Source organism: Trichosurus vulpecula, chromosome 3 (genome assembly GCF_011100635.1).
Source record: "Trichosurus vulpecula isolate mTriVul1 chromosome 3, mTriVul1.pri, whole genome shotgun sequence".
In the NCBI taxonomy this organism is placed as follows: domain Eukaryota; kingdom Metazoa; phylum Chordata; class Mammalia; order Diprotodontia; family Phalangeridae; genus Trichosurus; species Trichosurus vulpecula.
The window spans coordinates 102,556,629-102,794,809 of record NC_050575.1 but is presented as its reverse complement, the minus strand read 5'-3'; the positions used below and the strand labels follow the sequence as shown (position 1 = coordinate 102,794,809).

The 238,181-nt window shown below is 42.4% G+C and overlaps 7 protein-coding genes and 1 pseudogene across 12 annotated transcripts; 4 read left to right on the top strand and 4 right to left on the bottom strand.

Moving 5' to 3' along the window:
- Positions 1-6,620: 6,620 nt before the first annotated feature.
- DSN1 (DSN1 component of MIS12 kinetochore complex) lies at positions 6,621-32,327 on the top strand. Of its 2 annotated transcripts, XM_036751071.1 has the most exons (12): positions 6,621-6,811; positions 6,888-6,924; positions 8,361-8,409; positions 12,335-12,637; positions 14,539-14,612; positions 14,986-15,058; positions 20,851-20,938; positions 28,142-28,201; positions 28,626-28,697; positions 29,557-29,704; positions 30,858-30,945; positions 31,481-32,327. In XM_036751071.1, the coding sequence occupies exons 1-12, from the start codon at positions 6,774-6,776 to the stop codon at positions 31,561-31,563; spliced, it is 1,113 nt and encodes a 370-aa protein (XP_036606966.1). In that variant the 5' UTR covers positions 6,621-6,773; the 3' UTR covers positions 31,564-32,327. The 2 variants fall into 2 exon arrangements, with proteins under 2 accessions (XP_036606966.1, XP_036606967.1); XM_036751072.1 differs by lacking the exons at positions 6,621-6,811; positions 8,361-8,409 and having other exon boundaries at positions 6,920-6,924; positions 31,481-31,834.
- Positions 32,328-33,302: 975 nt separating this feature from the next.
- On the top strand, positions 33,303-107,676 carry NDRG3 (NDRG family member 3). 4 transcript variants are annotated; one of them, XM_036750945.1, is made up of 17 exons: positions 33,377-33,489; positions 55,795-55,893; positions 70,570-70,605; positions 79,406-79,511; positions 80,740-80,860; positions 88,223-88,285; positions 88,558-88,618; positions 89,783-89,869; positions 93,556-93,612; positions 95,007-95,110; positions 100,109-100,174; positions 100,508-100,559; positions 101,655-101,702; positions 103,396-103,431; positions 103,517-103,568; positions 104,948-104,986; positions 106,114-107,676. In XM_036750945.1, exons 2-17 carry the CDS (start codon positions 55,837-55,839, stop codon positions 106,290-106,292), a joined length of 1,164 nt encoding a protein of 387 aa, XP_036606840.1. In that variant the 5' UTR covers positions 33,377-33,489; positions 55,795-55,836; the 3' UTR covers positions 106,293-107,676. The 4 variants fall into 4 exon arrangements, with proteins under 4 accessions (XP_036606843.1, XP_036606842.1, XP_036606840.1 ...); XM_036750947.1 differs by lacking the exon at positions 104,948-104,986 and having other exon boundaries at positions 33,323-33,489; XM_036750946.1 differs by lacking the exon at positions 70,570-70,605 and having other exon boundaries at positions 106,114-107,384.
- On the top strand, positions 58,083-62,948 carry LOC118841184 (40S ribosomal protein S27-like). The gene is made up of 2 exons (XM_036748580.1): positions 58,083-58,096; positions 62,675-62,948. The coding sequence occupies exons 1-2, from the start codon at positions 58,083-58,085 to the stop codon at positions 62,946-62,948; spliced, it is 288 nt and encodes a 95-aa protein (XP_036604475.1).
- A 2,492-nt stretch (positions 107,677-110,168) lies between the features above and the next one.
- On the top strand, positions 110,169-150,455 carry SLA2 (Src like adaptor 2). Its single transcript, XM_036751393.1, has 8 exons — positions 110,169-110,493; positions 120,801-120,931; positions 126,069-126,195; positions 128,197-128,283; positions 134,506-134,609; positions 148,250-148,399; positions 149,387-149,519; positions 150,071-150,455. Exons 2-8 carry the CDS (start codon positions 120,811-120,813, stop codon positions 150,216-150,218), a joined length of 870 nt encoding a protein of 289 aa, XP_036607288.1. The 5' UTR covers positions 110,169-110,493; positions 120,801-120,810; the 3' UTR covers positions 150,219-150,455.
- A 991-nt stretch (positions 150,456-151,446) lies between these two features.
- On the bottom strand, positions 151,447-165,990 carry RAB5IF (RAB5 interacting factor). The gene is made up of 4 exons (XM_036751868.1): positions 165,608-165,990; positions 159,977-160,080; positions 153,990-154,119; positions 151,447-152,013 (listed from the first exon to the last, which is right to left on the bottom strand). Exons 1-4 carry the CDS (start codon positions 165,719-165,721, stop codon positions 151,972-151,974), a joined length of 390 nt encoding a protein of 129 aa, XP_036607763.1. The 5' UTR covers positions 165,722-165,990; the 3' UTR covers positions 151,447-151,971.
- On the bottom strand, positions 156,894-158,031 carry LOC118841183 (annotated as a pseudogene).
- A 1,663-nt stretch (positions 165,991-167,653) lies between the features above and the next one.
- TGIF2 (TGFB induced factor homeobox 2) lies at positions 167,654-195,480 on the bottom strand. Its single transcript, XM_036751867.1, has 2 exons — positions 195,248-195,480; positions 167,654-170,132 (listed from the first exon to the last, which is right to left on the bottom strand). The coding sequence occupies exons 1-2, from the start codon at positions 195,449-195,451 to the stop codon at positions 169,578-169,580; spliced, it is 759 nt and encodes a 252-aa protein (XP_036607762.1). The 5' UTR covers positions 195,452-195,480; the 3' UTR covers positions 167,654-169,577.
- Positions 195,481-210,657: 15,177 nt separating this feature from the next.
- On the bottom strand, positions 210,658-227,582 carry MYL9 (myosin light chain 9). Of its 2 annotated transcripts, XM_036752351.1 has the most exons (5): positions 227,461-227,582; positions 222,847-222,933; positions 213,831-214,038; positions 212,282-212,443; positions 210,658-211,721 (listed from the first exon to the last, which is right to left on the bottom strand). In XM_036752351.1, exons 3-5 carry the CDS (start codon positions 214,012-214,014, stop codon positions 211,549-211,551), a joined length of 519 nt encoding a protein of 172 aa, XP_036608246.1. In that variant the 5' UTR covers positions 214,015-214,038; positions 222,847-222,933; positions 227,461-227,582; the 3' UTR covers positions 210,658-211,548. The 2 variants fall into 2 exon arrangements, with proteins under 2 accessions (XP_036608246.1, XP_036608247.1); XM_036752352.1 differs by lacking the exon at positions 222,847-222,933 and having other exon boundaries at positions 227,461-227,543.
- Between the last annotated feature and the right edge of the window lie 10,599 nt (positions 227,583-238,181).

Below are 238,181 nucleotides of genomic sequence, written 5' to 3'. Positions count from 1 at the left end.
GAGTCTGGGTTTCCCAGGAAGGGTATACCTACCTGGTCCCTCCTAGTTGTTAGAGGTAAAGGTTCAGTAGAACTCTCAAATCTTTGCTCCAAGTATTAAAATCTAGTGTTTTCTTAACACAAACCAGAGAAACACTTTAAAAATCTTATAGTCCCCAGACTCAAGACCTGTATAGAAATGTTCAACTCCTGTCTGGAATTTGAGCTTCTCCAGTGGTCAGGATAGGAGAAGATCCTCTAACCACCACAGGATTCCCTCAGTAACTCTGCTTTCCAGGGTCTTTTTACAACCAATCGTCCCCTTTACTTGGGAACCACTGTCAAGACAGGGCAAAGGAGATAAAAGCTTTAGTGTCTGTTCTCTCTCTTTTCAAGGCTTTCCTCATCTTGCTATATATCTTACCAGAGCTACCTTCCTTGCCCTCCATTTTCAGCTAGAGAGCTAAGCTGAGACAAATACCTAAATAAAATTCAAGAATCTCCCCAAATGCCATACATATATATATATATATACACATATATGTATGGTTTTATACATATATACACATACATACACTTATTTTTTTAATTGAATCAGTATTTAAAATATCCAGAAAACCCCCACCCTATGAAAAAATCTAAAACCAAAAATTAACCTGCTTAATCTCTAAAATCTCTTGATCCTAAACATCAAATTAATTTCTCATTTAGTAAACTATTATCTCCCTCATTTTACATATGAGGAAACTGAGGCATGGAGGGGGGTTTATTTGCCCAAGGTAACAAAGCCAGTAAATGGCAAAGCCTGGTCTCCTTATTCCAAGACCAGCAGTCTCTCAAAACCTGTTCCCTCATCTGTAAAATTAAGATAATAGTTCCCTACCTACCCCACAGGATTATGAGAAAAGCACTTTGGATACTTTATACCCCTATATCAGTATGATCTACTATTATCATTATCTTTGAACTGACACAATATGTCATTTGGGTTAAGTCCCTACTTCTAGCTAGGTATATATCTGAATCCCAATCACTTTTCTCTTTCTCTTCATAAAGACTGTCTCTTCCAAAGTGACCCTTACCCAACTTCTATTTATCCTCCCTCTTTAGGTCCCACATACAGTAGGACCAGATTCATTCCTGAAGCCCCTCATGCTGTCCTTTCTTCCACCCTATAGTATCTTCAGGCTAGCCTCCTCTACCCCAATGCCCAAACTTCCCCAGCCTATGTACACCAAGATCCCCAAGGATCTCCTGAAGCATTTCCACATCTAGCATCCATCCCACTTTGTCTTCTACTCCCCAAGATCCACCTGAGCTATGAAATCTATTTTCTTCCTCAGTTTCTTCAGCACATCAAAAGATCCTTCTTGTGATTTTCTAAGCATAGGTAGTACTCCCTTTACCAATGCAAATCACAACCTCTTTGCACCTTAGTAGATAATTTCATGAGTGCTACAGCCAAAAATATTTATCATCAGATAACTTACTTTCCTGGGACAAACCTTTCTGAGTAAGCTGGTCATCACATACACATAGTCCCTTCTCCAAATATTTAGTCAAAGTCTTTGCAGCATAATAAGACCTGCTAGATCTTGTCTTCACTTGGAATCCCCTTTCACAACTCAATTCACTTCCACATTGCAATTTATAGTATTAATTTATAAGATTTTTTTTGCTTCTGGGTCCCATTCCCCACCCCCCACTTTGCCATGTTATTTATTTATTTATTTAGTTTCTATGGGCATTGAAATCTCCTTCCTTTCCATTTTGGGTCAGGCTGGACTAGACCAACCTAGAAAAACTACTGATTGCATTTTACCTAAGTACGTCCAACCTCAGCTGCAGCACTGCCAAGATTACTCCTGACCCTGGTGTGACCTGCAAATCATTGTGTTCAGGGTTTATACCTTCCATGTAGATATTTTAGGAGCTGGGCTAGGGGCTCAAATTCAGCTCTACGGCTGTCAAATTCTCATTTTCAGCTTTAGGTCTCCTTCTTAACATAAGCTCAGGAGCAAGAAGCTTCTTGTCAATTTCATTTGGCAACTAGGTACTTCCCCAGATGTTTGGTGAGCCTACATATCTAGGTCCTACAAACTCACTACCTGAAGTACCTTTCCTATCACCTCTGGACAATCCCACCATTCTTTTTCCCTCCCACCCCCTTCTGTGTTTCCAGCTCCTATCCTTTTATCTTTTCCACAGCTAACTTATTCTTCTTCACATCCTTTTTTGATCATTATTCAAGTTTCCCTCTTCCCTTCATTGACTATTCCATTTCTTCCTCTTCCCACGTAGGCACGTCCTTAAGAAAAAATCTGGAGGGCATTTCCAGGGTCCCTATTGGCTCCTGGCAGCCTTTTGCTCTCCTCCTATATCCCCTCCCATGCCTCATTCTTGCAGGGCTTTGCTCACAGTTAAATGTTTTCAACACTCTGCTAATGTGATCATTGATTAAGGTTTATTGATTACTCCTGCCAGGAGTATTTGGGTTTGGGAAAGCCTTCAAAATTCAAAAGAATTTTAATGGTGATTTTTTTCAGGCCTCCATAGGTAATTGGAAAGCTATTCTCAGTCAGAGGGTTTGCCTGAAAAAAATCAACCTATCTCTGGCCTAGGAAAGTATCTCTGTCTGTACACATCTCAATCTGGATTCCTTAGCTCCTTCTCTTTTCTTCCTAGCTCTGCTAATTATTAATAGCTAAAGGCTTGAAGAAAGGGCATTTGGGTTTTCTCTTAATGGTCTCAAAGAAGGGGATGAAATGATCGATCTCAGTAGTGCCCAAAGATATGAGCCAAAAGGGAAGATCCAAGTCACAAGCCACTAGTTTGCCACTATGTGACCTATTTTGAATGGAATGACCATTATGACAGTTTGTAAAACAGCATAGCAAAATATAGTAGGCAGAGAATTGGACCTAGAAATCAAGAAACCTAAGTACCAGTCCTATCAATAATTCATTGTGTTCAAGGTCTTAGGCAAGTCTCTTCTCCTCTGGACCTCAGTTCTTCATCAGTAAAATAAAAAGAGTGAACTATATAATCTATCACTGAGATCTCACCCAATTCAAAGATTCAATGAGAAGATTTGATAATCTCTCTGGAGTCCTAGAGCATCCATCTTATTTGCATATGTTCCCACTGAGATTAACACAGGCAACAGAATAGTGTGCTCCTGGCTCATACTTCCACCTTTGCTATAGGTCTAATGTGCTCCTCCAGTCTGTGCCTTAGTTTACCTGTCTGCAAAATTAGGTATACTTCCCAGTCTCGCCAGAGGATTGTAAGAGTTAATGATTGAGATTAGGGGAATATGTGGGGAAAAAAAGGTTTAGAAGTCTTCCTAAGGTCAAGGATTTTTTCATAATTTGAGTCTCTTCTAGAAATCTGACTATCCTTAACCTTAGGTTAGAACATCATACACAGCTAGGAAGATAACGCTGGTTTTGCCAAACTGAAGTTTGACAGTTGTGCTTTTGGAGAAGGAAAAAATGCACCAGAGGAATAGTAGATACAGGAAGCTTCTGAGGTATGTTTCCTGGGACTGGCTTTCAGGGCAATAGGAGTAGCCAACTGATTTGTTAAAGACCACTTATCAGAAGGGACAGTTCCAAAGACTACATTTTCAGGTGTTTTCTCTGATACCTGAGAACAGTGGGACCTCACTTCTGCATATTATCAACCACTGCAACAGGTTCTTGGCATCTTCCTGCACAGGGCCTTGTGGAAAGGTTAGTGGGACAGCGCTTTCCACAGTGCTAATCTGTCTAGGGAATCAAGTACAGTCTTTGGAAGCAGTGTGGAGTTTGCCAAATTTGAAATCAGATGAAAGACATACAAAAATTTCTGGACCCTACTTGACCCATAGCACTTAGCAGTACTAATCCCATAAGTGAGTTGTATAGATGCCTTCAAATACCATACATCAGGACAACATGGTAGGGGCAGGATGTGGAAAATTCTAGAGGATGGAGCTTGTCCTCATGGTCTCAAAGACTTTGAAAAGACTCTAAGGTGCCAACAATGATGGGCTGGGGAGGCCTACTGACCTTATTATCCATGCACTGACTGGATTCTGGCTTAAGACTGCTCTCCTGTCTAATCAAAGACTCTTCTAGCAAGGGTAGGTGAGGCTGGGTGAGAGATAGGGCAAATCTGGAGAGGAAAGGTACTAGTTGAGGGCTAGGGAAGCACAGGGGTTGGTAGGATCTTTGTAGGATTACTTTTTGGTAAGTATCTCTCCTTTGCCAGGGCTCTCAAATCTCTACTATGTGCCCTGGTCAATTGAAAGAAACTCAAAATTAATCCCTGGTCTAATTTATTCTTCACATCCTCCCAGGAGACCTTGTGAGACATTTTAGATTGTTGCCAAAAATGGCTCAAGAAACCTCATTTTGGGTTTGGTACTGCCTCATCTCATTCAGGATCCTCCCTCTACCAGCAGATACTGTGAAACTGCCTTTCCAAGTTCAGTCGAGGAAAAAACAAGATTCAGCTTCAGTCTGTGTCCTATTTAGAATACGGTCAAGAGAAGTTCCTGCCCCTCATGGGAAAGTTCCCTGGGTGGCGGGGGAAGGGACTGGAGCATCTTCATATTTAGCCGTTTCCTGCATTCCAAGTTGAAATGCTCTCTCCTCTGATTCATGTCTTCAAAGGTTTCTTTCCCAGGACCAGATGCTATGATGACCATGTTCTAATCTACCAGCTGTCCCTTCTCCCTATTTCTTATTTCATACATTGGAATTGCTGTACAGTGTATACTTATGAAGGGTTTTTAATGGTTGTAGATCTGAAATAAAGTATGTCACAAGAGCTGTTTAAATGAACTCTGCCTCCATTGTCTCTTCCTCATCACTGAGCAACTTTGAAACCCTACTGGTCTCTTTATGAGGGCCTGAGATGTTGGATAAAGTCTTTTACCAACAGTTATCCCTGCCTGATAACTGCACATATCTAAATTAACAAGGGAAGCAGAAAGTTGTCCTAACAGTGCGAGTCTAAGATAGAAAGGGATCTCAGAGGTCATCTAGTCCAAAGAAGAATCTCCACAACATCCCCAACAAATCATAAGACCTTTGCTTGAAGACTCTCCAGTGACAGGCAACTAATTAGCTCCCTAGGCAGTACATTCAAATTTTGTAAAGTATGAATGGGCAGGAAGTTTTTTCCTTATATGGTGTACTGAACTGAAATCTACAGCAAAAAAATCTCGAAGTTGGTGGGCACTTTGATTTTCCTAAATTTCCTTAAAAGCCCCAAGGGAAACCTGTAGGTCTCTATCCTCTGGGGCCTGTTTCTGTTTTAAAAGTGCTATGGTCACACATGAAGAAGCCAGCAGTGAGATACAACTATTTAAAAAGTCAAACTATCTAAGGCTGCATTAATAGCATTTGACCAACATTTATCATCTACCTACTACGAGCAATGGTGCTGGGTATGTAAAGACCAACCCCACCGCCAAAAAAAAGAACAATACACACAAACCAACTCCCTGCTCTCAAGGAGCTTACGATATTTTACTGAGGGTACACAAGTTATATGTAAATTCAAGAGGAAGAAAGTATTAATTTCTGGATCGGGACTAAGAAAATCCTCACCAAATTATGAGTTGGAAGGTGCCTCAGAGGCTACCTAGTCCAATCCACACAGACCTAAACCCTCTCCAATCCTCTCTAAAACTTACCCCCAAAAAGTCATCCGGATTTTGCTTGAAGACCTAGCATTGCCCTGCTTCCCTGGGCGGCCCGCTCCTCTTTGGAGCAGCTTCATCGAGCGGGAGATGGCATCTGAGCGTGCTCCTTGAAGGAGGCAAAGGATGCTGTGAAGCACAGGTGAGGGGCGCCAGGGAGGGCGGGGCGCCAGGGAGGGCACGGCCCCAGCCTCCCTGGCACAGATTCCTGGAGGCCTGCATCTAAGAGGGGGTTGACAGAGCGCCTTCTGAGGACGGTGACCAGGAGGGGCAGCCTTGAAGGGTCACAGTCATCTGTAACATAGGGATAATAATCTGCGGCGCCACTTGTTGGGGAAGGGGCTGAGGACGAGGTCTAATGGCCTGGGGAGCGCCCCGCCCCCCAGCCTCACCCTGTCTCCCCTTTATACAACGGGAATATTCTCTGCTGCCGTTTACTGGCCCTGTGGCCATTCTTTGACTCTCCGAGCCTCAGTTTCCCCATGTGTAAAACGAGCCCCGTGCGGGGGTGAATGAGCGCCAAATCACGTGATGGGAGGAAAGCGCTGGGACACTCGGCTCCGGGGGAGGTCGGTTTAGGTCGCTGGGCCACACAACATAAAACCTCTTTAACACGCCCTCGCCACCAGAGACTGGGCCTAGCGGCGCCGCCCGGCCTTCCCCAGCGCCCGCGGCCTGCGTTCCACTAGCCGAGGGCAGGAGCGCCCGAGCACGGCCTCCCGCGGCGAAGCGGCCTCATCAGGACCGAGGGAAGGGCACAGCGGGCGGGGCGAGGGTCCACACCCTGGGCAGCGACGTGGCAGGGAAGCAGAAGCCGCCGGGACTCGGCCTGCGGTGCAGGCGGGAACCACTAGAGGGAGACGCGCTGCCCTCAGACTCAGTCCAGGGAGGGACGCCGGCCTAAGCTACCGTTAACGCCCAAACTAAAACCTAACGGTTCCCCACGCTAGGGACGCGCTGCGTGATGACATCATCGGGCCAGTTCGTCTCCGAATGTTTACCTTATTCCCCCTTCCGGGAGACGTCCCGCCTCTACGCAGGCGCAGTTCGGCGGCGTCACTGCCGCTTTGCGCGGGAGTTTCGGAGGTGGAGGCGTCGGTGAAATGTCCCAGCCTGTGGAGTCGGAGCTCGGGGACTGCAGGTACCGGCAGGCGGAGAGCGGGAAGGGAGAGTTCCCGTCGTGCGCTGGGAGACTGATGAGCAGCTTTGTGTTTCAGGCGCGGAAACCCCAGCCTGGACCGACGGATTCCCGAAGTGAGGAAGCTCCGCCCCGCCCCTTGCCGGCCTCGCGTCTGGGGTGGCCCGGGACCCCAAGTTCCACACTGGCCCCTCCCCTCCCCCATATCTCCTCTCTGGTCCTTCCTTTGCTGCCTTACCCCTCTGACTTTATCCTCCCACCACCCCATTCCTCTCTTTGACCCTCCCTTCATTTCCCCCTCACACTCCCCCCCCCAGTCTACAAGCATTCAGTAAGCGCCTACTATGTGCCGGGCACCGTGCCAAGCTATAGGGGTACAAAGAAAGGCAAGAGGCAGTGCCCGGCCTTGGGGCATCCAATAAGGGAGACCGAGTGCAAAAGATGATGTGCAAACAGCATAGAGGTTAAATTGGAGAGGAGGGCACCCGAATTAAGAGGACCCGAAAGAAAGTATTTTAGCTGGGACTTAGGGGAGGCGTAGCTGTCGTGGCTCTTGGGGGAGTCCAGTCTCCCCGGATTGCAGAGTCTGGAGGGAGGTCAAGGCTCCGTCCAGTCCCGCATTCCACCCCTGAACCTCAAGTGTTAAGCACTTGCCACTGGCAAAACTTAGTACCCCACACTCTCCGTAAGTGCTTAATAGACGATTTTTCTTTAATTCCTGCTGGGCTGGGCTTTGGGACTATAAACAAAAAAGGGGAAATAAACCCTGTCCACGTTTTCCCCTCTCTCAGCCCCTCCCCACTCTCCTCCTTCCTATCTAACATGCCTTTTAAAGCACCTGCTATGGACCAGGCACCATATTCGATTCTGGGATACAAAGACAGGAAAAACAATCCCTGCCCCAACTGTACCCTCCCCCCTCTCCCAAACGTTCCACTTTTCACTGGGCCTTCCTTTCACTCACTGCCTTTTATGCTTTCTCATTCCTCCGATGACATTCAATCCAATAACCTTTCTTAAGTCGCTCTTATGGCCTGGATCCCGTGTCCAGGCCCTCAGAAGGGGGGTAGGAAAGTTTAAAATATTAGCAAAACAGTCTTTTCTCTTTAGACCTTATAACAAGGTCACTTAATCTTTCCGAGCCCCATTTTCCCCAGCTGTAAAATTAGGGAGTTATGTGATCTGTAAGGTCTCTTCTAACTTTAACGGGCTTTGAGTAGAGTAAGGCAAGATTTTATACCTATATAAATTACTATATGGTGTCATACCTGTCATGAATCATATAGTCAGTTATAATCTGTAAGAAATAAGTAATTCCAGCTGGGATAGTAAAGGAGGGCTATATAGTTAGAATGGGATATATAAGCTGGACCTAGAAAGAGTCATAGGAATTTCAGGGAACAGAGGTGGATGGGACATAGTATTTCCCCAGTTAGGGGAAGTGAGGTAAGCAAATATCTGGAGGAGGGAATGGAAGACGGTACAGGCATAGGATGTGACGATTTGTGGACAGATTGTAGAGGGTGAATCTTCTTGCTTCCCTGCTATCCAGGGTTCTCCACCCAGGTCGACTTCATTGAATGATACTAAGGCAGCAAGAGGTGAGTATTAGAAATGAAAGTGAATTCAGTTTAAGATATATTTATTAAGCATGTACTCCCTACCCTAGTGAAATCGCAGATCTTGACCAAAAACTGTGTAAGGCATGGTACTAGGAAGATAGAACTATGAAATTTGGACTGCATTTGTTAGGCTATAGAGAGCCCATGAAGATTTTTTAGGAGCCTACATTTTTTTAGGAGTACTACATTTAGCAGCTGTGTGAAGGATAAATAAGAGAAGGGGAAGACTGAAAAGGAGGAGGGGGGAAACAGTTGGGAATGTATTATGAGACTACAGGCAAGAGATAATGGGGGCTTAAGTTAGTGTGGGGGGAGTGAAAAGGAAGGATAGATGCAAAAGATAAAATAGTGGTGAAATGGACTAGAACTGATTTTTCCCTTTTCCTCTACACTTGAAGATGATTCTAAGGCTGTGCCTGGGTGACTGGGGACAGGTTGACTTTGTGGTACCCTGTTGAAATGACCTTTCAAGCAGTTAAAAATATAAGCCTAAAGATAATTTGGTAGTCATCTTTATAGCATGTATAATTAACCCCATGGGAGTGAATGGGATTGCTAAAGAGAAAAGGGTAGGATAGATCCTCAGAGGACACCCACATCAAGGGAATGGAAGGAGGTAAGAACCAGGGAAGGTGGTAGAGGGGATAATCATAGAGTTAGGATGAAAACCAGAAGAGAGCATTGACATGGACGGCAAGGAAGGACAGATTGTCAAGACCAAGGATTGTTGTGTCTGACTTGTCATGAAACCATACAGGGTTTTCTTAGCAAAGATACTGGAGTGGTTTGCCATTTTCTTCTCCAGTGGGTCAAGGCAAACAGATTAAGTGACTTGCCCAGGGTCACACAGCTAGTCAGTGTCTGAGACCAAATCTGAACTCCAGGCCCAGTGCCACATCTGCTGAGCCATCTAGCTACTTCTTTTGAGTTGAGGGATTGTCAGTGTCAAATGCAGAAGAGTAAAAAAAGTAAGACTAAAAAAAAATGTCCATTCAGATTGGCAATTAGGTAACTAAGTCATTTCAGTAGTATAGTAGAGATAGAAAGCAAAACCAGGAAGGGGATTGAGGTTGTGGATAGCAAAGAGACACTGATTATAGATTGTTTGACAATGAAGGGGAAGAGAGCAGTAAGCTAAGGTACTTTACTTAGAGTGATTGGGGTCAGGGTGCAGAGTTAAGGGCCTGAGAAAGTTTGTGTGTGATGGGAAGTTAATAAGATGAATAGATTGCCATGAAGTAGTGGTGTCCCAGTGTTGGTCAGAATAACATGGCTTTGTAGCCAACTTAGTTCTGTGAATTCTTTCAAAAGCACTGGGCAAACTGGGTTTACCGACCCTGGGTTACCCAGGGTTGGAGTTTAGCAGGGCAGAAGCAACTGGAGGTTAAGTGAGTAAAGGATTCAAGGAGAGGAGAAAATAGGGAAATGACGAGCCATAGGATCAAGACTATGAGGGGAGGAAAGTAGAACTAGAAGAGGGGTGATGGGGTCATAATAAAAGCAAAGAGTAGTTGCAGAATGAATAAGGGTGTAGAAGAGTTCAGAATCTTGGGATGGAGAAGTTTGGAGAGATGATAAAGTTTAAGATGTCACCATCCTAATGAGTAACTGAAATACACTAGTGATGGATGTCATAGGTAGGAGTTGAGAATGAAGAAGCTAGAAACCTGAGAGTTAGGTTATCAGTATAAATCTCGAAATTGAAGTAGTAGTGATTAGACCAGGGGCTGAAGTAATTGAAAAGGAAGGACAAGGCTCTGGAGGTTAGTGAATAGTAGTTAAAAGGATCAAGAGAGGATGAGCAATCAAAGAGATAAAAGTTAGTGAATGATAATGATAAAGTCTCTGAGAATGTCATTGGGGAGAAAGAATTCAGTGAGCTTCCTGGTTCTGGGAGGTAAAAGAATGAAATGGTAGGTAACGCTGAAGAGAGTCTTTAGGGATGTGGTATCGTTAGGGGAAGACCAGGTTTTAGTTAATGCTGGGAGGCAGGGGGGTGTAGCAAGGGTATAAGGGACTGGGGAGGAGTAGGGATCTAGGTAAAAGAAAGGGGGTGTGGGATGGGGGGGAATTTGACTAGGCAAGGGCTTTGATATATCTATAGATCCCTCTCTATCCATATGTTTGACCTTTGTTCTCTAAGAGGACCAAAATGACATCACTGTGTTAGAGTCAAGTTAGTGTCCTGTTTAACTGTGGCTGATCAGACCAGTACAGTCTCGGAATGCTCTACTGCAGGTTGGGCACCAGTAGTCCATATGAACATTTGGGGTGGATTGTAGATCTGACCAAGTGACAACTTAAGGGAAAGCTGGAGGTTGGCAAGTAAGCTGAAGAGATTTGCTAGCCATGTGACAGGAAGGTACTCTGAGTTGGTAGGAGCTACCAAATTAATTAGTCCCAAGGTTCTGATTAGAAGGTTGGTACGTAGAGCTTTCTTAATTTAGTCTCCAGACATATTTCTGTAAGCTTGATGAAACTTTTGGCTGGAACATATGATAGGAAATAGTATTAAGTAAGACTAAAAGGGTAAATTGGAGGCAAAATCTTAGTTAATTTGATAATGGGGAGATGTATTCTGGTGTGGTTTGAAAATATTAAGGAAATACTCTGGTTGAAGGTAACTGGTAAGTTCAAGTTAGTACATCCATCCCACTCAATTGCAAAAGACCAGGAGATAATGGTCACTCACTGTTCCTATATATTTGCTAGGCATTAGTGTATGAAGAGCCTGTTTAGGTGGGGAGGGGGCAGGGACAGGGACCGCTGGAGAGGCTGAAGCAGGTGGATCACTAGAGTTTGGAAGTCCTCATCTAGAGTAGGGCTAAACCTAATAACATATCTGCACCAAGATGGTGAATCTGGTGACAAATCTACCTCAGGAGGGGCAGACCAGCTCAGGTCAGAAAAGCAGCAAGTTAAAGCTTCATTGCCAGCCAGTTTGGAGTTCATAAGTAGCTGATGAGTTTCTAGCTCGGGCCAGATAAGGAGACCCAGTTCTTCTCTCCCTTTCCACTCCAACCCTGTACCTCCTTCTAAAAAAAAAAAAAAGGAAAGAAAAAACCTATTTACACTACCAGAAAATCCAGATTCAGGATTTTAAGATTGAGAAACTGTCAGATGGTAAAGAGATTTTTAGACCTAGCTATAACTCTGTAACATTGTTGCTAAACCACTTAACTTTTTTATCTAAAAAACGAATAAAGTCTAAAAAACTAGGATAAATTTGCCAAGAAGTATTTATAGGAATGGTATAAGGATAAAATCACGATGTGGAAATGCTTTGACAAATAAAAAACACATTACAAATGCTGAGGAATATGGGATTAATGGCAAATTTTTTTTCTAAGTCTCTTTTTATCTCATTAGCAACTGGTTCTTTCACCAAGTGTAGAATAATTATACATTGTTGAAATAGAAATCTCTCAGTGATGTGGCAGGTATCTAGCAGTACTTTGAAATTATTTGATAACTATTAAGATGCTCAAGTCTTAAACTAACTCATACTATTTGTATGCCCACTAAAAAGTCATTTATTAGTGATCCAGGCAACTCTTGAGACTTGCAACAGAAGAAGGAGTCTTCACAATCAAGTCCCTACTCTGATGAAATCACTAAGCTTAGATTTTTTTTGCTTCCCTCTCCCTCCACTCCCATTCCCCAAAAGGGATATGTAATTACTAAGAAGGGGTGGAGAGCCTAAGAAGATTTTTAAACTTCCACACCAGACTAGACTGTCCCTTAGACACTTCCCCCCACAGCCAGCATTAGAATTCTATATTCTCAATGAAGTCCTCTATATATGTGTCTCTGATTTGGAGTACTAGCATTTTTTTGGCCTGTTTGCTTTACAAAGATGTTTGGTTGGTGGCAGGTTTTTAATATTTTAACCTTTTGTAATAAGTGCCTAAAGAGGAAGTAGTGGTGCCCAAGACTCAAGATCATCAATTAACATCCAGCCATGCCTCTCTGGAAATCTGTGCTGCATCTTCGGCCTTCCCAAACACTACCAAAGATGTCTCAAGAAAAAGAAAGAATTCTGAGGACAGCCTTGAAACAGGAAAAACTCAAGATCTCAGCCCCACGTACATGCCCCCACAAGAATATGACAGCAATCAGAAAACCAAGCGTCAGTCTTGGCGTAGAGCTAGTATGAAAGAAACAAACCGTCGGAAGTCACTGCCTCCCTTTCATCGGGGTATCACAGGTATAGTAATAAACATATTCAAATCTCTTAAGCTTAGATTTTTACCATATTCACACCTGTCTCTGGTAACCTGTATTCTTTATCCATTATATCTATTTTATATATGTACACACACACACACACACACATTTATATGTAAGATATATTGCCTGAGCAGTTTCTAATCTCTCACTCTTTTTGTTGGCCTCATCTAAATATCCAGGGTCACATTACAACAGTAGCAAATATATCAACCTTTGACCTTCTGTTTAATCCATTAAAGCAGAGAATGATGGGGATAATGATTTCTCAGGGTTTTTTGATATTAAGAACACATACATCTTACAGAGAAGGCTAAAAATTAAAATTATGAAGCTCTTTGGATTATACTTTAGAATTTGCTGTATTCTACAATGACTATTACTGTTAGAGAAATTTGATACTGATTTTTATGTAGATTTATTGGTTGTTGTTTTTTTTAAGTCATAGTAAAGAAAAGACTCATGGTTAATCTGGAACATTTCAGTAAGAATTGCCGGTCAAAGTTAGTCTTTTCTATAGTCTAATGCCTCACTAAGCTGATGATCAAACTTCTAGCAGTTTTTAACCATCCAGAATATATCTCTGACCCTGACAGAAATCATAAAAGGCTTTTAAGCACTATTTTTAAAAGGAAAAAAAAAGAATAATTGTAGGAGCTAGTGGAGCCAACTCTAGGCCCACACCCAGAGCCTATTGGTTTAGGGTTGGGTGTAAAAGGTTACTGATTTAATGGGCTTTGCTGCCCAGTTAACCCCAGTAGCTTTCATTTGCTTAGTTAATCAACACCATGGATTAGAAACAGTAAAGGGTTGTCAGACACGCTAGAGGTAATGTGAAATGACAGCATATGAGTGCACAAGGGATGGATTTACATAGGGGACAAACAGTCCTACCCTGCCTGAGAGAAGTGTAGTATTCTATGGTAACAATAAATTATATTCCTGCAGCAATAGAAAAAGTTGCTTTCAGGGCACTTTAATAAGATAGTAAAGTAAGATATATATATGTGTGTGTGTATATATATATATATAGTGCATTGTAGATCCATATAAATGTCCAGTGTTGTTAAGTATGTTATGTTATTTTAATTGATTTTGTTTTGACATAGCATGGAAATCTCAGTAGAATCACAATTTAACCCTCCACAAAGTACATACTCTGAAAAGTTAAGCAAAATAGTCTAAAAGAGTGATTGTGGGGGCAGCCATGTGGCGCAGTGAGTAGAGCACCGGCCCTGGAGTCAGGAGGACCTGAGTTCAAATCTGTCCTCAGACACTTGACACACTTACTAGCTGTGTGACCTTGGGCAAGTCACTGAACCCCAATTGGCCTGCCTAAAACAAAAAAAAAAAAAAGAAGAAGAGTGATTGTGATTGATGCTACAGGCAGCCTTATACTAGTTAAATGAAAAGGTACATGCTTAACTCTAATAAATTAGAACTAACATTGTCCATTACTATTTAATCTGAGTTTTGTTGCTGTTTAAAGTTGTTTTCAATTATATAGTTATAGTTTTTGGTTCATATTTCACTTTCATGTTACATCCAAGTCTTCTTTGAATTCTTCCTATTTGTCATTCTTTTATAATAACTTTTAGGAAAGTTATCTTTTTTAAACAAAGCTTCATTACTTAAAAGAGTAAGTTTCAGTTTTTTGGTAATTTAATTTATGTGAACTGCCTTATTCACTCACATCAAGAGAAGATTGAGATATTGTAATTATATTTGATTTCTCCTTCAGTCAATGAAAAAGAAATCATAGGGGTGTTCCTATCTTAAATTAGATTGTACCCGAAGGGACCTATTTTTAGATATAAAAGTACCTAGCTGACTAGAAAGATTTACTTCTTTTAGTGTGACGGTGATGCTTTTGTATGTTAGAGCTCAGCAGATCTATCAGCATAGACTTGGCTGAAAGCAAACGCCTTGGCTGCCTCCTACTCTCCAGTTTTCAGGTAAGATGTTTGGGTTCGGAAATGCTTTTGTATCCTGGCGAAGTCTCAATCCCAAAGAAGTATTAACCATGTAGTAATGTATAAAATGTAATTTATTTTTACATTTAAAAAAATCTTCCCCTAAAGATGCGCACATCAGCGGCTATCCCTCACTACTTAGGAGGCAGTGGATAACAACAAAAGTCATTTCAATCCATTGACCTCTTTAAATAAGAGTTTGACTTGCACAGTGAATTAACTTGAGACATCAGTGTTAATAAACATTTGGATTTATGTTTATAGTTCATATTTTGGACTGTTCGTGTTTCTTTCCATTTGTTCAGATGATTGGAGGTAATTATGAAAGTGGTTGGTTTTTTTTGTTTGTTTTTAGTTCTCTGCACAGAAACTTGAACCTTTTCTGAGAGACGTTGATAGCATCAGTCTCGATACTTTTAAAGCCAAAGGTAAGTTACTAAGGAGAAATTGAGGTGAACTGGTAAGCTTCAAACACACAGAGAGAAGCACTAACTTTTGCTGTTTGCCACTTCATGAATCTACCGAAGATGGAGCCATTTTGTACCTTTCAGGCATCCAACAGAGCTTCTTAGACTGTGGATTGAGACCAGTTTAAGAAGCACTAACGAGAGTGGAAAAAGTTTAAGAAGCCCTGATCTAAGAAACAATTGAGCTAAGATTTACCTGACAGTGTAAATTCTGCCCCTTTAGTTTATCACTTAGAATTCAATTTTCATTTAAACATTTACTTTGGGTTACATACTAAGAATACAAGGAAAAACTACACTGAACTAAAAACAGTCCCTGCTAGGAAAGAACTTATATTCTGTTGGGAAAATTATTTCCTTAAATGGAGTTACCTCACAGTCTTCTTGAAAACTAATGCATCATTTATATAACTTGTGCATTATTTTGGTGGGTGTAGTAACTTGCTCTTCCAAGTCTAAGTACTAAGTACAGCTTACTGTTATCTAATTCTCCTAACTAATCATTTGCAACATTTTGTTCATTGTGCCTCCTGACTCTTGATTTTGTTCACACCCATTGCTTGACTTCTCAAACCCTCTACTAGTATAATCAGAAATAAGTTTTTTGATTGAAATATAATAGATACTGGCCTACATTTTAACTTTTTTTAAGCACACTGTAAAAAAACATCATTGAAAAGTGACCTCAAAAATGTCACCTTGTCAATGTTATCTCCCATTTCACTTGTACTTAACCACAAAGAACTCCTAGCCTCCATACTGAATATTAATACAGCTCTTAGGTGGGTCCTTCCATATTCCTCAAGTGGCACAACTCTTTTGATGTTATGGCAGCATATTAAAGCATCACACAGGATGTTTATACTCTTGTTGTAGTCATCCCCCATGGTTGTTACATGTCCAAGATCCATACTTTGAATGTTCTTTTGCCTGATCCTAGCAATTTAACATTCTTCTAAATCTGTTCTCTCTCATCACCACAACCTTTAGTTACTAAACCCCTTTGTGATTTCCCTTGCTATCACTCCTGCTCTAGCCTTACCTTCCTCTAAAAATCTTGACCATATAGGTAACCATTTCAACTTTATATTATCCTCTTCCTTTTTCTCCTTTGGTCCCTTTGTCCTTTCTCAGCTCACCCTTTGTTAGTTTCTGTCTTTGCTTCTGTACATATATTGCTGAATGCCATTGGAGAAAGTTGTGCGACCTTGCTGGCTGGGTCTACCATAGATTTATCATTCAATTGCAACCAAACCCTCATTGATGCATGCCAATCCCTTTATTCTTCCACAGTTGACTCTGTCTTACTTCCTCTCAGCAGAAGACTTTGACAAAAAAAGTCAAGACTATCTGCTGCAAGTTCCATCTTCTCTCCAATTCCACATTCCAAATTACTTCAATAACATCCTCCTCTTTCCTTTTCTCTAATATTAGAGGAGAAGATACCATTATTTTTGCAAATGCCAATTTTTCTGCCTATGCCCTTCATCCCATCTTCTGTATTCTCTGGGAACTTGGGCCTTCCTTGGTCTCTCTTTCTCTCTAATTTCTATTCTATCCTTGTCCACAAGGCCCTTTTCTATTGCTTATAAATATGCTTAGATCTTATCTATCCTTAAAAAACCTTAATTTGAGCTCACCATCCCCTCAAGATGCCATTCTCAGTACTGATATCAACACATAAGTATCAATAAATATTAATATTATTCCCTCCACTTTCTTTCTTCACATTCATTTCTCAACCCCTTTTAATCTGGCTTCTGACTTTATCGCTTAACTGAAACTGCTTTATCTAAGATTATCAATGAACTATTAATTGCCAAAATCTGATAGCCTTTTGTTGTTACTTACACTTCTTACTTCTTCGGGATGTGACACTGTGGACCACTGGCTCCTCCTAGACACTCTTCTCTCCCCTTCCCCAAGGTTGTCATAACACTGTTCTTTTCTGCTTCAACTCCTACTGATCTGTTGGCTTCTCAGTCTTCTTTAGAGGGAAGTCATCATTCTTGTACCACCTCCCATTCATGGGTTGTATCAGTAAAGCAATAATAACAATATAGATGATAATTGTCAAAATGCCTCTGTGGTTCTGTATTGCAAAGTATACGAGACTCTCCACATAGAAGTTAGAAGAAGTAAACCATTTATTCAGACACCAGAGGACCGTATCCCACAAGCCATTTATCCAATCTATCAGAGCTGTAAAACATTCAATATACAATATCACAACATGGAGCCTCGCCATCCCAAAACCTCTCTGACCCCCTGCTGGGATCTTCCCAGAAACAAACTCACAGCATAGCTAAGTCAGCCTGTTCAGCTCTAACTATCATGAGGGCAGCCATTAGCAGCCATAACTGCTCTCTCTCGTAATAGTCTGTCCCTATTTTCACATACAATACGATAGGCTGTGAGTAAAATCCAGCCTCGTCTAGGGATCTCTGTTGGCACTTCCGTTCCTGGCTCAACAGTAACTTCCCTTGGTCATGGCTCCAAATCTCTAGGTCCACTGTGTAGCCTCTGTTTCCAGTCTTCACAGAGACCAGTGCCTTTAGACCATTACCTTGTTAGGGAGCAATAAATTACATCCTCCTATCCTAGGATAACCATTTCTTCCTCTAAAGCCCTTCTACTTCTAAATAGAAGGGAGAAGAAGTAAACCATTTATTCAGACACCAGAGAACCATATCCCACAAGTCATTTATCCAATCTGTCAGAGCAGTAAAACATTGAATACACAATATCGAAACATGGAGCCTTGCCATCCCAAAACCTCTCTGACCCCCTGCTGGTGTCTTCCCAAAAACAAACTGACAGTACAGCTAAGTCAGCCTGTTCAGTTCTAACCCTCACAACGGCAACCATTAGCAGCTATAACTGCTCTCTCTCCCTCTCCCCCACCCCTTCTCTCCCCCCCTCCCCCTCCCTCCCTCTCTCTCTCCCTCCCTCTCTCCCTCTTCCTCTCTCTCTCTCTCCCTCCCTCTCCCTCTCTCTCTTTTCCTGTCAGGAAGTTCCTCCTATCACATGTAACTTAGGCTTCCTATGATATAAGCAGGTCACATGGCCTATTAATGGGTGGGAAAGATCTTCAAATCTGGGGTCTACCCTAGAACTCTGTTCTGGGCCCTCTTCTCTTTATACATTCTCTTAGTGATTTTTGTTTTCCCCAAGTTTAGCCATCACTTCTCTGCAGATGATTCCCAGGTTTTTATATCCAGCCAGATTCTCTCCCCTGAATTTTGACTCACCAACTTCGTATTGAATATCCCTAACGGGATGTCCTGTAGGTGTCTACAAAGGTCTATAAAAGCAACTTGACCAAAATAGAACTCGTTATCTTTCCCCCAGAATGCTCCCTTCTAACTGATTTCCCCTTTTTATTAAGTGCATCCCCATTCTTCCACTCACCCAGGTTTGTAACCTTGGATGCCCCTAAGACTAGTTTCTCAACCCTTATATCCAACCAGTTACTAAATCTTAGAGATTTTGCTTCTGCAATATCTCTTTCATCCATACCCTTCTTTTCACTCACATCACTACCATCCTAGTTAAGTCCCTTATTGCCACTGGACTAGACTGTTGGACTAATCTAATTGGCTTCCTTGCTTCCATTCAATCCCCTTTCCAGTCCATTTTCCACATAACTGCCAAACTGATATTCCTTGAATCCAGGTGTAGCCGTCACCCAATTCAAGAACCTCTAGTGGCTCCCCCTTGCCTCCATGATAAAATAAGCTTCTTTTTAGCTTTTGGATCTTTTTCATTTTTTTGGCCTGACCTTACCTTTCTAGGCTTACTGCACATTATTCTCATTCACAAACTCTTTTTGTCTTGGACTCTTTTTTTTTTTTTCGTTTCCCTCTATACTACTTCACTTGGTGAGCTCATCAATTCCCATGGATTTAGTTACCATCTCTAAACTGATGATTTCAAATCTGCCTATCTTGCCCCAACCTGTCTGATTGCTTCAGTCTTTCATCTCCAGCTGCCTTTCAGATATTTCAAATTGTATGTCCAGAAGATACCTTAAACTCAATGTGTCCAAAACAGAACTCCATCTTTCCCTCTAAACCCTTCCCCCTCCTACCTTCCCTATTACTGTAGAGGGCAACACCATCCTCTCAGTCTCTTAGGCTCACAACCTAGGAGTCTTCCTGGATTCCTCACTATCCCTCACACCCCCTCCTCCCATATACAAGCTTTTGCTAGGGCTTGTCAATTTTGCCTTTGCAACATCTCTGGCATGTACCCACTTTTCTACTTGGACACTGCCATCCCTCTAGTGCAGGCCCTCATCTCCTCATGCCTGGACAATACCTCTGATGGTTCAGCAAATCTCTCCCCAGTCCAATCTGTCCTCCAGCCACCAAAGTGATTTTCCTAAAGTTCACAACCTAAAGGTGGCACTGTGTCAACCCCCTACTCAATAAAATCCATTGCCTCCCCATCACCTCCAGAGTCAATTACAAAATGTTCTATTTGGCATTCAAAACCCTTCATAACCCTCGCCCCCTCCTACTTTTCTAATCTTCTTACAGTTTATTCCCAGATATGTACTCTTCAATCCAGTAATACTGGCATACTGATTGTTCTACAAATAAGACACTCCATCTCTTGGCTCCAGGCATTTTCTCTATCTCTCATGCCTGGAATGCTCTCTCCCAACTCTACCTGCTGACCTCCCTGGCTTCCTTAAGTCCTAGTTGAAATCCCTTCTTTTATGAGAAGCCTTCCCCAACCCCTCCTAATTCTAGGGCCTTTTCTTTCTTAATTATTTCCTATTTATCCTCTGTATAGCTTGTTTGTATATATTTGTTGGCATGTTGTCTCTCATTAAATTGTGAATTCCTTGAGGGCAAGGACTGTCTTTTACCTCTTTCTGGATCCTCAACACTAAACACAGTGCCTGGAATATGATAGGCCCTTATAATTGTTATTAAGTTGATTGATTGCTTTCCAGCCCAGCTGATATACTTGCTATTTCCTATATAACATATAATCTTCCATCTCCATGACTTTGTATAGGCTCTTGCCAAGCCTGAAATGTTTTTCCCTCCTCACCTGTGCATCATAGAATCTCTGTCTTCCTTAAAAACTCAACTCAGTTGTTGCCAGCTACATGAAGCATATCCTGCTACCTTTAAGTGCTAGTACCATCTCCCTGGAAATTACTTCTATATTTAAGGTATCCCAAAAGTCTTAGTGCACTTTAAGCTTATTACAACTTATTTGCATTTAGTTTTCTATGTATGTGTGGTTCTCTCTTCCCCTCCCTCCCATATACACATACGTAGAATGTAAATTCCTGAAAGGCAGAGATTGGTTTGTTTTCGTCTTCGTGTCCTCAACACTTCAGCACGGTGCCAGGAAGGAAGGAAATATGCATTTATTAAATGCTGGCTATGTGCCAGGTGCTTTACAAATATTACCTTGTTTGATCCTCAACACCGGGAGGTAGGTGCTAGTGTTACCATATTTTATAGTTGGGGAAACTGAGACAGACCTCTTTCTATGACCAGCTTCATAGAGCTAGTCAGTGTCTGAGGCTGGCCTTCCCAACTCCAAGCTCTGTCCACTATGCCACCTAGTGCCAGGCCCATAGTAGATACTTAATAAATGTTAGCTGAATGCTGAGCTGTAAGGATTCTAGTTCTGATACCTTCAATATTTAATGTGTAAGATCTTTGTCAAATATATATGTTTTATAAAGCTACCTTCATTTCTCTGCATTTCCATTTTATTCTTTCTAGTATCTTCAATTTCTGAAGAATTCAAGCATTTTACAAACAAACTTGAAGATGATGGGACCTTAAAGAAATGCTCTGATGAATCAAAAGGGTAATAGTAACTTCTCTTGTTCTTAAAAGGTTGTAATTTGAACAAAAATTTGTATGCTTTTGGATAGTTGCGCAGTTCTCTTTTTTCTTGTCAGTCATGAAGATTAACATGGATCCACAGACTCTAGGATACTTGTAAAGTGTTTAGAAATTTTAACTAACATTACCAAAGGCCAAACTGGACATAGATCAGCATTGTCGTGTGCCTTCTCCCCATCTGCAGTCTTATTCAATCCATATAACAAGCCTATGAAGTAGATAGGGCAAGTATTATCCTCCAGTTTGTAGGTGAGTTTGCTACAGCCAACAAAGAGTAATTTACCCAAGGTTACACACTGTCACATAGCTGGGATTCAAACCTAAATATACCTGCTCTGAGACCATTGTGCTTTCTATTGTGCCACATTGACCAGCCTAATTTATTCTCCCTTCCCCAAGTTACCAACCTGAAAAAGTATATTTTATCACATAGAGTTGGCGTATTCACCAAGAAATGGGGAAATTCTAGCTTTTTTATGTACTCTAATTTGGAGTACAAGGAGTTGTAACCTAGTCATTCAGAGACAGAAGAGGAGGTATCATTTAGATAAATAATTTACTCTGTATGTATATATTTTTTAGAATTTATTTTTTAAAATTTATGTTAGACTTAAGTACAAAATAAGAAAATGAAAAAAAAAAGACATTGCCGTATATACAGCAGAACATGAGAGGATTCAACATAAAAGAAATTTCCATTTCAAGAAAATCTATATAATAAATACTAGACATTATTTTCAAAGCTTTTCTTTGCTTTCTTGTAGGTTTTCTTTTGTTCTCTACTGTGCACTTTTTACTTTATATTTTTCCCCTCTCTTCTCCCTCCCTCCCCCTCAAGGCTACAATTAATAGAGGATATATCTATCTCTCTGTTTATCTGTCTATATACACATATACATATATACACATACACGTACATGGATATTTATAAACATACACATATATACACTCACACACATATCTGTAAGACCACACTATGCTCATTTCCACTTATCCTCTGTTTCTCTGAGGGTAGATAAGCATCTTTTTTTCGTAAGTCCAAGTCTTTCCTTGTTTTTCCAAATCAACCAGCTCATCATATCCTACACCACAGTGATATTCCAGCCCAATCACATTCTATCTGAGAGATCAGCTATGAAAGTTTTTTCCCAATTTTTTCCATTCCTTCTATTCTTGGCTGCATAGGTTTAATTTATGAGAAAATTTTAATTCAAATCAATTATCCACTTTCCAATTTTTTAAATAAAAATTCATTGATTTTTTTTTTGTTATTACATTACCCATATTTCCAAGTGTATCCCTTCCTTTCCCAGAGAGCCATCCTTATAATATAGAATAAAAAAGAGGAGGAAAAAAGTTCAGCAAATTGATTGAACCATTTGAAAACTCTGGCCTATGCAGTGTTCCGTATGTATAGTTACTCCCTCCTCTGCAAAGAAGTGGACATTTAAAAGGTTACACATCGAAAGGATATTTATTTATAAAATTAGGTTATTAATTTATAAATTATTTGCCAAATAAATCAAAAAAATCAATCTTTCTTAAGATTTTGCCACCAAGAAATCTTCTAGTCCAACTCTCCTCATTTTATAGAGGAGGAAATGAGTCAGCTAACAAATACTTGAGCATCTGCTATATATAAGGCATTATCCTAAGTGTACTAGGAGATATAAAGAAGTGTAAAACAGCACTATTTGGAAAGCAAAAGCATGTACAGATGAAAAGAAAACTAATTTTACAAATTAATATATGTTTCAGTTGGGTTGATAATAAATGTTACAGGACTGCAGAGGAGAGAGATCTTTTCCAGTTGATCTAGATCAGAAGGGTTTTTTCATGAAGGGGGTAGGATTTGAACTGGGCCTTGAAAAATAATTAAGACTGTTAAATGAGGAACACTGAACAAAGACATGGAGGCTAAAAAGTGGATTGGTGGCCTCTCTGGCCAAAGGCAACAAGAGCAATGAGAATAGTAACAACCAGGGTGAGTACAGATTGGACCTGGACATCTCAGTCTCTGAGGTTCCAAGTATTCTACTGAGATTCTATAGAGAGTCTTGAAAATTCAGTGCTATGAATTTTGGGGAAGGCCTAACTCTAGGAGGTGAAAGTCAGCACTAGATCCCAGAAAACATTAGGATGAGACTGAGTACAGCTGAACAGTCAACCATAATGCAGCGTGAAGTAGAACCTGTTTGGCAGAGAGCCCGATTCAGGAATTAAACTGAAGAAACAAGTAAATCAGAGAAGATAGTGGCCAGTATTAAAAATTACTATAAGTCTAGGAATTCCCCAAAAGAAAGTATATAACTCTATAACAACTTCAAGCAGAGATTCAAGAGAAAAAAATGGATTTTCCATATAAGCACTACTTGAATACTTGGAAGAGACCAGCCAAGAGATAAAAAATTAAATAAAAAGCTCTGGAGGAGAGAATTGGAAGGAAAATCAATAGTTTAGGAAAGAAAACAGTAACATCCAAATAATCAACTCGTCCCAAATTGGAATAGAACAAACAGAAATCAGTGACCACAAGATGGCAAGAAATATTTGAATAAAATCAAGAGATTCAAAGAAGATAAGAAAATGTGAAGGAAAAAAAAATGGTTTTATGGTCTGCATTCCTATCTGCACATCCAGTGAAAAAGATGAAACTATCAATGAAGAGAGAAGACTTAGGCCTTTACCTCCCTATTAACGGCTCTACAATGTGTCTGATGAGTACATGGCCCAGTTGTTTCTGTTTCTGTTGTGTCTCTCTTTTCCTGTTTTAGATAAAAGAGATTGATGATGGCTATGATCTTGTGAACTTCAAAAGGTCAGGAGCACTAACCATCAGAAGTTTAGTAGTTGGAAGTCCATGCTGGAATTTGCTCTACATGACCCATTACAGCAGTAAGAGATGTGGATCCATCCAGGCACCAGCCATGCCTCATCTGAAAGTAAATTTGCTGGGACCAATGCCATGTAGAAACTGCTTTAAATTTGAGCCTACAAAAATTGGAATTCAAAAGGATGCCCGTTAATTGGGGAATAGCTAAACAAACTGTGGTATATGTGACGGAATATTATTATGCTATAAGAAATGACAAGCAGAATGATTTCAGAAAAACCTGGAAAGACTTGAATGTGCTGAAGCAAAGTGAAGGGAGTAGAACCAGAAGAACATTGTACACAGTAATAGCAGAACTGTATGATGAAGAACTGTGAATGCCTTAGTTATTCTCAGCAATACAATAATCCAAGACACTCCCAAAGGACTCATGATGAAGCATGCTATCTGCTTCTAGAGAAAGAAAGAACTGATACTGTCCAAATAGACTGAAGCATGCTATTTTTCACTTTCATTCTTTTTTGTTCAAGTCTTGTACAAAATGACTAACATGGAAATGTTTTACCTGACTGCACTGGTATAATTTATATCTGATTTCTTATCTCAGGGAGGGGATAAGGAAGGGGCAGAATTTGGAACTCAGAACTTTTTAAAATGTTAAAATAAATTGTTTTAACATGTAACTGGGTTGGGGGGGGATACTATTTTAAAAAATTTGAGCCTACTCTTTCCAAGGATCACTGTAGTATATGGGAAAGTGCGCCCCCAGATGTTAGGGGAAGTATTTTTACTTCTTTTCCTACTATATCTGTATAATAAATACTCTTTGTAAAGCCAATTGATATTAATTGGTTTAAATGGAACTGGGACACTAATCACTGGTATTATCAGTGGGGGGACTATAAGTAAAAATGAGGGAAAGTTATCAGAATGGGAGAGCAAGCCAATGATAAGGCCCTGATATTTGCTATTTTACTGAATCCCATACAAGTTTTTTCTTTTTGGAGGGGAGAAGGCAGGGCAATTGGGGTTAAGTGACTTGCCCAAGGTCACAGAGCTAGTAAGTGTGTCAAGTGTCTGAGGTCAGATTTGAACTCAGGTTCTCCTGACTCCAGAGCTGGTGCTCTATTTACTGTACCACCTAACTGCCCCTTTTCTTCTTTTTTTAATAAATTTATTTTTTATTTTTAGTTTACAGCACTCAGTTCCACAAGTTTTGGGGTCCATACAAGTATTGGATATTAAGAAGTATGAATTTTGTATCATTAAAATACTTCCTTGTGGAGAAAAACAAGAAGGAACTGGCTATCAAAAGTAACTAAGTGCCTGGAAAACAGATGAAAGAGATAATTTAAAATCGCTGGACTCCTTCAATGGCATGATTTAAAAAAAATTTTTTTTAAAAGAAAGAAAAACTTGGGACCCTATATTTCAAGAAATCATAAAAGGAAACTGCCTAGAGATCACCTTCTGAAAGAAAGAGTCCCAGGAATTGAATTGTGTGAGCTCCTCCATTAGATTGTGGGCAGGGGATTGTCTTTTGCCTCTTTTTTTTTTTTTTAAATCCCCAGTTTAGCACAGTGCTTGGCTTATAGTAGGTGTTTAATAAATGTTTGTTGACTGGCAGACTGAGAAATAGTAGCCAAAATCCAGAGTTTCCACATCTAGGAAAAAAAAATGCCGTAAACATTCAGAAAGAAGTTCAAGTATCAAGGAACCATAGTTAGGAACATACAAGACCTTGTAGCATCATCTTTAAATGAGAAGAGATCTTGGAATACAATATTTCAAAAGACAAAAGTCTTATAGCCAATAATAATTTACCATATAAAGCTGATTATAATATGAAGGCAGGAGGGGAATATTTAATGGAATAGGTAATTTTCAAGTATTTCTGATGAAAAGGCCAGAGGCAAGTAACTTTAAAATGCAAATGGAAAAATCAGAACAAGCTAGAAAGTTTAATGTATCCAATTAATTTGATAGGGTGATATGATGATATAGTGCTTACATTCTAATGAGGGAGAAAAAACATGGTCCCTTCAGAACCTTAATTTCTTCAGTAGGTATTGAGAAAGTCAAATTAGAAAAGCAGAAATCCTAGAAGTGACCTGGCTTTGTCATGAAGATTTTAAGAGGGAAAAGAGAAGGGAAGGCAAAAGGAATATGCTAGTGTAGAAAGGAAGGAGAAAGAAGCCAAACTTGTTGTTTTTCATGATTGGTGTTTATGAGAAGAGTATATAAACATGAAGGAAGGGATAGGAGTGACCATGAAATGAACCTTTGTGTAGAAATAGAGCAAACTAAACAAGAAATGTGGGAATGGGGGAGAGGAATTGGTAAGAGGCAGGATAATAGTGGGGAAGGGAAAGTTGAAAGCCATAAATTTCCTAATCTGGAAGGGAGAATTAAAAATCAGAAAAGAAAAGGAAATCAACTAGAAACTAAAGAGGTGTTGCATCAGTTGGGGTTTAGCTGATTTTCCAGTTGATAAACAGTCAAAGGCAGATTTCAGAGGAAGAAATCCAAACTATCAAAAGCCATGTGAAAAATCTCTCAATCACTAATAATTAAGAGAAAGACAAACAGCTTTTAAGTTCTGCCTCACAGATAAGCAAAGTTGATCCAAAAAAAGGAAAATCACAAATGTTGGAGGGCCTGTAGGAAAACTGCTACATTAACATACTAATGGTGGGACTGGGAATTGAACCAGCCATTTTGAAAAACAATTTGGAATTATGCCGCAAAAGTCATCAAACTATGAAACCCTTTGACCCATCTGTACTCCTATTAGTTCTGTATGCCAAAGAAAGGGAAAGGGCTCCTTTTGTATAAAAATATTGATAGTGGGGGGTTTTTTTTGTGATGACAAAAAAATTGGAAACTGAAAGGGTACCCATCAGTTGGGAAATCTCTGAACAAATTACACTATACAGTTTTGACAATGCTATTTTGCTATATGAACTAGAATGAAAGAAATGGTCTGGTTTCAGAAAAGTCTGGGAAGACCTATATGACCTGATTTAGAGTAAAGTGAGTAGAAGGAGAACAATTTATACAAGAATAATATTGTAAAAAATATCAGTTTTGAAGAACCTGAGAATTGCAATCAACACAATAACCAAATACAGTTTCAGTGGACTCATGAAATGTCACTCCTGACAGAGAGGTGATGAATTCAGCATATAGAGACATTGTGTTGGACATGGCTGGTGTCAGAAAATGTTTTGCTTGATTATACATATTTGTTACAGAGGCTTGGTTTTTCTTTATTTTTCAGTTGGAGGTGAGAAAAGGTAGATTATGGCTAATTTAAAAAATAAAATTTGATTTCTAAAAGTTGAGGAATGGCTAAATTATTTTACGTGAACATACAGGAATATTGCTGTACCATGAAAAATAGAAATGAATCCTGGGTAGTATGACTTTGTAGAGAGTGAAGTGAGCAAAACCTGGAAAGCTAATTATGTATATATTGAAAGACTTAAGATCTCTGATCAAAGCATTGACCAAGCATACATCTAGAGAACCTATGGTGCAACATACCACCTCCTGACTGAGCGGTGATAGATGTAAGGGTGGAGAGAGATAATTTTTAGATAGGCCACTGTGTAGATTTCTATGCTTATTTGTTACAAGGATTGTTTTAGTTTTTTTTTTATTAAGTAATTTATGTAAGTTGGAGGGTTTAGCAGTAATACTAAGGGAAAAAAATGGTCCTTTGAAACAATTTTTAAATGCATAGAGGAGAAGGAAGTTGAGAATGAAGCAAAAATAAGTCAGGACAGTTTTGAAGATAATATGTGAAATTTGTTACATAATTTTTAAAAGTGGCATGAAATGGAGATTCATGGTTTTGTATGCAATCCTCTGTTCTCTACATATGAGAATGCCCATTTTTGTCATTTAGGTTCAAAATTTTTTTAAAAATAAAGTAGAAGGTGTGTTTGGCTAAAGTAGATGATTTATGTAAAGGTGTAATGGGAGATGAGGCTTAAAAGGTAAATGTACCAGGCTATGAAAGGGCTTGAATGCTGAGCTGATTTTGAACTTTTAGGCAGCGGTGAATTACTGAAGGGTTTTTTTTTTTTTTAACAGTAGTAGCACAATGGAAATTTTGAGGAAAATTAATGTGGTGATAGTGCATAGCATCGATTAGATATGGGAAAGGCTAGAGACAGCAAGACTATTTCAGCTATGTTGAGGATATTCTGAAAGGGCCTGGATTCTGAATATTTTTGTATGTCCAAAGAATACTTAGACTATTACAGATGATGCTATTAACATCAGATGCTTCTTGAGAGTTGTTAATCCTATAATCCTCTATTTCAGGCAGTCAACGGATACTGCCTTGGAAGCATCAATGACAGAGATAAAAGAATATATAGCCAGGTGAGTGGGTAATGATTGAGCTATATCTGATTCAATCTCAACTAAACCTGGGAAGAATTAATATCAAACAATGTGGATTCTCAAAAGAGATTGGTATTAGGAGTTAAAAGCCTTCTTTTCAAAGTGTATTGGAATGTCTTGATATCTGATCCCATTGAATAAAGATCAGGAAATAAAAGTGTTCATTTAACTTAAAGAACATGCTCACTTTTTTCAGTTGATGGTGGGAGGAAGGGAAAGTAGATTTTTCTAAATTGAAAATAATTTTTTTTAAATCCATGTTGGCTAAATTTATTTAACATCTCATAATCCTGGAAGCTTTCCTGAAGCTCTTCTATTTCATTGACTTTTTTATGAACATTATACTAACTGGATCCCTGACCTAACCAACAGCCATGATGTATGCATTTTCTTAATTATACAGGCTGTCTTTGGAGTGTGCGAATTGGGATCAACTATTGCTGCGGCACCAGAAAGAAGCTGAAGAGATATCCAGGTTAAATCTCTGTAATCAAAATAAGGAGCTGCTTTTTCCCAATTGGGATTTATTAACCTTTTTTTTTGCTATTAGTACAAATTGGATGTTAAAGCTTTAGGAAGGCTAGTGTTCTTAGAGATCTTTGAGATGGTACATACTAGCTACCTCTGAAGTTGCCCCTTCTTTGTGGGGAAAGAGACTAGTTGTGGTCACTGAACAAAGAATTCTGTATTCTTAACCTTTACTTACCTTGCCAGTTCCTAGGGAAAGGTTGGTAGCGCTGTCTGGCAATTCTAGTGCTGACCCAGTAGAGGCATTGAAATAGGGTCCACAGTGAAGACAGAAAGCACTGACTTCTTAAGTCCTGCAGGTACCTGCCACCTCTGGCTTCTCTTGTATACCCACTGGGTGGTACTCAGCAAGGATATTAGGATTGTATAATACATTTCTGAGAGATTGCAGTCAAAGCAATTGGAATGAAATTCTAAAGTTAAAAGCTAAAAAAAAATGAAAACAAATTATTTAGAAATGACATCCTACCTAACCATTCTAGAATAAATGAGTTGTTAATGCATTTCTTTATTCCCCTTGCAACAAGAGATCCAATCTCAGGTTAGTAATACCTTATAGTTTCCTTCCACCCCAAAAATACGGCTTTCCCTGTGGTATAGAACAGGCCAACCTTTTAGAGAGGTCTCAGTTGAAAAGCATCAACGTAATCAGAAACTTTTTTGTTCATTAGGAAGCCCTTTTGGGTAAGATGGAAAGAGAAGATTTCAATTTTCAGTTTAGTGTAAGAAGGCTTTTAAATGTAGTATGGAGAAATATCATTTTATTCAGAAATAACTTGTTCTAAGCATTTTATTTATTTTTCAAGGACATTAGAAGAAGCCAAAATTACCAATATAGAACTGGACCCTGCTCTGTATCTTCAGTCTTCACAAAGTGAAATCCTTAGCACGAAGCCTGACTACCAGAAAATATTAGACAACCAGAATGAGGTTTTTAACTGCATGGATATTGTGGTGAGTTGACTCCTATTTACTTCAGTCAATCAAAGATGCATTTATTAAGAGCCAGACACTGTGCTAGGCTCTGGACATGTAAATACAAAGAACAAAACAATCCCCTTTCCCAAAGAACTTATATTCTCACGGAAAACAGCCAGTAAGTCCTGAGTTGAGTTCTCTCACTCTGCTAGATTGTTTCCTGCTGGAAATTTGGAGGAATCAGTATGTGAAGGGAGATAGTCTGAATATGTACAGCTCAAGTGGCAGCTACTTGTTTTAATCTCAGATGTGATTCCCTTTAGCTTAATTTTTTTTTAGCTGAGTATTACATGATTACTTGCATTTATTAGCTTTTTTGTCTGAGGGCTTTAACCATATGAGAAGAATTCTAAATTGTATAGTATGAATGCAGTTTTAAAAAGCAAGGCCAAAAAGGTTTGGTTTCATGTTATCTAACCATTCCGGAATAAGTGAAGTGTTAATGCATTTCTATATTACCCTTGCAGCAGAGATCTGACCTCGGGTTAGCAGTACCTAGTTTCCTTCTACTCCCGAAATACAACTTTCCATGTATAAGTGGGCTAACCTGAAACTGCCTGAACTTCCAAAAATTTCTTACTTGAAAATCATTAACATAATCTGGAGGATCTTTTTGTGAAGTTAGAAATTCTACTTAAGGTGTATCATTAAACTAACTATTGTAGGGCCAGAGGTCCTAAGATTTCCCCAAAGGTTAGGGACTAAAAGTGAAAGTTGCTTGGCAGAGTGGGAGACTGCAGGAGGAGTTGTTGGGGCATTGCAGCAGATCTTTAACTCATATCACTGCAGACTAGAACATTCCCACAGGACTACCCATTCATCTCTCAAACACATGGTTTGCCGTTGCCCGTGACAGAGTGCTGAGAGCAGGCAAATTGCCTTTTCCTCAAAAATAGCTTATTCTAACTACTTTCTATTCTTAGAACAACTAACCTTTCTCCTATGAATTCTTGAGATGCAGAAACTATATTTTTACAGACTAGAATTATTGTATGTAAAGAGAGGCAACTGAAAGAGACTCTTATCTGATTCAGATTATCCTATTGTCCTTCATAGCAAATTGAAAGTGAGACTGAATGAATGGACTTGTTTATCGGGCTAGACGTTCACTGAATGTTTTTGTTTATAGATAGATGAGCTACAAGGATCGATAAGGCTATTGCATTCTTTTATTGAAGACACTACCGAATTCTTCAAGAAGATGTCTGTGCAACTTGGTAAGAGAAACAGTCACCATTTGGAGAGTAAAGAAAAATTGTTTTCTCTTAAAACAAACTCCCCAATAGGTTCAAATTTCCCTTTAGGTACTATGTTACTAAATCAAGGGTTCTTATAATTTTTTTATGTTATGGACCACTTTAGTTGTTTGGTAAAGTCTGTGGATTGGACGTCTTCTCAAAAGAATGTTTTTAAATGCGAAAAATAAAATACAGAATTATAGAGGGAACCAAAGGTTAGTGAAAATAAGAATGTAATTATTTTCCTATCCAAGTTCATGGATGTGAAATCTATCCAAGGATCCCTTGGAAGTCTGTGGACCTCTGTCTGGGAAGAGTGTAGACTTATCTTCTCCCTTCTTCCTAATACCCATTCTTTGGTGAAAATGCTAAATATATCATAGAGGACTGGTAGTTTAGTACCATTGTGCATCCTTATGTAGTAATTAAAAATCTTTTTTAAAAAATTGTTTCCCCCCCACTTTTTCTGAAGGCTGTTTTGTTTTTTTTTAATATTTGTTTTATTTTCTCTCAGGAGAAAGGACTGCCCAGCATTTGGAAGCCTCACCAATTCGAAAACTGCTCAAACTTCAACTAGAAAAACCATCTCTCAGCTAATGATCGCAGTCTACATCCATTTCCTCCAGATTGTCATTCAGATGGTTGCATATTGGAGAAGTTGCTGCCTTTTATGAGTATGACTATAAATTAATGTGACACTTTAAAAACAGGCATCAGCACTTAACTACTCTGAATATTCATTTATAACTTTATCTCCAGAGTCTTTACAGAGAATCCAGTGATGGATGCCATTCTTGAAGACATTTTTGGAATTTGGATTTGGAAGTAATGACACATTTTAAAACATATATACATACATACATACATACATACATACATACATACATACATACATATATATATGTATGTATGTATGTATATATCCTCGGTGGCCCCAAGTTTTTATTCATATAGGGCAGAGTGTTCATTTTTACCCTTGAAATGGTCAAGGTTTAATGTCTAGCGAATAAAGTCGGTCATGCCTTATGTAAGGTCAGTAAACTTTATGAGGGTTAAAAAAATGAAGGACGATTATAATGATATAGATTTTCTTATATGGCTCCATAGGGAGCTCTAAAAATGTTTGGATTAATGGCATCACCCAAGTAGACCTGCGGCCTCCTGAGGAAATGACTTTGAAAGATGTACATATATATAATTTACTTTAAAATGGTCTCATTACATTAGTCACTATGTACGTATCTCTCCATTCCTTGTTTGTCTTAATATTTATGTTCACTACCCAGTCCCAACTACCCCCCCCCCAAGTACTTGGTTTTATTTTCTAAAACAATGTACAATAAAGAGCTGCCTGTGATTTGATTGCTCTGTTGCGCTGTGTTCTTTGAACGGTTGTCTGCCTTTGAAAAGTAAACCAGAGCACTCCTCATTTTGAGATTGGGAATACTGAAATTATATAGATTTTTATTGTAAGTGTTGCGGGAGACTGCTTCATGTCAGTCGTTGGTAATGAAGTTAGCCAGGCGACCCCGGGCAACACTGCCAGCGTGTTCTTTGCTTGCAGACTACTAGTCATGACGAATGTTTTTGAGCCAGGTACTAAAAACCCACATCACTCTGCCATTAGGCCCAAGGTCATAGCAAGTTCCTAGTAGAACCAGCACTTCCACCGGGTATCCGGACTTCTAATCCCTTCTAATCCGATCTCCTTTATCTTGCTGCCTGGTCCTCCGGAATCCATCACCTCCGTAGGCCACCCTTAAATAGCCTCAGTGGGCGCTTGGATCGTAAAGCAAAGGTAGGTGGGGGCCGGTATTCGTCTCTGCCTAGCCTTCCACTTCCAAAGCCGACCTTGGGAAATTTGGTTCCATCTGCGAGAAAGAAAGGCTTTTCCCCCCATGTTTTAAACAGGCAACTTTGATGTTTGCGGGGGAGGAAAATGTAAAGAAGCTGTCGTTTGATTTGCTTATTTGGACTATCACCCAGAAAGTGAGGGCAGAGTAAGTTGTTTCCCTGCACTCGCCCGCCCCTAACGGGCCCCCCTCCGAGGTTCCAGCCGGGCGGGTGATGCCTGGTCGCTCCAGGCTTTCCGCCGCATGCGCCGTCCCGGGAGACGACTGTCAGGGCCAGAGGGGAGCCTCGCAGGGCTCATCATCCCGAGGGTTTGCCCAACCGCGGCTTGCACCTCCCCCGCTCTCGGGTGGGCCCTGGCGAGGCCCCGCCCCGGGCGGCTCCGCCGAGTTCTTAGTTAATGAATAAAAAACTACAACCAAGGTGGAGACTCCCGCTTTTACGTAGAGCGTCCGCCCTTTTCCTGGTAGTTCCCCGGGATCGGAGGCGGACTGCGCAGGCGTTTGGCTTTTGCGACTGGCTCCGCGCCTGCGCCGGGCCGCATTGCTTTCCCTCTTCCCACCCCCTTGGCTGGAGCTGCTGCGGCCGCTGCCTCCGCTGCCGTTACCGCTGTTGCTGCTGCCGCCGCCGCCGCTGTGGCCGCTGCCGCACTGACAAGTGCCGTCGGCTCAGGTGAGTGCCGCCTCTGCCCGCATTCCCCGGCCCTTGCCAGCCCCGCGCCCCCGCCCTCCAGAGCCAGCCCGGCCCCGAGTACGGGGCTCTCCAGGTGTCTCCGTGTGCCCCGAGTCCTTCTGCCCTTCGGGAGGCGGCTGGGGCTGAGGCCCCCGGCTGGCCAGCGACCTTGGCTGAGCCGGCCCCGGCCCGGGCCCGGGAGCCCCCTGCAGTGACGGAGGCCGCCCGGAATCCCGGCGGCTGGGACTTGTGCGGGGCAGCCCGGCCCGCGCGCCCGCCGCGCTCGCAGCTCCACAAAAGACCCCGGTGCCCGGCCGGTACTACGCTGGATGTCCCCGTTCTGTCCGGAAATACCTGAGGCTCGCAGGTGACCCGACTTAGGTGTTCCAGCAGGACTAGTTTCGGCCGGTCTCCGGACTCGGAATCCCGACGAGTGGCTTGTTCTGGCTCATTGAATTTCCTGAAGGTTACCTGGAAATCCCTCTTGTTCCAGTCAGTTCTTGTTGAAGACATTTCTTTTCAGTTCAACAAATGTTTAGATGCCTGACACGATCGTATTTCCTTAGGTTTACAAAACCCCCTCCTTGGTTATTAAAAACAACCTGTAATAGATAAGAGGATTGGTTCTGCTTTACGGATGAGGAATCCACAGAGGTGAAGTTACACACCATACCCATAGTCACACAACTATTTAAGTGTGGGAAATGGGATTTGAACTCAGATCCCCTGATTCCCAAATCCAGCATTGTCACTATACCGAGCTTGGAAAAAGACTGATCTAGTTTGACCAAATCAGTGTTAGTCCATCGAATAGTTGCTTGGAAATTCTTTTGGTCCAAGCCCTGCCGAATCTTTCAGTTCAATTTAATCGTTTTTATTAAGCAAAGCCTTTCCCAACTCCTTTCTCCTCACCTCCACAATAATCTTCCATTTTAGATTTTTGTAGAGAATTTCCTGAACGCCACCTTGGCTCTTATTCTCATTCTGCCCTGGATAATGCAGAATCATTTGTGTGCCTGTTGTGTACCCCCACTTGGAGCATCTTCAGAGCTCCTTGAAGGCCTCCTTTATTCCATGGACTTAGTAGAAACACTATATAGTACAGCAGATAGTCTGGCTTTTGGTCCAGTAGGAAAAAATTGGCTAGATTTGGTGTCAGGGGATCTAGATTCAAATCATGGAGTTGCCTGGATCCTGCCAGCTAACCACTTAATATCCGGCTGACCTTGGGCAAGTCACTTGAACCTCCCTGTTTCTTAGTCCCCCCTCCTCAACCCCCACCCCCCATCCCTATGAGCTCTACCTGATGGAGTTATTGTGAGGGTCAAATGCTAAACTGTCTGTGGAATGCGAAGCAAACAGAGCTGATTATTCCCATTTTGCAGATAACTTAACAGACGGGGCAAGAATCCCTCCATCCTTCCACTATATCACAGCCCTTAAGAGAATGGTAGCTCTAATTTATATACATTGGTAAAATGGAAAAAACCACCACATTTGGAATCAGGACCTGGGTTCAAATCTCAGCTTTGCCCTTTAACTACTTGTGTGATCTCGGACAAGTACACTTTTCAGCCTCGTTTTCCTCATCTGTAAAATGAGGAGGTTGGATTAGGTGTTCTCTAAGGTCCTTTCCAGTTCAAAATCTATTATTCTATGATCCTGTGATGCAAAGTGCTTCCAGCTGTCATTTGTCCTTTGGCTCTCACAGAGACCCTGTGTAAGGCTTAAGGGTTATTTTTTTATAATTTGAATTTTTCCTATCTGGGACTTGAGAGATTGGGCTGAATTGTGAGACTAAAATCTATTCTCAGATTCATCCCATTCCCCCCTGCCCCACCACCACCACCTAGCTCTCCCTCATAAATCCCTGACTGTTATTTTCCTCTCATCTGCTTCTTATTCCTAAAAATAGATCACTTCTCCCCTCCCCCTCCCAGTCCATTTAGTTGGATTTTTGGTGGAGGCTTCACAGCTCTTCCATGCACTCCCTCACGACTCTGCAGGGCTGGCTTCCCTCCCTGTGATAGGCTGATGAAGGTTTATGACTTAAGAGCCAGGGAAGGTCTCCATCAAAACAGTGATCCACTTCTCTCTCCCTCCAGTTTGGCCCCGCCAAGCCCCCCAGGGATAGAAATAAGCTTACTGATATGCCTGTCAGTAGATTAGGGTTTTTCTGGGCTAATCTGTGATAGAACAAGTTTGTGACTAGGTGGTGCTTTAATGAGGGTGTGGGGGTAGGGGAGTCCAGCCTCAACACCGTGCTGGACTATAACACTGCACTACAAGATTTCATGAAAACCTTGCTTTAAATAATTGGAGATTTATAGATAGAATGCTCTATTCATTCACATCACAGGATAGCTATTTAATTATATGTGGATTTTTTTTCTCCCAAAATGACTTCTGACCCTTATTGTCTTTTGGGAACACACTTGCAGGTTATATCTACCTAGTGTTTAATTTAGTTTGGAAAGCCCTTTCCCTGAAACAGCCCAATGAGGTAAATAGCACAGATGAGAAAGGTTCCCTGACTTGCTTGGTGTCACACAGCTGCTAAGTATTGCAGCTGTGACGCTAACCAGATCTCCTGACTCCAGGACACCAGGTTGCTGTCTCACTTAAATGTCCCCAAGCCTTTCTCTGAGCCTGATTCTCCTGACCTGCAAACCCTTCCTTTCACGGCGTGACAGAGATGAGGAGAGAGAGCCTGAATGATGTTAGTCATAGTTACCCTCCCCCTTGTCCTTGGGTGCTTCTCCCTTGCCCTTTTCCTCCCTCTGCCCCCTCCCTCCACATTCGGTTCCTGTGTTAAATCTAATGCCTTGCCTACTGCTACGCTATTTGCTTTTCCACTCAGTTTTCACTATAACCAAGAGATAAACTCATCATCAAAATACTTGTTTAGCCCTAACAGCATTATCTCTAATATCCTGAACATTTGTTGTTTGCAATTTGAAATGGAAATAGCCAGTGGGTTATCCCCTCTTTACTTTAGCTCTTACATTAAAAGCCTGTGTGACTGTTTTTGCCATATTTTAAGGAGTTAATTAATGTCTAAGAGGACATTAATGTCCTTTGCCACATTTAAGGAGTTACGTGCCCTGTTGTAATTATAGTCATTAAATCATATCTGTCATATTCACAAGGTAATTTATATTTACAAAGCTAATACCCCTAGTTGCTGTTTGGAAGTTGATTGATCTGTGTTGACTTTATATATATTGAAAGCAAGCCTTACTCAATATGGCTTTCAGTCAGTAAGCTTTTATTTACCCTCCTACTTCATGCCAGGCATTGTGCGAAGCAATAAAGACACAAAGAAAGGTAAAAGACAAGCCTTGTTCTCAGGGGGCTCACATTCTGATGAGGGAAACAGTATGCAAATAACTGTGTACAAACAAAATATATACAGAATAAATGGAAAGTCATCAGGGAGGGAAGGAGATGAGGAAAGGTTTCTTGCAGAAGGTAGGATTTTAGCTAGGACTTGAAGGAAGCCAGGAAACAGATATGAGGAGAAAGAGTGTTATAGGCAGTGAAAATGCACAGAATCTGGAGATGCAAGATCTTGTGCGGGACAGCCCAGGAGGCTAGTTTCACCGGAGTAAGGTATAAGAAGCCTGGGAAGGTAGGAGGAGGCCGGGTTGCTAAGAACTTTGAATCAGAGGACTATATTTGGATTGTGGAGACTCTAGGGAACCAATGGAATTTATTAAATAGAAAAGTGACACGGTCAGATGTAGGTCTTAGAAAGATTAATTTGATGGTGGAATGGAGGATGGTCTGGAATAGGGAGAGCCTTGGGGCAGGGGGACCAGCCAACAAGCTATTGCAATCAATAGTCCAGGTATAGGTGGTAAAGGCCTGTACCAGGCTGGTGGCAGTGTCAGAGGAGAGAAGGAGGTGTATATGAAAGATATTAAAAAGGTAAAATCAGCAGATCTTGGTGACAGATTGTCTTTATGGGGTTAAAGAGAGTGAGGAACTGGTAAACACCAGTGTTGTGAGCCTGGGCTTCTGAGAGGTAGTGCTTTCGGTAATAATAGGGAGGTTTGGAGGATTTGGGGAGAAATAGTTTATTCTTGGACTTGTTGTATCTAAGACAGAGGTCAGGAACCTGCAGCCTCGAGGCCACACGTGGCACTCTAGATCCTTTAGTGTGGCCCTTTGACTAAATCCAAACTTCACCCCTGGTCTAAGGTATCTATAAGGCATCTAGTTTGAGATGTCTAAAAGGCAGTTGTAGATGCAAGACTGGAGGTTGGAAGGGAGGTTACAGTTGAATAAATAGATCTGGGACTCATCAGCATAGGGATGATCATTGATGAGATCCCTCAAACAAAATAGCCTAGTAAGACAAAAGGAGAGGGTGTAGGACAGAGTTCTGGGGGACACTACCTTTAACAGCTGGGCAAAGGTCCAGCAAAGGAGACTAGAAGGAGTGGTCAGAACCAGGATAGAGAAGTGTCACATTATAGAAACCTATTAGAAAGAAGGTGTCAAGGAGTGACTTTCAAAGGTTTAGCACAAAAGTGTCAGTCAGTCAATCATCAAGCATTTATTATGTACTTACTGTGTACCAGGCACTCCATTAGACACTGAGAATACTAAGACAAAAACAAAATATATCCAGATTGTCAGAGCTTATGCCTTCAGCAACTGGGGATCATCTCTATACATTGGTGAGGCTGCAGAGGATGACGTTACTGGAATAAGACAGTATTTAAGTGGTAAATTGTATGCTGTAGAAATTCAGAGAAGGAAGAGCTCACTCTATGATTTGTAGAAGTCGGAGGAGCCTTCCTGGAGGAAGTGGAACTTGGGCTGAGTTTTGAAGGCTTCCTAATATTTAGAGAGCTGGAAAAGACATAGGGATAAGCATGGCATGTCCCAGGAAACAGAGAATAGCCTCATTAGACTAGCATTGGGGCTAGCATTGGAAACAGATAATAGAGGGCCTTGAAAGCTAGACAGAATAGGAAATCCAGAACCATTAAAAGCTTTGGACAGTGCAATGGTGTAATGAAAGTGAAGGGTAAGGGACAGTGATCCTAACAGCAAAATGTACAGAAGAGACCCCAGGCAAAAAGGTCAAGAAAGAAATATTGCCATAATCCATGTTTGAGGTTATGAAAGTCTAGATTGGGAAGAGAGCAAAGTTGCACCCTCATCCAGTGCGAGGAAGCCCTTCTGCAGTGTAATCACAGACATTCATGGATAGCTTTTAAGATTGACAAAGTGCTTTAATAGACATTCTCGGTTGGTATTCAGATCCCTGGAAAGGTACTGTATTATCATCCTCTCCAATCTATTCTCCAAACAACTGCTGAATTAGCCCCACTAAAATGGCACTGATTTGAATTAGTGCTATTTCTTTGAATCTTCAGAACTTCTCTTAAAATGACAGGAAAAACTGATCACAATCTCATCCGTTTTAATTCCTGCCTTTGACCGTAAGTACCTCTCCAGGTGCGTGATTCTAGGTTTAATTAGGGTCTATTCTCAAAGAGGAAAACAATCCACCTGCAACACTTACGTATCCAAATGAGATTTATTAAGAAATATTTGGTACAGCTGCTTGAAGGGGGGGGTAGGGGGCAGGGGGCAGGGGGTGGGGGGGGGCGGAATAGGGCGGGGATGCTTCACATCTCCAGGTCCCTCCCCAGGGCAGCCCTAGGAGCAGCAGCTCCCACTTTTATCCAAGAAAAGCTCTATATCTGACTTGTGTTAAGTTTTCCTCTATTGTCAGAGGCACTAGGTCATGGTTGGAAACGAGATGTGTAACCCCTCGAAGGTCTACCTTTGGGATCTTTGAGCTCTGTAATTGGCTGAAGGGGCCACAGGGAGAGTCTTCACTTACCTCATTACTGTCTATGGGCCTGTTCTCATAGAGTTCCTGCCCTTCTTGGCCTGAACAAAACTCTTGAGAAAACTCCCCTATGCGTATGAGCTCATACAAACATCAAAGGCCCCATTGCTTTTTAATGACCTAAATTTCTGATTTTATTCTTAAATCTGAGCCCATCTCTAGACTCTAAAGCTAACCTAACGAGCAGTGATTGGGTTACTGTTCAGTAATGCCTTTTGCCCAGCTCCCATCGCACCTTGAAGTTGAGCCAACAGGCGGTTGTCCGGGGCTAGAGTGGACCTTAATGCAGCTGCCAAAATCTCTTGAAAGTCTCTACATCAAGGTTTCTTAATCTGGGGTTCATGAACCCCTTAAACTTTTCAGAAGATTCATAAACTTGGATGGGAAAAATTATCTTATTTCAGTATAATGGGTTTCTTTTGTTATCCTACGTATGTTATGTATTTTAAAAATATCACTCTGAGTGTGGGTCCCCCAGCTTCACCAAACTGTTTAGGAGGTCCATGCCACACAAAAAAAGTTATGAACCCTTCGGTCCAGGATTTAAGGCTCCATAGTTTGTCTTCAGCCAACTTTGCCAGACCTGTTCCACATTACTCCCTTTCATGCATTCTGTGTCCCAGCCAGACTGACCTGCCAACTGTCACCTACCTGGGCTGAAGTGTAGTGTAGCTCCGCTTTTTTCAACATTTAGCTTCCTTTCAGGAGAAACTCAGGTGACACCTGCTTTATGAAGCCTTTTGTGATGAGGGGAGGTTGTTCTGCCTCCTCAAACTACCTTATATATATTTTCCTGTGTGCATGTTCTGTACCCCGGTACAGTGTTACTCCTTGGCAGCAGGGCCTTTTGTGTGGTGCAGTGCTTTGCACATAGTAGGTACTTAATCATTGTTTATGATAGGAATGAAGCCCTGTTTACAGATAGTGAAACTGAGGCCAGGAAAGTTAGGTGATTTGCCCATGATCATATGACTAGTAAATGTCAGAAGCAGGTTTTTCATCAAGAGCATTACCCTCTACTATATACCTGGCTACCTCTCTGCCACCAGGCAGCTGGGGTGGGGGGGGTATACAGAGGAGTCATATAGGAGTGCTGCCCAAACCAGAAGAAAATATAATTGGGAAATATATAACAAAGTAAATAAAAATACAATAGAACAAAGATAATGTTAATATGTGGCCCTCAAAGATCCTTATGAACAGTTTAGTGACCCCTGTTTCTTTTTGGGGGGTTGGGTAAAATAAGAGAAGTATTCTTTTTTTTCCCACTTAGTAGTATTTTATTTTTTCCAATTACATGTAAAGATAGTTTTCAACAGTCACTTTTCTAAGATTTTTTGTTCCAAATTTTTTTCTCCCTTCCCAAGACGGCAGGCAATCTGATATAGGCTATACACGTACAATCATATTTAATCTATTTCCGCATTAGTCAGGTCGTGAAAGAATAATCAGAACTAAAGGGAAAAACCACGAGAAAGAAAAACTGCAACAAAAAGAAAGAATAGTCTGCTTCACTCTGCATTCAGACTCCATAGTTCTTTCTCTGGATGTGAACAGCATTTTCCATCATGAGTCTTGGAGTTGTCTTAGATCATTGCATTGCTGAGAAGAGCTGAGTCTGTCAAAGTTGATCATCATACAACGTGGTCGTTACTGTGTACAGCGTTCTCCTGGTTCTGCTCACTTCACTCAGCATCAGTTCATAGAAGTCTTTCCAGGTTTTTCTGAAGTCCACCTGCTCATTTCTTACAGCACCATAGTATTCCATTGCATTCATATACCACAACTGGCTCAGCCATTCCGCAATTGATGGACATCCCCTCAATTTCCTTTTTGCCACCACAAAGAGCTGCTATAAATATTTTTGTACATGCGGTGACCCCCATTTCTATTTGAGTTTGACACCACTTCTGTGATGGATATAGTACTGCGTCTGGAGCCAGGAAGGACCCGAGTTTGAGTCCTGCCTCAGACACTTACTAGCTGTGTGACCATAGACAGGCAAGTCACTTTACTTCTGTCTGTCTCATTTTCTCATTTGCAAAATGGGGATAATAATAGCACCCACCCCCCAGGGCTGTTATGAGATCAAACGAGATAATAAACGTAAAGCAGTTAGCACAGTGCCTGGCACATAGTAAGTGCTGTATATATGTTCACTATAATAGTTATTAATAGTAGTAGTACCTGCCTCAAAGGGTCGTTGTGAGAATTAACTGAAATTAACTGATCCTTTAGCTTCTACTTGAGCATTTCTGAAAACAGGAAAGTTGCTACCTGACAGACAGCCTGTTCCTAATCATAAGAGATGTCCCCAAATAGAAGTTCTTTATATTAATCAAAAATCTGCCTCCCTATAACTTTAATCTTCTTCATCCTCATCCTCCCCTCTGGGGAGAGCAAATCCTCCTTCCTTGGTCATAATCTGAAGGCTGATAGTGTAAATAAAGGATAAGTGGATATATCAAAGGAAAAATTAACCGGATATGGTTAATGATTGATCACGTATGGCAGATGAAGAAAGATGAGTCAAAGATGACTTTAAAAATGACCTCTGACTAAAGAGTTAATGGCATTTCAGACTCATTGCATTTTCGGAGAGCCAAATCATTTTTTTTTTCTTTTAATGGGAACTAAAAATAGTACATGAAACTCCACCAGTATTGTACAGTTAGGTGTCTGACTTCAAGACTTTTCATTATTTAATATATTCTGCAATAATAGGGTTAATTTTATTACATTTATAATTATTGCCAGATAGTAATCATTCCCTGGTTATTCCACAGTGTTAGTATTATTAATGAGTCAGCAGTGGATAGAATGGCAGGCCTAGAGTCAGGAAGGCTCTTCTTCTTGACTTCAGATCTGACCTTAGACTCTTACTAGTAGTGTGACCCTGAGAAAGTCACTTAACCTTGTTTGCCGCAGTTTACTCATGTGTAAAATGAGGTGAAGAAGGAAATGGCAAACCACCCCAGCGTCCTTGCTAAGAAAACCCCAGAGGGGGTCACAAAGAACAGTCAAACACGACTGAACAACAGCAAAGTGTGGTTAATGCCAATAGATTTGAAGCTTCTGAAGAGAAGTTTCTTAAGTTCTACCACAGATCCTACTGTAGTTCTGGGTATGTAGTATGTACTCAGTCTTTATTGATAGGTGCTAGGGGAAAACATGGTGGTTCTCCATTCTCCCTGGATAGAAGACACATTCCTTGAAAGAAGGCGTGGCTCCATTTTTTTGTACTTTTAAATTTGTTTCTTTATTATATGGAATCATTCTTTGTATTTTGTTGGACCTAAAGAAAGATCACAATATGATGCCATCAATTGGTGTGTTTATGGAAATGGGGGACTACTTGTAGCCTCCAGGAGTCCGCCTATACCAGGGGGAAGTCCATGGACTGTGGATCATTTCTGAGATTGTCTCTGTGTCCCAGGCATCTCCACTTCGGTGCCCTGAGATCCTAAGTCAGTGGGTTGAAAGCAAATCTTCTTTCTCCCCAAGCCACCTTTTGACTCTCTCATTTCTGTCAGTGGAACCATGGATTAGCGCTCAGTCAGCCTTGCTTCAAATGCTTGTCCTCCACTTTCACCTCCTCTATCTAGTCAACCTCCTTGAGGGTCTTCTTGCACATGACCTCTAGACTCCATCCCCTCCATTCCATTTCCCTCCTACTGACACAGGCATAGGTCCTCATGACAGCCTGCCTGGACTACCAGGATCCCTCTGACCTGGCCTTGCTGGCTCCAGCCCCTCCCCTCTTTGGTGTTTTAAGTGCTGCCAGATCCACCTTTACCTGTGCACATCAGATCGCTCCCCTCATTCAGCGCACGGTTATTAAGCACTTACTTTGTGCCGGGTGCTGGAGCAGCCCTGTGGGGTGGTGCTGCAGGGGGCCACTGGCCCCTGCTCTCACAGCCCAGCAGTTGACTCCCCACCCTGCTCTCATCATGGCAGACTTCTGCTCAGAATTATCAATGGTCCTGATTTGCTACTAAATAAAGTCTAAACTCCTTAACTTGGTATTCCAGGTTCTTTATAATTTGGTGCCTCCTACCTTTCTTTCCTTATCCTATGTTTTCCCTTCCATTCATGACACTCTAGCCAAACTACTGATCACTGTCCCAATACCTTCCTGACCTTTTGGTTTGCCTTTCCCTCTGCCTGGAAGGCCAGCATAGGATGTGGTATTCTTTCACCTTATCAAAGCTATCACTGATAAATCTTGATTCACAGTTGACAAATCAGGAGGGAGACAATAGGGAATTTATTCTGTTATTGAAAAAAGGAGCAAGGACCCATTTTCCCTTTATCCCAGCTCTCATGAAAGTTTGAATCCATAATCTTTCCTGTTACGATAGAGAATGGGTATTAGAAATGCTTCAGCCATTCTCGTTGGTCACTTTTTACAGATTTGGGTGACAGCATCTGTGAAATCCTGAATAATTTCTTTGATTCTTTGTTTAGCAGAGCCTCTGTGCATTCTATGAGCAGCATCTTGCTATGGGGCCTTTATCCTTTGATCCCTTCTATGGGATTGGGAGTTCGAATTTGTTTATTTGGTTTCTTATGTAACTCCTGAGACACCTTGCTTTCCTCTGGTCCCCCAGGACACAGCAAGGTAATAATAATATCCAGGGCTGCAGACATCCTAGAACCTCAAGGCTAGAACTAGAATATTGAGAAATGTTTAACGAAATAAATAAAAATATAATAAAATGTAGATTAATGTTAATTTGTGGTTTTCTAAGTTAGTATGCCTTTTGATACCACTTTTCTAGAGGGTATTTGATGACATTACAGAGGTGAGTCAACAAAACTTAAAGCTGTGTCCATTTTGTGGAACTCTATGGAATTTCTTATGGAAATCATCCTAGTAAATTGGGATGGTCGTCACAACATCCGGATTTGAAGTCTGTTGGATTGATTCTAATCCCACCTTTTTTTTGTGGTCTTGGATAAATCACTTAACCTCTCTGGGCCTTCATTCCTCCTTTGTAAAATTAAGGAATTAAGCTAGATCATCTCTAAGAGCACTTGGAAACTCCAAACTGACTCTTTCTCACCGTGTTTCTGTATCACTCTAGAGTTTTTAGTGGATTCCCATTACTTACAAGATAAAATCCAAACTCCTTCGCCTGGCTTTCCAGGCTTTCTGAAATCTGGCTCCAGCCTTACCTCCCTCAGCTTGTCAATATGAACCTTCTGCTCCAGCCGAACTGTTCTACTCACTTTCCCCCAAACACACCTTGCAAATTCCCACCTCTGTGGCTTTGTTTGTGCTGTTCCTGTCACCTGCAGTACCTGCCTTCCCCCTTCTTTACTTCTGATACTTAACCATCCTAACCAAGCCTGATTTACCTCCTTCCTCCCCTGTGAATGAAGCCACCCACAACATTCCCTTCCTTCTTGAGCTTCTATAGCCCTTAAGTGTAGCAACCAATCAGACTTTTATTAAGCACCTGCTATATGCCAGGCACTATGCTAAATGCTGGAGGTAAAAGAGTCAAAAGACAGTCCCTTCCCTCAAAGCGTTTATTTTCTAATGGGAGAGGTAACATACAAACAAAAATAATCAAAGCTAGCTATATACAGGATACATAGGAAGTAATTAACCAAGGGAAAGCACCAGAATTAAGGGGGCTTGGGGGAAGTCTTCCTATAAAAGATGAGAATTTAGTTGGGACTTAAAGGAAGCCATACGTTTCAGTCCACAAATACATGTATCTCTCAGTCATTCCTCAAATAAGTGTGGAAAGTGCTTTGCAAACCTCAACCCTATATAAATGAGAGTTGTTTTTGAGCTCTAGCGGTATCTAGTCTCTGCCCCCGAAGACAATACGGACCAGCTGGGTAGAAAGAACATTTGCATGTACTGTGCTATTCATTGTATCCCTTGTTATTGCTACTGTTTTATGACTGTCCTATAAATAAATGTGATTGGGCTGTAATCTGTCTTTATGTTTTAGCTGCCTTTACTCTCCTCGTGAGCCCCTAACCACCTTGATTCTTTCTCTTGCCTCTCTGTTTGCTCATACTCTATCTTCCATTTAGGATGTTCTCTATTTTCCAGTTTCCATCCATTCATAACTCTTCTTGAAGTTTTCATTGACCACTTCAGCTACAAGTGACCTTTCTCCTTTGAACTCTTTTGGCACTTACGTGGCAATTAGTAAAACTGCTTGATACTGTAGTTTCTTGTTTGTCTTTTCTCTCCCATTTGATTATTAGAACCCCAACATCTGTACTTCTCAAGTGTTAATTTCCTATATCATGAATCAGGCATGTGAACTTAATACTATTTGGTTCATTTGACTTGGGAGCAGCTATGTGAAGGCCTAGAAAGTGTTACATCTCAGTTATTTTTCCTCTATAGGCTTTTACCACACTTCTAAACATTTAAGCTGTTACCATTTTACAAGTCAAATTATATGTTGATGTTTTTAAACTAGCAAGGTGACTTCAAGTCTTTAAAAGATGGTATACATTTAGCTTTTTCTCATGTTCATTTTTCCATCTTAACTTAACACTTTCATATCTGTATAGAAATAGATACCGTCTCAGCTGAGTGTTGTAGGAAAGGATGATGCTTCGTGAGATAGTTGCCCTCGTTGGTATGTGGATTCGTCTAGTACTCCCTCAGTCTTATGTACAGTAGTCTTGATGCTCTTGGAGTGGCTTCCTCCAGCTGCTCAGCTCTCTCTGGTCACTTCCTATATCATCTTGCCTACAAGTGCTCTACAGGCCAACTCCATCTGGCCAGTGCCTGCTGGCTTTATTTTCTCATTTTCTCGTGCCCCATTGGGAACTAGTTTCCGCCTCCATTTTTTTTAACTTGTCAATCAAGAAAATTATACTTCCACATTACTGTAATCTTGCTGGTAAATATGGCTACAATGATAAACATTATCCAGGAAAATAAACTAACAGAATATTATCAGTATATCTTGGAAAGGACTGATAAAGAGAAGAATTTCTGCAGCTGCAGTGGGTGACTACAGAGTTGGACGTTAGATTAGCAGGCTGATGATTTAGTTCCTGATCATGTTATTCAAGAAATAGGAAACTTAAAGTTTTTATTTAGATTTTATTTTTTATTATGAACTTAACATCAACAAATATAAATATTTCCATATGTGAATAACATAAAGAGGATTGTCTGTGAGACCATGAATCTTTATTGCATTCAATTATTTAAAAGTAATATTTAATGCAGTAGTACCAACACTGCCCTGCTTGTCTTTATTCCCTTCTAAATTTCCTTCTGTCCTCTTCTGTATGTTTTTAAATGTTACATAAATATATTCAATAAGTTGGTTGTGTCTGAAAACATATGTCTCATTCTTTATCTCAAGCCTATCACCTCTCTGCCAAAAGATGGGAACCATGTATGATCGTGAAGTTTAGGGCCTTGTTTGGCTGTTGGGTCAATCAGAGTTAAGTCTTTCAAAATTGTTTCTCTTTACATTATCGTAGATCGTTGTATAGACTGTTCTTCTGATTCTGCTCACTTCACTCAATATCAGTTTGTCTAAGTTATTATAGGCCAAGCCAGACTCTGGCCAGTGCAGCGGTTCAGGCTGGGATTGGAATGAAATGAGACAGTCATAGACTCCACATCTAACAAAAAAGAAATTTACTTAACAGTATCGTGGAAGGGATACTTAAAAAGCACATGAGACTGGTTCAAATCTCATCTCCATACAGAAATGAATCTGATCAGCAGGACGTGTTGGATCTGATGGGTACGGTGGGACCTCTGTCAAGTCTGGGGGCACTGAGTGCTTAAGAGCTGGCTTTTTGCCCTGGGCAGCTGGGAAGCCATATGAACATTGCACGGCCAGGGCCTAGTCCCCAGGCCAATCGAGTTTCAGGAGTATTTCCCCAGCTTTTCAAGGACAACTAGCCTAGCCTACACGGCAGACACCCTAGTTAGGTATTGCTCCTAGCACATCTCTTGGTGACGAGGTCCTAAAGATTTTCTAAAGGACCATCCTCCATTTAAATAGCCTTGGAGTCATTACTGGACCACCTTGGCCACAGGAATGTGAAGAGCCTGGCACAGGCAGCACCAGAGAGCTTAGTTCAAATAAAAGAACAGAAACAAAGAGCAAAAAATAATAATAATAACATAATATGATGGCCCTTGCCTAAGTATAATCAAAGTGGCTGAACAGAGAAGACCTTAGTCTCAGCTGTACCTCCCAGGTCATCTATGTGGCGGTAATGCTGCAGACAGCTCACACTGGCTCTTTCAGTGTGGTGAGGACTGATGAAGTGGAGGAAAGACGGCTCTAGGAACATTAAAACCACAGCAAATATCACAGCACTTCTGGGGACAGCCCCCAAGCCTTATTGCGGATCAGAATCATCCATAGTGAGAGAGAGAAAATATCCTAACTCTCTTGCATGCAGCCTGTCCTGGTGCCAGGGTTGATATTAAGACATGCTCTGTACCACCCTCCCTTCTGTTCTCTGGCCCATGAGTTGGGACCTTCCCCTCCCTAGGAGCCCTTTAAGAGGGGGAACCCCACTCTTTACCCCTTTAGAGACCTTAGTGGAGGTGCTGCCTTCTTCTATAGGGGATTCTGTAAGGATTCTGTCACCTACATTCAGCGACTCAAAATTTGGTAAGGGATCCCTTTTCTTTCAAGAAAACACAAATTCACCGTAGTCAGGCAGAGATAGTTTCACCTCCCCTATGTTATTAGAAAGCAAATTGCCTCCCAACAATTCTACTGCATCCCTTGGGGAGAGGAGACTTGTCAAGTGATGGGAGCCTGAGCTATTTCAGCCCAATGGGCCCTTTCTGAGCCCCCTGGAGGGTACAGGGACTTTGAGGCCTAGGCAGCTCCACCTCAGAGATAAAATAAGGAAGGGCTGGAGACAGTCAACCAGAACAGTGTCCGAAAGTAGACGGTGCTTATGAGGTAAAGCATCCTGAGGACTAGCTCCAACAGAGCGTAGCCCCGAGAGCCCTCGCACTTCATAGGATGGCACGTGTCACAACCACAGCTTCTGGAAGGGAGGGCAGCTGTCAGGGGCATAGTGAGATAGCTTTTGTTTCAGAATCGTGCCCTACTTGTCTTTCAAAGGTGAGTGTTCCGATTGGCACAGGAAGCCCCATTGGCTGAAAGGAGCTGCCTCCCTCTTGGTTAGAGAGGTCTCCTATTCATGGCATCTTCTCAGCTATGTCCAGAATGGCAGTGGGACCCAATCCCAACTTCTACTGTTCTTGTAAGGGTGTCAATCTGATGTTCCGTTCAGCAGAGTTCGTATGATGTCTCTAATAGGTGCTGTCAGGCTTCACAGACAGCGCTGTGCAGAGAATGCATTGGCATAGTTCCACCTTTGATCCTGAGCCCAAGAGGGGAGAGGGTCTTTAATTGGTCAATCCTCTTCCCACCAGGCCCCATACTAGTCAGCCAAATCTGTGGCCACAGCCTAGGAATCAATGTAGAATAAGGTCCAATCATACAAGTTCACAGATCAGCCCACTGGGAGGACTTGCCAGGATCTCCCTCTTTCAGCAGATCCCCTGTTATCAGTGTTAGCCTCTGTGGTCCATTTGCACGTGCCTGGCTTACAGTGGGTGGAGCCATTCATGAATCAGGCAAAACAGCAATCTTCCAGAGCCAGGGCCACCTAGGAAGGGGAGCACTGGGCTAGAAGAGTGAGGATGTCAGGGCTGAGGCTGGAGGCCTTGACCTCTGACAGTCACAAACTGTTTTTGAACACTACCAGTGGCCATGATATCACCCACTTTCTTGGGCTCTTTACTTTTTTTTTTTGGAGGGGGGAAGGCAGGGAAATTGGGGTTAAGTGACTTGCCCAAGGTCACACAGCTAGTAAGTGTGTCAAGTGTCTGAGGCTGGATTTGAACTCAGGTCCTCCTGACTCCAGGGCCGGTGCTCTACTTGCCGGCCACCTAGCTGCCCCAGGATCTTTACTTTTGCCAGTGCAGTTGCTTCTAGTTCCTGTGCTGTTGCTGGTGCCCATGATGCTGCCTACTGTGCTGGAGCCTATGTTGCTACCCACTTTGCTAGGGCCTCTGATACTGTTAGTACCTTCTGCCAGTGTTCATGGTGTCAGTAGCTTATTCTAGACTGAATGCACAATTATCTAGATTCTCCCCATCTACTATGTTCCCAGAAACTTGAGTGAGTAGACTAGATCCTGGGTTTTTATGGGGTTGATCTCCTACCCCTCATCCATCATGTCGGCTACCATCAGACATAAGTCCCTTACCACCATGGCCTTGTCTGGGCTAGTCATCTTTCATTCTCTGCCCACCAGACTTTGTCAGCCTGAGGGAGAGCTCAGGTAGTCCTAAAGAATGTTAGTGATGGCATGCTGGACCCCTTCCCAGATGGAAGCAACCTGCTCCTGATGAGCCTTAGCCATAGGAATAGAGGACAACCCCACACTACTCACTCACAGATAGCCTGGGCTATCTGGTCCACCAAGTTGATGCATCAGGAATAGCCTCCACAGCTGGCATGGCTTCATTCAGTTCCCTGTGGTCCATTATAAGTCACCAGGTGCCATCTGCCTTCTTCACCAGCCACACAGATATTATAAAAAGTAGCCGAGCGATGCAGCCTCCTTCATATCCATCACTAGAAAGGAAATTGTTTCACCCCTCCCTGCACTTGGCAACATTGCGTGTTAAGCTCCATGGGTTGCCTTGGGTAATTTCAAGGGTTTTGCTTTAACCCTACCCACAAAATGGCATAGAGATACTACCTCCCAAGAGTCAGTGATGGGTCAGAGCTCGAAAAATAAACATGGGAGTCATGGAAATTATGATGCCCTGATGGGCCTATTGGGGAGTCCCTGGTATTATAACAAACTGGCTGCTGTGATCCATCAGCCCTTTATATACAAGTGAAGTGGGGAATGCCAAGAGATGCCTTAGGATTAAGTGGGGCTTAACCCTTCCATTTCGCTGATGAAGGTTGTGGTAGTTTTACTAGCATCCTTATAAGCTAGCTATTGATCTCCTATTTATCTATCCTATATTTGGGAGCCACTTCCAAAACTTTTTTGGGAAAGAGTGGCCTCCATTGCCATGCTTTCTTCTTCTAACAGCACCTATCTGTATGGACAGGTGTATCTGCCCAGATGGCCATTGTGGTCAGTGCAGTCTCCTATGCACATTTTACCATTTGTCCCTCTGTGCCATACATGGAGGGAGGGGGAAATCGTCATGGCTAACACTTGATGCCACTCAAGTGGTCTCTGCCACGCAGGGTATAATTGTTCCCGCAACTTGCTAGTCTTAGGGAGTGGGGGTCCATAGTTAAGCAGAACAGGTCCAATGTACCAAACCCAACTGCTGGTAAATTCAGCTTCTCCCTTGCTGTAGAAATAAGTGAAAAGAGATCACATCTTTATAGAGCCAGGTATGCATAGCTCCTCATGTTACCCAGCCAAAAAGGAAAAAAAAAAGAGGGTCCCTATCTGGGGCCTCTAATTGATTTCACTAGCTTTGCAAAATTTGAGTCTTTTGTGACCCCTCCGGACTGATGATGCTGCATGGGGAGGAAGTCCACTGTGAGATCTGCCTCCCGGGAGTCATCATTCCAGTGACTCATCAGATTGTTTAAACTCCTTCTTAATCATTGAAGCCAAAAGCCTCCTACTCTGACCTCCAGGTAGTGGAAATGGGGTGAGCCTTAGGCACTGCCTTGTTAACTGGGTGACCATGAATTCTTTAATCTCTCCAAACCTCAGGTTCTTCATGTAGAGAAGGAAGGTAACTACCTGTTCTTCCTCCCTCGTTACTGTCATGATAATGATCAGATGAGATAAATGTAATAGCTCTGAAAAATACAACTCTGATCACACAGCGACCAACCACAGTTCCAAAGGACTCATGATGAAACATGCTACCCACCTCCGGACAAGGAGCTAATGGAATCAAGTGCAGATAGAAGCATATTTTCTTCTCTCTCTTTTCCATTCTCTCTCTTTTTTTTTTTTTTGTTTTGGACATGGCTAATGTGGGAATTTGTGTGCATGGCTGTACATACCTATTTGTAATGGATTTTGTTTTTCTTGCCTTAATGAGTAGAGCGGGGGAGAGAGAATTTAGAACTTGAAATAAAACTAAATTGAATTTTAGCAAGAAAGAAAAAGATGAAGTGATATACACTTGTAAAGAAAAATAGTCACGCTTACTATATGCCAGGCAGTGTGCAATGCACTGCAGATACAAATGCAGGTAAGTCTTTGCCCTCAAGTAGCTTATAGTCTAATTGGGGAAAACAATCTAAACAGGGGGACTGGAAAGAGAAGGGGTAGGGAAGTAGTACTTCCAACAAAATCTCACTTATCAGAAAATGACGGCCATAGGCACGTTGGCAAGGGGATGGCTAGAAAATGGCATGAAGGCCAACTGGCCAGCAGAATAAGAGGAAAACTCACCTATCAGGGCCAGAGGCCCCTGGGGCTGACTCTAAGGTTGTGGGGCTGGGGTGAGGAGTCGGACTGCAAGCAGCATGGTGAGGCGATGGCCAGAAGTAAAAGGGTAATGATTACCCCTGGCAGGCAACTCCTATGAGAAATCCTGCACCCAGCCAACTAAGAGCACGTATACCTCTGGCTGGCACGCGATGCAGCAATGCCCGTGTTTCTGAATTGTGATTGCAGTAATAGGCTTTTTTAGTTTGAGAACTGATCCTAATTTTGCCTGAAATTTAGTCCTTGGTTTTTAATAATAATAGCTCACATTTATGTAGTGTTTTAAGGATCTGATTTTACAGATGAGACAATTGGGGTTGAGAAGTTAATACCACATAATAATGAGGGGCAGCTGGGTGGCACACCAGGAATCAGGAAGGAATCAGGAAGACCTGAGTTCAAATTTGGCCTCAGACATTTACTAGCTATTTGACCCAGGGGAAGTCACTTAACCCCAATTGCCTCCCCAAAACAGTGTGTGTGTGTGTGTGTGTGTGTGTGTGTGTGTGTGTGTGTGTGTGTGTAAAATAACAGTGACCTTGTGTGTGTGTGTGTGTGTGTGTGTGTGTAAAATAACAGTGACCTTTTGTGTGTGTGTGTGTGTGTGTGTAAAATAACAGTGACCTTTTGTGTGTGTGTGTGTGTGTGTGTGTAAAATAACAGTGACCTTTTTTCTATCTAGTCCTTTTCCCTGTCACCATAGTCCAGCTCTACTTCCTACTGCACTCCTGCTGATTCCCCCTCTTATCACTCAGCTTTCCTCCTACACTACGAGCATGAGCATCCCTAAAGCTGCCGCTGTTGGTCCCCTGCTCTCTTCTGTCTACTTTCTCCTTTGTTGAGCTCACCTGGAGCTCAGTATCACCTGGACCTGAGTGACTTCCAAATCTTTCTCCAACTCTAACCCATCATCTGTAATCTAATCTCCACTCCCTCTGCCTTACAGTCACCTCAGACCCACCTTCCCATCACCATATTCCCCTCTCAAAAACTGTTTCCTTCCCAGGTAAGCCACCCCTCTCATGGACTAATCTTCCTATCTCTCAGGCTAGAAACCATGATTCACCATGGTATCACAGAATGTTGGAACAGAAAGGAATTGTTATCAATATCTAGTGGAACCCACTGCCCAAAGTCATGCAGCTAATAAGCTTTAGAACTGAAATTAGAACCCAGGTATTCTGGCTCAGTGGATAGAAACCTGGACTTGGAGTGAGGATTGAATCCTATCTCAGTCACTTACTAGTTGTGTGACTCTGAGCAAGTCATTTACTCTTTTTCGACCTCAGTCTCCCAAATGTAATGAGAATAACAAAAATAAAAGCCCCTTCCTCACTGGGTTATTGTGAGGATCAAACAAGCCATAATATATGCGCTTTGTAGACCTTAAGGCATTACATGAGTGCCAGCTGTTATTATTCCTCGTCCTCCCCCCAGGGCAGTCATTTTAGCAGAACTACACAATAATGCCAGCTTTCTGACTAACACTCCAGCCATCCTCCACGGGGCCAGACACGGTGACTCCATCCGCTTGCTTCCACCCACCCTCTGCTTCTTGGCCCGTTGCTTCATTTGGAACATGGGGAGTTTGGACTGCTGTCATCTCTTCACCGTCCTCACAAACCACTGGGCAAGAGGAAATGAGGGTGGGTGATAATTTTAGTTTTCATCCCAGTTTAGAAAATCCCTGCCAGCCTTTTGACAGGATTAATAGTACTAAGAACCCAAATGGTGTTTGTTGAAAATATCATCTGTGCTAAAGTTGCAGCCGGCCTGAGGTCCCCAGGAGAGGAGCTAGCTAGCCTGTGCTGCTGAGGGATCGGCAGATGGAATTTTCCACCATGTGATCTCACTGTTCCTGCAGGTGTTATAAAATTGCTCATTGGCAAAGCCTTGGGACAATGAGAACTGAACAAAATCTGGGGCTGCTAAACAAACCATAGGTCCATGAATACATCTGCCACTTATTAAGACCTGGGTAACATACTCTGGGGGCTTAGTATTCTTTCCTGCACATGCAGTGTTCATGACTGAGCGAGGATGGGTTTATCTGTTTATTTGAGTGGGTTTGTTTGTTTGTTTGTTTGTTTGTTTTTTTTTTTTTTTTTTTTTGCAGAATGGCTCCTTTTCTGCCTGAGAGTGGGGATTCTTTCAGTATTTGTATTTGTATCCCTGGAGGCAGGCACATAGTGGTGGTTGTGTTGGTGGTGTTGAGTCATTTCAGTTTTGTCCTACTCTTCTGTGACCCCATTTGGGTCCCTGTTTGGTCCACTTAACATATCTCTCAAGCCCTCGAGTCTTTTAATTCCCTTTGCCAAAGGTGAGGTGCATTTCTCAGCTTTTATTTTCAAATTCTATTTTTAAATAATATACCTATTTGGTCCACTTAACATAAATCTCAAAATATTTTTAAAAAAATTTTCCCAAGTAAGCATTTATTAAGAAGCTACTATGTGCCAGGCACAAGGGGAAACAAATTAGGCCCTCAGGAAGCTTACAATCTAATGGGGCAGACAACATGCAAACAAATATATACAAAGTAAGTTATATGCAGGATAAAGAGGAAATAATTAAAATGGGGAAAGCACTGAAATTAAGAAGGGTTGGTGAAGACTTCTCATAGGAGGTGGGACTGAAAGAAAGCCCTGGAGGTCAGTAGTCAGAGCTGAGGAGACATGGGGGACAGCCAGGGAAAATGCCTGGAGTAGAGAGATGGAGTATCTTGTTTGTGGAACAGCCAGGAGGACTGAAATGCAAATAGAGAACGAAAGCAGGTAGATTGAAAGAAGTATCAATAAATCGGAACTTTAAGATGTCAACCCACTGAACTCTTCATTCATTCAAAATTTTTTTATTAAGTGCCTAAAGTGTGCAAAGCACCATGCAAAACACTAAGAGAGACAAAACAAAAAGAAATAAAATAGTCCCTGCTCCCATAGAGCTTATACTCTAATAATAGAGGAAGGGAGTGGATATGAACTATAGATACTGCCTGGGGCTTCTAGTTGGGTCCTTATGCCTGGGAATGAAATCACAACCCAAACCACTAGATGCATATGAACTCCAAGGCCAACTGGAAAAGTGCTCTTTGAAATTCTTAAAGTAACTAAACTTTAACTCTTGCGCATTTGTGACCAACTCCACACTTTGCAGCTAGCTGATAAAGCACCTGGAAGCTCCCAGGCCAATAAGCATGCACAGGTGAATGTCAGTTCTCTGTGCCCCTCAGGTCTCCTTCAAGCTGGTTCACACCGATTCTACTGGCACCTAATTTTAGGTTTGAGTTCTGGGAACTAGGGTTGTTAGGAAGGGCAGGCCTACGCCTAGGAACCTTGCCTGCTCCTATTAGCATTGCAGTAAACTTTGCCACTGGTGGAAAGATGGTTTGGGTTTGTGAATTCATTCCAAGTGAATGCCACCCTGTACCCTGACATTTCAGGGTTCTCAGGAACTCCAAACTGCATCATTTTCCATAGCTAATTAAGGAAGGTTGATTTGCCATCCATCTCTTGTCTCACCTCAGTTTTGTCTGGAATTTGGCTGGTCAGGACTCTCAGAGCTGGTAGTAAACCTAAAGAAAATATTGTCCATCTCCCTTATGTTATCAGTAAAGAAGCAGGCCCAGAGAGGGGAAGGTTACTTATCCAAGGCCGCACAGTTGATAGCAGATCTGGTATTAAAAGCCAGACCTCCTGGTTCCCAAGCATATGGTCTTTCATTGGAGATGTGATAGGCTCAATTAGGGACATGATGGCAGCCGTGCCTTGCCTCCTGCTCCAGTATATTTGAATGTCCTTCCTTCTGTCATTGGCTCTTTGGGTCAGCTTGCTTTCTGACATAATGAGTCTAGTTTCAGTGGGGCTTAAGCCAGCCTGTGGACACCAGTCTGCCAGTGACCAGGTTTATCCATAGTGTCTTTCCATCTCTGTCACCTGTGTTACCTCTGCTCCCTTTATTTTCTGTTTCAGCGTTACTGGTTCCTGAAGGCCTCCGTGCCATCTCTTACCCTCATGGATGAACTACAAGATGTGCAGCTCACAGAGATTAAACCGCTCTTGAATGACAAGGTAAAGGCTACTCTGTTTACATTAAAATGATTGAGCCCAAGCCTCACTTTCTGGAATGGGGTCATTTATAACACTTAATATTGACTAGCTGAAAAATCATCTGGCTTCATTTCCCATAGAGCAATGAGGAGGGCAGCATTTGCCCTTCTTTTCAGACCTTCTCCTCTCCCTTCCTTTTTGTTTTCCTTCCTCTGATCTTCCTCAAGGCCGATCCTAGGAGACCCTGGGATGTAGTGGATAGAGAGCTGGCCTCAGAGTCATGCCTGGCAGCCTGAGGCCCAGTCCTGCCTCAGTCACCCGCTGCGTCTATGACCCTGCCAGGCCCAGGCCACTCTCTGAGACTATAGAAGTGTCAGGGCCATGCCAGCTGCCTTTAGGAGAGGTGCTTTCTGCAGCCTTATAGGACTCTAGGTGTAAAGTTGGCAGGGACCTCAGAAGCTATCTTGTCCAGCCCCCTCATTTTTAAGTGAGGAAACGGAGGCTGAGGGACATTAAGCACCCAGTGCCATGCAGATAGTAAGGGACAGGAGCAGGATTTGAACCTGAATTTTGTCAGTTAGCCTCTTTTGCCTCTCCCATATTTCTTCCCAAGCTGTCATTCTCCCCCCACCACACACACACCATTTTAGAAATAGATGACGAAGCAATAACCTGGCAGAATTCAGAAAGTGAGTAAGGGCCCAGATGGTGCCGACCCAAGTTCTTACCCCCATGATTTCTGATGCTGTAAACTCTGACATGAGCTCACAAAGAGGCCAGAAGTTGTTATGAGGTGCTCCTTTGTAGAGAACGAATAGTTGAGACGCCTGTTCTGTGCCATCCTTCACTTAATGTGGGTTCTGGGAGAACAGGTTGTGTCTGACCATCAGGACATATTAACTCCGTGGAGGAACCATTTCCCCAGAAAACCCTCACAGACTCATTTGCTGAAAGCTGAATTTCATCATTAGACTTCCTTCTCTTCCTTTATAAACTTTGTTCCCTGTTAAAATGGTAGTAGTCTGGAAGTAGAAATACTTGAAGCTTTCTAAGTTATTTGTGTTGTGGTACAAATTAGTTCCTCGGACCCTTTTCTGAAAACACATTTTGGTAGAAAATAAAGCAGATCCAGGGTCTCTTCCCTCCCTCCACCCAGACTAATACAGAGGACACAGAGAAAGGGAGGTCTGGGAGAGAGGTGGGTACTGTATGGCTTAACAATTTTGAGTAAGGATTCCTCTGATAACCATAATCCTCAGTAGCCTGAAACAAAGGAGGGACCTGATGCTGTTCCTAAACTAGCATCTCTTTTATGCTCCACCATTTTCCCATTAAGCCTGTTCTCCCCAGTCTCATCCCTTTAAATCTTGTCTCACCCTCGCATCCTTTATCCTTTATCATTCACCAAATTTCTCCCCCATGAAAGTCTGTATTTTTTGTACTGTCATTTTTTCTTTTCGCTGCTTCCCCTCATGCCACCCTAAAAAAATGTCTTTCTACAAGTGACGTATTTTTGTTACTGTGAGTTGCTTTCACAAGTTGCATCCCACAATGGGGTGGAACAAAACACAGTCTGTTTGCCATAATCAGCTCTAGCCCCGGAAATGAACAGCCAGTCCCACTGATATTGTCAAGAAGAGTCCCATTTGTCTTGTGTTGGTTCTTTGTGGCCTGAGCGACTACTTAGTAGAAGACTTTGGTGTCCATAGGTTATGGGCAGGCACCCAGGCCGGGTTTGCTGGAGATGGAGAAGCAGCGCTTTCTTTCACCTAATAAGAATTCAGATATTCCAAGATTGGGGAATAAGCGTTGGAAGGGATTCTTTCTTGATCCTGAAGTTTTAGAGGGCTTCCTGAAGAGAAGCAGTACTGAAAGAATGATAGGAATTAGGACTTAGGTACCTGGGATGTCTAGGGGAGTAAAGACAAGATCCAGTCAGTCTGTCATCAACAATTTATTAAATGTATACTTACGTGCTCAGTGCTAGGGATACATAGACAGACAAAAAATAGATTCATTGATAAGGGAAGTAAAAGTACTTCAGCTGTATCATCCTGATATTGCAAGGCTCTATACCCTAATGGTTTTGCCTTGTCTGATCTGTCATCTCTTTCTTGGAAGGCACATGACTTCCACCCCATTCTCCACCCTCAAACAACTTCCTTATCTCTGTGCTTCCCTCACTAGAGCTCACTAGAGCTCTATCCAGCATGACTCCACAGGGGTAGGTATGGGAGGTCCTTTGGATAGACCAAAATAGTAACATTCTTAAAGGAAAATGTCCCAGAGTAATGTCTCCATCTACCAGACTCCGGTTTTCGTAAACTTGATAGAAAATATGATCTCAGCTGCTTACCAAGAAACTGAAGGAAGAAAGAGTTCTAGATTTGAAGGGGAAAGGAGAGGTCTCTAGATTTGTATCCAGCTGATCTCTAAGATCCCTACCCATTTTGAAATGCTGTCTGCTTCTTATAGTTATTTGGGCAGCACTTCTGCTGATGAATCATCTCCGTGCTGGCCAGGTAGTGCTGCAGGTGAAGGAGAATATCATTCTAGCCTACTTTGCTGCCACAGATTCTTCTATTAAATTTGACTTCCTTTTAAGGACTAACGCTTGTACTCCTTGAAGGAAGGGTGTGCTGTGTACATGAGGAAGCTTCCTGTCTTTCTACCAAAGGTACCACTGTACCTCTTAGATCTTTGAAGAACTTGGAAGAGGTTTGTCCTGAGATGACTATGAAACTGCATTCAGAATGTAGTCTTTTAGTATCGTGCTAGTTGGTTTCTTTTGTCCATTTAATTTTAGTAATCCTGAATATGTCAAATGCTTAAGATTGAGAAAAACTGTGATGTTGTTATATTTGTGTGCCTGTGCTGAAAACAAGCTACAGCCACCTCTTAAAGATGTATGTTAGTGGTGTGAGAGAAAGAGCAACCTAAAGAAATAACAGGAGGGGCAGCTAGGTGACACAGTAGATAGAGAACCAGTCCTGGAGTCAGGAGGACCTGAATTCAAATCTGGCCTCAGACACTGGACACTTACTAGCTGTGTGACCCTGGGCAAGTCACTTAACCCTGATTGCCTTGCCAAAAAAAGAAAGAAAGAAAGAACAGGACTACCTCTCCTGTTTTGAAGACACTTCTTTGTACAGTTTATCATTATCATCACAGTAACCCGATGAGCTGAGCAGCTCTTACCCCATTCTACACACAAGGAAGCTGAGGCACAAAGGTATGCAACTTGTTCTAGGTCTAATAAACAAGACACTCCATCTCTCAGCAGCTCTGGGCTTATTCTCTAGCTGTCCCCCGTGCCTGGAATGCTCTCCTTCCTCTCTGACTCTTCACCTCCCTGACTTCCTTTAAGTCCCAACTAAAATCCTACCTTCTACTGGACCCTCTTAATTCCAGTGTCTTTCCTCTGTTAAGCTGTTCATCCTATATGTAGCTTGCTTTGTACAGATTTATTTTCATGTCTTCCCCCCCCCCCCCCCGCCCCCCATCGAAAGCTCCTTGAGGGCAGGAACTGTCTTTTTCCTCTTTTTGTATCCCCATTGCTAAGCCCTGAGCCTGGCCTCCTATTGTATCTTAATAAATGTTAATTACATAGGTCAAGGTCACTGCCACACCAAGTTGAGGCACTGAAAGAGGACTTCTGTAACAAAGCTGGTTGATTTGTTTCTCTTCCTATTTCTCTTGCCCATACTTTGTGAACTCTTCTAATGAACATATGAACAAAAGGGATGGGTAAAGTAGAAAAACCAAGAGGTCCAGAATCAGCTTCTGAAAAACTTAGAAACAATGAGACAGGTTAGGGTTAGTAAATGGTTGAAACTGATGGGGAAGGAAATAAAATGATTCAGCATTATCTTGGTCGAATCAGTTTAAAATAGGAAGTGAGCTTTGTTGAAGCTTCCCAAAGCCTACAACCAGATAAACTCTTTTTTATGGGGTTGTGATTGTCAGGTGAAGACAGTTGTGTTCGGCCCCTAAGGTGGAGAGAGCCACTTCCCAAACCAGATTTGTCATCAGACCACTTCCAATAGACTGGGAACTGATGTAGTTTGGGGTGCTGGGAACCCTAAAATGCAAGGGTTCAGGGGGTCTGCCTGGAAAGAATTCAACCATTCAAGCCTTTCAGTCAAGGAGCAGTTTATTGTAACATTAGAAGAGTAGGAGAGGGTGAGATTCTAATCTCCCAAATCTTGGGCACTTTAATGGAGGTAAGATTGGTACTTTTATACAAGGAAAGATAGTGAGAAGATCTGGATGCGGCTAATGAGTGTTAAATAACATGGAGTGGGCCAGGTGCAATGGCGAAAGGAGCTGAGTTGTAGAGAGCCACTGGAAAAGGGCAGTTAAAAGAATTATTGAGTACCTAGGTGGGCTGGGATAAACCAAATACCTCAGGTGAAATGCCATTGTGAAAAATTTCAGGGCAAAGACATGGCCTTTCCCTTTTAGGGATCCAGGGCCCATCACCCTATCAGGCACTATCATTCATGGGTTTCCATAACATTTTTGTTAAGGCAAATAAAATGCTAGATCAGGGGCTCTTAACCCGGAATCTACACACACACACACACACACACACACACACACACACACACTGCATTTCCCCCCTTTGGCCCCCCCCCCCCCATCATGAGTGCTAGGAAGCTTTTATACAAAATTTATTTTTATATAGCCTTAGCTGGTCAGATACTAAAGCTTAAATACTTTGTCTACATGATGAGAAGACAGGAATCATTGGAAGAGATCTTGATATTGGGGAAGATTGAAGGCAAAAGGACAGTCTTAGAGAGATAGTGGAGGACGGAAGGGCTTAGAGTGCTGTGGTCCATGGGGTCTGAAAAACCGCAACAAGCTTAACAAGCGTGTCTTATGGGGGAAAGAGTACTCACCATGCTTTATTCAGCTTTGTATACCCTTCAGGACCTTAATACCTTATCTTTTCCTGCCACACAGTCTCTCTTGGTGGATCTCAGCAAAATTCCCATGGATTTAATTGCCATTTCTATGCTGTTGATTTCCAGATCCACCTATCCTTCCCTAAACTTTCTGCTGACCTCCAATCTTGTCCTAAATGGAATTCATTATCTTTCCCCTTAAATCTTCCCCTCCTTCACCTTTCCCTGTTTTTGTAGAGGGCTAAATTATCCTTCCAACCCCTCATGCTCAAAACCTAGGAGCCTTCCTGGATTCCTCACTATCTCTCACTGACTAATCCACCCATCCCCATCCAGCCTTTGCAACATCTTGAATATGCCCCCTCCTTTCCTCTGACACTGCCACCACTCTAATGCAGGCCCTCATCACCTCAGTAGCTTGCTCTTGGATTGGCCTGCCTGAAGTTTTTCCCTACTCTTGTCCATCCTTAGATACCAAAGTCCTTTTCCGAAAGGTAGATCCTACCATGTCACCCCCTACTCAATAAACTCTGGTGGCTTCCTATCACTTCTAGGACCAATTATAGAATGTTTTGTTTGGCATTCAAAGTCCTTTACAACCTAGCTCCATCCTACCTTTCTAGTCTTCTTACACCTTACTCCATGACATGTACTCTTGGCTCCAGTGACACTGGCCTTCCAGCTATTCCACAAACCAGACATTACATCTCTTGGCTCCTGGTATTTTCTTTTGACTGTCACCCATAACCTGGAACACTCCCTCTTCCACCCCTATTGCTGGCTTCCCTGGTTTCCTCTAAGTCCCATCTTCTACAAGAATCTTTTCCCCAACCCCTCTTAATTCCAGTGTCTTCCCTCTACTAGTTATTTCCTATTTATCCCGTATATAGCTTGCTCTGCATATATTTGTTTGCATGTTGTCTCCCCATTAGACTGAAAGCCCCTTGGGGGCAGGGACTCTCTTGCCTCTTTTTGCATCTCAGCACTTAGCACAAGGTCTGGCGTACTTAATAAATGTTGATTGATTGATACTTGAATGTTCAGTGAATTCAGTGGACTGGCAGTAAGTTTGTTTTGGAACTCTTTCATCAAATAATCGGTTGTACAAAAGCCACTTCGCTAAAAATTCACGATTAGAATTTTCTGGGGGTAGTAATATATATATTTTAAATCTATATATGCATATGTACACACAGAGAAACTCTGCATTTTGTTTTCCTTGCATTACCATTCTAAACAGATTTCTGTTTAAATATCAAATTTCAAAGTCATAGTAAATGATTATGAAACCTCCTTAGCTTATGCTCTTGTTTCTCCATCTCTCATCTGTCTTTTTGTTTCTTATTTAAGGCTATTGTTTATATTTCCATGAGTGATTTTATATTTTATCCTTTCAGACAATACTTTCACAGTCTCAGTCATGTTCCTAAAACCTTTACTTTCAGATAGTGAGAACTGCCTATGGTGACCTTAATTCCCAGCATAATAATGGCACCTTAATGCTAATTCTTTATTCAAGTCAAGTACCTTTTTCCCCGTATTCATCCAAGTGTATCCCAGACTAATTTGATCATGGAACCCTTGAAATCTAATGAAATCCAAAAATGATGATCCAGGGAATGAGGGCCTATCGTATATCCTTTGATATATCACAATAGCCCAGGATAAATGAGAGATTAGGGTACTTTGAGAACAAAATAAATCTGTTTTCATATCAAAAATTTTGTTACGTGTAAAAATCTTTTAATATGCATACACAACTTCACATTTGATATTTTAAAGAGGGAAAATATTACTAAATAGCAATGTTTTTTCAAGAAACAGAGTTTGGAAAACATTCCACTAGGCCTTGTATCTTTAGGAATGCTTCTCAGGCTTTTCCGGCAGTGAAGATCTCCCCACGCCAACTTGCCTCCTGGAAAAGACCTCCTGCACACCTCTCCTGAGGAGGAGAAGCAGAAACATAAGAAGAAGCATCTGGTGCAGAGTCCAAACTCACATTTCATGGACGTAAAGTGCCCGGGGTGCTGTAAAATCACCACTGTTTTCAGCCACATGCAAACAGTGGTTCTCTGTGTCAGATGCGCCACTGTACTCTGTCAGCCTACTGGAGGCAAGGCAAGACTTACAGAAGCATGCTCCTTCAGATGGAAGCAGCACCAATGACTGAATCAAGATGAATGAGAAACTGTAAAGAATAAAACAAATTTGATTTAAAAAAAAAAGAATGCTTCCCAGAACCTCTTTCCTAAAGTTCCTGTCATAAGGTCATTTGGTGTCTCTTCTTCTTTGGTCATTGGATAGATTATTTGCAGTTCAACTTTACATATACCTTGACAGTAGTTTTCCAAAGCAGGTGAACCATATTATATTTTTCCTGCTACCTAGCAATATTATATCCAAAATTTTCAGTATTTTATTTCATTTCCCCGTTTCCTCTTTGGGATACTTATCTTTCGTTTATTGAGTTAACTGTTCAACCATTCATTTGCTTTTGCCTATTCTTTAAGCCAGTAATTGAAAGAAAACTATGCATTTATCTCTCTGTATTTTTCTTGAGCCATTCCCTTTGCCATCTGGCACTTGGCCCTTTTCCCTTGGCCCGCTTCTTCCTTCATGATGTTTTCAAATATGGACCAGCAGTGTTAACTTATTTTTCATTCATCCAATCTCTCTTCTTCCTCCTCCCACTGTTCTCACTTTTTGCCTTTTGCAATTTGAAGTCCTCCCTAATGTTTTGGGCAGAGTTTTATACTTGAAATCAGGACCTCATGGGGTTCAGATCGTGTCTCAGATACTAGCAAGTCACTTAATTTCTCTCAGCCTCAGTTTCCTCATCTGTAAAATGAGGATAATATCTAATATTTCATAGTACCTGCCTTCATAGGGTTGTTTTGAGGATCAAAAGAGATTTTTTGTATAAAGGATTTCTGAAAGCCCACAGCGTTTTTTTACAAATTTCTTTTGTTATGCTGCTCTAACACTTTGTGATCTTCAGAATGAACAAACAGAAAGAGCAAGTTAGATGTTCACAGCTAATAGATGAACCTCTTTCTCCCACACTGCCAATGAAGTGCTAGAGGAAGACCCACTTTGAACCCTTGATCCTCACTCTAAAGGACTACCTACCAAAAGTGGATAGTATCAAACTAATGTCCATAGAAACCAGGACTCCAGAAAGTTACCACCTAAGAAATAGTTTATTGCTTTTTAATGAATCCAGAGAGTATAACCATATTTTTCCAAATGGTGGGATGGGGAGCTAATCCAATCAGATTAGATTCTCTGACAATAAATTCCATCAAAACTATATACTAAATCAGAGTACTCCTGGAAAGACTACTGGCAAACATATGGAGCCATGGAGCTGCAGCACTTCTAAAGAAATGTGTCATTAAAGCTAATACTGGGAGAGCAAGAAGTAGCTATTTCTGTTTCTTCCAGTCTCCCCAGAATTAAAATAGGAACTTCATCCTCTGAATCAGCTGTTAAATTTTGGATAGCATTCTCTTTTATAATAACTTTTCCTTACATTTTTTACTTCATTTTTCAGTTAAAAATCTTTTATTTTTCTCACTCACCAACTTAAAAGAAAAGCAGAATCCTCATAACAGATATACATAATCAAACAAAACAAATTCCCTCATTAGCCGTGTTCAAAAAGTTTGTCTCTGATCTGCACCATGCATCACTTCTCTGTCAGGAAGGGGCTAGGTAGCATGTTACATTCATGAACCCTTCGGAATTGTGTTTGATCATAGTGAGGATTAGAGTTAAGTCTTTGAAAGTTGTTTGTCTTTACAATGTTGTTATTATTGTTTTAATTGTTGTCCTGGGTCTGCTCACCTCCATCTTCATCAGTTCATATAAGTTCCCGGGTTTTTCAGAAACCATACCTTTCTTAATTATGACACAAATAGTATCCAATTACATTCTTATACCACAATTTGTGCAGTCATTCCCCAATTAATGGGTACCCCCTTAGTTTCCAGTTCTTTGCCCCTACCAAAAAAGAGCTGCTATAAAAATTATTCTGCAGATAGGCCCTTTTCCTCTTTCTTTGATCTCTTTGGGGTATAGGACTAGTAGAGGTTTTGTTGGGTCAATGTATGTGCACAGTTTAGTTACTTTCTGGGCATAGTTCCCAATTGCTTTCCAGGATGGCTAAAAAAATTCACAGCTCCACCAGTAATGCCTTAATGTGCTCTTTTTCCAAAGTCCCGTCCTCAGTTGTCATTTCCTTTTTTTGTCATCTTTGTCAGTCTGAGTATGATGTGGAACTACAGAGTTAGTTTAATTTTTTTTTTTTGCATTTCTCTATTACTGATAGCATTTTTTTTCATTTGGCTGTTGATGGCTCATATGCCTTCTTTTGAGAACTGCTTGTTCATATCCTTTGACCACTTATAACATTTTTGTAAAAGATCTATCCCTGTCCCCCTCCTTGTTCACCCAAAGAACTGTTCATACCCTGTGATCTTAAAGGACATTTGCCTACACACCTTATAAGACAGGCAACAAACATCCCAGATTTCTAGTATTAATGTGTCACTTTCAATTCCTTTTGGGCCCAGCAAAGAGGCTCATTCTTCACAAAAACCCTTGTGACCATGTTGTCATAAAAAGAGAGAATTCACATCTCCTACCTGAAAATAGGCTTACAGAGCTCATCAGGAGTTACTGGCCCTCTTAGCTACAGGAAAATCCAGTATTCTAGCATAGAGATTGGCTTTAGATGAAAGCTTCCCAAATTCAACCTGGACCCCTCTAATTACTGGGACTCAGGAAACTGGAGGAGCTATATACAAAAACTTAACAGGAATCTGTACTAATCGGGTCTGTTTTCCCAGTGTATTGTGAAAAAATGAGCATGCTATCTCAGAAGACTTAAAATGTTTGAGACCTGAAATCAGTCAAGCATTTTTTAAGCATCTCTACCATATTCTAAGCCCTGGGATTAAGAAGAGAAAAACAAAATAGCCTTGCCCTTAAGGAGTTGACATTCTCTCATAGGAGACAACATGTAGGCATACAAAATAAATATATGCAAAATAGACACAAGATAATGGAGGGAGCACTAGGGGATTAGAAAAGGCTTCTTGTAGTAGAAGACACTTAAGCAGACTTTTGAAGGGGTTCTAAGAGGCAAAAATGAGGACAGAATGCATTCCAGGCACAGGGGCCACTCAGTGCCAAAGGATAAAGACAGAAAGGCAATCATGCAGAACAAAGAGAAGGCCAATTTTGCTGGACCACAGAATGTGGGGAGGGGTAGGTGTATATTGATCCAAGACACACTAGGGAACCATTAGCATTCAGTTAGTAGGGTTATGAGAGAGGGTCAGACCTATGTTTTGGAAAAAGCATTTTGATAATTCTATGGCAAATGGACTGGAGAGCTCTTCAGACCAGTAGACCAAATAGAAGGCTAATGCAATAGTGTAGATGAGAGGAGATGAAGGCTTAAACTAGGGTGTTGAGGAGAAAGAAAAGGAATTATAGGAGCTGGATTTTGTGGGAAGGTTAAACCACATTTGGCAACTTAATGGATATGTAGGAAACCAAAGTTAGGAGTCAAGGATAATGTTGAGTGGTGCCTGAACCTGGGTGCTTGGAAGGATGGTGTGGTGTTCTTTACAGACATAGAGAAGTTGAGAAGAAGGGTGCACTGGGAGAATGGCTGGCGAAGTCACTAAGTGGGAATGTAGAGATGAGAAGAGGGCCCAAGGTAAAGCCTTGAGATAGACCTTCTGGTAAAGAAAATTGAGGAGGAACAGTCTGTCTGGCAGGAGGAAAACCAGGAAGGAGTAATGACATGAAAACCCAGAGAAGGGTATCTAGAAAGACAGGGTGTTAAGTGCTGCTGCAGGGTCAGTCAATAAGCATGTATTGAGTACCTACTGTATGCCAGGCTGAGGACACAAATAGGAAAAAAAAAGTCCCTGGCCTCAAGGAGTTTACAGTCTAATGGGGGAAAGATAACACATAAAAGAAAGCTGAAGAGCCGAGGGGAAGAGAGAGACAGGGCACACAATCAAAGGAGTCCAGATGGATTGTAGCCAGGTAGGAAATGAGATTATGGCTGCCCTGAGCCCCACTTCTTAAATGGAAGTTTTTGGAGTTTATAACTCTACCCTCCAGTCAGAGGGGCAGAAGGTACTGATGTGAGGTATGAATTTGTGAGGCTGATTACATTTTTGCAGGATGATGAGGTTCCTGGTGTCATGGTGGAGAAGTCCAAAAGGAAATCAGCTTTGTGGGACCTGGCTCTCCTGGGCCCCTTCCTTGAATGCAGGTTTTGAAGTTCATGCCTCTGCCCTCCAATTTGAAAGGCAGAGGGCGATAATGAGGTGTGAGTACCAAGGCTGACTGGATCAGTCCTCAGACTAGAAGGATGAGCATTGAGAAGCAGCCCTCAGATTTGGCAATTAAGAGATAGTAACTTTTGGAGAAAGTCTTCTCAATTGATAAGGTCAATAGTCTGATTGCAAAGAGAAGCACCAGGGAAGGAGGTATAAAGCGCAAATGTAGGTTACTTTTCCTAGGTGTCTTTCTGTGAAATGGATCTTGACAGGACGGATGGTGGAGTCTGGTAAGGGATATTTTAGGATTGAGGACACTTGGGTGTGTTTGTAGGCAGCATGGAAGGAACCTGTAGATAAGGGAGTGATGGGATAGGGCAGTCTATAGGAGACTAGAGGGGATAGAAGATTAGGGTAGATATAGAAGGGTTGGCTTTTTATCAGAAACTAGAGTAAAAGGAGCAGAGACTGGGGGGATGATGAGGAAACTGAAGATGTAGGAAGGGGAAATGCAGGAGCTCTGGGCATATGAACTGTTTTCTCTTAAAGCAGAGATGTGGTGCTCAGCCGACAGGATGGAGAGAGAGCGTGGGGTGGGAGGATAGAAAAGAGATGACAAAGTTCAGCTTCTGGGCAGGAGGACAGAGAATCAGGGAAGAGTAACAGGATTTTCTTGCTTTGGTGAGGGCCCAATTGGTATTCAATTACATAAACTTTTAGTGAACTCGGACAATTTGAATGTGTGAATCCTGGATTAGGATTGGAGTTGGGCAGGGCATGAGTGATGATATGACAAGGAGGCAAGGAATTAAAGAATAGAGGACAGTGTAAAACTGATTAACTAAAGGGCCAAGATTGGGAAAGACTGAAGGTGAAGGGATTGTAGGCCACAAGTGTGGGTTAAGGCCTCATTTGGAAAGCTTTTGATTAGATAAAGGATTATTGGCATTTTTTGGTCATGGAACACTCGTGGGTGTTGGTACCTTGACCATTCCTGTGTGTCTTTGAAATGGACTAGAAGAGTTAAGCCGTGGGAGCTGAGGTTGAAGAACTGGAAGATTACAGTGTTTGAGGAAACAGCAGCACTTATGTGGAAGACCCCGTAATGTAAGGGCAGGAGTGAGTACTGACAGAACTAGAGCAAAGAGAGAGGCCAGAGAGCCAGCAGAGAAGTAACTGCTCCCAAGACATGAATTGAGTGAACAGCAGAGAAGTGGCCAAGTGAAGGCAGCTAAGGGACAGTCCAGGAACTGAGAATCTGAACCTTGCATGATTCTCAGTGTTCTGGACCCTAGGTGGTGGTTCTCTTCTCTTTCTAAACAATTTGTAGGACCTCTGAAAACCCCATAAGAGTCAAGTCCTGATGTAGTCCACGGCCTGTTTTGACCTGTTTTATAAAGCTTTTCTTAAAAGATAGGTTCTTAAATGCTATGTAGTACTGAGTAATCCCTGGTCTGTGTTGATACGCTTTACTTCTGTGAAAAAGAACAGATTGTTTCATCGTAATGAATTCTAAAATACATAAATCCCTTTTTTAAAAAAGTTGTCTCATTAATTATAATTATAATTTAGTTTTTTATATCGGCTTCTTATTTAATTCTTTTTTAATCAGTGTTTTTTAAATAAAACTATGCCAGTGCCATCCATTGTAGTACACAGGTGAAGGTGCTTCCTTCTGCTAAAGTCCAAGATATTACTGACTGTCGAGCACAGTGAGTTCTTTCCTCCTGTGCTTTCTCCTGCTCCTTCTGGGGTGAATGAATGACTGTCATGAAAAACTTGCTCTCTTTTGCCTTCTCTGGAGGTAGCCTATGAAACGCTGACTGTGAGATAATCCCCCAAGTTTTCCTTCCATGCCTTTTATGGTGTCAGCCATTGTGTAGATTAGGTCTCACACCAAGGATCGTACTGCAGAATTGGCAGTGCCTCGTTCCCTGGTAGATAGCTGTGCAGTCGCACCATTACTGAGAATCTTATATAATTTTATCACCTTTGGAGAAACTAGGATTGCTTAACTATAACTACTTTTCCAAAAGCATGAAGTCACTCTACACTGTGAAGAGGAACAAATTGCTTCTCTGTATAGTTGTACAAGATTAACCCCTGCCTTATGTTCTTGGTGACTCTATCACCTGACTGGCAGTACAGGTAACTAAAGGGAAGTACTGTTTGGGAGAGGACTCTCCAAGTGAGCCTGAAAATGGTCTGTGTCCGCTTGGCCAGATTTCTAGATCTTCGCTAACAGAAAAGCTTCCTTGAGCTCTGTTGTTCCATACCTTCTCTGAGTGATAATGTGTGGTTACCCAGCTTCAGAAAACTAAGGTTTACAGATAGATTGCAAAGTGTTTTGCCATCTTATTGATTCACAACAAAGCAGTACAACAGCAGATAGAGACCTGGCCTTGGCATGCGGAAGAACTGGGTTTAAGACCTGCCCCTTGGCACATGGCACATACTAGTTGCTTGACCATTGTCAAGTCCTTTAACTTCTCAGTGCCCCTAGGCCTGACCTTTAAATTACAGGTGAGTAACAGGTCTGTATGGACTGACACCCCGCCTCCCAAAACAGGAGGAGTTCAAAATCAAGTCAGCAGGTCTTACACTTCCCAGGTATTTCTTTGAAAGTAGCATACATTGGTCTCCTTTAACACTTATGTCATATTCTTATAATATTGACTTCCAGATTGCTGAGACAACATCTGAGCTGTTCCCAGGAGTTTTATGATTGACATTTCTGCAAAATAGCTCTCTTGTGGTCACTTGCTGAATACTCTTTTGGACCTTTTAACAGTGACTTGTTCTTTAAACACTTTTCTCCTCTTTTCTCTTCCTTTGGATCTTTTAACAGTGGCTTGTCCTTTAAACACTTTTCTCCCCTTTCCCCCTCCTTTTCTCCTCTTGGCACTTGTGGGGAATCAGTGGATTCCATGCCAATAGCTGGAACCTTATTTTATCCTTCTCTTTTCTCCTCCTCGTAATTGTACACACCTTCATTCCTTCCCACGTCACATCTGTAACTGGCGTTCACCACACTTTGGACATCTGTTCCTGCTCTGCTCCCTTTCTCGTGCAGTTCTTTTCTCTTCAGCACTGGTCTCCATGCACTTGCTGATCTCTGACATCACCTGCACTTGTTGCCTTTAATCGGCTTTGGTGCAGGTGGCAGCTATTTTGCCCTCCTTTCACAAACTTTTAAAGCCTGTATGCTAGGTCATTGGCAGGTTTGCCCTGTTTACCCTGCTGGGAAAAACTAGGTTCCTTTACTAGTTACTCTGGTTAGCAAGTACTTAAGATGAGTCTTGCCTCCCAAATCTAGTTCTTTGTACCCTTGACTAACCCATGTTATCTCAAGTCTTTTGCTGAGAATTGTGGGATTTATGGCAATCGGGCTGTACTTGCTGTGCTTTCAATGTGAAACTGAATTTGTTGCACATTTGGGGAAGCCTCTGGGGAAACTGACTGTGTTTTCTGCCTTCTGTTGACAGAATGGTACACGAAACTTCCAGGACTTTGACTGTCAGGTAAGGACTGTACAAGCACCAAGAGGGCTGTGTACAGGATCTTTGCAGAACGTCACCTTTTATGGTGGTGTCCAATGGAAGGGAATTTTCTGCATAGCTACTCCTGGCTCTAACTTTCCTTTCTCAATAAATCAAGATTTATTTAATTGACTGTCATATTAAAGGATTTACCAGACAGGTATTCTCTCTATTGTTGTAGATACCTGTGTTGATTTCTTTCTCTGTGATTGACTTCTCCTCTCCTGAAATGATCATAGTATGCGTGCCTGAGTCACTTCTAATCAGACAGGTCTCAGATAGAAAGTTCTCGTTCACTGAATGAAAGCAGGGAGAGGAGGAGGGTTACTTCTCGATAACAAAACCCTTTTAGCAAAAATTCAAAATGTTAACTGCATTAAATGTTAAATGCAAATGCTTTCCCTGTGTGTTATTCAGAAATTGGAAGTATATCCCCTACTCTTCCCCTTTGTTGCTATTTTCCTGTATAATGTTTTCTCTTTTTTTGTTTATGGCTATATTACCAGCTTAAAATTTATTTTAGATATCAGTCAACAACCCTCTCTTAATACCACCTAAACTTGATATTTATAAAGCACTTAGACAATCCTGGCACATAATATTAGCTTCATAAATGCTTATTCCCTTCCTCCTCTGTGGATATTCTAGTCCCTATGGAAGAATAAGGAAAGAAATAGTGAGTAAATAGTAGTGGAACTGTCCTGGGACTACTTGTATTGGTGGGATGCCCTGACAGCAGCCCTTGAAAGCAGCAGGCCATGTGGAAAGCAAGAACCTATTAGCCATTCCTGAGTCTGCATGGTTACAGAGTGTACTGAGAAACCCACTCCCCTGATGCCAGGTCTCAACACAAGTAATTATTTTCAAGGCTGCTTTTTTTGGTATTGAATATAGTCAGATCTATCATCATTCTAATATTAGGAGACAGAACAAACACCATAGGCAAAGTATGCGTTGTTTGTAGAATTAAGTTTGTTGGCACAGTTTGGTCCACATTTTATCCAAATCCATACTATGGTAAAGTGCTCAGCTCCCACTTCATATAGAATGGGGAATAGGACAGATGGCCCAGAAAGATGTTTTGTTGCCTTGGAAATGGTAGGCTCGTTGTATTATTATTAGGTCATTGGATTTCTGAATCCAAGACCAATGTAGTAGCTTAGGGAACCTGGGAAACTGTGTACTTTTGCTCTAAAATTCACCTCTTGACCTACAGCACTCTGATGTGGGCACCAAGTTTTCTATAGATGAAGACTTGCTGACCCAGAAGCAGGAAATTGGATAATTGGTTATGTGGGTAAAGGCATTATTCAGATTTAGTTGCTGAATTTGATTTAACCTTAGTAGTGGTTTTAGGCACTGGAATGAGCCAGTAATAACTTGATTGTTGATTTGCTAAGTTAAGTAGAGATGTCATCTGTTGGGGAAAGGATCACATTAAACTTCATAATGATGGAACTTATGAAACCAGAAAATATCTAGAAAAGGTTTCTCCAAAATGATTTGTTCTACATAGGATATGGGCAATGTATTGGGAAGCATGAATGATTTTATAAAATTGAATTTTAAAAATAAAAGCATGGAACAATTGTTTAAATTGAATTTTAGGAAAATTTTTAGCAAAACATCTTAATATTCTATGAGCTCAAAGACAATAATAGCCTATTCTAAGCACCACTACAATTTCTTGGCCCAATTCTAATGAAACAAAAATTATAGAATTGGCTTGCACGTTTGTCTGTGCAGAATTAACCTGCGTTTTTTGTAATTGTATTTTTTAAAGCCACAACTATGGTACTGTCCTTGAGGGGCCTTTATTTTTCCACCTAGCATTCAGGAAGTCTTTATGCTTATAGTTTATGAAAATATTTTTCTTTTTTGATATTCCATTAGAATCCTCGTGTATTTCTCTGTTATGAATATTGGAAGATGCCCTGGGGAAACCTAGAATGGTTATCAGTGAATGATCAGCTTCACCTTTTCTGTAGAATGCTTCAAAAAGGTTACAGAAGAATATTTTCCCACTTCTTTGGTATTCCTGAGGGAGATATAGGCCATTCAATCTGAAGTCAGTGTTGCAAACAAATGAGAAAGATGTGTTGATCTGCATTTGGGTTGGTAGAGTCCCAAGGGCTATGTTTGCAAGAAAGATGCTTGGATCATTTCATCAGGGCATCTGTCCAGAGTCGTCCTGAGAAACTCGTTTTCCCTCCACCCCAAGAATATACTTTAGTTGACTGAGCCTCAACTCAGTTGGGAATTTCAGTTCTAATTTTTTTTTTCTTTGTAAACATACAAAAAAAAATTATGCTTCTTCCCCCAGTATCTCCCATGTAATTGAAAGATTTAGTTAAAACAGCCCCATGTCTCTTGGTTCTTTGATTTTCCTAAATGAATTAATCTTAATGATTTCTCTGAAATAAACAGCTATTATAATTGGGATCTGGGTGTAAGGGCAGTGAATGGAGATGCCATTCTTAAAGGTGGATGCAAGCAAAAAGGACTTCGCTGCCCAGAGGATCTAAAATCACCAATCTTCATTCGTGACTGTTAAAATTATATTATTTCCACACCTAATGTAAGTTTGAGACCTGAATAATCCTATTTTCTCCTTTAACATAGTGGCCACTGGTTGGCTTTTTCATCAGAGATGTGGGCAGGCAAGCAAACATAGGGTAATTAAAGGTTTTTCCTTAGACTAGGCTCTGGAAGGGCAAGTACAGTATCTCCTCCAGAGAATATAAAATGCCTGTAGCACTTCTGCTGTGTATCTGGAGGGCACTCAATAGTAAATACTTATTTATAATTTATTTATTATCAAGTTGTATGTAACCCTTGTTGTTCAGTCATTTCAGTCACATTCAACCCTTCATGACTCCATTTGGAGTTTTCTTTGCAAAGATACTAGATAGGTTTGCCATTTTCTTCTGCAGCTCATTTTACTGAGCAAATAGGGTTAAGTGATTTGTCCAAGGTCACCCAGCTAGTAAGTGTCTGAGGCCAATTTGATTCCAGGCCTGGCATTCTATTTACTGCCCTGGAGCCTTTACAATGCATCAAACCAACACCCACCTCCTTTGAAGAATAATAGAAGAAAACAGCAAATAATGCTTTGGGCTGGTCTGCAGGAGAATTTGTGTCTGATAGTCATTATTCCCAGAGGAATTTGACCATGGCAAAATAACAGAGTAATTTCTTGCTTACTGTTTAAGGACTCACTGAGAGCAGCCAAGTACATACTAGATAAATTATGGTCTGCAGCTCAAATTGTTATATGTGCGATCTTCTTTCACATGTACTTAAATGGCTTTAAAACCTGTGAAAAATGCTCTCCAGATCTGCTAAGCAGTATGTCCTAAAGTGAAGGCTATAAAGCTAAACACTCCAAATTCTTCATGGAGGGGCCCAACAAGGGCTGAAGCCTCCTCCAGCTCAGAGCCTAGCAGATTAGGAGATGATTCTGGTAAACCCATGAAACCAGACCAGGTGTGGCCCCACCCTAAGGAAGCTTAGCAATGTGGTTATGCCTTTCACCCCTAGTTATTCTTAGAAATTTTTGCTTACCATGAAAAGGTAAACAGGAAAGAGAAATCATAAAGGACTTACTAAAGTCGAACTTTACATTCCTACATGGAAAGATGAGATTTGTAACTCATGAGACCTTTCTCAGCATTAGGGTAGTTGAAGGGAATATACACACACATATATATAGACAGAGGGCATAGGGTAAGTTGAATATGAAGGGATGATATCTAAAAAAATAAATTAAGGGGTAAGAGAGGAATATATTGGGAGGAGAAAGGGAGATATAGAAAGGGGTAAATTATCTCACATAAAAGTGGCAAGAAAAAGCTGTTATAATGGAAGGGAAGATGTGGGAGGCGAAAGGGAATAAATGAACCTTACTCTCATCAGATTTGGTTTAAGGAGGGAATAACATACACACTCAATTGGGTATCTTACCCTACAGGAAAGTAGGGGGGGAAGGGGATAAGGGGGCAGAGATGATAGAAAGGAGGGCAGATTGGGGGAGGAGGTAATCAAAAGCAAACACTTTTGAAAAGGGACAGGGTCAAGGGAGAAAATTGAATAAAGGGGGACAGGATAGGATGTAGGGAAATATAGTTAGTCTTTCACAACATGACTCTTATGGAAGTGTTTCACATAACGATACATGTATAACCTATATTGAATTGCTTGCCTTCTCAAGGAGGGTGGGTGGGAAGGGAAGAAGGGAGGGAATTTGGACCTCAAAGTTCTAAAAACAAATGTTTAAAAAAATTATTTTTACATGCAACTGGAAAATAAGATTTACAGGCAATGGGGTATAGGAATCTATCTTGCCCTACAAGAAAGTAAAGGGAAAGGAGATGTGGGGGGTGGGGAGTGGAGTTATAAAAAGGGGAGGCAGACTGGGAAAAGGGGCAATCAGAATATATGCCATCTTGGGGTGGGGGGGAGGGTAGAGGTGGAGAGAAAATTTGTAACTCAAAATCTTGTGGAAATGAATGTTGAAAACTAAAGATAAATTTAAATAGGAAAAAAAGAAAAAATTTGAACTAGCTCAGCCTCCATTTCAAGGCACTGCTGTTTGCTTAAAAAAAAAAAAAGGTTTACTAATGAGAGTTGAAAATTTTAGGTGATTTTTGGTTGATATGGATATTGATTTAGATATGAGCCTTCGTTTCCTCTCTTCTCCCAAAGATGTACTACTACATTTCTCTCTTTGGGTCTCTAGAGCTTCAGCTCATGGAAGACCATTTTTTAATGCCCATGACCTTTTTCTTAGACCTAGTCAGTTAACCTAAACCATATTCACTGCCAATTTGTAAAGACTGATTTTTGCCCTTCAGTGGAACATCATATCTTTACTTACAATGCTAAGCTAGTATTTAAGCCAGTCTCTATAAGGGCAGAGCCACCTGTTCTTGATGGCAAGTGCCATTATTCCTTGCCATCTGGCTGCTTCAGCTGCCATCTTAGCTCCTTCTAGCATCTAGAAGCAATGCCCCCATCTCTACAGCCATTGTATCATAAGGCAGCTGTCTCATCTGGAATTCCTGGGAAAAGCCCTATGACACTTGGGCACAGTACAGTGGAAGGAATGTTGGATTTCAAGGTCAAGAGCCTGAATTCAAATTTTGCCTGTGTCACTTATTCACGAACATGTGCTGCAGCATACCTCATTAGGGTGTGCAGTCAAGAAATTCAAAAAAAATTTCTTCAAGTGGCAAACTTTATTGAATACTCAATAATAAAGGGCATTGATTTTATTCATCAAACCAGAACTTAATTTTTTTAATTAACAACTGAACTTTGCTATAAAAATACAAATTTAAAAGGAGATGCAAAACGCTGAATTTTTTGACTCATTGGCTAAGGTATGCCTAGACACCCAGCATGCCTGTGGACTTACTAATGACCATATGATCTTGGGCAAGTCATCCTACTTGTTTTGGCCTCAGTTCTTCATCCACAGAATGAGAGGTTGGCAGCATGGCATAGTGGATAGAGTCTTGGATTTGAAATCAGGAAAACTTGAGTTCGAATTTTATTGCTTATTATCTTTGTGACAATGGGTGGGTCACTTAACTCTTTTGAGCCTCAGTTTCCTCATGTAAAATTGGGGGAGGGGGTTGGACTACATGGCATCTGGGATTCCTTTTAGCTCTAAATCTGTGATCATATAATTAAATTTTAATAATTGAAAACTCAGGAGGGAGATCTGAATTTGCTGATCTCATTCTGCCTTTTGGAGAATTTCCCTTGCAACGCGTACATTCCAAAAGAGACAGAGTGACCTCACAAAAGTCGTTCCTTTTATTGTCCGTTGTTCTCTACTAATTTCAGTGGAATTAATTTTGGACTAAGCTGAGAGGTCGACCTTGTCCCTTTCATAATTAGGTTAAACTTATGTGAGGAGGAGGAGAGGGGAGAAAGGGGAAGGAAGTGTTCCAGGTGTATGTGAAGAGGGAAATGGTTCTAAGCATAGTGTATATTGTATAGAAGATACTGTGGGAGGTCTGTTAGGAGTAAGGGAACTCATTGAAGGAGTTTGGGAGAACATTGGTTCAGATTAAAAGGAATTTAGAAGGAACAAAACAATATAAGAACTTCGATGGACTTGAGACTAGGTGTGGAAAATCACTCTAGAACTTTAAAGAAGGGAATGAATAATGTACTTCAACAACAGATAAGGGAGATGATTTTCACATTGGTCAAATTGTCGTACCTCAGAAAAACCTGCGTGACAATAAAAAAGACTTCCAAATTCTGGTCAGCATTCAATAAAACACCATTTCAGTAGTGAGGGGAAAAAATGGAGGCAGTTCATTGTATCTACTAATATGTAAAACTTGTCTCAGCCAAACTTTGCGTCTCCTCTACCACCTAGCACAGTAGTCTAAGGGAAGATATTTAATAAATGTTTATTGATTGATTTATCATTACTTATAGCAAGTTAGCTGAAGTTAAAGATGAATTGGTCAGAAGCTTCAAAGTGACCAAGACCTAGTTGGAAGCAGAAAGAGAATGTAAATTCCAGAGGTAGATAAAATGGTGACTCTTTCTGCTATGGTAGCCAAGTTGGATAGAAGGGAACCACTTTGGGGAAAAACTAAGGTATTTGGTTCTTGTGTTTCGATGAGGGCAAAATAACCTAGCAAAGACATCTTGGCTGTCCACCGTTCATTGGCCCTGGGAAGGTAGCCAAGCATAGGGGAAGTGTGTCTGAGAGCTTTTTGGTGACATGGGTAGCTGGTTGGGCTTTTGGGAACTTAGTAATCATGCTCAGGAAGTGCCTTAACCATGGAGAGACTAGTTAACCAGACGATAGACAGGAAGATCTTCATCCCTGCCCTCGTGGGAATCATGCATAGGGTCACATTGTGTTGTCATGCCGTGTTCTAGAATGCCCAGGAGGCATGGTGACTGGAGAGACCACCTTCTCCAGAAGAGAGAGCAGTTGGTCATTTTTTTTAAAAAAGTAGTACTATTGCTCCTACAGTGACCTGACCACTAATTCTGATCCACCATCAAGATCGTTGAGATAGCACTCCACTCCAGATGAATCCTCAGCCTAGCCCTTCACAATCAGAACGACTTTTCGAAAGTGTAAATCTTGGGCCAAGTGTTAACTCGGCTCCCCCTAGTGAAGGAAGAGGTCCTAGAGATTCAGAAGACAGTAGTAGTCAATTAGATGGCTCGGTAAGTGCCTGATTTAATTTAAGCATGATTCCCTTCAGCAAATGTTGAAAGACTCTCTCCTGGGCTCAGGGCAAGCCTCAGAAGGACTGAACTAAAGAATAAAATCCTGGTATTTTCCCTCATTGATGCATGGTATTGGCTCTTTCTTGTTTCCAGGCTTTTAAAGGACCAAAAGTCACTCCTATAAAAATGTCTAAGAAGATTATGAGATTTATCCAGGCCATCAGAGGATGACAATGTTCATCATTTTCTCAGTTCCCCTCCTGGCTTAGTTTAATTTCAGAATTCTTGGTTACTTCCAGCTTGCCTGTCTGTTCTTGGAGTTCCTATATACTTTCTCTTTAGCATCTTTCTACTGAAGTTACTTTTCCATATCCAGATATCCTTTTATCTTTAATCATCATCTTCTCCCTATCATTAAAAACCTCTTTATTGTTCTTCAGCTGTCTTTGTGCTCTTAAGAGTCCCTCTATTTTCCCCTGTCCCCAAACCAGTGTTAATAGGAGAGTGCAACAGTTGAGAGAGAAACATTGAGCTATTTAATGTGAGAGAGGTTTATGGATATACGGATTTTGATGTAGCCCAATTGAATTAAACTTTGGGAAACAGCTTGCCTCCTATATCCCATATAAGGAAAGAAATTAGGGCTTTTAAAGAGGGTTCATTATTAGCTAGGAAACTCAAATAGCTTAGCTATACTACTGGGTTGTTATTTTTTTAGTTGATAAATTTTGTTTTAACACATCAGTCATTTCCCAGTCAATAGCCGTTCTCCCACATTGAACCTTCCCATAAAACAAAACCCTCAAAAAGAGCATGACAGGCAACAGTTCATTGTGCTTCAGATTTCCCCTCATTTCTTAGATCTCTCTGCCTCCTTACTAATTCACAGGAATGTTAAAACTGATGAAATTGGTGTGTCAGACTAATTACCAGATAGGGTAGGTTCATATAAAGTAGTAAAGGCTTGGGCTACTGGGAGCAGATTACATTGAGCAAGGTCCTTGTGAATCTCTTTGGTTTCAAAATTACCCCCTCCTGATACTAGTCCCAGTAGCCTCTGATTCCATCTTATACTCTTCTCCTGAGCTTCCCCTCTGGTGCTGTTCGAATTCTATCATCTATTCTACTTACTAACTTTTCTCCTTTTTGGCTCAAACCCTAGTAGTTTAGATCTTGGATTTGCCCAACAGCTTTCTTTCCTTCCTTCATGTGCCTACTCTAGTCCATGATCCTACAGATGACTGCTCTTAACCAACCCCATCATAACCTGTCTCCCCATTTGTCATCCAACTCACCCTTTCCATATTCCATATTCCTTTTGCATTTTTCATAAGTCCCACATAATCATGATTTTTTTGCTCTATGTGATCATCTTCCCTTCCCCCCACCTTTTTTATTAGAAGGGGTTAGAAAGCTGTGTTCTGAGAGCATTTCACATATGTGCATGCATAGTACAAGGTAGAATTTCATCCCAGCTCAGGGAAAAAGTGAAAATGAAGCAAAAATTGTGAGGCTTTGGCATCCTGGCTGTGCCCTTCAACCTGTGGTGAAACACTACCTTCTCTTGTTTCAGGAGCACGACATAGAAACAGCTCATGGCGTGGTACATGTCACCATGCGAGGCTCACCAAAAGGGAACAGACCAGTTATTCTCACTTATCATGACATTGGCCTGAACCGTATGTATTTTGTTTTTATACCTGCTCCCTTGTCCTATGGTATTGTCTTTTTCTGGGTTCAAGACCTAGAGTTGACGTTTTCTCTCCTTTCACCTTTCTGAGAAGCGAGCAAATATATAGAATTGCTTTTGGATTTTGTACTCTGGGTATAAGGAATACCACACCTGCTGATGGAATTAATAAGAATCAATGAGCTTGCTAAAACAAGAGAATAGAGATCTATCTCTGCCTTGGATCTTATTCTTGCCTCTTTTTATGTTTTAGAACTGACAATTCAGAAGGTAAACTCTGTTCTATTCTGGGTCGCTATAAGCATCTAAGCCATAAAAACACCATTGTACCAGCCGATCACCAATGACTTAGTAATCAACACAGTATAAATTTGAAGGGGGTTGGTTTGACCACTCTTGGTTGTGCCATTCTCTGTTCCCTATACTGTGCACCCATACTTATCCATCCATTCTTTTAGTTTATTTAGATAAACTGCTCCCATTCGCCAGGCAGTAACGAATCCTGGCTTTGTTTTTTTCAACATGTGGCCTGTGTTTGAAGTTCCATTTCAGCACTATAACTTTCATTGAAGCCAGCTCATAATGAGAAATAATCCAAGCAGCCACACCAGATGAATGGGTATTGGATTTCTATGCACTTAAAAGGAGGGTAAACCCATGTAAGAGAACCAAGTTGGTCTGCTGGCCAAGCACATTGCTTGTTAGCCAGATTTGTAAGATGGACTAAGAAAGTGTGTGTGTGTGCGCGTGTGCGCATGTGTGTACATCTGTGTGTGTGTATGTATACATGCACACGTGTGCATAGGTTTGGCGGTGTGAAAGGCACATAAAAAATCATGGAGCATATACACACAAGTTAACAAGAATGTGTGTTTGTGGAGGATGCTATTTTCTGTATTATCACTGGTGGTGCATGCAGTTGCTTCCCCATCTGATTTACCAGTGGCAATATAAAGAATTAGAAATGAATGGTCATTTTTAAAAAACAATATTGAAATGTCTGACATGGAACCTTCTTGATATTTTGCTTTAGTTGGGATAGCAATAAAAGAGAGAATTAAGTGACTTAGCAGAAAGAAGCTGTGAGATTTAAATAGCTAGGACTTAAAAAGAGGCATCACGTAGGAGGAGGATTGAATACAAAAACTGGTTTAAAATAAATTGGGTGGAAATGAATGGCTTGTTACCTCTGGGTCCTTTTTTTTTTTTTTTTGCAGATAAGTCCTGTTTTAATGCATTCTTTAACTTTGAAGACATGCAGGAGATTACCCAGCACTTTGCTGTATGCCATGTGGATGCCCCAGGCCAACAGGAAGGTGCACCCCCTTTCCCAACAGGGTAAGACTACAAGCACCACACATTGGGGAAACATCTGATGTTTCAGATGGGGTGAGCAGATTACGGTGATCGTTAGCATGGAAACTCTGAGAAGCCTTTTGAAATTGTTACCCATTTTGTGCCTAAAAATGATTCTAGCAAAGCATCCACATTTGGCCTAACCTATCAACTTAACATTTAGATTCTGTATAGTCAGTTAAAAATAGATGTATTACATTTTCCCAACTCTGTTAATAGCTGCTTACCTTCTTTTGATAATTAAAAAAAAAACAGCAGTATTTAGGTCACCATGAAGACCCATGCACTGACTACCCATAAATTTAGTAAGATCCAAGGTCTGCTGCCAGTTGCTTATCTTACCTTTGTTAAACTGCAGCAGCATCATTTGTCCAGCTGTCTTTTTTTTCCTTCTGTATACTTCCCTTGACCATCACCATCACCACCACCACCACAGCACACGCACATGCATATGCACAGACACACTTGCACTGTTGTGCCATATGTAAACCAAATCAGATAAATCTCCCAAGCCTGAGAACCCTGTCCTCCGGATCTGATGATTTAGGCTTTGAATGTTGGCCCGAACAGTTAGATGTTTGTGGTGGTGTCGCTGCTGCCTGAAGTTGAATTTTGGCTGGAGATGGGCTCAATGTTTCTACAATGCCTTAACAAAATCTCCTCCGATCTCATAAGCAGAAGACAGAGCCCAGGCCCCAGGGTGCCTAACTCGAGCCTTGTCTCGAGGCATTGCCCTTTGACAGGTGAGCCTTATGAGACATTGTAGTCAAGGAGAAGCAGAGACCACCATACACCAACTAATAAGGCTGTTCACAGCTGTTATCAGTGACACTGGGGCTTGCACCATGAAAAGTTTTAGAGGTGTCTAGAGGAATAAGACAAGAATTGATGCCTCTTCTTGTGGGGTCTTCTCCAGAAATAGTATGATTTTCTAGTTTTCCTCTGGTCAGGTTCAAGGTGGTTAGAAGAGGGAGGGAGGAACCATTGCCATGGTCATTGCCCGACTGGCTGTGTGAGAAGGAATCCCTTTGCCTAAAGTCCCTGCACAGCCCCAAGAATCCTAAACTAGGAACTTTTTAATTTAGAGGTTGTCAGCAACTTCCAGGAAGATAGAGAAGTGAGTAGAGGCTGAAGACCCAGTCCCTTTTTAGAAGCTATGGAAATACCAGAAAGAAGCAAGATCTTAAAAGTATTTTATTTTTCTTCTTGTTATCTGAAATTGAATAAAAATTATGATACAATTTAAAAATTCTGAGATATAAGAAAAACCAGAAACAAAACTGCTGAGGGAAATTGCTTATTTTAAAGCAGAAATGTTTCTAGAAATGTCAATGGGTAAACTAAAATGTAGGCTCTTGGAGGACATTCCGTTTTTGTTTTTATGTTCCCAGAATAACACTTTGCACGTATTAGGTGCTTTGGAAATGCTTAATTAAATTAAAATGGATGTTTAAAGAAAATGAAGGAAACTCTCTTGCCATAAAAACTCGTGAGTAATCAGTGAAGAAACATTTATTAAGTACCTACTTTGTGCTTACATAAATGGAAAGCTCTGTAGAAGCATCTACATTGTTGGATGTTGCAGAAAACACAAACAAGATAATGGCATAAAGCACAAGTAATATGAAAACTAAATGGAACATGAAGCAAAGAATAAAAAATAGAATTCAAGAGATAATTGGTCACAACGTAAGAATACACAGCCGGGAAGGTTACATACGTTGTTGGTCATGGTTATTTTGTTGGTTGATTTTATTTAACTGTTTTTCTTTGTTATAAAGGAAAACACTAGGGGGGTGGGGGCAGTGCAGTGGAAGTTTGGGGGTGAGGTGGGAAGATGGTAGGATGTATCTGGAAATGACTGATATAAAAAAAAGCATCAATAAAAAATCCAGAGAGCTTTATACAAAAGAAAAATATACAATTAAATCACTTAAGACACAGGATTCTCTAATTTTGCAACTAGAAGGATAAAAGATCCTTCAAACAAACAAAGAAAGGAAATAAAGATAGCCCAGTATAATATAGAAAACTGGCCTTGGAAGTCCAAAAGACTGAGATCTAGTCCAGTCTGAGTCATGCTGACTGTATGACCCTGGACAGACAAATCTCTTGACCTGTTCAAACATTTGACGTTCATTCAGAAGAGACAGAAGAACGTTTGAAAAAAACAAGCCTCTGAAAAATTTATCGACCAAAGGACAGAGCTCTTCCAATTAGAAGTGAAGCAGTGCCCTCAGATCACTGAAATGCTTCATCAAGATCTGTTCCCAGGCCCGTATTCAAATCCTCTCTGGGCTGGTGCAGGACTCCACAGAACTCGTATTCCCCTGTCACTGTCACAGCCATTACTGTCATTGTGCCCAGAGTCTGTTCTGTACCATGGCGCAGCATCAGAGAAGGAATTTAGTGGAGAATAATACATCAACTCAACAAGAAAAAAGAATTACGTAAATCTGACGGTAACGTCAGCTGATGTTGAAAAGTTCACCTTGGGACATTTCCGACCAGATGTCCCTAGTATCTCAAACCCAGCATGTAAAAAAACAGAACTACTTATATTTCTCCTCACAGCCCATTCCTCTTCCAAACGTCTCCCTTTGTGTTGAGGGGACCACCATCCTTGGAGGCATCCTTGCTCATGCCCTGTGTGCAGTCAGTCCAGATCTCACCATTTCTCTTCCACAGTCTCTCTCACATTGTCCTCTTCTGCTTCTTCACACCACAGCTATGCTGGTGTGAGCTATCATCAAGCCTGGACTGTTATGAAATTCTTCCCTACTCTTGGTATAGTCTTAATGTAACAAATATCAATTAAAATGGCCACTCCCATATGTGCAGTAGCCTAAGGGACTAATAATTTCTAATTATTCTTGCCTCATCTTGCTTCTCTCAAATCCATCCTCTCCACAGCTGCCAAATTTAGATCACTAAAGCACAATCTGAGCACGTCGCTCCCCCGTCGAAAAAGCTTCGACGGTTCCGTTACCTCCAGGATCAAACACAGTCTCTCAGTGTTGGGCAGTGAAGGCCTTTCACAACGTGCTCTAACCTGCTTTTCTGTCATCATTAGACCTCACTCTCTTTTTCATTCTTCGGCCTTTCCGTACTAACCCCCTTGTTCTACTTTGTACATCTCCATGTCCCGTCTCCACATCTTGGTACAGTCTGTTCCCCCTGCCTGACATGTAGTCCCTCCTCATCTCCACCTTCGTTTCCCATCAAGCTCAGCTCCCAAGGCCTTTCCTGAGGCACCCAGTTGCTTGTGACTCCCTCTTCCCTAAATTACCTTGTATTTACTTTAAACTAATGTGTGCATACATTCTCTCCCCTAACAGAAGGGCAGATCTCTGGTGTCTGGGATGATCTCATTTTCATCTCTGTATCCCCAACATCTAGTACGGTGCCTGGCACATAAGAATAACTAATAATAATGGTTGATAATTACTAGCATTTACATACGACTTTGTTTGCAAAGGGCTTTATAAGTATTACCTCATTTTATCATCAAAACCGCTCTAAGTGGTAGGTACTATTATCCCCATTTTACAGATGTAGAAACCGAGGCAAATGGAGGTTTAGTGACTTGCCCAGGGTCACACAGCTGTGTTATTGCAAGATAAAAGCACTTAGCACAGTGCCTAGCACATAGTTTGTTGTTGTTTACATTGGGATCAATTCTTCCATGACCTCATTTGGGGTTTTCTTGGTAAAAATACTGGAGTAATTTGCCATTTCATTCTCCAGCTCATTTTACAGATGAGGAAACTGAGGCAAACAATGTTAATTGACTTGTGCAGGAAGTATCTGAGGCCAGATTTGCATTTGGGTCTTCCTGACTTCAGGCCTGGTGGTGCTCTATCCACTGTACCATCTAGCTGCCCTGGCACATAGTAGGTCCTATATAAATGTGTATTCCCTTCACCCTTCATCCTTCCTCTCTTCTCTGTGTTCTATTGTATATATGGAAGTGGCCATTTTAGTTGATATTTGTTACGTTAAGACTATATCAAGAGTAGGTGAAAATTTCATAAAAGAAAACATGCTGATAGCCACATTTGTATAGTGCTTTGAGATAACATGTATAACACTTCACAGATTTTAAAGTACTATATAAATGCTGACGTTATTACTGAAGCTTGTAAGGTTCGCAATCACATTTTGCCTCAAAATAACCCCATGAGGTAGGAAGGAAGGAAACAAATATTTATTAAGTGCCTACTATGTGCAAGGCACTGAATTAAGCACTCGACAGATTTGATCCTTACATCAAACCTGGGAAAGGGAAGTGACGTTATTATCCTCATTTTACAATAAGTTTCTGAGGCATAATTTGAAGGGCTTAAATTCATGTCTTCCTGACTCTACCCCTGGAGCCACCGAGGTACCTGTGTAAGTACCACAAGTATTCTTATCCCCAGTTTTTTAGATGGAGGAAGTAGGCTCTGAGAAGTTCACTGAATTGCCCATGGTCTCACAGCTAGTATGTTGAATGGCCGGACTTCAAAAGCAGTAATGAATGGTGCTGTGGCAGCCTAGAGTGGCCAAGGGATCAGTGCTTAGCCTTGTTCTCTATTTAGTATTTTTATCTGTGATTTGGTTAAATTCATAGCTAACATGCTTACCAGATTGGCAGATGACACAAAGCCAAGAGGGATGCCTAAGAAGTGGTGTGATGGAGTCAGGATACAGAAAGATCTCGATGGAAAGCTAGAACATTGGGCTCCATATAATAAAATTGAATTTAATAAGGCAAAGTTTTACACTTGGGGTCAAGAAATACACTACAGAAGCACAAATGGGGGGAAGTGGCGTGATTAGCCAACAGTTTGTCCAGAAAACATCTCAGGGTTTTAGGGGGCTGCAAACTTGGAAGAGTCAGCAGTGGGACCAGGCAGCCCCAAAAAGGGAAGGGGTTAGAGGTTTCGTGAAGAGAAATCTGGCTCCCAGAAGTAAGGTCCTCACTCCTTCTCAGACTACATTCGGAATATTGTGCTCAGTTCTCAGTGCCACATTTTGGGAACGTCTTTGTTAAGCAGGAGAACCTCCAGCAGAGGGCAACCCTATAATGGTGAAGAATTCCTTTTAAGGATTGATTTAAGGCGCTGCAGATGTTTAACTTAGCATAGAGAAGAGAAAACTAAGGGAAGGACAAGAGCTCAAAGCACTGTCATATAGAAGAGAGATCAAACTTTATTTTGTTTGGCTCTAGAGGGTAGAACGGGTGGATGTTGTAAAGAATCAAATTAAGATTCAATGTCAAGAAATATCTCCTAACAATTAGAGCTGTCTAAAAGTGGGCCATCTCTGGAGGTGATGGGTTGGCTTTCCCCTCATTGGAGGCCCTTAAATGAAGACTAGCTAGGTAACCACTGACAGGATTGGGTTGCTTGTAAGATTCTTTTCTGGCACGATTTGAAATGAAGAGACATTGGGCTCCTTTCCAACACTGGAATTCTGCACCATGTCAGAGGCAGGTTTATTTGGGGGGGGGGGGCGGCGGCAGGGCAATTGGGGTTAAGTGACTTGCCCAAGGTCACACAGCTAGTACATGTGTCAAGTGTCTGAGGCTGGATTTCAACTCAGGTCCTCCTGACTCCAGGGCCAACGCTCTACTCACTGCGCCACCTAGCTGACCCTAGAGGCAGGATTTAAAGGCAGATTTTCCTGGCTCCAGGTTCAGTGCTTGATCCACTATGCTATATTTTCTCTCAAAACCAACAAAACTGATCAGGTCTGTTTGGTGCTAGGAAAAAAAAATAAACAGAATAGAGGTCCTAGAAGTACATTCAAATGTATGTAAAAGGTTGGTGTCTGTATATTAAATATTGAGGGAAATCGTTTTTCAGTAAATACCGTCAGGAAAAACAGATAGCAATGTAGTGGGGAAAAGAGCCATACCTTATATCGTAGTATTTAAATGGATCTGTGAACTCATCCTTCCAATGATACAGATTGCAGACTACCTGTGCCTGCTTATTCCATGGTCCATGTTCTCCCCAAAGTTTGCCATAGGGGCTCTACGCACCTCACTTTCTTCTGTCATCAAGAGGGTGTCAGCGAAGTACTCCAGCCATTCACCAGTCATCTTTTCCTCTTTCCATGTTACCAGCCCCTTTTCTCTTTCTGAAATACAATGTATGTGACCATTAAAAAGTTAATAAAATTGGTTAATACAGCCATAACAGGTTATGATGGAGAGAATTATTAGTGCAAATGGAAGAAGGAAAATGCATTTGATTGTATAACAGTGTTTTATGACAAAAACAAGGAAGAAAAGTAACTTGGGAATGTTTTTCACAGTATATTTATCAGATAAAAGGAATTCACATAAGCCTAAATCAATAATATCCAGCTAAGACTGGATAAATGATCAGGGACATGAATAGATACTTTACAAAAAAAGATACACAGGTTATAAACACTTAAAAAATACTCGACCTTACTAAACAAACAGAAATTTAAACCACCACCTCACACATGTAAAATCAGCAAAGATAAAATCGCAACCAAACCCAGTGCTGTCAAGTTTGTAGGGAAACCAACTATGCTTATGCATTGCTGGTGACATTTTAAACTGGTAGTCTTTTTTGGAAAATAACTTGGCAATTCATAGCAAAAGTCAGAAAACTAATCATACCTTTTGAAGCAATAATACTACTAGTAAGATTCTCCCAGAGTTTGTAATTAAAAAGAAAAAAGTATTGTCTTATGAAGTTTCCTAGACATTATTTATAAAAGCAATAACAAAGTAGAAATTACCTTAATATTTGGGAATTGGCTGAACCAATTGGCACAACTATTAAAAATCCCAACCCTGAATATCATTAAAAGATACACAAGGTAAAGAAAGAAGAAATAGAGAAATCTATACATTTTGGCTGTGACCATGGGTTTTTTTTTAAACTACATGCATATATATGTATCTTATATATACACACATACATACCTTCACACCCATAAATGCTTAAAGAGATTAAGATTATCTAGTAAAGAAGTTTATTGTTTATAAATACAGTTGTCGTTTGTATGAAATACAATCCAAGTTCAGTTGGTTTTTTTAATGTAAAAATTAAGACCATAAACATTTCTTTAAAAATCTAGATAATCTAGAGGACTTATTGAAAACTAATGTAACATAAAACCACCAGCTCTAGGCCCAGCCAGGCGGCCTGGACTACATCCTGGCTCTGACTTGTAGTCCACTTGTGACATTTGACGCATCTCCTCTCCATGACTTCAGCTAACTCACCTGTAAGACAGGGATGACATTTATAGCATCCACCTCACAGGGTGATTGTCAAACTACATCCTAATGTGATTTGTTAATGATCATGATTTCAGGTACCAGTACCCTACCATGGATGAGCTGGCCGAAATGTTACCTGCCATCTTAACTCATTTAAGGTAAGTTCAGAGGTGAGGCTATTGAATGTCCCTGTGTCTGTGCAATTAAAGCTGATGTTTTCCTCGGCTATCCTGTTCCTGCTTTAGGAAGAGGGTTCTGGGTGAGGGTGTTATTCAACTAGTAGTCTGGGTAGTACAAGTCTAAGGAGGATATATGGGAATGTTTGAAGCCAGCCAAATCATAAAAAGAAAGAGAAGAAAACAAAGACAGGCAATACTGGGAATTCCCATGTAAAATTAACCTTTTCAATCTTGGTGTATCTGTGTTGCAGCTTGAAAGGCATCATTGGAATTGGAGTTGGAGCTGGTGCTTATATCCTCAGCAGGTTTGCTGTGAGTAAACAGATGGGGTTGGGCCCAAGAACCTGAAAGCCACATACTGGTTTTATCAGCTGCCCTTGTCCAAGATGTGCTGCTTCATTAAAGGGCAGAAGCATAAAGGAGAGTGAAGGAGGGAGCCAAGACGTACTTTAAGGACCAAGGACAATTGCCCGACTTTGCCTCTGAGAAGGGCCAGCTAGAAAAACCCAGATATAGACTTGCATAGGGCCATTCTTTGCTCTTCACACCATCCTGTAAAACCATGTGGAAACTGGGAGGATGGTGAGACAGAAGGAAGAAAGGAAGGAACCTTCTATGACAGGAGCTCATCATTTATTTGGTGTCATGGACCCCTTTGGCAGCCTTTGGATACCTTCTCAGAATGTTTTTAAATGCACAGAATTACCAAGGAAATTAATTATATTGAAACAACAGGTTCACAGACCTCAGATTAAGAACCCCTAGCCTAGAAGGTTTTGAAATGGTTAGAATATATTAAATACACTTAATGATTTGTGTTCATATAAGCTATGTTTAAAAGGCCCATTTGGGGAAAGAAAAAGCTTTCCCAGCCAAAGTTTTAATCTTATCTTGCTTCCTCTCTGATTTTTAGAACATAAAAACATGTATGCACATAATCTCAAAAGTTAAGTACTGTTCAGATCCCTTGTTAGCTGTTATCCTTAGGAATTTACATGCTCAAGAATCTCTCTAGCTCAAATAGGCTTGCTTTCAAGTTTCAACATCTCCTTGTAGGGGTGTGATTTGTCCAAGGTACAAGATACCTGTTGAGAACCAAAGTGACAGTTTTATAACCCCTACTACTTAAGTACCTACATATCAACAGTGGAAATTCAGAATGTGTATTAGCCCTTAATTAGTATAGCAATTGATATCCATTTTAAGAGCTACTCTTTGGACTGCTCATTCAGATATTAACTCGTGTGCGAAGGAGTTGTTTTTCTGGGTTCCTGCCTCACACTTACCTGCATGCTTTCTTATGAAAATAGAAAGCCCACTTTCCTCTTTTGGAACAGGAAAATAATTAGCCACACTCTTACAGTATTAGAACAACCTCTGTGGGACCTATTTGAAAGAATGGTACTCTCTTTCCAATTACTCTTTCTCCTTTATAAAGGCATAAGAGTGCTGATGTGTCTGTCTCATTTTTTTCAGCTCAGCCATCCAGAGCTTGTGGAAGGCCTTATGCTCATCAATGTTGACCCCTGTGCTAAAGGTTGGATTGACTGGGCAGCCTCCAAGGTAACTGCCCATTCTGGATATCCTGGCCCTCATCTCTCAATATGTTCCCTCAGCATTTTTGCCTTTGCTTTCTTTTCCAGAAGACATGTAGGCTATTGGTATTTTCTCTTTGAAAAGGAAGAAATTCCTCCTTTCCGATGTGTTTGTTGGAGTTCAGGCAGAGGTAGCAAGTTGAGTTGAACCTACTCAGAAAGCTGCAGAGTCTTACACATGTAAATTATTTGAACACCACTAATCATTATGTATTCATGGAACTCATCCATACCAAAATAAATTCACTGTTTTAAGGTTGAAAAAATTATTTTAAATAAGTTTTCCTTGACTGCTAAAATTTCCAAGTGTTACTGCCAAAAGAATGTCAGCAGCTTAAATTAGTGGTGGTCTGAAATTTGCCAGAATAGAATTTTAAAAGAGTGACTGTAAGCTCTATCATTCATTTTAAAGAGATAGTCAGATAGTAGAGTCGACCCAGGGACCCCAGAGGCCATGTCAGCCCAGTCCTGTTCCTGCACAAGAATCTCTTCTACAACACGCCCAACTGGGCACTCTTCCTCCGCTTGAAGGCCTCCAGTTTGTTGTTGTTGCTTAGTCATTTTTCAGTGATGCCTGACTCTTTGTGACCCCGTTTGAATAGGGGAGAGGATACATGGGAAGAGTACTGAATTTGGAGTCAGGATTTGTCGTAGTTTGGTCATTTTCAGTCGTGTCTGACTCTTCGTGACCCCATTTGGGGTTTTCTTGGCAAAGATACTGGAGTGCTTTGCCATTTTCTTCTCCAGCTCATTTTACAGATGAGGAAACTAAGGCAAACAGGGTTAAAATGACTTGCCCAGGGTCACACAGCTAGTAAGTGTCTGAGTCGAGATTCGAACTCAGGAAGATGAGTCTTCCTGACTCCAGGACTGGCACTCTGAGCACCTGTGGCACCACCTAGCTGAGAAGATACCTACTAACTCCATTCCACTTTGGTAAGCATGGACTGTAGAAATGTTTTCTTCCATCAAACTTCAATCTGCCTCTCCACCACTTTCACACATGTAATTCCTAATTCTACCTGATAGAGCCAAGCAGAACAAGGCCTTCTATATTATACCTCCTCAGATACTTGAAGACATCAGTCATGTCCCCTCCTAAGCTTCTGTTCTCCAGGCTGAACTTTCCCGGTTCTTCACTTATGTCTGTATGGCATGATCTAGAGACCCCTTCACCGTGCTGATCCTTGTCCTCGGGATGCTCTTCAGTTTATCAGTGTTCTTCCTAAAATGTAGTGTCCAGAACCGATCATATGTCACTTGTGTTCTGACCAGGGCAAGCACAGCACAGCAGGAACGTTATCTCCAGCAAGCTGAAGACAAAGATGTGAGCTAGACAGTAGTAGATTTAGATAGAAGAACTAGTTATATTGCTTGATCCAAAGAACAGTCAAAAATACGGTGGTCTCTAGGGGAATACTCCACAGCCAAGTGCAGTTCCCTGGGATACTCCACTAGAGACCTGGATTTGAACTTTGGTCTTCCTGATACTAGGCTCAACTTTCTATCTATTATGCTGCCTTGCTGCCTCCACTACAAGAATTGGTTGAGGGGCCCTGTTAAATGCTTTGCTAAAATATAGGCAAGATAGAGCTATATAGCATTTTCCTGAACTCCTAGTGAGGTGACCTCATTAAAAAAGGAAATCAGGTGGGCCTGGTGTGACCTGTCTTTGATAAAACTTAAAGTTCTCTGTGGTCACCACTTCCCTTTTGACATGTTTACTAACCATCCATTTAGTAATTAACTCTAGAATTTTGCAAAGAATCAAAGGCAATTTCACTAGCCTGTAGTTTGCTGACTCCTTTCTCTTTCCTTTAGATCAGGAAGGACAGAACAGAAATAACTGATTATCTGATATCCAAAATAGATAAGAGAGTACCTAATTGTCCTTAATTCAAGTAACCAGATGAACTATATCCAGAGCCCCGAAAGAATTGGCAGCTGTGATTGCAGAGGTATCACCTTTAAGAGATCTTTGAAACATTGTGGAGAATAGAAAAAAAAACCTGTAGGATTAGAGAAAGCATCATAGGGTCATAGATAATAGCTGACTCTTTCTCCTACTGTACCCTTCCCTAGTTATAGTTGAGTAGTTCTGTCATTAGTTATTGTTGTCCCATCTGCCTCGAGCAAGATGATCCCTTCTTTGATCCTCTTTTCCCAATATGGCTAAAAAAAAAAAAAACAACCTTTTTTTTATGTCCTTAACATTTTTTTACTAGCAGTAAGCTCGCTATAAGCTATAGAACTTCTGGCAGTGATCCAATAGGCCTATGCCATTCGTATAGGACTCCATTTTCACTTACCTGCTATTCTCTCTGTTTTATGTGTCTTTTAAAATTTTGTGTGGTCACTTAGTTCCATTTGTATCCACCTGTTTCTTTAGACAACTCCCTCTTTAATTGTTTTTCCTTGTGTAGTCAAAATTTCATTTTCCATCCCTTCTAAATGGACTTTCCCTTTAGAATGTTAACCTTATGGGGTCTTACTTTCATTCATTTTCAGTTCTGTCTGACTTTCTGTGACTCCATTTGGGGTTTTCTTGGCAGAAGTACTGGAGTGGTTTGCCATGTCCTTCTCCAGCTCATTTTTACAGATGAGGAACTGAGGCAAACAGGGTGAAGTGATCTGACCACGGTCACACAGCTAGTATGTGCCTGAGACCAGATTTGAACTCGAGTCCTCCAGACTCCAGGCCCTGTACTCCATCTACTGAACCACATAGTTTCCCTATGGGGATTTACTTGTCCTTTTTCTGAGCAGATAAAAGCTTCTCTCTCAAAATCAGAGCAAGGATCAGCAAACTAATGCCCAGCCCAAAAGCCAAATTCTGCCTTTGGAGAACTAAGAATGGTTTTTACTTTTTAAATGCAATAAAATTTTATTTAAAAATGTAAAAATCATTTTAAACAGTTCCTCTGTTTGAAAGCAAGCAGCACAGAAGGTAGGCAGTGAGTAGTTTGCCATCCACTAAAGAATATGTGTCAGATTATACCTGACTTTCCTTCCACATCACAAATTCTAACTCATAAGTCTGTGCCTTGAATTATTTTTAAATTGTGAGGAAATCTCAGTGGCTTCAGTCTCATATATCCTTGTAGATGGGGATCTGCTAATTTCACTGGCCTGCAGATAGCTTTCTTTACCTACAGTGATTTATAACACAAAACTGTGAGGCTCCAAATGGCTTTCCTCCAATTCATTCTAGTAATCGTAGATTCTCTTTGGGCTCTTTCACATTCTACTTGGTGTTTTATTCATGTTTATGAATATTTATGAATGTTTATGCTCCACCCCACTAGTGTTTTGTTTGTCTTTGTATCCCTTCTCATTGTCAGAGTGGCTCCTCACACGTGGCAGGCTCTTAATGAATGTTGGATTGAAAGTAGGAGTTATGATCAGTTGTGTCAAGAGAGGTTCTAACATCGCAGATCTTTCAGTTATGACTTGTTTGCTGCCAGTGACCCAAGGGCCACAGTAAACCAGCCCATCAGAAGATTCCTGGAGATGCTCAGCACTTCTGTCTCATTTTTTCTGTCTTCATTTTTGATTCAGGAATGGAGATGATGTAAAAACCAAAGACCAATAATAATTTATTTTTTAAAACATGGAAACTTTACACGAGAATGTAACATTTAATTTCCTTTCTAGTTCTCAGGCTGGACAACTAACATCGTAGACATTATTTTGGCTCATCACTTTGGACAGGTAAGCATAAGGCTTAACATACCACTTCTAACTTGGGATTTCTATAACCAGTGGCAAGAACTAAGCTACCCAGTTTGGGGCTTAGCATATTACCCCATGAACAAAGCTGTCTTGTTTGACTCCAGCAGACTCATAGGCATTGAACCTGTCAGCCATTTTCCAAGATATTAGTGTGAGGTAAAGGGAGGTGGAGGGACCTCCAGAGAATATAACTGGTTATGACACATAACACCGTGCAACAGCTAAAGGAAATACTATCATTATAAAGACCCATTTGGCCTAGAGACACCCGGTATTCTGTGACAGTTGGAAGAGCATCTTTCCAAAGCCAGGTGGTCCTTAGAGAGACAGAAGGGAAGGGGGTGGTGTCATTTGCCAAGTTCAGGTTCTTTGCCAGATTGCTTTTACAAAGTAAGATCTAGAAAGGTTTTATGGAAATGACACACAGTGGAATTTGAAGAAAAGGTATATGTAATTTGTGGGAAGAAGTGATAGAGTCACAGGGAAGCAGTGAAAAACATGAGAAAATGGGCAGGCAGATCAAGGGCTGGGTGCTCTGTGGAATCTAAAGAAGGAAGAACCAGGGGGATGGTGAGAACAGCAGAAATAGGAATAGACTCAGCTGTGACCACTGGAATGGAATTAGATTCACCAGTTATTGATTAGGTAGCGTCTTTTCTTCAAGTTATTCTGCCCTGACTTAAATATCCAACTCTCTCACATGAAATGCTTTCAAATGATCATAAGAAAGTGATTGCCATGTGCGTATGGTAAGTGAAGATAGATTCTGATGGTGATAGATCCAGAAACCTCTAGGATATTAAAGGAAAGTTAAGAATGATTAAGACACGTCCCTAACCTTCTGATACTGATATAGCGAGGTAGCTTGATTGCAGGGCTCTCTTGACCTTTGGATGGTGATCATTTATGTGATGGTGATGATTTACATATTGTTTTAAATTTTGCAAAATGCTGCCCTCACGACAAGCTTGTAAGGGTGGTACAAGTACTGTCCTCTGTCTCTGAGTAGTGAAGTCATGATTTCCCCATGATCACATAGACGATAAGAGGAGACCTCATAGTTCCATCACTTATTTCCCATGACGTTTAACTGCCTTTCCGAATAAACCCAGTATGACATTTCTTACTTATAATTTTAGAATAGGCTCCTTTTCTGGGTCTGTGTGAGAAAGGGCCTGAATTATGTCTCCCTTAAAAAGGCTAACACACCAAGAAGTCTGTTAGCAGAGTGCTCTGTTCACCTCTCTCTACTGCGAGAGAAAGGGACATAGAAGGCTTAAGGTAGTTCCCTGAGGATGAAAGCTACCTGTGTTTGTGTGAATGGAAATTTTTTCTAGCTTGGAGTTACCTGTACTATGTCTTCTCTCTTTCAGGAAGAGTTGCAAGCCAATCTAGACCTGATCCAAACATATCGACTCCACATTGCTCAAGATATTAACCAAGAAAATCTACAACTGTTCCTGGGTTCATATAATAGGTATGGAACGCATCTTATGATAGATTCAGCCTAAGAAGACAATGAACATGAGGAAAGGGGTGAAAAAAGTAGTTATTTCTACTTCTATTGTTTTTGGTTGGTTTGCTGCTGTGTGGATTCACCTGCCACAGCAAACTGGTATAGCTATAAACATAGTTATCCCTGCCACATCATGGCAGTTAGGGGTGCTACACCCCCACATGTGAAATGTTTTGGCCTTCCCCTCGTTCCAGAGAAGTCTGAATTTTTTCTTTTTCTGTTATGTGGTATTTATAGAACCTTATTGTAAAATCTGGGTTAAATATTTGGTCATAGGCTCTGTGTCATCTGCTGGCCTTCGTGTGTCATCAGCGGCTTCCACAAAACTCCCCCAAAAATTACTATTTAATTTCTTACGCTGACCCACATTGTATGGAAACTGATGGGGAACGTTGAGATGTAGAAGGGAAAACCGTAGCATATCCCCAACCAAATTGGTTATAGTTTTGAGGCTATATCAGTTCTTTATCCTATAGAGAACCAATGAATTTAAAATATAAGGCAGCATAAAAGGAAGAAAGAACAAAGAGGGGAACATTATGGTTTGACCTCATTCTGTATCATTTTCCCCCTCCACTGCCTTGCTGTAAAATCTTCCGCTCGGGCACACAAGCATGAGTAGTGGGTTTTCATTTATTCTCTTCCTCCAAAACATACATACCTGCCTAAATCACTGAGGAAGTTTGCTTTCTGAGGACACAGGAAGGGATTCAGGAAATTTCTATGAAAAACTCGGCAGTGCATTTACTGTAGAGCATTGTTAGTTTACGTGTTTGGGTGACATGAACCCTCCAGCAGCTGTTCTCAGTTCAGGAAAGCTTTATTGAGCCTTGCTCTGTGTTCAGACGTGGGATTTAGAGAAGCGTGAAAGCTGGTCCCTGTCCTCAAGGAACTTACAGTCCTGTAATCTAGCTATTTCTCTTACCTGTATTCTTGTCCAGGAAGCTGAGTGATTGGGGCTCAAGCCTCTCAGGCATGTTTTTGTTGAGGTTTAAAGCGGCTTTTTTGTCCTGTGTTATAGAGCCCCTCAAAATGACCCCAGGTGGTCTGTAGCTAACGTTTCCATGGCATAACTCCTGGTAAATAACTGTCAGGATCTCTTTGTGAATAGATTGCTCTTTGGCCCTTCCCTGACTCACATAACAAAAACTGCCAAAGTTGCGTTTCCACTAGGAATTTTATGAATAGGAAATCACTACCAATGTTAACTTGTCTCTAATGATGTACCCCAGGGATCTTCCCCTGGTCCATTGCTGTTCAGCCTTTTCATGAGTGACTTAAATGAAGGCATATAGCAGGCATGCCCATCAGATTCGTAGATGACATGAAACAGAGAAATAATAGATACACTACTTCACAGAGTCAGGATCCAAAAACATCTTGAGAGTTCACTAGAACAATGGGTTTAATATAAAAATGTTCTAGATAAATGTGAAATTCTACACTTGGGTTCCAGGAATCAACACCACAGAGGACGAGTCTGGTGTGTTTTGATAACATTTCCTTTTAAAATGGCCTGTGGGGCAGGGACTATTTCATTTCAGTATTTTTATCCCCAACATTTAGCACATCATAGATACTAAATAAATGCTTGTTGATTGATTGATAGCCAGTCACTGTGCTAGAAAGAACATAGGCACTCCAGAGGGCCCCTAGGGTGGGGAATTGAGTAAGTGCCTACTGTGTGCCAGGAACTGTGGGTACAATGATAGAATTTGAAGAAAACAACACATTCATATAAAATTAAGTACAAAAATATACAAAGTAATCTCTCAGGAGTTAACTAGGGAAAAAATTTTCACAGTAAATTTCTCCAGTAAAAGTCTCATTTTCAAGATACATAAACTAATTCAACTTTATAAGAATAAGAGCCTGTCAACCTGGGAGGAAAAATTGAGATGAACTGGGTGATCAGTAAATAAAGTGAGGCATTTATTTAGGGTCATGTAATTGCGGTCCAGGACAACATGCAGCCTTATTCAAACGAGGATGCCCAGGGAGGAAGGGGAGAAGGGGATTCTTATAGGGTATAGCCATGGGAAAAAGTAGGACAGCATATAGTCTGGGTACACAGAATAGCTGAGTTGCAGGAAGGGAATGTTGAAGGTGTTGAGAGATTACAAAAACAAGGTTGCAAAAATGCCCTTGCATCTGTCTGGGAACAGGGGAGTTAGAAACTGCTGGGGTATGCAGGGATCTTCTTGGGAGCAGTTAAAAACTGCTGCTTAGAGCAGGGTAGGGGTCCAAAGTTTCCAAAGCCATTTCCTAATTGATGTATAGGAATGGTTGTCTCCTAACTGTTCAGCTGTTCTCCCTTTGCTAAGTCATCATTCTTGTCCCACTCCTCATGCATGCATGGGTGCATGTGCCCCAGGGCACTGTGGTGGTTCCTGTTCTCTCTCTAGTTGATATCATACCCAAAGAGATAGATTAGATAATATTTGTAAAGCACTTAGCGTAGTGCATAGTATGTATTGCTAGCTACTGAATCAGCCAACAAGTCTTTATTAGGTGCTAGGCACTGTGCTAAATGCTGAGGGTACGCATCTAAGCAAAAAGACACTCCCTGCCCTCGAGTATCTTATGTTCTGATAGGAGGAGGCAACACATTCTGCCAGTCAGTAAACATTTATTAAGTTCCTACTATGTGCCAGCACTAGGGATACAAAGAAAGTCAAAAATAGCCCTGCTCTTGAGGAGTTCACTGTCTTAAACAAGGAGACAACATGCAAACAACTATGCACAGACTATCTGATAGGATTAATCACAGATATTCCACAGAGGGAAAGCCAGAGAATTAAGGATCTGGAAAGGCTTCCTGAAGAAGGTGGGTAGAATTTTAGTTGGGATCTGGCGGGAGGGAGAGCATTCCAGCCATGGAGGACAGCCATTGGAAATGCCGATCATGTAAAAAGGGGTAGGGAGAAGGGAATGGTGACCGAGTCCTGGGAATTAGGGGTGTGAATAGGCAGATCTGGGGGAAGGAGGACCAAACTCTATAGCTGTATGAAAAAAATGCTCCAAAATCCATATTAACCCCGAGGTTCCACCTCATATCTATCAGATTGGCAAAGTTGACAAAAGAGGAGAAATGATAAATTTGGGGGGAGAGGCACATTGAGGCACTGCTGATGGAACCATGACTTGTTCAGCCTTTCTGGAGGGCAATATAATAGCCACAGGGAAAGCAAACTTCCTGATCCTGAAGGGGATAGTAAAAAAAAAAAAACCTGGAATCTAAAGGGCTGCCCATCTTTTGGGTAACAGCTGAACTAATTGTGGCACATGAAGGTAACAGAATAGTATAAGTCCATAAGAAATGACTGAAGAGATAATTTCAGAGAATCCTGGGTAGTGTGAACACAGGGAAGTGAGCAGAACCAGGTGACTGATTTATACAAGGAAAAAAACCTTGTAAGGAGAAACAGCTTTAAAAGACTTTAGGAACTCTGATCTAAGCCCTGACCAACCGTGACTCCAGAGGATCTATAACAATGAAGTGTGTCACCTGCTTGGTGACAGAAGGGGACAGACAAAAGGTGAAAGAAGAGACAAACTTGTGGATGTGGTCACTGTGTGGATCTGGTTTGCCTGACTGTGCTTATTTTTTTTTTCTGTTTTTAGTTAGTCATAGTGGTGCCAAAAGAAAAGAAAAATAATTGTTTTTTTAAATGCACAACAGAAGAGAACTGATGGAAGGAGAAGATAGAACACCTTTGAGGGTGACGTTTATTAGTATGCTTAGAGAGAAGAGAGGTGCTTGTTTTCTTTGATTTTTGAATTCTCAATAAAAACACAGAATAAAAGGAAGTTTAGAAGGAAGCACAGACAAGCAGGACAGGTCTGGGGGTTTTTTGAGAGGGGTTTGGGTTTGTTTCTTTTTTTGGAGGGGGGAAGGCAGGGCAGTTGGGGTTGTGACTTGCCCAAGGTCACATAGCTAGTAAGTGTGTCAAGTGTCTGAGGCTGGATTTGAACTTAGGTCCTCCTGACTCCAGGGCCAGTGCTCTACTTACTGTGCCACCTAGCTGCCCCCCAGTTTCATATATATCCTCTTTATCTTCTACTTTGTAAATGGAAATTTTTTTCTGTCGTTAGATTCAGAATTTTTAATGAAATTTTAAAAGCGCTTAATAGATCATTGGTGACTTTAGAGGAAGCAGTTCCAATTCTATATGAAATAAAGGAACCAGGTTATTATTCTGAATAAGAGGACACTAAGGGAGACTTGATTGCCTACAAGTATTTGAAGAGTTTTTGTATGGAAAGATGAATTAAATTCAGTTTGCTTGGTCCAAGAGGGCTGCTTAGAACTGTGGGCAGAATGAGTGAAATAATTAGCTTACAGCTAGCCCAGATCTGTGTTGAGCTCTGGAGGATATAAATTACAAAACTATGGACATTCCCTCCCCTCAAGGAGCTTACCATCTAATTGGGGAGACAGTCCATAAAAGGAAGCTAGGTGGCAGAGTAGATAGAGCCCTGGGTCCAGAAAGAACAGAAAAATGACTATAAACAACAACACAAAGGGGAGGGAGTGGTGACTAGGCTAAGATACTTTGGTTTGGAAAGTTGCTGGTGTCGAGAGTAAAACCTTAAGGAAATAAGATTGACACACTTTTTTATGGAGCTGTGGGAATATTGATTTGATTATGGTTCCAGAACTGAAGAGTTGGTGGAGAATGAAGTATGTCTTGGTAGTGAACTTAAACTGATAAAAAAATACTCATGAAGTACTCAATAGTCTGGACAGTGAGGCCTCAGGTAAGGAAGGTAAACTTCCTAATTAGAGCTACTTTGAAGTAAAATGGATTATCTTGGGGAGGTGGTGGGTTCACAGCAGCTGGAGGTACTCGAGTAGAGCCTGCATAGTCACCAGTTAGACTCATTGATCTCGGATTCTGTGAAATTTCCACTGGCACAATTCTGCCTAACAAGCATTGCTTTCTTTGATTTACTTAGTCGCAGAGATCTGGAGATTGAGAGGCCCATACTGGGCAATATTGACAACAGAACAAAAACTCTGAAGTAAGTGTCCCCACGTTCTCCATGTCAGTGCTCACTGAGAGACAAATATTGGTTCTCTCACTCCCCCTCTTCTTTCTTCCCTCCCTTCCCCCTCTCTTTTCCTCCCCCTTCCACTCTCTTTCTCACACTCCTTCCTCCATTTCCTCTACCCCTTCTTCTCTCTCTCCTCTCTTCTCTTCTCTTCCTTCTCTTCTTTCCTTCCTCTCCCCTCTCTTTCTCCGTCTTTTCCTCCCCCCTTCCTCTACCCCTTCCTCAGAATAATTCAATATTCAGGTTATGTTCAAGTATATCCTCTTGTCTCTAAGTGTCTCTCCTTGTCTGGTCTTTACTTAGGTGTCCTACATTACTGGTGGTAGGAGACAGCTCACCTGCAGTCGAAGCTGTGGTATGTATGTGCACGATCTTTCATTCCCACCCCACCCCCCTAGATTTAGGGTTTGCTGCTTACTTGTTTTCAAAAATAGCTAACCCAAGCCCTGTCCCTCTCCACCACACCCACCCTGTGGTGTATAGTGCCTAGTCCTGGTGAAGGCAGTCAGCCTTTTTGCGTAGGGATGCACAGTACAGCCGCAGTCAGCATTCTCTTTGGGTCAGCCAGTCTCCTGGCCTAACAAAAATAACTGTCATCAAGCCACTATATTTCCACCTCCATCTTTCTCACACACACACACACACACACACACACACACACACACACACGGCATGTTTGGTTTAATTTTTACGCAAATGCTTGGTTATCTGATTTTCCCCAATGACCTTGTCTTTTTTCCTAGTTAAAATCAGATAGTGGATCTAGATAGCACAGTTTTCAAAACAGATGAGAAGCAGGTAAGACAGGACAGTGATAACTTACTGCACAGCATTTTCCCACCTGACCTTAAGGCATATAGCTGTATACTGGGGTGTGGCTGTATGTATGTGCCTGCATGTATATGCATATATTCTTGCAGAACCACCAGAGCAAACTGAAACACTACCATTCATTACAGGATCAAACAACCTTATTAGTCCCAGTATCACACATCACGATAACCGCTGTTCATAATGATGAACTGGAGTTATCAAGAAGAGCTTCAGTTAGGTTCAGTATATTCTGTTGGAGAAAGCAGGCAAGTAAGCAGTACATTTCAGGAAAATTAATTTCAGATTTTAAAAAGCTCTGGCACTTAAAAGACTAGTTTTAATTTTATGAAGAACTCACTTTTTCAGAATCTCTCATTCCCTGACCACATAGAATGAAGGAGATATTACACTGTGCCTTAGGTTTAATAGAATGTTCCTTAAGGGAGAACAAGGGTCATGTATACAACTGTTATTCAGACCAATATAGCATTTCTTTCAGTTTTCTGTCTTCTTCACCACTGGCCTCCCGAAGAGGTCAGATTTTGCAAGCACCTGTCTGGGTCCTTTGTTCTTTTAGGATCATCTTCAGGTTGATTTTATTTTTATTCATTTCTCTGGGAATCTTTCCTTCTTTTAGGTTGAATGCAACGCTCGCCTGGACCCCATGAACACGACTCTGCTAAAGGTAACCGTAGCAGTTTTTCTGCTTGCCCCCTCCATGCCACCCATTTGCCAGTAAATCAGGCTTGCTGCCTGAAAGGAGGCCGTCTATGTTTTGAATGTAGTAGTTGCTTGTCTATTTTCCCTTCAGTGCTTTTCCTTCAAGTAGCCAGGCCATCAGGCAGGCTGAAATCTGTCGTATTGTCTGGGAGCTTCCACCGTCCCTAAGTCATGAGAGTAGATGTGCTCTATTCCAGTCAGTGCTTATGTAGAACAGCCCACGAGTCGGTAGCATCCCAATAAGTCTATTCTATTTTGGTTGTGCCTCAAACTAGATTCTCTTTATTGCTTTGGGGAATGACTAAACTCTGCTTGTATGCTTAAAAAACCTTTCCTGGTACAGTTTGCCAAAATGTTGTGTCATCTAACAAAGCCCTTCCAGGTTAATGTCAGGTTAAAGGTAAGTCGTGACCTTGAATAAGCAGCTGTTTCTCTTTCCCGTCTTTGGAAGGTCCACACTCCCTTCCCTTCCTCTAAAAACAGGTGTTATCACAGAAATCATCTCAAGTTGCTGAGCTTAGACACACATAAAACGACACAAGCAGCCCAGACATTCTCAAGGAAGCCATCATCCAGGCAGTGTTCCAGAATGAAATCACATGATTCTAGACTGTGTCGCTCAGTCACACACACACCAAAAAGCTTGCATTTCTGGAGCACCTCAGGCTTTACAAAAGACTTGCCTCAACAATGACCCTACGAGGCCAAACCCTTGTTTTACGGATGAGAGAGCCGAGGAGGCCCAGAGAAGTCAAGTGACTGGCTAGTAATGAGGGGTCATTGGATATACTGTCAGTTCTTCAAACACAGAAAAAAAAAAAACTTTCCACTTTATCAGACTGCCTCTCAGGACACTGCCACACAGAGAACTGTCACGTCCCTGAGGATGGGAACAATAATGATGACAATAGGCAGCGTGCACGTATGCGTGTGTGTGTCCGTGTGTCCGTCCTACTATGTGCGTGTGTGTCCTACTGTGTGCCAGGCACTGTGCTGAGTAGTTTACAAAGAGTTATTTAATTGATCCTCGCAGCAATCCTGGGGCATAGGTGCTGTTATTATCCCTATTTTACAGGTAGGGAAACTGAGGCAAACAGGTTAAGTAACTTGTCCAGAGTCACACAGCTATTAAGCATCTGAGGTCAGTCTTCCTGACGCTAGGCCTGGCATTCCACCACTGTGCCACTAGCTGCCTGAATCAAATTTTGTCAGTGTTTTTGCTTCTTTCCTATTGCTTGTCACAGCGTCTTGCACATGGTAGGCCCTTACATCTGTTTGTTGAATGACTGGAGCGACTTGACTCAGGCTACTCTGGTTTTAAAAAGAGAGTTTCTTCATCAGACATTAAGACCACAGTTCATAGTGGTAGTCAAGCTTGCAACCTTTGAAAGGAAACTCCTGTCCCAAGCCTGCAAGTTAGGCCCTGTGGTAAACAAGCTCGGACGATTTGGAACTGACTCTGTTAGATCCATCTCAGAGACTGTTCCTGGGAATTGTGACAAGGTGGGGAATATGCACCATTTGATTCAGCCAATCAGTAATAGAACCCTAAATGTGAACTCCCATCCCTTATTTGTTATGGGGATAGTGCAGTCATCAAATGTTGTAAGTGTGAAAAATATAAGCAGAGGCTAACATACGTATTTCTCTTTGTCTAGATGGCCGATTGTGGAGGGTTACCTCAAGTGGTTCAGGTGAGAAGGCAAAAGATTATTTGATTTTGCTTCCCACCATCCACAGAGCCGTTGGAACTAATGTCTTCTCGCTTTGTTCCCCTAGCCTGGGAAGCTGACCGAAGCCTTCAAATACTTTGTGCAGGGAATGGGCTATAGTAAGTAATACATAACTTTTGGTCTGGAAAAATGTGACATTTGTAGCCCCATGCATAGCTTGGTTCAGAGTGATGTCCACAGAGCACAGGGCACACAGCTGTAACACCCTTACATGGGTATGTTGTACCTGTGCCAAGGTAGTTAGAAGCCAAGATCCCAAATTCATTGCAAAAAATATTGATTCATGTACGAAGCATAGTGCTGGGCCCAGTGGGTGTATACAAAAATGAAAGACCCCTGGCCTTAAAGGAGCTTCCATTCTTCTGGGGAATATCACATATACACAGATAATGAAATACAGGGTAATCTGAGGAGGGAGAGAACACTAAAGGCTGGAGGGATCAGGGAAAGGCTTCATGGAGGAGGTGGCACCAATATTTCTAAACCTTTGGCTATCCAGAATTTGTTTTAAGTGCTTGAGCATGGCAATGTACAAGCTCCATTATAGAGAAAAGCCCTGGGCTAGCTCAAAGAGCTTATTTGTTCAATAGTCTCCTGGGGTGTCATTCATTATTTCAGGAAAAAAAAATCCAGTTTTGTAACTCAGTACATCTTTTTAGAGTTAGAACTGGTTCTTGGTAAGGCATCTTAGCAGTCCTCTAGTCCAGCCTTTTTATTTTGCACATGGGGAAACTGAGTCCCAAGGAGGTTAAGTGTCACTTGTTCCAGATCACATAACTAATTAGTGGTTAAGTTCACTTTCCAACTAACCACTGTGATACCATTATTAGTACTTACCTTCCATGTTACAGAAACTTCTATGTTGACCTGACTTGGGCCCTGCTTCAAGCAAAGACTTTCCCAGGAACATATCCTCTCTGCCTCTGGGAGCAACCCCATGTGGTGGTAGGGTCTCAGAAAGAACGTAGGAATGGGCATTCTCAGCACAGACTGACCAAACCTGGTTCCTCTGGGAGTTTTGACCAGGAAGGCCCAAAAGCATTTGAGACCAGCAGCGCTCAGAGCATTTGATGTGACCCAGCAGAATGCTTGGCTAGACCCTGTCTGGTCTGGAGTCATTATGTAACCAACCCCAGATCCATTTCCATGGAGTTTTGCAATAAGGTCTGGGTTTTCTTTGCCTATCCATTTTCCTGCCCCTTAGGGGACGGTAAGCCGTCAAGCCCCCTTTTCACCAACTTTTTCTTTTAATTCTGATATAAAACTTTGTGACTGTAGGGAATAGGAAAATAATTTCCTTTTCATTTGGATAAGAGAAAAAAGATCTGAGAGGCCATTTGAAAAGCATCAAGCTTGAAAGTAACCTTAATAACTAAGAACCAAAATGTCATTCTGCTTTTTAGTAAGCAGCCTAGAAGGCCTCTTGGCATTTTAAGGTAACTAACACTCCTTTTCCTATATCCCCTCCTGCTTCCAGTCCCGTATGTGCAGCTCAGCCACCTGAGCACCGAGTCAGGTACCTTCCTCCATGCCAGCCTTTGCCCTCTCCTCCCAGCAATGCTCTCCTGGCTGCCTTGGCTGCCTGCAGCATGTCAGCAGTCTTCCTGTGCAGTGAGAGCCCGATAGAACGCGGCTCATTCCATCCCAAATCACAGTCATTCTTCTGGGCCTCACCCTCCAGTGGATAGCAGAGAGGATGGGGGGGAAAGGTGACTGCAGAGAGGCCAGTGGTCCTGGCAGCAGCAGTACCAGCCACCTTCCAGCTTTTAGAAGGCCAGAGATCCTCTTCCTCTGACCCTAAGGCCATTCCCATGGCTCCCCCATCCTGGAAATGAGACCCTCCCAGAGAACATGCATTGATGGCCTGTGGTAGTAGAAATTGGAAGCCATACATCACATGGATTTTCCTGGGTCCATGGCTCCACCTCTGAAATCTCATGCCTGGAGAGTGATAGGCCCCCAAGCCTAAGGAAAATTCAAGAGTCATCTGAGGGGCGATGCTGGCTGTAGACCTGCTGTGCCAGACGTGGAAAGCTGCCGCCCGCCCTTGTTTTGGCTGTAGGGACATAGTGGTGGCAGGAGCAGGAGTGGGAGTCAGAGCTCCAACCTCTCCTTGGCATCCGTCCCTGCTCTCTCTCTTCTAGGTTAGATTGCCACTTCTGTTCTCTCAGTCCTCTTGTCTATACCCTGTACTGTTGGTGGTTGTCACACCCATCTAGACCCACGTTGTATCGGGCTTATGCTGTGTATTTGTGAAACTGACTTAGACCTGTTCATGTGTTTCTTTTCTTTGATTTAGTGTTGCATGTACCCATAGGTTTGAGTTCCTTCAAAGTGGTCCCCAAACCTTCCTACTGTTCCTTGTTTGAATGGTTCGGGAACATCTGAAAACCTAGACTCTGTGATACTGCTGCTCCCTTCAGTCCCCAGAGCTCTGGGGTGACCAGCACTGCCCCACACATCCCACCTCAGGTGGGCAGCTCAGAAGAGCGCTGGGATTTGTGTGGCTCTCTAAGGATCCTTTGGGGTACAGTCAGGACAAGCTAGTTGAGACACCAACCCAGGAAATTAGGCCATTTGTCCGTCTTTAGAAGGCTGAGTTACTCGCACACTCAATCTTTCAGTCCTCTGATTCTCTTGCAGTACCAGCAGCCAGTATGACGCGGCTTCTCCGATCACGCACCCATTCCACATCCAGCATAGGCTCTGGAGAGAGTGTCTACAGCCGGTCTCTCACCAGCACGCAGTCAGAAGGAACTCCGGGGGCTCTCGAGCCAGCCGACGTCCTGGACAGGCCACAGACCATGGAGGTGTCCTGCTAAGCAGACGAGCCTCTCCTGGACCCATCCAAGTCCTCCCCCAACTGACCAGCCCCATAATATAGCATTTCATCCAGCAAACTGGCATTTACTGTCCTCACTCATGCATGGCCTCTTGTAACCTCTTCGTTAGCCTGGATTGATGGTTCTTTTAGCCTTTCTTTTGTACATACCCAGTGACCCCTACATGGTCACCATAACATTCCAGTCTTAGCACATATGTCCACAACCTTCCCTGTGCTTTCTCAACTATTTATCAGATAAGATTCTCTGATCCCGGTTCTCTCTATGTGTGTGTGTATGTGTGTGTGCGTGCGTGCGTGTGCATAGTTCTGTGAATTTAGAATCGCTTTCTTGTTAAGCTTCTGCAAAGGAAAAAAAGGGACTTGTTTTTTCCTTTCTGTTTTCAGTGGTGTTTTCAGGGGAGAAAACACAGAACCAACTTTGTTTGGCCAGACCAATGAGTTTTCTTGTGCTATGTAGCTTTCAGTTCAGTTGGTTTGCAAGCTTCCTTGAATTCAGAGTAGTGCTGAGGAATGTAAAAGATCAAAATTAGTCTCTGTACCTCTCCTTCTTAAAGAAAAAGGGAAACCCTCTTGCACATAGAGAAAAGGGAGGCTGGCCTGGTGCTTCTGTTCAAATGAATCCACATACACTATTTATTCTACAGCCAAATAAAAAGGGAGCAAAGTATTCTCCACCAGGAGCCTATGAGCAGTGGCAGTGGTGATGCAGAGTGGAGTCGTTTTTTAAAACTGCACATATAGTTTAATTACCAGACTCTCTTTCGCTGCAGAAATATTGAAAGCAAAATGCAGAGCTCTCGCTCTACAGGGCCCAAAGAGGTGTGGAGACTCACCTGGCCCTCACCTGCTGCTGCAGGGCAGAAGGGTCTGCTGTTCAAATAACTCATTAAGAGGCACTCGTGTGGATGATGAGGGGCTCATCTCAAAAGAATACAGTCCAGCTCTTCCCAGACCAAGCAGGAAGCAGTTCTGTGGATGAAGGGAGTTCTGTAGGCACTGTCATGTTACACTAATATCACTGTGTTCAGGCAGACCTTAATGCAAGCTCCATTAAAAATGACGTTAAACACGATTGTCTGAAAGATCCTTTGCCTCCCTTTTCGTGAGAGGGAAGGTGCCTCCAAGGGGAAGTCTCCACCAGGATCTCGCACGGAGAGAGCCCTAGTGCCAGGGCGCTGGTCTGGCTTTCTCAGCAACAAACTCTTTGCCTAGTTGGCCCGGTGCTGGGGGGGGGGGGTTGGGGGGGTGCAAGGGCTCTTGGGGGTAGATGGCTTTAAACTGAAGAAATAGAAAAGAAGCCGCTCTGCTAGAGTACAACTTTTTACAGATTATTAAATAAAGCTGTATATGTCTCATTGTTACTCTGATTGCATTGCTGTTATTCCCCTCACTAAGACTAAGCGTTTAGAATCCACTCGTGAGTAGTTCGATTTGTGTGGTGGTGATGACGGGGAGGAGGAAGGAAAGGTAAATTGACTCCAAAGAGAGCCTTGTGTTTAGCGTCATTTTTTCCTAATACTCAGCAACCCCTAAAACTTACAAAAGTAAATTCCACCCCCAGGACCCCAGAGTCACAAATCTATTCCAGAGGAGCTGCTCCAGGGACACCTGCTCTGTTCAAGGCCCTGTGGCAGAGAAGGACATGAATCATGTATGGAAAACACTCGCCAGGCCTCTAAGGTGACCTATCATCTTAAAATGCATCTGGGGAGATGGCGCACACATAGAGTGTGGCACAAACCGTGCATGCTGCAGGAAGCTGAGAGAGGTCACTGTGGGCCAAGGCTTAGCTATAGAGTCAGCACACGGCCACAGACGACATCTTTTCATCACATGCCTCAAGGACTCTACATCACTGCACATACGACACGTTATCTTCAGATCTCACTGTTACCTGGTCTGCGGTGGCCGAATCAGCCCTTTCCCCTGCTTCCGCAAGGGGCAAATCCCCCAGCCCAGCCTTCTGGTGTTGAGTAGGCAGGAAGCTAAATGGTGTTCAGGGGAACATGGGTGTGGGCGAGTTATGAATGTTGTGGTCAGTGAGATCGGACAGGGTGTAGAGCACTTCTTGGGGGGAGGTGAGAAGATTTAGCCATCTTAGGAGAAATACATGCTAACAGTCACCGTCTCATTCTGTCAAGCCTAGTATAGCTACACCAGATGCCCCACCTTGACTCTAGGCCCTAAACCTGGGCAGGTTTGAGTCCATGGTGCCACCAACCACACAAAGGCCTCCCTACATAGAGGTGTGAAACTGGAGACCAGGAGAAGCCAGAAGGCACCCAGTCCTCAATGGACTGCCTTCCCAAAAAACTATGTAGAGGGAAGAAAGGAATAAGTATAAAGCACTGACTATGCGCCAGGCACTGTGCTAAGTGTTTTTTACAAATATAGAGGTAGGAGCTAGTATCCACGTTTTTATGGTTGGGGAAACTGAGGCAAATAGATTAAGTTACTTGCCCAGGGACACGGTTAGTGTTTCTGAGGCTAGATTTGAACTTGGGTCCTCCTGACTCTAACACTATCTGCCTCACTGCCTCTCTGCCTCTAGGTGAGGCTTTTGTAATTTCCAGTTAAGAATGAACCTCCATATCCATCAGCTCCCTATAATAAATCCCTTTAACTTTAAACTTGAAATCTTGATTTCTATCTACAAAGGAGAAGGGGCAGCAGGGGTATTGAAGAAAGGAATTGGTAGGATCCAGTGATGAATTAGATCCTGGACTGTTGGTGCCTTTAACTCATGCAGATATTTCAGGATAAAAGATCTAAGCAAGAAATTGCTGCAGAAAACAATTTAAGTCAGAGTTGACCTTCAAGGTTATCTTGCCCAGCCTCCTCTGCCAAGTGGATGAACCCCGTCTGCCATCCTGGTGAGTGGTCATCCAGCCTCCACTTGAACATCTCAGATGATGGTGGGTCCACTTGGTTAGCTCTGTGATAGAAGGTTTTTCCTGATACAGGATTATGCTTTTCTTCAATTTCCACCCATTGGCCCTAGTTCTCTCTGCCTCTGTCACATATCCCTGAAAAGTACCAAATTCTTGAAGCATTTTAATGTTAATAGTGTGTTGTCATTTCAGCCTTGTCTGACTTTTTATGGCCCCATTTGGGGTTTTCTTGGCAAAGATACTGGACTGGTTTGCCATTTTCTTCTTCAGCTCATTTTACAGATGACGAAACTGAGGCAAACAGGGTAAAGTGACTTGCCTAGATAGTAAATGTCTGAGGCTGGATTTGAACTCAGGTCTCCTGACGCCAGGCACAACCTTCTATCCATGCTGCCCAACGATAATAACAACTAGCATCTATGTGGTGTTTTAAGATTTGCACATAGCTTTATATGCTGTTATCTCTTTTGCTCCTTACAACAGCTCTTGCATAGAGGTTAGGTAACTTGCCCAGAATCCTACAACTAGTAATAGGTCTGGGACAGGATCTGAACCCAGGTCTTTCTGACTCCAAGGATATCTCTCCACTATACCACCTAGTATTCAGTAATAGTATATAGTGTGTGGACAGGAACAAAAGAATTATTTTTGTTAAGATATAAAAAGGCTTGTATTTATTTTTAACCAAAATTAAAACCTTGTACCCCAATTCTTCCAATTGTGTTTTTGTCCTTTAGGCAATGTTGCTTCCTAGCTTAGCTCTGTGCTGCCTAAATGAGACCATTCCACATAATGAGATGTGTTGCTTTGGGCTTGGGCTCACGACAAGGGCGATACTTTCTCCTCCAGCACAGGAACTTGTTGGTGCTTCTTAGGCTGTGTGCTGTCGTCAGAGGAAACCAGTGGTTCTGAGAACCACCTAGTTTTCAATGTCAGCCAAAGGCTCAAAGAAACCCTCCACCATCTGCTACACATCTTGAAAGGAGAGCTTTAGGGGCTTACATAGGTTCTGGGGCTCCCAGCCCAGAAGCACCAAGCTTAAAAGGTCTTCACAGACTCAGATCGACAAGAAACCATCTGGACTGATGCTCACAAGCCAAGACACAGGGGCTGCCACAAGCTATCCCAATGTGGGGCCATCCTTAGACATGCCCCGGTGGAGTAGCAAAATCTGAAGACCCAGTGTAGGGACCCTGAAGGTCTGCCCAGCCCTGTAAGAGGAACGGGTCCATCCACACCCTACAGCACCTTAAGATCTTCTCAACAGTCAATGACAATGAAATCCTGGTAAGTGCATTTGGTTTGGATTATCAAGTGAAAATGAGTAGGTGGGGTGGAGGGTTAGGGGGAGAAGTACTGATTCCCTAGCATGGTCACATTTGGTTTAGGTGATGGTATCTAGTTTCCTTTGGGGGTCTTGGGATGTGGTAATAAAGGGAAACCAGAATAGAAGGAGGACATCACAGTCTCCAGACTTCAACAGATGGACTGATCCGTGAGCCACTGCCATCGGAGACACCAGAGAGGTGTATGATGGAGGTCCCTGAATCAAGCTCTCGTGTGTCTCAAGGATTATGGTCTAGTATAGCAATTCCCATGATGCTCATTAATTGCCTTTTGTCACAACAACAAACATTTGTGGAATGCCTGCTGTGTGTAAGGTACTTTTTGCATGCTGGAGGAAGCACAAAGTTTCAATAAGATTGGGTCCCTGTCCTCATGGAACTTATAGTCTAGTAGGAGCTAAGATAATAATAATATACAAAATTACACAAGTGCACCTGAGATTTGCAAAATAACACACAATAAGATCCATGGGGAAATCATCACTGGAGGATCAGGGACGGTTTCCTGAAGGAGGTGGTGTTTAAATTTGACCTCAGAAGATGGGTTGAAATTCGGCTGAAGAAGTAGATACATAGGGATCGCATACCAGACACAGGGCTTGCATGGGCAAAGGCTCAGATGGCCTGATTAGGAATTAGTCGTCCATTTGTGCTGAAACAGAGAGTAATATGACTAGAATGGAAGCATAACCCTAGATTGTGGGGGGGGGGGGCGCGGTCTTTGCCAGTTACAGAAATGTGAAACTTGCTGATAAAATTAATTGTAAGGCCACAGACCATGTGAAGGCACTGAAGATTTCTGAGCCTCATGAGGAGTGACATGAACAGACCTATGCATAAGAAAGGTTATTCTAGCAACATTAGCAAACATGGGATAAAGAGAGAAGAGGAGAAAAGTTAGTCTAGGGTCTATTGAATAATCATTCTGAGGCATCAGTGGGATTGGAAGGTATGAATTCAAAATATGGAATCAACTGGATTTGGTAACTAGATTCGATTCAATTACATCATGTACTTATTAAGCACCTACTGTGTGCCAGGCACTGTACCAGGTAGTAGGGCTACAAAGACAAAAGCCAACCAGTCCCTGTCCTTAGAAAGTCTGTTTGTAACAACACATACACAAGTCAAAATGAAATATATACAACATAGTCGTGGGTTTTGTTTGGTTTGGCTTGGGGTTTTTTGAAGAGACAAGTATGCTAACTGCTACGAGGATAAGGAAAGGAGGTGGCCCTTAAGCTTAAAGGAACCTTAGAATTGCAAGAGCCGGGTGAGAAGGGTGAGCATTCCAGGCATGGGAAACAGCCCGTGCAAAGCCTTAGAGACAGAAGATGCAGGATTGTGTACAGGGAGCTTAGCATCCAGGATAGTCGAGTCCTAGTGTGGCTGGAGTATAGATTAGGGGAAGGTTGGGAAGTGGTGTATAATCACCCTAGAAAGATAGGTTGAGGTTAGATTGGGAAAGGCTTCAACTGCTGAAGAGGCAATAGGGAGCCACTGAAGGGAATCTTCTTGAGCGAAGGAGTGACCTGGTCAGACTTGTATTTCAAGAATGTCGTTTTTGGATGGTTTAAGAAGAGGAGATAAGGAGTCTGGTTTTGAATATATCAAGCTTGAGATGCCTACGGGATATTCACATGCAGATGTCTGTCCACCTGGCAGTGGGTGATGTGGCCCTGAAGTTCAGGAGGGAGATGAGGGCTGAATATGTAGATTTGGAAGCATCTACCTAGAAATTACAGTTGAATCCATAAGAACCAAAATCATCAAGAGAAAGAATAGGGAAGTTAAGAGGACCCAGGAAGAGACCTTTGGGAGACACGTCTTGGAGCTGGGAAATGAATGATAAGGAGACTGGGAAGATTTCAAGAGACTAGGAGGAGAACCAGGAGAAAACAATGTCAGGAAAACTCAGGAAGGGTATTCAGAGAGTTGGGAGGGGTGTTCCAATAGAGTCAGATACTTGAGAGGCAGTATGGCAGAATGGTTACAACACTGGATTGGCTGTCAGGTAGACGTGTGTTCTAATCCCTGCCTCAGACATTTGGTAGCTGTGTAACGCTGGACAGGCGTCCCTTAACTATTCAGCCTCAGCTTCCTCATCTGTAAAATGGACATAATGGGTTAACATACACAAAGCAATTCACAAACCTTAAAGTGCTATTTAAAAAATGTTGGCTACTGTCATTACTAAATGTCCCAAAGAGGTCTAGAAGGATGAGGCCTGAAGAAACTACCCATTTGATCTTGGGGAAGTCACTTCACCCCCTGCAGGCCTCAGTTCCTCATCCATAAACCGGGATTGAAAGCAGTGTGGTGCAATGGATAGACTTGAAGTCAAGAAAACTTGGGTTCAAATCCCACCACTTAGTAACTGTGCAACCATGAGTAAATCACAACCTCTGAGCCTAGGTTTCCTCATCTGTAAAATGGGAGGAACAGACTAGGTGACCTCTAGGGTCCTTTCCAGCTGTAAGTTTTATGATCATAGCCACTGGATTTTTCAATAAAGAGATTATTGGTGGAGTTAGGTAATCAGACTATTTCTTATTGCAGATGATATGATGATATACATGGAAAATCCTAAAGACACAACTAAAAAGTTAATTGAAATAATTAATAATTTCAGCTAAGTAGCAGGATATAAATAAATCACATAAATCATCAGCATTCCTATATATAACCAACAGGACCCTGCAGGAAGAAATACCAAGAGATACCCCATTTAAAATAATTCTAGACAGTATAAAATACCTGGGAATACACCTACCAAAAGAAACCCAGGATCTATATGAACAAAACCATAAAAAACTTTGTACACAAACATAATCAGATTTAAACAAATGGAGAAATATTAATTGTTCAAGGGTAGGCAGGGCCAACATACTAAAAATGACAATTTTGCCAAAATTAGTCTATATATTCAATACATCCCAATTAAATGACAAAAAAAAATTATTTTACAGAGCTAGGAAAAATAACAAAATTCATTTGGAAGAACAAAAGGTCAAGAATATCAAAGGAACTAATGGAAAAATGTAAATAAAGGACGTTTAGCAGTACCAGATCTTAAACTATATTATAAGGCAGTGATTATCAAAACTATCTGGTACTGACTAAGAAATAGAAAGGTAGATCCATAGAACAGAGTAGACATACGATCTATAGCAACAAACAAATAGAGTTATCTAGTGTTTGGCAAGTGTAAAGACCTAAGTTTTGAGGATGAGAATGCATTAGTCAGTTAAAAAAAATTATTGGGAAAGCTGGAAAGCAGTCTAGCAGAAATTGGGCATAAACCAATGTCTTATACCATTTACCAAGATAAGGTCAAAATGGATGGATACATGACCGAGATATAAAAGGAGATATTACAAGAAGATTTGAAAAACATGGAATATATTACCTATCAGACTTATGGATAGGTGAACAATTTATGAACAAATAAGATAGAGAATGTTGTGAGATATAAATGGATAATTTTGACTACATTAAGTTAGAAAGGTTTTGTACAATGTAGCCAAGATCAAAAGGAAAGCAGAAAACTGGGGGAAAAATTTTATAGATAGTTCCTCAGATAAAGGTTTCATATCTCAAATTTAAAAGAACTTTGTCAAATCTATAAGAATGCAAGTCATTCCCCAAGTGATAAGTGGTCAAAGGATATGAACAGGCCGTTCCCCCAATGAAGAAATCAAAACAATTTATAGTCATATGAAAAAATGCTCTAAATCATTATTAATTAGAGAAATGCAAATTAAAACAACTTTGAGATAACATATTAACACCTATCAGATTAGCTAAAATGATGGAATGGGAAAATAGAGGCGAGGTTGTGGAAAAATTGGGACCTTAATTCATTGTTGGTGGATCTGTGAGCTGATCCAAGCATTTTGGAGAGAGATTTGGAGTTATGCCCAAAGAGTTATTAAGCTGCCTATACCTTTTGACCCAGCAGTACCATTATTTAGGTCTGCTTCCCAAGAGGATCAGGGAAAATGGAAAAGAACCTCCATGTTCTAAAATATTTATAGCAGCTTTCTTTGTGGTGGCAAAGAACTGGAAATTGCCGGGATGCCCATCAATTGGCGAACAGCTGAACAGGTTGTAGTATATGTTCATGATGGAATATTACTCTGCTATGAGAAACAATGAGCTCAAAGATTTTAGAAAAGCATGGAGAGACCCCATGAAATAATGGAGAGTGAAATGAGCAGAACCAAGAGACCATTGTATACAGTAACAGCATTATTATTTTAAGAACAACTTTGAGCAACCAACTCAATCTGACTATTATAAACACCCAATTTAACCTCGAAGATCCTACGAAGGAAGATGCTATTTGAATCCAGAAAGAAATAGTGCTGCAATATAGGAAATGGTGAGTTGTTTGATTTAGAAGAACATGGAAAGACTTGGACTTATGAAGGAAGATGCTATTCACCTTCAGAGAAACAGATGATAGGAGGAAGTAAGCATAGTGCGGTCTTACTTATATGTGTGTGAGACCCAGCAAATCGTGGAGCCTTGGAGAGAAGTAACGAAGTCAGAAGGAAGAGAAGTTTCAAGGGGAGAAGACGAGCTCCATTTTGGATTTCTTGAGTTTGGCAGTGAAAGGCCCAGCTTGGTTCTCTGGAAAGTGTATGAAGGGAAGGCTGTGGAGAAGAAGGTATGTGGAGTCAGAGGATTCACATTCAAATTCCAGCTCCCACGTGACCCTGAACAAGTACAGTGATCCCTTTCCCATCATGGGGGTTAGGAGAACAGCACCCCCGTGATCTGGAAAATCCACATGAAAGTTTTTGGCCCTCCTTTCATACCAGAGAAGTCTGATTTTTGTTCTTTTTTCTTTTATGGGGTGTTTACAGTACCTTACTGTAAAATTTGGGTTAAATATTTGGTCATAGGCTCCGACTGACCTTTGAGTTGTCTGCAGCTTCCTCAAAACTCCCCCAAAATTCCCACTTAATTTTGCTGACCCGCAATATACTGAAACTGAAATGGGGAGAGTCTCAACATGGAAGGGATAACTGTAGTCACTTTATTTTTCTGTGTTCATCTATAAAATGAGAGAGCTGAACAAATGGCCTCTTTAGGGCCCTCCTGTCTCAAAATCTATCATCCTAGAACCTGAGATATGCAGGTGGAGACAGGAGTACATCAAATACTCCTGACCCTCCTTTAAAAGTCTTCACTTTGAAAAGGTGGTTTGATAATATCCCTGTCTCTGATAGGACTAGAGGCAGCTCAGCCTGGCAGCAGAAATGGTTGATCACATCTTGTGCATCCTGCAGAAAGAATGAATTACTTCTCCCTCCTAAGATAATGGTCAGCTAGATGGTACAGTGGATAGGGCACTGGGCCTGGAGTCATGAGTTCAAATATGACCTCAGATGCTTACTAGCTGTGTCACCCTGGGAGAGTCACTTAACCCTGTTTGTCTCAGTTTCCTCATGTGTAAAATGAGCTGGAGAAGAAAACGGCAAACCACTCCAGTATCTTTGTCAAGAAAACCCCAAATGGGGTTTCAGATATAACTGAAACAACCGAACAACTACAATCCCCACCTAAGATAGCAAAGTGTTTTACTCTCTATGAGTCTGAGCTCAGCTGTTTTTTAAATCATCTACACATAACACAATGAAACACAAAACCCTGCAAACAAGGTATCAGTGTGGATAGCAGAAAGCAAACTGTAATAAAATGAGTTCTAAAGATACTCCACTCCTCCACACTGTAAAAGGCTAGAGTTTGGGGTTGGATTGAGGGCACGATTGGGGAGTAAGGAAAAGGGAAAGAGAGAAGAAGGATCAAGAATTTATTAAACACCTACGATGTGCCAAACACTGTGCTAAGCCCTTCACAACTAGGATCCCATTTGGAGGAAACTGATCTGTAAGGTCCTTTCCAGCCCTCAAGTTATGTGAGTTTTGAATCTTGCTGTTTTGTTAGCCCAGTCACTAGGCTTTTCTGTGCCCCAATTTCATGGAAAGGTCATATAGGTAGTAACGAAGATTGGGCTGGAACATCAAGTACTCTCCAAGCCTTCAATCCAGCGCTGATACAGTTATGGTGGCTTGTACTTCAAGGTTGCCTCTTCCCCTATGGATCAAACTTTCTTTCTTAAAAACAAATTGTTGCTGATGTTTTCTTGGTTTTTTGCATCACCATAATTTGCCCCAGTATTTCCCCTCCCCCTCCCCGACTGCCATCCCATACAACAATTTTTTTAAGAAGAAGAAGAAGAGAAGGGAAATTAGCATAACTGATTGATCAACCATTTTAAGTGCTACAAATTGCCTCCCAAATATGCTTGGTTTGAGGGGAAGGGAGTAGGCAGTCTTCAGGGAGGCCAAGGACCTCAAGGCCACATGTGGTCCTCTAGGTCCTCATGTGTGGCCTGTTGACTGAGTCCAAGTTGTACAGAACAAATCCTTTTATTAAGGGGATTTGTTCTGTGAAGTTTGGACAGTCAAAGGGCCGCACTTGAGGACATAGATGGCCACATGTGGCCGTGAGGCTGCAGGTGCCCCACCTCTGGCCCTAGAGAACATTTAGGTTAAGGGTTCTTAGCCTTTTCTGAGGTGGTCTGGCGAAGCCTTTGGAGTCCTCAGAATAACTTTTTTTTTAAATCATCACTGATGTAGAGTGCATTGTATACCACTGGCTTTTTATTAACACTCAGTATCTACATCCCATGCAATAGAGAGGGCAACGATAAAATGGTGGCCCTAAAGACTGTGGCAGAAAATGATCCATAAGCTCAGTCTTATTTTTTGTTGTTGTTGCTGTCCAGAATAATAATTCTTCTTGAGCCTCCCAAAATTAGAAGCTAAATAAAGCTATTTAAGTTTCCTTTAAAAAAAATGCGTAGCTGAAAAGAACGCTAAATTTCAGTCATCAGTTAGTGAAAATAAAGATGAAATTTTTTCCACTTCTAAGTTTAAAATCTCCCCTTGAAATCCACTCTGGTAAAGAACTCTGATCCAGGCTAATGATTCTATTTTACAGAAGAGGAAACTGAGACCCAAAGAGAGAAATCACTTGCCCAAGATCACACGATGTTGCTGACAGACCTGGGTCAAGAACTCAATCCAGCCCCATCTTCTTTCCCAGAGACCTCAGGCTTCACTCCAGATACCAAAAACTTCCAATCACCTCTGATCTCCATGAAGAGCTCCCTATGCTTCACAGCTTTCTCTCCATCACAGCCTATTTAGCCATTAACCAATCCTTCTCAGCTAACCTAAAAGACTGTCCCTGCACTTACCAGACAGATGACTAAAATCTAAGATGAAATTCAATAGGGTTCAATGCAAAGTCTTGCATTTGGGTTAAAAAAAATACGTATCAATTGCAAAAGTACAGGAATCAGGGAGGGGGATGGGTAGGAAGAGATGTGGCCAGATCAGAGCGATGGGGGAAAAATACCTTGAGGCTGAGGTTTTAGTGGACTGGAAACTATGAGTCAATGCAATAAATTGGAAGCCAAAAAAAAGAAAAAGTTAACTTCATTTTACACCACAGGAGTTCCCCACCTGGGGAACATATATCCCCAAAGGGTACAAGAATCTTTTCAGGGGGGGCATGGAAAATATTGAGTAAATAAGTATATTGTTGTGGTTCAGTAGTTTTGCAGTTGTGTCCAAACTTTGGGGTTTTCATGGCAGAGATACTGGAGTGGTTTGCCATTTCCTTCTCCAGCTCATTTTACAGATGAGGAAACTGAGGCAAACTGACTTGCCCAGCGTCACACAGCTAGTAAGTGTCTGAGGCCAGATTTGAACTCAGGAAGATGAGTCTTCCTGACTCCAGGGCCAGCATTCTATCCACTGGGTCCACCTAGCTGCCCCACCTAGCTATCCTAGTGAAATATTCCAAAAGTAGTAATGTTAGTAAAAAAAAATATGGGCCCAAGAAAGTTTTCTTTATGAAAAATAAATGTTTTCTTTCTTACAAATAGTAAGTTCTAGAAGTTGTTTCCTTTAATATGGGGTAAAAGATTACTAAATGCCAAGAGATATGGGGACCAAACAAAAAAACCCAGTGGAACCCCTGCTGTACACCATTAAGTATCCCTATGCAGATAATTCCAAGATTGCTATATCCAGGCCTAGCTCTCTCCTGAGCCCTAGTTCTGCAAGATGCCTGTTGGATATGGATGTACCAAAACAGAGCTAATTCTCCTCCCACCCCACCCCCAAACCTTCCCCTTTGCCCAACTTCTCTATTACTATTGAGAGCCCCACTATCATCCCAATCACCCAGTCTTGAAATCAACTCTTCTCTCCCACCCACATATCCAATCATGTCATTTCTACCGTAATCCCATTTCTCTCATTTGTTCCCTTCTGGACCTTCACACAGCCACAGCACCGTGCAGCCCCTCATCACCTCCGGCCTGGACCACTGCAATAGCCTCCTAACTGGTTCCCTTATCCAAGCCTCTCTTCACCCCAATCCATCCTCCACACAGCTGCCAAAGGACGTGCCTCTGCTCAGTAATCTCCTGTGGCTCCCCAGTACTTCCAGAACCAAATACAATCTTCTGTTTGACATTCAAGGCTCTCTCCTTTATGCTTTTCCAGTGTTCTTACATTTTACTTCCCTCCACAGACTCCATGATCTAGGTGCACTGGTCTCTTTGCCATCCTCATCTCTAGGTTCTCCACCTTTGTACTAGAATGCTCTTCCTCTCCACTCTTACCTCTGACCTCCTACAAGACTAAGCTCTGACTCCACCACCCACAGGGACCTTTCTGGTCCCCTCATTTGAGCCTTCCCTTCTAAAGTTACCTTGCTCATCTCTCTATGTATCTCAGAGTACATGTCTCCTCCGTTCAGATAGCAGCTCCTAGAAACCAAGGTCTGTTTGTCTTTCTACCTTTCTTTATTTTCCCAGAACTTAACTGACTGCTTAGCAAACAGTAATTGTTTAATAAATGCTCACTGGCTAGTTGATTGATACTCAGCAAACATTTATTCAATAGACATTTATTGAACACCTGCTGCATTCCTAGAGCACTGTTTGGGCAGAGTATCAGACAGGGTTCCAAAGTTTAGTATGAGAATAAGACACCAGCAAAGATTGCTACAATATACTATTTTACAAGATAATTGCATACTAGAAGTACAAAGTGCTTTGTGAGCTCCAAAGAAGAAGGAAATTACTGAAAGTGAGGAATGAAGGAAGGCTTCAAAGAGAAGGTAGAATTTGAGTTGGTTTGGGGGGATGGGTAGGAATTCAACAGGCAAATGGGAAGGGAAGGGAATTCTAGGCATTTCTAATATAGGTAGGAAAACACAAGGTATTTTCAGGAGACATAGAGGAAGGAAGACCTGAGTTCAATCTACCCTCAGACACCTACTACCTGGGCAAGTCACTTCACCCCGTTGGCCTCAGTTTCCTCATCTGTAAAATGAGCTGGAGAAGGAAATGGCAAACTGCTCCAGTGTCTTTGCCAAGAAAACCCCGTATGGGGTCACGAAGAGTCAGACAGGAATGAAACAATTGAACAACAGTAGAAAAAAGAGAAGTCCAGTTTGGTTGGAGTACAAAGCCAAGGTGAGGAATAATGCAAGAAGGCTGAAAATCAATCAACAAACACTTCTTAAGCAGCTGCCTACCAAGTGCCGGGTGCCGGGGGTACAACAGCAAAACTGAAACACAATCTCTGTCCTGAAGAAGGTTGCTTCCTTCTAGGGTGGAGACCAGAGCGAGGAAGGTGATCGTCCCATCCTCCTCTGCCCTCGTCAGACCTCGTCTAGAGTATCTTCCCTTTCAAGGTCTCATTGTAGAAATGGCAGAGACCAGCCAGATTGTGCTGAAGAGTACAATCAAGAGAGTGAAGGGACTGAGAGTACGCCATATAGGAGGAGGAGTGCCAAAAGTTGAGATATATTTAGTGTGGAGAGAAAGGTCTTAGGGAGACATGATCCTTGTTTCCAAATATCAGAAGAGCTATGGGGAGGATGAGGCAGAAGCCACTCTTCCTCCTGGTAGTGCCTCACCTCTACAAGTCAAATGACTCCCAAGCTTACATAGGTAGTGGTTGACTGAGGTAAAATTTGAACCCAGGTCTTCTGACCTCAATTGCAGCGTTCTTTCCACTGTATCACACTGCTCTGGCACAAAAACAGCAAAATAATCTCCTCAGGGACTGGGGCTGGAGAGTTGGGGGAGAAAAGGATCAAACCAGGCCAATTTTGGAGCTGTGATGTTCATGGTCCAAGTTTCTCTTCCAGATTCCTTCTCATGGCATGTTTCAGAGCCATCTGCCAAGGTACCATGGGAAGCTTGCCCAGCAGGAGGAGAAGAAGCCTGCACGTTCCTGGGCTCTCTGCCAGTGGCCAGGAACCTGGGCTTTTTCAGGAAGGTAAAATGTAGTCTTGCTTAGGCATCTCCTACCCAGCTCGTCCTTAGTTAGTCGGGCTTTGGAAGGTATGGATCTATAGGAAATCTCCAAACTTCATTTTACCCAGTAATTCCCAACAAATGTCCCAGCCTTATCAGGATTCAATCAATAAATCTATTAATAAGGGGGCAGCTAGGTGGTGCTGTGCATAGAGCAACCAGCCCTGGAGTCAGGAGGACCTGAGTTCAAATATGAATTCAGACACTTACTAGCTGTGTGACCCTTGGCAAGTCATTGAAACCCGACTGCCTCCAAAGTAAATAAATAAATAAATTTATCAATAAGCATCTTTGCCACTTACTAACATCAGTTTGACCTTAGACGAATAATTTAGCTTCTCTGGCCTCAGTTTCCTCATTAGTAAAATGAAAAAGTTGGCCTCATTTCCTTCTGAGGCCCCATCCAACTCTAAATTAATGATTCCATGTGCCAGGCATTATGTTAAGTACTGGGGATACAAAGACAAATCTAAACAATTCCTTCCCCCCAGAGCCTTACATTTTATCAAATCTTATAGAGCCTCATATGGGTAGGTTATCTCAGTGATTTCTTACACTCCGGTTGTCGGGAGTTTTTTTGTAAATTTTTTTATTTTAAAAATTACAAAATGAGAAAAGAAAAAAATACAGGGGCAGCTAGGTGGTGCAGTGAGTAGTGCACCAGCCCTGGAGTCAGGAGGACCTGAATTCAAATGCGGCCTCAGACACTTGACACACTTACTAGCTGTGTGACCTTGGGCAAGTCACTTAACCCTAATTGCCCTGCCTTCTCCCAACCAAAAAAAAAAAGAAAAAAGAAAAAAAATAGATTTCCAAGTATACAACAGACCATAAGAGAGGATGCAATATAAAACAATAAATTTCCATTTCAAGAAAACCTATATAACAAATACTACACATTGTTTTCAAAGCTACTCAGCTTTTCTTTGCTTCTTTATGCGTTTCTTTTGTTCTCTGCTGTGCACTTTTTACTTTATTCCCCCCATCCTAAAGAAAGCTACAATTAAGCATAGATATATGTACATAGATATCTAAAAACATACACATATATGCACATATACACTCATATTCATATATGTAAGACCACACTATGCTTATTTCCTCCCATCATCTGTTTCTCGGAAGGTGGATAGCATCTTCCTTCATAGGTCCACATCTTTCCATGGTTTTCTAAGTTAACCAGCTCATCATTTCCTACACTACAGCAACATTCCAGCCCAATCACATCCTATCTGAGAGATTGTCTAGGAAAGTGTTTTCCCCCAACTTTCTGCATTCTGTTCCTGGTTACATAGGTCTTATTTATACAAGAAATTTTTGATTTAAAATCATCCTTTTTACCACTTCAACAATGCTCTTGCCTTATAACATAGTTTAAGGTCTGATACTGATGAATCTTCTTCTTTTACATCTTTTTCCTCTGATTTCTCTGAAGTTCCTGACCTTTTGTTCTTCTAAATGAACTTTGTTATTATTTTTTTCTAACTCGGTAAAATAATTTTTAGCAATTTAAATGCGATGATATTGAATAAATAGATTAGTTCGGTAAAATTGTCATTTTTAAAATTATGTTGGCTTTACCTACCCATGAATAATAAATATTACTTCAATGGTTTGAGTTTTTGTACAAAAAGTATTTTACGTTTATGTTCATTCATATAGTTCCTGTGTCTGTTTTTGCAGGTATATGTTCAGATATTTTATACTGTCTAGGTATTTTAAATGGACTAAAACAACATTGAATAATATTGCTGACACATGGTGTAGTTACCCTATTTTCACTTCTGATTAAATCTATTTTAACTTTAACTTTGTCTGAAATCATGATTGCTATTCCTGCTTTTTTTTTTACATACTAAATTCTATTTCTGCCCTTTATTTTATCTTTGTGTGGATCTCATTTTTATAATGTTTCCTGAAAGCAACATATTGTTAAATTCTAATTTTAAATCTGCTATCCATTTCCATTTTTATGGGTAAATTTGTCCCATTCATATTCTAAGCTACAATTACTTGTGTATTTTTCTCCTTCCTATTTTTCCTCACATCCTTCTCACCCTATTCCTATCCCTCCTCACTCCTCCACTTTACTTCTACCTGCTACCTTGCCCTTCTATTCCTTAACCTATTCACCCTCTCCAAGAATCCCTCCCTTATTCTCTCCCTCACCCTATCCCTTTGTCTTATTATTTCTTTTTGAATTTAAAAGACTTTTATATCCTTCTAGGTATGTATGTTGTTCCTTCTTTAAGCCATTCCCAATGAGAATAAGTTTCCAGCACTATCAGCCCTGCCCCAGCTTCTTCTGCATCAATTTTTCCTTTTATGCCTCATTTGTATGAGATAATTACAGCTTTTTATCTCTCCCTACACAGTTTTATTTTTTTAGAATCACCCCATCATACTCAGCTCAGCCCAAGTCTTTTTTTCAAACTACCCAAATAATGATGAAAATCATAAGAATACTGCTAATATTTTCACATATACGAAGTAAACAATTTGCCCTTATTGATTCCCCCGTAATTAGTCTTTAATGTTTACCTTGTATTCCTCCTAGATGTTACATGTTCAATTTTCCGTTAAGTTCGGGGGCTTTTGTCACAAATACTTTGGTTTTTAACTCTGAGATTCAACTGGTCCCCTGGGTTCAGGCTACCCAAGGCATCATTGGTCTGTGGGCTGTAGCTTCTAGAGCAGAACTGTCAAACACATAACCTGTGGGCCGTGTGTGGGCCACAACAATCCCAAGTGCAGACCAAACCAGGTTAAAATTTTAGCCAACCTAATAGATCATATCTCAAATTTTGCATTTCTCTAATGATCAATGATTTGGATCATTTTTTTATATGACTATATATAGCTTTGATTTTTTTTATCCAGAAATTCCCTGTTCACATCCTTTGACCATTTATCAACTGGGGAATAACTTGTATTCTTACAGATTTGACAAAGTTCTTTATATATTTGAGATATGAGACTTTTATCTGAGAAACTGTCTATAAAAATTTTTCCTAATTTTCTGCTTTCCTTCTCATCTTGGCTTGATTTTAATTGTACAAAAACTGTTTAATGTGATTGAAATTATCCATTTTATGACCCACAATGCTCTCTTGTTTATTCAAAAATTGTTTGCCCATCAATGAGTCTGATAGGTAGCCATTTTAGTATGTTTTTGTAGTAATGTATATATACATACATATACATATACACACCTGTACACAAACATAGGTGGTTTTTCTAACTCAGAAGTGTCAAACATAAGATGGCACTCCCAAGTTAGCTAAACAAAATTAAAATGCAATTTGGAAATATTTAACAAAATAAATAAAAATACAATAGAACATAGACCATATGAATATGTGGTTTTCTAAGCCAATATGTGGCCTGCAAGCATCCTTATATACCAGTCATACAACCTCATGCGCCCTTCCTGTTTCTATTTGAGTTTGACACCACTGTCCTGGAGGGCAAACCTTGCAGTTATAGCGAACCCAATTCTATAACACAGAGACGGATTTAACCTCCTCCCAAACTTCTGGAGGTCCGAGCTCTGGGACCCTTGTTCCTGAGGAGTACAATGTTAGCCCCCTGAGAACAGAGATGGCTTCATTTTTTGTTTTTGTATCCCTAGGGCCTAGCACTAGATGCCTGAAGTGTGGTAGGACTTAACAAATGCTCCTCAGTTAATAGATTGGTTGAAGTAGCCCAGAGTGAGGGGGTAAAAAAAAGGAGAAATAGTTCTTCCCAAATACTTTGGGTCACTACCCTCTAGATAAGAGAGAGAAGGCTGTCTCACTGCACCGGAAATCAGTCTCCCCACGGCAAATTATTATCTGACACAACGATTCTGGGAGATGAGTGCTATCATTATCCTTACTTCATAGATGAAGAAACTGAGGCAAAGAGAAGTTATTTACCCAGGGTTATACAACAAATAAGTCTGAAGTTGGATTTGAACTGAGGTCTTTCTGACTCCAGGCTCTATCCAGACTCTATCCATAAATTACTATTTTATTGTTATTATTAATGATAATAATAATAAAGATGACTTTTATATAACACTTCAGGGATGGGGATAGGGATAAGGACTTGACCTGTAATTTCATCAGAGTATGGAGCTCCCAACAAAGAAATTCCCTCTACTAATGCAGGTTGGTAAGGAATGATGTAACCATAGCAACCCCACCACCAATACTGGCACCAAAAAAAAAAAAACAAACACCAAAAAATCCATCCTACCACACAGGCCCAGGATCTTTCCCCTACCCATAAAATCTCAGTCTGAAAGAACTTCTCAGGTGAGTCTCGCTTCACCAATCGAGGGCTCATCAGGCTCAGCTCGGAGGAAGCAGTGCTAAGCGGGAGTCACTGGCAGCATCTCTTGTAGGTCATAGGCGGCGTATGAAGTCACCGGCCTGGGGGACTTCAGTTAGAATGAGGCATAAGGCAGCCAGGCATTATGGGGGCTGGAGTAAGAGGGAAGGGCAGAATCGGAGCTGGGAGGAGGCTCAAAAGGTATCTGGTCTAACCATTGCGTGAAGAAACATCCTTTTGGAGAGGCAGCATCACAGAAAGTGTCCTAGGCTTAGAAGGGGAAAACCTGGGTTCAAATCCTCCCCTGCTAAATTTGTGAGCCTAGACAAGTCATTTAATATCCCCTCCCCGAGCCTTGATTTCCTCATCTGTAATATATCTAGAGTACCTTCTTCATAGGTTATTGTGAGGATCAGATGACCTGTGTAAAGTGCTTCTCTTCCCCACCCGCACATCCCCCTCCATTACTTTTGCAAACATTAAGGTGCTGTACAGGAAGCCTGGTTCATATCCTGGCTCTGCCATTTAATACTTGTTATCTTGAGCAGGTGAGCTCTCAGGACGGACCTCAGATTGAATGGCCTCCAAGTTTCCTTTCAGCTCCAAATCAGTGATCTGTGGTCATTTCTTTTACGCCCAAAATGTCCTCGCACCAGGATTTTTTGTTGCATTTTAAGGATAAGGAAACTGAGTTTTATCAAAGGGAAGGGATTAGTCCAAGGTCACACAGTGAATTGATGGCAGGGCTTGAACTAGAACCCAGGTGTCTCTTTTTCCTCTTGTAGGGCTCTCAACTGTTCCTGTCCCTCCGGATGAAAGCAGGGCTATGGCTGTGGCTTTGGACAGTTTCCCAGCTGGGGAACAGGGGGAGCTGGTGCTGAGACTTGGGGAGCCGCTGACCATCATCTCTGAGTAAGTCTGTCCGTAGGTGCCTGGGACACAGGGGGCTAAGTCGGTGCTCTCTCATCCCAGGTTGCCTCAGCCAACCACAGAGCAAGCCAGACTTTGGACTAGAGATCCCTAGGAATCTAGGGTGACTGTCTTGCCTAGCAGAGGTATCACACCAGATCATCTCCACAGAGCTGGGGGCATGCTTTTGCTACCCACCCGAGGGCTATGCTTCCCCCACTGAGTCCAACAGGGAGCCAGAATCTGAGCAGCAGCATCCCCATAATATCAGCATCCCACCCTCCTAGAAGGGCTTGGGCATCAGGACAAGGGAGGCCCCAACCAAATTGAGAGGCAGGCAGATTTGGTCTTCAGCACCCCTTCTACCATCTGCTTCCTCGTTTCCTCTCCCCAAAGCTAATTCATGGGGGTGTAGGATGGGGGGAGATGCACCTTGCTTCCCAGTGACCAAAACACTTCAGCTCTTTAGATGGCTGGAGTGCTAAGGGTAAGGGCTGTGTTTTGGAGGGGGGAGGGAACCTCTTTTCCTCTCCCATAAATAACTTGTGCTCATAGCAATGAGGGCCTTCTAGAAAGGATGCCTTGTTTTTATCCTATCAAGGACTCTGATGATGGCAATCTAGCCACCTAGTGGGCCATGGAGGGAGAAGTGGCACCTCAGTGTCAGGCTGCCACCTACTCCTTCCTGTTTCTAAGGTTTCCCATGTCAGAGAATCATGGAATTTGGGTAGGAAGAGGACCTGAGAGTTATTACCCATTCCAGCCTGTACCTGAGCACGAACTCCTGCTACAACCTCCCTAACACGAAAGGGTCAATCCAGCCTCTGTTGAAACATCTCCAGTGATGGAGAACTCACTCATGAGCCCTTGAAGCTTTTTTTTCAGGGGTGTAGACCCCAGGGATGTGAGGTATCCTATACAGGGTTTGGGGGGGGGGTGGTTCCCACCTATCCCAATTTAGCAACAAGGAGCAGCATAATGAAATAGTGGAAGGGGCACACGCTCTGGACTTAGAAAGCCCTAGGTTCAAATCCCACCTCAGATACTATCTGTATGACTTTGGGCAAGTCACTTAACCTCTCTAGGCCTTAGTTTCCTCATTTGTACAATGAGGAGTTTGGACTGAATGGCTTCTGAAGTCCCTTTCAGCTCTAGATATATGGACCTCTTAGTTCTGCTTTTATTTTGTTTGGATTTTTTTTTTGAGCCACAGTTTTCAAATCTTGCCCAGACTGAAAGAGCATTGGCTACTCACCTTAAGTCAGTTAGCATTTATTAAGCTCTTCCTATGTTCCAGGCACTATGGTAAGCCCTGGGCACTGTACTATGGGCCCTTCCTACTGCTGATCATCTACTCTGTTTCCAGCCTGGGTCAGCTTGCCCCTCTTTTGGCAGCCTGAAGCCCCTTGCTCCTGGGGCGATCCCCACATTGGTGCCAAATTTAGTTGGCTTAGTGCAATGTAACTCAGAACTCCAGAGATAAAGCAATTCACCAACCCTCAGCCTCCTCAGTAGCCTGGATTCCAATGTGTGCTGCCATGTCCAACCCATGATCTAGTAATGGGGCCTCTCCTGCTGCTCCACGGATCATGCTACTGTCCATTCCTGTTTCTAAGAAAAGCTTTATGGAAGGAGAGGGCAAAGGCCCCTGGTACACTATGATCCTATAAGTCTGTGAGTACCATGAGAGAGATCCATCTTAACCATCAATCAGCATTTATTAAGTGCCTACTACATGCCAGGTATTGCATCAGGCACAATGGGATACAAAGACAAAAAAAAAAAGAAGTTCCTGCCCTCAAGGGGCTTGCATTCTAATTGAAGGAGACAAGAAATTGGTGTACAAGTATAGGCAGAATAAATACAGTGTAGTTAGGTCTCCTGAACTCCTGAGGAAAGAAGAACTAGAGGAAAGAAGGGTCATCAACCTGCTTTAGCAGCCCCTGTGCCTGCAATTGCCCCTAGTTTGGAGAAGGGAGTTTGATGGACTTCTCTGGATTGCAGCAATGGAGAATGGTGGAGAGTGATGTCCAAAGCCACCAAAAAGGAGTTCAGCATTCCCAGCAGCCACGTGGCCAAAATCTCTCATGGGTAAGTTTCCCTCCATATCTGAGAAAATCCACTGTGCTAGAAGTTATGCACACTTTCCTGGGAGGTGGAGAAGACATGGGATCAAATTGTAGCTCTGCATCAAAGCATTCTGGGACCCTAGACAAGTCCCTCCTGGTCTCTGGGCACCATTTCCTGTGTAAGAAGGGTGTGGACTAGATGGTCTTTAAAGTATTTCCAGCTTTGAAATTCTGTGTTCTATAATGTCCCCTCCAGAAGTGACATTCTGTAGTTCTTTGGGCAGGTCTCAACGGTCTTCCCCTTAGGGAAGCTTCCAATCCTGATAATAGAGGTTTAAAGTTTACAAAGCCATGTCCTCAAAACAATGTTACAGAGCAGGTATTACAAATATTATCATGCCCATTTGACTAAAGAGAAAGGAAAGAGATTCAGCCATGGTATCAGACCACAAACAGAAAGCCCAATCTTGCCCCCTCTCTACTTGTGTCTTGGATCTTAGCCCCTTCCATCTCATCTAGGAATTTGTCATTCTCTCGTTCTCACCTTTCTCGTTCTCTTCTTTTCTAATGGCTTACAAACATAGCTAAGTTCCATACTCACCCTTAAAACCCTTCACTTGAACCTGCCATCCCCTCTAGCTACCATCATATGTCCCTAGTCCTTAGAGATAGTCACCTACAAGCTCTCTCTTCACTTCCTCATCACTGAGTCCTCGACCTTTTGCAATCTAGTCTTCTGAAACCACTCTCTCAAAAATCACCAGTGATCTTTTTACCAATAAATTTGAAGACTTAACTTTCTTGATGTCTACACAGCATTTGACATAGTTGACCATCCCCTCCTCCTGAATATTCTTTCCTTTCTTGGATATTGTGATACTGCTCTCTCCTGTTTTTCTTCTTCTATGTGACTTTCTCAGCCTCCCTTTCTGGGTCTTTACCAATCTTCTACAACCGCCCCCCCCCAATGGCTGGCATCTCTTTTTTACCTCTGCATTCTCCCCTTGGGATCCCCATAAGTTCCCATGGATTCTCTTGTTATCTCTATGAAGATGACTTTCATACCTATCAAGACAGTCTTCTTTCTCCTGACCTCTAGTCCTACATATCCAGTTGCTTGATGGATATTTCCACCTCGATGCCCCGTAGAGATGGGGATAAGAACTGGACCTGTAATCTAATTGGCATGGCCTCATAAATGAAGAAACTACTTCTACCAATGCAACTCATAGTCTTAGAGAGCTGCCTAGAGCACTGAGAGGTTAGGTGCTTTGCCTAGGGTCACACAGCCAGTATGTGTCAGAGGTTGAGATTTGAACTCAGGTCTTCCTGTTTCCAAGGGTCATTAGGGGCATCTCAAATTCAACTTGTCCAAAATGGAATACATTATCTTCCCTCCTCTTCTAAACTTAAATGTGACCCTGGGATATAGTGGAAAGATTGCTAGACTTGGGGTCAGAAGAGATGTGGGTTTTGAATCTCACCAGTGGTGTGACTAGCTGTGTGACACTGGGCAGGCTGCTTAACTCCTCTGAATCTGAGGATAATAATATCTGTAGTAACTGCTTACACCACTAGGGTGGTTGTAAGGATCAAATAACATACTATTTATAAAGCACATTGAAACCTCAAAAGGGCAATGTAAATGCCAGTTATTCATAACACTAATAATCACTATTATCATTACTTATAAACAACCCACCCCTTCTCCAGACTTCTTTATTTCTGTGGGGAGTTTCCTAGTTCTGAATCACCTGTGCCCTTTGACTTTCCACTCCCAGAGATGTTAAGTGATTTACCCAAGATTACATGGGTAATAAGTAGTAGAATGCAGATTTGAACCCAGGTCTTTTGACCTCAAATCCAGTGCTCTTTCCACATTTTCCTCCTTAACATTTTTGAAATACATTACTGTTCCAAACAGGTGTGGTCCTTCACTTTGCCTTCTCTGTTGTCAAGGTGATCGAGTATTTGCTGACTGAGGTTATCTCTAGGATCTTTTGGTTTCCCCAAGGTGGCAACTGCTTTACAATGATTATTCTCAATTAGGGAATGGTGATAATCTGTCAGTGTGTGTCCTTTGACCCATTTCCTATTTTTTTTTGCATTAATAGCTAATTTGAATAGGTCAGGTAGTATCTATTTTAATTGAACACCATATCGTCTCATCTTTAATTTTTCTTCTTACTTTGTATTGATTTTGTTCTCTGCTCTAAGAAATCAGAAATATCCAAAAACAACCGATTTGGAAATGACTCCCACATTGGTATCTAGTTGTTAAAAGACAGGATTCTGTGAAGCTTGGGCAAGACAAGGTTAGGCTCTAAATCCAAGATGCTATATAATTCATATCATTTCCAAAGATCGTGTTAGATATTTGCTACATCCAATGCCCTCCAGCTCTCCTTTTGAAGAAAGTATTTATCGTATACAGGTATAAAAGCTTCTTTCTGTGTTGGGTATAAGTCTAAGCCTCCTCTGCTTCCTAGTCCTGAGCCATATTTTCCAACTTATTTTTCACTGTCCTCCCCTACGGATTTTTGCACAGAAGCCACTGAATTTTACAGAATATATTAATTTCATTTGAAGGGTCTTATCAAGTTCATCGTAGAATTTCTCTACTTCCTCATCCTCTGTAACAGATACTGGTGGCCAAAGCTACAGTTATGTTCATGGTGGTGTTTTTTACTTATGCTCCTCATGAGCAATGCAGGGTGAGGTGGCTAAGCATCCCATATTTCTTGTTACCTTTAGACTTCCGATGTGACCAGTTCTGCCTCTCCAAAGAAAACCTGTACATCGAATTTAGCTGCAATTTCCTCATTCCTTGGTGTTTCCTATAGTAATAATATTAGCACTTGTGTGATTCAGTTCCTCCAATACCATGTCAACTCATTGGTCATTGGACAAGGACCTCCCCTTTAGAGTACCAAAGGCTGAATTAATATTTTCAGACATCTAAAAACTATGTGATCATTAATACATACTGACTGGCCCTTTTTCTAACATTCTGCTACTGTCAGGGCAAAAGTATTAGGGGATGAAGTATTTTTCTTTACTTCATGGGTTACCGTGGTCAAAGAATTCATATGATGATAGAGTCTGAGCTAGAAAGTAACTTAGAGGTTATCGAGTCCAATCCCTTCATTTTACAAATGAGGAAACTGAGAGAGGGTTGGTGACTTGCCCAAAGTCACATATAATAAGAACAATAATATTTATACAGTATTTACTACGTGCCAGGCACGATTATTATCTCATTTGATATTCACAACAACCTTGGGAGGTAGGTGCTAGATTGTTTCCATTTTACAGATGGGGAATCTGAGGCAAACAGAGTTTAAGTGCCCTACCCAAAGTCACACAGTTAGTAAGTGTCTGAGGAAGGACTTGAACTCCAAGTGGTCCCAACTTTAACCCAATGTTTTATCCATGGAGCCAACTAGCTGTCACCAAGTGTCTCTCCTGCTGCTGATGAACCTCTCCATCCTTAGTTAAGCTGTCCTCAGAAAACTCACATAGAATATTGTTAAGGACCCCAGTGGAATATTTTTTCCAGCATGGCAAAGGCTATTAGATGGGGCCCTTCAGGTCCTGTGGGTGTATAGATGGATATTTCTCTTGGAATCTATAGTCAGTCCTCAACTTTCCCAACCTCAAGACTTCAAGTGATTTTATTAGTAACTTCATTTTCACTTTCCCACTGGCAGCCACTGCACAATAATGACTACTTGAAGTAGAGAAAAGAATGAAGCGCAATGTGCACAAGTTCGTGGAGCAGCTGGTATCCTACTAGGTGCTTTGGGGGCCATCTCTGTCTCCAATCATCCTGATCTATACCTGGCCACTGGACCCAGATGGCTCCAGAGGAGAAAGTGAGGCTGGTGACCTTGCACGGCCTTCCCTCACTTGAATACAATTCACTTGCATGTCTTGGCATCACCTTACTGTTGTCATGGTCCTCTTTGAGAAGGACAAACAACAACAGCAACAACAAGGTGTTTTACTGGTCTTGTTCACCCTACCCTTGTAAAGAGCTCCCTGTGCATTTGGTTGCATATTTTCGTTGCTTGCCTTTTAAAACTCAAATTTTATGTTGCAATTATGCCCCCAAAATGTAGTGCAAGTCCTTTGTGCTCTAAAGTCAAGTATGCAAAGTCAGTGATTTGGCTTAGTGAGAGAGTAGAATACTTTGTGCCAAGACGTTTGCAGCCATGGTCAGCCACAAGGTGTTAACAAATCGACCATTCGTTATATCTACAAAAAAGAGGAGAATATTTATGGTACTATGGATTCCACATGTTACAAAAAGAGAATATTGTCTGAAATCAATGTGTTTTTTTAAAATTGAGATGTTAGCACAAAAGGTTACAGAATTATAGGAAATTATTAGCAAGAAAAATGTTTTGCAAGTTACCAATTTTATTTTGTGCACTGAACTTTATGGGTTATTTCATGGTTACTGTGTTAGGAAAAGTACATATTATCAGAATTAATGTTTTGTTATAAAGAATTGTATGCAGAAAAGTGTATTTTCAGCAAGCTCTAGCTAAGGATTATAGTTTTTGGTGGTCATGGGAACTTAACTCTATTTCTTTTTCTTTTTTTATATTTGTTTTTTTTTTAAATAAAATTTCCCAGTTACATGTTAAAAACAATTTTTAACAGTCATTTTTAAAACTTTGAGTTCTAAATTCTCCACCTTCCTCCCCACTCCCCTTTGAGAAGGCACACGGTTTGATATAGGTTGTGTATGCGTAGTCATGCAAAACATATCAATAATAGTCATGGTGTGAAAGAAAATAGAGACAAGAAAAAACTCAAGAAAAATAAAGTAAAAAAAAAGTATGCTTCAATCTGAATTCAGACACCATAGTTCTTTCTCTGGGGATGGATAGAATTTTCAATTACAAGTCCTTCAGAGTTGTCATGGATTGTTGTACTGCTGAGAATAGCTAAGCCATTCACAGCTGATCATCTTACAATATTGCTGTTACTTTGTACCCAGTACATTTTACTTTGTATCAGCCCATACAAGTCTTTCCAGGTTTTTCTGAGTGTCCTGCTCATCATTTCTTACGGCACAATAGTATTCCGTCATAATTACATACCACAGCTTGTTCAGCCATTCCCCAATTCATGGGCATCCCCTCAACTTCTGATTCTTCGCCCCCAGAGAAGAGCTGTTGTACATATTTTTGTACACTTAGGTCCTTTTCCTTTCTGTTTTTATCTATTTTGGGATACTGACCTAGTAGTGGTATTGCTAGGTCAAAGGGTATGTCTGGTTTTGTAGCCCTTCGGGCATAGTTCCAAATTGCTCTATAGAATTTAACCCCTTATTTCCCATAAGTTCAATGTATCAATATTTGTGTTTTTAACTGTTTTTTAGGAAAGTTACTCCCAGGAAAATTGAAGATTGACTATACTTATAACAGGCCCCTTCTAAGTTGAGAGCCATTGTCCTCAAGAGTTTATGGCCTAAGTAGCACAGGTGAACCCAGTGGTTCAGGCATGTCATAACCCAGTTTTAAGTTAACTTAGGCTTTGCTCCCCAAAGACTATAATTCTCAGAAGAGTCATGGAACCATAGAATGTCAGAGCTAAAAGAGACCTTAGTTGAAATTTCTATTTTACAAATCTGAAAAATGAAGCCTGGAAACATGCAGCTACTCAATATCAAGGCCAGGGCCCAAACCTAGAGCAAATGAATTGGCTCCTGGGCTGCGCCAGCCCCACAATTCTACCAGTCTAGGATTATATTTCCCATAGGGACATCAGGGATGGTTTCAACAAGGCATGACTTGACCACAAAAGTCAAGGGCAGGAGTATTCCCAAACTCCCTACCTCCCTTGTTGTGGGTCTGTCATCTGTCAATTTACCCAAACCATCTCAGGTATATTTGTGTTCTCCTACTGAGTAAATTTGGCTTTCATTCCAACTGTGCTATATTTTTGCCTTTTTAAGCTTCAAGGTGGGAATGGTGGGAGGGAATTTGTCAAATCCAAGAGTCTGGACTTTGACAAAACATACTATGTCTAACCACCACTCCCTTTCTATTTGCCTTTGAACATCCCCTGTCCCTGGTTCAAATTTCTTGTCCTGGGAAGACATACATTGAGGGAAAGGGATAGGGATAGGAGGGGGAAGGGGAAAGAGAAGGCCAGTGAAGATACACCAACAACTTTGGCTCAACCACTGAGTGGCATACCAGTGTCTTGACTTTCCCTCCTCCTTTCCCAGATGGCTCTATGAAGGCCTGAATAGAGAGAAAGCAGAGGATCTCCTTCTTCTCCCTGGCAACCACGGCGGGTCCTTCTTGATCCGGGAAAGTCAGACCAGGAGAGGTACACACCACAGAGGCTTGGACTGGGGCAAGATCTAGTATCCTTAAATTGAAGCTGGGTTGGATTGGGCTACAATAGCTGAAGTACAGTATAGTTTTAAAGGAGGAATTGCTTTTTAAAGTGTCCCACTTTCCAAGTGTCCAGAGTTTGACAAGGAATTCAGTTTGATCCAATGAGCATTTATTAAGTGCCTGCTATGTGCCAGGCACTGTGCTAGGCCTTGGGGATATAACAGAAAAAATTAAATAATCACTGCCCTTGAGGAAACAATAATTAAAGGAAACAACACCTACACAGGTAAGTAAATAGAAAATATATAAAAAGATGACAGTTCCAGGTTCAGTCATTGTATGGGTCAGTTATCTTGTCTCTCTATATGGCCACAGATGCTAATCATAATCTTAGTAACCTAAACTCATATGGATTCATAGCTTTAGCGACAAGGGAACTGGATCAGAGGGTATGGATGATTCAGTGAAGCTGAGAGAAAGAAAAAAACCCATGACATTGGTTCTTCGGAGGGCAGTTAGTATAGCAACTTTGAAATCAGTCAATGGATAAGCATTTATTAAGTGCCTACTATGTGCCCAGCATCATTCTAGTGATACAACTGACAAAAATGAAAGAGTCCCTTTCTTCAAGGAGAAAGACAACATTTACATTAATAAGTATAACCCTGGCTCAAAGGGCCAATGGTATGAGACCCTCCTCATTGGTGAAGATCAATGCTCTGCACCTGTGTAAGGGGTGAGCCGACTTGGAAAAGCATGAGACAGGAGAAATCTCTTTCCAGTCTCTTAAGTTGCTTCAGGCCTCCAGCTTCAAGAAAGAAGCTGGACAATGCCACCCCACTTCATAACTGTATACAAAATAGACACCAAAAAAAGAACGTAAATGGGGGAGAGAGAAGGGAAGGGAAGGCACCAGCCCTTGGGGAATCGGGAAAGGCTTTAGGATTTAGTTAGATTTGAAGATGATGCTGGAGTGGTTTTGAAGGAAAGAAGGATTCTAGGAGGCAGGGGTGATGAGGAAATGCATTCCAGGCAGGGAGCACAGCCCAAAGGTGTGGAGATGAGAAATGGAGTGTTGTATTTAAGGGACAACAAGAAAGCTGGTTTGACTAGACCAAAGACTGTGGAAAGTGGAATAATATATAATAAGACTGGAAAGGTAAGTGTTTATATTTAATCCAAGATGTTTGGGAGTTTGTTTGGGGGGAACATGTAAGATGGTCAGACTTCTTTAGGAAAATCACTGTTAGTACCTCCAAGATCTCAGAAAGGAATGTTTTATCCTCATAAGCCTAGGACCTTGGTTATAATAGAAGAAACACTGGACCTAGGTTTGAATCCAGGCTACGATTTTTTTGTCTTTCTTTAAAAAATAGATTTTTGTTGATATGTTTTGTTTTCCATTACCTAGATTTCTTCCCATATCTACTTCTTTTTTTCCCTCCTAAAGAGCTATCTCCTACAAAAGGAACTTTTTTTAAAAGGGAGGGAAAAAATCAGCAAAACCTGTCAACATATTGAAAACAAAACCTGACATTCTATGCAACATTCCACAGCTGTGGGATGTTGTGACCTGTGGTCCCACCTGACTTCCCTTAGCCCCCTAGCAAACAGAGGGTAGATCTTCTCTTATCTCTTCTTTGGGGCCAAATTTGTTCTTTTTATCTCGGAAACAATCAGTTTTGATCCATTTGCATTGTTGTAGATATTGTGTATCTTATTTTCCTGGTTCTTCTCACTGTACTTGCTGAGTTCATATAAGTCTTTTCATGCTCCTCCATAATCATCATGTTCACTGTTTCTTATAGCACAGTAATACTCCATTACATCAATGAACTACAATTTGTTTAGCCATTCCCCAACTGGTTGACATCAACTTTGCTTCCATTTCTTTGCTGCAACAAAAAGTGCTGCTATAAATATTTTGGTGTCTGGGGTGGGAGCCCTTCCTTTTTGTCAGTGACCTCCTTGACTATATTCTGGCTCTGATTCTAATGTTAGGTGTGACTTTAAAAGTCTTTTCATTTCTCTGTTTCCATTTTCCCATCTGTAAAATAAAGGGAGTAGACTAGACTAGATTATCCTATCCAGATTTAAAGACTATAGTTTCAACTAAAAATTAAAAAAAAATTAAAAAAAATAAAAACTATGGTTTCCTGTGACCTGCTGCTGCCTTTGCCCCCACCCCAAACAGTACCAAAGGGCCCAAGTCCATTTAACCCACCACGATTTGAGGTTGTGAAGGTCAAATCTCATTATCCCGGCCCTTTGCTTCTCCCTCATAAGAGAACAAGAATGAAGCTCCAAGCTTCCCTTGGAAGCAGTTATGGAGGATGACATTGAAACCTTACCTAATCTGGGTTTGAGATTTCATTGTAGATTTTCCCATGAGCCAGAAACTTTCAGAAAGATCCAGAACCATTCCTCCTTGAAAAGACTTTGCCTGCGGCTAAACTCTCCCATTTCCTCATTTCCTCATTGAGATAACATACTGGATATCCCACTGCTTTTTTTTTCTCCTCCATTACTTGCAACCTTGTCCACTAGACATTTAGGAACCTGACCTTTCTCATCCCCCACTGTAAATCTTCAAATACCCTGGACCCTCACATACCTTATAAATTATCAAATAAAATCTGTCCTCCTATTTTCTGTTCCTTATCTTAGGCAAGGACAGTGAAGTGGGTCAGTGGATAGAGAACTGGACCTGGATTCAGGAAGACCTGAGTTCAAATATGACCTTAGACACTTACTAGCTGTATGACCCTGGGCAAGTCACTTAACTTTGGTTTGCCTTAATCCACTGAAGAAGGAAACGGTAAACCACTCCAGTATCTTTGCCCCGCAAAATGCCATGAATGATGCTTTCCACAGGGTTAGGAAGAGTTGGACATGACTGAACAATGACAGTCTTAGGCAAGAGATTATTTGCAAGGCTTAGTTAAGATCACTCTCACTGTGTCTTCCCAAAAGAATCACTGTAAACTGAAGGCAGAACATGAAGAGGATATTTTGGTAACTATATTGTCACAGTTTCCACTCAGATTCTTACATGTCCTAATGTAAGCTGTGACCCAAAGTGTCTTTGGACTCACATGGACTGGATTCAAGCCTGAAAATTTTTCAATAATCATTCTTTGGCTTTTGCCCTCCCCACGGTTTCCTTTGGGGGACATCAGAATTTACCTCATGTCTAAATCTCCACAGAAAAATGAAGAGCCCTCATTCCCCATGCAAGCATACATTAAAGGATATATTTTATTTAATCCACCAAAAAACCAAAACCACTAAAGACTCCCATTTGATCCCATAAATAGCCAGGATATCTCCCTTTCCTTTTCTGATGTGTCTTCAGACAAAAACTCTGATTTGGTAGGGACTCTGAGCAATCCACCCCCTATAATGAGCCCCAACTTCCCCAAAGGCTACTCCAGAATCATAGTGACACCAGGTAGTTGAGGCTATGTTACCATGTAGGGAAAAAACACTTAGGGTAGCTAGAAAGTGTATATCACCCCTATCAGCACAATCTACCTAATTCATAATGCAGTGAATCCTTTCTCAATTAACCACTTTGTATGTTTTGTCAACCATTTACCAAAGGTTTGGTCCAAAGAAACAAAGTTTCCCCCTTAACCAAAGGTTTGTCCTAAGAATAAGTACAATGGGGTTGCCCCTTACCAAAGGTTTGACCAAGGAACAAACAGGATCAGGCTATACATGTGCTACAATGTTCTTATTTATTTTCACTAAGCCAGGGAATCATGCATGCATGGGAGTCAGAAAATAATTCTGAACTCAGAGGTAAACAAGCTGAAGGAGACCCTTTATACACTTAGAGCAACCCCAATTTAGGATGCCTGTGTCAATCAAAATTATAGTCTCCATATGTGTTAACCATGATATAAGAAAGTTTCTTAATAGGATAGATTGTAAATACAATAAGATAAGTATCAAAGTGTCAACTGAAATTCTAGATCCAGGATGTCTATGTTTCTTTTATTATCAACATGACTATATAGCGCCAAGATAGTGTCTAGTTCATGGCATCTTGCCCTTGACAGTAAAAAACAGAAGAATGCTCCTGGTCACCTTCATCTGACCTTGTAGTTGCTGACACAGGAAAGGGCATTTTGGGTTCACTCAGAGAGCATGTAAAGCTTGTCTGTTATGCCAGGCGTTATGGTAGGCTAAGCTCAGAGTGGGCCAAAAATGTCTTTCTCCTGATTGGCCAGTCCAAGTTTTAGGCCTTTCTCAGGTGATGGGGGTGGGGGGCAGGGTTCAAAATGGTTCACAGTATATATGTATTCACACATATTTATAATATATATAATATATATATATAATATATATAATATAAGATAATAATATATATAATATAATATAATAATATATTATATATATACACATATATATATACACATATATATATATATATATATATACATATATATATATATATATATATATATATATATATATATATATATATATACAGGGTGTCCCAAAAGTCTTAGTTCAGTTTTAAGTTTATTTGTCACCATTAGATATAAACTCCTTGTCAGTAGAGATTATTGCATTCTTTCTACTTCTATCCTCAGAGCCTAGCACAGTGCCTGGCGTATAGTGGGAACTTCAAAAACACTGATTGAAGGGCAGCTAGGTGGTACAGCGAATACAGCACTGGCCCTTGAGGACCTGAGTTCAAATATGGCCTCAGATACTTGACACTTACAAGCTGTGTGACCTTGGGCAAGTCACTTAACCCTAATTGCCTTGCCTTCCCCCCTCCAAAAAACAAAAAACAAACACGAAAAATAAATAAACACTGATTGATTGAATGAAGGCTCAAGTTTAGTATTTCTCATAGATCTGTACTTCATTTCTTCATTTCAGCTCAAACCAGATCCTCTTCTTGGTCCAGGAGCTCCTTAGTCACCCTTCCATGGTTCCTCCCCTGTGGCCAGATCTCATTCCTGCTCTTCCAGGCTTCACCCAAGAACTCCTTAATGTTGATTTTTGCCTAATGAATCAGGCAGTTGGCGGCATTTATTAAGACTAACTACATACCAGCTCCACTGCTGTCCCATGAGCCATGATGTTCCCAGAGAGGCTTCCCTTTCCTCTTCCTCCTTTTTCTCCTTTTGTTAATCTTTCTGAGTCCATCTATAATACCATTGCCTCTTCTCAGCCTCCCTCCCCCCATTTTACAGATCAAGCCAAGGTTGGAGTAGCTCAAGATTGTGAATTAGCATTGAATTTGAACAAAAAGACCTTGGGGCGCTGAGAACTTCATACCTGGTATTGGGATTTCCCCTCTCCCTTCCCGACTTCCACCCATGGCACCATTCCAGATTCTGGAAAATGATCATCATTGTCTCTCCGTCTTAAGTATCCCCACCTCCTTCAGCTTATCCCCAAATGACGTGCTCTTCACTCCTTTACCCATCTTGGTCACTAAGAAGTAGCCTTGTAACTAGGCATTGAATTCTTTTTTTTTTGGAGGAGGGGAAGGCAAGACAATTGGGGTTAAGTGACTTGCCCAAGGTCACACAGCTAGTAAGTGTGTCAAGTGTCTGAGGCCGGATTTGAACTCAGGTCCTCCTGACTCCAGGGCTGGTGCTCTACTTGCTGCACTGCCTAGATGCCCCCACTGAATCCTTTCAACGAGGATGACAGTGGGACTCTGTGCTCCCTTTTATGTTTTTATTAATGTGACTTGGGGAGCAGAATGGTATAATAATTAATAATAATAACTAGCATGCTATTATTATTCCTACTTTACAGGTGAGGAAACTAAGACAGAAAAAATAGTTATTGACTCCCCCAGGGTCACATAGCTTGTGTTTAAGGCTGGATTTGAACTTGGGACTTCATGCCTCTAGCCCAGCATTCTCCCCACTGCTCCACCTAGAATCAGCAAGACCTAGGAATCCCAGCTCTGATGCAGAGATGTGATCCTCGAAGGAGTGTGCTGGTAAATGTTTAATAGCCAGCTTGGGAGGTGGAGTGATGGTGGGGAATGTGCCCATGACACTTTTTTTTTTTGCACTTAATAGTGTTTTATTTTTTTCCAATTACATGTAAAAATAGTTTTCAACATTCATTTTTGTAAGGATTTTGAGTTCCAGATTTTTCTCCCTCCCCCTCCCCAAGACAGCGAGCAATCTGATATAGGTTATACATGTATGATCCATGACAAATTTTAAAGTTTAATCTGCATTATTAATATTTTCTCCATCTTAAGTCTAGACAATCAACAACAAAAATCCATGATTTGTAGCATTTGCCAATTTCCAAGATTTAAATGCTCACCCTAAAAATTTAACAATGGGACTAGAGCCATAGGAACTGGCTCCAGGGCCCCCCTGCATCCTGGGTCAGTGGCTTAACTTCTCCATTTTCCAGGTACCTTTCTAAGACTTGTAGAAGTGACCAATTGCTGTCTGCACGGGTACAGTCAGTCAATAATACGCTTGTCAAGTCAATAAACATTTATTAAGCACCTCCCAGATGCCAAGCACTGTGCTGGGGATACAAAAAGAGGAAAAAAAACAGTCTCTGCCCTTAAGGGGCTGACAGTCTAAAGAGGGAGCCAATGAGTAAGCAAATAGGTACAAATAAGGTATGTATAGGCTAGCTAAATAGGAAATCATTAACAGAGGGAAGGCACTGAAATTAAGAGCAGTTGGGGAAGCCTTCCAGTAGAAGATGGGATTTTAGTTGGGACTTAAAGGAAGTCAGGGCACAGAGATGAGGAGGGAGAACATTCTAAACATAGGAGATAGCCAGAGAAAATGCCTGGAGCCAAAAATGGAGTACAGAGAAGAAAGGGAGGTATATTGGAGAGTTGTTGCAAAAGTGAAATCAACAGGCCTTGGCAACAGCTTGAATACAGAGGGTGAGAGACAATGAGGAGTCCAGGATGACTCCTAGGATGTGAGCCTGAGGGACTGGAAGGATGACGTTGTCCTCTGTAGTAACAGGAAAAGTGGAGAGGGTTTGGGGGAAAGTTAATGAGTTTCATTTTGGATATATTGAGTTTGAGATATCTACTGGACAACCAGTTTAGATGTCTGAAAGGCAGGTGGAGATGTGAGATTGGAGGTCAGCAGAGAAGCTGGGGCAGGAAAGGTAGATTTGAGAATCATCAGCATGGAGATGGTACTAAAATCCATGGGACCTGGTGAGATCACCAAATGAAATAGAAGAGGGCCCAGGACAGAACCCTGAGGGACACCTATGATTGGAGGGCAGGATCTGGAGGAGGATCCAGTAAAGGAGACAGAGAAGGAGTGGTCAGAGAAGTAGGAGGGGAACCCAGGGAGAATAGAATCCTGAAGACCTAAGAAAGGAGAGTGTGTTAAGGAGACAGTAATCAACATCAAAGGCCACAAAGAGGTCAAGGAGAGTGAGAATGAGGACAATGTTGGTAGAAGAGGCTTCCACCTACAAAGCTCCCTAAACAGATGAAATCATAGATCCAGCTTCCCCCTCTCCCTCAAAAAAAGTCATAATAGCTTTTTTTTTTAGCTGCTGTATCACTTTATTGATTCATTTTGAGCTTTTAGTCAGCTAAAGCCCCCAGGGCCTTTTCAACAGGCTATCCTAAACCTGTACTTATACAATTGACTTTTTAAACCTAAATACAAGACTTTTACCTTTGCCCCTAGGCCAGAAGTGGGGAACCAGTGGCCTCCAGGCCACACGTGGCCCTCTAAGTTCTCAAGTGTAGCCCTAGATTCTACATTTTCCCTTGGTTTCCTGGGTTATTCTAATGAAGAACTGGTGACCCTAAAGACTTCAGGTCCTAAAGGCATGGTTCTCAACTAGAACATGAAGTACCAGGAAAGGACGGGCAGATAATTGAAGGAGCTAGGTGGCACACTGAGCCTGGAGTCAGGAAGACCTGAGTTCAAATCCAGACTCAGACATTTATTAGCTGTGACCCTGGATAAGTCACTTCTGTCTGCTTCAGCTTCCCCAACTATAAATTAGAGATAATAGCAGACTTCCCAAGCTCGTTCTGAGGATCAAATGAGATAACGTTTGTAAAATGCCTAGCATATCAGAAGCACCAGCTAAATGCTGGCTGCTCTTTGTATTACTACATTTGGAGGCTGGGGCACCGCCCTTTAGATCACATCACTTGCTTTGAAGCCAATCCTATTTCGATGAATTCACTTATTTTCTGCTTCAACTCCTTTCCTCACCCCAACAAATCTTTTTTTTTTTTTTAAACCTGCTGTTTTACAGTTGAGGGATAGGAGGAGGAGCTTTGTCTGTTTAGAAATCAACAGCAACAACTTTCTTGCCAGGTCAGGGGCCCTGGAGGAGATGGGCCTGTGCAGCTGGGGGAGTGGGGGTAGAGGATGGGGAGAGAAATAAGTAAGTGTATGTGCCAGGAGACCAATCAGTATACAAACAGGAAACCACAGGGCTCCTCTAGCTGAGATCCCAGGTGCCACTAAAGAGAGATAAGGGCCTACAGATGGTCCCCAAGCAGACGAGGTGCCCCTGGAAGGGGAGAAACCAGAGAAAGTGCTGAAAGCTCTCTTTTCCATAGCTTGGACACTTACACACACACACCCTTACCCCCTTGGCCACTCCACATATACAAAAACACCCTTACTCCCTTGGACACACCGCACCACCCCACCTCTTGCGCTTTAGCACTCAGACTCTCAAGAGCGCTCATGTGCTTGCTCTCTCTCTCTCTCTCTCTCTCTCTGTCTCTCTCCCCTCTCCCTCTCCCTCCCTCTCTCCGCCTCTCCCCTCTGCCTCCCTCCCTCCCTCCCTCCTCTTTCTCCCCCTCCCTCCCTCCTCCCTCTTCCTTTTCCTTTCCCTTTCCCTCCTACCTCTCCCTCTCTCCTCTTCTTCTCTCTTCCTCTCTCTCCCTCTTTCCCCCCTCTCCCCCTTTTTCCTCCTTTCCCCACCTGTCTCTCCCCTTCTCTTTCTCTCTCTCCTTCCCTCTTTCCTTCCCCTCCCCCTATCCTCTCATTCCCAGGTTCAGAACCCTTGGGTAGATAAATGGTGAATGAGAGAATGAGGTAGATTTGACTTTTGTTAGAACGGCCTAGGCATGCCCTGGAGCCTTGACCTGGTCTTGGATGGTTTCCAGAAGCTGTGCCATAGTCACCCTCTCCCTGATCACCTCAGAGTTTGGAGTAGGCCCCATGCATCATCGGTGTTGCCAACAACAAGAAGATTCAACCCAGACTGCTGCAAGGTTGTGGGTGCCAGAAGAACCCCAGATAAAATCCCTGCTCTCACAGGCTAGCTGGAGACAGGAAAGAAACATGAAACCATACTGGACCCAGGAAAGCTTAGATGGGTCAATGCAGAGTGGAGTAAGCCGAGCCAGAAAGACAATATTCATGAGCACAATGTAAGTGGAGAGAAAAACAGCAACAACGAAACAATCGAAACCAACTGCATTTTCATGATCCAGCTTAGACACACCCCCCCACCCCCACCCCCCCCCCACCCCCCGGCCAAAAAAAAACCAACTTGAGAAAGCATCTCTTCCTGACTTCTTTGTAGCGCTTGGGGACTCTGGGTGTGAAACACAGCTTATAATGTTAGATTTGGAGGGGATGTATTGGTTAGTCTGGCTGAAGTGTCTCTCCCCCCCCTCCCCCCCCCCCCCCCCCCCGCCCTTTATTGTTTTATTCTTTGTTAAGATGGATGGTTCTCTTGGAGGGAGCAGAAGGAAGAGCGTATTGGGAAAAGTAGGTGACTTCGAGATAGACAATATTAATACAAATCCTTTTTTTTTTTTTTTAAACATATCAGGCTCTACTCAACCTGAATGCCACAGGAATATAAAGGGGGAGTGATTGCATTGGGCTGGAGTGCTCAGGAAAGCTTTCATGCAGAGGGCAGCATTTGATCTGGGTCTCGCAGGAGGTGTGGTAACCAACAAAGTTAATGAGAACTTGAGAGACATCGCTTTCAGCAACAAGGAAGTGGTAGACCTACTGTACCATTTCCTGGTTAGACCACATCTGTTCATAGACTCAGAGCTAAAGTGGATCTTAGAGGCTCCCTAGTCCAACCCCTTCTCATTTTACAGGTGAACTATGAGGCTCATGGAAGACAAGTGACTTGCCCTCCGTTCACACAGGTACCAGAACTTAGCAAGGACATTGATAAGTTGGAAGGTGTTCAGTGAGGATAAGAGGTAGGATTTGAACCAGGATCCCTTGACTCCAAAGTCAGCATTCTTTCCATTGTACCACAGAGGAGTCTTTTATTTAGTTCTAGGCACCAGGACTTAGGAAGGACATTGATAAGTTGGAAGGTATTCAGAGGAGGGGAGACCTGAATGATGAAAAGCCTCAAGTCTCTGCCATATGAGGAATCATTAAAAGACCTGTTTAGTGGGCAGAAGAGAAGTCCGGAGGAACAAGGGACATCATATGGAAGCGGGATTATGGGGGCTCTGTTTAGCCCCAGGGGGCAAAAGCAGGAACAAAGATTAGGAATTTCTATAAGGAAAATTCAGGCTCCATGTCAGGAAAAACTTCTTAACAATTAGAACTGTTTAAAATTGTCATGGGGCAGCTAGGTGGCTCAGTGCAAAGAGCACCAGGCCTGAAATCAGGAAGATGTGTCTTCTTGGGTTCAAATCCAGCTTCAGATACTTCCTAGCCATGTGACCCTGGGCAAGTCACTTTAACCCTGTTTGCCTCAGTTTCCCCATCTGTAAAATGAGTTGGAGAAGGAAATGGCAACCCACTCCAGGGTCTTTGCCAAGAAAACCCCAAATGAGGTCACGAAGTGTTGGACACAACTAAACGACTGAACAGCAACAGCAGATATAGCCTTCGCCTTCCCCAAACTCACTGAGCCATCCTGTCTAACCAAGAAGAACAATTAAACAAAACCCACTTGATACAATCGTCACATCTGATAACATATGCAACATTCTGTACCCAAAGTCTTCCATCTCCAGGGATGTCCCAGAGCCAGCTGGTACTGGCTTTAGATGATTGTTAAATTATCAGTAAGAGCATTTATTTACACCTTAGAACTAGGCCAGGTACAAATAATGGCTTGATTTTTTTTTTTATTGCCTGCACTTAAGAAAGTGATGGAGAAAATGTCATGTATTTTAAACTTTAGAATGTATTATGCAAACTTTTTTTTTCCCCTGGAGAACCAGTTGTTAAATAGATACCAGGACACCCTGGCTGCCTCTCCTAGGACATCAGGGAGGTGCATTTCTTCATCTCTCCTCAGAGGTTAGGTCAGTCTTAGCTTCATTTTAGTGTTCTTTTCATCTACATGACTTGTGCGTTGATTGTGGGCTGTTTTCCTGTTTCTGCTTAAGTCTTCTTGTATTTCTCTGGATTCCTCATATTCCTCATTATTTATGGCGAAATGATTACATCAGTATACCACAGTCTGTTCAGTCATTCCCCAATTCATGGGCACCCACTTTGTCTCCAAACTTTGTTTTACTATCACAAAAAGTGCAGCTATGAATACTTCATTTTGGTCTTTAATCTTCTTGGAGTAAATGCTCAGCAGTAGGATCTCAGGGTTTGTTAACAGAATTTTAAATGTAGTCCGGACAGTTACCACTCTCCAACTTGTGAATACCTGGAGCTGTACAAAGTGGGCCAAAGACAAGAGTGCCAGGAAACAAGTAGTGGTTTCATTAATTACTTTCAGAGTGAGGAGTGGATTAGGAACAATCATTTCTAGGGCCTGAGTGGTTTCCTATGACAAGCCCAAGAGTAGAAGACAATACAGGTGTTCTGGAGTCCTATGGGGAACAATATTGTTTCAAGTCTTTGGGGATGTCATTACTTGATGGGGCACAGGACCAGGGTTCTTCAATGGGAACTGGTCCTACGATCTTTGATTGACTTCACTTAATGTACACAGGCACAAGAACGTATAAATTATATATAAATATATAAATATTTTATTATATTTTAAATAAATTAAATATATTAGAATAAATATTTTATTATATAAAAATCAATATATTTTGAATATATAAGATATGTATAAAATATATATAAATATATAATGCATAAATTATAGAATCATAATCCCCTTCATAAGTTAAATGCACAGTGTATTATTGTGTCTGTCTTCCCGCAGGTGCATGCTTTTAGAAATGGACCATAGATCTTTTCCAACCACAAACTGTTAGTGGCCAACCGATGGCTCACTGCTAAAAAAAACCTTTTCAGAAATTCAAAGTTGCCAATCCAATTCAATCATAGATCATTAAGCAGTATCTGCTGAATCAGACTGGCCCTGACAACTCCAAAATTTAAGCAGGACAAACCAGGAGGAGTGCAATCAAATTTTCCCTAAAATCGAGGACGAAGTCTTTTGCCCAAAATTTTGTGAAGCCACACAATGGGAAATGGTAGGGTTTTTTTTTTTTTGTCATTTTTCTCAGGTTTTTTTTCTTACAAAGGAGGGCTCACTGGATGGAGAGGGTATATCAGAAACAGGCTACTAAATAAAAACAAAGGGCATAAATAAAACTTTTGGGTGGGGGAGGGGATAAAGCTTTGGTAGGTACTAAAGTAAGCATTGAGAATGTTTTCAACCACCAAGTACTTACTGGGCTTACTGAGTGGCCAGCCCAGATTTAGACTGGGAAAAACCAGAAAATCTTAGAGCATGGCCTCCGTTTCCCATCTATAAAATGGGAGTTGGCATTAAACTTTAGGATATTGTATTCCTCTTTATAGTCCAGATGGGAAGTCCATCTCTAGAGGGGTCTCATAGAACATAGGTTTTCAAAGCTAGAAGAGACCTTAAAGAATCAAATCTAATTCCCTTCATCTTTCAAAGGAGGAAAGTGAGGACCAGAGAAACTCAGTGACTTTGCCAAGCACAGCTCATGACAGCTGGGGATAGAAAGGAGGTTTTCTGTCAGCCAGTCCAGGGTAATTTTCTACTTCCCCACATAGCCCCTCAAGTAACAAAAGTGACAAAAGAGAATTTGGACTGAATCATCCTCTCGCCTCTGTCCTAAAGAAAGGTCCTCATGTAACCCAGCAGGCAGCACTTGGTTGTGTGAGTCCAGCTGGGACAGGAACTCCAGACACAAGGGAGTCCTGGAGACATAGGGTGTCCTTGGGAATGTGACTCATCATTGTGGAACAGGTGTCTCTTCTCCCAATTATCCAAACCTTGGTGGGGACATTCAATGACTTTCCTCAAAAATACTTTATCAATATTAGGGTTTTCTTCAAAAATTTCTCATGAAAAAAAATTTCATTCGGCAGCATTTTCTGGTTTGTTTGGTTTTGCCTTTCTCTGTATGCTCAGAGCTTCACACAATTCCTGGCACAAAGTAGGTGCTTAACAAATGCTAGTTGACTGACTGACAGACTGACAAAATAACTCCAGCCCAACCTATTCTTTTTCCCATAATCACAACCAATTCTTCATGGTCTTCAGTTGAGTTAGGGACCAAGCTGTGGCTCCTTCCCTGTTCTGGCTCCTGACCCTGTGTCTACCTAAGGTCAGCAGTCCCCAGCTATCAGAGATCGAGATCGGAGGCATTTTTGCAGCTAGCTGGAGAAGGGTTTGGAGCCTCAGCCTCACCCTCGAGGACCTCAGGGGTTTCCTCCTTCACCTTACCTCCTATAGGTGCTTACTCCCTGTCCGTGAGGCTGAACCGCCCCTCCTCTCGGGATGTAGTCAGACACTACCGGATTAATCGCCTGGAAAATGGATGGTTCTACATCTCTCCCCGTTTCACCTTCCCCTCGCTCCAAGCCCTGGTGGACCATTACACAGGTATGAGGTTGTATCCAGTGTTTGGGCAGGCCAACCAGTTGGTCCTTGGACACGGAAAGGAGGGAAGGAAAGACCTCAGACACCATCCCAATCAGGTGCAGTCAGTCCCCCTTCCCTTTCCACACCCCCAGGAAAATATGTTGAGAAGCATAGAACGCAGGACAGAGTCCTGGACTTGGGATTCCAGATATCTTAGTTTTAGTCCTGAGTTTGACGGTAAATGGCACTTAAAGCTAAGGAAGATCTGAATTCAAATCCTGCCTTAGACACTTAGTAGCTAGTTTTCCTCACTTCACAGTTTTGAGAACAAATGAAATAACATACATAAAATGCACTGCAAACCTGAAAGTGCTATATAGATGCTAAGTGTTTATTATCTTAATTGACCTTGGGCAATTTTCTTCTTCTGTTGGGTCTCCTTTTACTCCTCCATAGGATGAGAATTGGACTAGAGGACTTGTAAGGACCCTCCTAATTTGTATTCTGTCACTCTAAGTTCCCAGCTGGCAAGGTCATTTATTTCCCATGGAATCTGCTTTAGCAGGCCTTTCTCCAGGGGAAAATCCATCTGGCACTGCCCTGGTGTCTAGTGTGTGGGGGTAGGGGTGGTGGTCATCATCACTGGGGGGTGGTATTCTAACCCCAAGTTGCCTTAGTATGTCTAACACATAAACAGTGAGTGATGATAATCATTAGACTGTCAGACCTGTAAGGAACTCTTAAAACCAAAATACCCGTCAAATGTCACACAGTGAAGTCAGTGGCAGAGTCAGGATTGCAACCTAGGTTCGACTGCAGGCCAGGTCTCCTTCTACAACACTAATATTATGATGACTCAGATTCCTTGTCCTGGGGCCCTGGAAATGATGCAGGCAGGCCCAGGAAGGGAGAGCTGGTCTGGCTTCCTCCTGGGCTAGGAGGATGGGTGGTGGCTAAGCTGGGTGGGGAGCCAAGATCTGGTTGAGTAACACGGGATCGCTCTTCCAGAGATGGCAGATGATCTCTGCTCCCTGCTAAAGGAACCCTGTGCCTTTCATCGAGCGGGCCTGCTTCCTTCGAAGAATATCCCACCACCAGTGTCTGTCCAGAGCCCAGCTCTCAACTGGAAAGAAGTGGACAGGTAAGAGGCACTCCTGACTGCGGGGCTATCTCTGAGGTGGGAGGAGAGGTGCTGAACCCTGGGGAAGTTCACAATCTAAATGGGGAAATTGAGTTTACATGCAGGAAACAATCCGATGGGATAAAATCAATATTAAAAACTATGAGGTGCTAGAATAGTTAGGGAAGACTTATTTGAAGTGAGACTTAGCTGAGCCTTAATAGGTGGAGAGGCAGGAAGACATTCCAAATCTGGGACAGCACAAGTAAAGGCACAGTAATAGGAACTTCATTCAGAGAAGTGATGAGAGATTGCACAGTGTGTGGCACATGGTAGGCACTTAATAAATGCTTGTTGACTGGCCAGGCTAGGAGCATGTTGAGGGACCAGGGATCAGACTGGATACATAAAAGGATACCAGATGATGGAAGGCTTAAATGAAAGAGACATTTGAGTAGTGGGAAACTGTAGTAGGTTTCTAAGCCTTAGAGCAAAATTTAAGCGACATGAAACGTGAAGCATGTGGAAGACATCAGTGATCCCTGACCTTTTTCTCTCCTCCCTCCACACAGCTCACTCTTGTTCTCAGAGGTGTCCTCCTCAGGTGACACATGTCCCATCAGTGCGGGGCTCCGGGAGGCGATTGGCACCTACATCAGCATGACCGAGGACCCATCATTAGACATCAGCGGCCAGGGGAGACTCAAGAAGGGGAATTAGGGCCAAAGCACTTGGAAGATGCTCTCCTGTGCCCTTCTCCTCTGCTGACTTTGGGAAAGTGACATAAAAGGGCTCTCTGGGCAGACCTTCTTTAAGGGCATTTCTTCTTCCTATGTGGCTTCATAGGCTAGTGGTGCCTCCCAAAATGGGAGCTAGAATTTGCTCAGTCAGGGTACTGCAGCCTTCCCTTGGCTGTCACTCAACTGAAATGTACCAAAGCCTGAGACAAAAAGTAAAATCACTCCATTAGCGAAGACTCCAATGCTTTCATTCAAAAACTCTCTTTCTCTCTTCTTGTGGGGCCTGGGCCCTCAACATCCTGGGTGAAATGAGTAGCCGGTTCCCCACAGGGTTCCAGCCTTGAGATAAGCCCAAGGCGGCTGCCTGGGAATCAAAGTGGACAAGTTCCAGCACAACTTAAAAACTGGCCTCGATATCATAGTGAAAATCTTCAGCTTCCCAGGTCTGTTACTTTTGTTCCCCCGAAGAGAGCGAGTCCTGTTTTCCTTTAGATGGCTCCCTTCCATATCCTCCCTGCCTAAGCTGCTCCATCTGTGGCCTGTTCCTGCCTTTTTTTTTTGTCATTGTCCCCTCTCTGTGACTCATCTGTCATTTCTGCCTGGTCCTCCTTCCGCCTCTGGGCTGGGGGAGATGGAGGTGATCACATCATCAGCCTTATTGATGGGCTCTTCCGCCATCTTGTGGACAGAAATGCAATTGCTACTATCTGAACCTTCATCCAGGCTTTTGTAAGGGTCACTGACTACCTGTAGAACTTCATATCCTAAAGGCAGGAACTAAGTGTCTCATCAATTTTATTCTACCCAAAGCTTGACCCAGGGCTTACATTAAGAATGTCTAGGTGAGAAAAATGCTGGCCCAGGAGGCAAGCAAATTGGGTTCCAATCCTGTTTCTTCCACTAACTGGCTCTATAACCTTAAGCAAGTCATTGGCCTGAACTTCAGTTTCTTCCTGTGTAAAATGAAGGGGCTGGATAAAACAGTGCCTAAGTTCCCACTATGTAACACTTCAGAGGGAAGAGAGCCTAGGCCTGGCTGGGTGCCAAGAGCGAGGAGGAAGGCCTGAGTCAAGGTGGGTGGGGGGCAAAGGCCAAGTCAGCTGGGCAACCCTGGGCCAGGAATGCTGCCTGCAGGCACAAGGCAAACCCCTTCTTGAAGAGAGAGCTACATCGGTAGCTTCTCAAACTTTTAATCAAAGGCTTAGGAGATCTGTTAATAAGATCTGATTTATTCAAGTTATCTTAAAACATTCTACAATGGAAACTATTATTAGACATGTACTGTATTATGAACCACGCACATTCTGCCATGCTTTGTCCAAGAACAACTCAAAACACCATAAAATGCCATTGATAGCTTTAAAATTGTGTGCCTGATGGACAGCCGAGGAAGACGAGAGACAATTTAACATTTCATTCAGATCCTAAGGTAAATGAAATTACTAGATCCATTCAGTCAATACATATTAGTGATGGGTAGTCAATAAAGGCATGGAAAATGGTCGTGATGGAACAGTTCAGTAATGTTTTCAAAATAGGGATGGCTTGTTTAAAAGTTCCAAGACACGACACTGGTATAAAACACTGGTGACCAACACGCTGATTCTCAGTTTGGGAGAATGGGGCACCAGTCTCCTTGTGGCTGGAATGCCCCTGACCACTGGCACATTTCTGGCCTGTGATTAGAATGTCCTTTTGAATGAACAGTGCTAGCAGGTGTGGGCTGTAGCCTGTCAGTCGTAGTGGATAGCAGTGTAAAAGATGATCCAAACAACCTAAAGGAGACATAAGAAGCAGAAATTAATCCCACAAGGCAATCTTGAGGAGGTTTCCAGGAATGGTGGTGAGCAGGCTGTATGTAGTCTCCCAGTTCCCTGTAGAGTGCTTCTCAGGGGATCAAAGGGGACCTGACTCTCTTCTGCCACACGAATCAAGCTACTAAAAGAAGCTATTTGGAATAAGGTCCTGTTGTGTTTGAAAACGTTATCACCCTAAGTCACAACCTTCTTAGCGATATTCAAGCCTTGGCTATCCTAGCTGGGATAAAGCTTAGAGAAGTGAAGATAATACTTCTGAGTCACACTACGCCTAAGTGACTAAGAAACTAAACACAGGTCCTCAGACTCCAAATCTAGCACACTCTTTCCACTCAAGTTAGGATATTTGAAGTGCCTAAGGGAATTATGAATATGATGCCATGAGACAGGAATAGATCAATTCTGATAGTGGAATACAGTGGAAAGAGCACTAGATTTAGAGTGAAAGGGCCTGGATTCAAATCCTACTCCTAGTGCTTACCCCCGTGTGACTTTATACAAGTCACTTGAGTTCCTGAGCCTTGAGTTTAGACCAGATGATTTAGCACTAAGTCTATGAGTCTATAATGAGTTTAAAAAAAAAATTATCTCTATTAGATCTCCACCAAATGTGCTAATGATGCAAATAACCCCAAAACCCTCCAATTCCCAATTCTGGACATCACTGAACCATAGAAACTGGAAAGGACTCAATTCTAGCCTCCTCTATTAAGTCTTTTTTTCCAGATTCGCCTCTTAATCATGTTGTGTTCAGGCAAATTTAAAAATTACAAGCAGCTGATGCAGTGTCAAGCAGCAAAGGGAACAGCTACCCGGGATCAGAGTTGTGCCAAAATATCTACCATAAGCGCTGTCCCTGGTAGATAATTAGGTGCTGTTGGTGTAGACAGAGAATCACAGGTGACAGCTAACATTTTACAACTGGAGGTCAAGATAACTGATGGAGACCATCTCCAGAAGCTAACATCTGGAATCCTGCAGACTAAGGAAGGAGGCAACTCTCTACTCTAAGCTGCATCAAACTCACGTATATGTGAGAGCCAAGACTTGAACCTTAAGACGAGACATAACAGAGCACAAGAGGTGCCTTTGAGAATCTGAAATGGGTGGAAATCAGAAGCACTCAAGTCAACTACTTGAATGTAAGCTCCTTGAGGAAAAGATGTGCCTCACGCTTTACATCTGTAATCCAGTACCTAAAACCTAACCTACTATGTGCATAGTACACAATTCATTGTAAACAGCTCTTTGAGATGGTACAACTTGGAGTAAGTCAGTCTATATAATGTGGTTCCTAACATAGTTTGATGTGGTACCACCTTAGCTAACAATAACAGGAGTCTAGTGTTTAGAACTAAAGATTAGTCCTGCTGTTCTCTGTTCTTGTCAAACCACATCTGGAGTATATTGTTCATAAATCCGGGGTCTCATTTTAGGATAGACATAGACAAACTGAAGTTATGCCCAGGGAAGGATGACTAAGATAAAGAGAATGTCTAAAACTATGTCATTAGAATAAATTCTGGTGGTTGAGCCAGATGAACAGAACACTTGGGAGATAAGATCAAGGTCTTCTAATACTTTAAGGGAAGAGATTAGCATTGTTCTTCTTAGCCCTGAAGGGCAGAACTAGGACTAATGGGTAAAAGTTACAGGAAGGCAGACTTCAGCCTAATATACGGAGGAAATTTTAAAATCAGAGCTGCCTAACAATGGAATGGGCTAACGGGCTCACTTTTGAGGTAGTGAATTCCCTGGGAGTTGAGGAGAGTATGGACCTGCTATTTTGCCAAGGTCTCCTCTTAGAAGAGTTTTATCCATCAGGAAGGCTGGTTTAGATGACCTCAGAAATCTTCTCCAAACATGTGAATAAAAGATTCTGATTTACTGAAATAACTAGAATCGACTGCCATTTGGAGAAAGAAAATAATTACCATAAACAGTGCAAAAGACGTCATAAAACCTTCTTTTGTGAGCTCCCACGTCCCGCCATAATCTTCTTCATCAATTTGTTGGAAGCTGCTGAAGTAGAGGTACAAGATGCCAGCATTGATCAGGCAGAATCTGAAAGGGGGAGACACATTAAGCCTCATCATAAATTCAGAAAATTCAGCACATTCTACAAGACCTAGGGTAAAAAACAGCTCCCTTCGTCCTCAAATTAGAGACAACCTTTACAACAACTTCAAAAACTCCTAAGCTTTTAAAAAGTGCCTACAAGACCTCTAGCAGCCAAGAGGTGCCACCTGAGGTATGAGCCAAGAGGGGTCAACTCTTAGTAAGATTCTGGAAGTTTACTCATAGAATAAACAAGAGTAAAACATCCCCAGCTAGCTTTTACCCCTGGGGACTAATACAAAGAGCACGAGTTCTACACCATAAATCCTGGCATGCTAAAAAGGGCTGATCTTTTCCTTACAAGCGTTGGTAAGAGAATGGCCTAATTCTTTCAGAACTTTCCCTGTTGCTCAGCAGCAGCAGCAGGAAAGTGCCCATGGAACCATTCCAGCCCCTGACCCCACCTCTTAGTTCATCCTTCAGAATGATTGATGGAAGCAGTCTCTCAGAAGGGCTGCCCTCACCCAAACAAGCACGAGGCACCAGTGTTAGGTTTTCTGCAGGCTCACGTGTTCTACGTCATTCAGACAGCAGGGTCAGGCCATGATTCCTGCATCCAAAATGACTCTAGCTTAGTTTTAAGGCTCCTGGCCCATCTAATTTTGTTGACTGATCAGGGCAGGGATCATTCCCAGGAACTGACATTCATGTCTTCATTATGTACCTTAAGTGGAAAATGGGAGAGATCATCCAATTGATCAACAAATGGTTATTATTAAAAATAGTCTAATTCTTTTATAATCTCCCTAGCAGCGTTAGCAACAGGAAAAAAAAAATCTACCCAAAAGCATTTCAGGTAATTAAGGCTTATTACGTGCTAGGTCCTGTGCCAGATATGCTGTGGGGAATACACAGGAAACGACATTGTTTCTGCCCTTAAAGAGCTAAGTCTATATGGAATGACAGGACCTAAATCCATAAAACTACCAAATAATGAAACAAGGCAAGCATTCCTTGAGAGGAAGTGTCCAGTGAGCACGAAAACACAATAATGAACCTAGCATGTTCAAGAGACAATAAAGCAGCTCTGGCTTTGGAACGAGTTTTGACTGGTCACTGTTTTAAGAATGACCATTCTAACAACAAAGCCAAGCCCCAGTGTAGAGCCATCAGAGCCAGAGTGGCCTAGCAGTGGCAACTGGACTAAATGCGCAAGATCTAAAGAGTGGATGCACAGTCCTCCCAGTGTAGCAGGATTACCTACTTCAGCTCAAGTGACTTAAGGGAGCTGAGATAATTAAATATTTTCACTTAAAAACATTTTAGTGATGTGATGGATGAGAAATACCAGGAGATTCTGACCTAAAGGGCAACTTTTATGAGCTCAACCCGCCCCTTAACCCTAAATTAAGCCAGCTGAAGAAGTGAAGTGATAGGCAGAACTAAAAGCCAAGCAAGTATGATAAGCCTGCTCGGCTGAGAGAAAAAATATTGCTTTTAACCACCTAACATTCCCTATAGCCTTTCCAGCGAATATCAAACAAGGTATCAAACCAAGGGAGTGAAAGAATCTATTGTGGAGGCAAGGCAGTACCCTATAAGTATAATACACTGGCAGAACAGTATGGAAGTAAAGACTCGAGGTAAAGCAACACAATATTATCATTTGGTCTAAATGAAGCCAAGAACAGGCCTATTTTCTTTTGAAAAATAATTTTATTTCCTAGAGTAAGTTTACTTCTCAGGAACTGCACAATTAACTGGATATCCAATACAGAATCCCCCCTCTCTATTATTAGATCAAATTACACTAACAGATTTTAGGGTGTGGGAGAAGCAATTACAAAAAAATATTTGCATGACCTTTCAGAAATCAATGCTGAAATCTAGGGCTAGAAAACTGTCCCAAAGGTAGTTCGTTGTGATGACCTAACCAGAATCAAGTCTCATTTTCTCTGGTCCTCCCCACTACTTTCCAGTGATATATACCAAACCTATATTGAATTAGATGGCATTTAAAATCAGGGTCAAGGACTATCTTAAACTCAGAAAGTACTCTTTCCCAGAGCAACTGTCAGATAAAAATCCCACAAATTCCCTCCTGCTCCAAAACCTTGAAGCTTGGAGGATATGCAAGAGGCCAAACTGACCTCCTAAGTCAAGGCTCCTTTGAACTTATATACAGTGATGCCCTAAGACTGCCAGTAGTTTCTCCATCTTTTTCCCTGAGTTTCAGCCAAACTGACTATATGGAACTTCAAGATTGTGAGGTGTAACATTCAGGTATAGGTTTACTTTGATTTTTTCCTTCCATCATCCATGAGACATGACTTTCTTTTTACTCAAGCTATTTTTACATATTCTAATATGGGTCAATAATATTTCACAATAGCTTGAAATTCAAACCAGAAATGTGAAGATAAATTAAGTGCCAAATTCAGTGATATGAGGTAGTCAATAACATGCCATATGTATTTACTTGCTAAATTCTCCCACTTCACTCTTTCCCTTTAAGAGAAGGGATGGAGAGGATGATGCAAGTGTCTAGGTACTGGTCCACTACCTCATTTAAAAACCCTCCATTAAAGGAAATCATCCCAAAGCCCCTTTAAGAGTCAATGGCATTCCCAGTCTTAGCCACATCTCAAATATTCAAAGAATCAATCAGAATCACAACTGTTCACAAGTTCGAATTACTAGCTGATGCAAGACTTTACATTGCCTTATCCACAGGAGGCTCGACCAACTTTTGTGACTAAATTTCTATATGGTCTCTGGAGGAAGTCTGAGGTCTTCTCAGCTGCAGATGAATTTGGGGAAATTTCCCTTCTGTCTTCACTGAAGGGCTGTGTTCCTATTACTAATATTGGAAGCTCCTCTTGGTCTGGATATCAAGAATCTGTTGCAATTCCTCATCTTCAAATCGACCCTCCAGGCTTGGAATCAGAGCCTTAGCCTCTTCTGCTGTCTTAGGACAAAAGTTTGCTAAACAGGCCAACTCAAATTTATGGAGCTTTTTCTGGAGTAACAAACTCCGAACACTAGCAATGGTTTCCCTGTTTTTAAAACGACTAAACCGTGTAGTGTAGTTTAGAGTTTTCATGAAAACCTCTTAAAGTTCTTGTTTGTCCTCTGCACTTTCATTCTGTTGCTTTTGATGCTTTAGAAGCATGTGAACTTCAGAATTTAGAAGAGTTTCTGCTGTTCTAAACTCTTTGGGGAAGACAAGCTGCAAGATGTCTTCCTTCACATCTCCAGTGCCAGGGTCGCTGCCTCCAAACAGGCCTATTTTCTACAGTTAATTCTTGCCACTCATTAGTCTGTTTCTTATCATTTGTTTCAAAGAAAAAGTAATTGTTCTAGTAGCTGAACTTATTTGATAGGATATAAAGAACACTAGAATCGTTAAACATCAGAAGACAAAGTCTGAGTCCTCTACCTTGCTACCTGTGAGACTCTGGGAGAAATACTTAATGTCTTGGGGTCTCAGTTTTCTCACCTGTCAAATACAGGTAATAATGCTTGGTCGATAATACCAATCGTAACTTCACATTAATCTAGCCCTTTACATCTGCAAAGTGGTTTTTTTGCACACATTAATTAATTTGGTTCTCATGGCAGCAGTGCAAGGATTATTATCCCCATTTTACAGATAAGGAAACAAACCCAAGGGTCACACAACAGAAATCAGTAAAGGTTGTAAGGATATGAGATAATATAATGTTCCTGTCAGCTGGAAAGTGCTACATAAATATCTGGTGACATTTTAAAACAGAATCTGGATTAACACCAGAGTTATCTCCTTTCCTGGAGACCTGACCTCACACAGCTGAAGATCAGCCACTTCCTCTTGTTCTGAGATTCTTTCCTCCTCTCTTCCAAGACTGGGCTCAGGGCCAATTCACTGCTCATTAGCATTTTCACTCATCTGGTTTTGCTTTCTCTCCCTCAGAAAGCCTAAATAGGACAAGGAGACTGAAAGTGAGGGCTTGGAGTATTTGAAGAGTTAATTTGTACCTTTCATATTTTTTTAAAAGGAGTACTTTAATACCACCCTCAATCCCAAAGATGCTGTATGTTTTCTGGTAACATGAGTTACCAAGCAGTCTGGCGCAGGAGATCACGAATTAGCCTGGGAATCAGAAAGACTTAGGTTCAAGGGCTGCCTCTAACACACTGCTTCTGTGATCCTGGGAAGCCCCTTAGCCTCTCCTCAGGCAACTCTCTAAGACTAAATTGCAGAAACAGTTGCAGGCTGCCTCGGTAGAGGGAATTTCTTTCCTGAGAGTTTCCTACACCAACGATGTCACAAATCCAAATCCAACAATAACGTAGCAGCAATCAGTTACTGGGAAGGAAGACTCTACAATGTAACAAAGTCTAGAGCAGGATCAGGCACATGGTATATGCTGAGGAAACACTTGCTCTAAAAAGAATACAAGTAAAGCCAGGCCCTCATTCAACTGAAAACACCCTTTTTGGAGGGAGAGGGAGGGAACACTTGAGGCTTTCCTTCCACTCAGCTCCTATGTGATGCCTCATTCTGGCATGGAAATGTCCCGAGTTCTTGAAGGCAATGAGATATGTAACAGAGATTGAGCTTGGGCCAAGTTCTACCGTGCTAGAAAGGTTTCAGGAACAGAGCGGTAACACTGCACGTTTACGGTCTGTAACTCGACTAACAAGGCTGGCTACAGGGTAATTCACTCTTCTGCCACTGTGACTATTGAAGACAATCTACCAAGTCACTGAGTTTTTGATCTGCATCACTGAGGAGGTAACGGATCCTTGACAACTGATATAATGGACGACATTTTTGGATGGCAGAATCCTGGGATGGTGGAAAGAACCACAAGAGAGTAAGAGTCAGAAAGCCTGGGTTCCAGGCCCAGCTGCACCATGTAACTGGCCCCATGACTGAGACTCAGTTTCCTGATCTTAAAAATGTGAAAGATAACAATATCACAGGCCTGCTGTAAAGATTAAAAGAGTGACAGGCCATGACAGTGCTCTGTAACCAACACTTGTTTTACCCCCACTTCCAAGCAATCAACTGGAATTGCTTTCAGCAGGATTTAAGGGGGGGAATGAGGGTCTACATTACCTATGAAGTGAGAAAACACAGGCATGATTCAAAAGTGCCCTTGTCATTAGGGACCCCTATCATTCTGATAAGACACTTCTTTAATTTAGTCTTATAGCCAGGTAGACATACTCTTAGAAGCTCATGAATCAAGTGAGCCACTCACATCAGACCAGATTTATCTATGAGTCCTTTGAGAGGCAGGGGTTGTACTGGCAGGGCTGACAGTGATTTTCTCCAGATAACAAGGGATGACAACACAGTAACACACCTTGAGGGCACAACTTCCTCTACCCTGAACTCCTTAAAGAGCAGGGACCTACAGGAACCCTTGCCAAGGCAAAGACTCAGCTGTCCAGAGCTGACACCATAGCAGCTCACATTTCTATATGGTTTTAAAGTTGACAAACTGCTTTTCTTAAAACAACCCTATGAGATGGATAGTGCATTCTTCCCATTTTATAGATGAGGTAAATGAGTCCTGAGGTGATAAGGAGTTTGCCTGTAATCACAGTGCTATCAAGCAGAAGAGCCAGGACTCAATCTCAGGTCTCCATTACACCACACCACCTTCTCTTTCTCTACTCAATAAATACTTTCAGACACAATTTTGAAACTTCTGAGAGTACAGTTCCCAGTGACGAGCACTTGCTTTAGCACATTCCTCTATATGCCAGAAGAGTAATTCTCCGAAGAACTAATGTCCTACATTTCAGTGAAAGTAAGGGGCTTTGTTTTACAATAATGGAGACTATGACATGTTGGAAACTCATGACTTACACTGCTATTCCCACGAAGCCCTTCAGTGGCACCACTCCCCAAATGACGCCCAGGACAACTGCAATGATCTGTCGGAACCAGTAGATCACATCTAAAAATTCATCCTGTGGAAAAGGCAAATAGGTTGAATTAGAGCCTGAACATGCTGACCAATAAGTCAGGCAGACAGCCTGAAGAGAATGCTAGTATCATGGAAGATGACCAGGCTTCCAATACTGCCTCTGCTGCTGTGGGACCTTGGGTACCTCTCTAGACCTCCATTTCCTCATCTATAAAACAAGGAGGTTGCTCTTTCCAAGCTCTAAATCTATGATCCTATGACGATCATATATCCTAAGGCCTCCCACTGAGGGGAGGATGGAACAAATCTTCAAACTTGGAAATATCGGGGTTGTATAACTATTCCCCCACAAAAGTTAGTACAAATGAAAGCCAAAGTATCAAATTTTTAAAAGTACTTTGTTGAGACTGCTTATACAGTTTACAAAAGGAATGTAGTGAATAGCCTTAGTGGCCAAGGACAACTTTATACAGCACATTAGAAACATTTTTAAGGATATTAGTAATTTGGATTTCATGGATATATCTCATGCTGCTTCCAGTCTTTGTACATACATCAGGAACTAAATGGGAAGACCTAGGTAGATTCAGTTCAATTATGTGGCTATGTGGAAGGCATTGGGCTAGGTTCAGGAAATACAAAGACGTCTGGCCCTCAAGGAACTTACATTCCACTAGTGGAACATAACTATACACAAGTAAATACTAAGTTATATGCAAAATAATTTTGAGATTGTGTTAATGAGGAAGAGGTATCAGAAGATTGTGAAAGGCCTTGTGTAGGAGGTATTATCTGAGCTATGGCATAAAAGAAGCTAAACATTCTTTAAGGCAGAGGCGAGGAAGGAATATATTCCAGGTATGAGGTATCACTTGTGTAAATTCGAGACATCCTTAAGGGGAACAGCTAGCAGGCCAATTTGGAGTGGAGTATGTACAAAAGGAGTAATATTAAATAAAATCAGAAAGGTAGATGGGTCAGATTGTGGAGAGCTTTAAAAGTCAGGCTGATGAATTTATATTCCTGACAGACTCATATGTGTGCACACAGGCACATACTCTTATCCCAGGATGAGACAAGTTTTCCCCAACACACACACACACACACACACACACACACACACACACACACACGATAGGGTTATTTATTACATTTCTTTTGTGACTTTTATAAGCAGCTTCAAATATTACTTTTTAAAAAAAAAAAAATTTTGAGCTCCAAATTCTTTCCCTCCTCCTTCCTTAAGAAGGCAAACAATTTGCTACAGATTATACCTACGCAGTCACGCAAAGCATATTTCCATATTAGCCATGTTATAAAACAGACCAAAAAACCCAAGAAAAATAAAGTAAAAAAAATAGTATGCTTTGATCTGCATTCAGACTCCATCAGTTCTCTCTCTAAATGTGGATAGCATTTTTCATCATAAGTCCTTCAGAACTGTCTTGGATCATTGTATTGCTGGGAATAGTTAAGTCATTCACAGCTGATCATCGTATAATATTGCTGTTACTGGCAACATATTACTTTTCTTTTTCCAGTTTACTTGAAGCACTTTTATTTTTCCTTACAGGATGACACACTGGGCATTACAATTCTCAACTCTTAGAGTGACTTGCAAATTTTGGTATTTTATTGTCACATGAGAACATTAAGTACAAAAATCTTAAATTAACTACATGCACAAATTTCGAGGTTGGAAATGCCAACATTTTTGCAACTCAAAGCTGAGTAACTTAAGCCCCAAGACACATGGGGGAGGCCCCCTCCCAGCATGACAGTGGATTAAGAAAAAACAAAACTGGTTCCAAGAATTCCTGCTAGGATGGCAGCAACACATTTAATAAACTCTTGCTAGCCTTAGCACATCTTTCAGATGTGGAAATCTGACCTTTAGATACCTTGTACAGACAGGAAGCTTTACAGAACTAAACTGTATAGCTGTTGCGTGTCAACCAGCGGGATACTATATTGCCGTATTATCAGGTTAATTCTTTATAGAGGTTAACTCAGCCTTAGCTATGAAAATGACCTATATCAGGGTTTAGATCAAAGATATGCACATGGTAGGCTAAAATACACACCAAAGGAACAACTACTAAACTTGAACACGAGGTCAAATCAATAACGGTTCAACAATATTAAAAGTACTGATACTAGATACAAACTTCCCCAAGTACAAGTTTCTTTTCAAAGAAGGCTTATTCCAGTTTCAAGAAGCTAACATAAGGTATATTTTTGCCAGGGGAAATTTTTACTTTGTGAATATTCATGCAGCAAATGCTATGCATTTGCTAGCAATCCATTTAGAAGCACTTGCAATGGACAATGGATGGGCCAGATTCATCATATTCCTGCTCATCACATTATTTCTTACAAATTTAAGTTTTTTGGTGCTTTTGATTGATAACAAGTAACAATACAATTACAATCCCCAAATTTCCAAGTTTGAATATTTATTACCTCTCCTCCCCATTATGAGAGGTCCCAGGATATATGATCATCATAGGAGTTTAAATTTAGAGCTGGAAAGATGGCAATAAGAAGCCATAAGACATTTTAGAGCAGAGACGGGAAATGGTCATATGCATTTTAGGAATTTCAATTTGACAGCAGGGAGGGTGGATTGGAGAGGAAAGAGATTGGAAGCTGGGAGACCAACTAGAGGAGGCTAGTACAATAGTACAGATAAAGATCCAAACAGGGGAGCAGAGGAGATAGTCAGGCTTGACTGATAAGACTTCCATCACACTTAATCATTCTCCCCCAGGCAAGAACCATACATGTTAAAAGCCACTGGAGGCAGGTGCCAGAACTAACATAAAAGGAACTCAACATGTCTAAAGAGATGAAAAAGGAGAGTTCTGCTATAGAAGTATATGACAATTTCTAGTTTCTTATCTGTACTTAGGTCTAAAGGCCACTGCTTGCACCAAGCGATCTAAAAAGTTGCCCAAGGCTATAAAGGGGAGATAACAAACAAGTGGTTCCAGATTTTGCAACTTTTGCACAGAATCCTGTAAGTTAGGCCAGAATAGGGCCTATCTAACTGCTGGTCATCAAATTTCTAATAATCAAGGCAAAAGCACAGACATTTAGTGACCCTGAGACTCAGGCTAGTGGCCAGTATGCCCAGGGCTATGGAGGCCAAGTGGAACCTTGGGAGAGTCAGAAATGAAGACCAAAAAAAAGAAGAGGAATCTGATTTAATGGTCCCAGAAAATCAAGAGGATATGGATCTAAAACTCAAAATGGCACAGCCCAGCCCTGAAAGTCCCAGATATAATAAACAAAATGAAGTCAGAGAACAGCTTGGTACACACCCCAGCCCCAACCTTGTCAGCTTTGGGGAATAGAGAGAGAAATATTAACCCTAACCTCAACACACTCAACTGCTTATTCTCAATATTCTCTCTAGATCTATCTCTCTCTTTGATGCTCCAAATAAGGACAAGTATGGTCCTACCCACCTTCCACCCTGGACGATGCAGAATGTGTGTGTGTGGGGTGAGTTCAAGGAAGGCATATGAGATATAGGGATCAGGGACACATCTACACACAGCTACACTCTAGGTCTCAGTCCTTTGAGGTCCCTGTCCCCTCCTTACACAGGCACATCCCTTTCCCAGGGTGACATTAACATTCCATAAAAACACACACACACACACACACACACACACACACACAGAATCACAAAATATCAGAGATTGAAAGGGCTTGTAAGAGAGTATTTAATTTAGTCCCTGCATTTTATAGGCTGGAAAAACTGAAGTCCAGAAATAGCTATCTTTCAGGTCACTGACGGACAAATCTAGAACCAAATTGTCCCGACATCCACCCTAACCCAGCAATCATTCCATTATACTACACCATGCTACATCTCCTCTCACACACAGCTCCCTGGGGAATACCTCTTCTCATACTCTCAATCTGCACCCCACACTCCTACACTTCCTACACATATACTATCTTTCACACATTCAAGGACTCTAGGCATGACATAGCTCCTCACTGTCACTTCATACCAAGGTAACAGTCTCCTTTCCTAGTTTCCCCTCCCTCATAAACATATCTCATATCATATCTCATAACTCATATCTGGCCTTCTATCTAATGCTTCAAAAGCTGATATAATTCTACCTCTCATATGTCCAATCACACTCTCACACGTCTCCCAACAAGCTCTTCATACGCAAGTCTCCTTCACTCATGGCATCCTCTAGGGTATTTTATTCAGTTATAGGTGCTACAGTTTAAAGGCATTTATAAACTAGAATGTCCAGAAGAGAGGAACCAGGATGGTGAGGGGTCTCAAGTTCATGACATACGAAGGTGAACTGAAGGAACTAGAGATTTTTTGCCTGAAGGAGAAAAAACTCAGGGGGGAGCAGGATAGCTGTTTTCAAAAAAAGAGAGATTAGACTTATTTTATTTGTTATTCCCTACCCCCCAAAGGGCTGAACCAGGAGCAGTAGTTGGAAATCGTAAAGAGACAACTTTATCCTTAATGTTGCACAAGACTTTCTAATGATTAGTGCCCTCCAAAAGTGGAACTGATTGGTAGGGAATGGGGAGGTCTTCAAACAGGGTTAGATGATGATTTGGTCCCTTCTAACTCTGAAATTCTGTGATCAAGTTGATATATGCAAATATATTCACATTTGCCTTGTCGGGTAACGGGTCTTCTCACCTCCCTCATTCATACATCACTGGATAAGAGATTCAGCGTTTTAAGAAATATGAGAGGCCACTTAGTGCTACCCCTTCATTTTAGAATGCATAATCTTCCTCTCCCTTCTCATCTCCTTCCAAAGCTATTCACTTCCTAGCTGTGTGACCCTTGGCAAGTCACTTATCTTCTGCTTGCCTAAGTTTTCTCATCTGTGAAATGAGGATAACCTCTAGGGGTTGTTGAGAGGATAAAATGAAATAATCTGTGTAAAGCACTTTCAAATTTTAAGTGCTACATAAATACTGGCGCTTGGTGATTGCTACCGATAACAAATTATCAAGCACATTCACTCAACCAGCCCTACCTCATTTTGCAAATGGGGAAACTGAGGCCTGAGAGGTGATGTGACTCGTGCAATATAATATGATTCTCAACCTCCCCCACACTGCCCCCGATAAACATGAAAAAAAAATCGTTCCACCTTTTCACCGAGGTGACAGGTCATTTCGCATCCAGGCACACACTGGCTTTCGAACTCTGCCCTAGTGTGACAGGTCAGCGGTACACACGTATGTGCGCTAAGCTCTCCTCCCTCCCCCGCTTCCATACATATTAACCCCTTGCAACAAGGGAGACAAATCCTACTGCACACACGGGCACCAGCACACACGCACGTGGGCTCTTCTCTACCTCAAGATGATAGGTCCCCCCACCTACACACACCCCACATATGCTTTCAGCCCTTGGCACCAGGGTGACAGAGACCGTTCACTCACGTGTGAGCACACACGCACTCGCGTTCTTAGCCCGGTGTGACAGGTTCTCCCCCCACCCCGTGCGCGCGCGGACACACACACACACGTACTGCCCGCGGCCCCCTCCCCCTCCGGCCCCGCACCTTGTCCTCCCAGGCCGCGTCGCTCCGCAGCGCTTTGCTCCAGGCCGAGCCCTTCGGGGCGCCGTTGGCCAGGTGCGGCTGCGGCGGCTCCTCCTTCCGCCTCCCGCCGCTCATCCTCCCTCAGTCCGTTCTTCCGTCAATCCGTCCGTCCTTCCGTCCTACCGCTGGGCCGGGACTGGAGCCAGGGAGCAGAGCCTCCCTCTCACAGGGCCCAACAGCCCGCCCTCGGCCAGCCGGCTCCGCGTCTAGCCGCCCTTCAACTAAGCAGGCAATGCGCGCGATCTTATCCGAGGTGGGGGTTGGGGGGAAGGGGGGGGTGTCAAACGCGAGAAGGGCGGAGAGCAGGCCTAGCGTCCTCCCGCTGGCGTGCTACGCAGCCAATCAGGGATCAGGAAGCGCCAACGCGTGAGGATGGCCCCGCCCCTCCCCTTCCCGTCCCCCCCTCCCTCTCCCGAGGCGTGAGCATAGCTCACGTGACAGACTCCGCTTGGGGTGGATTTCAGCGCTACGGGAAGAGAAAAGGGCCAATTTGAAGCGGCCAGTGAGAGGGTGAGACTAGCTAGTCTGGATCAGAGTCCCTTCGCGCCTGGGGGCCTGCTGTGCGTAAATCCTTCTCCTCAAACTTCGCCCCCACCCCTGAATCTGGCTTTCCTATTAGCCCGCCCGCCCGCCCCGCCAGGTGTCTAGAGAAACTCCTCAGAGGTGGCTGGCATTTTACAGAAAATAAAGTCCAACCTCATCTTCCGTCTGAGCAATCTATCTTAGGGAGGTAACTGGCCCAAGGCCTCTTAGGTAGAAAGCGACAACGCATAGAAATAAAGTGGACCGTGCAAGCTCAGAGGTCATCTGGTCCACCTTCCCCCTCCCCCCCTTCAGTTATAAAAGGAACCTGAACAAGCCCTCGGAAGCACCCACTCTTCCAAGGGCATGCGTGCTGTGTGGGTTCCACGGGGGTCTTTGGCACTCGAGTGTCACCGACGCCTTTTAATAATAATAATTACCCAGAAGCTACGTCTCTTGACCTTTTTATACGGCACAATTTTATACCCTAACTTTAGATGTAGTATTTCTTTCAATAGTTTTGGTTTTTGCCAGTTAAAAAAAAGAAACTAGGAACAGGAGAGGAAAAATCCTTTGTAACACAGGGAATCAAAACCGCGTCTCCGACTCCCAGGCCAGGTCTCTCCTCTCCACCTCACACCCAGCAGAATTTATTTAAAGGTAAGAAGGAATGGAGGGGGGGTAAAGCTATCAAAAGGAAGAGGGGAGGCAGCGTGGCATAGTGGTTGAAGACTGACACGTTAAGGTGAGCCCCGTGTATACCAGGGACATCCAATGAATCACGGGTCTGAACAAAAAAAAGGATGATAGACCCAGCAAATAGAACTGGCCGCCCATTCTGGAAGACTGGCCCTGACAGTTGTGGAATAACCCTGGACGTGCCCCTGACAGGCCGGTCAGAAACGTCCCTAGAAACTAAGGTGAAGATCTCAAGTCACAGGCCTAGTTCCAAAGAAAACAAAAACACACAGGCAGAGATCTGGAGTCAGGAATGCAGATTCCCATCCCAGCTCTGTGTCTCTTAGGTGTTGTGACCATGAACCAGACCCTTAACCTTCAACTTCAGTTTACACAACCCTAAATATACAACTCTCTTCTCATAGGGTTATTGCGAAGTCGGCTCTCTTTCAACTAGAGCAATGTGCTATCTGGAGAGGCAGTGGGCTCCCAGAGAAGGCATGAACACTAGTCAGGCATATATTAGGGGACATCCTTTCTTAGGTATGAAGTTAAGATTAGATAATATCTCAAGTCCCTTCTCCATTTAAGATTCCGTGACCACTTTTCAGCCTTAGTCTCAAAGTCTTCAGTTGAGGAACCAGGAGGAGAAATGACTTCTCATGGGCCCAACCATCCTAAAACGATATATAAATGTGAGCGATGATTATTAAAACATTATCTTTCACTATCCAGGCTAAAGTGGAGAGCGTTTTCTCTAACACTGGGAGTACACAGCCCAAAATGACAGACTCAGGCTCCCTGGTTCAGTTTGCATTTTTAAAAAAATCTTTTATTTGACAAAAAAAAAAATTCCAACAAGTTATTTACAGTAGCTTTTTTTTCCTCAGTTCAATTGGAGAGCTGTTTCTCTCCCTCACACTTTAGACATAGAATCAAACCCAGACATAGTCCAACTTACCCAACCACAGCTTCCCCCATCATCCCAAGAGATGACTAACAGGGCCCAGCAGCATGACTCCCACCCCCATTGCATAGTGCACTGTGGAAGCCATTCTCCCTCTCCCCTTCCCCAACAATCTTTCTCGGTGGCCCCAGCACTGGAGTTCTGTGATGTTATTTAAACTGAATCCAGGCTTACAGAAATCAGAGCCAAGCTAGAAACTGGGTTTGGGAAAGAGACAAGGAATGTGTCAGTGATGGGAGGGGGAAGTCTGGCTCAAGAAGTAGGAGAAACAGGAGGACTCCATGGGTCTCTTCCCTACCTGCTCCTCAATGTCTCACTCCACTCAGACATCACCCCATCCATCCCATCTCTCTAAGGTACAGTGGGTTGAGAAGTGCTCCCTCCCATCTTCTTCTACTGACATTAATATTATTCATACAAAAGAATACTCAGTCTAAACCTAGGATTAGTGTTTTTTGATACATATAAGCTGGCACCTATTGCTATTTAACATAGTAAACCATGAAATAGCAATATTTAAAAAAAATTAAAATGGGGGGGAAGGGGAAGAAATCAGTAAGACTAACAGTGACCTATTTCAGAGGTGCTCAGTAGGCCAAAGCCCCTGCATCTAGAATTCAGAAGAAAAGGTGCAACACTGATCTGTAACCACTCTACCATATTATAATTTCCAAATTTAACCTCCATCTTCTGCCCAGCCTTCTGCTCCCCAGGTCCCACCGACCTGATCAGCTATAACTACATTGGGGTGTGGGAAAAGCTGACCAAACTGGATTCAAAAGAAAGTATTATGGAGTAGTAACCAGACCAACCACTAGATGACCCAGAATTTTTTTTGGGGGCGGGGGGAGGGATGGGGGTAGGGGAAAGCAACACTTTCCACTTTAGCCCAAGTTTCGAGGACAATGACTACCTTATAAGTCAAGGTATTAAATTTTTTTAAACGAAATTTTTAAAAGTCCCCCATCTCAAGAGATCCTTTATCCCTTCTTGCCAAGAAGTAAGGCTAAACAGTATTCACCAGCTCCGCAGCCCCATGTCATTTGGTTTACTCTAGCTACCTGGTTTCTGTCTTCCAGGTCTTTTACTCTTTTTGTCTCAGCAAAAGACACAGGACATAGGAGCAAAAACACCAAGCCAAACAAACAAAAAGAACACTTAACAAGGTATTTTCTTCAAAAGAAATAAAAAAACCCTCTGGATTTTTTTTTCCTGGACCTGGTTACTGATCCCCCAAGACAGTGTTTTCCCTTCTTTGTTTCTATCTCTGTAGTCTTGCCAGTTCAATAGACCTTCGTCAGTAGAGATGAAAAAAGGGCTGGGGATAGGATAATCCCAGGCCCTGTACACGGTCCTGTTTGGCAGAGTGGATTTAGGGAGAAACTAGGCTGGAGCAGTCAGTAGGGTGCCCAAGGGCAGAACTATGACAAAATGGGAATTCTTAAGAGATAGAAGCATCATATTCCCGGAGCCAGAGGTGCAGGAGATGACCTCAACACATGTCTCAGATTTCTTGGTCCAACTTCTCCCAGCCTGCAGATGACCCCAGTATTGGGAGTAGAGCAGGTGAGAGATAAGAGGAGGCCTGGATCACAGTGTGAAACACCCAAGTGTTCACTGGGAGAACCTGTCTGGGCAGAGAGAGCCATCCCAACAGGTGGCAGAGACCCTGAAAGGTAAAAGAAAGACCCCAAACAACACAATAAACAGAAAAACAAAGAGGAGCAACTGTCTCCTACCAAGTCCTGAAGGCCCTTTCAAGGACTACTTAGTGTTACTGGCTACCAAAGGGAGCTCAGCATGCCACGAAGGAGGGTACAGATCTTTTTTCTGTGACTCAAGCTCAGCTGCTTTCTGTAGAGCCACTTCCACCAGCAACTGGAAGCTGCTAAAGTCATCTCCATAGTGCTCTGGGGGCGTGGGGGGTGGTGTGTTAAATAGTCCACTGGTTGGGCTTCCAGCCTGTGCCCTGGCCAGCAGGGTGAGTGTGCCGCCAGGGCCCGGCAGGGGCTGTGGCTCCCCGTTAACCAAAGAAGGGGGTGGTGGACTTTCATTCTCAGCCCCAGGGCCAGGTAGGTGAGCCCCCACTGGAGATGCAGAAGAAGAGAGTGCAGAGGAGCATACAGACAGGGACAGCACTTTGGAAGGGGCTGGAGTGGACCCTGGTGCCATCAGGGTGGGACTTGAACCCCGTGGCACGGCCACATCAGACGCTTTGCCACCACGGCGGGAAATGGTGTAACGGTTGGGGTCCTTGCCGTCCTTCCTCAGCATATCTGGGAGAAGCCGCCGTCGTGCATTGATGAACCAGTTGCAAATCTGAAATGACGCAAGAAGAATATTACTCAATCATCTAGTCTCATTGAGGGGGGTAAACTAGAGTCTGGAAAAAAGGAAGTAAAGACATGTCATTTTCTTTTTTACTGTACTTTACAGTTTAGAAAGGAAATGAAAATATGAAAAATCAATCAAAAAGTATTCATTGAGGACTAATGGTGCCAGACACTGAATTAGGTTCTGGAGAGACAAAGAAAAATATAACCATTCTTGATCCTTTTGGGACACCCACACACTAACATTATCTCATCTGACACTCATATTAAGTTCACGAGATGGAGGCAGAGAGGTAATACAGTGGATAAAGCACTGGACCTGGAGTAAGGAAGCTGAGTTCAAATCCAGCCTCAAAACACTGTCACCTTAGGCAAGTCATTTAACTGCTGTCTGACTCAGTTTCTTCATCTGTAAAAATGGGAATAATGGCCCCTACCTCTCGGTGGTTGTAAGGATAAAATGAGATAACATTTTTCCATCTGTAACGTGAAGAGGCTGGACTGTGGATAATCTCTAAGGTATGAACTAGCCCCAACATCCTTTTCCTTCCAAATTCAAGAATCTACCCATCAAGACTGAAAAAACTTAAAACCTAGCTGGAAAAATAAGATTTCACCACCTCTTTTCAGAACTGCTTTCCTACTCCTCCCACAACTGTTACCCACTCATTCTTTTAAGGCCCAGTCCATGTGCCTCTTTTCCCACTACTGCAGCCCCTTAATTAAGGTCTGGTCTTCAGTGTTCAAGTGTGTGCACCTGGCCCTTGGGTGAGAGAAAAGCCAGTGAATGCACGTGATGAGAGCCTAAGAGACCATTACAGGTTGCCTCCCAGACCGACAGAATTTCAAGAGAGTTGGAATTTCGGAAAGCAGTTAGTCTGTTATACAAAGAGCTACCTCCTCCAGAACATTCCCCAACAAGTGGTGTTTCAGTCTCTGTCTGAAGGAAGACTTTTAGCAATGGGGACTTGGCTACCTCTTAAAGCAAAACATTCCTATATTTTGGAAAGCTCTAATTGCTAGGAAGTTTTTCCTTGAAGTGACCTGAAAAAACTACCTCCCTACAAGCTTAGTTCCCACCCCTTGCAAGCTTAGTCCTTAATCTCTGGGGACAAGCAAAACAATCCAATGCAACGAGCATTAAGAAGCACCTACTATGTACCAGTGAGTGCTTCTGCAAGCAGCTGGAAAGGCAATACAAAAACAAAACAAAAAACAGTCCCTTTGCATCCTCAAACTGCTTGCGTTTTAGGAACATAACACATTAAATGAAAAAGATTCACAGTCATTTCTGGAGCAGCTGGGGGGCGGCAGCCGTCCTAAAAGACAGAGCTTCTTAATCTTTTTTTTGTATCATGAACCCCTCCTTGCAGTTTGGTGACACTCATGACCTTTCTCAGGGATAAAAAAATTAAATGCAGAAAATAATAGACATAGGATGACAAAAGAAACCAATTACACTTAAATACAGCTGTCAAAATACAGGGAAAAAATTTCATGGACCCCAGGTTAAGAACCTCTGTAAAGGATGTGATATGAGAACTGAACTTTGAAGGAAACTGAGGGTTCTTTGCTAGGAGATAATTAGGAAGTAGTGCATTCTGAGCACAGAGGATAGACAAGCCCAGAGCAAGGCAATCTAATCCCTTTTCCTCAGGACAGCTTTTCATGTATTAAAGACAATGGCCACGGTTCCCTCATGCTTTTCTCCAGGCAAAAGCTCCCCCCCAGGCTTCCTATCACCATCAGCAGATGTTTTTAAGAGCCCCTCTTCTATTCTTCCGAGGCAATTTTCACAAGAGGGCCTAATTTCCAGAAGCTAATTAATTGATTCATTCATTCCCTTAAGAAAAAAGCTGTCCTGTGTCACCCCAAAGTTTGTGTGCAGCCTAGACAAAGGATCCCCACTCCTACTCCCACCCCCACCCCCGGGAAACTTTTTCTTTTTTATATGTTAACAGTTTCTTTCCCAGGGACCTTAACTTTAGGTTTAAAAAAATTGACCAGAGATCCCACAAGCTGATCCGTGCCTCTGTGCCCTCTGTGCCGGACAGGCCACTGGACCCCTTAATAGTTTATAAATGGGGAAACTGAGATCCAGAGAAAAGGAACTGGTCCATGGTTAAGTGGCAAAACTGGTGTCAGAAGCGCTGCATAAGTCTCCTATGTCCCATTTACAGAGGAGATAACCTAAAAGCACAGTTTCATGTTACTTCCCCCTGTCCCAACCTTGGACAGTGGGACAATGCCCACAACTCCCAGGCCTGGGCCCCAAGTTTACCCTCCTTGGCTCCTGATTAAAAAAAAAATGCTGTCCTGGACCCTGACAGCTACTTCCTCTTTCACCTTATCCTTTGCCTCCAAGAATCCTGAGCTGGGCTAAGCTGGGCCTTTCTCCTAGGGCTAGTCAACTCATCTCTTACCCATTTCCATTAGGTTCCAACCTTATTCCCAGATAGTTCTTGTCCTGCTTTTCTCAACTGATGGATTAATTCCCAGATAGTTCTTGTCCTGCTTTTCTCAACTGATGGATTAATTTTCCTAAATCACTGTCCAACCATACCCCTCTCCCTGCTTTAAGAACTTTCTAACCTAATGGTTGTTGAATCTCTTTCAACAAACATACACCGAGGCCTCATACATGGAGTAATCTGTGTTCTGTGGTGGGGAGAATGAGTAAGACAAGGTTCCTGTCTTCAAAATACTGAGTCTAGCATGGAAACTAAATACCAAGTTATTAAATATCTAGTTAAAATGTGTCAGGGGTACAAATACTTACAATGAAAAAAAACCCTACAAGCAAGGACCTTACTTTCTAACTGAGACTGTAAGTACATATATACATACATAAATATACGGATATACCATACAAATAGAAAATCATTAAAAAATAAAGTAGTTAACAACAAGATAGTCTGGGAGAGAGGGGTCTAGCAATAGGGGGAGAAGAAGAAGCTTTATTTGAGCTGTGTCTTCCAGGAAGAGACACATTTTGTGAGGCAGAGGTAAAGGGGATGTGCATTCCAGATGTGGAGAATTGCCAATGCAAAGGCACTGAGACATTACACAGGAGGCCTATGTGTAAGAAACACAGAGAAGGCCACTTTGGCTCAAAGGATTTAGGGAAGGGAGGTAATTGTTAAAGAGGCTGGAAAGTTAGGGTGGGGTCTTGTTCGGCACTTAAATGTAAATTAAGAGCAAGAAGTATCTTTCTTCATATATACATACAAATATATATGTATTTGTAACCCCAGTGCTCAGGACAGTACCAGGTACATCGTGAGGGTTTAAGAAATACATGTTGACTGTCGATGAACCTAACACTCCCACTTAGGAGATGTGAGAGGAACAGTCAGTAAAGGAGATGCTGAAGGAATGCTTGCTCAAACAAACAATAGAAGGACCAGGGTTGAGTTAATAGAACAAAAATCTAGAGGAAAGTATGTATAGAGGGGGAGAAGAGCGGTCATCAATGTAAAATACACAGCAAATAGGTCAAGAAGGACGGAGACTCAGAAAAAGGCCAACAGACTTGGCCACTGGGAGGTGGCTGGGTAACTCTGAGGGGAGAAATCTCAGCTGAGTGAAGCTGGAAACCAAATTGCAAATGATAAGAAATGAAAAAAAGGTTAGGAAGTGAAAGAAGCAAGTGTAGACAGGTTTTTCTGGGAGATTTGCTGAGAAAGGGTGGAAATATAGGAGTATGGCTTGAGGGGATGGTAGGGTCTCATTAAGATTTTTTAAAGATGGGAGAGATTTGGGAATATTTGAAGGTGGTATGGAAGAAACCAGTATACTTAGTAAAAGGCTGAAGATTCAAGAGGTGGGGGAAATGGTTGAGGAAGCAACCTGCTGGAGAAGACTAGAAGGGATGGAATCAAGGTACACATGTAGAAGGGCTGGGGTTGGCCTTGGCCAGGACAGCCGCTGCCTCTTTGTCAGAGACTACAGTAAAGGAAAAAAGAGTAAAGGATGATGCCAAGGTATTTTTATTTTTACTTTTTAAAAAATTCTTTACTTCACAAAAATCAACTAAAAGAAACCCTTCCGTATATACAGGAGACAGCTGTACTTGAAACTATGAATCTTTATTATGTACAGCTTGCTTTTCTTTTTAAATACATAAATGCAACATGTTTCTTTCAAAGTGTCCTGCTTATCTGTGATTCCTTCTGGCATCTTTCTGTTCTCTTCTGTGCATTTCAAAAACATGTTTCAACAACCCTTTTTGGGGGCAACCATATCCTTAAGTTCTTATTTCTCTCCCCACAACCCCTGAGAAAGAAAAAAAACAAAACCTTTTAAACAAATACACATAATTAGTCACACAAAATAAATTCCCACATTGTCTAGATCCAAAACGAAGCCTCATTCTGCAACCTGAATCCATCACCTCCCTGTCAGTAGGTGGCCCCATGTTTTTTTAGTTCTCTGGCTGTTCATTGCAACGATCTAAGACAACAATCCAAGTTGTTTGTCTTTATAATGTTATTACATAAAAAGTTCTCCTGCATTTGGTCATTTCACTCTGTACTGATTCATCCATATCTTCCCATCCTTATGCTAATTTTTAATGATGCAATAATATCCCATTCCATTCATACACCATTTGCTCAGCTATTCTCCAACTGACGGACACTATTTATTTTCTACTTCCTTTGCTATAACAAAGAGGGCTACTATAAATAATTTTGGATATATTGGACCTTTGTATCTTTCTTGGATCTGTTGGGATATAAGCCTACTAGAGATTGATATCACTGGGTCAAAAGGTATGCACAATTTAGTAACTTTTTGAGCATAGTTCCAAATTGCTTTCCAGGATGGCCTAGACCAATTCACAGCTACAACAGTGCATTGGAGTGTTAGTTTTCACGGAGGCCCTCCAGTTGTCATTATACCTTTTTGTTGGCTTTGCCAATCAGATGGATGGGTATGAGGTGTAACCTCAGTTATTTTAATTTGCATTTCTCTCTTAGTGACTGAGCATTTTTTCACATGCTTCACAAGCTTGGATTTCTTCCTTTGAAAACTGTCTGCTCACATCCTTTGACCTTTTATCTATTGGGGACAAGGGAGTTTTAGATGAAGAGAAAAGAGGGAGGCTCATACTGATTGGACTTAATTTTCTTAGTAATGTTGGAGAATGAAGGCAATAGGAAGATTCTTGTTAGGAGCTTAAGGAGGGGAAAGAAAAGGTTTGTAACAGCTTTTGTAGGGTGTGAGGTAGAGATGCAATTAAGGAGGACTATAAGGATTCTTTTGCTAAAATAAGAGGCCAGTTAAAAAGATAGCATGAACTTATAATGTATCCAATGAACATGTGACTTACTCCTGATACGTTCAGTACCCTCTGACTAGGATCAGAGGAGGTTTATGGCAGGAATAATCTAAGGGTGATCAGCAAAAGGACAAAGGAAAAGGGATTTGAGAAAAGAGGGCAGTATGGAGTGGAAATAGTTAATGATAGGGTCCAGACTGGAAAGGGTGAAGAAAACTGAAGTCAGAATGGGGATAGAATGGCCTGAAAATGTTCTGGGGGGGCGGAAGGCCTAGAAAGACCCTGATGAAGGCAATGACTAGGTTCAGGAGGGGTGAGGCATAGGGAGAGATGGAATGATTGGAGGATATGGTGAAATAGTTGGCAAACCAGCCTGTGAGATTCTGCCACCTGCTTTTGTACAGTCTGTGAGCTAAAAATGGCTTTTACATTTTCCCCCCTCAAAATGTAAAAACCAACCATTCTTAGCTTGCTAGCCTTATAAAAACAGGCAGTGGGATTTAGTCTGTAGGTTATAATTTGCTGACCCATGAGACAGAAGAATGTCAAGAGTATCTAAATTGGGTGATGGTGAAATATAGTGTGATCATCTCTATTTGCGTGGATGAGATGGAAATGGAGGAGCTGCTATGAAATTTAGGAAAGACAAGGAATTCAAGCAATTAGGGAATTCAAAAGAACATCAATATGGGTGTTTAAGTCCCCTAACACCATGGCAAGAATTGAGACAATGAGCCAGGTTCTCACCTCCTTGGGAAGAAAAATGGCCAAATGACCTGAGAGCCAATGTGTGTCACCATGTGGGTTGGATATATATATGCGAACCCAGCATGAAGTTTGCAGATGTGCAGATTTATAAAATAAATAATTTCAAAGGAAATAGAGCTGTTCAAAAGTACATTGGACATCCTTAAAAGGGAGTGAGCTACTTGTCAATGGGAGGTCTTCAAGCAGAGGTTGAATTAACCACTTTTTGTAAAAGTTGTGGTATGGATTCCTGCTGATGTATAGGCAAAACAGTATGACCTCTGGCATCACCTGCAAATTTGGAATTCTGTGATTCCAGGATTCTGTATATTACATATATTTTTGTATACGACTCTACTAATAGCAATGGCTCCCATGGCTAGAGGTCTTTGCAGTTTTACAAAGTACTTTCCTAGACTTACGTGAACTAATGCAAAGTGAAGTTAAGCAGAGCCAGGAAAACAATATATACAATGACTACAACTACATGAAAAGAACAACCACCTTCTGTTCGGGGTCCAAAGTTGTACAAAACTGCATATATCATCAGATTTTTTGGATGTGTTGATCAGTTTTTACAGCTTCCCCCTCTTTCTTCCTTATTATATTCCTTGTTACAAAGGATGGCATGATGGAAGTGGGGAGTAAAGGAAGTATAGAATGAAATGACATCAAAACAAGTAATCAATAAAAGTATCTTTTTAAAAAATCTTGAAAACACTGTCTTCATTATAAACCTGTGAGTCAAAAATTATGATAATCATTTTAAAGATGAAGAAACTGAGGCACAGAGGTTAAGGGATTTACAAAGGGTCATGTACCTAGTAAATAATGAGACTTGAATTCAACATTCTACTGCACCCTGGTGCCTATTGAGACTGTAAGCAAGGAACCATGTCCACACATTTGCAAGCCTAGAACAAGGATGAGACTATAAACCAGAATTCTAGGGGTGCAGATGTAGTAGTCCTCAGAGGAAAAAATCTTATCTTTAAGAACATATAGTATATACAGTGATGAACTAGAAAAGACTAATGAACAGAGTATGCAATTTAGAAAATTATATCAACAAATAAGTCTAAAATACTCCCTAAGGAGGAAACCTTGAAAAATCAGGGGAAAAAAACAGATAAATTGGAAACCAAAAAGCCCATAGAAATGATAAGCAAAACTAAAGGCTGTTTTTTTAAAATAGACTAATAAAACTGATAAACCTTTTGCCAAAAAGACTAAAAAGAAGAGAGAGAAAGATCAAACTGCTAAAATTAAAAATGACCAGGGTGAATCCCCCAGGGTAGAGCCTCCCTAGTACACAATTATGGCTTTATTGAATTTAGTTGTAGGAATGTTTTTGCTTGTTTGGCTTCAAGGTTACACAAAAATTGAAGATCACAGAAGAATTTGAGAAGAAAAAAATGCAAACATTCATGAAGAGAGGCCAACTGTGGTCTCTGCCAGTTTCCACTGACAAATGAGGTATGCCATGTACCCATAAGAAACTGAGGGGGAAGCTCTCTGCAGTTCCACTTCTATCAGAGAAACCATCTAATGAACACAGAAGAAATTTGAGGCACAGAGACTGTCCCAGAGTCCAGGTCATAGCCAATGTGGGAATTTGTTTTGCCTGACTGCAGGTTCTTACAAGGGAGATTTCATTTTTTCCTGAATTGGGAAAGGAAGGGGTGGGGGGTGGAGGGGTCCCCTTCTCACCAGAAAAAAAGAACCAGAGGAATCACAGATTAACAGGCCAGCTTTGAAAGTTTTTTACTTTTAACTTTTACTTTTAAAAAGGTCAGCAGATCTGGTTAAGGCCTCTGCGTATTGCCAAAATAATTTCTTTAGGCCATCCTCAATCCCTTTGTGCTGAAAAATGCCCTCTTGTCTCAGGCTGGAGGAAAGTTATAGGATTATTGGGTTCAGCAACAGACAAAACTTAATGGATTATCATGGCCAACTTCAACATTCTGTAGATCAGGAAACTGGGGCCCAGAGAAGATGAGACACACAGTGAATTGGGGCAGAGCAAGGACTTGGAGCTCAGTTCTCCTAAACCTGGAAAAATACCTCGGGAATCTGTAACCCCCAAAGCATGGATCACATGATTTGGAGCTAGATGGCAAAGAATAAAAAGTACAAAAAAAAAACTTTCAAAAAGATAGATTACTTGGTGGATAATGGAACACTAGTAGTTTTTTTTTTTAAATTGGTGGATAATGGAACACTAGTAGTTTTTTTTTTTAAATTGGGATATTAGGGTACCCCAAATTGGCAAGGATCACAATCACAGGGACAAACCATGCCTAGAATGAACTGTCCTGAATATCCATATACATTGACCAGAAGGAATCAGACAGGCAGGACAGCTTTGACTTTTTACATAGTCAAAAAGAAAAGCAAGCTCTACATAACATTCATAATTTCACATAAAACCTTCTCATTCTGTTCTACAATGCATATTTTATTTCATGATTGATAAGTTCAACAAATAAGAAAATATAGGTTCTTGTTTCCTTCAAAAATTCTGCTCAAACATCATCTATGTGAAGACTTTCCAAATAATCCCTTCCACCTCTACCAAAAAAAAATTATCTTTTATTCTTTACATATATCTTCTCCAAAAGAATATAAGCCTTTTGAGGGCAGAACTGTTAATTTGTCTTGGTCTCACCAGGGCCTAGCGCAGTGCCTGGCACAGAGTAGATTGCTTAATAAATACTAATTGATTGTAATTGATTGTTAATTGATCCAGTGACAACGTAACTAGGCATATCTCTCTCTCTCTCTCTCTCTCACACACACGCACACACACTCTCTCTCTCCAAGGAGGTCAAAGACAGAAAGGAAAGGAAAATATATACACATACATATACATACAATATATATACCTATTTCTGTAAATATATATATATTTTTTTAAAAACTGTATTTAGAGCAGTACTTTTTACAATGGCAAGGAAGTGGGTACCCTATGCAAAAAGTCCCTAAATAGGACACACCTTTAATTCAGTGATACCACTGGGTACCACCAAAAGGATGGAACAACAAAGGGAAGGGCCATATCGATAAAAATATCAGGCAGCTAGGTGGCGCAGGAGATAGCACACTGGGCCTGAAGCCAGGAAGACCTGAGTTCAAATTTAACCTCAGACATTTGCTACCTGTGTGACCCTGGGCAAGTCACTTAACTCTGCCCTTAGTTCCTCATCTGTAAAATGAGCTGGAGAAGGAATGGCAAATCACTTCAGTATCTTTGCCAAGAAAACCCCAAATACGTTCATGAAGAGTCAGACATAGACTGGAAACAATTGAACACCCCTGAATAAAAATATCTCACCAACAATCTTTGATAGTAAAAAGCTGAAAAATATATGCCCATCAATCTGAAACATTTGTGTGTCATAACAAAAGATAAAAGATGAATTCAGAGGAACGTGGAAATATTCCTTTATACTTTATAGAGTGACTAAACAATGTAAAGAAAAGCAAACTTTGGAAGACTTAAGAACTCTCATCAAGGCAATGACAACCCCCAATGACAAAGCATGTTACCCATATCCCAAAGTAAGATGTGACATAGAACAAAATCTCCACTTTCAGACACTGTACATACATTTTGTTTTGTTTGACAGGCCTCGTTTAATACAAGGGAGGTTTGGGGGGTTACTTTTTGTTTATAATTCAAGAGTGGGCTTTATGGGAAAGAGTGTAATTATTTTTTTTTTTTACACAGAAGAAAACACAAGTTTGGAGGGGTACAAAAATGAGCCAAACAGCTTTGAGACTAATATACTGAAATTTGTTGCATGCTTTGTATTAAAAAAAAATGTGGCCAGCTGTTCCTAGTAGCTATTTCATATGCAATCTCCTTTTCTGTTTTTAAAAAAAAAAATGCAGAAATGCTTATATTAATTGGTTTTTGTTAAGTAAAAAAACTTAAAAATTATTTTTAAAATTGAGTACTTATTGATTAGGGAATGGTTGAATAAATTGTGGTATATGACTATAATGGGACGTGTATTACTGTGCCTGCCAATATAAGAAAAATAGATCAAACCATGGAGGGTTTATTTTAGAAGTGGACAAAATAATAATAATATTTGTCTTTGAGAACAAAAGGTCAAGAATTCAAAGAAACTAATTAAAAAAAAAAAGAACGGGAAGGAAAGGAAGTAGAATCTAGTATTACCAGATTTCAAGCTAGACTAATAAAAGTTATCAGATGAATTATTTGGTTCTAGTTAAAAAAAAATAGAAAAATTGAACAAAAGTTTAACAATGGAAAACTATACAAATAAGACTCAGAAGCAAGTGAATATGACAATCTAGTGTTCAATTCACCCAAAGACATCAACTCCAGAGGTAAAGGACTTCCATTCAATATAAGCTACTGGGAAAACTGGAAAACAGTCTGGCAGAAATTGGGGTTAGTCCAACATGTTACAATGAATACTACAATAACGGATATAAGATCTTGATGTGAAAAGGTGACAGCATAAAAAAGATAGTAGGAGATACCTTACAAAATTTAAAGCTCATGAGAAAATTAACTAAACATAGAATAGAGGTGATTAAAGATAAAATGGACAAAAGAAAAGTTTTTGCATGAATGAAATCAATGCTGTTAGAATTAGAAGAAAAGTAGTTACTTGGGGAGAAATCTTTACAACACACATCTCTAATAAAATTCCAATATCCAGGATATCTAAGGAATTGAAGACCAAGAGCCATTTCTCAACAGATTACTATTTGGATAAAAGATATTAACAGGCAGTCTTCAAAAGAAATTTGAGCTATCAAATACTAATAAAGAGAAACAAAGATTCAAACAAGTCTGAGATTCCATAAAACACCTATCAGACTGACAAAAGATGATACATGTTAGAGGGGCCATGAAAAAAAACCAAGGACACTTGATGCTCCATTAGTGGAGCTGTGAATTAAACCAATGGTTCTGGGAAATAATTTGGAATTATATACTCAAAAAGTTAACTAAACAGTACAGATCCTTTGACTCACCAATATCAATCCCTAGTAGGTATATAACCTAAGAAGGTCAGATAGAAGGCAAGGTCCCATATATTAAAAAAATATATATATATTTGTGGTGCAAAGGGTTAATACTGTTATCCCTTCAGGAGGTAGAAAGACATACTCTTTCATGGAAAAATGGCAGTTTGCCACTGGCAGGCCCAGGACATGTTAAAAAGCAAACATGTCAACTTTGGGGAGATCTTATATGTAAGAAACAGCCTCAAAGAGCGTGGTACTGTGCAATGTGGAGAAAGTCAGTTATGAGCTAAGAATCTATTACTTTTTTGTTTTTCCCCTTGTAACTCTGGGGAAAAGGACAAAAGGGATTTTTTCCACACCCTCCCCTGACCATGATGATCCAGAAAGTCAAAGACAGTCACTAAGCTGCAGAAACGAGAATGAGAAAAGACACTGGGACCCTGTAGTTGTAGTGAGAGAGGCATGAGTTGCCATAGTCATGTTTCCCTTACATGTACCTTACCAGAAGTATCGTCTGGGTACGCACCCCTTCTTCCCAATGACCTCTGGTTTATCAGGAGTTTTCTGAGGCTACTGTTGTCACTATGTCAAAGCCTTTGCTTTGAGCTATTTGTGTCTGCTGGTAAAGAAGCTCAATGTAATGGTAGGACTCAGTAACTAGAAGTTTTAGGATCCTGGACTCGCACGAGAACCTTGAACTCAGAATTACAGTTACCTCCTGGGAACCCAACCTACAAGTGTGCAAGCTGAGGAATAGTCCACAGAGGGTACAACATATTTATAACAGCAGCTAACTGGAAACAGTCAGGTGGTTCATCAAATAGCGAATGGTTGAACAAAATTATGACATACACTGGAATATTACAATAAAAAAATCAATATGAAGAATTCAACGAAACTTGAGAAGACTTATGCATAAGGAAATAAAGCAGAATGATTTACACTATGGCTATAATCTTGAAAATGAATACAACACTGAAAGGCTTCAAAAGTCTAATCAATATAGTGACCCATCATGACTTCAAAGTAATGCTGGTTAAGCATGCTTCTCTCACATGAAAGGTGGGAGATATGAGTGTGGAATAAGCCATACATTTCAGACGTCAAGGCCCAAAGGTCCTTAGGGTGTACCAGTACTGAAGGGCAGGGAGAAGGGAAGGTCAGTGTGATAAGTTTGCTCTGCTTGATTACTTGTTCCAATAAAAGAACTCCATGAGGATTAGAAAGTGACAATGAGATTAAAAAAAAATCCACCTTGGTTATAATCCTGTTTCTGTCACTAAGTGATTCTGAACAAATCCCTTTCTAGGCCTCAGGAAAGGCAGCAAGGTAGAATGAAAAGAGCCCAGCTTTTGGAGTCCAAGGCTCATAGTTTGAATCTTGGCTCCACTCTGGGCCTCGGTTTCCTTTTATGACAAATGACAGGCTTGACAGGCTCTGATTCCCTTCCACATCCATGATCTATGTTCTACAGTCTCATTTAAATATTCTTTGATTGACTGGGATTAGCCTAGATCTCTCTTCTGTTTCTCTAGTACAGACCTAGACACCTCCTGCCTCCTCATCCCAGTTCTCAAATTCCAACAGAGTCCACATGACCTTGTGTCTGATCTTCATCTCAAAAACATCATCACAGCATCCTCAGACAAGTCAATAACTTCTTGGGTGTCTTTGTCAGGTTTATCCCCTACTCATAAAACCCTAAATGGTTCCCTACTAGCTACTGAATAAAATACAAGCACTTCCTCCAAATCACAGCATTTAAATTCCTACATATTCTACATCTGAACTATTTTCCAAATGTTTTCCCTTTTCCAATCACATATTCTTATGTCGGAATCAAAACAGACTACCTTGCCCGTTTTTTAACTGTCTTCACATCGTCTTTAGTCTCCCATGCCAAAAATGGACATTTCTCCACTTTGCCCATCCACACTTGAAATCCTTCCTGGCCCAACTCAGAAGCCACCCCCAAATGAAGCCTTCTCTGAATACCCTGAGACAAGTGCTCTTTGGAAAAGTCCTTGAATTTGGAGTCGGGGAACCACAGGTTTGAATACCAGCTCTGTTACTACCTGTGTGACCTTGGGGAGACACATAAGCTCCATGGTTCTCACTTCCCTCATTCCTAAAATAAGGGGCTTGATAGAACAATGTAAATGAAAAGCTGGCTAAAAGGAAGTTGGAAGAAACAATTAAGGACCTGAAGAAGAAATAACTATCTTCCTCCTTCCTCTCAGAACACAGAATATATTTTACACATTATCAGGCACCATCTCTCTATTGGTCGTTTCTGGTTATTTTTCTTTGTCGCAGGGCAGGGGATCCAGCTGTAGTTCTGGTGGGGTAGCAAATGATGTAAAGAAATAAGAAAATTGTTTAGATCAGTGGTGTCACCACTTACATATGGATTCCTGACCAAGACACAGACTTAGAAAAATCATATATTAACATTATCTATGTTCTATTATATTTTTATTTGGTCAAATATTTCTCAATGACATTTTAATCTAGGTAGACACTAACTGGCATATTTGACACCTCTGGTCCATATGATCTCCTATTTTAGTACTTAAGAGCCTCAAATTTTTACAGACCTTGTGCCTGGGCCCTTTGTACCCAGCCCAGTGAATTCTCCCTTATATCAGGGTTATGGGTGTACTTGTCCTCCTTCCTTTCTTCCTTTTAGTTTTTAAGCTCTTAAGAGCTTTTCATACCTGCCTTCAAAACCCACAGCACTAAGCAGAGGACCCAGCCCACTCTAAGTGCTTAATAAATATTGGCTGCAACAAAATTAATGATGTATGCAGGGAAATGGTGAGAAGCTGATACACAATAAAGAACTTGGTACTGAGTTTTCTAAAAGTTTATATTATTTTCCTTAAAAGGAAATTGATTATATGGCAAGACCTGGGCTTTATTCAAGGCATTTCTCCTACACTTTGTTATATTTTTAGGTTTACAATTAAAAAGAATATTTTTTCCCAGAAAATGGATGGTGGTTGAATTGAGTTATTGAACAATTGACCATCCAGTGCCAAGGAAAGCCACCAAACTAAATAGAAATGAATTAATTCTGGTGTAGTTAAAGCTATTTGGTTATTTCTGCCTCCTTTCAGCTCCTCCCCCTCCAATTCTTTTTCCTAAAGCTGAGATCCTGTTACTCCCTAGTTAAAACTGGCCGCCCCTTATCAAAACTATCCACCCCAGCCTTTCAAGGCCTCCACAATCTGGACCCTCCCTCATACTCCTACTCCACTTTCACTGGCAGCCTAAATTCCTCACTGCCGCCCAAACATCCTGCACTTTCCTGCCCCTTTTTCTATATACCAGCTAACCCTTCTTCCACTTATTAGCAGTGTGACTGCTGACTTAACCTGACTTTGAATAAATAATACTAATTTTCTACAAAGAAGGAGTAAGGAAGGAGTTTTAAGCACAATACAAAGGTAAACAAATTTGAGCTATTATAATCATCATCATTACCCAAGCTGAATTTCTCCCACTCTTCATCTACCCACTTCCTCCCACCCCACAGAGTTTCCAATGCTTCACTAGGAAATTCACCAACCCTACATCTCAAACAGGCAGCATAGCACAGTGTGCCTCGGATTTGGGAGTCAGGATGACTGGAATGCAAATCCTGCCTCAGATGCATACAAGCTATGTTAATTAACTCTGGACAAGTCACTGAATCTCTCTCTCTCAGCCTCCATTTCTTCACCTGGAGAAAGGGATAATGACAGCCCTTAGAGGCAGCTAGGTGGTATAGAGGACAGAGCACTGTATTGGCAATTAAGGTAGGACTTTTTTTACAATTTTCTTTTTTAGAATGCTAAAGTAATCAAGTGCCTTTGATTAAGTCTAGCTAGGTGTTAAGCTCCTGGCCCACACCCTTTTGCTGATTAAGTGTGAAGCCTTCAGGCCCCAAGAAGGGTATATAAACTCAGAGGTTAGCATTTTGTTTGGGGTTCTCACTCACCAGAAGAGTGTCCTGTGATTTGACCAGACAAGACTGGGTAGCTGCTGGAGCTCCGGGCTTTGAAAACCCAGATGTTGGTGCCTCTCTCTGGTAACTGTTGTGATTTGGTCAGACAGATAAGAGGCCTGTCTGTTGATCTCTGTGTGTTATTTGCTCTGTTTATATAATGTATGTTTGTAATTTGTTTGTATTTCCTCTGAAGTTCAGGATGCTGGCTTTTCCTCCTGAACTAAGTGAATGATATATGTATGTTTGATTAAAGTGAGATTATAAACCCCTTAAAATTGCTCTCCTTAGAAAAGCAGATCAAAGAACCTGTGCTGGCAGCCCTTCTGTGTGCTGGTGTTGTTGGTCTTACACTCCCCACAGCAGCTGCTAGCAACGTGGTTGTTACAAGCACTGGGCCTAGAGTTAGGAAGACTCATCTTCCTAAGTTTAAATCAGGCTTCGTACACTTAGTAGCTGTGTGTCCTTGGGCAAGTCACTTAACCCTGTTTGCCTCAGTTTCTTCATCTGTAAAATGAGCTGGAGAAGGAAATAGCAAACCACTCCAGCATTTTTGCCAGGAAAACAACAAATAGGGTCATGAGAGTCAGGACACTGTATGGGACAGAATTTTTAAATAATAGGAGAGACATCTTTAGGAGAAACAAAGTAAATTTATTCTACAAACCTTGCAAGATTTGGGCACACCTCCATAATGGAGGAGGCAAGGTAAAAGGGAACCTGTCCTAATTTATACTCTTAATGAAAAAGATTCCCACCCACCTCTATCCCTTCTCATCATTGGCTGGGAGGTGGGCTTGCAGTCTAGGCTCGAAAACTACACAGAGGACCAAGGTTGATCGGTCCATTCAGGTTTTTCCCTATCAGAACTCAACTGCCTGGGTGGTATCTGAAAGTCTAGGAGAAGAAATGGGGTGGGGGGAGGACAGGAGAGACCTTCCTAGAGCAAAGAACAAATAGCTCACAGGAAGTTCATTATCTTCTAACATTTTGGGGGGTGGGAGGGCACGACCACAGTTCCAGGCCCTGACCTTCCAAAATCACAAAGCCAAATCCCAAAACCTCTCCATTAGACATACCCTGTGAAGTCTTCACAATTATCCATCCCCTTCAACACGACTGAAAATAACTGAACAAAAAAAAAAATAATGGCACCTCCCTTACAGGGTTATTGTAAGGATCAAATGAAATACTATGTCAAGTCAAATCAATAAGCACTTATTAGGCACCTACAGCAAGGCACTGTTTTTGTAAACTTTATAGAGCAATATGTTATCTCTTAGTATTATCTTTTACTGTACTACTGAATACTGAATGGGTATTTATTTCTTCCACATGCTTACTGGTTTTCTGGGAGCCTTTCCCCTACTCACCAAAATAAGCAAAAAATGAGCAACAGGGTTGGGCTCCAGGTAGGCTAGTTAATTGGCAGACTGACTTGCTAATGAGTAACAAACTTCAGTAGAGCACAGTAAAGTCAAAAAGGTGACCCGAGGGCCCATTAGAGAGTAACTGAGCTCGCTCCACCCAGGAGATCTAAAGAAACAACACTCATGACTCAGTTCCCTGCTCAGACCTTTCCCTCCCTATGCTAGACCTCCAGTAACTCCTCACTAGCTCTAGTTTCCAATGCTTTAATTATTTCCACTGCTCTTTGAACCCTTTCCAAGTTCTCCAACAGCTCTTTCAAATTAAGTAGCCAAAAACTACCTTGCTGCAGTAGCAGAACTATGGCACAGCTGAAATAAGTTTGGAGTCAGAAAACCTGGGTTCCATTCCTGGCTGGGGCTCACTATCTGTTTAAACCCTAGGGGCAAGTCACAATCCTCTTTGACCTCAACAGTAAAATCCAGAGGCGGAGACTAAATGAGCTCTAAGTCTTAATGTCTCCTAACCAAGTCCTATAGTCCTGGGACCATGGGGTCCTCCTGCCCTTCCTTAGTGTGATACAGGGGAAAGGACACTGACCCTGCTCTCCTGCCTCAGATACTTACCTTATGTATCCTTGGTCAAGTTAAACTCCCTGAGCTTCAGTTTCTTTCTCTGTACATAATGAGAAAGCCGCTGAGGTCACTTCCATCTCTACATCTAAGATCTTTATTAAATGTCTACAGAGACATAGCGGATAGAGACCTGAAGACAGGCGTTTAGTTCTAGCTCAGTGATCCTGGGCAGTCACCAAACCTCTTGGTGCCCTAGGCAACTCTCTAATCCAGAGCACATTAACCTGGACACCTTTGGCAGTCTGGTGAAGCCTAGGGACCCCTCAGAAGGTTTTCAAATGCATAAAATGAAGCATACAGAATCACAAAGGAAACCAACTACATTGAAATAGTTACTTGATATATATTTTAAAAAACACTGCAGTGGGTCACTATATCCAATTACTTGCCTTTTCAATGAGGTGGAGTGGGGAAGGAGGAAAGGAGAGAATTTTGAACTCAAAGTTTTAAAAATGAATGTTAAAATTGTTTTTACATGTAACTGGGGAAAAATAAAATACTAGATAAATTTTTAAAAAACCAGAATATAGATAATTTTTTTTTAAAAACTATTGGTTCCTGGACTCTAGGTTAGGAGTGCCAGCTCCAAGATTAAGTTTACAGAGGAGGTGCTGACCTGAATTAGTAGGGAGCATTCCCTATACCAATAAAATCACAGGTCCAGGCTCTGTCCCCTAAAGGATTTGCAAAGCCTGTGTTTTGTACAAGACATAGATAAGACATAGTCAGGAGATAAAATACACAAAGATACCAATCATGTTAAGTAAATGTTGCATGATACATATATTAGTGAGGTCCAAGTAAAGTGCTCTTATAATCTGAAGTTGTCAAGAAGTGGAAGTGGGGAGGGAAATTAGCAAAGGAAGTCTTCCTGAAGAAGGTAGCATTTGAATTAGACTAGAGAAGGAAGATATGGAAAGCAAAGGAAGTATCAGGAGCCAAGGCATGGAGGTAGAGAAAACTGTCCTGTCCAGGGTATGGAGTACAATACAGCTTGTTTTATATGGCACCTAATCATGTGCCAGGAGCTGTGCTAAGTGTTTTGCAAACATTATCTCATATCAGATGCTAAGATTTAGAACTCAGATATCATCTGATCCACTTCCTACATTTTACTGATGGAAGGAACAAAGTCTATGTAAGATGAAGATTAGCATGGCTACCCAGAAACCCACAAAAGAAAAAAAAAAAGTGAATGAGCAATGCATATTGCCCAAAGTATGAGTGACAAGCAGCTGAGGGAATTGAATAATCCAATGAGCTGGTCCATGCCTACACAGATCCTTTAGAGTTACTGCACAGAAAACAGACTACACCCAGAATTAAACAGAAAGAACAACAAGGAGGCATTTGGACAACAGCACAGGTGTTTACGACCCCAAGCTGCTCCCTAACACATAAGGCCATTAAAAAACCCCACACTAATATTCTCTCAGTGGTGAGGCAGCTAGATGGTGGGGTGGCCAGAGTGCCAGGCTTGGAGTCAGGAAGACTCATCTTCCTGAGTTCAAACCTACCACGGACACTCCAGTATCTCCACCAAGAAAACCCCAAATGGGGTCAAGAAGAGTAGGACTAAAAAACAACAAAAAATTGTCAGTGCTCAGAACATCATAATCCCTGAGGACTGAGATTACAGGTGATCCAAGGGGCAATGGAAACACATATAGTGGTTCTGAGTAGGCAGCAGTACGCATTTGTCGAGGAGTGTGTCTCATTCAATAAACATTTATTATATGCCAGCTACCAGTGCTAAGCAACAGGGATGCAAAGAGGCAAAAGACAGGCCCTGCCCTTAAGGATTTTACTTATCTGCAAATTCCCTGTATCAAAGAAATCAGAAATCCAATCCCTATGCCTCTATGACTTAGACTAGCACTGGCTTCTCCAGTGGTCCTGATCTATATCTCACTACTGGACCCAGATGGCTCCAGAGGAGAAAGTAAAGCTGGTGACTTTGCAAAGCCCTCTCTCACTTAAATCACCTTCCTGATATCATGGTCCTCTTCGAGAAATGAAGGACAAACAATAACAACTAGACGGCCACTGAGGTCTCCTCCAACCCCATGACCTTGGAGAGATGATCCAAGAGTGTAGTATAATAAACAACGATGGTTTTACAGTTAGGCGGGACCTGGGTTCAAATCCCACCTCCAACACACTTACTTGGGTGTTAACCTCCCCTCCCTTAAACTTTTGAATGTCAGTTTTTTTGCCTGTTAAATGAGGATGACAGAAGATAAAGGTCACAAAGATAGTAAAGGTAAGGCTCCAAACCAAATCTTCCAACTTCATTTGTTTTGTTTTTTGGAGGGGGGAAGGCAGGGCAGCAGGGGTTAAGTGACTTGCCCAAGGTCACACAGCTAGTAAGTGTGTCAAGTGTCTAAGGTCACATTTGAACTCAGGTCCTCCTGACTCCAGGGCCAGTGCTCTAGTAACTGCACCACCTAGCTGCCCCCAAATCCTCCAACTTTAAATCCTGTGTCATTTCTACTATAAAATGTTGCCTCTTTTGGCATTCAAAGCCATCCACAAACTGACCAAAATCTACCTAAGATGGATAGCTTTGAAAGACTTAAGAATTCTTATCAAGGCAATGACCAACCACATTTCCAGAGGACTGATGATGAAGCATCCTGCCCACCTCCTGACACAGAGCTGATGAGACTTAAAATGCAGAATGAGATATAATTTATTGGCCAATATATGAATTAGTTTTGTTTACTGCCTATATTTATTACAAGTTCTTTGCTATTCAAGGGAGGTGGGGAGTGAAAAAACATTTGCTCATTGCAAAAAAAAAAAAAAATTTTTAATTTTTTTCTAGTCCCCCCTCAATACCATCCCTACATGAACTCTCTGAGCCAAACTGTTGGCATCACTGTCTCCTGGGGCTTTCCTATCTACCTCTGCTAACACCTTAGAATGGTATCCTCTCTGTATCCTTGGCTAGTGCAACCCCATGAGACCCAGAAGACATTTCTCCCCACCAAAATCCTTGGCACTGTCATATAGTTCAACATCGGAAACAAACATGGTTTTATCAATGGAAATAACATTAAAGAAGATACATTGCTTCCTGCCTTTTAACTCTACCCTAAGGACCAATGGAAAGAACAGTGCCTTTCCAGCTGGAAGACCTGGGCTCTGGCCACACCTCAATCACTGGTTGTGGGACCTAGGGAATGTCATTTAACTTCTATGGGCCTCAGTTTCTTCAATTCTGAATTTAAGGGATTAGATTTAGATGGCAGTCCAATGCCCCTTCTCGATATTTATTAAATCTCTGATGCTGGGACCAGAAGGTCTTTCCATCTACTTTGCAGCTGAAATTTTCTAGTATGTGTTGTCTTCCCCCTATCTAAATGAGAGGTCTTTTGAGACCAAGGATTACCTAATTTTTCAGTTTGTATGCCCAGTGTTTAGCATACAATAAGTGCTTAATAAATGCTTTCCATTCCTTCATTCTTGGTATAAAAGAATTCTAGTCTTGGAGTCTGGAAGATCAGGGTTCAAATCTACCTTGGGATATCTGCTAGCTGAGAAACTCTGGGTGAGCCATTCATGAAATCTGTGGGCTTCAGTTTCTCTATCTGTAAAATGGGGGTGATACCTGTGGTACCTATCTCACAGGGTCATTAAGTGGATGAAAGGAGCTTGTGTATATAAAGTGTTTTGCAGGCCTTATAGTCAAATGTGAGTTATCATGACATATCAAGGCCTGGTTTATTTCCTTCCCCATCCAGAAAGCCTTCCTACTACTATTCTAGCTCATTTTACGTCCTTTAAACTACATCACAGACTAACTCTTGGCTGTTTCTGAAGTAAGGAAGGGAAGGATGTCACCAAGTTCAGCCAACTGAACATAATGGCTGTGGGATGAAAAACTTTTTCCCGTCTTTGCCCCAAAGGAGACTGCTCCACTAATGTAGGGCTGGTGGAGTTGTGAATTAATTCAGCCGTTGTGGAAATAAGAAACTGGCTAAAATGTCCACACCCTTCCAACCCAGAGATGTAATTCACAAGCATGTTCTGCACATACGTCAATGATAAAAAGAAAGGTCCTGCGTAACACCAAAATATTTATAGCTGCAATTTTTGTAGCAGCGAAAAACTGGAAACAAAGTAGATGCCCATCAACTGAGATGGCCACTGAGGTCTCTTGCAATTCTCAAATCCTAGGATCCTGTGACGTTAGGAATCATAGAACAGGCAGTGTGTGGTATGAGGGATAGCACTGGAAATGGAGTATGTAGAGACCCAGGTTTGAACCTCCTTTTCTGAAACTCACTAGTTACAGGACCACCTCTGGCAAAGTCACTTCAATTCTCCCAAGTTTCAAATTACTGCATATGAATGTAATGGAATTTTACTGTGGTGTTTAAAAAAAGATAGAAAGAACCTTTAACCCATCCAAGTGAAATGAGGAGCAGAACCAGGAAAACAATATACAGAACAAGGTAAATAGAAAGAAACAAAATAATAAAAACTAAACACTTTGAGATTGCAATGACCAAGCTCAACCCCAAAGGGAAGAAAACCTGGGAAACAAAATAAACATTACAATAGAAATGTAAATTGAAAGAACAAGGATAAATCAATCAAAACCAGATAAAGCAAAATTGTAATGAATTAGCTTGGCCCTAAAGGAGAACTAGAAAGCTGCCTGCCCCTCCCTTCTTTTCAGAGGTGAGGACCATGGCCATAGAATACTGTAGATGCTGTCAGATATGGCAGATGTTATTTGGTTTTGCTGTGAGACTTTTTACCATTGCCCCCTTCCTTTTTTATTCTTGATAACAAAGGATGACTTGTACCATAGAGGGAGGGATAGACTCAGTTATTAAGGTGACATAAGAACAGTATCATTAACACATTTTCAAAATTTTTAACAAAACAAAATTTTGCCCTCAAATTCCCTCTCCTTAGTTTTATGCCTGTAGCTGGAGGTATCAAGGACTCCCTTATCATTGCACCACATTTCAAAAAAAAATACTACTCAAGAAGCCGTAGGTTCAAATACAATCTCTGACTCTACCTACGTGACCACGGACAAGTCAATGGCCTCAGTGTGCTCAGCTGTAAAAGGAGGGAGCTGGACTAGGTGGCTTTTGTTCCAGCTCTACATGTAGGATTCTAAGATCTCATCCTATGAACAAGTAACTCTCAAAGGAAGAAATTCGAGCTATCAACAATCATTTTAAGAACCTCCACACCACAAATAACAAGAGAAATATAAACGAAAACAATTCTGAGTTTCTCATACCTACTAGATTAGCAAACATGACAAAAAAGGAAAATGACAATTATTGGAGAGGCTTTGGGAAACCTGAGTACATTAGTGTACTATTGGTGGAGTGGTGACTTTAACCTGCCATTCTAGAAAACAGATACTAAAACTAGGAACTCCCTTTGACCAAGTAATACCACAATTAGTCCAATATATCCCAAAGAGATTAAGGAATGAAGGAAAAGTCCCTACATACAGAAATACTTATGGTTTCTTTACTTCTTGTCCTAAAGAACTAGAAACTAAGGGGTGGCCATCAATTGGGGGATGACTGGACAAATTATTGTACGTAAATATCATGGAAATATTATCTCCATAGAAATAAACAAAATAGATGGTTTCAGAGAAACTTGGGAAGATTTGTATGAACTGATTCAGAGTGAAGTGAGTAGAACCAGAAGAATTTATACGATGATAACACTGTAAAGACAAAAAACTTTAAAAGACTTAAAAACTCTGATCAATGCAATAACCAACTGCAATTCGAGAGATCAATTAAAAAAAAAGCATGCTACCCACCACCTGAAAGAGAGGTGATAGACTCAAAGTGCAGGATGAAGATACATCTTTACAGTATGGGGATTTGTTTTGCTTGACTATACATATTTGTTACAAAGATGTTTTTGTTTTTTCCACCCAATTTTTGACAGGTAGAGGAGAAATTAGGGTTTCAAAATGTAAGAAATGGGAGGAGGAGTTTTGTTTCCACAGAAGTAAAGGTGTGCTTCCCTGCCCTCCCCCACCCCAGCTTTAGCAGAGACCAGGCTTCAAGGTCAGTCAGGTGAGAGGTCAGAGGCTTGTACTCATGTGCATACTTTTTGAGAAGGCAGTCTGGGGGATTAGAGAGGCCAAACCCACTTGAACCTGTTCAAGCTTATCTAGGGTCTGGTCTTGGTCAAGAATCCAGGCCTACTGATTTGCATCATTTGCATATGTTAAAGAGGGAAAGTAGGGGAAGTAAAAGAATATAGTTTAATCCTAAACTAAGACAAGGAAAATCTAATTAACTTCACTTTTGCTTCTGTATCCTTATTACCCTATTTATATAAACTGTATAACCTAGGAAAACTATGTAAAAAACAAAGATTGTAAACTAACCATGACTTTAGCAGGAGTGGAGGGAATGGTTACCCTTGCTCCTGCAGCTGTATCAGTGTGAGTGTTCCCGCGAGCACTGCACCGGCTCTCCCTTCCTCTGCCCACTCTGGTCCTGAATTCTTTGGGTGTGAATGGGCAAATCACATGGATTTTCCTAAGGTCAAGTGAAGGGAAGCAACAGGCAGCAGAAGCTCGCCAGGCTTACTCCTGGATCTTGTCTTGGGGTGTCCTGTGATCCCCACTGCGGTGTTAAGAGGGCTACCACTCTGAATTCCCTTGGGGAACCTTGTGGTCTGCACGGCCTTCTTCAGGGGACATCACATAGGACTTCTGGCCCTGTCTCAGGAGCCTTGTGATCTTACTGCCATCCTAAGGGGCCATCACTTGGGTCTTCCTTAGGGTCTGACCCCTAGGAGGCCCTGTGATCCCCACAGATTAAGGGATGGCTACCACTTGGTCTTCCTCTGGGAGTCCTGTGGTCTGTACAGCCTTCCCTAGCGATTATCATAGGGTTCTTCTTCAGGACTTTGGCCCTGCCTAGGAAGTCCAGTGATCCCCAAAACCACGTTTCTCACAAAAATAATAATAAAAATGATAATAGTCATTGAGAGACTTTTTTAAATGACTAGAAGAAAAATAGAAGAGTAACCAAAAGGAAACATAGACAAGCAGGAGACTTTAGAAAGTTAAATGTTGAATTTTTTACAGACTTGAAAAATAAGCTGTGATATAAAGATTTGCAGTTTTATGTATAATCTTTCTTCCTGTTCTACTCTGTATATTGAAATTCCAATATTAGAGTTAAAAATAAAATAATGAAGTTTAAAAAATACACATACTTCTACATTCTATTGGCACTTGCTAAGAAAATCTCTAGACTGCTAAAAAATGGACAAAGGGCCCTATCCACAAAGGAGATACACAGTTCTCACATTAGCTCCCAAGGATGACCCTTTTTCCAAGGCTCCCATCTCCAACCATGGAATCCCTAGTAACTAAAAGCTCTCTTCTTACTCCTTCAAGAGTTCCTGAAATGGAGTCCCTTCTCTGATGGCTAATAATTTCCAGACTCTTTGAACTATGGGGAAATGCACTTCAGCATATGAAAACACTGATGTTCACAATCCCACCCTGAATTCAATACTTGCATTGATATGGGCACTCCCTCAATGCACATATCATAGCTTCAACCTCCACCCCCAACCCTCTTTTCATGAATTGACTAGGACCAACCCTACAGTTAGAAGCCTCTGGCAACAGAGAAGTGGGACAAAGTGGGCCATACAAAATCAAGACCTTTCCCGCTTAGTAAGAACTTCACATTCTTAAGTTCCTCAACATAGTCTTGGGACCCAAAGGTCACTTCTCTGACATATATGGCATTACAGGAAGACTTTAAGCTTTGCTATATAATGAGACCCCTTTTAGCAAAACTAAAAAGCAGAAAAACAGAAACATCCCACTCCCAGAAATTTTTAAAAGTTAACAGAAGGAACCTTAGATATTTAGTCTTGCTGCCTCATGTGAAAAGACCTACAGGGGAAGTTTCCAAGTCATAAAGTGAGTTAATGAAAAAGCTTTGACTCTTGACTGTCATGTAGTCCGGGGCTGTCTACACTGGACCCTGCTCCCACTAGTACGATCCCCTCTGTGCCGAGCCCCCCCCCCCCCCCCCACCACCTACCTGTAGTACTGACAGGCTTGTCTGCCCAGAAAGGCTCAGCTTTTCCTGTTCTGAGGGGTAGGCATTGAAGCGGTGTTCATACAGCCAGTCTCTGAGAATCTTCACGGATTCCTTTGGGAGGTTCCCTCTCCTCTTCCTCTTGCCTGCCTGAGTTAGATCCAGGGAGGTCAGCCCTTCATCCTCACCTAGGTCACTGTCTGACATGCTTGGGCTGTCCAGGGTTCGTACAGGAGTCAAACCTGTGGTAGGTGTGAGAGTGGAAAAAAAAGTTAGGGGCCAAAGAGAAATGAAACATCAGGTCTTCTTCCTTCCTCCTCTCCAATTTTTAAACATTTTTATTTCAAGTTTTGAGTTCCAAATTCTATCTCCCTCCCTGAGACCATAAACAATCAGATATAGGTAATTATGTGTAAAATTATGTAAAATATTTCCATATTAGTCATTTTGTACAAGACTCAAATACAAGAAAAAAGTCCTGGAGGGCAGGGACTGTCTTTTTTTTTTTTTTGCCCTTTTGTATCCCCAGTGCTTAGTGCAGTGCCTATCACATAAGTAGGCACTTAAAAATTGTTTATTGAATGATTTATTAAGGACCTGCAATGAGAAAGGGTCCTAGGGATTTAAAAAAAAATTACATTCTAAATAGGGAGGATCAACACCTAAACAGAGAAGCATATACATACATTTGAGGAAGGGAGCATTAACAGCCAGGGGCATCTGGGAAGGCATTCTGTAGGAAGTGGCACCCAAAATTAGGGGCTGATTCTAGAGCCATTAGTGAGCAGGGAGCAAGCAGCTTTATTTAAATCATGGGAAATCGCCTGTTATACAAGTAGAAGTCACTTGCCAAAGTTCCCGAGACACCAAGTAGGCAAGTTGGGTTAGAATTTTGACCCCAAGCCTTTTCCACTGTCTTTCCTGAATGTAAATAAACTCACACACATACATCCCATTTGATTTTATCCATCACTCTTGGAAATCTGGGTTTAAATCTCATTTTTGATACCTTGCATGATTTTATGCAAGTCATCCTTTGGGCCCTCATCTTTTGCCTGCAGTAAAATGGAGATATTTATGCTATCTATCTCAATGGTTTAAAGTGACCTTGGAAGGTGTGACTAGAAATCTACTTTGAGATCAACAAAATTGAAGAATAAGAGACCTCTGTTGAAGATGTCTCTGTATTCTAGGTTACAAACACCTCCCACTGACCCATTCAGAATGACTGAATCATGCCTAATGCCAATCTGAACCACACCTTGCTATCTGGCCTTTAAGAGAGAGAAGGGGACACCTGTGTAGACAGAGGTGAGCTAGGAGACAAAGATCAGGGCAGGCTAATATAGACACTGGTTGGTTCGCTCAAAGGAAATTTTGCTTATCTATGGCACCCCTTTACCCTATGAAAGCAGGGAAACACATAGTCAGACATTAACACTGATCACAGGCAGCAGCAGAGTTCCTGAGTCAAACTGGGACCTCCAAGAACCCCAAGCTGGCAGCAATACAGAAGTGATCCTAGATCAATGGGGGAATCGATAGGCTTTGAAGCAGAAGTATACCTAGACCTGGACTTCTTAATGCAGGGTTCATGGACTTTTTTGAAAAAATATTTTGACAGCTGTATTTCAGCATAACTAGTTTGCTTTTATGAATGCTTGCATTTTTAATGCATTTAAAAACATTATTCTGAGGAGTCCATAAGTTTCCTCAGTCTGCTCAAGCACCCCATCTTGGATAGAACAAAACCAGTCTCCAGGACCAAGCAAAGGTGCTGCTCAAAGACCAAGGTTAGCTGGGCCTAAAGAACAAGAGATTAGAGACATTAACAGACTAAACCTGGACTTGTTCTTTCTTTGTGAGTTATAAAACTGTCAATTATGTAACGACCTTAGTTCTTTCCCCTTTTGAGGCATACAGGATATAACCATAAGGTGGTGCTATTAAGTACGAAGTACTGCATAGGTATCTAGAGGAGCTAGGACTGATGGGAGAGAGGTCTTGACACAGGACCTACTCCTTAGAGGCAATATATGGCAATAAATCATATACTGATTAAATGCCTATCACATGCAGAACACACAGGATACAGCTTAGGCAAGCACCCATCTCCACCCTCATGAAGCTTGGTGCCTAATGAAGTCTAGTACTTTGTTATTCTCACTTGGTCTAGCACAAGGCTTTACAAAATAGGAATTGATGAATTTAACTGAATGAAAGGCAATAAAAACAAACGATATCTGTACATATATTCATCATCTGATCTTCACCACATGCCTCTACCGATGGTTCTGTCATCCCACTTTATAGATTGGCAAATTGTGACTGAACAGGTTCAGAAGTTTTAATTTGCCCATGCCACACGGAACGAGAAGGTATTCAAACCAAGGTCTGTCCTTACTCCACATACATTCCCTCTCTGCTCTGTTAAGATTCCAGTCCTGCCTGTGACTTAGGGCAGGAGCCACGCACGAGGCATGAGGTCTCTGGATTTCAATTTCTCTATTTGTAAAAATGAGATGTTTGAATTAGATGATTCAAACTGGTCAAACCAGCCTCTAAGATCCTTCGTCACAGAAGAGAGAGGTAGACACACATTGTTTCAGAACAAGGATTCACAGAAAAAAATAAAAGGGAAAGAGAAAACAAAGAAAAGCTGGAAAACTGACATCAAACCATCAGAAACAGAAACAGGCTCCTCCCACTCCCCCACAAAGGAAGCCTCTAGCTCTGAATTCCTTTGGGGTGTTTTATCTGTTTGCTTAAAAAAAAAAAATCCTGGCTTTCATCCCCATCCCCAGGCAGGCCCAGAAGATGTGTTTCCCTGCCCAGAGAGCTGGATCCTAATCCCACAAGAGAAGTGAAATCTTCCCAGCTCATCTCCAACTCTCACCCCATCCCCCTCTTCGGACAGAGATATTTTCTTGGGCAGTGACAAGGAGGAAGCTAGGAAGGGGAAAGCGGGAGGGAGGAATAAAGTTTGCTCAAGGTTATCTTGTACAAATTCTCTCTTGGCCTCCAGACGGCATCTGGTAAGAAGCAGAAACAAGGCTGAGGGCTTCGTTGGAATTCCTCCTCCACCACCAACACCATTACCATCCCTCCCTCCCTCCAGCTCCCACACAAACACAGATAGACCCGACACCCACCCCCCTACCCCAAGCAACTTACAGTCACAACTCTTGACAACTCCTAACCACATAACTGTCACCAACAGCTCACATCAACATTACTACAGGACACTAAGCTTCCCATTGGCCAGGAAGTTCTATAAAGTTTTTCTCTCACAGAGCTTTGCACGGTGGGGCCCTAAATCAGCTTTTGTTCAATGCATAGATATACACCAACTCCCACAGAAAGGACACCTGCCTGATAATCATATTTCCAACTTTCCCATAGACACACTCACAATTCTTGACAACTCACACCAACATTACTTCCAGACTAGCGGCTTCGAGGATCTCCCCCGCCGTGCTCGGCACACAATAGGCACTGAACCAGCATATATACAGAGATGTCATTCACCTGCACGACTTACCCATGCCACTTTCACAAGAACGGTTTCACGAGAGGCCCCCACGACTTTCACACGCGTGCACTCACACACACACCCCTTTGCATAAAAACACCCGTGCATACAAAGCCCACTCTAAGCTCTGCTGAAATGCAGCTCCTGGGGCGCCCAGGCCAGGAAAGTGGGCTCAGTGCTGAGCACATGGCTTGGGGGCGGGGGAGGGGCCTTAGACGGGGAGAAGGGGGCTCCCCCAGGGTGGGGGACGACCCCAACCGAAACCGAAGCAGGGAGAGCTCGAAACCTCCCCCCCCACCACCACACAAACTCCACTTCCCCAAAGCTGCGTCCTCGAATTACCCCCAGACTAGACCCTGGGGAGCTAAGGTCACCCGTCTCCAAACCAGGGGCAGGGGGATGTGTGGGGGGAGGGTAGGAGAACGGGGGGAAGGGGCTTTCCGTGAAAGGGGCGGGAGAAAGGAAGGTGGCTGGAGAAGAAAGAAAACTCACGTGTCCAAAAGCAGAAAAAAGTTTCCTTGCCACCCCCCTTTCCCGAGGCTTGAAGCCGGCGTGCTTAGGGTTCCCCCCCCCAAGTCCTGGGGTCGGGGGACAGGTTCTGGGGTTTAAATCGGCTCCCCCTCCCCGGGAACGGGCTCCATGTTGGCCGCCCCAGACCCCCGCGGAAGGTTGCGTGGACCCCGGGCCGGGCAGGTCCTGGGGGGGGTCAGGAGAGGCTGCAGGAAGGGGGTGCCGGCTCCGGGAGGTGAGGGAGCCCCCAGCCCCGAGCCCGAGGGGGACGGATGGACTGACGGACGCCGGGAGACAAGAGTTTTCTTTGTTCCAAAGAAGCAGGAACTTGCGCGGGCCGAGCCCGCCCCCGTGTCCCTCTCCCCCGGCCCGGGCCCGCCCGCCTCCGCACCCCCCCCTCGGGCTGTCACTGAATGCCACTTCCCACGCCCCCACGCCCCCACCCCGCGCGGAGGGTCCCGGTTGCGGGGGTGGGGGGGGCGGGTGGGCAGAGGGAGCTGGCGCGGGGGGTGGGGGGCGCGGACAAAGGTGCCTCGGCTGGCCCGGGGGAGGCTGGAGGGAGCCCCCTCCCCCGTCCCCCGGGCTTGCACGCGCACGGCTTGCACGCGCACACGCTCCCCGCCCCCGCGCACACACACAAACTTTCCCACTTCTCGGTCTCAGTCCCCGCTGCTGCCCGGACTCACTTTTCCGAGCAGCCTTCATGTCCACGCGGGCCCCTCGGCTCCGGGCCCGGGGCACGGCTTGGGGGGATGAGGGGGGGTCGCTAGAGGCAAACAGGCTCGGGGGACGGCGCGGAGGAGGGGGCTCCGGGGGCTGCGCTCCCTGCTGACACACGCTCTGACAGCTCCCAGGCTGGAAACCACCCCGGCGGCCTGACGTCAGATCCCCTCCCGCGCCCCCTCCTCCAGCCCCTGCCCGCCCCCCCGGATGCCCCTCCCTCCTTCCCCGCCCCCCGACCCAGCCGGGACCCCAAACCAACTAACGCCCAGCCCCTTGGCCGGGGGGAGGGGGGAAAGACAAAGTCTCGGAGGTGACTGGGAAGGGAGCCGGGGGTTCCCAGCACACGGCTCGAGGCAGGAGTTGCGATTCCAGCTGCCATCACCCCCAAGCGTTTCTGAGGTCCCGGAATTTGGGGGGCGTAGTACCTGGATAAAGGTGGGTCCCTCGCGTGGTCTGGGAAGAGGCAGCGCCGCGCTGTGGACAGAGCCCTGGGGTCGGAAGCCAGACGGGAGTTCTGAATGCCAGCTCTGTCACCGCTGGTGGAAGGATTCGGGACTGGTCCTTCCCCGTCTCTGCCCTCAGTTTCCTCTTCTGTTCAGTGAGAAGTAAGCTGCCTTCTCGCAGCCCAGTCTTTTGTCAGGGGTGCGAATTCAGGCACTTAGCGCCCCCTCCTTCAGCAAACAAACCAGATTTGACCTCTACGGTGGTCTCCCCTGCTCTCCGTTTCCTCCATCTCCCCCCTTCACGGGCCCGGAGATTGGAACCTCCCGGGTGCACGAGAAAAGCGTGTGGGCTTGAAACAAGTTTTATTAAACTGCTGATACTTGTCGCTTAACCTTTCCTGAATTGAATGCAATTGAATTGCTAACTTACTGGAGTTCCATTCAATTAAACTAGAGTTTACGAAGTGCTAAGTACGCTAGATACAAAGACAATTTAAAACAAGCCCTACCATCATGGAGCTTACTTTCTATTGGCTAGAAGAAGATATTCCCCAGTATCTCCAAAGCATCGCCTCTCCCCCCTCCGAGTCCCAATGAAACACCCTTTGTTTGTACCCTCTGTTTGTCCTAGAGGATTCCCCGGCCTAGCTTATAAACACAAAGTCAAACCCGAGCTAGTGGAGGCATTTAGAATTGGATTGCTAATACCTCGAGTATGCACCCCTCAAAAGTGAGGTCAGTGAAGAGGCATTGAAGCTGGGAGGGAAATCAGCAATGGAGACTGTGTGGTGAAAAAAAAATATTGCATTTAGAATCAGAGGACAGGTTTTGGAATCCCTGCCCTACCATCTGTGTGACCTTGGACCACTAACTTAAGCTCTCTGGGTCTCAGTTGTCCCATCTGCAAAATGAGTGGGTTGGACTAGATAACCAGGAAGACCCTGTCAGCTCTCAGTCTTGGATTCCTTAGATCATCTAGACCAACTCTTATTTATTGGGGTCGAAAATAAAGCCCAGAAGATGATTTGCTCTAAGTCACACCGTTAATAAATGACATACCCAACAAGTGGGTGGTGCAGTAGGAGCTTTAATAAGGTCTAGAATCCTTGTTAACTACCAGTAATACTGGACAAGACATTTTCCCCCCTCTCTGGGCTTCAGTTTTCTTCTACCTAAAATGAGAGAGTTGGTTTAAATAGTATCTGAGGTCCCTTTTACTTGCAGATCTGTGATTCAACCTCACACCTGTCTAATCTTTCATCCACAGTGCACACAGTGCCAAAACAAATCAACTAAAAGTAACAGTCACTCCTTTGCTAAAGAACTTTCAGTAGCTGCCTAGTGCCTCTAGTACAAAATAGACACTCTTCAGTCTGGCACTTAAAGCCCTTGGTGATCTCTCTCCAACCTACCTTTAGCAGCTCTTTGCACCCCACTCCCTTTCACACATTCTGTGTTCCGACCTCACTGGATTTTATTTTCTCTGGAACTTGGAATTCTGTTTCCTGCCTCCATGTCTTTTTGAAGGCTCTCTCCCCCACCCCTGATCCACCCCCCCAAAAGGGAAAAAAACCAAACCTGGAGTATATTTCCTCTTCACCTCCACTTTTTCCTGGCTTTTTCTTCAAGGCTCAGTTCCGAGTGCTATTGCAAATCCCCTGGGAATGCTTTATTGATTGAGTTAGCTGTTAGGGGTTTCTCTCTCCTCAAATTATCCTGAATATGCTTCTCTGGTTATCAAAGCACTTAATGAATACTTATTGGATTGAATGGGTGATCCCACAGGCTCCAGCCTCTGGAGGCCGGTCTCTTTCTCCTAACCCTAATGCCCATCCCCCAAACACACAGGTGCCTAATAGAAATGACCTAACTCGTTCACACATTGTGTGGGGGATAGAATAGATGGAAAAGCAAATGTACAAGATATTATTTCTAGGCTGCACCACAGGAAAAGAGTTTTTGGAATGGGAACATAGACACTGCTCTTCCCCTTCTCCCCGAGTAAGTCTTAGAATTTAGAATTGAAAATTATATTCTTCAGGAGTAGTCCATGTGCCCGTAGGCTAGGAATCTGGAGCTTTGGGTTCTAGTCTCAGCTCAACTACAGACTTCTTGGGTGTCTTTCTTTCCTCTCTTTTTAGCTTCACTTTCCTCCCTAGTGAAATGGGGATAATAATCCAGCTTCTGGTAAGCAAAAGCTAAGAAATTGTCACCCACAAGTCATTTGGTGGGGAAGGGGGTGGGGAGGTGCTGTCTTTGGATCTCCCCTCTCCACAACCTAAACACTGATCCTCCTGGCACACCATAGCTGCTCTCCCAGTCAGATTGTAGGGGGTTTAACAGATTCTAATCAGCATTTGTGAGACCACCCCAGGGGTGTTAATTTAAGGATTGTTTGGGGAGATTTAGGGGAAACTTCAATTCTTCTCTTCAGCCCCCTTTTAGTACCCTGTAAAAACTATTGTCCTCTGGAGTCCTGGGAAATTTAGACCGGAAAAGTCCAAGCCCCTGAGATCTTTAGAAGTCCCATACCCTCCCTGCTTTGCAGTTGAGGACATTGAGGCTCAGAGAGTTCTCTTTCAACCCTTAAATTCTTTGACAAGGAAGGTTTTCCACATTTTTGCTGTGTGGTCCTGGGTAAGTCGCTTTAATGCTCTGTCTCAGTTTCCGCTTGGGTTAGTCACCTAAATTCATTGGGCCTCAGTTTCCTCAGAGGGCTGGCCTCTGCAATTTCTTCCACTTTGAGATCTCTGATTCCGTGATCTGCCAGCAGTTATGATACAAGTCAGTACAAGTCTGAACCTTTGCTCGTGTGCCCCGAGGCAAGTCGTTTTGATTTAGTTTCCCCATCAGTAAAATGATGGGATGGCATTCCCTATGTGACTTGGGGACAAATGAGACAAATAGTGCTTCTTGCTGGAGCTGCTGTTGGGGCCTAGCCTTAAAGGGTGGCTCAGATTTCAACAGTTGAAGGTAGGGTAGGGAGAAAAGGTAAAAGCTGGGAGGACTTGGGGCCTTTGGCCAATGGAGCCCTCGTTTCTCCTGGAGGCTTTAGCAAGGTACATCTCTGTCCTTCCTCTGTGAGGCCCAGTCCAAGCTTTACTGCCGTCCTGGGAATATCATGTTGTCCGTTCAAAAGCTGAGGGGAAACCCAACCCAACCTGGAGCACCTGGGGTCGGAGGCGTGTGAAGCAAAGGGGAGGGAGTAGGGGGAGGGGACGCTGGGTCTGGGCGGGGCTGGGAGCAGAGACAGCCCATAGAATGCCAGGGAGAGGGGTTTCATGGCAGAAACCCAGGCTCCCCACCTGGTTTGAGAGTGTGATGTCCCTGTAGGCCTAATACACAAAATGGCTGCACTCCCCAAGGCAGCCATTTTAGAAGGCTTGAACTAGAAACGAAGCCCCTTTGGCAACCAGGATCCTAGACTGGGAGGGGCCCTGGGAGGTCAGAAGAGCCTAGGTGCCTTAGCCATCTTCAGGGATCAGTCATGTCAGAGTCAGGATAGGATGCCCCTCCAGTCTCCAAAACCAAATTAAATCTGATCCAGACTGATTGTTAACATAGCAGATAACCTTTTTAAGAGACGGACGGAGGGGCAGCTAGGTGGCACAGTGAGTAGAATACCTGGGCCCTGGAGTTGGGAGGACCTGAGCTCATATCCGGCCTCGGACACTTGACATACTTACTAGCTGTGTGACCTTGAGCAAGTCACTTAACCCCAATTGCCTTACCTTCCCCCCTGCAAAAAAAAAAAAAGGAGAGAGATGGAGGGAAAGAGAAAGGATCTCACAAACAAATCTGGGGTCTTGAAAGCTTAGAGAAGCTTGGGAACCTTTGCCTAACAGAAGCTATTTCGTAAGCCCCCTTGTAAGTGACTTTGGACGCATCATCCAAGCTTGTTGAGTCTCAGTTTTCTCACCTGTGTAGTAGGCTTAAAAATCCTGTGTTGATCACAGCATGGACACATCAGCAGCATCTAATGAGATCATTGATGAAGTGTTCCACAAATTTGAGTTTTTTAGCTTCCTTTTGTATTTCTGTACCTTTCTAATAAAAGGTAGATCCCTAGGACCCACACCAGGTTCCCAGGGTTCCCATTGGCTCTATGACCTTGGGCCAGCTGCCTTAACATTTCATTGCCGCAGGAATCTAAGACTTTTAAATTGTACCACTGTTTCCTTTCTTACCAGGGACCTCCCTGTGTTAATGAAAACAGGTCTGGGTTTCCAATCCAGAAAAGAAAATAAAAGCCTACCAGTTTTTTTAATATGTTGTTTTTTATTCTCATTTCCCCTTCATCAGTGATCTATGAGATCTCCCAGAAGCAATCCCAGAGCCCTCCAGAGGTTGTTCCTGATCGTCCCTCTCAGGAGGCAGAGGAAGATCACAAGAAAACAGATCTAAGATAATAAAAACAATAGGTGAAATTTATGTAGCTCCATAAAGAACTTTATGGCCAGTCGTGCCATGGATCCACTCCTTTTTTTGGAAGGAATGTTAGATTTAATCAGTCAGTCAAAAAGCACTCACTAGGTGCTAAGTATGGCCTAATTCCAAGATCACTCAAGATCAGAGGACCCAAGAAGGAATCCCATCCTGACACCTGCCCAAGTGACCTCTGGCAAGTTAATTAATCTCTCTGGGCTTTTGTTTTCACATCTCTAAAATGAAGGAGTTGCACTAGATGCCCTCTAAGGCTAGCTATACCTCTATGATCCTACAAGAATAGCCCCTAAGTGACTGGGAAATTCAGTTCAATAAACATTTTAAAAGCATTTATTATGTGCCCTAGTCTACAAAAATAAAACCATGGGGAAGCTTGCAGTGTATTGGAGGTGAAGGAGGTATGGGGGGGGGGGTGAAGGGAAGGGGCAGATAGCTATTAGTACAAGGTTGAATGGGATCTAGGGAAAATAGCCAAAATACTGAGAGGAAATTTGAAGGAGAGATCACTTTCGTGGTATGGGTTTGTTCTTTTTTTGGCGGGGGAGGGAGAGGGGGAAAAGGAAGGAAGTCTTTTGAATGAATGAACAAAAAGCATTTATTAAGTGTTGGCACCTTGCTAAGCCCTGGGGATACAACCTCAAAATCGGGAGAGTCTCTGTCCTCAAGGAATTTACAATCTAATCTAATTTGGGGAGAACAGATATTTGGGCCTGTTGACCAAGGCTGGGTGTTTTGCCAAGAAGTCACTGGAATGGTTGCCTTTCTTTGTATTTTCCGGTACACTGTAATCGACTCATATATGCTTATAAATCAACAAGTAATCACCATGGACTTAGTCTCAGGTACTTTGTCACTGGGGACAAGAAAGAGAAAAGAAAAATAGCCCCTGCCCTCAAGGATCTTATATTCTAATGCATTTAAATAAGTAGAAATAATTCAAGATACACTCAGAATAAATGGAAGGTAACCTTAGTGGGGAAGGCACCAGCAGTTGAGGAGGATTGGGCAAGTCCTGTAGCAGAACGTGGTATTTGAACTGACCCTGGAAGGAAACCAGGTATTCTAAGAGGAAGAAGTGAGGAAAGGCCATAGGAGACAGCCCGTGCAAAGGCTTGGAGGATGGAGATAGAGAGTTGGAATGGTAGAATATTGACATAATTTGTGAGGAACACAAACAAACAAATAAGCCAGTAGAGCTGAATCAGAAAATGGGTATAGAGGAGTAAAGTTTAGGATAGTAAGGGGCCAGGGTGGAAGGAGCCTTTTGTGTCTGCCAAGAGAGCTTACATTTGATTCTGGTGATAATAGAGAGCCATTGAAGTTTTGTGAGGGTGTGTGTGTGTGTGTGTGTGTGAGATGGTAACACCTAACTATGCTTTTTTTTATTAGTTTATCTTTAGTTTTAAACATTCACTTCCGTAAGTTTTAAATTTTCTCCTCCCCTCTCCCTCCCCAAGACAGCCTGCAATCTGATATAGGCTCCATATATACATTCCTATTAAACATATTTCCACATTAGTCATTATTCCTGATTATGCTTTATGGAAATCACTTTGGCAGCTGAGTGAAGGATGTATTGGAATGGGAAAGAGACTTGAAGCCCAGAGACCAATGAGGAGCCCCAGGCAAGAGGTGATGAAGGCCTGAACCAGCCGTGGCTGTACTGATGGAGAGATAGAATCAGGTGCCAGGCATAAAGATGTAAATGACAAATTTAGCAACTGATTGGATGTGTGGAATGAGTGTGGATGAGGAGATGATGACACACCCAGCTTGTAAACCTGGGGGACTGGAAAGATGGTGGTGCCCAGAATAAGGAATCAAGAAGTTTGGAAGATGGGGGCAGCTAGGTGGTGCAGTGAGTAGAGCACCAGCCCTGGAGTCAGGAGGACCTGAGTTCAAATCCATCCTCAGACACTTGACACACTTACTAACTGTGTGACCTTGGGCAAGTTACTTAACTCCAGTTGCCCTGCCTCCCCCCTCCAAAAAAAAAAAAGGTTGGAAGATGGGTGGGCTTTAGATGGGGGGAAGATGATGAGTTGTTTTGGACATGTTGAGTTTGAGGTGCCTGTGGGCATCCCCTTTCATTCTGGTGACTTCCTCCTGTTGATTGTCTCCAATTTAACCTGTCTATAGCTTGTTTGTACATAGTTGTCGTTGCATGTTGTCTCCTCCATATGAATGGGAGCTCCTTGAGGGCAGGGACTATCATTTGCTTTTCTTTGTATCCCTAGCACTTAGCACAGTGCCTGGCATGCTTTATCATTGCTGTTCAGCCCTGTCTGACTCTGTGTGACTCCATTGGGGTTTTCATGACAAAGATAGTAGAATGGTTTGCCCTTGCCTTCTCCGGCTCATTTTACAGATGAGGAAACTGAGGCAAACAGCATTAAGTGACTTGCCTAAGATCACACAGCTTGTAAGTATCTGAGACCAGATCTGAACTCATGGAGAGGAGCCTTCTTGACTCCAGATGCGGTGTTATATCCACTGTGCACCACCTATCTGCCCTACTTGGCCTACAGGAGGCACTTAAAAATTGTTTATTGACTGACATCCAGTTTGAATTAACCAATAGGCAGTTGAAGATTTAAGACTGGAAAATTTCAGGATGGAAATCCTGGATCTACGCATTATCATATTACGTACGTGTTAATGTATTGTGTATGTCACAGGTGTTGTCCCCAGGTGGAATGTGAGTTTCCTGAAGGCAGAGACCACCTTACTTTTCTGTCTACACAGTGCTTTGTGCATAGTAAGTGCTTAATAAATGCTTCATCCATTCATGTATAGATCTGAGAATCATCTTTATATCCTCATTTTATAGAAATGTTAGCTGTTATTGTGATTATGATGAATTTTTGAAAAGTGACAGCATTTTGAGCTGGAAGAGTCTTTAAGGGATACACAAGTCCAACCCCTTCATTTCATAGATGCTGAGGTCCAGAAAGGGGTTAGTGATTTGGGTGAAGTGAAACCATTTCAACATTTGTTTGTGGACATTCTGTAGGTAATGGTGCCCCTACATTTCAGGGGTGAGTTTCTCTGTTTTCTAACTTTTTCCAGGTGCTTAGTGATCTGGAAGAGCCTACCCAGGTAGAGAGTTAAGAGCCTGGCCAATGGCCTTACAACGTGCTGAAGGCAAGCATGTCCTGGGTATTATATGTGGCCCCAACTCAAGTAGTAGCCAAGCCCCAAGGTGAGAAGTGGTAGAGTGAGGTGGGGTCACTCAGGAAGAATTTCTAGAGGGTGAAGAAGTGAAGGTCTAGAAGGGGTCACGATGTCAACAGAAAAGGCAAATGGCCAGAGCTGGGCAAGGTTCAGGCTGGGCAGAGGGATGGATAGGGAGAAGACTGGCAGGAGGCAGAAGGGCAGGATTAAGGTCCCCAAAGGCATTATTAGCTGGGCCTGAACCACTTCCAAGATTTACCCTTTCTTCCCTCTTCCCCAACCCAAAGTGAGTCTGACTTTAGGGGAAGATCTAAAAGGATGCCATTGAAAATAGGCAGTTCTAGCTTTATGTAAGTTTGCCTTATGCAAATTCGCCTTTAAATAAAGAATTCTGAAAGAAATCCACCTTCCAAATAAACACCTATGCTATCTTTACTGTACAGTACTGTGTTCTCTGTCTACTCCTGCCCCTCACCTCAGCGATTCATGACCTCCCACCCCCCACCCAAAAACTCCTCGAAGTGAAAACAAAGCAGAGACTACTGCCTGCTTCCTATAGGCTAGGGTTAAGTATGAGGCTAATTCAAGGTTGTTCTCCACTGAGTCGAGTTACTGTGATCTATCAAAGTATCCCTCCCCCACCCTCCTCTGCTCCTTATTCCCTACCTCCCACCCTCAGGTCCTTAGTTGTAACTAAGATAAGCAACTGGGGCTTCCCAAGGCTGGGAATTAGTACTATCCTGAGGGTACTTCCTCTCCCATCCTAACAGAAGCTGCTTTATCCCAAGAGGACCTCCAGCTTCTCCAACCTATGCCCCTGCTTTTCCCCCCTGCTTCTTGGGTATTCGAAGCAGTAACTTCACCTGAGGGCGGGTAAGCCTCCAACTCTTTGATTGTTCCAGATAGCAAAATTTCTAGTTATATCTCTGCTGGTGTGTTTAAAGTACACTTCGGATGGCCTGGGAGTGGGTCTCCTTTAAACACAGGCAAACTGAGGGACCAAGAAATACAGAAGAGTAGTGAGAAGGTGGGTGATCAGGGCAGCCCCATATGTAAGGTCGGGAACTTGTTCGAATCTTGGTTCTGCTACTACATGACTTTGGGTGAATTATGTTGCCGAAAGCTCAAGTTTCCTCATCTGTAAAATGGGAGGAGGGTAGATCTAATTTCTACCATCCATGTGGTTCTGAGGATAGGGCCTGTCTCACTTTTATCTTCATACCCTGGGGTTTAGCACAGGGCCAGGCAGATAGGCCTTTAGTAATTGTTGATTGAGTGTCCTGGCTTCCAAGCTCTACCTCTGACTTGCTGTGTGACTGTAGGCAAATCCCTTTCCTTCTCTGGGCCTCAGTTTTCCAACTCTGAGAAATTTTAGGCCCACCTGCTCCCATGGTAAAGAGAGTATAATAGCTTAGGCCTGAGTGGAATTTGGTTGTACTCTGCTTTTTTGGCAAGCACAGATGCTAGTGGTAGACATAAGGATAACTATATCTCTGCCTTCAGAGATCAACTTTTCTAGCCCTTACAATTTTATAGGGAGGCCCATAGAGGGGAAGGTCGCAAAGAAAGTAATTCTTAGTACTTGAATTCAGGTCCTGATTTCCAGCTCTAGGCTTGTTCCAAACAGAAAAAATGAGGGGAAGAGGATCACAGGGGGAGATAGAGACACAGATCAGGAAGTTAGGGCTCTCACCTCCTTGCCAGGGCCAATCATTATACCTTTGAGATGTCAGGGCAGAAAGAAGTCCAAGTGCAGGGCCTGTGGAGGCACTTGGAAAAGGTTCACCTGGTTTAGAGAGAACCAAGCAAACTGGGGTTCCCTTCTTAAAGGCTTACAATCATAGAATCCCTAGTCTGGTTGTCATAAGGACTTTTCCCTTGTAAAGGGTCAGGAGAGGGATCAAAGAATTTCACTGGGCTTGGAAGGGCCCCTCATATAGTGGTTTTCAAACTTTTTAGTCTAAGGACCCTATTACACTCTTAAAAATCTTTGAGGTCCTCAAAGAGCTTTTGTTTTGTTTTGTTTTTTATGTCTATTGCTATTTACTGTATTGTAGTAAAATGTCAGTATTATTATGAAAATAGTTTTGACCATGGAGGGGGGAGGAGGAGGAAGGGGCAAAGAGGGAAGGGTGGGTGCTCAGACCACAATTTGAGACTGCTATCTTAGTACAACACCTTTTCTAGCTGAGAAGACAGGAGGGAAAAATGAGACTTGGCTAAAAAAAGTCACAGATAGCAAATACCAAAACAGATTTGAACCCAAGTCCTGGCTTCTTTTTTTTCTTCTAGAGTATGGAGGTAGAGACAAAAGTAACAGGATTTTCAGAGAATGGAATAGAAAGGGAAGGAGTGTCTGTAGTAATAGGGGTTATAGGTCAGGGGGACAACGGGTCTTTGGGCAGGGGATCTAGGAAACTGCCAGAGCAGGGGAGTGGGATCGGATGGGCTACAGTAAAGATGCCAGGATCCAGCCTTTGGAGCAATCCCATCCCCATCCGCCAAGCACCTGACCTTGAAATTCCAGATGAGCAACGCTCCCCATTCCTTACCCCCTCCACTGCATAGAGAAGAACTGAGGCAACTTAGGCTAGTGTCTTCTATTTTGGGTAGTCTTTCTTTCTCTTTCTTCCCAAAATCTAAAGTCAGTGTTAAGTTAAGTAAGTGTTAAACACATGCACCTGAACACATTACATTACACAGATATATATGTACATAAACATATAATCACACATACACATGGATTCACACAAGCCACACACTTGCTTTGATTTGACATGCATGGGTGCATACCCAATAAGATACACTTCTTTGGACACCCACTGGAACCCCCGTCTGGAAGCTGAACAGGGTGTTTGTGCCATGCTCCTTTCCTCTGTGTACCTTCAGTGAGGCAAGTGAATGATGTTGAAGGGGCAGGGTGTGTGCAGGGGACACAAAAGAGAAGGAGGAATGTTTTAGGGTCCCCTGTAAGAATAAGGAATGTGTCACCACGAAAGAGGCCACAATAACCAGATGAGGCAGTGGCAAAAGACTGGGGCTGAAGGAAAGTTGGTCCCTGAAGGCCAATGGAAAAGGGGGCAGGTGGTCAACTTTGGTCAGATGACTTGGACTGGTCCTTCCCTTATTTGGGGCCTTGGACTATAGTGTGTGGTGGATAAGCTGTGAAGCAAATGTCTCCTGGAGCCCAGGATTGGTACTTGCCAAGGAAGAGATCCACCTTCCCCTGAATATCCCTTCAGGCAAGCTAAAGGCCTGAGGTCCTGTTCCCTTTGACAAGAGCCAAGGGAAACTCATCCCCAAAGCCCAGGTGCTCAGCCTTCTTGCTCTTCAAATGTGTCAGACCTAGGGCCAGGCAAGAGCTCATCAACCTTCATGGTACATGGCAGCTGTGTGGAATGCAAGGGGCATGAGGAGCATGGAAGGTGGCAGTGGGGTGGGAAGGGTGTGGTGGGCAAGAGGACTGGAGGGTGTGATTAGTCATCCTTGTCTTTGGCCCCGTGCTTCAAGATCCGGGTGAACTCCACGTAGTTGAAGTTGCCCTTCTTGTCGATGGGGGCCTCTCGGTACATCTCATCCACCTCCTCATCTGTGAATCGGTCACCCATGGTGGTGAGCAGCTCCCGAAGGTGGTCCTCATGGATGACTCCTGGGGACGGGACCAGAGAGAGGAAGTGAGAGAAAGAAACAGAGACATCTGTGAGGCCTCTCTATGGGAGAAACAAGGCAGTGGGATGGTCTGTGTGGTTCTTACCTAGTACTATAGGAATGGGAATTGCCCTAGACAGCTCTCTAAGATTAAGTTACAGATAAGTCTACCATCTTTATTGGTGCCAGGAGTTTGTTCCACATACCAGTGAAATCATAGATCTAGGATTCCTGCCCCCTGCCCCACTCCTAAAAAGGCAATGGGAGAATCTATTCCTAGGTTTAGGGCTTTGATTTAAGTTCACTAAGAGGCAGTGGGTAGTATTAGGTTCTTCAGATGAGCCCTTTGCCCATCTAGCTCCTTGATGTCCAGATTTCAAGGTAGACTTGAGATTGGCCACTTCTGAAGAGCTTAGAACTGGAAGACCTGAAATGTCCAAGGGACATAGAACTCTCCCCTTCAGTTGCTTGCTGAATTCCAAGTTCCCACAGGGTCAGCTAGGATATTAGGCAAGGGTGAGGTCCTGCCCTGAATCCCCAAGGTACGGTAGACCAGCTGACCTGAGGCCTCCTCATCAAAGCAGGCGAAGGCATTTCGGATAACATCCTCAGGGTCCGTCCCATTCAGCTTCTCTCCAAACATGGTCAGGAACATGGTAAAATTGATAGGCCCAGGGGCCTCACTCATCATCCCTTCCAAGTATTCATCTGTGGGGTTCTTCCCTGTGTGGGGTACATATATACTGTAAGCCAGATACCCCTGGGGCCTCCTCATTTCTGTCTCCATCTTACTTGCATGGGATAACTCCAGTCCTTAGCCCCACTCTTTCCATCCCTATCTTTGTCCACCATCCCTTCCCTTCAGCCAAAGTTCCTCAACCTCTTATTCTGAGGGTCCCAGACACCCTTCACCCCTACCTAAGTCTTTTTTTTTTTGGCAGGGCAGTTGGGGTTAAGTGACTTTTCCAAGGTCATACAGCTAGTAAGTGTGTCAAGTGTCTGAGGCCAGATTTGAACTCAGGTCCTCCTGACTCCAGGGCCCATGCTCTACTCACTGCGCCACTTAGCTGCCCCTCTACCTATGTCTTAAGACAGTGGGACAGTATAGAAAGAACAATAGATTTAGAAACGGGGACCCCAGTTCAGATCTTAGTTCTGCTGTTTCCTACTGGTGGGACCTTAGGCAAGACTTTTAACCCCTCCAGATCTTACTTCCTTTACCTAAAATTAAAAAAAATAATTTAAAAAAGGAGCAGACAATTTCTAAGGTTCCTCTCAGTCCTAAATTCTGTAATCTTGTGGTTTCCCAAATCCCTGGGCTGGGAACTCTTGACTCCCTCTGCTCTTATCTCCCTTCTTCCCGAGCCAGGCTGCAACCCCAGCACTCTGGGGTTCCCAGGCTTTTGCTAGGGGCTGGGCCATGGACAAGGATACAAGATTCTCAGCTCCTGTTCTTGGATCTCAGCTTTCTAGCTGTGAGCTTCTTGGATTTGGAGTCAGATTACTAGGCTAAAAATCATGGCCAGTGCACCTCCCTTATTTTCTGAAAGAGATGGGAGGGGACTATATGGGTACTGAGTGTTGGATACATTCTCAAGGTTGCATACATTCTCAGATCATTTGATAGATATGTCACTTTTGTTTACCTGTTTTACTGTGTTACAAGGGAAAACTCGTTGGCTTTGGGGAGTGGGAGGCGGGGAAGCAATATATCCCAAAATGACTCTGATATGAAAAAAAAGGCATCAACTAAATAAAAATAAAAAAAATGTTTAAAGGAAAAAAGCCATGACTCCAGACATTCATCTCCTTCTCTAAGCTAGAAGCTTCTTAAAGGACCATAAAATTATAGATTTAGAGTTAGAATAGACCTTAGAGGTCACCAAGTCCAAGTCCCTTGTTTTACAGATGAGGGAACGTAGGCCAAGAATGGGGAAAGGACTTGGCTACAGTCACACTATGAAGATTAGAACTTGTAATATAGCAGAAAGAGCGCCAAATTTGGAGTCAAGAGATCCTGGGAGCCTCTAAGTTTCCTTCTGGTTCTTTGAATTGGTTCCAGCTGCTCTGACAGAAGCCTTGGGCATTCATCAGCCTCAGTGGCTCTTACCGAGGGAGGCCAGCATGTCATGGAGGTCCTCTTTGTCAATGAATCCATCTCGATTCTGGTCAATCATGTTGAAGGCCTCCTTGAATTCCTGAATCTGAGACTGGTCGAACATGGCAAAAACATTGGACGTAGCCCTCTGGGGACGTTTCTTTGTGGTCTTAGCCTTGGCCCGTTTGCTTGACATCTTGGCTTCTTGGGAGGGGTGTGCCTGTGAGGGCAAGGGAAGAGGGAGGGGATGAGAACATTCAGCATTCAAGGTCCCACCACCTCCAGAGGGCCTTCCCTTGACCAGATGTCTCCAAGGTTCAATGAGGTCTCCTTCCATGTACTGTCCCAGTAATGAGAAAGAGAGAGAGAGAGAGAGAGAGAGAGAGAGAGAGAGAGAGAGAGAGTGTGTGTGTTTGGAGGGCAGAGGGAGGGAATGCCCTGAAAGAGAGGGGAGAAGCTCAGCACAGGTGTGGGTCAATCCTGGCAAAGACTTTAGCACTGATAAAAGTATTTTTTTAATCGATACATTTTCTTTTAACATAACCTTAATTTCTGAATAGATCCCTCTCCCTCCCCACTCAGTTAACTGTCTCTTTTGACAAAACAAAACAAAATACAGGGGAAAAAGCAGTTTAGTGAAATGAAGTTACTCTGTCAGCCCATTCTGACAGTGTATGCAGGATTCCCTGTCCTTGGTCCCCCACCTCAGCCAAGAAGGGAGAGAAGGTGCATGTTCATATATATCGCTTTTCCAGGGATAAGCCACAAGCCTTTGTTTATTTTTAAAGTTAACATTTCAGTGTTAGTTATTTTTACACTGCCTAAATTCCCCATATTCCCTCCCAGTCCCACAGAATAAAGAATTTTCTAAAAGGAAAAAAAAATCAGGAAAACGGATCAATACATAAGAAAAAGAAAACTCTTTGAAACAGCCCTCCCACCTCTGGAAAGGAGCTGCTGGAAGGAGGGCTGTCTCCTCATGTCTGGTCTCTGGGGCTGTCCTAGTTCTTGGTAACTTTGTGACATTCATTTTATATTGCTTTGTGGTTATTCTTTCTATGTACTTTACAAGAAACATTTATTAAGTGCCTATATGCTCATGTTAATTTCTAGCTAACCCTTCCTCCTCCTGCTCCAGCAAATGCTTAGAAAGATTTAACCCTTTTAGCTGGGGAGCTTCTCAACCACCGATCCTCAATCTGCTCCTTCCCCCTGCCCCGCCCCCACCCCCCTTACTCCTTCCAATTTCCAGTTCTAGGACCACAATCAAATCAGTACTGTCATTGCTGTTGGAAAGAGGCTATCAGTCCACTAGTCTGCTCCTCTATAGCACCATCCTGGTAACTTTCCAATCCAAAATACTTCTCCCCAGGCCACGGGTGGGGGCCACATGTGGCCCTCTAGTTTTCAAGTACAGCCCTTTGATAGAGTCCAAGTTTTACAGCAGGTTCCCCACCCCTGCCCCAGGCCACCGTTCCTCTATGTACGGTCTCCCCTTATTAATAAGAAAGTAAGCTTCTGGAAGGCAGGGACCATTTTTGGCTTTTGTATTGGCATCCCCAGTGCACAGCTCTGTGCTTGGGCCATTAGCGAGTGTCCAATAAATGCTTTTAAAATTCACTGACTCATGTGCTGTGTGCTAGGCACTGGGGATGCAAAGACAAAAAACTCCAAATGGTCTCTGCCTTCAAAGACAAGGGGAAGTTAGGTGTCATAGTGGATAGGGTGCTGGACTTGGTGTCGAAAAGATACCAACTTAAGCTGTGAGACCCTGGGCAGGTCATTTAACCCCTCTCAGCCTCAGTTTCCTCATCTGTAAATTGGAGATAATAATGGCACATACCTTAGGGTCACTGTGAAGATGAAATGAGATATTTGGGAAGTACTTTATAAATCTTAAAGCAGTACGTAAATCCTAGCCATTAGCTATCATTAAGGTCCCTCAGTACCAGGATGAAAAGGTTGGCTTGATCTGAAAAGCCCTGCAGAGACATTTGAATGCTCTGACTTTTTGTGTACCATGACCCTGACCCGCCATGTGTGGCTTTCTCCACGTCTGCCATTTATGTCTTCAGGGAAGCAGGGAAAGTTTGTTATCCTGGATATCTCCTCTGGTAACCTCAAACTCAACCTAGGTTCAAATTCTACCACTAGTAACACCTGTGTTGTGTGACCACTGGCAAGTCATTTAACCCTCTGGGCTTCAGTTTCTGCTTCTGTAGGATCAGGGGACTAGACTAGATGCCCTCTGAGATGTCTTCCAGTTCTGGATCTATAATCCTAAGTCTAAAACTGAATTGATTTTCCTTCCCTAAACCTATCATTCCCCCAACTTCTCCCTCTCTGTTGGCATCATCCAAGCTTGTTAACTCTCAGTCATCTTTGACCCTTCCCTCTCTGATTGACCTCCCCACTACAGTCCACTTAGGTGCCAAGTCCTGTTGTTTCCACATCCACAATATAACCAGTCGATGCCTTCCTCCATTCCCATAGTGCCTCCCATCTTTTCTTCCTGACACCGTTGCAACAGCTTCCTGACTACTTTCTCTGTATCTAGTCTATCCCTTCTCCAATTCATCTTTCACATGGAAAGAAACTTTCCTAAGGCACCACCAGTATCATCATGACCTGGAAGACACCTCAGAGGGCATGACCACTGTTGAAAACTTCCAGGAGGCACCCCAATTTCTACTGAATGAAATATAAGCAAATTCCTTAGTCTGATATTCAAGGTCTTCCCTGTATCTGGATCTGGCCTTAATGCACACTTGATCTAGCCTCATCACAGACCACTCCCTTCCACTGCTTTTTAGGTCAACCGGACCCCTCTCTTGTCCCTCATTCTTAGTCTGCCATCTTGTATCTCTGTGCCTTTGATCCCTACAACCCTGCCCCCATATTCTGACCTGACCCCCTTGTTAATAATAATAGCTAGCATTTACATAGCAATTTAGGCAGTTAAGTGGTGCAGGGGATAGAGTGCCCAGCCTGAAGTCAGGAAGACCTGAATTCAAATCTGTCCTTGGGCACTTATTAGCCGTGTGACCCTGGGCAAGTCACTTAACCCTGTTTGTCTCAAGTTTCCTCATCTGTAAAATGAGCTGGAGAAGGAAATGGCAAATCACTCCAGTATCTTTACCAAGAAAACCCCAAATGGGGTCACGAGTAGGACACAACTGAAAATGACTCGACAACAACACTTGAACACTTTGTTTACAAAGCACTTTGTAAATATTATCTCATTTGATCCTCGCAACAACTCTGGGAGGTAGATGCTAGTATTATATCGCTTTACAGTTGAGGAAACTGAGGCACAGAGTGAACTGACTTGTCCAGGGCGATACAGCTAGTAAGTATATGAGGCTGCGTTTGAACTCAAGACTCCAAAGTCCAACACTCTAACTAATGGGCCTGTTGTTAAAATCCTTCCTTCCCTTCAAGGCCCAACTCAGGTGTTACCTGTCTCATGAAGCCTGTAACAAATTGCAGCTAGTCCTCTCCCCACCTTCTTCCCCTCACAGACAGTTGAAAAAAATCACATTTCTCAGAATTTGGACTTTTTCTCTGGACTTATCTCATTTCCTTTCCTGTAGGAGTTATTTGTACTTTTGTATCCCCCGCCCCGCCCCCATCATTATTAGAAAGGCGAGTTTCCGGAGGGTAGGATCTCCTGTCTTAAAGCTTTTCTATTTTTGTGTCTCTCATGGGTATGTAGTAGGGCCAGGAGCACAGTAGGTTCATAATATGATATATATTGGCTGGCTGAATTGGTATTGAGAGGGCTTTAAGGACAAGAAGTGTGTGTGTGTGTGTGTGTGTGTGTGTGTGTGTGTGTCTCTGTCTGTCTGTCTGTCTGTCCGTCCCTCTAGACACAGGAGGATCCAGCCAGACTGAACCAGGGAGGCTGAAAGTTTCCATACCCTCCCTTTCTGTGGTCTGCAGGCTCTTATCTCCTCCTCTCTTTTCTCCTCCACTCCAATTCTTTCTTTTTCTCTCTTTCCCCTCCCCTCCTCCTTCATTCCCCTTCTCTATTCTCCTCTGCATTCTTGACATTCCTGCCCTTTTGAGCAACTCTCTTCTTCCTCTCCCACCCACGGCCTGGGTAATCCTGCTTTCTCCCGGGGCCCAGGAGCCAGGAGGAGGGGGTTGGGGGGGAGCACTGCAGCCTGGGACCCTTGAGGGCCCTCTCCTAGGACACTCCAGCCTGAAATCCTTCCCCAAGGGCCTGAGCCACTTAGGGACTGTGAGGCCCATGTCAGAAATCATCAAAGGTGAGCCTTCACTGAGGTAGCATCAAGTCTAAATTCCCTGGAAGACAGAACCCAGCCCTGGCTGTCAGCTCTAGGATGTCTGGCAAATTGCTTCCTCTCTTTGGACCTCATTTCCGCTATAAAATAGGGGTAATAATCTTGACATTACCTAACATTGGTTCAAGAACAGCCTGCACTCTTGTCTTACAGACAAGAATGTGATTACTGTCCCCGGTGTTTTCTCATTCTCATTCTAGCCCAAGGTTTCTGCCTCCGCAGCTCCTGCTTGGGCAGACAGAATTCCTTCAAGAATTTAGCATTAAGGGTCATTGTAACAAACAAGCTTGGCCCTCAGAAGAGAAAAGAAAATACACTTCTCTTCTGCTTTGTAGAGGTGGTGGACCATGGATGTGGGCCGGGTTAGTTTGGCTGAAGTGCTTCCTCACCCTCACCTCCTTTTTGATTTCTATTTTATTTTTTTGTTGGGATTATTTTGAAATGAAGATGATATAAAAGCAAAAGATAATAGTAAAAATTTAAAAATATGTCAAGGATCTATAGACAGTGAAAACAATCAATCGGTGAGCATTTATCAAATGCCTACTATGTGTCAAGTTCGGGTAGATAAGAATATAAAGAATTGAGTAATCCCTACTCGCAATAAACTTCCATTCTATAGGGAAAGACAACAAGTATACGCGTCAATAGGACACAAATACAAGGGAGTGAGGGAATTAGCAGGTGGAAGATGAGGAATTTGATGGGTCTTGAAAGAAGAGGTTTTCCCTGGAAAGACATATAAACTGATGCTGACTGAAGTGAGCAGAACCAGGAGATCATCGTACAGAGTAACAGTAACATCGTGTGATGACCAGCTTTGACAGACTTAGCTCTTCTCAGCAATGCAAGGACCTAAGACAACTCCAAAAGACTCATGATGGAAAATATTGTCCACATCCAGAAAAAGAACTATGGAGTCTGAATGCAGATCGCAGCATACTATTTGCCCTCTCTTTTTTGTTTCTTCCTTCTCGTGGTTTCTCCCATTGGTTCTAATTCTTCTTTATAATCTAATGTGAAAACAGGTTCAATATGAATGCATATGTAGAGCCTATATCAGATTGCACACCATCTTGGGGAGGGGGGCAATATTTAGAACTCAAAATCTTCTGGAAGTGAATGTTGAAAACTAAAAATTAATTAAAAAAAAAGAAAGAAAGAAGAGGTTTTCCGTGAAGTGGAGGTGAGGAGGGCATGAATTCCAGTATTGAGGCCTGGGCATAGCCACGAAGAGGGAAGATAAAATGGAATTAGGCCTATTGGGCCTACATACACATGTACACATACACATACACTTACACACATACATATCTCTCTCGTTCTCTATATATCTAGATATATACATATCTAGATATATAGATATAGATATAGATATATATAGATATAGATATAGATGTGCTAGAAAGATAGGTTGAGGTCTGATTGTGAAGGACTTTAAAAGCCAAACAGAAGAGTTTTATCTTAGAGCCTGTAGGGAGCCACTAGGAGTTTATTTAGGAGGGGAGCGACATCTAAGGAAAATACTGCTAGATGATGCCTTTCTGGTTAATACAAATTGGGGGCAGCTAGGTGGTGCACCGGCCCTGGAGTCAGGAGGACCTGAGTTCAAATGCGGCCTCAGACACTTGACACACTTACTAGCTGTGTGACCTTGGGCAAGTCACTTAATCCCAATTACCCTGCCTTCCCCCCTGCAAAAAAAAAATACAAATTGGAAAAAATACAGATGGGAAAATAATTTGGCACTAGAGCTGGTAATAGGTAGAAATAGTCAATGAAGAGAGAGGCACATTAATACTGTTGTATTACTGCTGTGAATTAGTCCAATCATTCTGGCAAGTAATTTGGGAATTACGTAAGAAATATGATGCGACTGTTCATGTTCTTTGACAGATCCCAAGCCTCAGCAAGTAACCCACACAGAAGCTAAAGATAAAAAGGTTCTACATATGCCAAAATATTAATCACAGCACTTTTTTGTGAGGGGAAATAAAACAGAAATGAGATGCCCACAAATTGGAGAATGGCTGAACAAACCGATATAGGAATGTAACAGGATATATGGGTGCTAGAAGAAATTATGATTTGGGAGAATTTGGACAAATGGGAAGACTTGTATAAATTGGTGCTGGGCAAAGTAAGCAGAATCTGGAGAAAAATGTATTCAATGACTATAATAATGTAAATGAAAACTACATTAAAAGGCAGCTGACCTCAGATTAACTGAACCCCAGAAAACAGATAAGGAATTCCCTCTTCTCAGCTGAGAAGTGGAGGGCTATGGCCATGGAATGGTATGCCCAGTTCAATCATAGTTAACTGTTTTGTTAATGAGAAGATTTAATGGTAAGGGACAGTGGGGGAGGGGGGCAGGTAGAGCCATACTAGAAAATGATTAAGGTATAAGTAACAAAAAGCATCATAAATCAAAGTTCTAAAAAGTTAGGGCGGTTCTGTTCTGGGACTTTTAACATACTATGTGACTTTAGGCAAATCCCTTCCCTTCACTAAGTTTCAAGTTCCCTCCTCTAAATGAGATGTCTTCTAAATTCCCTTTTAGCTGGGGCAGGGGTGGGGAACCTGCAGCCTTGAGGCCACATGTGGCCTTCTAGATCCTTAAGTGCAGCCTTTTGACTGAATCCAAATTTTACGTAACATTGTCAGATTTTCCATTTTTAGGGTCATTCCCCTTACTCGTCCCTCCCCACTCGAAGCCTAACATAGGGCCTGACACACAACTGGTGCTCACTTCGAAGGATTGCTGCCTTGAGGCCTTGCTTGTTCTCTCCCATGACCTTTTCTGCCCCACCGGTCTTTCCCCTTCCACCTCCTTTCACCCCCCAAGTAAGCAAGAATTTTCTGGCCCTTCTCAGGTTCCCCAGGGGGTCAGAGATGCTGGAAGCCCAGCCTATTTAAGAATTCCATCCCTAGGCTTTATGTGACTTTAGCCTCTTCCTCAGGGAATTCAGAACCCAACCCATCCATTGGTTCTGACAACCACCCTCTTCAGACCTTGCACTTTGGTCACTGACTGATTAAATTCCATTTACTTTGATTAAATTCAGTGTACATTTATTAAGAACCTACTGTGTTTATGGCATTGTATGAACACAAATAAAACAATCCCCATTCTTAAGGGATTTATACTCTACAGACTCCAAACTCCCTTTCCTCCCAAGTTTCTAAAGGAAAGGCAGGGCAGGGGCCGTGAGTTATATTTTACAGATAAGGAAACTGAGAACTCAAGAAGGAGAAAGTTGTTTGATGGAAGATTTGAGATTTGAGTCCAAATTTCTTGACTCCAAATCCAATAATGTTCCTCCAATATTATCCAGCGCTTTCATCCCCTCTCTAGCTAAGTTAGGTTTACTTCTGACTTTCAGGCCCTGCTCCCACCTCCTAGTCTCTACTTCATAGCCCAATGACTTTCTTAGGCTTTCTCTTGCCCAGAAAGAATACATCCCCTTGTCTGGCTGAAATGAGGGCAGCCTGCAACTGGAAGTCCCAGGTAGTATCAGAGGTGAAATTTGAACCCAGGTCCCTTTGTTGAGTTTAAAGTACCAGGGAGTTATCTAGGACTGCTACAGTTTTCCCTTCTTTTGTGAGGGCACAAACCCTCCCTACCATCTAGCCACAGAAGGTAAATCTGTTTCTCCTTCCTCATTAACCCCATCCTATGGAAAAAAGGGCCTGGTCTTGTGCTTCCACTGGTGTTGGCAGCTCCCATTTGAAACATTCCCTATACCAATGCAGGTCAGCACTGGCTCTGCAACTTAGAGTCTTAGAGGGCTGCCGAGGACACCGAAAGGTCAAGGGTCAGGGTCACTCACCTACTATGTGTCAGGTCTTCCCGACTGTGGCATGCACAGCCTCTCTAACTCTGTCCTGTAGCTTTGCTAACAGGCTGTTAATACTACATTTCTCCTGAGATCCTGCTTAGATTGGAAATCCCTTTAGGACAGGGGTTGACTGAAATCTTTGCTCCCCAGAGACCTAACTCCAGAGCCGGACGGAGGTAGTTACGTGATCATGGAGCCAGAAGGGTCCTTAGCAATCACTGACTCAAACTCCCTTTTATCAGTGTGGAAACTAAGGGACAGAGGAAGGGACTTGAGTCAGAAAGGGAGTTAGTATAAGGGGCAGGAGTCAGCCCCCCAATCCAGTGCGTTAGCCTGGATCTGCAGCCGGGGCAGGGGCAGAAGCCTGGATCTGGGAGCCAAGATATCCAGCTTCTCCTCTTGCCACTCACCTAACTCTAGGAGCTTGGATAAGTCACTTCCCTTCCCTGCTGCTTCATCTGTCAGATGGGAATATTAATATCAATGATATAATTAATAACAGTAATACTTAAAGCAATAATATTACTTAACAATTGATTAATATTATTAATAATTATATATTAATCCCTAGCCCTTCTTCTTCCTAGGGCTGTTGTAAAGGAGAGAATGGATGGGAAGATTTTGTAGGAAAGAGTTATAGACGTGGAAGGGATAAGTGTAGTGACTGAGACTCTGAGGATTATAAGATTTAAAGCTGGACAGGACCTTACAGACCATCTAGCCCAACCCCATCATTTCTACAGGATGAAACTAAGGTCCAGTGAAAGTAAGTGACTCATCCAAGGTCATAAAGAAATAAACAGCAAAGCCTGGATTAGAAGCCAGGTCTGCTGACTCCCAACCAGAGTTTTCCCCCAGTATAATATATATATTACTGACTTGCTTTGTGATCTTAGGTAAGTCTCTCCCCCTCTTTGGGCCTCAGTTTCCTTTCTGTGATGTTGTTGTCTTCCAGGTGCCTTCCAGCTGTAAATAGAGAAGAAAAATCTATAATCCAAAGTTATTTAAATCTCCATGGCTTTGTTTGTTTATCCATGAAAAAAGGGTCTGTGTGTTCCTACCTTTATGGTTTAAGGACTGTAAAAATGAAAAGGCTGGAAGTGTTTAGTGAGAGTAAGCATAGCATCATCGTCACCATCTTCATCCTTATGTGTTTGTAGTTTTCCCTAAAGTCCTCTTCTGCTGCCTCACTGCGGGGTGGAGGAGTCTGGGTTCACAGTGACTGGGCCAGGGGAGCATGGGCTAAGATGGCCCTTATCAGGAGGGCTTTAGTTAGCAGCTGAGGAACGTGTGCTCGTGCGTGCGTGCGTGCGTGTGTGTGTGTGTGTGTGTGTGTGTGTGTGTGTGTGTATCTGCTGTGTGTTTAGGGGCCCACCAGAAGCCTTTTTTTTAAACATAGAAACCATCTACTAAGACATGCAGTTCAAGTTAGTGAAGGGAACATCCATGCTCGTGAAATCACAGGTCCTTGAAGTATTAGAGAAAAAAGTAGATCCTATATGCTATTGCCTGAACTAGAATAAGAAGAATGGGGTTGAAGAGGAGCAAGGGAGAAAGAAAAGAGAGGGAGCCAGTTAACAAAAAGAGTCAACGGGGGTAATACAGTGACAAAGCTTGACCCCAGAGAAGAAAGGAGATAATGTATTTTCTTCCATTTTTTGCATGGGTAAAAGACCTATGACTGTATAACAGTGCATAAGTATGGGCTCAGTGGATGTGTTGGTTAGTTTTATTGAAGTCCTGCTTTTTTTCTGTCTTCTCCCCCCCCCCCCCGAATTCTTTGTTATTAGAGATGGCTTGCTGGTTAGGGAGGGAGAAGGATATAATTGAAAATCAATAAAATTAAAAAAAATTTTAAACAGACTATATGAAAATGGGGGCAGGGGACATGAAACAGAAGGAATGAGATGTAAAGAACAAGAGAATGAGTTAGCTAGAGAAAGAATAGAGCTAATGGGAGAGCCAAGAGGGACTGTGCGAAAGATTGAGAGAACACAAGAGATGAGTGGGAGTGATAGAGAAAGAACAAGTGAGAAAAAGGAAGCAAGACTACCACAGTGAGACCAGAGGAGAAAGAGAGCAAGTGAATGTGGATAAGAGAATGAGGAAGGTAAAGACTGAGGGAGAGAAAGAAAGAAGTTAAAAAAAGGAGTAAGCAAGCAGGGGGAGAGAGAGAGAGAGAGAGAGAGAGAGAGAGAGAGAGAGAGAGAGAGAGAGAGGAAGAGAGAGGAAAGGGAGGGGGGAGGGAGGGAGAGAGAAAGAGAGGAAGAAAAATCCAGAAAAAACTCAAGCAAGAGATAAGAAGGAATGAAAAAAGGAACAAGTTAGAGAAATCAAGAGGAAAGAAACATGAGAGAATGAATGAGAGCAAAAATGAGACAGACCCAACCAAACCTGATGGATTAGAGGGCTAGACTCAGTCTTTAAGGAATAAGCTGAGTCGGCAGATAGTTCTGAAGATTGTGAGCTGTGGGATTTAGGAGCTGAGCTTCACAGAAGAACATCCCAGGGTGCCCTGCTGAGTGACCCACCAACATGAGGACACAATGAGAAGAGAAAAGAGATGTCCAGGGCTTGCAGTGTTGGTGTGTAAACTGCCTGAATGGCTACCCTGTGTACCTGTCCGCTGCTATTACTACTCTAAGCTAGCTAGTATTTATATAGCACTTGAAGATTTTCAGAGCATTTCACAAGTATCTCATTTTATCCTCATAATAACCCTGAGAGGTCAGTGCCAATATTACTCCCACTTTACAAATGAGGAAACTGACAAACTGATCTGGACAGATGGTTAAGTGACTTGTTCAGGTTCCCAGATAGTGTCTGAGACTGGATTTGAACTCAGGTCTTCCTGATCAGGTCCAGTACTTGGTCCCCTGTGTCCCTTAGCTTCCAGATACCATACATATCGTACTGATGTACGATATGTATGTGCTCACTCTTTCCACTGGTATTATGTGTAGTCGTGGAAGAGTGCACCCCTGATTCATAGGAATAATGTTTTGTAGCTATGGTTCTTCTGATACTCTTTCAGCAAATATCTTTGCTTTAAGCCAAATGGTGTCAACAGGCTGACTGTTAAAGGTAAACACATTCATAGGGGCTCATAAGCTATAGTCTTTGGAATTCAGATCCAGTGTACCTTGAATCTATGAGTTCAAGTTGAGGGGGGTGCTAATCCAGCTTGAGCTAAAGGAGCAAAAGAAAGCAAAAGTAAGAAAGAAAATAATGGAGGGAAGGGGGAAACTGTATGTGAGGAAATGAAAGAACTCGTCATCAAAAGAAGCAGAGATAGTGTGTTAATGCCTAAGTGAAAATGAGCAAGCTAGAGAATGCCTCCTAAAAAGCAAAGAAAAAGACTGAGGAAAGAAAAAGAAGCAGAAGAAAGGAAAGAAGAACAGGAGGGTAGGAAGAAAGGGAATTGAGAAATTGGATTAGGTTTTTGGGGTCCTTCCCTTCCAGCTGAGATTCTGTGATTGTCATTAAGAGATCTCTATGGGGCCCCAACAAGTGACCTCTGAAGGGAAGATCGGGGCAGGCAGCTATGTACGATTGGTCCTTTAGGTAGGCCGGGGGCAGGATCAAGATCTAGTTAATAAATGTTTTCTGAGCTGAGTAGCTAGAAGAGACAAACTTTCAAAGGTTGGAAAAGAGAGTAAGACCTGGTGTTTGGCATGAAAAAGGGAAAACTCACTGGAGACAGTTGTCAGCCCTGGCATAAAGAAGGATGGGAATGGGAACTGGAGTGGTGAGCTCCCTGGGCAAGAAACTCCTACCAATGCAGCTTGGCACTTTGTTGTTGTTGCAATTTAAGAGTTGTCCGGAGCACTGAAAGGTTAAGCAACTTGCCCAGGGTCACACTATCATGGGCAGAACTTGAACCTAGTGTGCCCCACTCCAGAAAGCTTCTTGTCACACACAAGGCAGTCAATAAATGTTTGCTGAGTTGAACTGGGATGTGACGACGCTCGAGCTATGAAGAAACAATTAGACTCACTCACACTGCTTAGCCCCAGAAGACAGAACCAGGAGCAATAATAGGTGAAATCTGTAAGGAGTCAGATTGCATCAGTTGGAAGGAACTGATAGACATATGGATTTAACCTTTTATCTATCTGTCTGTCTGTCTGTCTATCTATCTATCTGTCTGTCTTTAACTTTAGTCCCTTATCTATAGAAATAGATTTATAGATACAAGGATTTAACCATATACATGCAGTTTATCTATCTATCTATCTGGATTTATCTATTATATCAATCTAGCTATCTATCTGGATTTAACCTTACTCCCTTATCTATACAGATATATGGATCTAACCTTATATAGAGCTATATATAGATGATAGATATATAGATAGCTCATAGATGAAATTTAACCTTAGTTCCCTATCTACAGATACGTGGATTTAACTATATATATGTGTATACACACACTCATGCATACACACACACACATATAAGTCCTTTGGATTTAATTATATATGTGTGTGTGTGTGTGTGTGTGTATGTATATATATGTGTGTGTATATATATATATGTATATACACATACATACTATACAAACGCATATAAACCTTAGCCCCTTATTGATTGATTTAGATATATGGATTTAATCTTATATCTATCTGGATTTAACCTTAGTCCCTTATCTATAGATATATGGAATTAACCACATATATATTTAACCTTAGTCCCTTATCTATTGATATATATATATATATGTATATGTGTGTATCTATATATAAATGGATTTAACCTTAGTCTCTTTAACCCTAGTCTGTAACTCTCTACAGGGATATCTCTGTATCTGTCTGTTTATCTATCACTATAAGAAAGAATTGCCAACTCTCAGAGCTATCCCCAGCAACGTCTTCTAGCGGAGGCTCTTCACTTTCTGGGATTCTGTAGAGGCGATCTTGCCCAAATATGCATTGGACTATATGCCTTCTGAGTTCCCAGCCAGCTTTGAGATACACCAACAGCCCACTGCTAACGAGAATCTTCCAACATGTACCCCTTCTCCTTCCAGGTCTGGACCCCAGTCCCCAAAGAGGGACTCCTGTGGCCCACAGGGAGGGGCTCATCTCTCCTCTTAGCTTCCCTGCAGTACTTATGCCTGTCTCTGGACTGTTTCTCTGTGCCCGAGTCTGGATTGCTAACATGACTATAACACCTCCATGCTTCAGGATTAGCTCAGGAGCTGGGCGGAACCTCAGTTTACTAGGATGGAGAGAGCCCCAGACTGGGAGTCAGGAGACCTGGTGCTAGGTCTAAGCTTTCCATGAGCTTTCCTTCTGTGGGCCTCAGTTTCCTCATCTGTCACTTAAGAGGTATAACTCAAATGATCTCTAAGCACCTTCTCGGCTATGATGTTCTGTGAAGGCCTGGCCAGCCTCAGATACTTCCTAGACTTTCCCTGCAGACCCAGGACCATCTCATCCCTCCTTGATCCCCCATCCTTTGGTCCCAAGCAGGGGCCTGGCTAGCTCCTACCTGGGTTCCAGGGGTCCGGGTAGAGAGAGTAGAGAAGGCAGCAGTTTTGGCAGAAGCAGGGAAGGAGTGAGTGCAGGACTCAGCCCCAGCCAAGCCCAGTAGCCCCAAGGCCCAGCCTTACCCCGCCCCTGTCAGGCCCTGGCCATACAAGGCAGAAGAATGTGTGAGAAAGGAAGGGGGGGAGAGATAGGCAGATAGGAGGGGTGGGGAAAGGGGCGGAACAGGGAGTGGGAAAGTACCAGGGGGAGTGAAGGAGAAAGTGAATCAGCCTTATATAGCCATAGGGATGGAGCTGGTCCTGAGCCTGGGAACATGAAAGGGAGACAGAAAAGGCTAGGAACGTTTTAATATAAACAGGAAAGAGACCCTCAGAGACTATGGAGACAGAAATATGAAGGGAGGGAGGGAGAGAGAGACAGAGATAGAGATAGACACAGAGAGAGTGAGAGAAGAGAGAAGGAAGTGAGAGAGGGAGAGAGAGACAGAGAGAGAGAGAGAGAGAGAGAGAGAGAGAGAGAGAGAGAGAGAGAGAAAGAGAGAGAGAGAGAGAAATGGTAACAAGGTGTCAGGGACAGATCAACAAAACAAGTGAGACGGAGAGGTACAGAGATGGAGATAGAAATGCGGAGATCTAGCCAGTCACAATATCAAGTGCTTGCTGTGTACCAGGCTCTGTGCCAGGTATGGGAGATACAAAGAAAGGCAAATGACCAATAGAATATAAGTTCCTTGTGGACAGGGACTGCTTTGCTTTGGTCTTTCTAGACCGGGTCTGGAATGCTGAGTCTCTCAATCAAAAACAAGTCAAGACATTACCCTCAGGCTGCCATTGGTCCTCTTGGAGAACAAAAGATAAACAACAACAACGCCCCTCACCTAGATTATCCCATTATCCCGGGCCTCCCAGCCTGGAGCCTCTCCCCAGTCCAGTCCACCCTCCCCAGAATTATTGAAGGAACAATCTTTAAGCACATATGTGATCATGTCACTTTCCTACTCAAGAAGCCCCAATGGGTCCCTGTTGCTTCTAGAATAAAATATACTCCGATTAGTTCTTAAAGCCTTTCACAAGCTGGCTCCACCTTATCTTTCCAGCCACACTGGACAAGATCCAGCCCAAATGAGCTTCTTAGTCCCTTACAGAGCCCTCCAATTTGTCACAAACAAGGCTGTGTCTCCCTGCTCGGTGCCTTTGCATCAGCTATCCTGCCCTGTCCAGTCCATGCCTGAAATATACTCCCTCCTCTCCTCTGCCTCATATATCCTTTCTCTTCCTTCTGCCAGGGGTGGGGAACCTGCAGCCTCGAGGCCACATGTGGCCCTCTAGGTCCTCAAGTGTGGCCCTTTGACAGAATGCAAATTTCATGGAACAAATTCCGGATTTGTTCTGCAAAACTTGGACTCAGTCAAAAGGCCGAAGCAAGGACCTAGAAGACCACATGTGACCTTGAAGCCGCAGGTCCTGGCCCCTGTACCTAGACAGAATCCCCTTGAGCTATGGGCAACCTTTTCTGATTTTCTCCCCTCCCCGCCCCCCCCACAATTGCTGGTGCCCTCTGTCCCTAACTACGATGCATTAATTTTTTCCATATTTATTGTGTTTGTTATTGTGAGGATCAGATGAGATCATCATCGTAGAGCGTTTAGTAATGGCTGGCACATAGTAAGTCTTGTATAAATGTTAGCTGCTATTATTATTGTAATATGTCCTTATTCTATTAGAAAGTAAATTCCCTATGAAGAAGGATTTTGCAGTATTCCTTGCAGTTGTAATCCATCTTCCCTCTCCCCCAGCACATAGTAAGCACTTAATAACTGACTGATTGAAATAGTGCCTTTCACATAGTAGGTGCTTAATTGCTATTTGTTGAATTGAATTGGTGGCGTGTAGGGGATGTGTTGTGGAGGAGGGGAATTCCTGCTCTGAGGGTCCTTCCAGCTCTTTGAACCCTAAAAGAGACACACATTGACAGAGTCCTAGGAGTGAGAGAGCTGGGAACTGGGACTGAGACAGAGGCAGGGAGAGTTTCAAAGAGAGAGGAGACATAGGGTCAAACAGAGAGGCAGGGGGATTTAGAGAATCGGGCTGGGGGTAATGGTGTGGGCTCTGAGGGAGAGAATTCAAGAGGTGGAACTGAGAGGGTCTTCAGCCAAACCTATTACTCTCTAGGACCTCCGGAATCTTCCCAAGATCAAGTTTGCCTTCTGACCCCATCCCTTCCCTTAACCCTCTAGTCTAGTCATTCGAATGAATTCAACTGAATCCCATTAAACAAGTATTCATTAAGCATCTTCTGTGTGCTTCGGTGCTGTGCCAGGGTAGTTAGGGATACGGAGACAAAAAGAGTCTTTGCCCTTAGGAAGCTTTCCTTCTACTGGGGATGGGAGACATCAAATCCAGTGTCCAGGAGGGAGCCACCCCCAAGGTTTTGAGCTGGGAAGGGTTCATCCAACCTTTAGGAATCTACTACAACGTCTCTGATAAGTGGTTGTCCGTTCTCTGTTTAAATCTGGAGTCCAAGGTCTCCAAGGTAACTCATTCCACTTTTGGGCAGCTTAGAAAGTTTTTCTTTATGTACAGCCATTGTCTGCCTCCATGAAACGTTCTACAAGTTGCTTCTCATTCTGTCCTGTGCATGGGAAAGATTATGCTGGCACAATTGATGAGAGACCAGAGGCAGGAAAAGCTGTTGCAGTAGTAATGATGCGTGGAGGGAATACTAGAATCAGAGTGGTATATAATGTACACAGTGCTAGACTCAGGACCCAGAAGAGCTAGATTTTAATCCCCTTATTCAAGGAACTAGTCATATTACTTAATCTCTGGGGCCTCATTTTCTTTGTCTTTAAAATGGGATCATAATATATGTAATATACATGTAATACACATATGTAATACACATAATATATATAATATATTATGAAATAAATGTATCAGTACAAGTATTGTTTATGAGGCTCAGATGAGATGACGGCCAACTTTCAAGTTTTATATTATTGTTCCTACAGGATAGTAAGATTTAGAACTGGAAGGAATCCTGGAGATCAACTAGTCAGAGCTCTTCTTTTTACAGATGAAACTGAGGCCCATTGAGGGGGAGTAACTTGCCTAAAGTCCCAGTAAGGAGGCGGTAAGGAGGGATGGATGTGAGAAATATTGCGGAGGCATAATCTTGACCAGTGATTCTCAAACTTTTTTTGGTCTCAGGATCCTTTTAAACTCTTAAAAATTGAGGACCCCTCCCAAGAACTTTTGTTTATGTGGATTACAGCCGTGGATATTAGAAATTATTAGAAATAACAATTGTAAAAGAAGTAACCATAATAATAATAACCCTGTTAGAAATTAAGATGTCCTAGTGTTATTGTGAGAATAATTTTGACCTCCTGGATGACCTGAAAGGGTCTGGGACACTTGAGAACCACTGCTCTGGATCCTGGTTCTGGAGCTGGAAGCACCTCATTTCACAGATAAGGAAACTGAGTCCCAGGAAGCTTGTAAGTTGCTCAGCATCACACAGGTAGAAGATACTTAGTCAGCAGAGCCAGGATCTTTGACTCCAAATGCAACATTCTTTCAACTATATTCCATTTCTTCTCTATGGAACTTAGCAAATGACTAATGAATAAATGAATGAATGAGAAAACATTTATTAAGTGCTTACTATGTGCCAGGTACCATATTAAATGGGATCAAAATACAAAAAGCAAGACAGTCCCTGCCCTTGAACAGCTTACATTCTAATTAATAGGAGACTACACACAAATAGGAGATTAGTAGTGAGGAAGTGAGGGCAGCTAGGTGGCCCGGTGGCTAGAATGAGGGCCCTCAGGCCCTTAAATCAGGAGGACCCGAATTCAGATCTGGCCTCAGACACTTACTAGCTGTGTGACCCTGGGCAAGTCACTTTACCCTGCTTGCCTCAGTTTCCTCATTTGTAAAATGAACTGGGGAAGGAAATGGCAAACCACTCCAGTATCTTTGCCAAGAAAACCCCAAACGGGGTCACAGAGAGTCAGACAGGATTGAACAACAAATTGGGGAAGGGATATTTTGGTCTAGGAAGTCCATAGGAATGATGGTGGAGCCTGTTGATTAACATGGATTAGATGGGGGTGGGAGGGAGAGCTGAAGGAGAGGGAAGAGGCAGAGATAACATCAAATTTTTGATTTTAGGTGATTTCAAAGCTGTTTATGCCTTTGAAAAGCAATAGAAAAGGTAGGAGGAGCGAGGATGCAGGGTTAGGGGCACAGGATGCCAGTTTTCCTTTATATCATGCCATAAGGATTTAAGGGAAATCATGGGAACAGCTAACATTTAGCTAGTGCTTGGTGACTTGCAAAGTGATTGACATACATGACTTTCTCCATAACAACTTTGTGGTCGAGGGAGAGAGGATAGTAAATTTTAGGAGACAGTGTTCTACAATTGAAAGAAAGGAGGATTTGAGGTCAGGGGACCTGTATTCAAATCCCAGCTCTCCAGACACTTAACCTGTGTTTTCTTTCAGTTGGGCAAGTTACTTAAACCTGTCTGAGCCTCAGTGTCTCATCTGTAAAATGAGGGTGCTGGGCTAGAGCAGGGGTTCTTAACCTGGGATCCCTGAACTTATTTTTTTGTAATATATATTTTCCCCAATCATTTGTAAAGGACAATTTTTAACTGAACTTGTGGGTTTTTTTTTTTTGGAGGCAATTCAGGTTGACTTCCCCAGGGTCACATTGCTAGTAAGGTCTCATTTGAACTCGGGTCTTCCTGACCCTAGAGTTGTTTGATCTATCCACTGTGACACTGCCCCTAAACTTGTTTTTAAGAAGGATTTTTGATTACTGTATTTCAATATAATGTATGTCTTTTATAATCCCAAGTCTTTTTGTACCTTTAAAAACATTATTCTGTAGAGAGGTTCATAGATTTCACCAGCCTTTGAAAGGGGATCTAGGAGAGAAAAAAAGGTCAAGAACCCCTGGGCCAGGTGATCTTCCAAGTCTAACGCTATGATCATTTTACAGACAGGGAAACTGAGATTCAGAGATGTTAAAGTGATTTGTGCACAGTCACATGGCTAGCCAAAGTCAAGGGTAGGCCTGATGCCGGATTCAGCCTTCTATCTACCACTGTCCATTGTTTCTCAAAAAGGATAAAGACTTTTTTTGAACATTCTGGGTTTAAAGTAACAGCAGGACCCCCTCTGTGGACATGACCAGCCGGCTGTGGAAGATTTGAGTCTGAAGTTCAGAAGGTCCAGAGGTAACAGATTTGGGAATTATGACACCCCACATATTAAGAAGTCAGGAATGAGGGAAGGGGTTGGGATGGAGAGGTCAATTTAATTTTAAAATGCTGAAATAATATCTAAATTAATTGGGTAAAAAAAATCAACTCAGGAAGAAGTGGAGGAGAAAGGCAGGAGAATCACTAGTGTGGGCTTCTCTGGAACTGAGGGAGAGAGTTTCCACAAGGAGAAGGGTCACCAGCAGTGTCTAAAGCTGCAAAGAGGTCAAGGAGGATGAGAGCTAGAAAAAGGTCCCCTGGATTTGTCACTGAGAAGGGCTGAGGAGTGAGTTTATGGTGCAAACATGGGGGAAGGAGCTGAGACTGCACTTTCTAGTAGTTCAGCAATGAAGGGGGAAGAAATTTAGCTTGGCAAGCTCTGCATTTGCAGTTTCATGTACAGTCCTGTTCTTTTATTCCATAGTGTATGTGAAAACACTCATTTTATTTGGTATTTAAGTTCAGATTAAAAAAAATGAAAATGAGAAAACTATAAATAAAAAAAAAAGACAGATTGAGGGAATGGCATAGGTAGAGGAAAGGATGAGGCCTTATCTGCATAGAGATGGTAGTTGAAGGCTTTGGGGAGAGAGAGAAAGAGAGAGGAGAGGAGGAGGAGAAGTAGATGACAATGATGATGACGATGATGATGACGATGATGATGATGATGATGAAGCCTTGGCGAGCTAGAACTGAGCATAGAGTGCTCTGGAAAAAGTCCCCATTTGGAGTCAGAAGACCTGGGTTTGAATCCTGCTTCTGACACTAACTTGCTGTGTGACCTTGGGCAAGTCCTTTGTCACTCACATCTGTCTAAATTTTGGCATCTGGAAAATTGACAATAATAATAATCCTTGACTGTCGCTTTCCAAGGGTTGTCCTGAGGCTCAAATGAGAGAAGAGAGTACTTTGTAAACAGTAAAGTAGGCATAAACATGACTTATTGTTAATTTAATGTAGATGGGGTCTGACAGTGATAGGTAGCGGGCAAAGCTCTTCTCCCTTTCTGTCCTCCCTTCCCCTAAGATAACTGATAAGCTTAACATATGTAAATATATGTGTGTGTGTGTGTGTGTGTGTGTGTATGTATGTATGTTATATATAAGTATATATGGGTTATCACACACATGCACACGCGCGCGCGCACGCACACACACACACACATACACATACATACACCCATAACCTATAACCAAGAAAACCTGTAAGTCTCTTGCAGGCTCAGGCAGACCTCCTCTAGGAAGCCTGTGGTGATTACCCCGCTCCAGTCCCCCAAAGCCCAGGATGACATCTCTCTCCCTCTGACTCCTAGACCTCTTAGCTCTCAGCCCCTCCTCTCTATCCTCTCTCATCCCCAACCAAACATCGGGCCACAGAACAAAGCCAATCAGGATGGAGTGGATTGGGGACCAGACAGAGCCTCTGATAGCTCATGGGTCTCCCGTGCTCAGAGGTCCCTCCATAACATGTGGTGTGCCCCTCAGGGAGTCAATTTCCAGAGGCCTCCCTGGGGGAGGGGTGCTCTCTTCTACCAGGCGCCCCTCTGTGGCCTTAAATGGAAGGTTGCTCCCAGTGCTTGCTCTCTGGCACCACCTGGTGGGCACTGAAGAACATGGCAAACCACATTGGTTTATTTCAATTGAACCAACACTTAATATCACTCCCAATGTGGAATGAATTTTGTGTGGCATCCTTGATGCTAGGGGGAAATTCTGGACTGTGGGCCACCTTCTTCCGGAATCTCAAACAGCATTTTCTGAATTTAATTGGAGTTGTTTCACAAGAAATCATATTTGGCCATAGGCTGTTGGGGCTAGAAGGGGTGTTTTCTTTGGGACTGGAAGTCTAATTCAGCGATAGAGGGAACACTCTCATTGAGACCTGACGCCAGTAGTGCTGTCCCTCTGAGATTACACGATCTCTACTCTGGGTCTATTTATATATCATCCATCCAGCTAGAATGTGAGTTCTCTGGGGCAGGGATTGGTTTTTTTTTTGTGTGTCTTTGTATACCTAATGTTTAACACAGTGCCTGGCACATAGTAAGGGCTTAATAAATGCTTGTTGATTATCTCTCATGAGAGTTTGGTGATTCTCTGACCCCTTCATTTACCAAAGACTGAGGCCTAGGGTTGGAAAGGGACTTGTCCAGTGGGGTCGGTAACTAGAAAAAAAATTTCTTTCTTTTAAGTAATTTATCCAAGGGTGTATAGTGAGTGGAAAAGAGATCTCCTGACTGCCATTGTAGTTCAGTCTGTGACTGACTCTTTATGACCTTATTTGTTATTTTCTTGGCAAAGATACTGGAGTGGTTTGCCATTTCCTTTTCCAGCCCATTTTATAGATGAGGGAACTGAGGCAAACATGGTTAAATGACTTAACCTGGGGTCATACTGCTAGTGTCTGAGGCCAGATTTGAACTCAGGAAGAGGCCCAGCACTCTATCCACTGGGCTACTTCAATGACCCTAATGACTGCCATTTTGGGGCTCTATTTACCACAGTACACTCCAGGCAGCTCTTTTGACTATCGGCACCCAGGCCCTAGGTTTAGTGGAGAGGGCATGGCTAATTCTAAATTTGTAGAGGAGAATATAAGCACTTTATCTATATTGTCTCATTGAATCTTAACCACCATACTGGGTAAGCAGTACAAGTACTGTGGTCATCTCTGAAGTTTAGAGTGCAATGACTCCCCCAAGGTAATACAACTAGCAAATATCTGGAACTTAAACCCTGGCCTCATTAAAGGCTCTTTCTACTGCCCTCCCTGGCACCACTGTGGACCCTCAGGTAAATGACTCAGTTACAAACCCCTTCCCACTTGACCTTGGGACAAGGATGATCTGACCTTGGATATGTCATAAGGTTAGATTCTAACCTTTATATTCTAGATTCTAATCTATATATCTATTATATTCTCTCTATGTGTATATATATTCTAGATTCTACCTATATATTTTTTTGGGGGGGGAGCGGGGGAGGCAGGGCGATTGGGGTTATATGACTTGCCCAAGGTCATACAGCTAGTAAGTGTGTCAAGTGTCTGAGGTTGGATTTGAACTCAGGCCTCTAGGGCCGGTGTTCTACTCACTGTACCACCTAGCAGCCCCCTAACCTATTTATCTAACCTCTAATTGTTAGAATATTTGCCTTCCTAGAGTTTAAGAGATGGAATGGAGGATAGTCTTTGGCACCCAATAGGGGCTTAATAAACTTGTTGAAGGAGGAGCAATGCATACTGAGGGAGTAGAATTATAATTATATATAAGGTGATCAGGATTGTATCCCAGACTTTGGACATAGGGAGCACATTTAATGTGGCTGCCCTTTGCTCCCTCACTGAGTCCAGACTGCCCCCTCCAGTGTCCTATCACCATCACATGCCCCTCCTCAGGCCCACCTTCCCCTACTGTCATGACCTCTTTTACTTCATCTCACCTGAGGTGGGGGGGTGGGGACCTGGGCCATGACCAGACCCATCCAGAATCAGCATTGATTAAGCAATCCACTGAGCTGGGATCCTGAGGCTTTCATGAATTCCAAGTGAGCCCCAACCTTCCCTTTCCCCAAACAAGTGAATTTGCCCTGAGGTTCATAAGATTTATGGTTTGACTCTAGGAGGATATGCTAGGATAGGTTAGGCAGCAGGAAGGCTTGAACAGATTTCAAAGGGTCCCAGCTGACCCCAATCCAAACTCCAGAACTGAGAACTCTTGATATTAAGGCTGAGTGCATCCCAAACACACAGAGCCAAGAGATCATTGGGCCTTCCTTTGCACGTCTGCTAATTCTGTGGACATTTTCCTCTTTTACTGAGCACCTACCTGTTCCCTGGTTGGCCCTGTGCCAAGCACTGTGGAGGGGGTCTGTATTAAGCCCTTACCTGTCCATTCCATTTTCCAGGTCACAAGGTGCCAACACACCCATTGTTCCACTGGCTCCTCACTCTGGCCTGGGTTGGAACCAAGCAGAAACTCACTCACTTTTTACAGATGTGGAAACAGAGGCCCAGAGAGGAGAAAGGGCCAAGAAGTGGGAGGATAACCATCAGGCCTAGAATTAGGGCTCTTGAGTTCATAAATTAGTTGGGAAATTATAGGAACAACAAATCAGATGAAAAGTTTAACTAGGATTAAAACAACAATCCAAGGCGGGGGGTCCCAAGGCAATCTGCTAAAAATGTTGATGGACAGCATTGATTATTAATTGCTAAGATTTGGAGAAGAGAGGGGTCAGCATGAGCTGGAATTGGTCTGAGAAAGGTTTTGGGAAGAGGTGGGATATCACTCTGAATGTTCCCACCTAACCTGGACCTCCCATCTTCTGAATGTTCTTATCTAGACTGGACCTCCCATCACTCTGAAGGTTCCCAGCTAGACTGGACCTCCCATCATTCTGAAGGTTCCCATCTAGACTGGACCTCCCATCACTCTGAAGGTTCCCAGCTAGACTGGACCTCCCATCACTCTGAAGGTTCCCAGCTAGACTGGACCTCCCATCACTCTGAAGGTTCCCATCTAGACTGGACCTCCCATCATTCTGAATGTTAACCCGGACCTCCCATCATTCTGAAGGTTTCCATCTAGACTGGACCTGCCATCATTCTGAATGTTAACCCAGACCTCCCATCACTCTGAAGGTTCCCATCTAAACTAGACCTCCCAACATTCTGAATGTTCCCTCCTAACCTGGACCTCCCATCACACTGACTCTTCTCATCTAGACTGGACCTCCCATCATTCTGAATGTTAACCTGGACCTCCCATCACTCTGAGGGTTCCCATCTAGACTAGACCTCCCATCACTCTGAATGTTCCCATCTAGACTGGACCTCCCATCATTCTGAATGTTTCCACCTAACCTGGACCTCCCAATACTCTGAATGTTCCCACCAAACTGGACCTCCCATCACTCTGAATGTTCCCATCTAGACTGGACCTCCCATCACTCTGAAGGTTCCCATCTAGACTGGACCTCCCATCACTCTGAAGGTTCCCATCTAGACTGGACCTCCTATCACTCTCAATGTTCCCACCTAACCTGGACCTCCCATCACACTGACTATTCCCATCTAGACTGGACCTCCCAATAAGCCATGCTAGATGAGAACTGAAAGGGTCCTCTGTGTTAGACCATCTTCTGTGAGGGAACGAAGACTCACTATGGGGAAGTGACTTGCTCAGGGTCACACTGAGTCAGAAGCAGAGGGAGGAAGAGAACCCAGCACTGTTCACTCACTCCCACCTAAGGATTCTTGCTGCAGGGTGATCCCTGTACCTGTCTCAACTGGCTTCCTTCCAAAGAGATCTCACTGACTAACTGAAATCTCCCCAAAAGACCAGTTTCCTCAGGTTCTTAGAGCAGAGCTCAGGGAAAACCATTCCAGCTTATCAGGTGCACAGGCCATTGGGTGCCGCTGAGCAGACGTTTGTTAGCTACAGAA

Coding starts and splice junctions, on each gene's coding strand:
- DSN1 (XM_036751071.1), top strand. CDS start 6,774: ATGTCCCAGCCTGTGGAGTCGGAGCTCGGGGACTGCAG. Junction 15,059..20,850: donor CGATACTTTTAAAGCCAAAG/GTAAGTTACTAA, acceptor TATTCTTTCTAG/TATCTTCAATTTCTGAAGAA. Junction 20,939..28,141: donor TGCTCTGATGAATCAAAAGG/GTAATAGTAACT, acceptor CCTCTATTTCAG/GCAGTCAACGGATACTGCCT.
- NDRG3 (XM_036750945.1), top strand. CDS start 55,837: ATGGATGAACTACAAGATGTGCAGCTCACAGAGATTAAACCGCTCTTG. Junction 95,111..100,108: donor TTCCTGGGTTCATATAATAG/GTATGGAACGCA, acceptor TGATTTACTTAG/TCGCAGAGATCTGGAGATTG. Junction 103,432..103,516: donor GGTTACCTCAAGTGGTTCAG/GTGAGAAGGCAA, acceptor TTGTTCCCCTAG/CCTGGGAAGCTGACCGAAGC.
- SLA2 (XM_036751393.1), top strand. CDS start 120,811: ATGGCATGTTTCAGAGCCATCTGCCAAGGTACCATGGGAAGCTTGCCC. Junction 134,610..148,249: donor GGAAAGTCAGACCAGGAGAG/GTACACACCACA, acceptor TACCTCCTATAG/GTGCTTACTCCCTGTCCGTG. Junction 148,400..149,386: donor CCTGGTGGACCATTACACAG/GTATGAGGTTGT, acceptor TCGCTCTTCCAG/AGATGGCAGATGATCTCTGC.
- RAB5IF (XM_036751868.1), bottom strand. CDS start 165,721: ATGAGCGGCGGGAGGCGGAAGGAGGAGCCGCCGCAGCCGCACCTGGCC. Junction 160,081..165,607: donor ACGCGGCCTGGGAGGACAAG/GTGCGGGGCCGG, acceptor CCTTTTCCACAG/GATGAATTTTTAGATGTGAT. Junction 154,120..159,976: donor GGCTTCGTGGGAATAGCAGT/GTAAGTCATGAG, acceptor TCCCCCTTTCAG/ATTCTGCCTGATCAATGCTG.
- TGIF2 (XM_036751867.1), bottom strand. CDS start 195,451: ATGTCAGACAGTGACCTAGGTGAGGATGAAGGGCTGACCTCCCTGGAT. Junction 170,133..195,247: donor CAAGCCTGTCAGTACTACAG/GTAGGTGGTGGG, acceptor GCGTCATTTCAG/ATTTGCAACTGGTTCATCAA.
- MYL9 (XM_036752351.1), bottom strand. CDS start 214,014: ATGTCAAGCAAACGGGCCAAGGCTAAGACCACAAAGAAACGTCCCCAG. Junction 212,444..213,830: donor TGACATGCTGGCCTCCCTCG/GTAAGAGCCACT, acceptor TACCCCACACAG/GGAAGAACCCCACAGATGAA. Junction 211,722..212,281: donor CTTTGATGAGGAGGCCTCAG/GTCAGCTGGTCT, acceptor TCCCGTCCCCAG/GAGTCATCCATGAGGACCAC.